This window comes from Myxocyprinus asiaticus, chromosome 6 (assembly GCF_019703515.2).
Source record: "Myxocyprinus asiaticus isolate MX2 ecotype Aquarium Trade chromosome 6, UBuf_Myxa_2, whole genome shotgun sequence".
NCBI lineage: Eukaryota > Metazoa > Chordata > Actinopteri > Cypriniformes > Catostomidae > Myxocyprinus > Myxocyprinus asiaticus.
Window position 1 is genome coordinate 9388419 of NC_059349.1, and position 280562 is coordinate 9668980.

Sequence of the window (280562 nt, forward strand, 5' to 3'; positions counted from 1 at the left end):
CAGAAGTTAACATACAGTTAGGTTGAAGTCATTAAAACTCATTTTTTAACCACTCCACAGATTTCATATTAGCAATCTATAATTTTGACAAGCCATTTAGGACATCTACTTTGTGCATGACATGAGTAATTTTTCCAACAATTGTTTACAGACAGATTGTTTCACTTTTAATTGACTATATCACAATTTCAGTGGGTCAGAAGTTTACATACACTAAGTAAACTCTGCCTTTAAGCAGCTTGGAAAATTCCAGAAAATGATGTCAAGCCTTTAGGCAATTAGCCAATTAGCTAATTAGCTTCTGACTGGAGGTGTACTGAATTGGAGGTGTACCTGTGGATGTATTTTAAGGCCTACCTTCAAACTCAGTGCCTTTTTGCTTGACATCATGGGAAAATCAAAGGAAATCGGCCAAGACCTCAGAAAAAAAATTTAGGACCTCCACAAGACTGGTTAATCCTTGGGAGACATTTCCAAATGCCTGAAGGTACCACATTCATCTGTACAAAAAATTGTACACAAGTATAAACACGCAGCCATTATTCCGCTCAGGAAGGAGACACATTCTGTCTCCCAGAGATGAATGTAGTTTGGTGCAAAAAGTGCAAATCAATCCTAGAACAACAGCAAAGGACCTTGTAAAGATTCTGGAGGAAACAGGTAGACAAATATCTATATCCAAAGTAATGGACAATCACCCCAAGCATTCCTCCAAAGTTGTGGCAAAATGGCTTATGGACAATAAAGTCAAGGTATTGGAGTGGCCATCACAAAGCCCTGACCTCAGTCCGATAGAAAATTTGTGGGCAGAACTGAAAAGCATGTGCGAGCAAAGAGGCCTACAAATCTGACTCAGTTACACCAGTTCTGTCTGGAGGAATGGGCCAAAATTCCAGCAACTTATTGTAAGAAGCTTGTTGAAGGCTACCCAAAATTTTTGACCCAAGTTAAACATTTTAAAGGCAATGCTACCAAATATTAACAAAGTGTATGTAAACTTCTGACCCACTGGAAATGTGATGAAAGAAATAAAAGCTGAAGTAAATCATTCTCTCTACTATTATTCTGACGATTAAATGTCAGGAACTGTGAAAAACTGAGTTTAAATGTATTTGGCTAAGGTGTATGTAAATGTATGACTTCAACTGTAAAGTGTTATTAAAAGACTAAAAATATACTTGTATTCAAAGAGACTGACATTCCCTCTGTAGTAACCTTAAGTTAAAGGAATGTACGGGGTTCAAGTAAAGCTCTATCAACATCTGTGACATACTGTTGATTACCTGTCACGGATCTGGGTGTCTGTTACAGAAGACCAGACCACCTAAAATCATGAACCCAGCAGGTTCTGACCCCATCCAGGAGCTGGTTGATGCATTCCGGTGTGCAATCACTCACTGTTTGGATCCCACGGCACTTCCGCAATTCCTTCTTCGGTCTATTCCGCCAGTCCCGTGGTTAACCCAGCACCATACTCTGGATTGGTGGAGAACTGCAGTGGCTTTTTGACCCAGTGTTCACTCGCTCTTGACATGCAGCTGCAACGATTTCCCACAGAGCGGGATAAGGTGGCTTACATTACTGTGCAGTGGGCACAACCTCTCTAGTCCAGTAACCCAATCCCTTGATAGCTTTACCCAAAATTTCCGAGAAGTTTTTGGACGCCCGGTTGGGGATACTTCAGTCTGTGAACAACTGTATAACCTTCGTCAGGGTGAGAGTTCAATCAACGAGTACGCCCTTAAATTCCGCACCCTAGCCGCCTCCAGCAGATGGAATGAGCCAGCTCTTCTAACCACCTACCGCCTGGGACTTGAGCCAAGGTTGCGGCTGCATCTCTCTTCCTTTGATGACTCCATGGGGCTCGAGCGCTTCATCCAGCTCTCCATCAGAGTGGCAAATAGAATGAGGTCCTGCCTCGATGAGTTACCCGCTTCGCAGTTCCCACCTGTCTCCTCGCAACACTCCTCAGCCCATGGTCCAGAACCGGACAGTGAAGTAATGCAGATAGATGCTTTCCGGCTATCCTCAGCAGAGCGCCAACACCGGCTGACCCAGCGGTTGTGTTTGTACTGTGTCGGAAAGGGACACGTCATCTCGGCATGTCCCATTCATACTCCACGCCCACTGGTGAGACACATACACACTCCCAGGGTTTGTCCCTCTATTAACTAATGTGACTCTGACTGCTTCTGTTTTTTCATTCATAGTACCTGCACTTCTCGACTCACGGTCAGACGGCAACTTTATTTCCGACACTTTCTGCAACCAGCTCCGTCTCCAAAGACAGCCGTGTGACCCCAACCTCCAGATCCAAACAATAAACGGCAAACCCCTCGGTAGGGGTTACATCCATCACTAGGTAGGTCCAGTCAAACTTCATGTGGGATGCTTACACACTGAAGAAATAACTTTACTGTTTCTGGAGAATTCCACCGCCGATATAGTCCTGGGGCATCCTTGGTTCATCCTTCATTCCCTGAACATCTCTTGGTCCACCGGCGACGTCCTGAAGTGGGGTTCACAATGCTTTCCGACCTGTTTCCCTGACCTGCCTACTCCAAACCTCCTTAATTCAGTCAAGGAACCTCTTCCTCTCAATCTCAATAACACCACAATTGAGAGCCCAGCCAGTTCTCATCCCATTGAAATCCCTTCTTGTTACTCCCACTTCCATGACGTCTTCTGCCCCCTACGTGCCTCACAGTTACCTCCTCACCGACCATGGGACTGCGCAATAGACTTTCTCCCTGGTGAGCCAGTGCCCCATGGCAAAATATACCCTCTCTTCATTCCAGCGCAAAAGGCCATGGAGGAATATAAAGAGGAGGCCCTTTCCCAGGGCTACATCAGGCCTTCCACTTCCCCTGCTGCTTCTAGCTTTTTCTTTGTAGCGAAGAAGGATGGAGGCCTCCGTCCCTGCATTGATTACCGCTCCCTCAACAAAATAACCGTTAAGTTCTGGTATCCACTCCCCCTCCTCCCTGCTACCTTGGAATTATTGAGAGGAGCAACTATTTTCACCAAGCTTGACCTGCGTAGCGCTTATAACCTCATTCGAATCCGGAGGGGAGACGAGTGGAAGACAGCCTTTGTGACACCTACCGGCCACTACGAGTACAGAGTGATGCCGTATGGCCTGGTCAACACCCCCTCTGTGTTCCAGGGCTTCATGAATGAGGTGTTCCGTGAGTACCTCCATCAATTCGTCATCGTCTATATCGACAACATTCTGGTGTACTCCCAGAACGAGACCAACCATCGTCAGCATTACAAGCTTGTGTTTAAGAAGTTGAGGGAATACCACCTATACCTCAAGGTGGAGAAATGTTCATTTCACCAGAAATCCCTCCATTTCCCATATATATATATATATATATATATATATATATATATATATATATATATATATATATATATATATATAATATCAGTCCAGGAGGCATTCAGATGGATGAAGGGAAGGTAGAAGCTGTGCGAGCCTGGCCCACTCCAACCACCATTAAGGAACTCCAACACTTTCTTGATTTTGCCAACTTCTACCGCCAGTTTATCAAGAACTACAGCTCCCTCACTGCTCTGCTAACCTCACTTCAAAAATCCAAGCCTAAGTCTCTGTCCTGGACCCCCATGGCCTCCTACGCCTTCCAACACCTTAAGGATACCTTCACTACAGCACCACTTCTCGTCCATCCTGATCCCAGCAAACCTTTTGTGGTCGAGGTAGATGCCTCAACTACAGGTGTAGGAGCCGTCCTCTCTCAGAAGCAGGGGAAACCACCCAGACTCCATCCTTGCGCCTACTTTTCCAAAAAGCTCTCCCCGGCAGAGCAAAATTACGATATCGGAAACTGGCTGTCAAACTGGCACTAGAAGAGTGCCGACATTGGCTGGAGGGGGCCCAACATCCTTTTCTGGTACTGACAGACCATAAAAACCTAGAGTATCTTATGGAAGCTCGTCGCCTTAATCCCCGCCAAGCACGATGGGCACTCTTCTTCACGCGCTTCAACTTCACCATCTCCTATTGTCCAGGTGACAAGAATATTAAGGCAGATGCCCTTTCCCGTCTCCACACCCTAGAGGAAACCCATGAGGAACCGGACACCATTCTTCCTCCTCGCATTATTGTAAGCCCAATCCAGTGGTCCCTGGACAATAACATCGCAGAGGCCCCTGCCACTGAACCAGCTCCGCCGGGCGGTCCTGCCAATAAGACCTATGTACCCTCTTCCCTACGGCTAACTCTCATTGATTCTGTACACTCTTCCTTGGGCACTGGCCACCCTGGGACTAATAGGACCCTCTCACTCATCCAGGACTGGTTCTGGTGGCCACGTATGGACAAAGATGTCTGAAGGTTTGTCCGAAGTTTTGTCCAAGGATGTGCCGAATGTGCTATCTCTCCCGAACTCCACGCCAACTTCCAGCTGGCAAACTACTTCCTCTGCCCATTCCTCGTCGGCCCTGGTCACACCTAGGGGTCGATTTCATTATGGATTTGCCATCCTCTGAGGGTTTTACATGCATTTTGGTGGCAGCAGATCATTTTCAAGGCCTGCAAGTTGATTCCCCTCAAGGAACTTCCCACCGCCCTAGAAACTGAAACTCTCTTCAATCACGTTTTCCACAATTATGGAATCCCAGAGGATATAGTCTCCGACAGAGGCTCACAGTTCATCTTCAGAGTCTGGAGGGCTTTCTTTTCACTCTTAGGTGTAACCATCAGTCTTTCTTCCAGTTACCATCCACAGAGAAACGGTCAGATAGTAAGGAAGATTCAGGAGATCAGACATTTTCTCAGAACCTTCTGTCATCGCCGCCAGAACCGTTGGAGTCGTTTTCTGTCCTGGGCCGAGTACACACAGAACTATCTACATCAGCCCTTCACTAACCTTACACCCTTCCAGTGCGTACTCAGCTACCAGCCCCCTCTCTTTCCATGGTCAGGAGAACCATCAGACTTACCAGCTGTTGACCATTGGTTTAGAGAGATTGAGAGGGTCTAGGACTTGGCTCACCACCACCTGCAACGGGCTGTGCACCGCCAGAAATTCCTTGCTGATAACTGGAGTTCTCCCACTCCCACGGACCATCCAGGGCAGAAGGTGTGGCTCCCCATGAGGGACATCAGGCTGCGTCTCCCGTGCAAAAAGTCCCCGTTACATTGTCCCTTCACCATTACCAGAAAAATTAACCCTGTCACTTTCCAACTCCAGCTCCCCTCCGAATATCACATCCATCCTGCTTTCCACATTTCTCTTCTGAAACCTTACCACCCGTCCCTCTCTCCTCACTCCTCAGAATCCGATCCTGCTGACGATCCCCCCCAGCTGCTACTCCTGGAAGACGGACCGATCTACGCAGTTCGAGACATCCTGGACTCCCGACGCCGTAGGGGTCGTCTTGAGTACCTCGTTGATTGGGAGGGTTACGGTCCAGAGGAAAGATCATGGATACCTTGAGATGACATCCTGGATCCCACCCTTCTTTCCAACTTCCACGATACTCACCTTGGTCGTCCAGCTCCTCGTGGACATGGTCGTCCATGGCATCGGGAATCACGTCCCTCTGGAGCGGTCTGTGGAGGGGGGGGGGGTAATTTCACGGATCTGCCGGACACTTCCAGCACTAATATTCTACCATCCCTCTCCCCTGAGTACTGATCATCTGCACCTGCCCCTCATCACTGCATCAATCAGCTCCACTACATAAAATCCAGATTCTCTTTTCACTCTTCATCTGGTCTCGAATTAGAAAACAGACTACTTACCTGCTACCGCTGTTATCTTCATTGAAGACATTCCCTTGCATTCTCTTCCTAGTTTTTAACTAGACTTGAACTTGCACAACTCGTCCTTCAGTAGAGCAAGATCTGCTGCTGCATTCATAGAAGTAAAAAAATACACAAAAACAAATAAATGAATCTTCATTCAAACACTCAACGGAGAGAGGAAATAGTCTGCTTGAGCACAATACCATTCAACTCCAGTTCACTTCCCTGCTGGTTTATCAATGCACATATTTATACACATGTATGTATGTTTATAATTCTTAACAGACCTCCCTGTGTTGAGCTCTTCTGGGTCAGTGCTGCTGTTTGTCCAGTAGGGGCCAGTAAGAAGCTCTTGTAGTTTATGACAGAAGGCAGTTGTTGGGTTTGTCATTTGTAGCTTTCGGAGGTGATTGTTCCCTTCGAGGCTCAATACTGTAAAACATTGGGGAGAAATATCTATCAACAGACATCATGTGTGAATGATTTTTATAAACTATAACATCCTTTCTGTTTTGTTTCTAATGACTTTTACTGGTATAAATGACAATCAGATTGACCCTTAAAGCTCTGAGGATGTTTTTAAAGATTTCCTGTGTCAGTGGCATACCCAAAATTAAAGACTTATATATATATATATATATATATATATATATATATATATATATATATATATATATATATATATATATATATATATATATACATATATTAGGTCTCTCAGTCAGTAAAATTTTTAATTGCAATTAATCACTTTTTATTTATTTATTTATTTATTTTTATTGCGATTAATCGCAGATTTTGAAAATGCTGAAATTTGACACCATATATATGTATTTTCCTGTCAAAATGCATTTATTTCCATCTTAGGAAAGAAAACAAAACAATATGTTACAATATAATGCTTTATTAACATTTTCCAAACAAAGCCTTCCACAATATAATTTCACCTATTCAAGTAACATTAAACATTTCCCAAAGTCTAATTGGGAGGTTGACTTATTGAAAGAATTAGTCCCCATAGGTTGAGTATTCATGCATATTTTCATATTTCTATATTCATAATTTTACATTTAAAATATTCATCTAATTATTTATGCATTTGCAACTGCTGTTTAAAAGTATTTATTCCTGCTCTGTGAAAATACACCTAATCACTACTTCAGATGCAGCTTCTCTGCCACCTTTGCTGTGTAAAAATGGCTTTAGTCCCATTGGATTAGTATTCATTGCAATAGGCATTACATCTCTTAAACTCATCCTCCACAATATTCATCTGCCAGTAGAATGTGACTATCCACTTTCCTACAGCAATCCTGAAGCTGTGTTCATGATTCGCATCACAGCATCAATGCCAGCGTCCAGCGCCGGTTTGAACTCCACGGGAAAAGCGGAGTGATAGTTAAGACTTGGCGTGCTTCAGTGGTAATTATAATGCGCTGAAAATACTTGATTTCTCTCTCTCTCTCTCTCTCTCTCTCTCTCTCTCTCTCTAAATATATATATATATATATATATAGATATAGATAGATAGATAGATATAAAAGAAAAACAAGGAGGGTTAAGTGTTTGGTGTCATTGTAAAGAAAACCTGTCAATATTTTGAATAATATGGATTTTGATCAGTTCTGAGACTCTCACCCTAAAAAATGCTGGGAAAAAAGACTTGAGCCAAAATTGTACTTTTTTCTAATTTGTCTGATATATCTCTGGGTGTAAATAAGGTGGCTCTGAAAAACTGCTTTTGTTTTGTTCCCAGTCATGTCAACTGTAACTGAGTAAAATGTTTCTGTTGATATGACAAAGCAATCAAAGGTTATAGCATTACAAATATAATTATCCTAGTGTACAAAAACGTCTCCATGTGTCCAAAAGCCTCTCCAAACAAATAAAGCATAACAATTGTTCATTAGAACTAATTACACATGCAAACACAACAATGATTAAAGGTTTGCATAGCATGCAGACATGATTTTATTTTATGAGATTTCACATAATGAGTGCCATTTGACTCAGTGAGTCTGCATCATTCAGTCTGTTTCATGTACTTGGCGCTATTTCCTGGTGGTGTAACGTTGCTAGCAATGACAGGCAGATGAAGACGATAAAGTGTGAAGAACCCAAGTGCAGTTTATTTACAACGTGAAATCTAAAAACGTGAATACAAAACAAAACAAACGTCACGTCACGACTTGACTTGACTTGACTTGACTTGACAACGTTACACCAAAACAATACTTGACAAAAGACAATGGCAAACATGAGGGCTTAAATAATGAACATGCATGACAATGACAACCAATCAACAGACAGAACTGTAAACAAGATAACAAGACTAATAAACTTTAACCAATGAAAAGACAAGACTGCTAACAAGAACTCAAACAATGAACCAATGAAAACAAGACAAATGAACAGGGGAAACACATGACAAGATCACATGAGGGAACAGGAAATCACATGACATGAGCACATGACTATAAAACAGGAACTAAACTATCAAAATAAAAGACATGAACTCATAAATTTAAATGTGAAATTTAAATGTGTGTCATTGTCTGTTTCATTGCCTACTTGTTATGACCATTGTGCCTGCTTTACTGGATTATCGATTTTGGATTACTGTTTTGCTCTGTTTGGACTGTTTACCTGTTAACAACTTCTTTGCCTGCTTCACGACTATGTCTCTGCCTTGTGTTTTGGATTTGTATGCTGATTGTAAACAAACTTCCTGCATTTGGATTCTACCTTCGCCTCCACGTCGAGTCCCTCACAGAATATTTCAACTGATATCTTTTTTGTGTTGGTCAAGACTGTAGTTATTAATATTTTGACCAAAAAAATTTCTGGAGGGGCTGCCGGCGGGCACATCCAACATTAAAGGGTTAATTGTGTATACATTTTTATTTAAAAAGAAAAAAATATAATTCACACAGTAAATCAATAACTCAATGTAGTTTTTCCAGTTAACCATGTGGATCCTTAAGTAGATCAGAGAGCAGCTTCACTCCTGAATCTTCTGATACATTATAGTTCAGATTGAGTTCTTTCGGGTGTGAAGGGTTTGATCTCAGAGCTGACGCCAGAGCAGCACAAACTTCAGCTCCAATACTGCAGCGATACAGACTGCAGAGAGAAGAAAAACTCCTCACACTCACAGCTCTACACATATTGTACTTACATTCAGCAGGCAAAAAGAAGTATTGGCTTAAACACTGTATATGTGACTAATTGGTCTGATTAATACAAGAAAATGAGAAATACAGACTGAGTGATAAATATTTAAAAGTATCATTTGGATTCTTAATGACTATTCAACCGCATAAACTGGTGTTGAACATGAAACCTTTTTCCAAATAAAGAGTAAATATGTTTGTGTGCATGTATGAGGGATGGTGTGGTTGGCTTGTGTGTGTGTGTGTGTGTGTGTGTGTGTGTGTGTTTGTTTGTTGTTGTCAGGGTTGGGGAGTAGCGAAATACATGTACCGGGAATACGTATTTAAAATACAAAATATAAGTAACTGTATTCCACTACAGTTACAATTTAAATAATTGGTATTTAGAATACAGTTACATTCAAAAGTATTTTGATTACTGAAGAGATTACTTTGTATTGTATTGTCATTTGTTTCATTTAATATTTAGTCTTTTCAAATGGAAAAATGTATACATATAAATGATGCGATCAAAAGTGCATTTGAACAGCGGTGAAACACTTTCTTATGATGTTTTACATTCATACGAGCAGACAGCAAGTTTGACGTTTGGAGCAGAAGATATAGAAATAAACCTTGTGTAAATTGTCAGCTTTATGCTAAGCTAAAATGCACGTTACCAGGCACGATCATATTTTTTTATCAAGAAAATTCACATTGGATCATAATTTATTTTTTCCTTTGATATTAGGGCAAAAATCGTACTCTTGATAATAATTTGTTTTATTGTTTTCCTGTAAAAATATCTAAAAATCCTTAAAACAAGATCAATTTGATTTATCTTGTTTTAGAAACAGCACTGCATAAGATATTTAGGTTTTTCAGAGAATGTATGTTTAACATGTGTATTTTGTCTTACTGTACTGGCAGAGTTTTTATACTCAAAACAAGTGAAAAAATCTACCACTGCTGAAGAAGTAATCCAAAGTATTTAGAATACGTTACTGACCTTGAGTAATCTAACGGAATACGTTACAAATGACATTTTACAGCATGTATTCTGTAATCTGTAGTGGAATACATTTCAAAAGTAACCCTCCCAACCCTGGTTGTTGTTGTATACAGTGATTAAGCAGCCTACTGTACTTAATTGTGCATATCTACAATGGTGAATACCAATACAGTTACGGGTGTACATGTTTATAAGAATTTTCTTACTGTAATGTCTCCATCTTACAGTTTGTATTCTTCAGTACAATAGAGAGCAGCTTCACTCCTGAATCCTGCAGGTTATTATGACTCAGTTCCAGTTCTCTCAGACTTGAGGAGTTTGAACTGAGAACTGAGCCACAACTTTTCTCTGTCAGATTACAGTGAATCAGACTGAGAGAGACATGACAAGATAATAGTGTTAAACTATAAGTTTTAGTAAAGGTGTCTCAGTACAGCTGCCAGCATTAAGGCCGATTAATACTTCTGCGTTGAATCTACGGCGTATGCTCTGCGTACTGGCCAGCATGTTGGTTTGCATTTATAGTTCTTCGTTGGTGTGTCTATATCGGTTTTTGAGTACACAGCCAAAATGCTAATGTTTTGAGTCAAAAATGCCTTAATTTCTGAAATAACTGTACGTAAATAAACCAAAGCAATGCAATGGTATTCGTGTATTCAGAAGTATGTATTAAAGTATTGAAACATTGCAAACTAGTTCGTCAAGATAGTATTTAGGTACATATTATTTATTATACATGTTGCCTGCCATGCAGAGAGACAATAAATCAGGCATATACTGTATGATTGCTTTTGACTTGCTAAAATAATAATAAATAAATAATGTGGCACACTTTGATGCTCTGTGCTGAAAAAAATGAATCAACTTAATCAATAACTGCTTGCTTGACCAACACACAATGTGTGTCATTTAAAATCTTAAACTCTTTACTATACATTTAGGAAAAATTACCAAGTCTTAACAGGTGCTTTTTTAATCTGCTGAAAAATGAGAAGTGTTCTGTTTTCATAACTTATGAAATATGATTATTTACACCATACAGTCAAACATAAGGTCAAAACATCATAGAGATCATAAAGTGTTACCCTTATGGTGTTATGTGTTTGTTTGGGTGACACTGTGCACTGTCTCTCCATGTGTATTAAATATTGCTCCTAGAAGAGTCACTCTTGATGAACTTTAAGACATCATGTGGCCTTCTGTAGTTACTACTGTGTTTACCAATTCAATTAGATCTTAAAATGCATAGTGGAGTAAGCCTACACTCTTAGGGTTAAAAATCTGAAATGTATTTTTGGCGAGGCACAGTAATTACAGTCAAAACATGTTTTTTGATTAATGATCTACAAATATTTTTAGTCAAAACATAAGTTAATTTTATACTTTAATTTTTTTAAGTGCTGTCAGTCGATTAAAATTTTTAATCGCAATTTCTCACATAATTTTTCATAGGTAATCGCTATAAATCTCAGATTTTGAAAGTGCTGAAACTGACTCTATATATACTCCTTTCCCTGTCAAAATGCATCTATTTCCTTCTTAGGAAAGAAAACAAAACACTATGTAAACACAATAAACACTTTATTGAAGCATTATTGAAGTTTTCGTGATAGTTAAGACTTCACGTGCTTCAGTGGTAATTAAATTGCACCTTACAGAGGCTGCAATGTACTTGATTTCTGCCTCAAGTCCCATCTGGGCTTGTTTTGAACAAATAGCATTAAGAAGTCCTTTCCCCATCACTTGATCAATGGCACGGAATCGCTGTTGTGAAGTGTGTGTTCAGAATCTAGTGTTGGTAAAGGCGTTAATCGCAATTATGGGCAGAAGAATTAACACTGACTGTGGTTGGAATCATACAATGCATTACTCTGACCTTGTGCATACATGATGCTCAGTTATACTATGTATAATAATGTAAATTCAAATGTAAATGTGTAGTGAAATAACCATAAAGAGAAAGCATGTCATGTTTCATATGTAAATGCTTACCTGTTTATGTAGAGAATGTTGATGTTAACAGATGTCATGTCTCTTACACTGATTTCATTATATAAAAGTCAGGAAAAAAGTATGTTCACTTTTGAGCAGGAAACAGGAATCTTCACAGACAAAGGCTCATCAATCACCTTCAGAAGGAGGGACAGAAATGACCATGTGACCCCGCAGAAGACATTTCTGATTGGCTTAAGACACTTTTGGGGTGCAGCCAACCTCAACAGGACAAAGCCTCCCCACCAAGGAAGCTCCTCTTTCTTATCTCTTCTTACTCTCTTGCTCTCTTCATGCTCTTCCCTCTGGGCTCTTAGCCCATCTGCCGAGGATCCTCACAATTAAGAGTCCGAGAAAGCTTTTCTCTTCTCTGCGCTACGACTCACACACGTGACGGGGACCAGCAAATCTCCATTGCTGGAGGCCTTGCTTCAAAGCCCCACCTGGTCATTCTATCACCCATACATCGATGCAACAGACAAAGAACTATCAGACTATCCACAATCTTAACAGAAGTCCAAAACATTGACGGAACAACAAGAACTTGCTACAAAGAGCCAAAGAAACAAGGAAATGCAAGCAAACGCAAGTACATCTCCAAATTTCACTGAAAGTACTGGTGTTGCTTTTTAATTTAATTTGAGTAAACTCGATCTCAAATCACAGCATATTAAATTAAGTGTTGATGGTTCATGGCATTGAACCTATTTGTCATGTTTGTCTATGTGTTTAGACTAGCAATAAACTCTTGTTTGTATTCAAAGATAATTTGACTGTGGTATATTTTGATAAAGAATCTCCTCACTTGATTTTTTAAAAGATCTGTGCTCTGAAGCTCGAAACATACCTAAATATATTAGTGATATTATTTTCAATAAGCCATGAGAATAGTTTTACACCAATAAGTTAATTAATCATAATTCCCTTATTAAAGCTAATTCCTTACGTATAAATTGTGAGCAGATACAACGAGCCCATCATATTATAAATTAATGGTGGAGAACTTTATTAAGATTTACAATCTGATCATTTGTCATTTATCCTTCTTATAATGGTGGTCGAACACGGCTAAATCATTAACCAAAATTTCCCTTACATTTAATTAAAAACACATAAATGTCCTACATATTATCGGTGAAGATACGCGGGCACTTCACCGTGTACATTTATACTACCTAAATTCCCTACAGTTTTAAATTAATCGCATGCGTTAACGTGTCAATTTTGAAAGCTCTACATTTTAAACATGTCATTTTGGGGGCCTGGGTAGCTAGCAAGTAAAGACGCTGACTACCACACCTGGAGTCGCAAATTCAAATCCAGGGCGTGCTAAGTGACTCCAGTCTGGCTTCCTAAGCAACCAATTGGCCCAGTTGCTAGGTTGGGTAGAGTCACGTTGGGTTAACCTCCTCGTGGTCGCTATAATATGGTTCTCGCTCTCGGTGGGCGCGTGGTGAGTTGTGCATGGATGCCACGGAGAATAGCGTGAGCCTCCACATGCGCTAGATCTCCACGGTAACGTGCTCAACAAGCCACACGATAAGATGCGAGGATTGACTGTCTCAGATGCAGAGGCAGCTGAGATTCGTCCTCTGCCACCCTACGAGTCACTACACCACCACGAGGACCTAGAGCGCATTGGGAATTGGGCATACCAAATTAGGGAGAAAAGAAGAAAAAAAAAAAAAAAACCTGTCATTTCAACTTACAAAGTTCACACGCTAAATTACAATTTTCTTCATGGTCTAAAACTGTTAATTCAGTTTATGGTAAACTTTTGACAACCTGTGCTAAGTTTTTTTTATTTGCAGTGTTCATTTTGCAGCCATCTATTTTAGCCAACCAAACTACAACTTCCCTAATTTTTAATAATTCTTGACACCTTTTTTTGTATAACGCTAGATGTCAGCAGTTTCCACCATTCCAGTATCCCGACTTTTTCTTTCAGTTTTGTTTGCTCCGCCATTTCCTCAAGTGTGAATGTGCGTTAATGAATGTAGATTTATTCAGTTATATATTGTTATAAGTGATGTATCCATATGACATTGTTGAAATTGAACACTCAAATTTTATCAGTGAAGTTTATATATGTGAATGATGATGTAATATGCAAGTTATGTGCGGTGATTCACGTGCATATGTTTACCGTCATTAACCATTTCATTGCCATTATAGTGCACTTGTATTGTGTCTTTTACATGGAATAATATCTGTTTTATGGAATTATACAGATACTGACATATGTCTAATTCAGTTTTTTTAAGATGAAATTACATTTGTCACCACATTTGTACTTTTGTACTTTATTTGCAACTGCATTTAATCCTTGTAATGCCCAGTAGCACCTTTAAACCACATCTATGCTAAATATCTCCTCTGTGCACTACTCAAAGACTGTGTGATGACAGTGATGTGTAATGGATATTAGTTGCTGCACACTGGAAAACTTTACATAAAGAATTGAACGTTTCTCTGTCTCCTGTCATACTTCTTGCCGGAGCCTCATAGTGGATCCACCCACCTAAAGTCATTAAAACCATACAGTCCCTTACAAATACAGTTCCTAGCAACAAAATTGTAAACAGAGAATGTCCCTCTAAATATAGTTAACATGTAAAATATATCAACTTTAACCTGAAGGTCAGTGGTTTTCTCACAAATTGCTAACGTGTCACATTTAGATAAAGATTGTGAGTTGGTGCCAGACTTTATAGACAAAGTCACATGTCCTCAGTATTTGCAGGAACCACCTTTTCAATATTTTTTCACAATAAACTGACAGACTTACTCATTGCTCCTATCCTCAGGATACAAAAAACCTTTTAGGTTTAGTTAAAGGTGCACTCAGTAAGAATTTAGCTGGCTCTTACTCATCCCATCTGTCCCAGTAGTACTTGTGGTTTTGGACTCTAGATACTGACATCCATCATCCTGGATTCTGGGAGTTTGTTTATTAAATGCTGCTGCTATACACCGAAAATTGTTGTTTATCTTCTGTTTTGATACTTAAGTCTGTGTTTTTCTCCATCTCATACTTCACACAATTATGGACATTATTGGATTTAATCCAACCAATTTTTTGGGGTTATCACCCTTCCAGTGTAGTTTCCCGCCCAAGAGCCCGATGCCGTCCGTTCACGCATGCCAGGAAGCGTCCCTGTGGGGGTGGGGGTGGGGGGTACTGTCACGGTTCTGGCATTTGTACTGGCTCATACTGTGTCTCACAGGTGGAGCCGGCACGCGTGATGGGAACGATGATCGTTCTTGGGGAGTCGCTGATCATGGCAATGATATACTCGCCCGTTCCACCTGATTCACTCTGATTGCACACCCTACTTATTCCTTGTGTTTCCCCTCTTTCTTTTCCAGTTTATTGTTTGCTGTCAAGTGTTAACTGTGCTCTCTTGTGTAGTTGGAGCTTGCTCGTGTGTCTGTAGAGGAGTGGTTACCTTCTTGATTGCCACCGACTTCACCTATACTTAAGCCCTATTCCTGTGGAGGAGGATTCCTCGGTCTCTGCCCGAGTCTCGGGGGAGGATTTTGTCTGGGCTTTGCTTCGCACCACACCAGCTTCTAAGGACTCTTTTCGGATTGCTCCTGACTTCCACAACACACACCCTCATCTTACTAACACACCCATCCCATAGCCCTTTAAGCGGCTCTTTAGACTCTGCTCTCTGCAGCCGGTGCCTGGTGCACATTTCCTTGTTTAAGAAACTACTAATAAATTGACTGAACCGTTTCCCTCGGCATTTGTGTCCCTTTTCCCGCCTCACCCTCTGACAGAGGCAAAGCCGACAAAACAACATCATCTTCAAGCAAAGTTTGAATATTTGCATGTGCTAAGGAGATTTAAGAGAGCTTCGAGAGGAAAGATGTTCAGGAAATATTGACATTTCAATGTGAATTTGTTCAGAATGGATTCAAGAATGTGTTTTGTTGTCATTTTTAAGCTCAACAGCCCCTGTCCCCATTCAATTCCACTGTATGGAAACGAACAGCATGAATACGACATGATAGTGTGTAAATGATGTCAATTTAAATTTGGGGGAGCACTATATATTTAACTGTGATCAAAGTGTTAATAAACAAGATCAAATAAACTGAAGGACTTACTCAATGCAGCATCATCCTCCTCACAGTTCACACCTCTCTCTGTAAATTATGATGGATCCTGTTCTGTATTATATGTGTCATATTCTGTCTTTATGTTCATCGTGTGATTTTCATGTACAGATGTGTCAGTTTTAGACTGTGGCTTTCATTTGAGCTTCATTGCAAACAAATACTTGTTTGCAACAATAAAACTGTGCGTGGGAAATGACATTGTTACAGTGTTCGCAAAGCTGCCGAGATCTATTCCTCGCTTTGAAGTTCACTGCAGTTTGTTCCTCCATTCTATCAGTGAGCTAATAATAATAATAAATGACAGGATTTTCGCACAATATATTGGCGTTGCTATGTGTGTTTCACGCCGCGGAACGCAACCAATAGGAATGCAGTTCCTCTCTTCAGGGCTGTGATGTAATGGGAATATGACCAATGGCTGAGCTCTCTCGTCTTACACGTAATCATTATGGGATGTGTTATGAGAAAGCACACCAAAACAAGAGATTCAAACTTCACTGATTTACTAAAAGGTAAGATGCAGGAAGGAACAGTCGGATCTCGGCGGAGAGGCGGTTGGCAACACTGGACTGTGACTAGAGCATCGATGGACAGAAGTGACGGTAGCAATGGTAGTGATCCAGAAGTGGAGGATGAATCATATTGCGGGAATGAATGGTGGAAAATAGTTAATCGAAAAAGAAAGAAAACCTGTAGTCAAGGATTGTGTACAGACAGTGGAAAGGAAGATCATCCTGGTAGGAAAAATAAAGAAGGATTAAAGGTACTGTTGAAATTTACAGATCCTGGCATGACGATAAACCCCATCAAACTGACTAAAGCTTTGAAGAAATCTTTAGGAGAAATAGACAGTGTGAGGAATTTAAGAGATGGAAATTAGTTAATCATGTGCAAAGACAAAAAACAACAAAAGACGGCCTTGGACATTCTACATTCATGCACTTTGCTGAATAGGAAACCTTGGGGAAGAGGAGTAATTATCGGAATACCTACCGATGTACCTGCTGACAATATCAAAAGTTGTATTGAAGGGGTAAGGTAATTGGAGCAAAGTGGCAACAATATGTAAGAAACAAAGAAAAGATGGATAGTCTATCGGTAATGTTACAATTTGATAAAGAAAAGATGCCAGATAGAGTTAAAATATGCTACGTAAGTATGACCATACGTACCTCCACCACTTAGATGTTTCAAATGTCAGAAATATGGACATGTCAGTGCAGTTTGTAGAGGTAAACAACGATGTGCGAGCAGTGGGGGCAAACATTAATATGGTAAATGTGAAGAAGGATCGAAGGCAAAATGCTGTAACTGTGGCAGTGAGTATAGTGCTGGATTTGGGGGATGCATTGCTCACAAGAATGCTGTGAAAGTTCAAAATGTTAGAGTATCTGATAGATTGACATATGCTGAGGTAGTTCAAAAAGTAAAACAAAATGAGCAGATGCAAGAAGAGAGAAAACAGGAGCGGATTGGGAAAGTCCTGGATCAAGAAAGAATCAATGAGGACAGATTAGTTATTGAAAGATTTGAATTTATTTTATTTATAGTAGAAGTGATAAACTGTTCAGCGCAAACAGATAGAACTGAGAGAATCAAAATCATAATCAGAGCAGCAGAGAGGTACCTGAATGTAGAGGGAATATAATAGTATATAGAGGGCAATAAATGACAAACTAAAGGCTCAAATAACAAGAACTCAGACACCATGTGGAAATACATAACACAATGGTTTTAATTATTCTGCAGTGGAATGCCAGAAGTCTTATTGCAAATGGGCTAAAGTTTAAAATGTTTATAGATAAAAAGGAACAGAAATCACTTATAATTTGTGTTGCAAGGATATAGTATTGTAAGGAGAGACAGAAGGACAGGAAATGGAGGTGGGGTGGCCACATTTATTAAAAATGAGATAGGATTAGAACTATTAATGAAAATGGAGAATATGATTCAGTGGTTGTAGATTTATTTGAAGAGAAACAAAGTATTAGAGTAATTAATTTTTGTAACCCTTGTAATAAATTAAGTAAAGAATTAGAAAAGGTCATTGGGACAGCAAACCATAAAATAATTTGGTGTGGAGATTTTAACGCACACAGCACTTTATGGGGAAGCAATAATAATGATTATAATGGGAATACTGTAGAAGAGATAATAGACAATAATGGATTAGTATGTTTAAATGATGGCAGAAATACAAGAGTAGATTTGGCACATGGAGTTGGATCAGCTATAGATTTAACGTTGGTATCTGAAGGGTTGGCAAGGATATGTGTGTGGGATGTTTGGGAAGATAATATAATGGGTAGTGATCATTATGTAATTACATGCAAAATAGGTATGGATGTTTCTAAGTATAATAAAAACACAGTTCCAAGATGAAGATTTAAAAAGGCAAATTGGGAGGCATATAAATATCTTAGTGAGGTAGAATTAACAGGATTAGAATTAGAGTTGGTGGAGGATATAAAAGAGTTTAATGGCAAAATATGTGAAGTTTTGTATAAAATAACAGACACTGTCATAGGAAAAAAGTGAAAGTGTAAAAAGAGGAAAGCAGTTCCCTGGTGGACAGATGAATGTAGTAATGCTGTACAAAATAGGAATAAAGCATTTAGAAAGATCTGAAAGACATATTTGTATGAAGACTTCATTACGTATAAGAAAGCACAAGCAGAAGTAAGAAAGATAGTTCGAGCAGCTAAAAGGAAGAACTGGAGAGATTGGTGTAGCACAATAGGAGGAGATACTGACATTAGTGAAGTATGGGGTTCAATAAGGAAAATGGGTGGAATTTATAAAAATCAAAGTTTACCTGTCTTAAAAAATGATGAAGGAAGAATAGCTGTGACAGACACTGAAAAAGCAGAAATGTTGGCGGAAGTGTTTGTTAGAGTATGTAGTGACAATAATGTGTCAAAAGAAATAAAAGGTATAGAAAGCAGAATAAGAGCCAGAATCCAGACGTGCTGGTGAAAAGAAATTCTTCTGGAGACACTTTAGACACAGAATTTACCTTATATGAATTAAAAAGAGCTTTAGGGGGAGTTAAGCATACATCTCCAGGCAGAGATGATATAGGTTACTTAATGATTCAACATCTGTCAGATAGATCATTAAACATAATTTTAAGTCTGTTTAATAAGATATGGAATGCAGGTAAACTTCCTTCCTCATGGAAGCATGGAATTATTGTGCCAGTAGGGAAACCTGGAAAGGATAAATCCAATCCTAATAATTACAGACCCATTGCATTAACTGCTAATTTATGTAAACTGATGGAAAGAATGATTACATATAGACTAAAATATATAATGGAACTAGAAGGACTTATTCTTCCATATCAGAGTGGATTTCGGGCAGGTCAGAGTACTATGGATGCTGTGTTATGTCTGGAAGCAGATATTATGAAAGCACAAGCAAATAGAGAGGTAATGGTAGGTGTGTTTTTCGATATTGAGAAAGCATATCATATGCTTTGGAAAGGGGGGCTTCTAATAAAACTTAAAAGTATGGGAATTGGAGGAAAGATGTATAACTGGATTATGGATTTTCTTCTTGAAAGAACAGTACTAGATAGAGTAGCAGCAGAGTATTCTAAGACATACATGATAGACACTGGAACTCCACATGGGAGTGTATATAGTCCAGTATTATTTAATATTATGATAAATGACGTTTTTAGTCATATTAAAGGAGACATAGGAAGGTCACCTTATGCAGATGATGGGGCAATATGAAAAAGAGGACGTAATATAACATACGTGTCACAAAGTTTACAGAAAGCAGTTGAAGAAGTGGAGACATGGGCAAATAAGTGGAGTTTCAGATTATCAGTGGCTAAAACTCAAGTCATGTGTTTCACAAAAAGGAAAGCTGTACCAGAGGTTAAATTGGAACTATATAAACAGGTACTGGAACAAGTTTCAGTAGTAAAATTTTCCAGCAGTATTTAGATCAGGTGTATTCATCAAAGCTACATATATACACTGATGGATCCAATGATCCACTCTCTGGTCGTACAGCTGCTGCAGTATATATTCCAAAATCCCAAAACAGTATTAAGAAAAGAATAACTGATCATATATCTGTGTATGCAACAGAATTAATTGCCATGTTGTTAGCTCTCCAGTGGGTAGAAGATGTAAAACCAAGGACATTAGTAATATGTACTGACTCTCATGCAGCATTGTCAAGCCTTGCAAGTGGACTACATTCTTCAAGGCAAGACATTATCTATGAGATTCTCACAAGTTTGTTAAGAATAAAAAATATAAGCTTAATAACGTTTTTGTGGGTACCAGCTCATGTGGGAGTGGAGGGTAATAAATTTGTCAATAAACTAGCTAAACAAGCACTAAAGCACACGGATATAGACATACAAGTGACAGTCAGTAAGGAAGAGATTAAAGGGAAAATTAAAGAACGTGTTAATAATGAATGGCAAGAAACTTCAGAAGATTCAGACTCTGCTGATAGTGACGGTACATTGATTTTAAAATTATACTGTACATACACAACGATTATTTTCTTTCTGTGTTTCTTTATGTTACTGAATGGCCTTAAAAGTAATGAATGTGTGTTTTGTATTTGTGTATAGACACAGATGGACGTGAGGCTGATGTGGATTCATTCAGTGGCTGCAGAAAGAGAAAGAGGACCACAATGTCCAGTGGCACAAGATGAACCAGAAGAAAGAAATCTCAATTTGAAACAACACTGGAAACAATTGCCAAGACAATGTCTGACTGTCGGTCTAGACACAATGAGTTTCTGCTGAAGATGCAGGTTGCCCGGCACGCTCATGGGGAGAAGCTTTTCGGCATGATGTTGAACTGTATTGCTGCCCTGGCCCGACACACAGCCCCTTACCCCTGGGACTACATGACGTTACCATCCCAACCTGGCACCTCATTCTACCAGCCACCTCTGAATGCTCAAATTGCACACCCACACTGCAGCACACCTGAGCTGGAGTCACTTCTGCCAGCACACAGAAGATGAACAAGAGTCATTGGATTTTGACTTCAAGTTGTGTTTTTCAAATGTTTACGTCAGCTGGTCTTATTAAAGAAGAACTTCATTCAACACTTTAATTTCATTCTGCACTTAAAACAGTTTAAGTTAGACAATTTTGTACAGATTTGTGTTTGTTTTATTCACTTTGAGACACATGTGTACTTTGTGATGCCTTTTGTTTTATTTCCATTTGCACTCCTGACTTTTTTATAATAAAGTATTTTTGTCCCTCATGTTCAGTTGGTTTGCCTTCCTTTCTGTCTTATGATCCCAAAGCCCCGAATGCTGTATATATAATTTAAAAAAAAGAGTACTTCTACTATTCATTTTCCCTTCAAATGCTCTTTAACTGGTTATCAGGTTAAGATTCCTTAATGGGTAAATGTAGGCTCGTTATGGATAATGCAAAACATGCCTGTAAAAACAATGAGCTGTTACCAGTAGTAGTTTTTATATCTCAGACAGAAGAAAGTGAAGCCATTGGGAGTTATTAATCAGATTTTTATATGTGACCTGCTCAATGAGTCACTTTGACCCAGAAATACAATTTGATTTTTATGCACTTACATAAAACGGTAAGTGTCAGCCAACATTTTACTCATTATATCACTGTAACAGTTTGGAAATATAGTAATTTTATCATTATGAAGCTGTGAGACCTTTTTACTGTGGAGCAAAAAAACATCTGTGACTCAAAATGATGAAGTAGCATATAATGTGTTCTTCCAACAGTTAATATAAGTGCATTATCTCTACATCCGAATTGCACTCGTCACTGATTATGCAAACGCAATTATCAAGGAAAGATAAACACACTGGAGGCGATGCAAAAATGTCTGTTAGGAGATGCCGCTTGTCATTGAGTCAATATAATAAGCCCTTTCCCACTGCCAGGACTAAAGCCCATTTTAGGTACTTTTCCCCAGGACTAGTGCTTTTCGTCGCTTTCGCACCTGAGGAAATATAGTTCCTCTAAGCTGTTTTAAGGGACATTTTTAGCTCCTACTCCAGATTAGGTATTTTTGGGGGGAGTAGAGGGACTGTGGGAGGTGCTGCAACCTGTGATTGGTCAAAATTGGTGATTGGTGAGAGTTGCAATGAGTCCACAGCTGACATTTGTAAACAAACTTGAGGCTGCTAGCATTTCAAGCTTTCTTGCTAGCTAATTTTTCCTGGTATGATGGATATAAATAATACAATGTTTATCGAGAGTGGGTAATTGAACTCTGTTATATACTAAACCGTCATGAAATCTAGTTTACATGAGGAAAGTGTTGCATGCCTGTTACTGCGTGATTAACTTGCATCAAGACATATCAATGTGGCTAATCCTTGGGTACTGGAACTCTCGGAAACAACATACCGACTTCCCAATTATAAAATATCATATAAAATATCCAATAACAAATAGCCTTGGCTGCAAAAAGCAATTATACAATTCCACTGTTATTGCCCAAGAACAAAAGATATGCACTTTGTAACACACATTTATGGAATGTTGGCCACTATTGGGGTATGTTGTCACACTGTATGGGTGTAAGCTGTCACAATGGGATCCTATAAAGGCTATTTAAAGGCTTTTCAGAAACAGTAAAAACTTTATGAAATCCTAAACAATTAATGAAACAGTAACAAGGGAAAATATATCACAAAAATATCAAACCTTTGTTTTGGCCGATAAATTGTATAACATTACAACATTTTAAAAATACTTCTCCCAATATAAATGTGACTACTTATGTGACATTTATGAAAAATCCCTGAGAATACAGTTTTTGTTTTTCTGATATTGTTTTGAATGAACCTGTGTGCCACTATCACCATGTTACTTTGATAGTACCCTAAACAGACTACAAAAAACACAAAATCTAATCTTGCACTGCACCAGTGCTTAGGACCTGGGGCCAGATTCACGAAACATTCTTAAGAAGAAATTTCTTCTTAACTACCATTTTCTTCTTAATTTCCAATTTAAGAAAAAAGTTACTAATATTCTGTATTCCCGAAAATATTTCTTAAGAATTTTTCAAGAATTGCACTTAGGAACGTTCTTGCGAACTTCTTATAATTTATCCTAAGAACTTTCTTAATTATTTTCTTAAGAACATTTTCGTGAACCCGGCCCCAGGTCTTAATTTATTAAATGATGTGGAAATAAAATAGCATTATAGGGAGAGTGTAACACCTGAGATTTTTGCCCTAGCGGCCACCACAGGTCACTAGGAGTTTAAGAGACTTTTAGTTTGAAGTTTTGTGTTTACCTTCTTGTGTCTCTGTTCCTGGTTCCTGCCCTGATTGTTCCCAGCTGTTTCTCGTTTACCTTGCTTGCCCCAATGTATATATTTGTTTTTGTTCTGTTCCTGAGTTTTCCAAGTTTTGTATCTGGACTAGTTTTGTTATTAAATATAAGCTGCATTTAGATCCTGCTCTCTTGACTCTTCCTGCAATCGTGACAGAACAACTGACCATCACAATGGATCTAGCGGCTTTGCAACTACTGTCTCTCAAACAGGGAGACTTAACCATCAAGCAGTATACTGAGCATTTCTGCAGTCTCGCCCAGGATTTTAATTGGGAGATATTTATTTCAAGGACATCTACCGTTTTGGACTCAATGAGCCGGTGAAGTCCTGCCTTCCTAGCGGCAAGTGGGAACTCTCTTTAATAGAATTCATTGACTATGCTTTGAGGCTCACATTCTCCCCTTACACTGTGGGGTATGGCAGGAAACCTGTGCTGCTGACAGCGCCCACGCATGCGACGGTCCACGAGTCAGTGCCCACGCCTGCCACAGCCAACGAGCTAGTTCTTAAAGCCTCATCCATCCCAGAGCCGGCTTTTATGCCCCCTTCAGCCTTAGAGGAATTTTTGGGAGGGGTCACTATGGCTCCCTTCACCGGAGACATTTTTTCTCCCCAGCCTCGGTGGTCCTGGAGACTTCCTTCCTCGGGCCTCCCATGGCTCTGCCTTCCTTCATTAAGCCTCCCATGGCTCCGCCTTCCAAGTCTCCCACAGCTGTGTTCACGGCTGTCTGGAAGCGGAGGAGGAGAAGAAGGGCTTCTACTCCCCAGTCCCTGTCAGTGTTCACGGCCACGGAGGCCATTCCTCTATCACTGCCCATGCTCATGACCACGGAGGTCGTTCCCATATAACTGCCAGTGTTCTCAACCACGGAGGTCATTCCCCTATCACTGCCAACGCTCCCGGCCATGGAGGCTGTTTCCCAGTCGCTGCCAGCGCTCCTGACTATGACAACTCCGCCCTCGGAGTCTTCCATGACTGGAGTTCTCCAGCGGCTCCGTCCGCTCCTCCAGAGAGTCCTCCTCCAGCGGCTCCGCCTCCCAGGCCTCCTGTCCTGGCCCTGTGGCCACCTCCCAGACCTCCTGTCCCGGCCCTGTGGCCCCCTCCCAGGCCTCATGACCCAGTCCCTGCCCTGCAGCCACCTCCCAGGTCTCCTGGCTGTCCGCCTGATCTGCCCTGGTCTCCTGGCCATCCACTTGATCTGCCCTGGTCTCCTGGCTGTCCGCCTGATCTGCCCTGGTCTCCTGGCCATCCACTTGATCTGCCCTGGTCTCCTGACAGTCCGCCTGATCTCCTTAGTCTCCTGGCCGTCCGCCTGATCTTCCCTGGTCTCCCGACCATCCACCTGATCTGCCCAGACCTGCTTGGTCTCCTGGTTTACGGCGGTATTCGGACTCCCCATTTCCTCCACCTTGGCCGCCTGGTCCGTGTTGCCCTCTCGTTTCCCCTGTGCTTTCTTGGACTGCCGGTTCCATAATGTCCTGCTCCTCTCATTAACAATATTACTATTTTATTTATTTTTTGTGTGTGTTATTTGTGCTTAGAGGGGGGCTATGTAACACCTGAGACTTTTGCCCTAGTGGCCACCAGAGGTCGCTAGGAGTTTAAGAGACATTTAGTTTGAAGTTTTGTGTTTACCTTCTTGTGTCTCTGTTCCTAGTTCCTTCCCTGATTGTTCCCAGCTGTTTATCCTTTACCTTGTTTGCCCCAATGTATATATTGTCCTTGTCTTTGCTTAGTCTTTGTCAGTTGTTGTTCCTGTTACCCTATATGGATGTAACATTTGTTCTGTTTCCAAGTTTTGGTTTTGTTCTGTTCCTGTGTTTTCCAAGTTTTGCATCTGGACTAGTTTTATTATTAAATATAAGCTGCATTTAGATCCTGCTCTCTTGACTCTTCCTGCAGTCATGACAGAGAGAGGATGCCTTCAAATCAAACATATATTTTCTCTAATGGCTCTGTCAAATTAAGCTATTATATATTAAGTAAGCTAAATATATTTAAATAATACACTCAAAAATAATTTTTGCCTGTTAACATTTATGCATTTCAATTTCAACAATTCCATCTAATTGAACATTGTGTTTTTTTTTTTTTTTGTTTTGTTTTTTTTAACACAATAAAAATAAAAAATGTATTATTTAGTTAAAATTACTTAATTCAATTTGATTGAATTTGGTTATGAAATTGCAATGGGTAAATCATAATACATTTTTGAGTGTATTTAGATTTCTGTTTGCTGTCGTCTACAATACAGTACAGAATTTTAGAGGTGGATTCCTGGATGGACTCCTGTATATGTCCACATGTGTGAGGTGTCAGGAATTTTTTTTCTTTTTTAGGTATTGTGGTGTTTTGTATATCTAACATCAGCTTTTTTTCACAAAGATTTTTGTATTGTAAGGTTCATTTTAAATCATTTAAAGGTGCACTCGGTAATTTTTTTCCACATTAAGAAAGTTTAACTCCTAAAGACATGAATTGTAATTTTGCAATATATGTAGGAAATCATGAGCACTCACATTAAAATGAAGACTCCAGTCATATCAGTAACCTTATAAAAGCTGCTTTATTCTACATGGAGAGGGTCCACACATGGGGGCTGCCATGTTAGGATCACATGACCAGTCGAATACTACTCGCTTAATCTCAGTAACCATCTTGTTATTTGACACTTTCACTCATTGATTAAAGTAATCATGTCTGACTGTGAATACTACATTTCTACAATGACATCTGAAACTGAAATCTATTGAATTTAAATGGTGCTGCATCCAAGCTGCTAGGTGTCAGTGTAAGTTCAAGATGACACAAAGACAAACGTTATGAAGTGCACCTTTAATGTATCATAAATAGTATTTTTGCCTAATTTAACAAAATTATAACTTGATTTGAAAGGACACACAAAAATATTCTGTTTACGAGTGATATTTACCTTTATTGTTTTTTTGTTTTCTTCAAACATAACAATATGTCATATTTCATCTCAAGCATGTTTTTTCATTGACAGTGTTGTCTTCTTGATAAACAAGTACAATACCTTTTTAAAAACTGATGCCATAACTGTGGGACAGAAACACCTGAAAACACAATGCCGAAAATTACAACATATATATTAAGTAAACAACTCTGACGTGGAATATTGTCGTATATTCATGTACCGTTTCGTTCAAAAATCCTAAAGGTAAGTAATGAGATGTGGTGAAACAAACTTCCTATATGAATACAGAATACTACACTGTAGGTGATATTAGCGAGTACAATGGGTTATGACGTAAGTGAGCCTATGTATTCAATAAGGAAGTTCGAGATCCCGGTAGTTCCCCTGTACTTGTTTCAATTACAACTGAGCACTTGGCCATCGCATGTTTAATCAAAGACCGGTCATTTCTTATAGTTTTCCCCTCTTTGAGACAACATTTATACTTATATTTTTGCCGGAACTCGCTGAATAATCGGAAGAAGAACAGATCAAAACTGAGGATGGATACTACTCACCTGACAGAGGACGAAATGGCTGAAATAAAGAAGGAAGTGAGTATCATGTGTATGAAAGTGCGCTAAACAAAGCAAATCGGAGATGCCGTTAGAATGGAATCATGTCTGAAGTTTGGCAGATAAACACATTAAGAGAGTGATTGATTTCAAATGGGAAGTGATGAGCTCAAAACACGCCTAAGTGTAAAAGACTGATGTGAAGTCGGAAAAGAATGCGCTCATGATGTCAAAAATGTTGTCTAAAGAGCACATTTGAACTAGTAGTTATGATACATTATAGCTAAAACAGAATACGTGACCGCGGCCCGCATCTGTCAGCCAATCAGAAAACTTGAAGATGGATCTCTGCCAATGGTGAGTTTGGGACGGTATTAAACTGTTTGTCCAAACGTCTGCAAGAGAGTGTTTGGAAGACCCGCTTGCTCATGCCCTTATGACAATTAACCATGGTTTTACTACTGTAACTATTGTTTAACCATGGTAATTGTAGTAAAATCACAGAAACACAAAATTAACCATGGTTTTACTACTGTAACTATTGTTTAACCATGGTATTTGTAGTTAAATCACAGAAACACAACATTAACCATGGTTTTACTACTGTAACTATTGTTTTGCCATGGTATTTGTAGTAAAACCACAGTAAACACAAAATTAACCATGGTTTTACTACTGTAACTATTGTTTTGCCATGGTATTTGTAGTAAAACCACAGTAAACACAAAATTAACCATGGTTTTACTACTTTAACTGTTGTTTAACCATGGAATTTGTAGTTAAATCACAGAAACACAAAATTAACCATGGTTTTACTACTGTAACTATTGTTTTACCATGGAATTTGTAGTTAAATCACAGAAACACAACATTAACCATGGTTTTACTACTGTAACTATTGTTTTACCATGGAATTTGTAGTTAAATCACAGAAACACAACATTAACCATGGTTTTACTACTGTAACTATTGTTTTACCATGGAATTTGTAGTTAAATCACAGAAACACAACATTAACCATGGTTTTACTACTGTAACTATTGTTTAACTATGGTATTTGTAGTAAAACCACAGTAAACACAAAATTAACCATGGTTTTACTACTGTAACTATTTTTTAACCATTGTATTTGTAGTAAAACCACAGTAAACACAAAATTAACCATGGTTTTACTACTTTAACTGTTGTTTAACCATGGAATTTGTAGTTAAATCACAGAAACACAACATTAACCATGGTTTTACTACTGTAACTATTGTTTTGCCATGGTATTTGTAGTAAAACCACAGTAAACACAAAATTAACCATGGTTTTACTACTTTAACTGTTGTTTAACCATGGAATTTGTAGTTAAATCACAGAAACACAACATTAACCATGGTTTTACTACTGTAACTATTGTTTTACCATGGAATTTGTAGTTAAATCACAGAAACACAACATTAACCATGGTTTTACTACTGTAACTATTGTTTTACCATGGAATTTGTAGTTAAATCACAGAAACACAACATTAACCATGGTTTTACTACTGTAACTATTGTTTAACTATGGTATTTGTAGTAAAACCACAGTAAACACAAAATTAACCATGGTTTTACTACTGTAACTATTGTTTAACCATGGTATTTGTAGTAAAACCACAGAAACACTAAATTAACCTTGGTTTTAGTACTGTAACTATTGTTTAATCATGGTATTTATAGTAAAACCACAGTCAACACAAAATTAACCATGGTTTTACTACTGTAACTATTGTTTTACCATGGAATTTGTAGTTAAATCACAGAAACACAACATTAACCATGGTTTTACTACTGTAACTATTGTTTTACCATGGAATTTGTAGTTAAATCACAGAAACACAACATTAACCATGGTTTTACTACTGTAACTATTGTTTTACCATGGAATTTGTAGTTAAATCACAGAAACACAACATTAACCATGGTTTTACTACTGTAACTATTGTTTAACTATGGTATTTGTAGTAAAACCACAGTAAACACAAAATTAACCATGGTTTTACTACTGTAACTATTTTTTAACCATTGTATTTGTAGTAAAACCACAGAAACACTAAATTAACCTTGGTTTTAGTACTGTAACTATTGTTTAATCATGGTATTTGTAGTAAAACCACAGTAAACACAAAATTAACCATGGTTTTACTACTGTAATTATTGTTTAACCATGGTATTTGTAGTAAAACCACAGTAAACACAAAATTAACCATGGTTACTACAGTCAAAATAATACAGTATTGTATTATTACAAAATACAGTAAAATCATGTTTACTATGGATACTACTGTACTGTATTCGAACCATGGTTTCCACCAAAAAAGGATAGTTATTACAGTTACTACAATTTTACTATTGCAAAAACATTGTTACTGGATACTACAGTATTACTGAAGTAAAACCATTGTTAATTGTAAAATAGTGTGACCAGACTCCTGCTTGTTGAAAATGGGACAGCCCCCTCCCTGCAAAAATGAAACTAACGTATCCTTACCTAGGCACAGATCAGTGCGAAGTAGAGGCTGCATCTGTAACTGTAACTGTTGTCACCTTGTACTTTTCACTGGCAGCAATTTCTCTCAGTGTGCGCTTGTCTTACAAGAGTTTATCATAAAATGCAGAGCAGTCCAGTCCAAAATTAAGATGTATGAAAAGCATTGCCTTCATGACTGTAACACAACGTCAAGATTTATCAGGTGTCCATACTGCGTTCATTAATGAGAACACAACTGCTTTTTAATGTCAGAGGGTATGAATGATTCCTCCAGCCTGGCCTGCAAGACTTTTCTCAGGACATGAATGTGCAAAACTATGGCCGAGCACAACAGAATGATTAGCAAAAATGATTCACTTGCATGCAGATTCTGAACATTGCTTCACCAAAAAAATCGCTAAGACTTGGTGTGGCACACTTACTTTTAGCCGCATCCACATGCTTTTTTGTATGAACTTGATGCGCGATGTCGGTGTGGCCTCCATGGGCGATGGAAAAGCGATCACAACAAATCTCACACCTCACTTTACTAGGCTCTGTCTGTGACTCCTTTTTTAGAAATGTAAACTCTTTTTGAAGATCCTAATTAAATGTACATGCACGCTTCCTTGACATTTTTTTAGAATTTCAATCAATTCACTAACTGGATGTCTATTGAAAGGGGATTGTGATTGGATAGTTTAATCCAATCATGTACTTCAAATAACACGGTGTGATTTTATTGGTTTTACAAGCTGTATCCTTGGCTACATTTGATTAGAATACTCACATGACTGAGAAAGCCGCGTAGACGATAGAGAAATTTCAGGAGAGGGGAAATACGGGACAAAACATGATTTTTTTTCAGAATAAGTCGGGACACTAGAAAAAGTGCTTAAATACGGGACTGTCCCAGGAAAAACGGGACATCTGACCACCCTATTGTAAAACCATGGATTCCACCCAACAAACCATGGTTACTACAATATTACTATAGTAAAACCATGTTTAATTTCCTAAGGGTGCTAAGGGCTAGGAGTCTAAAAAACTAAAGTAACTCGTCCTGCACAGTTTGTGCTGTGGACATAAATTATACTTCAAATCATCTGGTTTGTTGAGGAGGGGTGCCTATTACTTTTCTAAGCAACCAAACTAATGATTTACAATTCAGACTTATCACCTGGCAGACAAGAGAAGAAGAAATAAAAAATCCCATATAGACCTATATACACAGAGCTGTGTGCATTTCCATTTCCCTTTTTGATTTGTAACGGTGTTAAATGGTGCAGAGTTGAGCGGTGTCTTCTCCATAAGCTGCTAACTAGTTTGTTAAATACATACTGGAAAGTTAATAAAAAATGACCCCATCATTTTCCCTTTTCAATATAACTAATATAACGTTAACCCTGTCCCTGACAAACACGTCACTCATGTCTGTTTGCTGTTAGCCAGCTATAGTTTGTCAGTGCAGTAAGAAATGTAGCAGATTGAAAGTTAAACAGCAGAGCATCTTTTTGCAGCTCAGCAGACAACGGTGCGGTGGTGGATTGTGTGTGGTGAGTGTTGATTTCACGCTACGCTGTTACCTATTTGGTGAGATGCAGTGCTGGTCCATCTTTTACTCACTGTAACAACGAGCTTATAGCTAACTAGCTAACCACGTAGCTACTTTCATCCCTTGTCAGCTGAGTGGAAGCTAATGTGTAAACATGTATTCACCAAACTGTTTTGTTTAGGAATCACAGTTTGGTACCCCCTTCAACTGAACAATTCCAGTCATTGCATTTATAAAATATAATATTTAAAAGTCTGGTTTTCCACCATTGAAAGTTTCCCTTGAACTTGTATAGCAGAATACGGTGTAACACCACTGCCGCTGTTTATCTCTTGACTCAGCAGGTGTAAACGCTTCTTTTTTAACAATCTGCCCCTAACTGACTGGCAGTATTAAAATAGCCAGCATTTGACTGATACTAAACAGTACTACTGATGTTTATTTAGCCATTTGTTTTATTTTTATTTTTATTTATTCTTTATTTTAATGGTCCACATTTGACTGATACTAAACAGAACTGATGTTTATTTAGCTATTTATTTTATTTGAATTTATTTATTTAAATGGTCAGCAACTGACACTAAACATACAGTACTGATGTTTATTAAGCTATTTATTGTATTTTAATTTATTCTTATTTTAATGGTCAGCAACTGACTGATACTAAACATACAGTACTGATGTTTATTAAGCTATTTATTGTATTTTAATTTATTCTTTATTTAAATGGTCAGCAACTGACTGATACTGAACATACAGTACTGATGTTTTTTAAAGCTATTTATTGTATTTTTATTTATTCTTTATTTTCTCAGTGTCCATTTCTAGAATTTGTTGAAAATGTATAATAATAATGTCAAATGTTCTTTGATAAAAATATTTGCAGCCTTCTGAGTACCTTTGCATAGTCATATCAGTGAAAAATCGGTGCACAATCCACATAGAAAAGGTCTGTTTTCATTCCAGCTCAGAAATTAACTATATCGGCCACCATATCGGTAATCTGTGAATTTTCCCCCTCTAAAATTGGTATAGGTATCTGTCTCAAAAATCCCATATCAGTTGGGCTCTAAACATGAGTGGCATGGTTGTCAGGGACAGGGTTAACGTTATATTAGTTATATTGAAGAGGGAAATGATGGGGTCATTGTTTATTAACTTTCCAGTATGTATTTCACAAACTAGTTAACAATTACAATTACAGTTACAGAGGAGACACCGCTTAACTCTGCACTGCTTAACTCCACCCTGTCTGCAGAGCCACCATCAGCTCAGCTCTGTAAACAGTGGAGTCAGAGCGCTCTCTGCTGGACAACTACGTTATGACACCAATTTTAAAGCATTGTTTTCTGCATTATATGTTCTGAAAAAAAGTTTTCATATCTGCGCATATCGGTAAACATAAACACCAATACCGATATATCGGTGAAAGGCTAATATCGGCCAATATTTTTGGTCGGGCACTATTGGTTATTCATGTTTTTGAGACGTTACAGGCATTACATCAAAAATTTGCATAAATCATTCTGATTCAAAGTAATGGCCAGCATCATCCAATCACTGCCATCCATGATAAAATAAAATGTAGCATTATAAAATTCTGAATCTATGTACTGATTACCATTGCCCCATGTCTGCCAAACATGTTGTGTGGTCTGAACATCATCTGCAGCCTGAAACTGAACTTTTGGTCAGATTTTAGGAGTGAATGCACTTAGCTACATAGTAAGCTATAAGATGCTCCCTTGCTCCATATGAATGATTTAACCTCTAGTGTGCTGTCTGTCTGCACTGCACTGTGTGCTGTCCGGAACAGTTTTAAATGCAACTTATTTTCATCCTAACTCCATATAAAGCCTCTGACAGCAACATGATTCAGCTTTTGGATGAACCCTGTGAAAATGCACAGTGAAAATGCACAGTAAATATAGGAATGAATTTACTAATGTTAATGAATAGAACCGTGTTGTACAGTGATAGCAAAATAAATACAATTAAGCAAAATGACCCACAGATGTGTTAATGTTGAAAGTTAAATATATAACTAACATGTAACTAACATGTTTTGTCAACTTTTGAGGGAATAATGTCTTTTTTAAAGTGGAATATAAAATGAAACTAGACACGCTACTCTTTACACCCAAACAGGTTTCAATGAAAAAAACTTAAAGATGTTTCTTACTGGGGCCTGGGTAGCTCAACGAGTAAAGACGCTGACTACCACCCCCGGAGTCGCGAGTTCGAATCCAGGGCGTGCTGAGTGACTCCAGCCAGATCTCCTTAGCAACCAAATTGGCCCGGTTGCTAGGGAGGGTAGAGTCACATGGGGTAACCTCCTTGTGGTCGCTTTAATGTGGCCACGAGGACTTAGAGCACTGGGAATTGGGCATTCCAAATTATAAAAAAAAAAACAAAAAAAAAACAAAAAAAAGGAGGTTTCTTACCAGTGGCACTTTTGTTGGCCTGCGCCTGTACAAACGATTTATGGAAATTAACGTCATGATGTTGTGTCACTTTACTCTGTGCCCCAGAAGTTTAACCCTTAAATGACAGTCTAAAGTCTTATGAACAGTATTCGGTTGGTTTAAATTAATTTTAAGGATCGTTTCGAAACCAAAATATAACGCCCACGCATGTGGACGTGGGGTCGCACGTGGTTAAAGGAGGGACTCAAACCATATTTGGAACACCCAGAATATCATAGAGAACATCTTACTAGTGATAGACCAATATATCGGCCAGGCCGATTAATCGGCCGATATTTGACCGTTTCACGATTATTGGCTTCGGCCGATAATTGAGTTTGCTTTGCTGATTAAAAAGAGTGTTAACTTTCCCTCATGTCAGTTCCAAAATCTACCAAATAAAGTTGATATCTTTTAAAGTATAAGTGTTGGCTTCATTTTAGAAATGTAGCTTACATCTGATTTGCTGTTGTTAAAATGTATTATGTTTATCATCATTTATAATGGCCATCAGCCATCCTGCTCTCTAGATATCGATATCGGCATCGTCCATTGAAAAACCCATATCCGTTGACCACTACACCTTACCACACAGCATTCCCTGACAACACCCTAGCACCTTTCACTATTTCTTCAGAAAATTAAAAAATTGACTTATTTTTGGAATTCCCTTTCATTCCGCTAGTTGCGTAGAAATATTATTACGAAATTGTGAATTATGAAATATTTAATGTAGATAAACGCACATATTATGTTGGCTGCAGGTATTTCACCTTGGTTTTTCTTTGCAATTGTAGGCCATAGAGAGGTTGCGGCCATACCTTGTTGATAAAATAATTGCTGAGCGACACTTCGATTACTTGCGCTCTAAGAAGATCCTGACCAGAGAAGACACGGAGGAGATCAGTTGTAGGACCACAAGAGGGAAACGCACCAGCAAGCTGCTGGACATCCTTGCAGAAAACCCCCGCGGTTTGGACATGCTCATTGAGTCTATTAAATGGGGCCAAACGCTCAACTTCATCATCGCAAAGATCACAGATGAAGTGCAGCGTGTGAAAAATGAACGACTGGAGGCTCTAAAAGGTAAAGAAGAACGTATATTGTTTAACAGAAACATCTCTTAAAGATCTCAGAGTCTTGAGACTATTGTCCAGAGACAGAAGTTGCCTGGTGGGGTGAAACTCACAACATTTTTTATAATATTATCTAACATTGGTTTATTGACTTTCTTTACATCAATGTTTCTTGTTTTTTCGCTTATCATGTAAGAGATCCTTAGAAATTATATGATATTTTCATGTATTGCAGCAGGGTCCTCGGTCAGCTCAGGATACTCCTGCACAAAAGGAGCCACCAATGACCTCTTCAAGATGGACTATGACTATGACAAGTACTCCACTATGTGTTATCACCCTGATGGGGAAGGAAGTCTGTCTGCCTCTGTCGCCACAGGATCCATTAACCTGCGCTATGGATCAGGCCGAGGGAATGAAGCTCTGTCGCCCTGTGGAGGTACTGGCAGCATGAACGTGTCCTCCACAACATCATCAAGCCTGCCCAAACCTGGGGACCCTGGAGCTCCAGCACTTCCCGAGGAGCTGGAGGCGGAGGTCCAGGACATAGATGCCGGTGTTTGCGGGAGCACAGGAAGAAGCGGAGATGCCAATTTCCAGCCATTGCGCTCACGTTCTCTGTTGCCACAAATGCCGTAGCGTAACATTTCACACTAGTCATTCTGTCATTTATAGAGTGAGACTCTAATATTTTCCAAAACAACAGTTTGTTGTTACAATTAAATTTCTTTCACAATTTATAACATTGTCATATAGGTTGTGACAATGTTATTATACTGTCAGACTTGGGGAGAAGGGTTGCTTCAAGATCCTTAAAATAACATGTATAACGTTAACAGCAGGTTGCTAATCAACTACTTTATAGGGATGGTCATTTATGTTGTCTGCTCAAGTACTGGACAAATAAATCACGAATAAATTCTTCACAAAGAAGTTGCGGCACTTTTGCGCATGGTATCTCAAATGAAAAACCTGCATCTTATTCATTAACCAGCTGCAATCGGTGCAGACGTCACAAACACGCCTCCTTTATATGTAAATTCGTCTCATTGAAGATTGCGCTTTTTTCACAAAACTCTATGCTGTTTGTCTAGCTCAATAAACATTGTGGTACTACTGCCCAGGAAAACTTTAAAGAGATGTTTGTGTACATTTTCTATTGATCGTGGCAGCAGTTATTAATGAAATAATGATCAAATGATGGAGAACAGTGGTATAACCTGACATATATCCAGATGCACATTGTAGTCAAGCACTCTTTCGGCATGTTAAAGAGATGATTCAGGTGTCTGGATCACAGTAGTGGAGTGATACTGTGCAGTCCCAGCAGAGTGTGTCAGATCGCGATGGTCTGCTGCATTCTCCGCTATATGGTACTCAGAACCGGCCCACAAGATCAGGGATTGCGCATGCAAATTGCGTTCAGTACGGATTTTGTGGGTGGATTTGCACCGTTGGCTGATCTGCATAATTCCTTTAGTGAATCGAGTGCTAAACCAGCTCAGACAGTGTGTGCAAATACACAGCGCTTTTACCGGGTGCAATTCACCAGTTGTGCACAAATTGTTTTACATACATACTGTATGTATCATGTGGACGTTTTTGGCCACATACTGCTGCAAGCTTTTCAGCATCTTGCACCATGAGTGCCACATTATTAAGAGTGTGTGTCAAGTTAAAAATATTTACACTTTTAAAAACACATCTTCTTACACTGTTCCATTCAGAATGCTGTTGCTGCTCTGGACTAAAAGTAACCGCTATAACTTACACTTTTACAAAAAATCTAGAGTTCTGACAAACTTGCTGCAAAATCGCCACGCATTATTTTGCCGCAAAGCTCATTCACATGTGAAAATAATGAGTGCCGAATTTGCGTCAAGTTTGCAGCAAGTTGTCCAGAACTCTTGATTTTTGTAAGGAAATTACTGTTTGGCCAATTGGTACCCCCCAAAATTATGACTTAAACAATAAAATATATGTAATGTTAAAAATGAAACTTGCCTTTTTGGCACTTGCATACAGTTGTTATTGGATTTCAATTGGTGTGAAATGTTTTGAAATAAAAAAAAATTAAAAAAAAAGATTGATCATTTCCCAAGTACTGGGTTACTTGTGCCCATCCCTAGTATTTAACGACTGGTAAATCACAGTGCCAATCCAGGATGATCTGTAGTATGTTAGAGTTGCACAAAAGCATCATTCTTTGATTTTTCTTTACCCATATCTGTGTAAAGTCGAGCGCACACTGTAAGATTTTTATGGTCAGTTATGATTGTTGCTTGTCATACTGTGTGGTATGATCCCAGTGAGATCTTGGGTAAAAGCCATGGCACACTGTGCAACATTATGTCAGACTGTACGATACATTTTGTAGCCAACATTTTTGTCCCAATCATCCCAATCGATAGCATTTCATTTGAGTTTTACATCATCTGGTCTTCAACGCAAAAAAATTCCAACATTGCTAAAAGTTAATTGGAGGCTAAGATTCATTGCAAAGTCAATTAATCAGCTGTCGGTAAACATGTCAGACTAAGTAATTAAAGAGAAATCTTTTATGATCCCCAAAATAAGTCTCAGGTGACAAAATCATGGCCATATAGTTCAACTTTTAAAAACCCTTTCCCATTCAGAACGCTGTTGCTGCTGTTCTATTATGACGTAAATTCCGTCCGACCGAAAATGACGACAGAATCGTGGCCAAAATCGTACAGTGTGAACCAAGCTTAACTCAAGTCACCATTTGTTGCGTTTATGTCTTTCATTTTGTCTTTCTTCCTTTTTTTTAATTTTGTATTATATATTCATAAACATTATTTTTTATCTAAAACACCACTGGAACCTCAGTGTGACATGGACAAAACTCTTGAAGCTTTAATGGTCTCTTTATGCTGCAGTTGAATGAGGGTGTCATTGGCCACATTCACACAGACACAGAATGTGTTTTTCAGTCTTGTTTTAGAATGCTAAATGTGGCACATTTACACACAGTTCGGTTATTTACGAGAGTGACAACCACATTCTGTTAACCAGACTGACACTCTTAAATGTTCAGGACTTGATGCACTTTCCTTTGTAATGTCAGTCGCCATATTTTAGCCACTGTCACTATGGTTACATCATGTGTTACAGGCTATTGTGAGAGTAGAATATGGGCTTGACGCTACTGTAAGCTGTTGTATGAAAAAGGACATTTTGAGACTCCGCTGTAGGTAAATGCAGTTGTCATTCCCAAACTCGGACTATGTGAGCGTGGCTAATCTGATAACATTCAAAGTGTCATTGTGTGAATTAAACAAATGCAAAAAAATGCATAAAAGGAAATGTAGAACATCTAAAAGGAGCATCTTTATGACAAGGGGACAGTAAATATTTTATTTAATGGTAATGCGCATGTATTATGTAAAGGCAAGTAGAGAGTGGCACTGGAGTAGCAGATCAGAAATGTCTGACTTACAGCACTGTTTTCTCTGGATATATTTCCATAATCCAGTTTACATAGAATAATCATATAATAGGCAAATATGTACAGGATTTGTTAATATAGTGTTTTGTCAACACAGTGTGTTCCTTATCGTAAAGTATTAATGAATGGGAGTCATAAAGCTTCTTTTCCAGTCCAATAGTTATGTGAAAGAGTCTCTTCTTGTGAAATGTAATTTACACTATGTTTACAGTATCACTTACTGACTTTAATTTAGACTTCAAAAATGTTGTTTTTCCAATTTGATGGTATTTTTTTTCTTTGCAGCTAAAATAATCACTGTACACACAGGAGAATTGGGGACTTTAGCTCTTCCAAGGACATAATGGAAATATCATGCTTCATACTGATGTGAATGTTATATATTTAAACATCGTTTCAAAGGTCTGTTTCCATGATCTGCAAAGGACCATAACATTTATTTGTACACAATGTTGTTAAAAGTGGTTGTTAATTTTTTATTTATTTTTTTGTCCCTACAATAAAGGAATAAAACCAGCTCTGTTTCTATTGACTGTCACACTCTAAAATCTAATTGCTTGGCCTGAATACAACATCAAAAATGATTGACTTAAAAATGCAAGTAAACATAATTATTTGGCTTAAGTAACATGGACTACACTTAAAAAAATTACTAGTTAGATTTCGTTAATTTTTATTTCACAAGATTTTGCACACAGTTTTTCTAAGTAAATCGTAATGGTTTAAAATTGTAACCGTACCAAAATTAAAATCAATGTAACTTTATGACATAATATTGATTAAAGTGAGTGAGTAAATTTAACATAAACATTTGAGTAAATTCAGTACCTTCAAAAAGCTCCAACAGGAAGAATGACAAGTTTTTCTACTTTAGGATTAATACATGATGACACATTGTAAAAATAACAAACATAAATAATATTTACTCATAAGCAGAGTTGGGTAATGTTACTTTTAAAAGTAACTCATTAGAATATTGCGTTACTCCTTAAAAAAGTAACAGTTAAAAAGTTATTTTTATGGAAAGTAAAGCGTCACTTTACTTTTCCGTTAATTTGCGTTACTTTTTCTCACAGCCACTTTTTCTTCTGCTATGCTAGCTACTGTACAACACTCATGTCAAAACAACATAGTAAACAAACAGATATTTAGAAAGTAGGTCTTCACGTCATATTTATAATAAAGAATCAATACATGAATATGCATGATTTGTTTTTCCATCAACATGGCAGCCAATATGAATAATAAAGCATAAACATTGTCTTACCTAAAGCAGCAATGTCCAACACTTGAACCTGCATCATATATTTACATCATTATGTGTTGTGCCCATCAACAATATCGTCAATTTAAGATGTTTTTCAAAAGTCAGGATAAAATTCAGTGGAGAATGCCAGCCTAACATGTTCAAGGAATAAGTCTGATGAATAAATGAATATTTTTCACTTAAGTAATCTCAATGCACACTTGTTTTGAGTTGATCCACATTGTGTGTATAGACGCCACAACTTCAAACTTGAATGGAATCGTTTTAATGCAAAATGTCATAATAACGGTTTGTTTCATGAATCAAACTACTTGTTTATCATAAAACAAGAATGTAAAACAAGAATGAAGACATTTCCTCTGCGTACACAGTCGATGTAGAACGTTGCTTGGAGCCACTGATCCAGAGTCAGCTTTTCTCATCCCATTCTCCCAGTTACGGGGAGTTGTTACACAGAGCAGTTTGGCTGCATAAGTCAGTGAATTGAGTGAGTATTTCACCCTATGTATCATGTCTTTGCCAGTGGAAGACTAGACTCATAATCCCTCTGCCTAAACACGTTTACTGTTTTTTAACCAGTGTGTATTAACACATGAATCAACCGTGTTTCATTCAACCGAATGTTGACCTCATATTACCCTAAAACACAAAATGCGCATGCGCTTTTGCGAGTTGATTGACAAGCGATGTCTGCATCTAAAAGATGATTGGCTCTTTTACCTGCAAGGCAGGACTTCTTTTCTACATCCATTGACTGTTGGGTGCTAGAGGTTCTTGTTTGGGCGTTCCAATTTCTCCCATTCATTTAAATAGAAGTGACTCGTCTCTCTCTGCTAAATAGTCTCTGGCCTCACACTCTATAGAACTACAATGCCCATTATGCACTACGTCTCCTCCCTGAAGTTTGCACAATTTTACTCATGATTTCTCACAATACAGGGACAGTAGATGTGTACAAAACCTTGCGTTACTTTATTTAAAAAGTAACTCAGATATTATGGTCTAAAATAGAAAATATTGCGTTACTTTAATCGTTACTCAAAAAAGTAATCTGATTACGTAACACGTGTTACTTTTATCACATTACCCCAACACTGCTCATAAGCTAGAGCATAAATTTTTACATGTTTGAATGTAGAATTTACTTAATATTTCAAGTTCACGCTTATACTAGCTTATTCAATTTGGAATACTTAAAGGTGCACACATTAATTTTTTCCTCATTAAAAAAGTTTAACTCCCAAAGTCATGAATTGTAATTTTGCAATACATATAGGAAATCATGAACACTCACATTAAAATGAAGACTCCAGTCATATCAGTAACCTTATAAAAGCTGTTTTATTCTACATGGAGAGGGTCCACACATGGGGGCTGCCATGTTAGAATCACATGACCAGCCGAATAATACTCGTTTAATCTCAGTAACAGTCCTGATATTTGACACTTTAACTCACTGATTTAAGTAATCATGGCTGACTGTGAATACTACATTTCTACAATTACATCTCAAACAGAAAATTATTGATTTTAAATTATGCTGCATCCAAGCCGCTCGGTGTCACAAAGATGACACAAAGACAAAAGTTACTGAATGCACCTTTAATCTTTTCTGTTGTATTTACTTAACCACAAAATATTTTTTTCAGTGTAGGAATTGCATGACTTTTTCCTTACAAGTATACTGTAAACCCTAAAAGTTACGTTTAATTAAAATATTTGAGGAAGGTTCCCTTAAATTAAGTGAGGTTGTCCCTCAAAATGTGTTCTTTTCAAAAAGTGAACTTAAACTTTTAACTAAAGTTAACTAGTTGCAAGTACACTTAAATCAGATTTGTGATTAAAGTATTATCAAAAACTTTTTATATCTTTATCATATTATAGCATGTGGTATAAAGGGAAGTTATGATTGGCTCTGATGCAAAATTTGCATACTTTCAGAGTATGTACTGCATTTCATGCAGAATGCACTTCTGGGCCGTTAATAAAGTACACTATGTAGGTCAGTATGAATACATTCCCAGATATAATTCATACAGAAACACGGTAATACCCCTGGATAGTTGTAACACTCATTTTTAATATGCTAAATAAGGCATCGTGCCTTACTTAGTGAAATATATACTTTTTTATATATATATTTCTAATGTTTGGATATATATCAATTCTAATACATCAGCTGGAACTCCTCTATTGGTTTTCCTAACCCTAATACAAGGCATCCTGTGACATGCAAAGAAACAAAAATTCACATTTACAATTACATTTCTGGAATAAATATGCTTTACAAACTCATTACCAATGCATAATGTAATTCATTCATTTATTTATCTTGCTTACTTAGCTAAGATTTCTGACTGAATAAAAGCTTACAAAACTCTACACTCTACATTGTTGCATTACATAAAGCTGGAAAGGGTTACAAAGTTATCCCGAAGAGCATAGATTTTCAGCTGTTAGACAAAATGTCTATAAATGGAGACGATTTAGTACTGTGGGTACTCTCCCTAGAAGTGGCCGTCCAGCCAAGATAACTCAAAGGGCACACCGCAGAATGCTCAATGAGGTAAAAAAAGAACCTTTGAGTGACAGCTAAATACCTGAAGGAATCAGTGGAACTGGTTTACATCTCTGTTCATGAGTCTACTATTCGGAAAACATTAAACAGGCATGGTGCACATGACTGGACACCACGAAGAATCACATCATCCCAGTGGTGAAGTGTGGTGGAGGAAGTATCATGATTTGGGGCTGCTTTGCTGCTTCAGGGCCTGGACCGTTTGCCATCATCGAGCGAAAAATGCATTCCCAAGTTTATCAAGATATCCTACAGGATAATGTCAGGGTGGCTGTGTGCCAGCTGAAGCTCAGTAGAAGTTGGGTGATGCAGCAGGACAATGATCTTAAACATCGAAGTAAATCCACTACAGAATGGCTTCAAAAAAAGAAAATCCACCTTTTGGAGTTGCCCAGTCAGTGCCCAGACCTTAACTTAATAGAGATGCTGTGGATTGACCTTAAGAGAGATGTTTACACCAGGCATCCTGAGAATATGGCTGAGCTGAAGCAGTTCGGTAAGGAAGAATGGTACAAAATTCCTTATGAATGTTGTGCAGGTTTAATCCACAGCTACCGGAAATGCTTGGTTGAAGTTATTGCTGCCCAAGGAGGATTGACCAGTTATTAAATCCAAGGGTTATTTACATTTTCCACAGCACTGTGAATGTTTAAACGATGTGTTCAATAAATACATGAAAGATTATAATTGTTTGCGTGTTGTTAGCCACATTAGAGTTTGTTTATGCCTGTGACTTTAATGAAGATGAGATCACATTTTATGACCAATTAATGCAAAAAACAGCTCATTCCAAAGGGTTCACATACTTTTTCTTGCCACTGTTCACCAGAAATAACATTATTCACTCTAACAGTAAGTTAACAAAAATATTACTGCCAGCTGCAACAAAACAAAAGTCAAAAGAGCTAAAACAACTATCACATGTCCCCATAAGCTCCCATGCTTTGACCACAACATATGTCATTATATTAGTGGTGGGACATATCGGTATTTCCCAATCAATTTTCTCAATTTTCATATGTGAGTTATGGTTCCAGAACGAGACATTTAAATAATCTGTAACACTTTACAATAAGGTTCCATTCGTTAGCATTAGTTAATGCACTAAGAACTATCATGAACTACAGTAACAATGAACAGTGTATTTTTTACAGCATTAATTAATCTTTGTTAATGTTAGTTAATAAAAATACAGTTGTTCATTGTTCATTGTTAGTTAATATTAATTGTGCATTAACTAATGTTAACATATCATTTGTGATTTTAAAAATTATTACTTTGCTTAAATTCACAATCAAAAAGATTCAAAAATGCTGTAAAATTGTTTGGTCATGTTAAGTAATGTTGTTTACTAATGTTAACAAATGGAACATTATTGTAAAGTGTTACCAAATAATCTTTCATTCAGATCAATAGATTGTTTTTTTTTTTTTTTTTTTTTTTTTTTTTTGTATTAATGACAACTTTAGGGTTTGAACAGTAACAGTAACTTAATTAAAAGTAGTCAGTATAGCAAATATTAAGCTTAAGTTATGTCATATTTTCATATTTACCTTTTGACTCATAATGACAAGAGTGACAGACGAATGCAATGAATGTGGCACAACCTGCTCAGAAAAAGCATGGAATGGTTTAACTATTCAGTCTGCACACCATCTGATGTACGGCATGGGGTGATTTAAAAAATACAGTGACTGTATCTGATATAACCTTCACAGGCACTGATAGATAACTCAGAGCTCTGGTTTTACCAGTTTCCAAAACCACAAGACAACAGCTTCAGTTCCTTCAGAAATCCCTGTCTGTGTTAAGTGCAATAGTCAGTTTGATGTTCCGCCTTGACAGTGAGTTTGTTCAGATGTCTGAGAAAGAGCCTCTTATGTGTAATGGTTCAAAAAACCTGTTTGCATGCCACAGGACAGCTAAATCAGATGTGGACATTAAAATTGAAGAGGACCTCAGGAGGAAGCTCAAATATTTCTTCATGAGTCCATGTCAGAAATACAGAGCAAGGGGTCGTAAGCCATGGAAACTGATGCTGCAAATTTTCAAGATTGCCATTATTACTATTCAGGTGAGAAGAAATTTACTCCAGAACTACTGCTGTATTTTTATTAGCTAATATAAATAGCTAAGAGCTATGTATTGCTTTGAACATTCACGGCAGTACACTCTTAAAAATAAAGATTCAAATTAGAACCAAAAATGGGTTTTCAACTTGAATACAAGAGAATGATTCCATTTGTAATCTCCACAAAAAATAATAATAATAATAATCTTTAGTAATCCATTTATGTACTGGTGCTTTGAAGAACCAAGCAAATACACTGATCTAAATATATCTGAATAAAAAAGATTGTTTTCTGAACCTAAGATGCTATAAAGAACTATTTAAAAACCTTTATTTTGTGTGACTCTTTCATTAAAGGCAAACTTAAAAGTACTTGTTTATTTTGTGCCATTTCCAACGCAATCAATTTTCACATTCCTGCAAGTTTTGATCAGAAACAAAATCACTGGTTAGATTTAGCATCTATTGAAAAGTATTTTAGGTTTTATGCAATTGCAACAAATAATACAAACAAGACGAGCAAAACTGGAAATATGTGTAACCATGACAGTTTGGGGTCATATCAACACTTAAAACAAAGTTTTTTAACTTGAATAAATGCATTAAAGTTCAATTACCAGGTTCCCCACTTTGATTGATTGATTGTCTATTGACATGACAGATCTATTTTCTGGTTTATCGGGAACTGTATTTGTGTCAAAAGTGTTCAATCTCAGTTTAAAAATGCTTGCTTATATTATTCATATACGGTTGATTATAATTATTTTATATGTGTTCCTCAGTTAGTCTCCTTTGGATTGAGCAATGAGATGATGGTCACCTTCAAAGAGGAGAATCTCATTGCATTCAAACATTTCTTCTTGAAAAATTACCGGGACAGTGATACAGATTATGCCGTATACACCAGACATGAGGTCCATGACCACATCCAGTATATAATCAAAAGGGTAATGCACATTACATGTTTATCCATGTATGTGATGCAGTTCAATTATATACTTTTCATGTCTAGAGATCATTTTGTGCTCCTCCATTAACTTTAATGGAATTTTTCCATGGGGAATATATATATATATATATATATATATATATTGACAAAACATTGACAGCACTAAATGTGACTGGATTTCTGGCTTTTATCATGGTACTACCTTCTTACAAGTAAATAGTATTTTGCTAGCATTTAGTTTATATAGGTAAGCATGACTGGATGTATTAGTTGTTTGCATAATCTCATTTGATTTAAAAAAAATTTTTTAGTATGTACACCTGCAGAATTTGACTGTTGGTAACCATGCATTTGAGAAGATCGACGGCATGTTCACCCCTCTGTCCCTCTGTCAAGACTTCTATCGACATGCTAACATTTCACCTGCCAATGAGACCTTTGATATTGATCCTCATGTAGAGACAGGTATAATGTACTTTGTGATAATGCAACAATAAAATTTAAGATCAATATTGTGGGGAGTAACCACAGATTTTATATACAATTTCCAACTAACACAAATTCTTTTTGACTTTTGAAATTTAAAATGCAGAATTCTGTTAAATTATGAGGTTATTTAATTTGTATTACATTTATTAACAATATTGTTTTTTTTGTTTGTTTTTTTTTTTACATTATTTATTGATTTGTTTTTGTTTCTTTGTTTGCAGAATGTATTTCCATTTACCCCATATCACCCTACAAGAATGATGGTTTGGCAAATGACACAAATTTCACTTTAGACTTTCAAAGGTGTGTACACTATAATCTTCTCTTAACTACACGCTTTAAATACATTTATTATGTTTTATCAACAGTTTTTATTGTTTTTTATTTATGATTAAAATTACATTATTATGTTGGCTTGAAGAAGCCAAAAAAAAAAACAACAACATTGTTTTTGTTTATTTATTTTTTTATTATTATTAAAAAAATTGAAAATTTGAAAAATCCTATCAGCTTACATTGATGGAATGTTCCTGGCCAAAGGAATGCTCTTTAATTCAAACTCCAACAGTCAAAATTTCAAATGTAAACAAACCCACAAAAGGCCTTTAATCTGCTTTAAATGGCTATCTATCTATTTATCTGTCTGTCTGTCTGCCTGTCTGTCTATCTGTCCGTCCGTCCATCCATCCATCCATCCATCTTTTGTCCGTCCGTCCGTCCATCCATCCATCCATCCATCATCCATCCGTCCGTCCGTCTGTCTGTCTGTCTGTCTGTCTGTCTGTCTATCCATCCATCCATCCATCCATCCATCCATCCATCTATCATCCATCCATCATCTATCTATCTATCTATCTGTCTGTCTGTATGTCTGTCTGTCTGTCTATCCATCCATCCATCCACCCCTCTATCATCCATCCATCCATCCATCTATCATCCATCCATCCATCCATCCATCTATCTATCTATCTATCTATCTATCTGTGTTATGTGTAAATCAGATGTTTATTGTAATTGTCATACTGCTATGTTGCTCGGAATCCGTCCGTCTGTCTATCTATCTATCTGTCTGTCTGTCTGTCTATCCATCCATCCATCTATCATCCATCCATCCATCCATCTATCTATCTATCTATCTATCTATCTATATATCTATCTATCTATCTGTCTGTCTGCCTGTCTGTCTGTCTGTCTGTCTGTCTAATTAGCTATCTAGTTAACTAGCTAGCTATCTAACTTGCTGTTTGTCTTACTGTAATGTCTGTATATCCATCAAATTTAAAACTTTTAAAATGTTCAGACAAGGCTTTGCCAAGCCAACATCAAAGTTTGTCTTGACAAACTTTACCTATCTAGTTAATTATGTGATATCCTCTGATATATTCCTAGATTGTTAGCAGTGAACATCTATCTCAAAATAAAAGCGATCAACCTTCAAACAGTGCGACATCAAGAGTTGCCTGACTGCTATGACTTTAACATTAATGTGAGTGCCGCACACAGTTTTAAATTCCACACATTTGCCTGTAAAATCATATAACTACAGAAGAACCGACTCTGAAATTTCAATTCTTCCAAATTTCTCTGCTTACATAACATCTAAAGACACATACTTCTGCTTTATATCATTTGACTCATTTGAAAAGAAAATTTTATGTAATTTTGCTGCACATAACCACAACATTTCCAGGATTGACAAACAGAGGTTTGGTTTTTTCACTTGAGAGCTATAAATGTCCCTCTTCTCCCTCATTTTGGTTTATTTTCCATCTTGTCAACCATTTTGTTCCCAGGTTTGATGCCATTTGGTCACAAGGTTACAAGTTCTTTACTTGTCATACGTCAGCCACATTTTAACTGACTCAAACCTGGGATTCCCTTTGGATGGATTTAAGTGAATTGGATACAGTTTGTAATCTGTTGTTTTCAATTCCAGATCATGTTTGACAACCAGGCACACAGTGGGCAAATCAAGATATCTCTAAGCAGTGATGTAAATATTAAAGTTTGTAAGGACTGGAATGTTTCTGACTCAAGTAAGTAGGTTTATCTTATATATCTTTTAACCCCTTCCCCCCTAAAATCTGTAGTCATCACATAAACGGATAGTGTACTTACTGTATATATTATCCAGTAGGGGGCATTGCATTCCCCTCCAAAATGGACATGTGATCAGTTACCCAATCAGGAGAAACAATGCTTGAAGAAATGTTTTGTCACAGATTTCTCTCTAATGATAATTATTGCAGTTGACCATGTAGCAACGCACTGATAGCAACTCAATGCAAAGAAAGTCATAATGACAGTATAAACGTGTGAAAGGCTCCTTTGCTGTGTTTGTTCCAGCAGACAATCACTTCCTGCTCATAGTTCTGTTTGACTGTGTGGCCATCTGCGCCTGTCTGCTTTCACTTGTCCTCTGCACACGCTCAGTCTACACAGGCATTCTCCTACAGTTTGTAAGTCTTAAGGATATAACAGCCACATTCAGTACAGATTAATCCTTTTAGACGATCCATTAAATGAAACGGATATTTCTCCCAAAAAAAAATTAAATTCGGTTATCATTCACTCACCCTCAAACCTGTATGTTCTCATTACTTGACAGACAGAGCTCTGAGAAATCAGGTTCACATGATATTCATATGATCCAAAAAAGATGTTTACTCTAGACGCTCGTGCTCGCTAAGTTTCCAGACAGAGGCCACATTTGTGAGTAGAAATGAAATAGTCATATAATTAACATGTTACATGTCTTTTCCCATTAGGAGTATACCACACACGTGTCTATTCAGCATGGTAAAACAGTGTGTAGGTCTGAGAGAATGGAGTTCATCAATGGCTGGTATATTCTCATCATCATCAGTGACACACTGACTATTGCTGGTTCAGTTCTCAAAATATGCATACAGAGCAAGGTGAGCAAGACAGACAACAAAATGGATGATTTTTAAAGCCACTGTTTGCCAGTGGACAAATTAGTTGCATGCTGTCTCTTTCTGTACATCATATAAGCAGACAAGTGGTTTAGATCAATGCACTAATCTACAATATCTAAAATACTTTTTTCTAGGAACTGACAAACTACGATGTGTGCAGTATTTTGCTGGGCTTTTCAACAATGCTTGTGTGGATCGGAGTCATGCGCTACCTGAGCTTCTTTCAGAAATATTATGTAAGATATTTAATTATGTAATGTATCTTATTTTGTCATTTTATCTGAAGGTGTTTGAAGAGAGTTGGCCAATCAGAATATAGAATAGCACATGACTATAGTTATCTTTGTCCAGTTGTGACAAACTCTTTCAGTTAAAGGAATGTTCCGGGTTCAATACAAGTTAAGCTCAGTCAGTAGCATTTGTGGCATAATGCTGATCACAACAAAAATGTATTTCGACTTGTCCCTCCTTTTCTTTAAAAAAGCAAAAATCTGGGTTACTGTGAGGCACTTACAATGGAAGTGAATGGGGCCAATCCGTAAATGTTAAAATACTCACTGTTTCAAATGTATAGCCCAAGACCGTAAATATGCATGTTAACATGATTTTAGTGTGAAGTCACTTACTAAACTTTTCTGTGTAAAGTTATGTCCAGATTTACAACGTCAACCCAAAACCTCCAAACAACCATAAAAAAACAATGATTTTAACAACTTTACAGCTTAAATAATACACAAGTTTAACCCCTTAAACTCTATGGACCTGATGGTGGGGGGACTATATCACGGAAAAAGTTTATGCTTAAAACAATTAAGTCCTCGTATACATAAGTCAGGCACATGAGGTATCATCTGAAAGCTTAGAATCGGAACTTTTCAGAGAATAATATCACTTTTGCATTGGTTACATAAAATAACAAAATAAGCCCTGAAAACATTCACGTCGCAAATTAGCGCGCCCTAGAGGTAATGGGGTAGAAATATGAATAAGTATATGAAAGTCTTTCACGTCGCACTTAAATGGACAAGTCATATATCAAATGAAAGCTCTCAGGAATGTGGCTATGCTATATATAGGCTATTTTGTTGCCCTAATACCACAGTTTGAAAGATTTTCAAAAGAATTACAAAGTTAAATATGATTTTGTTACGCATTAAATACAAACTCTTTTATGTAAGCCCCAAGTAGCCAAAAACTTTATATCTGCTCTGACCTATGGCAGTTAAAAAAAAAATTAAAAATAAATAGCAGTTTTTTACTTGTCTGTGAGCTTGCTTGGCCAATGTTATATCTTAGATGTACATAACAAAATATGCCATCCAGCAGGAAAAGCATGCTAAACAAATCCCTCGGGAGCTGAGGTGACGTCACGTTCAAAACACTGGATTTAAACGAACGGCTGTGAATCATGAGGCGGATGCCTCTTCTCAACCGTAAGTGCTATTTATACCAAGATAATTGTTCCTTGTGCTTGAATGGTGCTTTGAATGAAGCAGATAGTTTTCACGGCTGTTGTTATTACATCATATATTCGGGTCACGAGACGATGCCAACGTCCCCCAAAAACTATTCATACAACTCGCATACCTAATAGAACGCACTGTTTTGCCGGCAGATAAGTGCGTTCTTCATCAAATACAGTACATACTGTGACAGTATGCGGTTTCGGACACAGCATGAATGTCTATGGACGAGCACATCTGTGAATGCGTTATAGCGCCACCTACATTTCAGATCTGTATATTGTGATGGAATGTGATAGAGAAAAATCTTTTTTCTAGTGCTTTCTTCCATCTAGTGGAATTAAATTTGAAGACTTTTCAAAGTGAGATAGAGTAAACAGTACAGGATAAAAAACATTTTTTTTTTTTTTTACTTTCTGTTTATCATAAGATTATAAACACATTCAACATTATTTATGAATAATTGGAGTCTTTTATTTTATTTTGAAGGTTTTCTAAAAATTTTTTACAATTAGTCCACAGTGTGTGTGAATAGTGAGCTTTTAAATTTGACTGTGAAAAATTGCAGTGCTTTTATAAAATTATAATCTTCACATTTCTGCTTTTAAACCCTCCAAAAATTGGCCTCATCCACTTTCATTGTAAGTGCCTCACTGTAACCTCCATTTTTGCTTTTTTTAAAGAAAAGAAGGGATGAAGTCAAATTTTTTGTTGTTGTTGACTAAGCTTAACTTGTATTGAACCTATAATATTCCTTTAACTGAAGGTTTTTTTTTTTTTACTAGACAAAGATAACTATAGGCATGTGCCATTCTATTTTCTGACTAACCAAATCTTTGGGAAAATCCTTAGTTATAAGTATAAGGGAATTGTCAGCCACTAAGGTTTTTCTTAACTTGGTATTGACAAAACTGTTTGTTCCAACTGGCTCCTGGCCTTTAAACCTGGCAATGATTTACAGTAATTGTTTTACATTTTCAGTGCCACTTGGTATGATATTTTGTTATGTTTGTTTGCAATGAAAGTCATACAGGTAACTTTTGTGTCCAAATACTTTTTGTGCCACCTTTAAATTCACTCTCACACTGGCCAGGTCCAGAAGTTGAATTTGCATAGTAATTATTAGGACATTGATGAGTCTGGATTTCTTGTCAAGAAGTGTTTTCTGTCTTCAGATCCTCATCCTCACCCTGCGGGCTGCTCTACCCAACGTGATTCGATTCTCCATCTGTGCTATCATGATCTATCTCAGCTATTGCTTCGGCGGATGGATCGTTTTGGGGCCACACCATGAAAACGTCAGAGATGTTAAACATATTGCATATACTGTATAATGTTGTATACTGCTGCACTATAAGTCACGGAAGACCTATTGACCTTGCACGTTTATAGGAATCTTACATTTATATAACGACCTTATGTAATTTATTATTGTTCCATTATTCTAATACAGTAATATTGTCATTTAGCCTTTTAAATACTATACAAGTTAAGCTCAGTAAACAGCATTTGTGCCAAAATGTTGATTCCCACAAAAATAATTTTGACTCGTTTAAATACTCCTCGTTTTTCTAAAAATTGATGTCAACATATATGGACAGTGTGATTAATTTGTGACGTTTTTAATAATATCAAACTATAGAAAGTCAGATTTTTTTTTTATCAAATTGTTTATTATGTTTCCAGGAGTGTTGGTTATTCGTGTTTTAGAGACATTACAGACATTACATCAGAAATTAGCATAATTAATTCTGATACAAAGTAATGGCCAGCATCATCCAATCACTGCCATGTTAAAATAAATTATACATTATAAATTCTGAATCTATGTACTGATGACCATTGTCCCATGTCTGACAAACATGTTGAGTAGTCCAAACATCATCTGCAGCCTGAAACTGAACTTTAAATAGGAAGTTTGGATTGAATGCGCTAGAGAGCTATAGGATGCTCCCTTGCTCCCTATTTAGTGAATGACTTAACCACCAGTGAGCTGTCTGTCTGCACTGGTCTCAGAACAGTTTGAAATGCATCTTATTTTTATCCAAACTCCATATAAAGCCTCTGAAAGCAACATTTTTCAGCTTTTGGATGCATTCATTGATTCTCAATGTGATAATGCACAGTAATTATAGGATATTTAAGGAAAATGAGCCTGTAGTCCACATACATGGTCTTAGTGTTTAACAGCGTGCCATTTCGCGATAAATTGTTGATATTATTAAAATGGCATATCGGATGAAACTAGAGACTACTTTTTTGACTCAAACAGGTTTTAAAGAAAAACTTAATGAGGTTCCTTACCAAATGTAGTTTTGTTGGTGTTTCTCCCAAAGACAAATTCAGCTGAGATCAGCGCCATGTTGTTTTGTCACATGACTCGGTGCGTCTAAAGTTTAACCCTTTAATGACAGCCTAGAGTCTCCTGAACTGAGATCAGTCAGCTTAAATTAAATAAAATTATGCATAGTCTGTCGCGATGCCAAAACATAATGTCCATGCATGTGGACACGGTGTCTCAGGAGGATATATATAGTACTGTAAAAAAAAGTGATTACAGCAAAGCACTCGCTATAGGTCCCATAAACATTAAAATACAAATAGTTTCAAAAGTATAGACACAAGACGCAAACAAGATATGTGTTAACACGATTTTAGTGTGATAAAATCGCTTACTGACCGTATCTGTGCTAAGTTATATCCAATACTGAGATTACAGGGTACTGTTGTCATGGTAACAAAGTTGTAATACTGGATACAGCTTTACACAGATAAGGTTAGTAATTGATTTTATCACACAAAAATCATATGTTAACAGGTATATTGTTTATGTATTGTGGCTATACCTTTGAAAAAGTGAGTATTTTACTGTTTATTGACTGGCCTCATTCACTTCAATTATAAGTGCCTTACTGTAACTGCAATTATATATATATATATATATATATATATATATATATATATATATATATATATATATATATACATATGTATATATACACATGAGGGACGAGTCTAAATTATTTTCAGTGGTAAATAACATTATGCTACAAATGCTGTCGACTGAGCTTAACTTGTATTGCACATGGAACATGTGAAAGGATGAAAAAGTATATTTTGACTAAGATGTCCGTGATACGTATTTAGCTGGGGGGTATTAGGTAAATAAATGAATGCATCCCTTTTATACAAAAAAAAGTTATGTTTATAGTAGTTTTATGATAAGTTAATTTTTTTATAGTTTCGGACATTTAATATGGCAGCCGACTGCCTGTTCTCCATGATCAACGGGGATGAAATCTACTCCACCTTCACTAAGCTTCGTGACAGGAATTATCTAGTGTGGGTGTTCAGCAGGATGTACGTCTACAGCTTCATCCCTCTCTTCACCTATATGGTGCTGAGTCTCTTCATCGCCCTCATTACAGACACGTATGAGACCATCAAGGTGAGTTCATCAACATCTTCTAGTCATCTCATCTGGTTGAGATGAATTAATCTGTATTTAAAAGCTGCATGGTACAGTAGACACCATCACAGCAGTTGTGGTTCACCAACTTCATGACTTTGCCTTCATCTGGTCTCTCTCTTTCACTGCAGAATTATCAGAAGGATGGAGCTCCCTTTTCAGAACTGCAGGCTTTCATAGCTGAATGCAGGGATTCACCTGACTCTGGGAAATACATTATGGATGAAGAGGCCTCCACCTCTGGCTGCCTTTGTGCTCCTTGTGTGTATTGTGCCTAAAGCTGATGAGAAGCCTGTAGGAGCAACAAATTCATATTACTCAGCACTCCTGCAAGAACTCACAAAATACTCGTTTGAACACTTCACTGTCCAAACATACAGAAAACACAGAAGAAACCAATACCGACTTGCCATTTAATATGATTTGTGCACTTTAATGTAAGCTGCTTTGATAAAAAAAAAAAAATAATAAAACAAAACGGTTGAAAATACAACGATGTATGTGTCTATATGAAGGATGGCTTCATTTAAAATGAATGTAGTGTTAGTTTATAATTCTGAAGGACTTTCTTTGTCCTGTTGAACAAGCCAGGAATATACAACTTTTTTTTTTTTTAACATGTTTATTTATTTAATTTCAGTTATTGACATGTTTCTCTTGTAACTGACAAAAAGATACCACACTCAAAATATATTTTAGCCTATTTCTAAGATTTACACCTTTCCATTTCATAACAAAATTTCATCAAATTGAATTTACAGGAAAAATTAAGTTAATAAAACTTAAAATATTGATTTTTTAAAAAATTATTTTACCAAAGAATTCTTCATTAAATTTGATGAAATTTTGTTATGAAATTGCAATGCGTATCTTAAAATAATTATCTTGAGTGCATAGACTCACTGGGAAAAAAAAAACTTTGAAGACTTCCTTATGCAGTGCACTACAGCCAAAATACAAACATATACACTGAACTTTTTCTTGCCATTTTTTTCAGTTAAGCTATAATCGTATAGTGTATCGTATCTTAAAAAAGAAAAAGAAAGAAAGAAAAAATTATATTGTAATTTTTTTTATTTATTTATTTTATTTTTATTTTTTTTGTGGCAAGACCAGTTCAAATGATTTTTAGTGTAACCCTGAAATATTAAATAAATTAATGTATTAGTAATTAAATTAATAATTAATGTGTTATTCATTTTAAAAATGGCCCAGTTTACCTGAATTTGCCCAAATAAATATATATATAGAGAGAGAGAGCAACATTTAAGTATACATTTCTTCAAAATAACTAATTTAGCAAATGGTGTAGAAATGTCCTGTTTATTTAGTCACTCTTGTCATTTTGTAAATTATAAGTGATTTTGAATTGAATTGAGTTTTTTAATGTGTCATGAATACAGACGTTAAACACCTGTAGCGTGTTGTTATGGGCAGGTAGGAGATATGGTTCAGCCAATAACGATGTTACGTACTGGTTACTTGACAACGAGCTGACCAATGAGCGACGCGTTTGTTTGTTTAGAAGGACGGAGGCGCACTTCAAACCAACCAAACATCTCGAGCGTTTCGTGGCAGATGAACGAAACGCGTCCTACAATTACACACACACAGGCGCGTACTTGAGTCTTCAAACACCGGTCAAAACAATCGATCAGACCCGCGTGTGGATGGACGAGCATGCGTTAATCTGACTGTGTTTGGATCCGTGTACCTGCAGCTGAATGTAAGTCAACCTGTGAGTGTGTTAGCTGCTGTGCTAAAGTTACACGGACTGTGTCTTTAAATCTAGTGTGCTGCCTACATAGACAGCATGTCTTGGTTCGAATAGACTTATTCAAACGGACGTAGATACACAGAAGACGCTAGGCAGCTCAATAGGTGTAGAGACACAGCCACTGACCCCATATAAACCGGTGTATAAATGTTGTCAAGACTAAATACACAAATGTGTGTGTGTGTTTTTTTTTTTAAATGTCTCAGTCAAATTTGAAAGAAAACGAATCAGTTTGTAACTAAAGCGGTTCAGTTTTTATTGGTAAAATTGGGTCTGCTAGTCTAACCTAATTAGCAGATACAGTGTTTATTTAAATGAGCATTTAATAAGCCCTAAATTCACACTTGGATTTGATGTCAGTAATTGTGAATGTATAGTCAATCTTTCAAATCAGTTAGTTAATCAATATTATAATTGATAGATGGTTACACACATGACGGTATATGAAAGGTATACTAGTATTTTACAGAGAATATATATCCTAATGTGTTTTCAGTGCAGAGTTATATTGTTTAGCCTATATTGTATTGTTCAATGCACTTTGCTCTTGATTTATTGGGTTGTCATGATTTCAGAGATGTGAGCATGAATGTAAAGGTGTTTGCAGTCATAATGGCTTCAGAAATCAATAAATTTAACCAAACACAAAATGGAGATCTTTGGTGTCCGATCTTCAGAAAAGATACCTCCAGAGTCTGTACAAACACTTCTGACACAGTAATGTTCATTCATTTTTAGACTCTTAACATAATAAAATCCACCATCAGGATTCAGCAACTTCATGTCTGAAGTCTGCCAGCCAGAGTTAAATCGGGACTTTTAAAGAAGGATTTGCCGTCTGTCATGGTGTGCAGATTTAGATTAGACGGAAGTGTGTCTGAGGATGAGATTTCCAGAGGACATCAACATGATCAGCTCTGAATTTGAATTGAATACTACATAGAGATCTCTGTTCCTGTAAGAAACACCGTTAATCTGCTGTTTCAGATATTCTTGTTATTCATCGTGTCCCATGAAGTGCACAAAAAAAAAAGGTTACTCATATGGTAATTATTGACTATTAAAGTAAGATCAGATTTTTTTCTTTTCCTTCCTTATTTCTATGGGCTGACTAATCACAGTGGGTTTCTTTGCAGGTTGATCACATATCTGATATAGATAGGTAACTCATTCATTTTTTTTTTTTTTTTTTAGTTAAGTGTCATTATCTTTATTGCCCATATTTGGGTTTCGTTTTTTTTAGTTTTTATTTTTATTAATGGGAAAGTTCACCCAAAAATGAAAATTAAGCCATTGTTTACTCCCCTCTGTGTTGTTATAACCCTTTATGACTTTCTTTTTCTTTCTTTTTCTTTCTTTCTTATCATGAACTGACAGGAGATCAACGGTCGGTGAACATTTTAACTAAATAATACATTAGATTTGGTTTTGTTTCTCTCCAAACCTTATCGTATGCTTTCATAACAATCTCATGGAATAATTTATTAGACTCCTGAATTAGACTTTTGTGTTCTTTTGAAGCTTGAAGTGGAGGTCACTATAAACTGCCATTGTATGACCTCACTGAGCACAACATTTATTCACAATTTCTCCCTTTGTGTTAAAAAATAAAAGAATAAAACAAAGAAAATCATCTAGGGTTGTAACAACACAGAGGTGAGTAAACAATGACTGAATTTTCATTTCTGGGTGAAATAATCCTTTAATAGTTAAACTTTGGAATGTAATTCATCCCTGTATAGACCTGTGCGATGGACATGAATGATCCCTTAAAAAATACAGTGACTTTCTGAGGAGAGGTTTCCTAGCCTATTACTTTTCTTAGCAATCAGATGTTCATTCAGAGGACGATGTGAAGCATGTTAAAAATAAATAAATAAAGTCCTATAGATGTCCTGAGACATATTTAGGTCAGAATATCGAAGGCTATGTTCACACAGCAACAGAATACGGTTGTCAGTCCTGTTTTTGATTTAATGTGATTTTGTTTTAATACAGTTATGTTTAAACACAGTTCGGTTATTTATGAGAGTGACAACTGCATTCTGTAACCGAACTGACACCTGTAATTTTCAGGGCTCATAACTGCATTTCCGGCAAACCTGTGCTGTGTGAACAGAACCGTACTGGACACCTGTAGTTGTCTGACATGACATATTATGTGAAAGCCATGCTGCACTATTCACTTTTGTGTCTAGTGATAATCATAAGAGGTTTCATAGACTGAGATGAAGATATGAGCTCTGGGCACGGACCACACGACTTGAATGTTGTGCTCTACACTTGCTTAAAAATCATTCAAAGCCACTGTCGGTTAATTATGATTTGACTCATGAACTTGGGCCTTGATTAGACTTCTTTTTTTAATCTCATGCTGTCAGCTGTGAAATGTCCATTGTGTGGACGCTACCATCTTTGATATTTACTTTAGTCACTGTCACTATGGTTAAAGGTGTTAGAATATGGTTGTGACTTCGGTTGTTTCATACAAACAGTATTCAAGCTGCTACTGTAAGCTGTTGTATGAACAGGACATTTCAAGACACACACCTGTAAGTAAATGCGGTTGTCAATCCCAAACACTGACTGTGTGAACATAGCCATAGAGACTTGGGGGTGGGCTCTTTTGATTTGGGACGGTAAAGCCAAAAGTATACTTTGGTCCATACAGGATGTGTGACGCAAATCTTGTCAATCAGTCATCAAGCATTAAATGCGCACGGCACGATTTTGCTAACTGTGCATCTTAACACGCAGAATGCGTATGCACTTGGAGTTATTTACACTAACTAGTGGGTCCACAAGGTGGAAACACTCACATTTGAGTCATTGTGGTCACAAAAAAGCGCTAGATCACTGCTAAACATCAGGAGATGAAGGTAATAACAGTGGATGTGCACGTCAAGAGGTCTGGAGATACCTACATTTGTATTACTGGAGACTGAAGGAAAATAAAGACATCTTTATGGGTCTAAACACCTGAAGAGAAAGTCCAGTGTTTCATAACGGTCATAGCGTGCATGCGCCAACTGCCTATGTTTACGCGCACAGTTATATGGAGTTGTGATGAGGAGGAGGGTGTGGCCGGGCCGTAAGGATGGACGCCTGGCGCTGAATCATCCCAATCAGCTGGGAGAGTGATAAAGAGGAGCCGGAGACGCCAGTTCGGGAGAGAGAGAGAGATGCACGTGGAGTTGTGTGTGAGCGTCAGTGTTTGTGTTGAGTCTAATAAAAGTCTTCATGATTGTTCATCCGGTTCCCTCCGCCTCCTTTCCGATAAGCAAGAGAACTTTTTGTCACAGGAGTGTACTTGGACAGGCTTGCATTCTGCTTAGACGCTGTGCGTTCGTGTAAAAATGGAACTATACCTAGGGCTTAAGCAGCCACCTAGAAACCACCAAGCATTGCCATAGCAACGCACGCAACGGTGCCCACCCACTTTTGCAGCTGCCTTGGTTCCGGAAATATTTTTCCCCCATTCATTTTTTTCCATAAGGATTTCATAGAATGCGTCATAAAATAGTTCTAAGCCATGAAGCAAACCAACCAGTTCTGAGGTGAATCACAACTTTACAAACCTTGATTTGAACCAAAAAATATTTGAAAATATTGGTGGATCTGATTGGTGGATCTTTCTCTGCAAGATCATGGGAAGTTTAGTTATTCACTAGAGATTCTGCTATTAAAAATTATGTAGAAATGATGCAGATTTATGGCTTTAACGTATGCATACCATTAATTAATCTCAGAGCTCACAGCAGGTCTGTTTTTAAATAAGGTATCATTTAAAAATCTACTCCCCTATGGAAAAAAATAAATGGAATTTTTACAAACAGAAACAGACTGTTTTGCTCGCAAGCTTGAGAAAATGTATAAAAAATCTAGTTGTTTATTATTGCCTAGGACAGCAGTCAATAATACAGTTTAGTGGTCATTATAGTAAAATATTTGAGAATGATTGGTCAAGGGCAGCAGAGTCAAGTATACCATAGGGCCTAAAATAAGTTAACTTACTTGATAAAACTCAGTTTTCCCAGCAAGTAAAAATGTTGATTGGTGATTTGTGTTGTGGTATTAACTGTATTTGGAAATGGCTACACCTCCAGATTTCACGTTACCACACTTCTGTAATAGAAGCCATTTGATCTGGGATCAGCCTCTTCACCTGTCTCATCAACTATATGACATACACCTGAATGCTTTTCTCTAGTATCCTGTGATTTTTGTTGTTACACATTCTCTCCAGCCCCTACATCACCCACTGGCTCTGGAAATCCCACAGTGGTATTGCATGGTTGCTTAATCCAGAAGCATAGGCCTTCTGCTGTGTAATCCAGTGTGCCGGCTGTTCTGTTTCAGGACCGACGGCCCTGCACTGGCCTCTGTCTTCGGTCCCAGCCACTCGAGTCCAGACTTGCGTCTCCATTGGATGACCGGGACAACCGAGCATCCCATCCCGGCTGAATGTTGACATGGGAGATTGGTGGTCGCCAACAATGATACCAGAACCATCTCTTGGTGAGCATCATACAAAGTGCTTGCAACATGTTCCAATATTTTCAGAGTTTTCTGGACCTTTTTTTTTTATGCTTGTACAAATGTAACATTTTAGTTAAAATAAGAGGTCCACCGATATATCGGTGCCGATTGTAGCTTTTTGGATCTATCAGTTATCTTTAAAAATCAAAGAAAATAGTTACCGATAGTTTAAATTGATTCTTTTTATATGGTTATTTTTTATAATTACTGTTTATCCAATATTAGCATACATGAAAAAAAGTTTACTTTATAGTGTTTCTATGATGATACATTGTAGATGATTAAAAGAGTATGTTTTGTTTCCCTTATGTGTGTGTGAGCTGGGAGCACCGACTTTTCAAAATAAGAGTCCCCAGTGTATTTCGGGCTTGTTTACAGTTAGAAGTCCTGCATTATGGACCAAATCTTATTTTTGGTTTTATGATTGTTAATATTGGTATTTTAATTGCAAAATAAACTGCATATGGGATTTCTATGTCTGTGCATGTGACAGTAAGTAAAGACTAAGATTTGTTTTTTAACATTCGATAAATTAATTTTAAAAACCATCGACTGATTAATCGTTTATCGGCCTTGTCCACCAGGTTAGTCATCAGTATTGGCAAAATCCACTATCGGTCGACCTCTAGTTAAAATACTTTCTCCTATAATAGTTTAATATGTAGAGCCAGTCATTACAGTAGGTTGACTTCCTGAAAAGTGTAAACAATACTGACTATGTGGGGCTATCAAAATATGGCTCTGTTTGTTTGAGCATCTCAACCAGTCATTCTTTTTATTTTACAATATTCATATTTTTCTCTGTTATCATTTTTTTTTTCTTGTGCTTAAGCAAATTAGGTACCTTTTTTTTGCTGTAACTTTTCCTGGTCTCTCTACTAAATCACAACTCTCGTAACAAACTCATCCAGGTCATTACTGAACTCTTTTGCAGCAACACAACACTAACATATAAAAAACAAACATGTTATTAGATTTGAGAGCTTCAGGTTTCGACAGGCTCTAATAATGGGCTCTGCCCTGTCTTTTGTCCTCCTGTACAGACACCAAAGAGCTTTCCAGTATATCTGGGATCAGCATGTCTCCCCCCAGGCAGAATTCCCTCCCGTCGCTGCACTCTACCATAGTACTGCCCAAAACCTCCTACAGTGTTTTGAGTGCTTTTTGCACAGAGGAGAATGTGTCCCAGTGTATCACATACATCAATCAGGTACATTACACTGGGTGGAGTTTTAAAGTACTGCTCATATGCTTCCCTATTAGATATGTGATAATGTGAAAGCTCAAGGGCTCAGGTATTTACTATATCTTTCATCTTGTGGTGTTTCATCATACTGGAATAAGTTTTATCATGCATCTTTAAGCTTTTCACTTAAAATAAAAACCATTAGATTTAACTATAAAAAAAAATTATATGTAAAGAGAGACAAATTGACTAGCCAGAATTTTGTGTAACCTACTAACCCCGAAGCTATTCTGTGGAAAGAGTAATGACCCTACTATTCTAGATTTTTTTTTGAGTAACTCTAAACTTGACTTACCTACATTACACTAAGCTAATAGTATTGCATGGTAATATTGGTTTAGTATTGGCTCAAATTTCTGAATTAGTATTACACTACAAAATTATTACACATGCTGTAGTAATATGCAAACAAGTTTTAAAGAGGTCATATTCTACACACTTTCTTTTTTTTCTCCCCAATTTTTGAATGCCCAATTCCCAGTACTTCGTATGTCCTCGTGGTGGCGCGGTTACTCACCTCAATCTGTGTGGTGGAGGACAAGTCTCAGTTGCCTCTGCTTCTGAGACAGTCAATCCGTGCATCTTATCACGTGGCTAGCTGTGCGTGACACCGCAGAGACTCGCAGCATGTGGAGGCTCACGCTACTCTCCGCGATCCACGCACAACTTGCCACACGCCCAATTGAGAGCGAGAACCACTAATCGCGACCACGAGGAGGTTACCCCATGTGACTCTATGCTCCCTAGCAACCGGGCCAATTTGGTTGCTTAGGAAACCTGGCTGGAGTCATTCAGCACACCCTGGATTCAAACTCGCGACTCCAGGGGTAGTAGTCAGTGTCAATACTCGCTGAGCTAACCAGGCCCCTCCATATTCTACACTTTTATGGATTTCATAGAAGAAAATGGGTAGCACTTTCATTATAATGTGTTTACATTGTTACTACAGTTAAAATACATTATAATACTTGATCTATTCATAGTTATATATTAGGTATTGTAAAAGTGCTGTCATGCAAAAGCAGCATAGTGTAAACAGTCATAAGGCTTGATATTATTATATAGCATTATAAGTGGTCTTGGCCTGTTTTATGTTACAAAAGCAAAGTCTTCTTATAAACAGCCATAACAAACTTATATTATTAATAATAACATGAAATACATTACAAGTCAAACTTGTATAATGGAATTTATAGAAACATGCACAGAATACAAAGGACCATACATTCACAATTAAGAAATTAAGAGCCATTAAGGAAAACACTTGTAAAGCTACAAGGCTAAAATGTATATAATGTCTTATGACCACTTAAAAATATCTTTTGACTGTTTATAAGAAGACATTGCTTTTGTCACTTTACTTAAAGCATACCAAATATATATAATACAAATAGATATAATGCATTATAACCTCTACAGATAAAATGTTATGTTGTTCCTGTTATAATGCATTATACAGTGCATCCGGAAAGTATTCAGAGCGCTTCACTTTTTCCACATTTTGTTATGTTACAGCCTTATTCCAAAATGGATTAAATTCATTCTTTTCCTCAATTCTACAAACAATACCCCATAATGACAACGTGAAAGAAGTTTGTTTGAAATCTTTGCAAATTTATTAAAAATAAAAAATGAAAAAAATCACTTGTACATAAGTATTCACAGCCTTTGCCATGACACTCAAAATTGAGCTCAGGTGCATCCTGTTTCCACTGATCATCCTTGAGACGTTTCTACAACTTGACTGGAGTCCACCTGTGGTAAATTCAGTTGATTGGACATGATATGGAAAGGCACACACCTGTCTATATAAGGTCCCACAGTTAACAGTGCATGTCAGAGCACAAACCAAGCCATGAAGTCCAAGGAATTGTCTGTAGACCTCCGAGAGAGGATTGTATCGAGGCACAGATCTGGGGAAGGTCCCAATGAGCACAGTGGCCTCCATCATCCGTAAATTTTGGAACCACCGGAACTCCTCCTAGAGCTGGCCGCCTGGCCAAACTGAGCGATCAGGGGAGAGGGCCTTAGTCAGGGAGGTGACCAAGAACCCGATGGTCACTCTGACAGAGCTCCAGCGTTTCTCTGTGGAGAGAGGAGAAACTTCCAGAAGAACAACCATCTCTGCAGCACTCCACCAATCAGGCCTGTATGGTAGAGTGGCCAGACGGAAGCCACTCCTCAGTAAAAGGCACATGACAGCCTGCCTGGTGTTTGCCAAAAGGCACCTGAAGGACTCTCAGACCATGAGAAACAAAGATTGAACTCTTTGGCCTGAATGGCAAGCGTCATATCTGGAGGAAACCAGGCACCGCTCATCACCTGGCCAATACCATCCATACATTCATGCTGTGGGGATGTTTTTCAGCGGCAGAAACTGGGAGACTAGTCAGGATCAAGGGAAAGATGAATGCAGCAATGTACAGAGACATCCTTGATGAAAACCTGCTCCAGAGCGCTCTGGACCTCAGACTGGGGCGAAGGTTCATCTTCCAACAGGACAACGACCCTAAGCACACAGCCAAGATAACAAAGGAGTGGCTACGGGACAACTCTGTGAATGTCCTTGGGTGGCCCAGCCAGAGCCCAGACTTGAACTCAATTGAAAATCTCTAGAGAAATCTGAAAATGGCTGTGCACCGACGCTCCCCATCCAACCTGATGGAGCTTGAGAGGTCCTGCAAAGAAGAATGGGGGAAACTGCCCAAAAATAGGTGTGCCAAGCTAGTAGCATCATACTCAAAAAGACTTGAGTCTGTAATTGGTGCCAAAGGTGCTTCAACAAAGTATTGAGCAAAGGCTGTGAATACTTATGTACATGTGATTATATTTTTATTTTTTTTTCCGTTTTTTATTTTTAATAAATTTGCAAAGATTTCAAACAAACTTCTTTCACGTTGTCATTATGGGGTATTGTTTGTAGAATTTTGAGGAAAATAATGAATTGAATCCATTTTGGAATAAGGCTGTAACATAACAAAATGTGGAAAAAGTGAAGCGCTGTGAATACTTTCCGGATGCACTGTATTCTAAGGTATAACTCTCTATAGGTAAGTATTATGATGTATTATTGTGGTTCTAATTATTTGTATAATTATTTACTATTAAGGAGTTAGAACATATTATACGAGACATTACGAATGCATTATAATTAGGGCTTTCAATCAATTAATTTTTATATATTTGTAAATTTATATATATTTTAAATTATGATTTGTATAAATTATATATATTTTACATATATAAAATATAAATAAATATATTTCCAGCTTGAATTGCTCTGTAATTTTTCTGTAACGGTCCGGGGACATGATTAATTGCATAGTTGTTGTTTTTTTACGCATTATTTTTTTTTTATAATTAATCACACTGAATTAATTATAATGCATTTATAATGCCTTTTAAAATGCATTGTAAATATGGGCTTTATAGAAAGTGTCACCAAATGTGTCAAAAATTTGTCAAACTGTAAGAAAAATTTAATGCTAGAGTTAGTAAAATACTATGTTGCACAAATTCAGACCTCACAGTAAAGAGGGCAAAATAAGTCAATACGACAAGACTGTATTTTATTGAGGGTGTTATGTGCCTGATCTTTGTTCATGGCCGTAAACCTTGAAGTCAGCCACAGATTTCACTCTTCTGTCCACCTGTCTAGTGTGTATACAAGCATATGAACATGAGATTTAATTATGAACACAGTTTTTTTTCATTGGTTTTGTAATAGTTTACATGTGACTGTGATTTGTCAGAGCAGATGTTTTGATGCTTCTCTGGTTCCTCCTCAGGAGGTGTGTTCTCTGGGCCTGTCTGGCTTGAGTTTGGACTCTAGTTCAGACACTCTGAGCACAGTGCCGGTTCTGAACCTCCTGTATGAACTTCTGCAGCTGCAGAGGAGAGCTCAGCGCTCTCTACATGAGCTGGAGACCCAACAGCTGAAGAACGGCAGTGACCTCGAACATCTGCAGCACAACAACACCAGACTCAAAGTACTCGGATCTTCTACATTACAGTCCAGTTAATTCTTTCCGCCAGAGCCAAGTCCTAGCTGTTGGCAGATAAAAAAAAAACAAAATAGACTCATATGGCCTTTGTGCTCGTGCAAGTTATGTGGGTTTGAATGTGGTCCGTATTCTGTCCTGTTTCCATACCTGCCTCCTCTTCCCATAATTTCTTTACTTTCGTTATCCATAAAAAGACAAAACTGCGTCGCAAGTTCGAATCCAGGGCATGCTGAGTGACTCCAGTCAGGCTTCCTAAGCAACCAGTTGGCCCGATTGCTAGGGAGGGTAGAGTCACGTTGGGTTAACCTCCTCATGGTCGCTATAATGTGGTTCTTGCTCTCAGTGGGGCATGTGGTGAGTTGTGCGTGGATGCCGCGGAGAATAGCGTGAACCTCCACACCCGCTAGGTCTCCGCAGTAATGCGCTCAACAAGCCACGTGATAAGATGTGCGGATTGACGGTCTCAGACGCGGAGGCATCTGAGCTACGTCCTCCACCACCCAGATTGAGGCGAGTCACTACGCCACCACGAGGACCTAGAGCGCATTGGGAATTGGGCATACCAAATTGGGGAGAAAAAGAAAAAAAACCCTGCCCCCCCCAAAAAAGACAAAACTAACTTAAATACCCTAGAAGCAGAGCAAACATGTCTGTATTCTGCTTTTAATTATGCAAATGTTGTGTTAATGTGTATTAGGACCAGTTGGAGCACACCAGAAGAGAGAACTCAGGCCTTCACGAGGGAGAGAGACAGCTACAGCTGAAGATCAAGACCTTACAGAACTGCCTCAAGTCGGAGAAAGAGGAAGTAAGTCCTCATGCTTCAGCAGACATGACCACTGAACCACCTCACGTTACTCTTTATTTGCTGCTGTACTTGTGGTGCAGTGTTTTGCTTCAGTGGCAACTTTTGGGGTTATTGAATCTAAACTGATGTTGCTTATTCACAAATGAAAGACTGTTTTATATTCTCTTGCTTTTGGTTGTGGTTACACTACCCTCAGGATTGAAATAAAGCATTAAGGGGTTTCCCTAGTACTGTAGATGTCGACTGATAATGGATTTTGCTGATACGATGGAAAAGGCAGGTAACCGATTAATCGACCGATAGTTTTTAAAGTTGATTTTTAGAATGTTAAAAAAATGCCATAGTCATTCCTTGCTTGATTAGGTGCATTACACTGAATTTTTAACCATTAAAATGCCTGAAGCACACTGGGGACTTTATTTTTATTTTTTTTTCACCCAATTTGGAATGCCCAATTCCCAGTGCGCTTTTAAGTCCTCGTGGTCGCATAGTGATTCGCCTCAATCCGGGTGGCGGATGATGAATCCCAGTTGCCTCCGCGTCTGAGACCATCAACCCGCGCATCTCATCACGTGACTTGTTGAGTGTGTTGCCACGGAGACATAGCGCATGTGGAGGCTTCACGCCATCCACCTCGGCATCCGTGCTCAACTTCACCATGTGCCCCACCGAGAACGAACCACATTATAGTGACCACGAGGAGGTTACCCCAAGTGACTCAACCCTCCCTAGCAACCGGGCCAATTTGGTTGCTTAGGAGACCTGGCTGGAGTCACTCAGCACGCTCTGGGATTCGAACTAGTGAACTCAGGGGTGGTAGCCAGCGTCTTTTACCATTGAGCTACCCAGGCCCCCCAACTGGGGACTATTTTGAAGTGACAGAGACTTGTCTCCATTACAGTGCACTATAGTTAAGTTCCAATAAGCAACTATCGGCACTGATTAATCTGTAAAACCGATATATCGCTCTACCAATAGTTCCTAGGCACAACAGAAAATCTAAAACTCCCTTATCATATTGTTGTCATTTTATAAAATATGAAAAATGGCAATGAAATGTAATTGCATTTAGAAATGTTCAAATAAATATAGTTTATTAATAGTTACGTTTTACAGGCACCGAGCAACTTGCCTCATTTAATATGGAATTTAATTGTTGAATACAGGTGTGTGAATATCAGCTACTTTGCAAAGGCTATAAATGTGGCAAATTTAGCTTTTGACCATAGTCTTCCATGTGTAATTTATATGATGCAGGTACAGAAACTTCAAAGCATCATTGCCAGCCGTGCCACACAGTACAACCATGACACCAAAAGGAAAGAGAGAGAGTGCACCAAACTGAAGGAGCGTCTCAACCAGATGCTCATGGACAAGAGGGACAAAAAACTCTGTGAGCAGACCATTTTCTTCTGTCAAGGGTACAAATATTTTAGAAAAGCAGATCATGATTCCGACAGTCATGGAAAACCCGGGAATATTAGAGTATTTTAAAAGTGGGATTTCCGGGCCTGGGAAAAGTCACGGAAATTTCTATGATGAATAAAAAAAAGAATGACCGGCATGGACATTTGTTTGGAATAGCATACTAAAGCATACCTGTGTGCTGCCCTGAAGGATCAGGAATTAGTCTAATGACTTGGTCTTTAGGAAACGTTGTGGCCAAATAAAAAGCGTTTTGCATTTATATCGGCAGCAAAATCGTGCAGTAATATTGTGAATATTCAATGTTTCGCCAAGACCTATTTTGCACCAGGCTTAACATACTACTCCTAGTTTTTCTGCATTATGTATACTGTAAACGATTTTTCATTAAGCGTGGATTACCTGGATTATTTGCCAAATTGTGCAGTGGTCCAAGTTGGTCCCAAAATGTTTAGGTAAACAGTCCAGACACTGTTTTAATATTGCCTCCTCTTCTGGTTCAGCCATTGAAGTGTCAAACTACGTGGGGAGGTCAGATGGAAAGAGGGGCCTTTGGAAGACGGGGAAGATGGAGGCCAGGTAACCTGCTGTCGTAATGTGAGTCTTATGCACTCAGATCTTTGTGACAACGATGAGTAAATGTAATGTGCTTATGTGTGTTTTGTTAGACATGAGGGTGAGATGTACAAAGCTCTTCTGAGTGATTATGAGTCTCGTCAGAGATCTCTGATGCTGGAGAACTCGGAGCTGAAGAAGGTCTTGCAGCACATGAAGAGAGACATGATTTCCATTCTCAGCCCCAAAAAAACTTGGGTCAAAACAGAGCCGGCAGATGACAGCCTTGAACAGGTCTGATGTCATCTTATATACTCTAAAAACTATGATATACACTACCAGTCAAAAGTTTGGGGTCACTTGACTGAAATGTTTCTCATGATCTTAAAAATCTTTTGATCTGAAGGCGTATGCTTAAATGTTTGAAATTAGTTTTGTGGACAAAAATATAATTGTGCCACCATATTAATTTATTTCATTATAAAATTAAAATTTAAAGAAAAAAAAAGGTTGTGAAATTGAGATTAATTTTGAGTTAATTGAGATTTTTAGAAGAATATTTCAGCTCTGTAGGTCCATACAATGCAAGTGAATGGTGGCCAAAACATTGAAGCTCTAAAAAGCACATAAAGGCAGCATAAAAGTAATCCATACGACTCCAGTGGTTAAATCCATATCTTCAGAAGTGATCCAGTTGATTTTGGATGAAAGCAAACCAAACTGTAACTCATTTTTCACTATAGGAAGTGTAATTGAGCTTGAAATCATGATCACCAAGGATACTGCTCATGTCAAGATTTACTGTAATAAAAAAAAAAAAAAAAAAATATTTTGTTCTGTTCTCACCCAAAACCAATTGGATCGCTTAAGAAGGCAATGATTTAACCACTGGAATCTGGCGATTACTTTATGCTGCCTGAATGTGCTTTTTAGAGCTTCAAAGTTTTGGACCCTATTGACTTGAATTGTATGGATCTACAGAGCTGAGATGTTCTTGTAAAAAAAAAAATAAATGTGTGTTCTGCAGAAGAAATTCATATACATCTGGGATGGAATTAGGGTGTGAGAATTTTCATTTTTAGGTGAACTATCCCTTTAAGCAAATGGGGTCATTTTGATTTCATGATGACTTTCAAAAAAATGAAAATTCTCTCATTTACTCACCTTCATGCCATCCCAGATGTGTATGACTTTCTTTCTTCAGCAAAATACATTTGAAGAAAAATATCTCAGCTCAGTAGGTCCTTATAATGGATGTGGATGGTAACTCGATTATGTCTGTGCTTTTTGGAGCATCAAATCAGCACTCATGTCGTATAAAACATGTCATATAAAATGATACGATCACTTTTTGTTGTGAAAAAGATCAATATTTAAGTACTTTTTAACTATAAATCATTGCGTCCGGTAAGCAGCAGTATGCGCGTTCATGAGAGGGCTGAGGTCACGTGGTCTTTACAGCGATGGCCTGACAACGTTTCATTCATTGCAGCAGATGCTCTCTACCTCTGTTGGCATTGCCTGGCTTTGCCTACATGTGCACCACCACGTCTGCTGAGCTCTCTGTCTCTCTGAGGCTTGTTGGTCCAGCCTCCTCCATCTCCCTGTGCTCCTGGTCAGAGTACTCATGTTCAAATTAATATTGCTGTGCAGAAACTTGTATCTTCTCCTCTTAAATCAAAATCTTCAACTTTGTTTAAATTTGCTTCAATTTGTTTACAGCGTTCGGTCTGTATAGCGTTCCTCCTACTCTGTTGTAAACAGCGCTGCTCTTCCGGGTGTGCCGCGTATGCGATCGTATCTCTTTAGAAGACATTCATTTAGCCACTGGAGTCATATGGATGACATTTAATGCTGATTGTCTGTGCTTTTTTGGAGCATCAAAAATCGTGTTACCATCCACATCCACTATAAGGACCTACTGAGCTGAGATATTTTCTATTTTTATTCAAATATGTTCTGAAAAAAGGAAGTCATATACATCTGGGATGGCATGAGGTTGAGTAAATGATGAGAGAATTTTCATTTTTTGGTGAACTATTCCTTTAAGGCCTCTACAACAGATCCAATCTTAGAAAAAAATTAAGTAGTGTTTTTGTAATGACTGTAATATGTAACATCAGGCCATCTCTGATGTTGAAGAGGAGGTGGCTGACTTCAGCAGAGAGACTCTAGAGCAGTCCTGTGAACAGGCACGAGAGCAGCTCACCAACAGCATCCGCCTGCAGTGGAGGAAACTCAAGAGCCACATGCAGAGACTCGACAGCCAAGGTACAACATGTGTGGCTATTTTGGGTTCATTCTTGGTTAACAGAAATTAATGAACTCTTATAATTCTCTTAAAGCCGGTTGAAAGCCTCATAGTCGTTAATTGGCCAAGGGCAGTAATCATAAATGACTTCAACATAACTGATTGAATCCCCGCTTGTGTTTCTCAGCGTCTCTGGTGGCGTGTCTGGAGCGTGATGGAGATGATCTGATCTCCAGAAGTGAACATGAGGAAGAGATGCAGCGCATGAGACTGGAGCTGCAGCAGTGTAAAGAGTTCATCCACATGCAGCAACAGCTTCTGCAGGTACTTTAGATCTTTATATTTCTGTCTATACACATCAAACACCAGTGTACATTTGGGTTGAGTGATATGCTGGTACATACCAGTCAAAATGTCAGCCAGTAGAGATTTTGCTTTACTGTTTGTATTGTGGTAGATATATTTGTGCAGATATCAGTGGGCAGGACGGCTTTACATTATGTACTTCATGTTTCGCACCTCATGACTAATGCAAAAATACAGAGCAAGTCAGGATGTGGAGAGACTTATTAAAGGGATAGTTCACCCAAAAATGAAAATTCTTTCATTTACTCACTCTCATGCCATCCCAGATGTGTATGACTTTCTTTCTTCTGCTGAACACAAATGAAGATTTTTAGAAGAATATCTCAGCTCTGTAGGTCCATACAATGCAAGTGAATGGTGACCAAAACTTTGTAGCTCCAAAAGGCACATAAAGGCAGCATAAAAGTAATCCATAAGATTCCAGTGGTTAAATCCATGTCGTCTGAAGCAATCCAATCGATTTGGGGTGAGAACAGACCAAAAAATACAGAGCTATTCTTCCAAAACTCTTTGTGTTCAGCAGAAGAAGTCATACACATCTGGGATGGCATGATGGTGAGTAAATGATGAGAGAATTTAAGAGGTATTTGTTGGGTACAATGCAAAGTTTAGTTGTTCCTGGTTGCAGAGCAATAATGAAAACTGCTGCATTATTATAGAATTCAAGTGATGAAGTGTTACATAATTTAAAGCTGTATTTGCACTGATGCCAGACATTCATTTGTAATGAATGGTCATATCTTTTGGTTTCCATCCAAGAGAACATATTCAATGAGATTAAATAACTTTATAAATTAAAGTGTTTATGTGCTAACAGCAACAGCTGAGCTCACCGTTTGATGATGAGACAGCAGCACTACTAAACGACTGCTACTCGCTGGAGGAGAAAGAGAGATTGAAAGAGGAGTGGAGACACTTCAATGAGCAGAAGAGGAACTTTGAGAGAGAGAGGAAGAATTTCACTGAAGCTGCTATTCGACTGGGACATGAGGTACTGAATAAACACAATTACCAACACTACACACTACTGGGTGTGTTGTCATGGTCATGGTCACTGTGGGTATGCTCGATCCTGCAAATAGCTGAAATGTGATTGTTGTTTTGTGTAACAACATTTTGTAATTCAAATTTTAAAAGCACAATTTAAAAAGGTGGTGGCCAGTTCTGTCATTTCACCGCATGTCGTCACTGAAGATACACACTTTACAGTCCTTTAGCCCATGTTTTCAAACCTATAAGTCAATCAAATTAAACCCATTTGGAAATTTAAGGGTTTTTTCATGTCATGCATAAAAAGAAGTTCAGCTGATCAATGGTAGTTTTAAAACAATGAACCAATTGGAAAAATCTGTAGGCTGAAGATAAGCATCTCCAGTGTATTTAATGTGTACATTAGCAATGGTGAATGGTAGTTAATGCACCTACTGTATAAATGTGCATTCTGTTCAATCCCATTGTCCTCCATCTAGCTTTTGTTTTTCCCTTTTATAGAGAAAAGCCTTTGAGGAGGATCGAGCTGCATGGCTGAAGACCCAGTTTTTGAACATGACTCCATTTGTAGACCGCAAAAGACCTGCACTGCCTGAACCTCAAAGTGCCTTATTAGTCAGTGTGTATCCCTGGAGACCCGGCAAAACATCCTACATGCGACCCTTTCTCTCTGTGAATGAGAGATCTGCAGTTTTAATTTCACATTTGTTTATTTTTTCTGTAGAGGCCTGTGGTTTATTATTTTATGCTACATTCCTCAAAATGTGGACATTTTGATTCACATTTCATGTGCACATCTGTAGGTACAGAACCCGAGGCCAAAGTCCAGTCCACTCCACCCCTCCTGACACATTCCCTGTCCTACACAGCGTTCTCCACACCCAAAGCTGCTCCAGTGAAGATGACTTCCACCGCTGACCTCTACCGAACACTACGACTCATTCCTGAGGGCAGGTACTGTCATGTGCCTAAGAGTCTTTAAGGTGTAGTTCATCCAAAAATGAAAAAATTGTCGTTTCAAACCTGCATGGCGTTATTTATATGTGTAACGGGAGCCAGCTGGTATGTGCTGTGCAGTATGTAAACCTCACTCCCCTGGCTTCAAGAGGCGCACTAGCGACTGATGCTAGAGGCTGTAGCCTTTAGCCTCCTCGTTAGCACCCGCCTCCCTTACCGGAGACGCCGGTTCGAATCTCGTTCGGAGCGGGTCGAGCATGACCGGTTACATATGGAACACAAAAGGAGAATATAATTAAAGTAATACTAGTCCATATTAGTCAAAATATCCATCATTGTCCAGTCATTGATGCCACAATAGCATCAGTTCTCTTGAGTTGTAACTAAATGTGATGCAGCATTTCGAATGTGGGGTGGAGAATGAGATTTGAGAGCTGCAGCAGAGAAGATTTTATGAATTATGAAAGTAATTTGTTATCTAACAGTGACATTTTCAAGTGTGATTTTAAGTATACAGATATTTCTGTGGCCATTTGTATATTATTAATGTTGAATTGTTGATTCTGGATCTGGTTGAAAGTTTTGATTAATTTTCTGTAGCTGCACGGCTATGAAGTAGCTCCAGGTTTGTTGGCCACATTACAGTTTCATATCACTTTACCAAATTATTGAATTTTCAAAGACCAACACAGCTCACTATAGCAAAAGAACCTAAAAAAAAAAAAATCATATAAAACTGACAATTTTTTTTCCCCCATATCTTTGACATGTTTTACATATATTTAGGCCTATTTTCATAAGCCTATTTTTTGGCCTACTCTAGACAGTAATCCAGTTTCATTTGAGTTTGTAAATCTCTTACAGGACGCACTCCGTCTTTGCAATATATTTAAAATGTTAGTCTATGCAGTATGTACACACGTGTCGTAAAAGTAGATTAAATCATTTAAGAAAGTGTCCACTTGGATGCACTAACATGATCTAGTCTTTGAACACAAACGCCCGTCATCTGTAAAAGGCTCCGTGTCCATTTTAGAAGTCGACCGATAGTGGATTTTGACAATATCGATAACTAGGTGGTGGAAAAAATGTATTTCCTTATTGTAACCGGCACAGACATAGAGGTTACATGAGTACAAAAATGAATAAAATCCCAGATTAAGTTTATTGTTCTACTAAAATCCCAATAATAACTATATTAAAATAACTTATTTTAAAATGACTGAGACAAGGCTCCGTTAAAAAGCTCCAATTTTTTAATTTAATTTTTTCTCCCAATTTGGAATGTCCAATTCCCAATTTGCTCTAAGTCCTCGTGGTGGCGTAGTGACTCGTGTCAATCCGGGTGGCGGAGGACGAATCTCAGCTGCCTCCGCGTCTGAGACAGTCAACCCACGCATCTTATCACGTGGCTCGTTGAGCGCGTTACCACGGAGACATAGCGTGTGTGGAGGCCCATGCCATCCACTGTGGCATCTACGCACGACTCGCCAAAAGTGAACCACATTATAGCGATCATGAGGAGGTTACCCCGTGTGACTCTACCCACCCTAGCATCCGGGCCAATTTGGTTGCTTAGGAGACCTGGCTGGAGTCACTAAGTACACCTTTGGATTCGAACTCGCGAACTTCAGGGGTGGTAGCCAGCGTCTTTACCACTGAGCTACCCAGGCCCCCACAATGCTCTATATTTAAGGATTTACCAAATTAAGCTTTTTAGAGCCTATATATATTCACCAGATGAAGTTTCATTATGAATAAAGTTTATTATTATGCACAAGATATGATGTTGGAGACACAATGTATGTGTTGATAGGGCTGGTTTCCATATAGTCGCATTTTTCTTTGCATGCCCTTGCTTCAATTAAGATTATTGATTATGTAATCAAAATAGCGCTGGCCACAGAGGAATGATAAAAATGTTTTAAAACTACTGGTACCGTTTAATCGGTAAAACCGATATATCGGTCTACCTCTTGTTCATTTTGCACTGCCTGCTGATTTGACGAAGCGTGTTGCCTGTATAACCCAAGGAGTTCTAGGAACAGCCCTAGATGAGGCTGCCCCCGCTGAATACAGAATGCAAAAACATCAAGGCTTATCATAGAATTTAGGGGGCATGATTAATTGCGTTATTTTTTTATTTTTTTTAACACGTTATCTTTCATAGAATTAATCGCACTAAATTAAAATGTAAATTCGACAGTCATCGTAATAATGTATGTGACTGTCATGTCATCATGGCTGAAAGGCTCCTGAGGTGTAACTCTGCTTAACCATCTTGAGGTGTGCACTTATTTTCAGTAATAGAGCACAACAGTCTGGTTCCGGAAGTAAAAATCAGTTATTTTCTCTGTATTTAAATTTATTTTTAATTGAAACTTATAAACCTTTTAAAGACAGACCTCTTGTGAGCTCTGAGGTTATTAATCGATGGTATATGATAAGCCATCAGTCCACGTTATCTACAGTTTAACAAAAAAATTAGATTGTGGCAAGCAAAGCGCGGCAAAAGAGCTCAGCAGCGATCGCACACTCCCATGTCGCACTGTGAATGACGCACTCGAGTCGATCTCCCTACACACTCAAACTACTGCAATAAAAACAAAATGTTTCTATACTTGCAATAAACAAATTTAAGTCAATAGTTTTATATTTTTCCATCGTTTTAATGCGATTACAGCTTCCGCAGTGCTTCATGGGATTATAGTTCATGCGCTCATGAAAGTACAGTCTTGTACCCTTTGTCTTTTTGTCTGATTTTCAAATATTTTTATGCTTCAAAACAAAGTTTGTAATGTTGTGATTCACCTCGAGCTGGTTGGTTTGGTTCATGGTTTAGAAGTCCTTTATGAAGCATTTTATGGAGTCCCTATGGCAGAAATGAATTGAAAAAAATACTTCAGGAAGATGGCTGAAAAAGTGGGCCGGCACTGTTGCACTCTGTTCAATGGTCTATTGTCAGTTATTCCTTACTTGCAAACATGCTTTGAAAATAAAAAAACTACTAGTGCCACATTCTAACCCGTTTTGGCTAGGATAGTGGGGAAACATATAGTTAAAAAAAAAAAAAATTCAATCTCTGTATATTTTGTAACAAGAATACACTGCTTTTAATAAATACACGAGAGTTTTGGAATGTTATCCATTGTGATCACTGAAATGTAATGTGTGGTAGAAATCATAAATCTCTCCGTCTCCTCCAGAGGTCACGGCAGACGTCCGAGCAGTGAAACGTTGTCTAAATCACGGAACTGCTCTGCAGACTGCAGCATAATCTCATTGGCCAGAGATGAGCATAGCCCCATCTAAAGGTACTGCAGTCTTACAGTGTGTTCACACTCACAAGATACACTCCATGATTCATGCGAGCAGCACTTGAAGCTTTCCTGGAGTCTTCCCAACAACCTGCTCCTTTACCTCCTGATTTGCTGTGTTTTTCCTATAGTTTGTAGCTGGATAAAACTGATTTCGGAGACAATCATTTGCTCACATTTGCATTGACCTCTTCTGATCTCATAGTGATAAACTGCTGAAGATGTAGTAAAGTTGCCAATGTGTATTGTATAGTAGTTATAACAAGAATAATAATATACAATTAATGAATTAATGATGTATATACAGTTCAATAGACATCTCACAATCTGATTATGCACTTTTAAGAGGAGCAATATTTTTTAAACACTAATACAAAGCTAATATAATTTTGATGATGTGTATTGTTTTGCCATTTTATTGTGTGCCCACGAATAATTCATAGTCTTGGGTTAGGTTTCAGGTAAGAGATTTAGACTTAAAAGTTTTGAACTTTTATGATTGTAATGCAGTGAAATTAGGTACTATGTCTCATGTTTTATGATTTTTAAATGTAAGACATTAAATGGGTTGTGAGTTATTTCATGTTTTTTTTTTTCACTGAATGTTGTTTTTATATGGACAAATCATGAATGTCTTTGGAAGAGTTTACATTTTTTTTAGAAGCCACGTTTACAGACACATTTCTCAGTCAATGCAATAAAGTTTGAAAGGTTTAAAAGGAACAGTTTGCATTGTGTCATTATTGTCATGACAATTTAGCGCTTCTCTCTTTTGGCGTAATGCCAAAGAAAATCTCATTTTAAACTGTGAAGTATTTATACATCAGTGCTGTTTATGGTTATTTATTTCAAACATACTTAATGCTGAATGCCATGAAAATGATCATAGGCTTCATTTATGCAAAATATCTTTTTTATTAATATTTATTTTATATCTTTTGATTTTAGGGTGAAAGGTGACCTGGTCATATTTTCATGGTATTCACACATATACTAGAATTCTAGAACATAATTTTAGACAAGAGAGTGGTGGGTAATTATTTTAGACTAATTTTATTGTCATACTTCAAACTGCAGTTGGCATGTGAAATAAATGTTACAAAACACTTTGTAAGAGAACCCTATACCCCCCAAAACTGTTGCTGACGTTGACTGAATGACTGTTTATTCATACCTTTCCCAACTTCAATTGCACACCTTTTGAAATATTAAGAAACAGCACTGTTTGCATTGCTATGGCATTTTCAGAAAACCTAAAAGCCATGGTTTCGAAAATAATTTTAAACTATGCAGCTATGAGCTTTTTGGGGAGCTATTTCAGTGGCGAGCTTCTTGACGAACATCCTCCTCATCAAGATCGTCTTCCTCGTACTCTCCAATTTCATCCGCTGTTGCGTCTTGGTACTGCTGATACTCGGACACCAGGTCATTCATATTGCTCTCAGCCTCTGTGAACTCCATTTCATCCATTCCCTCTCCGGTGTACCAGTGCAGGAAAGCCTTGCGTCTGAACATGGCGGTAAACTGCTCAGAAATCCTGCGGAACAGCTCTTGAATGGCCGTGCTGTTGCCAATGAACGTGGCGGACATTTTGAGACCGCGAGGTGGGATGTCGCAAACTGCCGTCTTGACATTGTTTGGGATCCATTCCACAAAATAGCTGCTGTTCTTGTTCTGAATGCTCAGCATCTGCTCGTCCACCTCCCTCATGGACATGCGGCCACGAAAGATAGCCGCCACGGTGAGGTAGCGGCCATGGCGTGGGTCGCAGGCCGCCATCATGTTCTTGGCGTCAAACATCTGCTGGGTTAGCTCTGGCACGGAAAGAGCACGGTACTGTTGGCTTCCACGGCTTGTCAAGGGGGCAAAGCCAGGCATGAAGAAGTGGAGGCGTGGGAAAGGTACCATGTTGACTGCCAGCTTGCGAAGGTCAGCATTAAGTTGACCCGGGAATCGCAAGCAGGTGGTGACCCCACTCATGGTTGCCGAGACAAGGTGGTTGAGGTCGCCGTAAGTAGGAGTCGTGAGTTTGAGGGTGCGGAAGCATATGTCGTAGAGTGCTTCGTTGTCGATGCAGAAGGTCTCGTCGGTGTTCTCCACCAGCTGATGCACAGACAGCGTAGCATTGTAGGGCTCCACCACGGTGTCGGACACTTTGGGTGAAGGCATGACACTGAAGGTGTTCATGATCCGGTCAGGGTACTCCTCACGGATCTTGCTAATGAGAAGTGTGCCCATGCCAGAGCCAGTGCCTCCGCCCAGGGAGTGCGTGAGTTGGAAACCTTGCAGGCAGTCGCAGTTCTCAGACTCCTTCCTTACTACATCCAGCACCGAGTCAACCAGCTCGGCACCCTCTGTGTAGTGGCCTTTGGCCCAATTGTTTCCAGCTCCGCTTTGACCTGAAAGAACAATGTGTTCTTTTATTGGGGGTAAGGTCATAAACGACTTGTGACCTTACAGCAAAAAAACGATCAGCACACCAAATTTATGCACATTACCCCGATTATGATCAATATGTAAACATCTTTACCAGTGTTGTTACCGGCTTATCCAATGTGTGCAGTGTCGTGCGAATGCCTGTTTACGTTTTGACGTCCAAAGCAGAAAATAATCGGCTGTTTTTTTTTTTTATTATTATTTTTATAAACTGACTTTTGATACTGCTGTGCATGTGAATGTGCTCATTGACATCAAACCTGTTACAATGTGTCTTAACATGCCATATTTGAATTGAACGCAAACACAAATTACATTTCAGCGTGGAAGTAATGAATCTCATTCTATCCTTTTTGTTGCATTCTTTTTGATATGAAAAATAAAACATCAGTATATAACATGGTTTTTTTTTTTATAGTCTTGAAAATGTTTTGAAAAATCTGGGTATTTTGTAGCTCCTTTTCTGATAGATATGTTGCAGGTCGCTAAACACCTGAGGTAATGTTTGCTGAAACACCCATGCATTTAAGGCTTAAGTAAATACTGTTTTTTTGTTTTTGTTTTTTTGTTTTTTTTGTCAGAATACAAAATTAGAATTGCTAATTTTGGTAACTGAGTGTTTTAAAATGAATTTATTTGCATTAGATTTTTTTTTTTTTTTTTTTTCAGTTACACACTGCAGCATCTGTCAAGCTTTAGTTTCACCACATTTAGCTGAGTCACCTCTGACAGACTGCTTAAACATCAGAGCCTATCCGTGCTAGATACTGTATGTCCTAAAACTCTATCTGTAACTGTAGTACCCCAGTGGGTAAAGAAAATGGTTCATTTAATAAAGAAGAGATATACTGTACATTGTTGAAAATACATGGGATTCATAAACATACCAAATACAAAATTATCTGGCCTGAAGATTTGTCCAAACGGGCCTGAGCGGACAGAGTCCATGGTGCCAGGCTCCAGGTCCACCAGTATGGCACGAGGGACAAATTTGTTTCCTGTGAAACGGAAACAGATGAGTGGAATAAACATACAAAGGGTGTTGACATATAAAATCTGTGACTAGAAAACATTTCTGTATTCGTATGAAGTCTGCATTATAGTGCATAGTGGGTGCCTACATTCCTTATATGAATTTATTCAATGTAAGCATAACTCAATCCTCCTACTACTTTGAGCACTGTACATGACTTTAAAGTGAATTAATTTTCCTTCTGTTCCTCCCATCTTGCTTTGAGGACAAAACTATAGAGAAAACATATATTACATAATGTGACTGCATAGGCTTGAATGATCTTGTCCAAAACCACAGAAATGGAGAAATGTGACTATTGGATGAACTGTGGGCCGATGGATGTATGGTAATTAAGTCGGGTGAAACTCAGTGACCAATCTGAAATGGCAAATCAATACTGTATAAGCAGGAGGTCACACCAGCCTTTGAAATAGCCAATTGCTGACAGCTGCAGAAATAGGTCTATTTACAGGGGACTAAAGCTGGCAGAACTGCAATGGGCTACTAGAAGCCTTTAACGACGTGATAATGAAAATCAGACTATTCCATTGAAGTCAGAGGTTTACATACACTTAGGTTGAAGTCACTGAAACACATTTTTTAACCACTCCACAGATTTCATATTAGCAAACTATAGTTTTGGCAAGTCGTTTAGGACATCATCTTTGTGCATGACAAGTAATTTTTCCAACAATTGTTTACAGACAGATTGTTTCACTTTTAATTGACTATATCACAATTCCAGTGGGTCAGAAGTTTACATACACTAAGTTAACTCTGCCTTTAAGCAGCTTGGAAAATTCCAGAAAATGATGTCAAGCCTTTAGGCAATTAGCCAGTTCGCTTCTGATAGGCTAATTGCCATCAATTGGAGGTGTACCTGTGGATGTATTTTAAGGCCTACCTTCAAACTCGGTGCCTCTTTGCTTGACATCATGGGAAAATCAAAAGATATGAGCCAAGACCTCAGAAAAAAAAATTGTGGACCTCCACAAGTCTGGTTCATCCTTGGGTGACATTTCCAAATGCCTGAAGGTACCACGTTCATCTGTACAAACAATAGTATGCAAGTAAATCCATGGGACCACACAGCCATCATACCGCTCGGGAAGGAGACGCATTCTGTCTCCTAGAGATGAACGTAGTTTGGTGTGAAAAGTGCAAATCAATCCCAGAACAACAGCAAACTACTTTGTGAAGATGCTGGAGGAAACAGGTAGACAAGTATCTATATCCACAGTAAAACGAGTCCTATATCGACATAACCTGAAAGGCTGCTCAGCAAGGAAGAAACCACTGCTCCAAAACCACCATAAAAAGCCAGACTACGGTTTGCAAGTGCACATGGGGACAAAGATCTTTCTTTTTGGAGAAATTGTCCTCTGCTCTGATGAAACAAAAATTTAACAGTTTGGCCATAATGACTATCGTTATGTTTGAAGGAAAAAGGGTAAGGCTTGCAAGCCGAAGAACACCATCCCAACCGTGAAGCAGCAAGGGGTGACAGCATCATGTTGTGGGTGTGCTTTGCTGCAGGAGGGACTGGTGCACCTCACAAAATAGATGGCATTATGAATAAGGAAAATTATGTGGATATATTGAAGCAACATCTCAAGACATCAGCCAGGAAGTTAAAGCTCTGTCGCAAATGGGTCTTCCAAATGGACGATGACCACAAGCATACCTCCAAAGTTGTGGCAAAATGGCTTAAGGACAACAAAGTCAAGGTATTGGAGTGGCCATCACAAAGCGCTGACCTCAGTCTGATAGAAAATTTGTGGGCAGAACTGAAAAAGCGTGTGTAGGCAAGGATGCCTACATCCCTGACTCAGTTACACCAGTTCTGTGTGGAGGACTGGGCCAAAATTCCAGCAACTTATTGTGAGAAGCTTGAGGAATGCTACCCAAAACTTTGACCCAAGTTAAACAGTTTAAAGGCAATGTTACCAAATACTAACAAAGTGTATGCAAACTTCTGACCCACTGGGAATGTGATGAAAAAAAAAAAAGCTGAAATAAATAATTCTCTCCAATATTATTCTTACATTTCAATAAAATAAAGTAGTGATCCTAACTGACCTAAGACAGGGAATGTTTTCTATGATTAAATGTCAGGAATTGTGAATAACTGAGTTGAAATGTATTTGGCTAAGGTGTATGTAAACTTCTGACTTCAACTGTATTTAACACCACATGATTTAATAAACTCACGTATCTAAAATGCATCGCAATAACTCCATGCACATAACACTGAATGACTGAAGTGCTTACCAGATGCCTCATTGTAATACACACTTATCCTCTCCAGCTGCAGATCACTGTCTCCTTGGTAACTGCCAGTGGGGTCAATCCCGTGTTCATCACTGATCACCTCCCAAAACTGAAATGCACAAACAATAGTATGTTTTCAAGAACTGTATTCTTCCTTTCAGTAGCGTATTTTTCTTTCTTACAAGTTGATCCTGAATACACAAGCATTCACAATAAATTGGAAACACCACAATTCTTTGTGTTTGAGTGATGCAGTGGTGCAATGATGAATCCAGACCCTGAGAGCCACTGCAGACCTTTATCTACACCACACCCACACAAAACAGATGCCACACTTTAAGACCCAAAAGACCAACTTAAATGATTTTTAGCAGCCTAGAGCAATCTATCATTTAATTTAATTATTTTATTAAATCATTTGTCTTTTTTTTTTTTTTTCAATAAAGGGCAATCTTAAAATTGGCCATTCTGTCCCCATCAAATATATTTATACATATTTTTAAATAAAATGTATTTATTTAAAAATCTTACCTTGGCACCAATCTGGTTACCGCACTGTCCGGCCTGAATATGTACAATTTCTCTCATTGTGCAGGTGATAACAATGTGAAGGATTTGTTGTGTGTCACTGCAGCTGATGCGACTCTGCCTTTCTATCACTGATGACTGCAGTTTCAGGGTAAGGAGAGGCTCATGGGGAAGCTGATTGGATGGCGGTGCACTTCCGTCAGCCAATCAGCGGTGTGGGGATTGATGCAGTGGAAGTGCTGCAGCATCGCGTGTCCTGCCGTCACACCTATTGACGCGGTGACGTGTTGAAAATGCTGATTCATCATATACACGACAACACGAAGCCATGAAGCTGACCCATCTCTGTAACATAATCTTGCATATGTATAGTTATATAATTCTGTAAACCCTCAAAACGAATATGTATTTATTTATTTACTCCCGTCTTCCTGCAGAGGTCAGCATTGACTAGTGTTGAGTGTATAAGGCAGCTTGTGGTGAAACGAGGTAAGCCCCATGTAAGTGTTTGTGTTTTTCCTACAACATACAAAACCACTGCTAGTTCATTCGATTGGATTTTTGTGTCAAACCCTTAGTCACTGTGATATACACTGCCTGGCCAAAAAAAAAAAAAAAAAAGTCTCAAATATTTCGTTGGACTACCTTTAGCTTTGATTTCGACAGCATCACGCCCGTTTCACACTGCAAGCCTGAGCAGATGTGAGCACTGTGTCAGCTTCACTACAGCATAACTGCAGCTGCAGACTCCACAGGGCTTTCACACTGGAAGCATTTCTATAGCGTCACAGCAGCAGCTCTATACAGAGAAATACTGTGATTTCTATGCTACTAAGGTAAGTATGTATTTTAATAAAGACCATAACTTATAAAATGGTTATCAGGAGTGGGTCATTGATAAGTGTTACAAACTTGATCGTCGTGAAATCTCATTTGCATCTAAAAGGTAAACAATAGAGCACTTTGTACTTCACCTCCACAATCAGTCTGGTATCATCCATTGTTGAACACGAATTAGGTAAGTTCTGAATTTACTGATGTCACGGTCTGTCACATGCATGTGTTTACAAGTGAATGCAAACTCGGCTGTGAGTGGGTGTTGCTGAAGCCTATAGACCTGTTCTATGTTTAATAGTACATAAAAGACTGGTTTTTTTTGTCCCATATTTTCAGGCACATAAGTTGTAGTTTACTTTTTCAAATGATAAACCGTTTTTGATTAAGATCTATAATTAAAGTATTTTAAATTGGTTTAAATTGTTAAATCTCCTGGAATTTTGAGCTGGAATGAAAACAGACCTTTTCTATGTGGATTTTGCACCGATATGACTATGCAAAGGTACTCAAAAGGCTACTTTCTTAAATATTTTCATCAAAGAATATTTGACATTATTATTATACATTGTCAACCAATTCTAGAAATGAACACTGAGAAAATAAAGAATAAATAAAAATAAAATAAATAGCTAAATAAACATAAGTACTGTTTAGTATCAGTCAAATGCTGACTATTTTAATACTGCCAGTCAATTAGTGGCAGGCTGTAAAACAAGCATTTACACCTGCCGAGTCATGAGATGAACAGCAGCAGTTACATCATATTCTGCTATACAAGTTCATGGGAAACTTTCAACGGTGGAAAACCAGACTTTTAAATATTACATTTTATAAATGCAACGACTGGAATTGTTCGGTTGAAGGGGGTACCAAACTGTGAATCCTGAACAAAACAGTTTGGTGAATACATGTTTACACATTAGCTTCCACTCAGCTGACAACAGTGAAAGTAGCTACGTGATTAGCTAGTTAGCTATAATCTCGTTGTCACGGAGAGTAAAAGACGGACGTTAATTATTTTACTTTCCAGCATTGGGTCTCACCAGTTAACAATGTAGCGTGAAATCAACACTCGCCACACACAATCCACCACCGCACCGTTGTCTGCTGAGCTGCAAAAAGATGCTCTGATGTTTATCTTTCAATCTGCTACATTACTTACTGCACTGACAAACTATAGCTGGCTAACAGCAAACAGATGTGATAGTGACATGGTTGTTAGGGACAGGGTTAACGTTATATTAGTTATATTGAAAAGAGAAAATGATGGGGTCATTGTTTAATAACTTTCCAGTATGTATTTCACAAACTAATTAACAACTTACTGTGAAGACATCGCTTAACTCCGCACCGCTTAACTCCACACTGTCTGCTGAACCACTTCAGCTCAGCTCTCTAAACAATGGAGTCGGAGCACACTCTGCTGGACAAACTACATTATGACACCAACTCTAAATCACCCCAAGCATTAATCACTGCAATAATGATCCAATCATAGGCTCTTAAGTATCTGCTTATTTAAATCCAATCAGCGACTTTTTTTTTTTTTTTTTGGCCAGGCAGTGTAGATCTTGTGCCAACTATTGCATCATGTCCTCAGCAGACTTGTTAGCCTCCCTGTTACTGACCAACCACTGAACCATGATGATGATTTTTGATTCCGCTGGACTGTTTTCTACTGAAACAACAACCATTTTAAGAGTAAAAATTAGTTCAGGCTCTAGTTTTGTGCAGTTTCTGGCTGTCATTACAACTCAAAGTATTTAAAGGAATAGTTCATACAAAGATGAAAATTCTCGCATCATTTACTCGCCCTCATACTATCCCAGATGTGTATGACTTTCTTTCTTCTGCTGAACACAAAAATATCAGCTCTGTTGGTCCATACAATACAAGTGAATGGTGGCCAGAACTTTGAAGGTCCAATAGCCACATACAGGCAGCATTAAAGTAATCCACACAACTCCAGTGGTTAAACCTATGTTTTCAGAAGTGATATGAAAGGTGTGGGTGAGAAATGGATCAATATTTAAGTCCTTTTTTGCTATATATTCTCCCCTGCCCAGTAGGTGGCAATATGCATGAAGAATGTGAATCGCCAAAAACAAAAGAAGAATGTGGAAGTGAAAGTGGAGATCTAGAGTAAAAAAGGACTTAAATATTGATCTGTTTCTCACCCACAGCTATCATATTACTTCAGAAGATATGGATTTAAACACTGGAGTTGTGTGGATTACTTTAATGCTGCCTTTATGTGATTTTTGGAGCTTCAAAGTTTTGGTCACCATTCACTTGCATTGATTGGACCTACAGAGCAGAGATATTTTTTCTAAAAATCTTCGCTTGTGTTTAGCAGAAAAAAAAAAGGTCATACATCTGGTATGTCACGAGTAAATAATGAGAGAATTTTAATTTTTGGGTGAACTATCCCTGTAATGATATCAACGAAACTAACCTCCGGACATTGCTTCATGTCATCTACCCACTCCTTAAACTTTGACAGGTGAAAAAAAAAGACTCTGTAATGTGTTGGCACTATGGAGCCACACAATTTTTTGGGGGGCAATTTTTACAAATGTAATATGCTTAACATCAAAATTTTCACTAAATACATACGGCAATGTGAGTGAAAACATTGGACAATGGGAAACGAAAACAAGCTTCCATTATGAATCGTCGAACACTTGTGCATTCTGGTAACGCTAACGCTATTACGCTATCTCATAGTAATGCTATATTAGATTTTTGATGGGGAATGAAAACAAAGCTGCGAGGTATAGAAGCTCCTAGATCTCATCTAATTTTCACAACTCAAGCTTTTTGTCTACTGATTTTTGTCAGTGGAAATGTTTCATCAGCAGAGACTGTAAGTCTGTCCGTCACATGTAAAATATTACATATAGCACTACTTTGAATAAGGTCTACAGTGCTTATTTGTGTGACTTTCGAGAGTATGGAGTGCTGGGGAGAGTATTCATGATGAACTGCCAAGGTTTGTATAATACAGTTGCCCTTGGCTATGGAAGGGTCTTTTGGGATGTTACCCTTCCTTTTGTGTGTAATATAGCTGTTTGTGCATGTAAAAGGTCTGCAAAGTTACAAAGCACAAAGTCCATGCCAAAGAGAGTTACTCTCTCCCACAGAAAACACTGCTCCTGAACTGCCTGAAACACCTGGTTTGCAGTCCAGACATTACTTTTGTGACATAGCTACCTCACTATGTAATACATTTGCGTAATGCACGCCTAAGGGCTACTTTAAACTGAAACTCGGTTATGGTAAGGGGCGTTGTACTGTCACATGCTCTTAGCAGTTGACCAATCACAACAGACTAGGCCAGCTGACCAATCAAAGCAGACAGGGCTTTTCGGAAAGGGGGGCTTTAAAGAGACAGGAGCTGCAACAGAGCATTTCAGACAGAGAGTGAAAAGAGGTGCTGCAGCAATGTACAGTATGAGAAAAATAATCTGTTTTTGGAACATTAAAGCATGTAAACCTATTCTTGTAGACCCCCAAAATAAAATTACGAACCTGTAAATGAGCATAATATGGGCTCTTTAACACTAATCTGACCTCATCTTTTGACAGTGACAAAGTTAATCAGTGTCCCATTAGGCTACATTATTTGTTTATGCCAGTTGTATTAATTTAGCAAAGACCTATAAATTACACGCAGCCTAGCCTAAACTATTTAATCAGTCAACACAGAAACATACAACATTTACACATTCATCAGTAATCAATAAATAATTTTATTCAATAAAGTTTATTACGACACTTAGGGTTTTATATACAAGTGCATTATTCATGTTAAAAAAAAAAAAAAAAAAAGTAGATGTAACCCAAATGACCAGTAGTTGACATTCATGATCGTGTCAGTACTCTAGGAGAAAACATTCTGAAGGAATACCTGTGTTAAATACCTTTTTTAAGGATATGAGGTAAACTCAAGCTATCACAAATCTAGTGCATTTTTGAATCATTTGTATTGGACTGCTAATATGTTTATATATACATTAGTTCATTCTAAAACAGATCTAACCCAATTCTGTAGAGGAGCTTAAAATGATATTTTGGCATTTCCACAAACAGTTTGTATAACCAGAAGCAAGTTACAATTTATTAATTATAAAATATAAAGTAAGGGTTAAATGCGATGTGATTCTGGGGAAATGTATGTATTGTTTTTGTTCTGCTGATCTAAAGTGTACCTCAGGAATTTAGCACTAAACACTCCTATTGCAAACAGCCAACCTTAGCATGCTTAAGTAGCATGACTTGTGATGCGCTGCCTAAAAACCAGGAATATTGTGCTTATTGTTGTGACTTTTGAGAATATGGGTATGGGGTCTAGTTTGATGTACTGGTGAGCGTATTCATGGTGAACTGCAGTGGTTTATAAAGAGAATTGCCCTTGGCAATGTAGCTTCCTCAATTGTAGCATTTCAGTGTCAGACTTTGGCATGTAACCTGTTCAATTTTACATGAGAGCTGTTTAACATGCAAAAATAATGTTGTTTTATCTGATTTGACATTCTTAATGTCTAGTGTAGTGTCAAATGGTGAGCTGAGGCATTAGCATAAGTTAGGCTCTATGATGGATAGTTTGGCCTGAAGCATACGCTACACAAGTAAATGAATGCAAATCTAGCTATGTAGCCTCAGTTGTGTTGTTGCATTCTGAAACGTGTCAGACCCCAATTCATTATGCAGCAGAAGTAGTACATTGCATTCACAGCATTGCCTGCGTGGCATGATGGGCTTTAGCGAACTTGAGTAAAATGTCGTCTTCTACGGTCAACTACTGTCATGGTGGAACAACAGTTTAAATAGAATCTTGCTGAGCTAGTGAGAGCTTATAAACATTTCTACAGCTTAATAAAAACATCATGGCACGGACAGATAGAAGGTAACTCTATCGCCCCCTTGAGTACTGAATAGGTTTGAGTAGGTTTGTTACTGCCAGAGTGACGCAAGTGCATATGTTAAATATACTCGTTTACACAAGTACGCAAATGCAGACACAAATGCTTGGTAGATTATGTTTTTGTGGTTATTTCTCCAAAAATTCTTGGCTTGGAAATCAATTATACAAAGAGAAATATAACTAGTTTGGGCAAATCTTTCAATCAGTTCTGAAATATTGAATGACAGAATGGTATAGATTTTACACTGAATCACATTATAAATGTGAGTCTTGCAGACTGCCTTTAACTGCTTGATTCAATACAAACCCAAAGCATGCTAAACCAGTCACACTTGCAAATACAGTTGCTCAAGTGTTTGGTTTCATTTGAGAATTAGGAGTCCTATGAGAAGTCCTTTTGACCTGAAATGCTTAAAAAAATATCAATTACTCATGTCATCACTCAAAATGTCTATTTATCAAATGTAACATGACACCCTGAATAGCGAAAAGGGGAATAGCTTTAGTAAAAGATAATGGGCAAAGTCATGATATTTTTGAGGGGGAAAAAAACCCCCTCAGTGCTTTGAATCACCAAAATACGAAGACATAGCCTAATTCTTGTTAACAAATGGCCGGAAACCCTTTTTACAACATTTTTATAAGCCTATATGCTCTAGTTCAATAATACTTTTCCCCCTGGCAATACTGTGAGTCACTTAAATCTAATTTAATCAAATAAAAAAGCTGAAATTATTTATTTTATCCGGATAAATCTGTCCAAACTGATGTTACATTTGGTGGCTGTCAAATTCAGGTCCAGATCCATATTTACATATTTCATACTGCATTTTCCTCACATTAAGCTATGTTCAGAACCTGCTGTTGCCAAAGAAAAATGTATGAATAAGCATGTCCACCAACTGACAAAAAAACTCAACCATTTTTCCCCAATTAAAAATTAGTACTGCATATTAATGTTCTTTTCAGTGATTACAGATGCAAAACAAAAACAAACGAACAAATAGCTTAAATTGTTTCTATCCTATGGCATAGTATGGGCCACATATTATTGCTGTGGGTATAAATGAAAAAATGACAATCGTAATTACTCCTCAAATTCATATTTGTTCTTAGTACTTTGATGTGTTTACAAGTTTTGTTTTAGATTTTGACATGCTTTGTTGTCATTGTTGAAGATAAAGTGCCACATACATTCACACAGATATGGTAACAACGGTTCAAAATACCATTGGGACAAAATTACATTTTCTTTTTCCTTTTTTTTTCATTTTTATGTAAAGCACCACTTTCATACGACTACAGCATAAATTACAAAATTTCACCAACGTTTTCACATTCACAATAAGTCTGTTGCATACACTTGATTGAGTGTGTTGTGGATCTCTTAGACAGTCATGAAAATAGCTCTTTACCTATTATGAGTATTTTCTGTATTCCTCAAAATTACTTTTTTCACCAGATCCTGGAGAATAGCTCTGATGAAACAAGGTATACCATTCTGAGCAGTCTCTTTATAGCATCTATTTTAAAACCGGTTTGTCAGATTTTGGAAATACACATATGGTTAGTTTAGAACATGAAAGTTGAGTGTTTATTTGATACCTAAAGAGGTTTTTGTCTTACACTTCAAGACCCATTACCCAACATTACTATCATCTAATGTACAGTTTTGGGTTATTGAGGAATTCCCTATGTTAAGTGAATATCTCTTTACATCATGTCTGACTACTTTTGATGCATCATTGATTTCAATTGTTATCAAACATGTTTATATGAGTCTAATCACTAGACTAGGGAATTCCAGTGTTACTCAAGTGGGAACCTATCACTGGTGGCCTTAATGTTGTTAATAATAGAAGCTCAATGATAACACCTGGAGTTTTGGATCTAGCTGCCCAAAATGCAGATACTGGCACCAGTGAAGTAGGGCTGATTAAGACATGGAAATCAGGACAGTAAAGACCCTTTGGGCAACAGTCTACGTATGGTTGTACCCTTAAGAGTCAAATCCTTTCCTGGGTCATGGCTCCTGGAAAGCAAAAAACACTTCAGATTCTGAAACTGAATTAGTCCTCCTTAAGTGACGAGAACTGTTTCTTGTAAGGCTGCTCACCAAGTTGTAGAGTGAATATGTCCATCATGAAGGTAAAACCCCACTGGCAGTGCTGGTTTCTGTGATGGTAAAGTCCATGGCTGGAGGTATACCCAAGTCAATTGGTGAGGAAACGGTCAGGTCTGCCATGACGGGGTGGCCATGTTCTGTAACAGAGTCTGTGCTTGTAGCATGTGGTGCAGTTAAGTCCACTGTGATCTGGAGGGCAGCACCATTACTTGAGGTAGCTGAAGACTCCAGTACAGCTGGTGAAGGAGGGCCAGATTCTATGAAGTCCATCACAGAGGGAGCAACTAAGTGTAATAATGGAGTGCCAGAATCTAAAGGAGAAGACATGGGCTGAGGTGGGATAGCATGAACTTGACTTGATGGGGCAGAGGACTCGGAGTCTAGTATTTGCAGTAATGGCATTTCTGTCGGGGAAGGGGGTAGGATTTCATTCACTAGATGAACAGGAGAGTCTATTGAGGAAGGGGGAGGAATTTCATTTAAAGGGTAAATGGGGGATTGTCCGGTCATGGGGGGTAATGGATCAGAAACATTTATTGAGCAGAGAGGAATGCTGTCGTCTACTGGTGTATCTGGGGACGCCACTGTGAGGTGGATGCTGGACTCATTGACAAGAGGAGGCAAAGAGGAGTCAAGAAGAGGACCTGTAGAGTCCATCTCAGCTTGGAAGTTGCTATCACTGGCAACTGGAGTAGGGGATTCCACGATTGGAGGAATAACTACATCTAAAATTGTTGGAGTTTGGAGATCATTTGTTGAGGCTAAGGAATGATCAATTAAAGAAGTAGGAGACTCCAGGAGCAGATTGTTGATCAAAGCAGGAGTGTCAACGGTGGGAGAAGGCAGTACATCTAAGATAACATCAGGGGGAGAATCTATTTTAGACGCCCGAAGAGAATTAATAGTGATTGGGGTAGAGGTGTTTGGGATAGAGGCGAGGAGAGGGTCCTCTATGGATGGGGCAGAAGATTCCAGTGTGGTAACAAATGTAGGAAACTCATCCATGGTTTGCTTGATTTGATCTTGCTCTTTGGTAGAACTCAGTGTCTTCATACCGAGTAGCTGTACTGGACCAGTCGCTTGCTGGACAGGGGTGCTGAGGAGCATTGGTAGATCATAAGCAGACGAGGCTGTAGAGTCCATAGTGGAAATAGCAGTGACAGCTGCTTCATGCAGAGGTGTGTCGCCCACCCTGGCATACTCGCGGCTCTCAGACTTGGTCAGCAAAAGGCGCTGCTCACCTGGCTTGCGAGGCGGCAGTAGCGGTTGACGGGTGTAACTTTCACCATCCGCAAATGTTTCTGGTAGTGACTGGTTGCGAGTCTCTGGCAGCAGCAGGATGCATATGATGCAGATAAGAGTGCAGCAGGCAAAAATGACATGATGCAGAAAATAGCCTTTCTGGTTATGTAGCTCCATGATAGGTGCTGTCAGCATGCCAAACCCAGCACTGGCCAGAACAAGGCCTAGCCCACCACCTCTATAGAAAAGAGAGCAAGGTTAGGGGTATACTGTAAAGTGAGCATAAGTAAAGTTTAACAAATGGAGTCCTTGAAGTATTGGGTGATACACTAGTGATCAGTGACCAATATTTAATGATTGACTTTGTTTACTAAGTAAAATAAAAGGATGCATGACAATAAATAGACCCCTTTGAAAAGACAGGGCTTTAAACACAGATGTTTCTCTGCAATATCACATTAAAATGTGATTTAACATAAATGTAATAAATTATCTATTACAAGATCAATTAGTATTCAAGTAGATGCAAATTTCTTATTTTCATATCAAAATAGAGTTACGTTGATAGAAACTTAGAAGGTCTGAACAAGAAAATTTAGCAAACAATTGAGCCAATTTGCAAAGTCTGTCATGTCGAATGGCTCACCTAATAACCGTAGGAGTGATTTCAGCACAAAAAAAGATGCTTAGGTTGCTAACAGCGTGGGAGGAGAACATGCCAATAATGGAGAAAGCCACCGAGAAATTGGACTTCAGCGTATCAGAGCTTTCTGTGGGGAGCAAGCGATTAAAGAGAAAGAGTGTAAAAAAAATTAGATAACTCATTTACCATTTTACAAAAGGATAAACCATATATGAAGCAAATACAAAAATGAAGTATAACCCATTAAAAAGGGGTTTCAACTAATTTGAATTCAAGGATAGGAAAATGATTCTTTGCAATGTTTTTATTTTAAGATGTGTGTAATTTGTTTGATGTTCAAATACTTTCTCCTACCCCAGTTTTAGTATGCAGAGACAACTACAAATCATTCAGCAAGCCATTCATTGGTTGACTTCTTATTATGTGTGTTTGTCCATACAATGCTAGTCAATGGGGTCCAAAACTTTCAAAAAGGACATAAAGGCATCATAAAGGTAATCCATATGACTCCAGTGGTTTAATACATGCCTTCTGAAGCGATACGATTAGATTTGGGTGAGAAACAAACCAAAATGTTACTTATCTTTCACTATAAATCTTGCTGTCTGCAGTGCTCTGCGCATGCATCAAATGAGAGGATTATCATTTTTGGGTGAACCTTTCCTTTAAATCCCTCCTTCAGCTTCGAGCCAGTGTTACACCCTTTCAAAGAAATCTCTTTTTTGTAATTGGATTGGATTTCTGGTAATTGTCTTTCATTCAGCTCTATCGACCTGAAGTATTTTTACCCTCTCCAGAGCACAGAGCTCCTTCTTTCCTGCACATTCTCTACACTTAAAAGTTAAAACCTGGATTTTGATTTGGCCATTCTATATCCCTTAATGTATTTATTTATTTTAGCCATTCTTTTGCAAATTTGCTTCATTGCTGATATAGTTTCGGGCCTTTGTCTTGTTTCAGGGTTCAATTAAGTTTAAACTTTGTCTTTTTTTGTACTCCCATTCTCCTCAAGCTCTCTCTGATATAATGTGTTATATTTGTTCAAAGGCTTTAGTCAGAATGTCTGGATCGCAAAGGTGTTTCTGGCAAACTTTAATCATGCATCTTCATTCCTTTTGAGATCAGAAGACTCTACCTTCCTGACCTCACATGTAGTATTGCAAGCCGTTTTGGCTTTTAACGCTTTTGTCTAACTATCTGTAATTATATTTTAGATATCTACAATTGCATTTTGACGAGTCACAATTATAATTTGACTAGTTAGAATGCCAATTTGAGATATCTGCAGTTAGAAATGGACTAGTAAGAAAGAACATTAAAGATATCTGTTAATATATTTTGCCTTGTCAAAATTCCATTTAAGATATCTGCAATGACGTCACACATCCACAAAGATGATTATAGATATCTGTAATTCAGTTTTGACAAGTCAAAATTATATTTTCGGATATCTAAATTGCCCTTACCCCTAGTCGACCTGCTGTGTTGTGACGTGCAAGGACTTTTCATTACGCACCACCCCTCACCCCTTTACTTGAAGCTGTTAAAGTAACTAGCTGCTAACAGAAAGATTAAGTTGATGCATGACAACTTAATAAACAATATCTTGATGCATTTATAATATGTTAAAAGGTCTCCAGTTAACTATGTGTAGCAAAGTGATTGTTATATGTCGCAGCATGGACCAATTTAAGTGTAAATTATTAATAAAGACAGGCAACCACAAACGGGTCTTTTTAATTTATTATTGTGCAATTTATAAAAATGTGTAATTGGGCAAATAAATTCATGATGTAGAGGTTTAATGCTTCAGAATCGAGGCACCCATGTTTTTTAATCTGTTAAAATCTTTAAACACAGTTAAAAAATTAGTCAATTGAAAAGAGAGAAGCCTCATTCAACAATTTATGTAATCGATCATAACTGCTGTTAAGCGGCTCTTAATTTGCTAGTTAATATAACTTCTGTATTCTGAATTAATACATAGCCTATATTAATTAACGGTACTAACAATTAAATACATTGAATTAATTAGTATATTAAACGTGCTTGTGTATTATTTGCCAATACCATTATAGCCCACTTGATGGCAGTGTGTAACAGCAACACTGAGAGAAGTACTGCTGTGTTGGAGTGATGAGACATGGATCATCAAAGTTTGTTTCTAATAATTACATGCCCACTGTAGACATGCAATATGCAACTGACCTTTGAGCTAATGTAGGGGTCCCTTCTAAATTTATATGAGTTTATTTGGGAATGATGACTGATACAAATCATTTTTACAAGTGCTCCATCATCATTGTTCCTTATTATTGGATTTTTATTTATTTTTTAATTGCAAAATTCTGTTTAAAATAAACCAAACATGCAAGACTAACATTAAAAGATCAATTCTTTATCAGACAAAATGGCGGACAGCAAAAATTTTCTGAGGTAGGATTGTTTTTGTTTAGTTTTTAAGTGGGGCATAGCAGAGAGGCAATTTGCATAAGCATTTTAGATATCTGTAAAGGAAGTTTCACTAGTAAGAATGTTGATTTAAGATCTCTCTTAAAATTCTTCCCAGTCAGATTAATAATTGCAGATATCTCAAAATAAAGATCTTCCTGGTCTGTAATCAATTTGAGATAACCATAAATACATTATAGATATCTTTAAATGAAAACTGACAGTAATAATTCCTATTAAAAATGTACTAGTCATAAATGCAATTCAAGGTATCTAAAACTATATTTTGCCTAGTCATATCTAAGTTTCTGATATCAAATAATGTCATTAGGATATCTTTAAAGCTGCAGAATTGTAGATATCTGTAATTAAATTATGACTTATCAAAACCATATTAAAGATATCTTTATGTTCTGACTAGTCATAATTCAATTAAATGCAATTGATACAATTGATTTTATTACTAGTAACAACTTAATTAGAGATATCATAAATTATAATGTGTACTAGTAATAAATCAATTGTAGATATCTGTAATTACAATTTCTACTGGGGAAAAACTCTAAAACTCTAGAAAATAGTTTTCAGTACAATCCTATGGAAACAAATGACTGGTCAAAGTTGCATTAAAATGTTAATTATGACTAGTCAAAAATGCATTGTAGATATCTTAAATGTGAATTACTACTTGTCAAAAATGCACAACAGATATCTGAAATTGGAGTTTTGACTAGTCAAAACATAATTATGGATAGTCAAATCTGAATATGAAATGATAAAAGCATCTGCCATACATGTAGGGCGGATTTGTGCATACTCATTAGGCTTGGTTAACAAAAAAACAAAAAAAATGGCTAAGACAAAGCACGCCAATAAATCTTTTGATGTCATCATGGAAACCTTTATGTCAGCACTGATGGAATTTGTTGAAACAAGTTTGGATAGCAGTGTTTCCCCTATATGCATTAAATTATGAGCACTGCTGCTGAAATTTCACATGGCTCATTATTATTCTTGATGCAACAAAATATGCTTTAAATATGCTTTATGTTGAATGAAAATAGTGTAAATATATTTTCCTGCGTTGAGGCATTTCATTATTTGACAGTTATTACTACAGCTGTCTGGGTTTCCACAGACCTTCAAGTGTCAAATGCTCCCAGTAAATAATCAAACACTGACAAGGTGAACATGAATAACCCATCTTGTGATTCTAAGGTCGTTCTAAGATTCTAAGGTCGTTTTAAGCTATTCCTCCACTACCAAGCATAAATACGGGTCCAGCATTGCCACCACAGCTGAAAATAATCCTAGGGGATAGATTGCCATTTTTATTTTATTTATTTTTTTTACCTCATATTAATTAAGGGACTACATTGAATTGAATTTGTATTTCTAAAATTCCTTTGTCACACCACAGGGCTATTTAAGAAGAAATGGAGAAGGCCAAATGTGATTAAAAATGGTGGAAAATGTAATAGAAATGGCGACCAATTACAGGACCTAAGACACAAATTTACCTAATAAACTGGTGGCCAAAACTTTGGAATAATGTACAGATTTTGCTGTTTCAGAAGGAAATTGGTACTTTCACCAAAGTGGCATTCAGTTGATAAAGTATAGTCAGGACATTACTGTTGTTAAAAAAAAACCAGCATCATCACTATTTGAAAAAAGTCATTTTTAAAATGGACATAAAATGGACATTTATCAAATCTAGACAGGCCCCATTTCCAGCAGCCATCACTCCAACACCTTATCCTTGAGTAATCATGCTAAATTGCTAATCTGGTACTAGAAAAGCACTTGCCATTATATCAAACACAGTTGAAAGCTATTTGGTTCGTTAAATGAAGCTTAACATTGTCTTTGTGTTTGTTTTTGAGTTGCCACAGAATGCAATAGACTGGCATGTCTTAAGGTCAATATTAGGTCAAAAATGGCAAAAGAAACAGCTTTCTCTAGAAACTCGTCAGTCAATCATTGTTTTGAGGAATGAAGGCTATACAATGCTTGAAATGGCAAAAAAATTGAAGATTTCATACAAAGGTGTACACTACAGTCTTCAAAGACAAAAGACAACTGGCTCTAACAAGAACAGAAAGAGATGTGGAAGACCAGATGTACAACTAAACAAGAGGATAAGTACATCAGAGTCTCTAGTTTGAGAAATAGACGCCTCACATGTCCTCAGCTGACAGCTTCATTGAATTCTACCCGCTCAACACCAGTTTCATGTACAACAGTAAAGAGAAGACTCAGGGGTGCAGGCCTTATGGGAAGAATTGCAAAGAAAGAGCCACTTTTGAAAAAGAAAAGGTTAGATTGGGCAAAGAAACACAGACATTGGACAACAGATAATTGGAAAAGAGTGTTATGGATCTTAACCCCATTGAGTTTTGTGGAATCAGCTAGACAGTAAGGTGCAGGAGAAGTGCCAGACAAGACAGCCACATCTATGACAAGTGCTACAGGAAGTGTGGGGTGAAATGTCACCTGAGTATCTGGACAAACTGACAGCTAGAATGCCAAGGATCTGCAAAGCTGACATTGCTGCACATGGAGGATTTTTTGATGAGAACTCTTTGTAGTTTTTTTTAAAAATTGTAATAGTAATTTTTCACATTATTAATGTCCTGACTATACATTGTGATCAGTTGTATGCCACATTGGTGAATAAAAGACAGCCTGAATGTCAATACAGTACAACCTACTGTATATTTTATATATACTATTTTTATTGTATACTGTGTATTCTATATTGTGTGTATTGTATACTGTACAGTGTATGTTATTATTTGTATATTGTGTTGTGTGTAATTATGTGTATATTAGATATGTAAATTGTGTTGTGTAAATCTGATGTTTATTGTAAATTGGTATATGTCTCATCACTGTCATGACTACTATATTGCTTGGAACTGCACTCAAGACTTTCACCCACTGATGCACTTGTGTATATGGTTGTGTGACAATAAAAGTGATTTGATTTGAAGTACCAATTTCTTTCCATAAGAGCAAAATATGTACATTATTCGAAACTTTTGGCTGCCAGTGTAGATTCATTTACATTTTATTCTAAACTCTCAACCAGAAAATAAATAAAAAATACATAATGTGTCAACTACCCAGATGATGATCTTTCAGTGGAGTGACTGAGTGCATACTGTATGGAAGTTGGTTTAAAACATACATACATTGACAGTCTTTCTCAGGAGGGCCAAAGAGATCTCTTTTTATTTGTGGATGATGGGTTTCTGTGGTTTTTGTAATGCAGTGCCCCTAGGTACACCTGATTCTTATATTAGCCATTTGATGCTATAATGAAGGTAAGGTGCAAGGAAATGGTTTCATTAGTGGTGTTTGCTAAGATAAGCATAACTATTTCTATTGCTCATACCTACGGAGAAGGATTTGAACAAACCCCCAACCCTAAGCTTAAAACTTAAGAATGCAATTCATCCCGCATCATTTGTTCCAGAGACATGAATGATACATGCTCAAATCATGCGGTTTGTTGAGGAGAGGTGTGCTATGTGTACATTTTTAAGTGATCAGACAATTTTCACCAAAAATCCCACAGACTTAAATTGAGGAAGGGACCAGAGCCACATCTACAAAGCAGAATATCACAGACTTAGGGTGGGCTCTATTAACCTCCTGAGACCCCGCGTCCACCTGCGTGAACATTAGTTTTGGCTTTACTATACACGACACATAATTTAATTTAATTTAAACTGACTTGTCTCAGTTTAGGAGACTGTGGGCAAAGTAAACGGTTAAACGGTCGACGCACCGAGTCATGTGATCAAACAATATGGTGTCGATCACAGAGGAGTTTTTATTTGGGAGAAACACCAACAAAACTACATCTGGTAAGATACCTAATTAAGTTTTTACATTGAAACCTGTTCGAGTCAAAATATTAGAGTCTCTAGTTTTTTTTTTTTTAGCAATCTATCACGAAATGGTACGCTGTAAAACACGATGACCACATTTGTGGACTGTATGCTCAGTTTTAAAATGTTCTATATTCTCTGTGCATTATCACAGAGAATCAACGGGTTCATCCAAAAGCTGAAAAATGTTGCTTTCAGAGGCTTTATATGGAGTTTAGATAAAAATAAGGTGCATTTCAAACTGTTCTGAGACCAGTGCAGATAGACAGCTCACTAGAGGTTAAGTCATTCACTAAATAGGGAGCAAGGGAGCATCCTATAGCTCACTATGCAGCCAAGTGCATTCACTTCCTATTTAAAGTTCAGTTTCAGGCTGCAGATGATGTTTGAACTACTCAACATGTTTGTCAGACATGGGACAATGGTAATCAGTACATAGATTCAGAATTTATAATGTATAATTTTATTTTAACATGGCAGTGATTGGATGATGCTGGCCAATACTTTGTATCAGAATTATTTATGCCTATTTCTGATGTAATGTCTGTAACATCTCTAAAACATGAATAACCAACACTCCTGGAAACATAATAAACAATTTGATTTAAATAAATCTGACTTTCTATAATTTGATATTATTTAAAAGTTTACAACTTATACGAGGAAATACATTTTTAGGAAAACTATTTGGTCTAAAAAATATATATATTATTTTTTTTTTTAATGTTTCTTAGGGGCTACTAGTAACAAATCAAAAAGGGGAATGGAAAAAGCACACAGAAGTCACGTAGGGGTCTCAGATGGTTAACTAAGCAACTACATTGCAACCATACAAAACACCCTAAAGCAACCACCCACACCCAAACATTGGAGGAGACTTTTATACAGGCAAGCACTACTAACATTTTATTCAGAAAAAATTAAAAAAATATGTCCATAATGACCAATAATGAATCTTTAAATCAAATTACACTTTGTCCAAAATGATAATAAATAAATACTATCCGTTTAAGGCATGCGTTCTTATTCACACCCACTGCAATGACATGCTTGTGAACTCTCAGTTACATCATTGTAATTCCAGCAAGCCGATGGCCTGAGGAAACGTTGAGAATACGAACTGACTGCACTCACTGTTCTTGGCTCTGACAGGAGGACAGATCCCAGCCTCTGTGACGACTAGAGAGAACATTACTGACCCTAAAGTCTAAGACAAGAATTATGACCACAAGCTGAGGCAGGCAAACAGACCACAGCTAGACTTACTGAAACATCGTGTGGGGTCAGTTTCATTAAAACCACTAGATACTCTAATAGAAAGGACAGGAGTCAATTAATCCTCTTAAAATTAAACTGTAAGACCACTGACTGATATGACCTAAAAATGACCTTTTGTGTTTTGTTTTGTTTTGTACACCTCATGTAGTTGCTGTTAGAACATTAGAAAGTCTAATAACTAGGCATGTTGCAACAAATTTTCAAGAAGTAATTGTTCTATCTTCGCTTAAAGCAAAACACTGCGGGAAAGTGACTAAATAAATGCCAATCAAAGCATATTTGTGGTTTAACATTGGCTATGTAGAGCGGGATTTAGGACCAATGGGAATTTGCGTGGGGCGGGGCTATCCAGTGTGACGTGACAAACTTAGAATATAAGTAACCGCCCAAATGTCTTTTTTTTTTTTTTTCAGATACAGGAAAAATGCGCTATTTCTGAATGTCAAGAAAATGTTTTCATACAGGTTTCCCAAACCTACGTCAGGCTGGCTGGGATGTTTAGGAGTGTTTTTCAGGGAAATCAACCTACGAATGACTTACTAATGGTTGACTCTGCATATTAAACTGCAATAGAAGAAAGTATTTGACATTAACATAAAAAGAAAACTTTGTTTTAAAGTAAGATAACACTGGAGATAGAGAGATGAAGAGTAGACTGTAGTAACAGCAGTGTGTTTATACTTTACCGATATTCAGCTGAACGCTGTACTTTCCCAACACTTCATTCATCATTGATGGAGCACAATGGGGGAAAAAAATAGAAAAACGTCAAATATGAATCTAGGTTGTTCGGATAGTAATCAAAGTAAACAGGTGTTTCTTCAACTACAGCTACTTTTACAGTATGTCACAGAAAAAATATATATTTTTAAAACTTTTGATTTGTGTTATATGAAGGTCACTTTAAAACTCAAATGCCTTTTATGTACAGATTTTTTTTTTTACATTACCCTTCTCCCAGACTGAGTCATTTTATTCTTATACTATGAAAATCCATTATAACAACATGAATTAATAATACATTTAAAAAACTATTAAATAATAAAATGAAATAAACATACTGGTAAGCTAATTCAATAATTATTATCAAAACTATTTATATTACTTTTCCCAAAAATTACAACTGTCCTTCAGATGTGGCTTCATTTCCATCACGACCAACAATTTTGCCACTAATTACGTTTTATCAAAAAGTTACTAATTATTTTTATAATGGATTTTCATAGTATAAGATTACAATTTCTCTGTCTGGGAGAAGGTTAAAAAAAAAAGCTTGATATGTAATATGCAACGTGATGTGTGAATTTTGTACCCCCTCCCCCCCAAAAAGTATTATTTAACTGTATTTAGCATACATAAATTGCCAGCTTTGAAATTAACCTTATGAAATACAAAATTTAATTTCAGTATATAAAAAAACAACTGTCAGCATTGTTTAAGAACCACCAATACACACAGTCAAATGCAATAAAATAATTTGTGCTTATAACATCTAACATTTGAGTATGCTGTCACATTCCAAAAAAGCACCTGCAGATGTCAGTTTATGTGCAAGTGTGGCAGTGCGTGTGTTGTATGTGTGTGCGAAGTACAAGGACTCATTGTGCTGGGTGTGTATGTGTGTGTTCTCTCACAGTTGAGCAGGCCCAGCTGAAGGAGGGATGCCAGTGCAGTGATTATCATGAACATGAGGAGTCCTCCACGCCGACCCATCACGCCCACAGCAGGGCACAAAGCCACACAGGACGCCACGGCAATACCCGCCATGGTGTAGTAGTCAGCATAGAAATTATGGAACATGGTGGTCGTCTCCATGTCCTGGTCCATCATACTGCGCGCAAAGCAGTGATGGATCCCATAACCTGTTAGTCTGAGAGAGAGACAAGAAAGACAGAGTTAATAGCATTGGAATATTTTTATATTTAAATAGCATCCCATTCCACACAAGACTTAACACAAACACAGATTGGTACTGCATAATGAAAAGAAATTTACGAGTTGACGCAGAGCACCACGATATTCTTCCACAGGTTCCTCGTGCCAACCATTTTCACGATGCAGGTCTTCTTGGATTGCTTTGGCAGGGCTCTGTTCAACTCTGAAATCAATGCCGAGAAGAGAGAAAATGACTCAATCAAACAATTCAGGAGAACACATGAGCTCTAAGCTAACAACATGATACACTTTTAAGCATATAAATACATAGCACCCAAAATATTGAGTAAAATAATAAATTTTTAACTATGGTACATCGATATTGAAAAAAGACTCTGCCATCTTCTCTGAAAACAAGACTAAATATGTCTTTTTCTTTATGTTTTATGAGTGTTTAGATGTTGCAGTGATGATTTAAAATTCTGTTTAGGTAGGCAGCTCACTAGATTTCGAGTTGACCGTACTGTATGCGCCTGTAGCAAAGAAAGAGGGCAACGTTTTCTCGAACACACGGAAGAGCTCTTCAAAGAAGAGATCCTTCTTAACGACATGATACAAAGCAGGATTTCAGTATGAGGAAAGGGTTGAATGCTAAAAACCAGCCTGTATGCTCTCCAGACATTATTTGTGTGCTGGTTGGGAGATAAAATAAGCTCATTGATTCAATACTAAGAGGCTCTGCTCCCAGTCTAAGCTCTAGAGACGCTGTCTATTGAAAAAAAAAAATCCTGTTTATATCCTCAAAATGAGAGTGATCCAGTTGGAACACAGCAAACAGCACTTTTGGGCCAACTCGTATTTAGTTGAGATCAGAAACTGGGATGAAGTTCCCATGTTTGAGGTAACATGCACTGAAATTGATTCAAAATCAATTCTCTGCTTTGCGTTGTGCCTAAGAACACCCCTTACCCATGGGAAAATAAATAATTTTAAGCTCAATCAGGCAACTCTACATTGTGCAAGATGATAGGTTGTTTGAACATGTAATCTGTTGGCCAATCGACTCGCACACTCCATGGCCCAAGCTGATTGGATAGCTTTGATATGTAATCTGTAAGTCAATCAATTTACGTACTCCCTCTTTGTAAAATGTTTTCATTGCTTAGTTGTTTGCAGATGGTCTGTTTTCACTGCAGCTCATTTTTTTAAACCCTCCTCCTCCTCTGCTCATCTATAACACCACCACTCAGGTATTGTGAAGCTTAAGCTGCCAAATAAACTCAGCAAAAAAAGAATGTCCCTTTTCCAGGACACTATATTTTAAAGATAATTTTGTAAAAATCCAAATAACTTTACAGATCTTTATTGTAAAGGGTTTAAACAATGTTTTCCATGCTTGTTCAATGAACCATAAACAATTAATGAACATGCACCTGTTGAACAGTTGTTTAAGACACTAACAGCTTACAGACGGTAGGCAATTAAGGTCTCAGTTATAAAAACTTAGGACACTAAAAATACCTTTCTAATGACTCTGAAAAACACCAATAGAAAGATGCCCAGGGTCCCTGCTCATCTGCGTGAACATGATATAGGCATCCTGCATGGAGGCATGAGGACTGCAGATGTGGCCAGGGCAATAAATTGCAATGTCTGTACTGTGAGATGCCTAAGACAGCGCTACAGGGAGACAGGAAGGACAGCTGATCGTCCTCGCAGTGGCAGACTACGTGTAACAACACCTGCACAGGATCGGTACATCTGAATATCACACCTGCACGACAGGTACAGGATGGCAACAACATCTGCCTGAGTTACACCAGGAATGCACAATCCCTCCATCAGTGCTCAGACTGTCCGCAATAGGCTGAGAGAGGCTGGACTGAGGGCTTGTAGGCCTGTTGTAAGGCAGGTCCTTACCAGACATCACCGGCAACAACGGACATCACCTATGGGCACAAACCCACCTTCGATGGACCAGACAGGACTGGCAAAAAGTGCTCTTCACTGAAGAGTCGCAGTTTTGTCTCACCAGGGGTGATGGTCGGACTCGTGTTTAGCGTCGAAGGAATGTGCGTTACACCAAGGCCTGTACTGATCAGGCGTGATCGATTTGGAGGTGGAGGGTCCGTCATGGTCTGGGGCGGTGTGTCACAGCATCATTGGACTGAGCTTGTTGTCATTGCAGGCAATCTCAATGCTGTGCGTTACAGGGAAGACATCCTCCTTCCTCATGTGGTACCCTTCCTGCAGGCTCATCCTGACATGACCCTCCATCATGACAATGCCACCAGCCATACTGCTCGTTCTGTGCATGATTTCCTGCAAGACAGGAATGCCAGTGTTCTGCCATGGCCAGCGAAGAGCCCGGATCTCAATCCCCTTGAGCACGTCTGGGATCTGTTGGATCGGAGGGTGAGGGCTAGGGCCATTCCCCCCAGAAATATCCGGGAACTTACAAGTGCCTTGGTGGAAGAGTGGGGTAACATATCACAGCAAGAACTGGCAAATCTGGTGCAGTCCATGAGGAGGAGATGCACTGCAGTACTTAATGCAGCTGGTGGCAACACCAGATACTGACTGTTACTTTTGATTTTGACCCCATGTCATGTTTTTTTCACATCTCTCAATGTTTCTTTGTTGTGCTCACGTGTAAAATAACGTAAAGCAGTCCTCTACAGTCCTACTAGCTGACACTATATTCTACTGACTCGCAGTACAAAATGTCACACCACGCACCCCTAGTGCAAAGTAGAAAAATAGTGTTTAATTTCTGTATACCTGTCACCAGCTCTTCTGCATCCTGTTCTAGATTGACGTTGTTCTTTTTCGCGATGTGCTCAATGATCCATTTGGAGCGACTATACTGCTGAGTAGCAAGCAGCCAGCGCAGAGACTCTGGAAAAATCCTGCAAAGGAAAGACAGCTTTACAGTACTTTTCTGCATTATGAAAACATCAGATTAAACTAACCTCATCTACTGAAACATGTTTAGGAGAAAAACACTGCATGGTAGCACTTTATATTAAAAGCTTCAAATAAGGCTTCACTTTACACATTGTTTGAAGGAGAGTGCCCGGCAAGATGTGAAATAACAAGCTTTTTTGATAAAATGTAGTAAATTAAATAAATCTGATTTCAACGATTAAAATGATCAGATGAATCAATTATCAGATTATTTGTTAGCTATAGACCTAATAATAAATCTTCCTTTTAAGGATCTAATTTAAGTTTCTGTCTTTTTCTAGAAATGTTCCATCTTTCTGATCCACTATGTTTTGAAAATTAGGTTTTTATTATGTCTGTAATGCATAGTAAGTTGTGGAGAACATGGGTGTTTTGGATATTTATTACCAGTATTCACTTGTCTGAGTTTGTAACTCTACAAATATACCAGCCACCTGTGAATAACAACAACTGTGGTGCAGTTGCTTACCAGATATAGGACAGCATGAGAAACAGGGGGCAGATTATGACCACTTGTAGAATCTGCCAATCACGACAGAGAGCTGCCAGGCCTGGCAAGAGCAGCTGCCCAGCCAACGCCACAAAGTTAGCCACCATGGTCATGGAGAAACGCCAGCCTGGCAGACAAAGCTCGATCCCTGTGGACAACAAGAATAAACAGACCAAAATTAGCACTCTAAATTGAATAAATATGGAGGTTTTAACCAAACCATGACCCAAGATACGCCATGTTACAGTGTTTTTACCATGGGTAAGGGGTGTTCTTAACTCTGTGTATTGCTCTTTTATAAAAGGGTGGCAAAAGCGATGTGATAAAGGTCAACAATGTTCAATAAATATTTATTTATACATATTAATAGTTAATGCCGATAAATTCATTAACCTAACTAGGCTGTTTATAGTTGCGACTTGCACATATTAATTGTTAACTTGGCACATTAATATAAAATGAAACTGTTATGTGGTCACAGTTGTGGAACTATCCATTTCATAAGAAATAATAACTTGGGTGGCTGAATCACACGAAACTTGTCATATATATATACCATCAGAATGAGGAAAAAATGTGATCTCAGTGATTTTGACCATGGCGTGATTGTTGGTGCCAGATGGGCTGGTTTGAGTATTTCTGTAACTGCTGATCTCCTGGGATTTTCACGCACAACAGTCTCTTCAATGTTTACTCTGAATTTACTCAGAATGGTGCCAAAAACAAAAAACAACCAGTGAGCGGCAGTTCTGTGGACGAAAACACCTTGTTGATGAGAGAGGTCAACGGAGAATGGCCAGACTGGTTCGAACTGACAGAAAGGCTACGGTAACTCAGATAACCACTCTGTACAATTGTAGTGAGCAGAATAGCATCTCAGAATGCACAACATTTCGAACCTTGAGGCGAATCGGCTACAACAGAAGACCATGTTGGGCTCCACTTCTGTCAGCCAAGAACAGAAAACTGAGGCTGCAGTGGGCCAACCATTTGTGTACCTCAGCAGAAATCCAGATTTGTTAGACCAGGTGATGTTTTACCAATCGTCTACTGTCAAGTTTTGGTGAGCCTGTGCCCACTGCAGCCTCAGTTTCCTGTTCTAAGCTGACAGTAGTGGTACCCGTAGGGGTCTTCTGCTGCTGTAGCCCATCCGCCTCAATGTTTGACGTGTTGTATGTTCAGAAATGCTTTTCTGCATAGAACCGTTGTAACGTATGGTTATTTGGGTTACTGTCACCTTCCTGTCAGCTTGGACCAGTCTGGCCATTCTCCTCTGACCTCTGTCATTAGCAAGCCGTATTCGTCCACAGAACTACCGCTCGCTGTTTGTTTTTGGTTTTTGGCAGCATTTGAGTAAACTTTAGAGACTGTTGTGCGTGAAAATCCCAGGAGATCAGCAGTTACAGAAATACTCAAACCAGCCCATCTGGCACCAACAATCATGCCACGGTCGAAATCACTAAGATCATATTTTTTCCCCATTCTGATGGTTGATGTGAACATTAACTGAAGCTCCTGACCCATATTTGCATGATTTTATACATTACACTGCTGCCACACAATTGGCTGATTAGATAATCGCATGAATAAGTAGATGTACAGGTGTACCTAATAAAGTGGCTGGTGAGTGTATTATTTCAGCCCAAAATCAAAGAAAGAAATAATAAATTATATTTGCATGAAGAAAATGAAGCCTATTTGAAGGACATAAGATATTTTGTCAAATTTCGTGACAAACACATTTTTCCTCAGAATTCTCATTACTGTAATGCAAATAACAGAATTTGTTGTACTGGGTTTAATTTTTAGCTGATTTAAATAAAAATGGTATTACTGTAAAATATCCAGATGCATTACAGTGATGATAATTTTGGGAGGGAAAATGTGCTTAATTTAAAGTGAAGAAAAACAATTCCTTCGGCAAATACATATATATTTTCCCCTTGGATTTTGGGGTTTAATGTGACCAGGACTTGGTTTTCATAAGATAATAAGTACTCTATAGCATTAACTTTTGGCACATTGTGTGTTGAACTTTGCAAATACCATATTTCACCATAACATGACATTACTCAGGCTTTTAAAGTTTAAGCTGTATTGATCCACATTCATTTGTTTGAACAGGGCCAAAACTGCACATTATGTACAAGACACACAATGATTTTCATCCTTGCAGTCATGTCCACTTTTACTCACTTATGCGACTTTAAGACTATAAAATGCATGCATGTTCCTAATTCAAATGGTTCGGCCCTGTCATCTGTCCGAGATTCATTCAAACACTCATTAGTATGCATAGTGTAATGTACGGCAGAGAGCAGGGTGGTCTTCAAAGACACCATTATTGCACAGCTTCATATTTTCCGTATTAAATTATGGCAAACCCTCAGAACATACAGCGTTCCCTGACATGGATGAACAGCTTGGGAGAGTACTTTTCAAGGTGACAGGAGGTCTCAGGAGAATTTCAGTCTGCCAACACAGTGGCTGCACAATCCTTCAGAAAAGCCTGGAATTTCAATGAGGAGCGCTTCCCACACAGAGCTGAATAATGCTGTGTGTTCAGGGCCAGAATCAGGCTCACTTCACAACCAAGAAGCGACAGGGAAAAAACACTTTCTCAGCTGTACTGTAGGTGATAAGCAGCACTAGCTAAATGTCATACAGTAGCTCCAAAAACTATGTAGACACTGCACATCTTTCTCTATGCTGCTTTTGTTAAAACAGAGATCTCCCAAGACATTTGTGTCTGGAAAACTGGTATGTATTCATATCATATGACCTCTAAACACCTCTGTTCACTGTCTGTAGCCTTAATATAACCAGCAAAAAATGCTTCCCAACAAGAGGAACATTGTTTTCCAAAAGCATACTGAAGTGGTTTGTGATGACTCCTTGTTTAAATCTGAAGTGAAAAAAATCAAAATCAGACCTCCCAAAAACTGTGCTCAAACATAATTCACACTACAATGATTTCAGTATAAATTCAATACTTTTAATTTTACATTAGCATTTCGCTAAGCTAACAGTGTGACATGCTAATATGCATACATGCAGCACACACAGATATTATTTAAAATAATCAATTTTAATTAGATTCTTTATGAATACTTTTTGTTACTGAATTCTATTTATAATAAACATTTCTCTTGATTCTGGATGTTTTTTTCTCTCTCACTAAGTTCATGCAGTGCTGCCTCAGAATCTGGCATAAAAGACAAGCTGGTCTCACAGAATCACGTTAGGTGATTCTCATATCGCGGCAGTTTCTTGGCGCTACAACAATGACTTTTATTCCCTTTGACACAAATCACAAGTAAAATGGGCAGTTAATAAATTCTCGACCTGTTGCTCACACAATGCCATCTTATGACATCTAAACACTTTATAAGGCATGACTTGTAAGGCGATACCTTTCAACATTTTCAGTACATAACTAACTACAACTGATGGAGCATTGCACTTGCGATGTAAAGGACCGGGGTACGAGTCCTGAAGAAACACGGGTGTTGACAAGTGAGCTGAAAGTGTCATATAAGTCATAAATGTAATAAATTACGTTTTGAGGCACTTACTTTACTTTTGCTTTTATGACACTATCGGTTAGGTTTAGTGTAGGGAAATAGGTTTTGTTGATTTAAAACTCGATAGAGCATTAACCTTAAAAATCTGATCTGTTTGTCTCTTAGCGCCAAACAGTGGACATTTCAACTCTGAACTGTTGCAATATTTGTAAGGAACCCCGTAATGTCATTCTGCTAAACTGTCATAATGGTTACGTAATTTTCATGAGATCAGGCTGCAAAAGGACATAATTTTGCCGCCTACCTTTTGGAAAGCCATTGCTTTTTTATATGTTAAAATGCTGCCTACATAGGCAGCTCACTAGTTTTTGGAACAGAGCCTGAAAGAGAGACCCTTGAGCTGCTTAACCCATGTAAATCTCCCACAGTCCCCACCGCTCAGCAGCTCCAGAAAATCCCTCTTCTTGAACACATACATACTTGCGCACACACACACACACACACACACACACACACACAAGTGAGGACATACCATATACTTTTATTATTTTTAAATAAAGGTAATTGTAATGACTATAGACTAACCCCAAACACTAACCATACCCCTCAAAGAAAACTGACGTTCGGTGCCCCACGCAATTGTGTGGTTTGCGTGGTGGTTAACACCGCTACTGAGTCACATGAGTTGCTCATGGCATCCTGATGTCACATGCTCAAATACATTCCATAACGCACAGGCCGCTGGCTTTCTGTGTCAGCCCCTCACACACACACACACACAAAGCAAACTCTCAAGAGAGGGTTTCCCTGAACGTTACAGGATATGAGAAAAAACGCTGAGTGCACGAGGCTCAGGAAAGGTTTTTTAATACATGTGTAACTATTATGAATTATGAGAAAAAACATGTTGGAGATAAAGAGAGCAAATCATAAAAGACATAACATGGTGGAAAACAAGCATAAAAAGTTCTATTCCTGTGAAGGGTTCAAGAGAACAAACAGGTACAGGTACAGGTTTTTACATCTTGTAGCAGATGTAAAAAATGAAGTCTACGTATTTCGGGCTTGTTTCCATTTAAAAGTCCTGCGTTATGCGCTGCTTTTGTACTATATAGATTATTCGGTTATCAGCTTTTTTTCCCATTTTATTGGTGTTGTCCAATTCCAATATGTGTCGTCCTCTAGTACGGATTACTTTTATGGTGCTTTTATATTTATTTTATTATTTTTTAACTAGACAGCCCCAGTCACCATTCACTTTCATGGTATGGAAAAGAACAGATGGGACATTCTGCAAAGTAACTACATTTGCATTCCATCGCAGAAAAGAACAACTGCTGTTATGAATAAGCTAACAGCACTTGTTGTAACTACACTTATAATGTTTACCTGTGAACATCTATATAAACAGCCAACAAAGAATAGAAAGAGAAAATAATGGGACATAGAGAGAAAAACAACAGTGTTCCACCTGTGATCGCTAGTGAAGTGCAGGTGGTGTTGGTCAGTGGTGGGCTGGGTCAAAGGTTGCCGATAAACAGCATGCTGCTGGTGCAGCTCTGACGAACACACACACACACACACAGCACAACAAATGAACTTTACTCCAGTCAGCACACCAGCCACTGACTGCACATCTTCAACATGATCAGACACAAAGAAAGAAAGATAGAATCTAAAACGAATCTAAACATAAATATAAACTTAAAAAAGAAATGCAATTAGAAATGTATTGGCCACATTCTGAAAAATTTCCATTTAACATAACATAGATGTTTGCTTTTCAAGAACTGATTTATTATAATGTATTATGGCATATTGGGAAATGCTTCAAATGAAAGGTAAAGTGTGTAATTTCTGTGCCAGTAGCAACACCAATGAAACTGCATTAACAATGACATGTTTCCAGGGAATCAACCTACCTACTGTATAATGGACTCTGAATATCACTCTGGGATTGGGGAAAGTATTTTAACATCAAAACAATTACGCAATTATTCAATCTTAACATTTTCACAAAAACTACCATTTAGATCAATCTGCATTTTCTTTTCATAAAAACAGGTGTCCCGCTTGAACACTAAACACACTCACTGCGCTCTATTCCTTAGGTCAGCCAGCTGAGTCCACAAAGACCTCCTCTCAATTCTGCCTTTTCTTGTCTCAGGAAAGACTCAATCACTAATGACTTCACTCAACTGAAGATGAGCTTCCAGCCAAAGGTCAACCACATAAACAAAAGCAATAATGCACTTATGATTGTCTCATAACCAGGTCCAGATGAAATCTGCAGACTTTCACTGTGTTTTCTGCACAAATTTGGGGGCAAAATCTGTGGGATTCTGTGGAATGGATTTAAACACGGTGAAATGTGTTAAACTGAGCTAAAAGCACTGAAAAACACACTTATTGCTAGCTGAAAGCCTAATCAACTGAGCATGAATATTTAATAATCAAGCATTCAAAAGGCGGCAGTTGTGTAGAATATTGTGAATGACGAGCGCTCAAATTCTGCAGAAATTTGCAAGCATGGGAACATGTTATGAAAGGCTCGATTTTGTTGCTAATATGTGTCCTGTCACCAAACAAGACCATGTTCATTATAAATATTTCAGGAGTCATTTGGTTTTTAGTTTGATGAGATATAGAGAAGAAATGGATGCAAAAAGGACATTCCCAGATCATTCAGTGAGCACACAAACTGTACCAAAGTCAGAGTAAGACCCAGAGTTAATCTATAGCCAAAACCAGCCCTGAAATCTTCAAAGGACAAGGACATGATGATATCACTGAGCATCGGTCTTGCCTAATATAATCCCATAATGGCTGTTGTTAACTATTCAAGTTACCATTGAACAAAGCACTAATATTGTTTGTTATCTAGGGCATCTCGTTATAGATCTTACAGTACTGTATGTACATTGAAAGGCCAGACCACGTGCACGTGCACGTGAACTATTTCCATAGTTCCATTTATGTTATTCTATAGTTTTGATGACTTTACTACCATTCTAAAATGTGAAAAAAAAAATAATAATAATAATAATAATATAATAAAGAATGAGTGTGTTTCAAAACTTTTGACTGGTAGTGTAGCTGGCCTTCTGCTTTACCAGCTGATATGTGCAAAAAGCCCTTTGCCAGCAACCCAGAGCAGGCTGGAAACCAGCTAAGACCAGTAAACCAGCCTAGGCTGGTTTAAGATGTTTTTTTCAGCAGGGATTTGTAGTTTAAAATGAAAGGCGAAATAATTTGAAATATATTTATTCAAAAATGCTTGCCAAGTTGGTCACTCAGTGTATTCCGTTTTTGTTGTAGTCATTATTATGTTGGCTTGACAAGACCAAAATTATCAACTGTTTAGGAGTTTTTAAGCTACATCCACCAAACTCGGTACAGACCTTCAGACTGTTCTGACTTACTGTGCTTTATCTTTCCTAACCAGTTGGAATTACAGTTCTTTGGACAGCAGACTTTAAACTAGAAAAACCTTTTTCTATCTATTTATAATCTGCATTTACGTACTATACAGGCTGGAGAAAGAGTGAACCGAGCTCATTTATTCCAGTAAAACATTCTGATGTGTACTTCCACTGCATTCAGGATTGACAGTTCTCAAAGCATGCTGGAGTACATTTTAACACAATCCGGCTGAAGGTATCTAATTTCATCAAGGCTACGGGGATTAAACAGTTTGATAAAGTGCTTTGAGTCACTTGGTAAAGGATTAAACTGAACAACCTCCTACACAACTGATTTCTCACTATTTAATGTATTTTCATATTGTCAAGACCTTTGTCCATACTAATAATCTCTGGCACAAGTAGAAAAATATCACTTTTTAATCTTGTTCAGAATACTGTATAAAATTTCTCTCAGTCTGAAGTCTGTTTACCCTCTGCTATTTGTCATTAGTAAAAAGTATTGCTTCCTCTTGACTGTTTTTTAATTTTATTTTACATTTTAAATACGCTTTTATCCACAGCAACTTTCTGTATATTCACGTTTAACATTTATTAGTGGGTACTTTTATTTATTCAGTTAATTTTAGCACTGGGGATTTAGCAAAACGTAAAGTATCGTAAAAACATTTTTTACACTCTCAATACTTTTTCTCTAACAATGTCCAACAGTGTATGTAAAGTCGTGACAATTCCCATCACAGTGTCACTGTGTTTAGTTAAATTCCCTGGTGGAAATGATGGTGATGGAAATTAGGTTTTTTGTTTTATTGTCATTTTTTAAATAAAATGTCAGACGCCTTTGTCTTGCTAAGGCTAATTTCATAGCTAACATTTTATATACCCTAAATACAATTAAATCATATTTTCACACTTTTTGCGTAATTTGTCAAAATTACAGGTTGATTGGAAATGACATCCAATAAAAATATTCTGCTCACAATTGATATTTACCTTGATTTTTCTGTTTTCTTCAAACATAATATGTCTCTTAATTTATGTCAAGCATGCTCTTTAATGCCACTTTTGTGAACTTGGTTAACAAGTACACTAACTTTAAAAAATATTTATACTGGGAGCAAAACTGTTGGCTGTGGTGGAAATTAAGGCACAACAGTGCGACAATCAAAATTTTTTGAAATAAATTTAACGCAAAAATATTGAAATGGTTCATGCTTACTTCAGTCTTTGTTTAGATTTTCATAGTTTTAAAAAAACATTTTTTTTATTTGTTATAATGGATTTAGTTTAATACAGAATTATATAATATATAGTTTAATATTTACTGTCTGGGTCAAGGCTAAAACAGTAAAAGGTAGCACTTTATTTTACATTACTGTTCTACATTTATGTACTATACAGCTACAACAGCTATAGTAAATATAGCTGCAAGCAGCAACGATGGGCCCAAGCACCATGGGTCCATTTCCACTCTGGCTTTCGGAAAACAATGCAAGGTGGACACATGCATTTGGCATTTGACATTATTCAAAACAATTTTGAAGCAATTTGGGTAAATATAAGAGGACTATTTTAAAGTCTGTTGTAAGAGCCACACTTCCTGCTGCCAAGTGGTGGCGCTATGACCGTGACCAAAAATAGTCACATCCATGTGATTAGCCCCCAAGACTAAACATACATCTCAATTTTGATCTAAATCACACATTGCACACAGAAGATATTATACACTTCCTGTTTCCTATTTTTCGCCATTTAATGCCTCGCCATGGCAACACCATTCAATATATCAAAAATCTGTACACGGGGAGTCACGTGATGCCATGCGAGGTTCAGACGTGTGAACGGCGAGCTCTGCGCACTTTGCTAGTTTTTACACTTCTACTGATATAAACCGATGAGATTCGACACCCTCTGTTCCATAACTGTTCTAGGAGGACAATATGTCAAAGAATTCAAAAACATCGGGATCTGGAGACATTAAAAGACACTTTCGTGCTCAAGCTGATACCCCTGAGAAGGCCGCAAGCCCGGCTGCAGATTTGGCCAGTGAAATGCTGGAAATTCGGGAAGAAATGTTAAACATGTTGGCAATGCTGACGAAGGTCATTGCTGACTTGGAAGATCTTGCTGTAATACATCTATCAATCACTGCCATGGAGACGAAATTCACTGAGGTGGTCACAAGAGTAGGGGATGTCAAGAAACTGATCAATTATCTGGAGTCATCGGAGAGGGAATTGGCTGCTAATCCGCTAGTTACTAAGGTGAATTTGGAGTGCGTCTGGGAGAAATTGGAGGACATGTAGACCATAACAGGTGGAATAACGTCTGAATCATCGGAATTCCTGAAGCCAAAGAGGGTCAAGATATGGTGAAATTCCTGGACGGGCTCTTTCCGAATCTGCTTGACATAACAGGCCATAAGCTGGAAATCAAGTGAGCTCACAGGGTTCCAGCTCGGCGATCCGCAGAGGGAGACAGGCCCCGATCAATTCTGGCCAAATTTCTCAGATCATCCAATAGATCTTGTGTTGCGCGAGGCAAGGAGTACAGGAAGGCTTTTTTGGAAGAACCACAGCATTTTCTTGTTCCCAGACTTTGCGAATTCGACAAGAGAGAAACGTGATCGATTCAAGGAATGCAAGAAACTCTTACATCAATGGAAGGTCGCTTTTGCACTGATGTTCCTGGCCAAATTGAGAATAGATGCTAAGGATGGCTGTAAAACATTTACATGTCCCCAGCAAGCGATGTCCTTCATAAAGTCAATGGAGTAAGATATTTTGTGGTACTCACGTTGTAGCCAAATGGACCGACTCACTGAACATTCACTTGACTGTTCGAGGAAATGAGCACCTTTTTTGTTTCTTTTTGTGCTGGTTCCGCCTAGTGGCTGGAGTTTGTTTTGTGGAGGAACACACCTTCTGTACAGTTATGTGGATGAATCTACACATTATTTGTGTTTATTCCACCTATTAGCTGGAGTTTGTTTTATAGATTATCTGTTGTTGTGTAACTCTGTCTCACAAAATTTTTACAGAAACACTGGACTTGAGCAATCCGATGGCAAAGTTGTCACAGGGGTCACGTAGGTGTGCATGGACTGTTTGAGTTTAGAGTGATGAACGCCAGTTGGTGCTGTCGTGCATGGGGTTAATGCACACATTTTTATTTTTTCTGTTTGTTTGGTTCTGGGGGAAGTTCAAAGTTTGACTGTTGCACTAATGTTGGATTGTGGTCTTTATAATTTTGTTTTTGACACACAATCTATTTTTTCTCATATGTCAAAATGCAAAATGTTAATATGAGTGGATTGTCTGTCTCTATGTGAAATGTGAATGGGTTGGCGCACCCCATAAAAAGAAGGAAGGTTATTTCTCTTCTTAAGCATAAAAAATATGATATAGTGTTTCTTCAAGAAACACATCTTTCCCCACAGGAAGCTAAAAAATTTGGGAACATATGGGGTGGATATGTTTTCTTTAGTGCTGACTCAAGTAAGAGCAGGGGAGTCATTACACTGATAAGAAAGCATCTATAATTCAAATGTCTCAAACAGATTAAAGATAAATTAGAAAGAGTCATTATTGTTTTAGCTGAAATTCAGGTGCAAAGTCTTATTTTGGCTAATATTTACGCACCTAACTTTGATGATCAGGGATATTTTATAGATCTTGAAGGGATGTTGCAAGCCGCTGGCACCACTCATGATATAATATTGGGAGGAGACTTTAATCTTTTGATGGACTCAGTCCTTGATCATAGTGAAGCAAAAGTGCAAGCCCCCTAGAGCAACACTGATGCTTCACAGGATGTGTAAAAATCTTGGTCTAACAGATATTTGGAGACTTTTGAACCCATCTGGTAGGGACTACACATTTTTTTCATCAGTTCATAAGATTTATTCTAGAATATATATATTTTTTTATATCCAAGTCCCTCATTTCATCTGTTGTTAATTGCTCAAATGGAAACATTTTAGTCTCAGATCACGCCCTGGTGAGTATGGAGGTGTTGCCACATATGGAGAAAAGGAAATCATATAGTTGGCACTTAAATGTATTCCTTTTGCAAAATCCTGAATTCCAACAAATGTTAAAGGCTGAAATCAATTTTTATATGGACAACTGGTCCTCAGTATCCTCTGTGGGAATGGCTTGGGTGGCACTTAAGGTGAATCTTTGGGGCCGGATCACATAGTATGCCTCATTCACCAAAAAATCCAAAGCACGAGAACTTGTGGAGTTGGAAGGGAATATTAAAAGTGCAGTGGCAGAGCTGATGTGCCGAATGTGGTCTGATGGGCCCCCATTGAAATAAATATATAATACAATTTTGTCGCAGAAGGTGGAGTTTTGGCTATTCAGGGAAAGGCAGTCATACTTTGAGTCAGGGGACAAGGCAGGAAAACTTCTGGCTAGATATATAAAACAGAGAGAGTCTTTTTCTACCATTCCCTCAGTGAAATATGCTGGTGGTGAATTATTTACCTCAGCCATTGATATTAATAACGCTTTTAAAGAATTATATCTTGATCTTTATAGTTCCACATCTTCGTCTACTGATGAGGATATTAGAAACTTTGTGGAACCATTAGAACTTCCTAAACTGACAGCTGAGCAAAAAAATTATCTTGACTCTAAGATAACCTTGGAGGAGCTTGACGAGGTAATTAAGGCCTTGCCTACAGGCAAGGCTCCGGGGCCTGATGGCTTTGCCGCTAAGTTTTTTAGATCTTATGCAACAGAATTGGCTCCACTTTTGCTAGAAGTTTAAATGGAATCATTAAAGAATGGAAAACTTCCTCCAACCATGACGCAAGCCTGGTTCAGTCTGATTCTTAAAAAGGGCAAAGATCCAAGCGAGTATAAGAGTTACCGTCCAATTTCCCTGATCCAGCTAGACATTAAAATATTGTCAAAAATTCTGGCTAACCGATTAAGTAAAGTTATGACATCTCTTATACATATAGATCAGGTGTGGTTTATTCGGGGCCGTAGCTCTTCTGATAACATTAGGCGTTTCATCAATATCAGGTTTTTTGCTAATGATCAGACTCTGGTTGCTGCCATCTCACTTGATGCCAAAAAGGTGTTTGATATGGTAGAATGGGATTATCTTTTTAAGATTTTAGAAATGTATGAGTTCAGGAATACTTTTATTGGTTGGATTAAGTTACTTTATAGACACTCTGTAGTGGCGGTACAAACAAATGGATTAATTTCACATTATTTTACTCTGGATAGGGGCACCCAGCAGGGTTGCCCTCTTTCCCAATTATTGTTCTAACTTGCCCTGGAACCATTAGCAGCCACAATAAGAAAGGAGGATGATTTTCCAGGGGAGGTGGCGGGAGTTGTGACACATAAGCTTTTGCTTTACACAGATTATATTTTATTATTCGTCTCCGACCCTACCAGGTCTATGCCTTGCCTCCACAGAATTATTCATTCTTTTTCTAAGCTCTCAGGAGACAGAGTTAATTGGGCTAAATCTGAAGCTTTGACACTGACAGCATACTGCCCGGTAAAGGCTTTTCAGCCGGGCGCCTTCCGGTGGCCCAAACAGGGCATTAAGTATTTATTTAGTTAGAGTTAATTTTGATCCTTTAATAAAAAGGTTTTTGAGCGATGTGGGCAGGTGGGCTTCATTACATTCATCTATGATTGGGAAGGTTAATGTTATTAAAATGAACTGTATTCCAAAATTCAACTACCTGCTACAGTCTCTCCCTATAGATGTCCCCCTCTCTTATTTCAAGCAATTTGATAACATAGTGAAGTCCTTCATTTGGAATGGTAAACGTGCCAGATTACATTGCATAGGACAGTTGACAAAGGTAGGCTAAGCCTACCCAAGATTTGTTTTATTATTATGCATTCGGTCTCAGACATTTGGCTCATTGGTCGCTTCAACCGGAGAGAGCCCTTCCCTGGTTTTGTATTGAACAGGAAGTTCTTGCCCCTATTTCGCCATTGCAAAGCCTTTCTATCAAACTAATCGGAAAAGTTAAGTTACACCCATTTCTCGCATTTGAACTTGGTATGGACAAAAGTGTCCAGAGTGTTTAATTTGGACATTTATTTAAATGTTGCCTCGAGCATATGGCTGAACCCAAAATTATGAATTAATAAGTCCCCTTTCTGCTGGTCAGAGTGGATTGTGAGGGAGGTTAATACACTCGGTGACCTATATGGGAGTGGAGTGTTGAGATCCTTTGAAAATTTGGTTCAACATTTTGGGATTCCCAGATCTCAGTTCTTTAGGTATTTACAGCTGTGCCACCTGCTCTGTACTATTTTTGGGAGTAGCATACACCCCCCTAAAGCAGCAGATACTCTGGGAGTGGTGATTACTGCTTTTGGAAAAGGTCATGAGGCATCAGTTTATTACTCTCTGTTAATTCAGAGTCTGGGGGACGGAGCTTCAACTCCTCTCAAGAGATTATGGGAGAAAGATTTAAACTTGGTATTGGAGGAGGGAGTGTGGACTAGGATTCTAAAAAACATCAAGTCTGCATCTTGAGATGCAAGGGTGTGCCTTATGCAATTCAAGATTTTACATTGATTCTATTGGACCTCTTCTAGATTGTATAGGCTTGGTCTTAAAGACACATCCACCTGCTGGCGATGCCAATCAGAAGATGGAGACACAACCCATGTTTTTTGGTGGTGTGTTAAGATCCAAGAATTTTGGTTGAAGGTTCAGAGTTTTATGTGTGATGTATTGGGCACTCAAATTTCATCTTGCCCCAGACTCTGTATTTTAGGAGATGGGGCGGTCATCAATATAGGAGTTAAACACATAAAAAATTTGGTTCTAACTAGTGTCATGATCGGCAGACAAATTGTTTTAAGGGGATGGAATTAAGCTGAAGCTCCCTCATTTCAAGAATGGTGCACAGAGATGGGGAGGGTGGCGGCTTTCGAGGAAGCGTCATGTAGAAGGCCTGGGAGTTGGGATTCATTTGATGGGAAATGTGGCAGCTATTTGGCGTTTTTGGAGGGCTCTCGAGGAGGGGCAGTGGAGAGAGACGTTTTAAACATGTGCGATTATTATATTATTATTTTTTTTTATGTTTTTTTTTTTTGTGTGTGTGTGTCTATAATCATGTGTGACCACAGGGATGTTGTTGAGAGTCAGGGTGGGGTTGGGGATTGGGAGGGGTAATAGAAGGGGTTAAATGTTGATTCTGTGTATATATGTTTATCTTTTCTTTGTCATCTATATGAATCAATAAAAAATGTTAATCAGAAAAAAATCTGTACACAATTTAGTATCTTCAATGTTGGCATGTTGTCTAAATGTGGTGACAGTCTTATGACTCCCCTAAGAGGAATATTTAAAAGTTCAGAGACTGCAATATTCAAAAAATCCAAAATGGCCAACTTCCTGTTGGGCGGAGCTAATAACTATAATAATGAAAGTTGTCCGGCTTAATGAGAACTATATATGTACCAATTTTGGTGACTGTAGGTGAAAATGGGGGTGCTACAGAGGCCGTCTTACATGGCAGTTTTAAACGGGGCACTGCAAAGCTCCCCTACACGTCCAAGCGTGAACTTTTGCTCAGCCCTAATGGCCAACGACTCTGATGTGTGTGCAAAAATTTCATGAAATTGTAAGCATGCCAAGTGCCTCAAAAACGCCCAAATATAGGAAGAAAGGAATGATAGCAATTAATGTGTTGCCATGGCAAGACTATTTAAGATATCAAATATCCCTTGACAATTTTACATCAGCAGTGTTTTAACATTATTCTAAAGAATTTGTAATCAATTCAAGTAAACATAAGAGGGCTATTTCAAAGTCTGTTAAAAGTGCCATACATCCTGCTGCCATTTGGTGGCGCTATGGCCTTGGCCCATAATAGCGGCATCCATGTGATCAGCCCCCATTACAAAACATACAGCTGAATTTTCAACAAAATCATACAGCAGACAGAAGATATTTCGCGCCTCCTGTTTCCCATTTTTCACCATAAATGTATTGCTTCGCCATGGCGACACCATTCAAAATATCAAAAATCTGTTTGCAATTTATCATCTACAATGTCTTGGCATGATGTTGCACAAATTTGGTGCCAGTTACATGAAACCCCTAGGAAGAGTATTTAAAAGTTCAGAGCCAGCGATTTTCAGAAAATCCAAAATGGCCGACTTCCTGTTGGCCAGTTAATAACTGTAATTATGAAAGTTGTTCGGCTTGATGAGAACTATACCCATTTTGGTGACTATAGGTGAAAATGGGGGTGCTACAGAGCCCCCCTTACATGCTTTCTTTTGTTTCTGCTTAGTCTGAGGCTATGAAGTGGTGATCTGGCAATCATTTATAGTTCTGACATTAGGGTGCAGCCGTGTCTATGTTACATTTGCCTTGTGCATCCAGGTTAAGATTGTTGTCTTTAGTGGTCAGATTAGTTAATTGCTGCTGTCCATTCCAGGGTTTTTGAACTGTGGGAAGAGTGACTATGATGTTGAAATATATAACCTGCTAGTAACTGGCAATATTTTATTTTTATTTTTGTTGTATGTCAAAACAAGCTCTTCTGGCACAATGGTTCATAGTATGATTTAATGGACATAAACATACTTGGCTCAATATATGACAATCTTTATTTGTGTGATATGAGCAATATTACTGTCCTGAATTTAAAACAATTTGGTCATGAAGTTCTCCAGTGTGACATAAATGTGTCCATTGACTGGTGGGTTCTAAGGCAACAATTTACATCTATAACATTTCAGTAACATTACACTCACCTATATAATGTATTTTGGGCACAGCTTTTAATAATGTGTTTTAAAAATCTTTGATGCTTGCCCAGTCTCAAAGCCCACGGCACGTGCCTGGTACACTGTAAGTATAATGAAAGTACACGTATTGTAAAATAAAGGGCAACCCCATATAATCTAAAAAATTCATTTAAAAAAATTCATATTGTATTCCTCTTAGACTAAAAAAAATAAATAAATAAATAAATAAAAAAAAAAGTACTGTGGTGTTATGGTACAGTGATGGTATTAGATAGTAATACCATAGTACTTTGATATAATAATACTGATTTATCACCAAATTAATGTGCCATGGGATTTATATGGCACTCCAAGGTACTTCATGGTCCCATGTCCAAACATTCTGTCAGTCTATGAATTCTCCAGACTACTCTGCCTTGATGTAAGCTCCATCTGAAAACATACACTGAACTCTAAAAACACAAAACAATCTAATTTGTTTCTTTCCATAGATTGTTATTACGCAATGCTAGTGATACAGGTCCGGTGAGAGGTGTTCCCTCATTATCCATGTGTGTAAAACTGGCTAGATGAGCTCAGACTTGAAAGAGCAGTTTGTTGTGTCTCAGAGAGCCTGTGCGATTGCTACGCTGCAGGGGAAGACCATGACTGATGAAAACCAACATCCAGCACTGTTAGCAGAACACATGTGTGTTGTAGATCACATGGTGAGAACAGACCCGACAAAGCAAAAGCAGATTTCAGTAACTCGACACATTTGTGTGTTTCCGCATTGCTGAGTCACGCACAACCTCGGTGCCAGTGCATTTCGCAAGAGCGAAAATGTGACTGCTGACTCATGTTATGCAGACTGCATGTATGTTCGTCAAAGATATCTGTAATCTGAACAAGCAGGAGTTATTCTGCCATGGCCAAAAGGATGAAAGTATGTTTATTGCCTTGTCTGCCCACTGAAATGGTTTTTAACATCCTAGTGCATTTATGTGTATAACAGAGGAATTTGATATCTGTTATATAGGTTATTTTTACAAAAGAGCTACAATAAACTGCCCCAGTGAAGACGAGTAATGTAAGTCATCTCTCATGACCATGTTTTATATGATTAGAGACTCGTACTCTTTATTTACAGTTGCCAAGATATAGCTCGTTAACAATGAATAGCTGTTTATAACCTAAATAATGAGCTCTGAGCACTATGGTGGAAGAGGGAGATTTTCAAAGAATGACAAAGAATTACAATACAGGTCTACAAACATACTGTATCTTCTTTGTTTTAATTAGGTTTGTCGATATAACTTGCTAATTTAGTGCCATTAATTATATAAAAACAACACGTTAAAAATTTACACAATTAATCATTCCTCTTGATCTGTATGTAAATTCCATAATAAGAGTACGTATTTTCCTACCATCAGAGCATTTCAAGCTTCACCTCTTCAACTCTGGTGCATTTTTGGGCTGCCGCCTGCAATTTTTCACACTTAAATTTAAAAGCTCACCATTTACACATATTGTGAACTAATTGCCAAAAATTGGTCTCATTTTTTCCAATTATTCATAAATAATATTGTATATGTTTACAATCTTATGATGAATAGAATATTTAAAATATATATATATTTTTGTTGTTGTCCTAAATTTGTAAACATGTAATTCTGGTTCTGTTCGCTCCAACTCCCTCCAAAAAGTGTTACTTTATTCCACTAGATGACAGCAAGTACTATCAGCTTCCATCACAAAATACCGATCTGAAATGTAGGTGTCGCTCTAATGCATTTTAACCCTCACAGATGTGCTCGTTCATAGACATTCAGTCTAATTTTCAGTTCATGCACCACCCCCGTTGTTTCATTGAATAACTTGGCCTCTAAATGGACTAGACGCTCAATCTAGGTGTGATTAGAAATGCTCCCCTTTGTGACGATGTATAACATTTTATCATCACTAGTCGATAACATATATTTCCGATGATTTGTTTAGCATGCTTTTCCTGCTGGACTGCATATTTTGTTCTGGACTTATAAGTTATAAAATTGGACTGCTCACACAAGCAAACTCAGACAAATAAAAAAAAAACAGACTTATTTTGTTATTTTATGTAACATAAATGCAAAAGTGATGGTTATCTATGAAAAGTTCAAATTCTAAGCTTTCAACCGATACTACAATATGCCTGACTTACAGTATGTATTCAGATCAGAGACTTGAACATTTTAATGATAAATTTTCGCGACATAGCGCCCCCTTTTGGACCTGCCAGCGGATCTGCAGAGTTGAAGAGGTTAAAGTAGGCTACATGTAACTTTGTGTTTTTACAAGCCGCGCCAGCAAAGGGCAGTCAGTGTGCCATAACAAACCTCACGAGCAGCGCAGCCACAGAATGAGAGCCGCTCACACAGGATGCGTTTTTAAAAGCTGAACGAAGCACAACAGAATGCAGGAATCTTGTGACGTGATTTTTAAAGTTTCAACTACTTTTAACTTGACACAGTGTCCTAAAACTTGCCGTTTATGATGCCGAAGACCAGTGAGATGTTCCAAAAGCGCCCGTCTGATGTATATATACATAGACAACAATTAAAAACAGCGCAGATGGAATGCAAGAATGTGTCGCGTCTGTCCATAAATGCATCTTAATACCACGTGTCAGTCTTTAATGTGAATTGTTAAAGCAGTGTAGGTACTCTTTGGCGCTCCTTCTTCTGATGCCTGGAAATTTACAGGTTTGATGATGGAAAATTACTACAGGTAGAATGATCATTTTCCTCTCATGATATTTGAGATGTATGTGTACATAAGAGAGGCGGTGTGCATGTACAAATATCAGGAGGGCAAAGGTAAACAGTACAAAAGAAATTACAGTGGAAAAGTTACAGTGGAGTTCAGTAACCTGCTATATACAACATGAGAAACATTCACTGAATGTCATGCATTTTCATGTCCAACCACAATGAGTTTCATAAATGAGATCCTGGCTAATTGGACACAATAATTCCTGATTATAATTACCATAATGGTAGTGATTTATATCTGTATTGACATGCTTTGTCTTTTGGGTGTGTATGAGTGCACAAATACTTGTTAGAAAATGAATAGTTCCGGTCTTGGATGCTGAATCAGCGTTACCACACCTTTTGACCAATTCATTTTCATTACTTTTCCAATCATTTTTAGAGAGAATGCATTAATAAAGAACCATTTTTAGCCGATTAAATGTTTTACTGTTTAGAATAACCAGAAGAACTGACATTCACATCAGAAATTACAATGACTTTGCAAAATCTTACTAATTTTCATGAAATCTCTAGGCATGTAAATCACAATTTTAACCTTTCCTGATAAGTCAAAGTTTTCCATTACCATAGGAACCCTGCTGTTTGGTCAATACAGCATTCATGTTTAACTTAAATATTATACTTAATATACTTAAGTATTTAGCTTTAAAACTGTAGCTCATCATTTGGTCTCTTTCATGCCATTCCAGATGTGTATGACTTTTTTCTTCTGCACAACACAAATGCACATTTTTAGAAGAATATTTCAGCTCTGTAGGTCCATTCAATGCAGGTGAATGGTGACCAGAACTATGAAGCTCCAAAAAGCACTTAAATGCAGCATAAAAGTAATCCATAAGACTCCAGTGGGTAAATCCATATCTTCAGAAGCAATATGATGTGTCGGCGAGAAACAGATCAATATTTAAGTCCTTTTTTACCAATAAATACTCCTCCCTGCCCAGTAGGTGGCACGAAGAATGTGAATCGCCAGAAACAAAAGAAGAAGAATGTGAAAGTGAAAGTGGAGATTTATAGTAAAAAAGGACTTAAATATTGATCTTTTTCTCACCCACACTTATATCACTTCTGAAGATATGGATTTAACCACTGGCGTCTTATGGATTACTTTTATGCTGTCTTTATGTGGTTTTTGGACCTTCAAAGTTTTGATCACCATTCACTTGCATTGTATGGACTACAGAGCTGAAATATTCTTCTAAAAACCTTAGTTTGTTTTCTGCAGAAGAAAGACAGACATACACGTCTGGAATGGCATGAGGCTGAGTAAATAATGAGAGAATTTTTATTTTTGGTTGAAACAACCCTTTAAATATTGATATATTTAATATTTAATGATATTTATGATGTAGTTACTGTTTATAAAAGCACTAAACACCGTGCTATGTTGTGAATACACTCAGTTGTGTGTGTTGTGCCTAACAATAACTCTTTAACCGTGGCTATATTCACAATATAACCTCTTGAACCTTGTTGTATAAGTATTGTATAGCATGTGATAGATGTGGTACGTTTTCAAAGATCCACTCGGGGTTTGTTGTTATAAAGTTTGTTTTCAGTGTAATATATGTGGTTTAGTAGTTAACAAGCATCTTGCAAAAGTTGAGGGATCATCCAACTGAGGTTAAAAACAGGAAAAAACTGATTGATTACAAACACATCTTACACCAAAGTCAAAAGACTGTCGCTGCATACAGAAAACTATTAACAGAGAGCTTGTTTACAACCTGGTATTCAATGCGTTTCAGATGATTTTAAACAGTATAGTTGACTTTGCACTTTAAACTGGGAATTATTTTAAGATTGAAATAAATTACACACATCATCCTTAAATTTCAAATGGTATTGACTAAACCAGTGACAAAAACTTGAGAAAAAGAGATCTTCTTTTTGTCCTCTCACCACAGACATGTCTCTACTGTATCTATGTAACCCTGCCCGTCTGATGCACACCAATAGTCCAGACCAGGTTTATTTTTGGTAGTGCTGGGGCGGCTTTTCAAGGTAGATGGGGTGGAGTAAATTACTATGACAAGGACATTAAGGGCCCCAACATGCCGTGAGGCAAATATAGCATGCAGCCGATGCTTTTAGGGGGCAATCAGGCCTTCAAGTGGGGCATTGGTGGCATGGTCTATTACTGGTAGGGCCATTATCACCCCAGCAACCATACGAAGAGGATTATCACTCATTAGAAAAATGTCTTCACTGGTAAGCATAGAGAAGGTCACCGCTGCTCTGAGGATAATCCCTCTGAATGACTGTAACAAAGTGAGAAGGCAATGCGATAGAGTTGTGAGACCGCAACTAGATTGTCTGACATTCTGAGGGGAAGACCTTTATGTGAGAGAAGTGAATAATTTATATTCAGTTAATCTGCCTGAAAAAAGCCTCCAATAGGTCAATAAAAGAAAGCCAACCATCAATAAAGGAAGCAAAACAACAACCTCTGCCTGTCCAGTAGAGCAGTGAGGATTTTCTAATGAAAAACCCTATTTAGAAATGCCATCAGGACTGAAATTAAACAATCAAACCCTCCAATCAGCGGAGTATGAGGGTGTTTAGCATCAAGTCACTTTCAAAAAGTAAGATTTTGTTGAAATGCGGCAGTACAGCACTGCCCTTCTCCATCCATGAGCCCAGTGTTTTGTACACATAACACCCTGACCCTTTTTCTCAGTTCCAAAACATGACCCACATTTTAAAAAGAACAGCTCGGGCCATTTGTAGTACTTTGTTGCCGCAGTAAAAAGACAAAGAGGGTCAAGCTTGTAGCTAAAAACAGACACCAGTGCATGGGGAACCATCTTGCCTAGTCTCAGACTGACCATCTGATGTATACTGCACACAAAACTGGAAAGCACTTTCTCGATCTGGCAAGCTCTAATCCAATTGGCTGGCTCTACACAACTTCCATATGGTGTCCAGGAAGCAATGTTAAGTTAACAAGGTGCCAGGTTGACACAATAAGCGCTTTTGAAGAATGAATCACTGGATTTGCCAAAGAGGTTGGTCAAATCTTTGACAGATTTTCAACATTTTTTTTTTTGAGGCAGTTAGTGGGAAGTTAACTTGATTTCCACAAGCAGAACTGTATATTCTGTTTTGTTTTCGGAGTTATTTCACATAAACTACAACTATAGACTACTTCTTGCCTAATGCTTTATTTTTCATGAATCGATTGCAAACACATGGGATGCAATTATTTAAAGCATGTTTTATTAGCTAGCTGTCCGTGGGCCAATTCTGTCCTGTCAGTAGTTTTTATGCAGCCCTCCAATTCTGATGAGATCTCCGCACTGTTTGATACAGGAGAATGCAGAAAATTCAGTGGTGAGTTCAAATGCACTCTGCTTTATTACCCATGTATTAAAACTGAAGTGTGTAATTCCTGAGCAACTAGTGCCACCGAACAACATTGCAAATATAAACATTGTTTTCAAACAGCTTTCTGAATACACCTCTTGTCTGCTGTTGATCGATACTCGATCCAGTGTTGGGTAAGTTACTCAAAATAAGTAATCCACTACAATTTACTTAATACTTATTTTTAAATGTAATCTGATTACTTTACTGATTACTGAATCTAAAAAGTAATCACATTACTAATTATTTTCCTTTTAAGTTACTTTCTTAATCACTTATACTAGAAAAGCTTTTGGTTTTCCGCTCATTCAAAACGTCTATATTTCCTCCTAATTCATTGTCGCACACTCTTCAGCTATCACAGAAACGCTTACAGATGTACAAATTCATATTTTAAATGTATTATACATATTACTTTAGTGCAAGTATTACTTTTAATTAAAGTCAGTAACTGTAATCTGATTACAAGAATTTAAAATGTAATCAGTTACACTACTTTCTGACTTAAAGTAATTAGATTACAGTTACTGATTACTCTGGAACTGGACACACCCAACACTGCCCCCAACTCATGCCATTGGTTGAGCCAATGTAGTTGTGTCAGGCTGGACGGGTCGATCAAAACAAACAGGAATTTTTATAGCGCAACAGAGACAATGTTTACAGTTTTCGAGAAATTCAACCTACGAATGGCTTAGTTATGGTTGTCTCTGCATATTAAGTTGGGATTGGAGAAAGTATCTTAACACTGAGAAAGTTACATATTTCAGCTTTAAAGTTAATGAACACACAGTATTAAGGGTGTTTAGTTTTGTAAGACGTCAATGAGCACGTTTACATGCACACCAATACACTGATAACAAAAATCTGATAATGTAAGAAAACTGTGTTTACGTGAATTAGAATCATCGGGTTATTTTCTGCTTTTGACATAAAAACGTAAACAGTCGTGCACACAAAATGTGCGCACATTAGATAAACTCGTAATAATGCCGGTAAAAGTGTTTACATGCAACGCAAATCGGGGTAATGGGCAAAAATGTATGTGTACCGATCGGTTTATGCGTAATCTGTTTATGACCTTACCCAGATAAAGGGAAACCATTAAAGGTGTTTACATTAACTTACATATTTTCAGCAAATTAATCATAATTGGTGTAAGATCATGCATGTAAACGTGCTTAATGAAAGAGCTGAGATATGTTAATCACTCTCAAAAGAAAGCATTGAAGAACCTGGTCTAAAGTGTGGGGTGTTTTTGCTCAGGTTTTGAGCAAAAGAGACAATGTTGCAGTTCTAATAATGGAATATTACACAAACTCTGAAGGATGATGACTCATGAACATGAAGATATTCTTTCCACGGTTAGTTTCTTTGTTACACAGCTCTGAATACAGCTGTATACTCTCAATACTGCATTCAAGTGTCACATTACTGTGTGTACTCACTCAGAGCATAGAGAGAGAGCGTGATCCCTGCTAAGCAAAACCCCTCAAAGAAGCGCAGGGTGCTGAACATTGGGACGTTGACAGAGAAGGCCACTGTCATGCCAAACACTAACATGAAGAAGACAGACACGATCAGGACCGGGTGACGGCCAAACCTGGATGTTTGAAAAGACAAACAAAATGAAACATTGTATGAAAGAGCCGGTAGCAAAAATATACTGTATTATCAATTTACAATATGAAGTATACTTTTAGCTGCATTATACAGATAAAAAGTTACTCTATAAATCATTCAAAAGCTCTATGAACAGTATGAGAAAGATTGAAAATTATAAAACATACCAATCAGCCAGAACTCCCAACACCAAGTATCCAAAGATGGAGCCCACCAGCAGGGAGAATTTGGCGATATGAACGATCCAGGCCGAGTCACAAACCAGGTTCCACTGCAATAACAGAACAAGTTTTTCCTATTATTGAAGCATTTATTAACTTATTTGAACCTTTTCTGCCACTATTGAAATAAACAACATCATTTAACCCTTAAATGCATACTTCGGGTCTTTAGTGACCCGTGACCTCATTCCACCCTCATCCATTTTTTGGAGTTATGCCCACACCTCTTTAGTATTCCTAAAGAAAATGGCAGAATTGGAAAAACATTTCTAATTGCTTAATTACCAACAGTGTATAAGGTCTTTAGTGACCCCGAGGTGTTATAGAGTCGCAATATATATTTGAGCTTCCAAAAATCATATTTTTGATATTATTTCATATCTATATAAGTTTACTATCACATAATATCTATGTCCTTGTTTATAACAAGACAAGTGAGTACTATATTCATAAAAATAAATACTATATGATGTTGGGTTTCTGCGCAAACATGCCAGTATCCCATATGGGTATTTACATACATACTGTACATGCTATTTGTTACTCAACGTGGTGCTGTTGTTTCAGTGATTGGCTTGATTTACATTTCACATTGCTATTTGATGAAGAAGCATTGTGGAAGTAAACTCAAGCAAGTACAACACATGAACAGTATGATATGACCATTGCCATTTAGGTGTACTATTGAAATTGTACGTTGTATGTCTATTTAGACTCAGTAATGACTGAGAAAATACATATGTGTAGGTTGTGTTATGTGTAGCTAAATATGTGTGTTTGACAGCCAGTTGTGTCTCATAAAATTTCAGTATGAAAGTGATTAATCCCATTCTATCATTTGTTGCATCATCTCTTTGATTTATGAAAACTAAGACATCAAAATATAACAAAATCTATTATATTATATTATTTTCTAATTGCACTGAAAGAGCATTGGAAATTTTACACTATGTGAGCATTTTGTAGATCCATATGTGATAGCTATACATGCTGTGTCGCTAAAGACCTGATGTTATAATTATAAGTTTTGCGAAACACCCATGCATTTAAGGGTTAAGATATGAAATATTGGGCATTTCAACACTACACCATATTGAAAAATCACAGGGCTTTACGATCTATTCTGCCACAAATGCTGGCGCAGCATTTTGAAAAAAGGTTGTTCTTGTTTAACACCATTTCCCTTTTCTATCTAAAAACCACTGGCTACCAGAACCACATTGCACAACTCCAAAGGTCAAAATCTATTTAATCAGCACTGCTTATTCACGCATCAAGAGAAACATCAGCCGACAAATATATTACGCTGCAGAAATATACGAAATGAAACCACATCAGCTTTAAACGCAAGCATTTTTTTTTATTAAACTGATAAAGGCAAGAAGTAAAAACTGTGATGTTAACAATGATTAACTAAATTATGCTCTGTTGTAATTCCAAAACATTCTGTAATATTTTATGCTTAACAAATGTTTCTTAAACAGAGCATACTAAAAGATAACAATGGATCAAAGATAGTGGTACATCACATATCCAAGAAAAGTACATTTAGACAAAACTTTATGAGGGGAATTCACCAAGAATAGCGTTATTTATTAGTACATGCTGTCTGTGTTTTAGTGTCTGATTCACTAAAAGAATTATGCAAATCATTTAACAGCACAAAAACACTCAAACTATTTGTACTGAATGCAATTTGCTCAGAGTAATTTTATATCCTTTTATATTAACATTTTATAGTTGGACAAAGCACAACACAAACATGATCCAGGCACCTAAATCGGCTCTGGAGCGTTCATGCCACGGTGCATCTGGACATAGAATTTTATGAATTACTGCTGCCATGATTGATACAAAACAAATAACCTTTTTAAATAAAACAGTTTACCAACCGCTTACTGCACAATCTATAATAAGCCTAAATTGCATTGAAAGGAGGTGTGTTTGTGCTAAAAAACAATGTGGTGACATTTTTGCTAAATAAAATTACGTGGTTCCACGAATCACTGCAGATCCGAGATGAGATGTCCACTGTGTGACTCTAAAAGTGAGTTAAATGTTCACAAATGTCCCAAACAGATGAGGTTTTTAATAAAAAATAAATAAATAAACCAAAACATAACTGAATAAATGTGGGAACAAAACCATGTCATTTTGTTGTGCTTTTTTGACAATTTTGACAAGTCAATTTGTGTGCTCTTCAGGACTCGTACCCCAGTCCTTTGCATCGCAAGCTCAACACTCTATCAGTTGAGCTACAGCGCAATTTGATTGCACTTGAACAAGCTTGTAAATGCACTATAATAAAAGTTTTGATGTCATAAGATAGCATTGTGTGTGAAACAGAATGAAAAGTGTTTATTACTGTAATCTGCCATTTTTCTCATGATTTGTGTGAAAGGGAATAAAAGTCTTTGCTGTTGTACCACCTCTAGTGTTCATTTCATCAAGAAACTGCTACAATTTGTACAATGAGCCGTGTACAAATATTTTGGCTAAAATGTAGGAATAGTAACATAATTCCATGAGACCAGGTTGAAAAAACACAAATAAAAGGTGCAGTCAGTAATTAAAGTTTTACTCATAAATAAATGAATAGGAATTTTGAAACATATGTATAAAATCATGAGCACTCACATTAAAATGAAGACTCTAGTCATATCAGTAACCTTATAAAAGCTGTTTTATTCTACATGGAGAGGGTCCACACATGGGGGCTGCCATGTTAGAATCACATGACCAGTCAAATACTACTCGCTTAATCTCAGTAACAATCCTGATATTTGAAACTTTAACTCACTGATTAAAGTAATCATGGTTGACTGTGAATAGTGAATTTTTACAATGGCATCTGTGGCTGAAAACTATTAATTTTGAATGATGCTGCATCCAAGTCACTAGGTTTCACTGCAAGTCCTAGGTAACACAAGCAAATAGTTACTGAGTGCACCTTTAACCAGCGCAGCTATCACCTGGTTAAATTGGATCGTGAGTCGTTAGTGAATGATGTAGGGTTTTGTGCTGAAATATCAGGCGCTTAAGTGCTGTTTAGTTAGGATAATTCCGTCTTCAGTTAGATGCAATGAGTTTATCTTAGTGAGATTACTTTTCTAAAGAAACAAAACACAATCTATTAGCTGAATTAAGGAATGTGAGTTTATGGAAGACTGTTTCCTAAAGTTTCCTGGGTTTCCCCTGGAATCCCATAGACACCAACAAAAACTACTGTACAGTACCACAGGATATTGCTTCCTCTTTTGTGTTATAATTGAGCAACAAACATCACAAGCTTCACCTGTCACTCGCGCTTAGTATCGATGTTGTCTGCCAACCACACAGACAAACATTAGTCAGCCACACAGAAACCGGTGATCTAACAACATTAGAACAACAATGCTAACTGGCAATGACATGTATGTCCTCTGCTTACACAAGCATCATATTTTAGCTTGTTTCACTGTGGTCATATGTTGTGGTAATTGAAAGAGAAACATAATTTATGGATTACATACAGAAGTCAAAAATGTAACAGGTGCTGTAAGCACGGTCTCTGTGACGGCACTAGACACTGTAAACAGCAAAGAAAAATGTGTCTGCGGGCCACGGTCTCTGACACTTTCTGCCTGTCAATCATTTTGCGCGTTCTCATAGTGCTGTAGTTGCAGAATTATTGAGGATTAATTCCATTTTTATGCCATTTGCTGCTGTTGTTTTTGACAACCACTTCTGCTCTAGGAGAAGGATATAGCTGCAGGCAGTGCTCCAAAAAGGGGCGGGAGCTCCAAACCGCCATTAAAGATATAGGGAGCCCCTAACCTAACCCATTGCCTAACACTAGCCATGAGTGGCAGTGACGCCCCCTTTTGGATTTGGCACAACCCTCTTTTGAAGATCCCGCCCCCATTTGGAGGTCTCCGGCCTGCAGCTCTGCCTACTTGCTCGATGTCTCAATAAAGCTCATTTGGTATCTTTGGAGTGCAGTGTTTTAGAAAGGGGGTGTGGCTAATCCAAGGGATCAGCTTGTGGAAATTCCAGACCTGCTAAAATCGTTTACAGCACCTTTAATTGCAAATAACAAATACAATGAATTAAAGGTGAAATATGTCATTTCTGCACCACTAGTGTCACCAAACGGAACTGCAAAAAATGGATTTCTAACAGGTTTCTGGAACACTCCCCCTTGTCTTCCATTGGTTGGACAAACTTTTAGTCTCGCCCCAAACTCATGCCATTGGTCGAGTCTATAGAGCGCAACAGTGCCCGCCCACTTTTTAAGCCGTCTGGTTTCCGGAAGTATTTTTCCCCATTCATTTCTTCCATAGACTTTTAATAAAATCCTTCATAAATTAGTTGTGAGCCATGAACCAAACCAACCAGCTCCAAGGTGAATCACAACATCACAAACTTTGATTTGAGGCAAAAAATTATTTAAAAATCAGACATACAGACAAAGATACAAGGCTGTGTACTTACCGTCTTTCATGAGGGAACAAACTACAATCACATGAAGCATTGCGAATGATGTCACTGAATAAAAAAACGACGGGAATACATAAAACTATTGATTTTAGGTTAAATTTTACATTTATTGCAAAATATTCCGATATGTACAAATATAGGCCCTATAACTGCTGATTTCCAGGGATTTTCACTCACAACAGCCTCTAGAATTTACTAGAAATACTCTTGTTGATGAGAGAGGTCAACAGAGAATGGCCAGACTGGTTTGAACTGACAGAAAGGCTACGGTAACTCAGGTAACTGCTCTGTACAATTGTGGTGAGAAGAATATGATTTCAGAATGCTATTCTGAGATGCGGATTGGCGCTGTTTTGGTGGCAAGAGGGGGACCTACACAATATTAGGCAGGTGGTTTTAATGTTGTGGCTGATCGGTGCAAGTAGTTTAAGGGTGAAAGGAGACCAACTTGATTACGTAATTCACAGTGCGTCATGTGAGCACGCTGTCGCTCAGAGGCATGTTTCGTGGGTTTCGTTGGCCCTGGTTCTCTGATTGGTGGATATTTCTCTGATGTACCATGGGTAATGTAGTTGTTTACCATGAATTCCACTATCAAACGAGATTTTTAAACAATGAAGTTGAGATATTGCAGATGGTTATATTAAACGGAAGCATATACCATTGATGAACAACCTCGTAGCTCATGGTAGTTCTGTCTTTAAAGGTTTATAAGTTATTGTTAAAAATAAATTCGTCTGTGGGATAAATGAATGGGATTTTTACTTCCAGAACCAGACTGTTGTGCTCTATGGAAGGAAGCTCAAACAAACAGAGCAATATTTTAAAAGTGCCACGTGTTAACACTTTTCAGGGGACTGAACCTACAAATGGCTTATCTATAAATGTCTTTGCATATTAAACTGCATTTTAACCTTATCCAACATAAATGTATAATAAAACAGCTCATTTCCCTATTAATATTTTGTATCCTATTAGTAAAAAAGTGGAGGAAACTATAGTTACTGTACCATGGTAAATTTTTGCAAAGTAAGAAATATGGTTTGTAAGATCTGATCTGTAACTTAGCATACTACATTAAAAACAGGCTAACTCTAAGCAAATGTGTTCACATGTGTACTGAGGAAATATTTGTATTAGAGATCGGGATATCCGTGTTGCCAGAGTCTAACGGCATTGGTTCACAACAAAAAAATAAGAGACTATCACTGTGACCTTGAGCAAGGTAAAGTGAGAGAATGATTCTTCACATGAGGATTTTCTAATAAATGAATGAGGGCTTGTATGCTTAAACCGTCACCTTTTCACTCTGTTACACACATAAACACACACACCAGCTGTTGGTGTATCTGAACAGGGCAAAAGGGAAGGAACACATAATAATATAGCGTGTGCAACAGTGAGACAATAAAAAGCAGAAAGAGAGAGAGAGAGACTGCCGCATAGTTACTGCCTAGCAACAGTCTATCAGTGTGTGCACCGGCACATATAAAGGCAGCCGTCGCTCCGACAACCTTTATTGCAGTATAATTGGAAGGAAAGTATGTAATGAGAGCGAGAGACACATAATGAAAGCAGAGGAAGTGAGAGAGACGTGCTCTGTGACGGAGAAAAATAAATGAACCTTAAAGAGAAATAAAGAGCACGTGCATGTGTGTGATAAAAGCGAGTGCTGCTACATTTTATTACAGGTGAGATCAAGATAAGGAGGCTGAAATTCAGCACATCATACCTTCAGTTCTCCATTGTCTCACAGACAGTTCACCCAGAAATGAAAATTCTGTTATCATACTCACCCACCCTCATGTCTTGCAAAACGCATATGAATTTCTTCCACAGAACACAAAATGAGTTATTTATAGCAGAATATCCACCAAGAAGACAAATGTGCTATTTTTATGATGCTTTTATGGTGCCTTTTAAGAACAAAATTTGCCCTATTAAGAACAAAATGACACAAACATTTTTTTTAACTTTAACACTGCAATAGCACATGCAATATCCCCAACAGCCAAACGTCTTCAGCTAAATTGGCCATCAGTGCTTTACATATTTCTCAATGTGGTCACTAATAAAACGGTCCAGAGTAACAGGTGCTGTGCAAACACAGGGAAATACCTCCAGTATCTCATACAAACCATCCATAACACTATCAATACCATTCATATGCCATCATATAGTTATAGGCCTAACACCAAACAAATTTATAAACAGTATATTTCATCTACCATGATATTTACATGGTACTCCAAGGGGCTTCCCATGAAAGAATAATAACTAATCAATAAAAAAATCAATAATGAAAATCGATTTGTTTCTTAGTATGTACAGCATACATTTACTTGTTGTGATTTGTAGCCTTCAATTTCTACTTTATTTGACAGAGAGCATTAAATAAGATGGAATAACATGGTTTTCAATAAAATGCTAAATAAAATTAGTCTATTTTATCAAATTAATTAGCAGATTAACCAATTATCAAAACAGTTGCTAGTGAAGACTACTGGTTTTCCATGTAATTTTAAGCAAAATGAAACTAGCAGTGGAGTAAAAGTATACAAGAGGCATCAAAACTGGGGGAAAATATATATTTTGAAGTGATTAAGGAAAAAAAGATTATTGACAATTTCTGGTGCCTGCTAATAGCTTACTAATAGCATCACAGTTAATGGTGCTCATTAGGTTAGGGATTTTAATAAACGTATAGAATTAAACAAATATACATTAAGTGTTATATTTTAGCACGACTCACTGTTCGTGCTATGGACATGATTGATCCCTTAAATTGCGCGGTTTATCTTTGGAGGTATATACTTTCACTGAGAACTTTATTAAGAACACTGTGGTCCTAATAAAGTGCCCAACATGGTCTTCTGTTGTAGCCCATCCGCCTCAAGGTTCGATGTGTTGTGCATTCTGAGATGCTATTCTGCTCACTACAATTGTACAGAGTAGTTATCTGAGTTACCGTAGCCTTTCTGTCAGTTCAAACCAGTCTGGCCATTCTCCGTTGACCTGTTTCATCGACAAAGCATTTCCGTCCGCAGAACTGCCGCTCACTGTATGTTTTTTGTTTTTGGCACCATTCTGAGTAAATTCTAGAGACTGTTGTGCATGAAAATCCCAGGAGATCAGCAGTTACAGAAATACTCAAACCAGCCCATCTGGCACCAACAATCATGCCACAGTCCAAATCACTGAGATCACATTTTTTCCCCATTCTGATGGTTGATGTGAACATTAACTGAAGCTCCTGACCCATATCAGCCTGATTTTATACATTACACTGCTGCCACACGATTGGCTGATTAGATAATCGCATGAAGAAGTAGGTGTACAGGTGTACCTAATAAAGTGGCCGGTAAGTGTACTATAACTGTTCTAAGCAATCACACGATAAAACAGAAGACATAAATCCAACATGGTCTCATGGAAAGTTCTCTCACGTTAATAAACGTACATTTTCGCTAAATTTGTTTTACCTGGCTCGTTCTGGCACCCACACACAACACATCCTGGTGACAAGACTTTATTTATTATTGCTAAACACTAAAACAAAGATGAGGGGATAAGTCAGATCCTTGTACTGTAAGTGGGATGTGCCCACTTGTTGAACATAGTTTCGGCTTGAGTGTGGCAGAGACAAAACAAGGAAGAAGAGAGATCGAGAGAAAGAAAGAAAAAGACTGAGAGAGAAAGAGAGAGAGATTGTGTGAAGAGGGAATTGTATTTGTGACACAAGGGAGAGACAGAAAGGGCCCACTGTCTTGTGCTTGTAATGGTGTATTACTATGGCATAGTACAAATCTTATTCCTTCAGCAAACACGCTTGCTGGAGTCATAGGTCACTCAACACACAAATTCACTCAAATACAAAACCAAGTAGCTCAAAGGCCAGCTGTAATAATAATAAGAAACCATTCATTCTGCTAAGTGAGATGAATTACTGTAAACATGACCATAAATGATTATAGTAAATACTAATTAAATCCATTCACTGAGTTGGCAGATATACCAATTAAAAATTTCCCCCAATGTATTATTATTATTTTATTTATTTGTTTTATTTTTGGATTTCAGGACTGTATTTTTTGACCGATTCATTTCCATGACATTTCCAGTTGTTTATGGTCACTTGAGAAGAATAAATCAAAATAAAAAAAATGCAGGCTCATTTGCATATGAATCATTCAGCCCAATTTGTAAATCGGTTTGACTGATATCTTTCAAGAACCATTCACTCATAAATCAGATATCAGTCAGTTTTCTATACAAGAGCAATATCTATAGCCATTAAAATATCTAAATATATATTTTAGTAATATATTATATTAAATAAATAGAAACGTATATTCGCTATAGAAATGTACATGACTTTTCTCTGACTTTTAAAATGTTATTAATTTCCATGACTTTTAAGATTCGATTCATTTCCATGATTTTATTTTTATTAAGATTAACATATTATTATTATTATTATTATTATGGTAACACTTATATTAATATTCCTTTTCTTAATAGTTTATTAAGGGATTCATTAATGACTAATAAGATGTTTACAAATGCATTATAGATGATTTATATCAACATGCATAAAAAGAGCAACTTTCATCCAATACTTGCCAAATAGTCAGCATTTCAACTTGCATGTTAACTTACTTAATAATTACATTTCATACTTTTAGCAATCAAAACATAAAATGCCACTGTACATTAAGGTACATTTTCAAAGTTTACTAATGCTGAATAAGAGTCATTAAGCATTTATAACATGCGAGGTAAAATGGCTCACTATTTGGCAGGTATTGCATGAAATTCACCCCTTTTATGCATGTTGTTATAACCGCATATCAATGATTTATAATGCATTTTAAAATAAATTATAGTCATTAATGAACTCATTTATAATCCCTCAACAAAGAGAACATTAATGTAAAGTGTTACCTTTATTATTATTATTACTGATATTTTCAGGTTGTGTTTCCAAGACCGTGGGAACTGTGTCAGACTGTTTTGGACAACACATTTTTATATAGTTATCCATGTATTTTTCAGTTTGAGTCCAGTTCATGATTCTGACTGGAAATCGTAACTAAACATCTTGTGATTCTGACTGGGCGATCAACTCACGCCAGCTGACAGAGGAACCGTGAGCTGACCTGGCCAGCTGAACAGCTGGGTAAATACTATGTGTGTGGAAGCACACAAACTCTATGTGTGTGTATGAGCAAATGCTCATTTCCGCGTCCATTGCTAGTTCAAATAAACATTCTCAATGCATGTCAGATACAATGCTGATTTTGCTTTTGATCATATGAATGGAAAAAAGTTTGTATGGTCTTACTGAATGGAGACATTTGGTAGGGTTCTGTTTGTTTGTCTAGCATTAAGATCTGGTTCAGCTAGATACTCAAGGTCATGGTAATATGAGCATGTTTAGGTTTGATATCTGTTGTATATTCTTATATAGGCAAATTTGTTTCTTTCAGTGCCTGTTGTTGGGGAAGAGGGTTATAGGGTCTATAGAACCAGTAGTGCAAATGTAATCAGGAGTGACTATAAATGAAAATTGCTGTTGACCTTTGAAACCAAACAAAACAGTTACAACTGTGTAAAAAAGATGCTATCATTTTTCCAAATGGATAGTAGACAAAGATAGTGGCCATTTTCCAAGCCAGCCATCCCATTGGTTGGTGTCAAACAGGTAGTCCCTCCCCGCTCTCACACCATTGGTTAAGTCAGAACAAAAGAAAGGGGCAATGTTTTGAAACCAGTGTTTACACTCTCCAAGAAGTCAAACTACAAATGGCTTACTTATAGTTGTCTCTGCACACAAACAGACAGGAGAAAGTATTTCAACATCAAAAATAATTAGCCTACTTAAGGGGATTTCAAATAGTGCCTGAGAACTGAAAGGCAAAACACACATTTATTTATTTCCTGAACCATATTAATAAAGAAAGCATTTTTGTCTCTGTTTGAGAGATGAAATTGTTAGACAGCCCACCTTCACTGCAGACACAATGAAACATCCTTCCTGCACCTGGCAGAGACACGGCACTGGCTTTTATCTACTGTGTGCTGACATCTTAGGAGCATCCATAGACATGTTTTAAAGAAGCTATTTATAATGATTCAATGGCTAGATTATGCAAACACTGTGAATATTTTCCCTTTGCACACTTAAATCATCAAGACATGTGACCACCAACAAGGTGCTGAGAACTAAAGAGAGAGAAATATCAGAGAGAAGGCCTCAATATACTTCCGGAGAAGTTCTTCTGTATCATATAGATATTCCTAACCAAACCCCTATGCCTAAACCTAACCAATTCTCAGTCATTTAAAAAGACATAACAAGCAGATAAAAGATTGTCAAAATAATTTATTTAAAAAAAAATAAAAAAGCACTATAAAAGTAGTCACACGATAGCTCTGCATGTGACAAACAGAGTGAAACTGAAGGTTTGAATCAGTGAAACATGCAAGAGCCAAAAGCATTTGATATCACTTATGTCAAAGCTGTCATAACGCATGTTGAGGTGGCAATTTTCAAATGTTTAAATGAGTGTGTTCCGGGATCTGACTCTAATGACGGCTAAGGACACTTATTATTAAATAAAGACTTAAATGTAGATCTGTTGCTCACACAAAGCAATCACATGGTATCAGAAGACCTGGAATACATGACACGAGGAATCAAATTTTCCTTGATCTTTTGACATATGAGGTCATTGTACGCTAAAACATACTGCAAGTTTCAGAACTCAAAACTTCCTCCTGACTGCAAAAAGATCATTTGTTAAAACCAAGCTGCCAAAATAAATTGTTTTCTGCTTCCTCCACATTGTGATGTCACACTGTGGTAGACATTCGCATTTGACCGCCTCCACAACAACACATCAACGCCTACTTTCCCCTTAACCACTTTCAAAGCCCGTCCAGTAGTGACGAGCAGTGAAATGGCAAGGAGAGAGCCAATCATAACAGTGGTCGTTTACTGCCAAGCCTTAAAGGAGAAGCAGCATCAAAACTGAATGTTTCCGACAGAGTCATGAAAGTGAGTGGAAGTGAGTGGAAAAGTGTCATTTTCTTTCAAATATATGACTTTTTTTTTTTTTTTTTATAAAAACCTTAACTTACAATAAAAGTGAACCTCGAGTATATTCAAATAATAAAAAAAGGCATGTCATGACCCTTTTAAGACCACGAGGAACATGAATTCACTCAAGTGTTTCGGAACTTTTCACTAGTAATCTAGGGCATACGGCGTATGCCCACCTAAAATAAGTGATACATATGGCCGCCAGTACAACAAGTAGGCTTTTGACTTGGAACTTTTTCTAATGATGCGATACCACAGCACCATGGAGTGAATAGTGTTTATTATTATTATTTTAAAAGTGTACAGAGATTCTCTATTCAGAACATTCATTTCAGATGCAATGGGATATTAGTTAACCACTCATATTTTCCATTTCTGCAAGAGGCGGAAGATTTCCAGCATCTAATGCTTATGCACAAGCAACCCTCGAGTAACCATAATTTGTGCTGTAAATTTATTTCCCTGCTAAACGTGTGTGTGTATATATATATATATATATATATATATATATATATATATATATATATATATACACACACACACACACACACACACACACACACACATACACACACACCACACACACACATTTAAAAGTAACTTATGCAATTAAACTTTGTGAAAATACAGCATGTTATTGCACTCATGCTAGTTTTTGATGCTCTTTGCAGATGCTGGACAATTGTGTCCCGTAATTATTTCAAATGTCTTTTTGTGTGTGCCTTTTTCTGCTGTTGGTGGTGGTGCCTTTTTCTCGTGATATCAAGTCATTTACATGTATATTTCTAAGTAGGAAAACTATTTCACTATACACAGAAAAGCACATTATAGTACACAAACAAAACAAATAACCATTAATTCTTATGTAGGCTATATATCGTGTTAACCTGAACATTACTACACTCATATTAGCTACAATGCTTAACAGTTTATTGCATATTATGTATTAGTTATTAATTTTCATAGTAGCCTAATGAAAGACCTATTAATTTAAATTCATATTTAACATCAAGTTACCATAACATGGCTCTTAGAAGTGTACTCTACACCATGCCAGCAAGAAACTTACCCTGATATACATTTTGTAAGTTCATGTGGGACTATAATTAAAACAGCCAATTTTTACTTTATGAAAAAAATGTATTTCTTACACATTTTACATATGTACAGTATATGAATTTTACAGAATTTAGAATTTTTTTTTATTATTATTAACCAAACCTGTTAGTTTGCATTGACCAAACCAGTGTACTGTATATTTTCACACACAATGCAGAAGAACTTATAAAAGTTATGGTTAGACCATAAGTCTCATTCATTGCCTAAAGTTGGTAATCTAATCCACTCTTGGACTAATTTAATCAAACAGCTGCTAATACAATAGGAAATGACAAGATTCTGCCACACCACACTGACAGCATCTTTGGTTAACTCAAGGTTTCAATTCAATAAAAGCTACCATCTTGATTTCTCAGTCCGTATCAGTTTGAGTTATTGAAGGCCTGACAAGATGGAGTAAACACAAACACAATTAAACTGTAAAAAGATATTTATTTCAGTAAATTAACAGGTATCACAATTTGCTACAATGTGCTGCTGAGCTTCAGGTATAGAACTATTTGTACCCTACACTGTAAAAAAAAACAAAAAACAAATCCATAATTTTAAATGGTAAAAGACTATAAAACATTAATTGGTTAACTGGCAGTTACCTTAAAATATACAGTAAAAATGATAATATATTTAAAAAGACAATACATGTAATTTTACGGTAAAACGTTGCAAAAATTACCTTTTTTTACATGTAAAAATTATGATTTTACCATATAATTAACAGTAAAAATTTATATTTTGTTTAACAAGATAGTATATGTACTTTATAACGGTAAATTACTGTAAAAATTTCGGTAAAAAACAATAACCGGGTGTTCCCAGAATTCCCTGCGTGACCCATCACATTTCATTATATTTTATGGGAATAGTTGTTTCTTCTTATTTTTAATATCACTTATCTACACTGGGGTGTTCTGTGTTATATTTCATGTAGTTAAGTTAATGTTTATTGCATTATTTTAATTTCACGTGCCACCCTGATGATAAGTGTTTGTGCGAGTTACATCGAGCACTGTCTCTACGTTTATTGGTCATTGCTATTAAAAAGGCCACTATTGAAGAACTTCATGTCATCATATGCCTTTCAGTAATTACCACAGTGAATAACAATACAATATAAAGTGAAAAGCAGATTTTTAAAGTATTAAGTTTATATCATTACAGGCATCAAAATGACATGCCGTAAAGCCTGAAGTGTGGTTACCGAATTTTTTATGGTGAATTTCTGGCAAACACAGCTGCCAGTTTTTTACCGTAAATTTAACAGGATTTTTTTAGTGTACACCGATAAAGACAGACAATGAAAGTAACTCAAGATGAATCTGCTTGTTTATCTTGATCTTCAAAGTGTCTAACAGAAGCGTTCATAAAGGAGACTACATTTCTGAGCACAATTTAATCCTATTTACTCTTTGTGTCACTGAATATAAACCCTTCAGATGTAATCCTGTCTTTGTCATCAGAATGCAACATTAGGGCCGAACGATAATGTGCACGAGTCTCGGGCTGTGTATCTCCCAGTGATGATGTTCTCCTATTCATTTTACCTCATCTTATTAAAGTAAAAAGCCCGTGGGGCCTCCAATGCAATTATAGTCCTCAAAATCTGTAAGCTCTCCCGATGGAAAATTAGTTTCTGAAGCTTCCCAAGGACACCAGAATAAGAACACGTCTATTTTCCAGGGACTTTTCTAACTTGCCCATCTCAATCAGTGGGACTACATTTATCCTTGAACAGATTTGACAAATATTTTTCTTTGTCTATTAATGCATTTCAGCTTTTCTCCTGAACACTGTGCAGAGACAACTGAGATAAACCTACTGTTTATCATTTTCCACTTATTCATTCAAGAAATGTTCAATGGAGTCAGGCAGAACTGGCCAGTTAAGGCCAAGTCCCGTGTGAAATGAAGCTAAATTTAACATTTTTGTTCAGAGCATTTTGCTCTTTCACAGTATCCATTTCATTTCATATTCTTTTAAAGGTGAAGTTCAAATAAAACTCAATTTCATCTCAATAGATCTTGATGAAATCCACTTCCAGTGGCCCTGATTTCATGGAGGTTTAAGTAAACCAAGATGAGATATAATACAAGAAACTGAAGCATTGACAGATGCAGTGTCTACTGTATACTTTAGTACCATGGAGATACTTTACATTCCAGTTCCTTTTAGAAGGGTTTTAGATTGATTTTCCACATTTTGCAGTGTAACAGATTGCCAATTTTGTGCTATAGATTTCAAAATGGATTGAATTATATTGAATACAAAACAAATGAGCAATGAGCACATTTACATGCACATTCTCACACCGATTATGCTTAAAAAGCAGACAGCGCGTGCTGTCAATTAAACGCAATAAACCGCACTCCTTTATCAGTGTCAAGGCCATAAATGGCTTATTAATAACCCAGTCGACACTGATAGTTTTTGCCCATTAAGCCAATTTTGCCACCATGTAAACACCATACCAGGTGTTCTTGCCGGCTCATCCAATGAGCGCATGTCTCTTCATGGTTTGACATCAAAAGTAGAGAATAATGCGATTATTTCAAATGTCATGTAAACACAGATTTCTTGCCTTGTCAGCTTTTTTAATAAGCTGATTTTAGAAAGTAATCAGCATGTAAACAGGCTCAATAACATCCCCCTTTGTTCAGTTTTCTGAAGGACTGATCCCAGCAGCAAGATGTCTTAGGTAAATCCAATACAAGGTTTTCACAACTGAGAGGCTAAGGTATACTAGATTTGTTTGCATGCTGTTACATCTCACATACGGTCAGATGCTCTGTTTTGACCACAGGCTTGTATGGACACCTGCAGACAAATCAAAAATACAATCAAATCCCGAACCCTAAGTATGAGCAATTGTAATACATAGACAATTCTCTCCATAGTTCTGAAATGAATGGTAAACAGCTTCGCATCATCATGTTAGTAGATTTGCAGATAAAACAATACTTGAAGGGTGTGGACTTGCGTATCCTGCTTCTAAATAAATATGAAGGGATGAAGCTCAAAGTTGAAGCAATACAAATTTGCAGTCCTTCCTGTCCAATCTTGAAAATGATTGTCTTGATAATGGGAGCGCAGAAATTTCCTGACAATCCCTCAACAGGTTTCGAGCTTGAATAGAAATCTAAAATACGAAAGGATGTCAAGCAAAAAAGGCAGAATCTTGCCTTGTTCTGAACATGTACAAACCAGTACACCTATCCTCTTCTGTACGTTACTTAATTTATCATCAATGCTGCACTGTGAGAAGGCAAATTAGCCAACACATATTTTCACTGACCATAACTTGCCTGCAACATCCTAAATGCAACAGAGTTCTAAAAATTATGGCACAGTTTTTGTGTGGGATGCATGCTCATGTGTTTAAGATTTCCTTTGAGACATAATAGCAAAGTCATGCGTAAATAGATGCCTTGGGTACAAATCTTTCACAATTCACTTTCACAGTATGTGTACTGCTAGCATTGTGTTTTTTGTGCAAATTTTGTGCGAATGCTCCAAATATTTATTTGACATCCCTTGCAAATATGTAATGAAGTCAGAGTTCAAACTGTCAAAGATCAAAATTGAGTACAGGGTTCCATAATTTGCAAACATGGTCAACCTTTCACACAATCCCTAGAAGTGCTAAAAACAGACTGTGATGTTGATAACCCTACAGTGGCCCCCAAAAAGTATTTGGATACTTAACTTGATACTTTCAAATGCATGAATGTCACAGCATAAACATCAAAATATCAAAGCAAGCAGCATCTGCAAACAGATGATGCTAGAGCTTTTCTCAGAATTAATTTCACTTTCAAAGCCGTTTTGTACTGCATTTGAACTAGCTGGTGTAAGTGTGATTATTAATGGATGTGGACTTTAAGCCCCAAGTATGCTTCGGTTTCGACACGAATGCTTAGCGTCTGCGTACAGTCGAACGAGAGCCTTTCAAAGTATACTTTATTTGACCATGTGCGTATACGCAGCCGGTTGGCGCATGTGCGCTGCGAGAGATACTGGCCTGTTTCTCCTCAGAAGTTTAGACTCATAAAGATGCCTTTAAAGTCCTTCAGACTCGAGTTATCCAAATGCAGGTATCTCCTGACCTCCTCACACACATGCTCTTGATGTGCACATTCACTGTTGTTGTTTCCACATTCGTCTAGTGTGTTTTTTAGCAGCAATTACATCTTCTAATGCTTCTTAGTGACAGCAATGGCTCAAATGTGAGTGTTGCCACCTTGTGGACCCACTAATTAGTGCAAATAATTTCAGGTGTATTCTGCGCAAAGACACACGGTTAGAAAAATCGGGCTGCCCGCATTCAGTGCTCAAGCACTATGCTAATGACAAGATGTGTCGTGTGCTATACTGACCAAAGTATACTTTGAGTTTAAAGTTCATGCAGGTGTCCTAGCAGAGTAACCACAGCTGGTGTATTTCATCATATTAACTACAGACATGTTCCACTAATGATCGCAAACACAAGTGTCCAAATATTTGTCTTAATTCATTTATTAGATAGAACCATATATATCTATTGCGTTGTCATTTAAAATCTAACAAAGACACCTGATTTGATATTTTGTTATCTAATGCAATAACATTAATAAAGTATGACTTACTTATCCCTACTGTATAGTTCACCCAAAAATAAAAATTCTGTCATAATTTACAAATTATAATTTCTTTGTGTCATTCCAAATTAGAGCCCGACCGATATGGGATTTTTGAGACCGATGCCGATTTTAGAAGGGGAAAATTCACCGATTACCGATATGGTGGCCGATATAGTTAATTTCTGAGCTGGAATGAAAACAGACCTTTTCTATGTGGATTGTGCACCGATTTTGCACTGATATGACTATGCAAAAGTACTCAGAAGGCTACTTTCTTAAATATTTTTATCAAAGAATATTTTACATTATTATTATACATTGTCAAACAATTCTAGAAATGAACACTGAGAAAATAAATAAATAAAAATACATTAAATAGCTTAATAAACATCAGTACTGTGTGTTTAGTATCAGTCAGTTGCTGACCATTTAAATAAAGAATAAATAAAAATACAATATATAGCTAAATAAACATCAGTACTGTATGTTTAGTATCAGTCAAATGATGACTATTTTAATACTGCCATTAATAAGTGTCAGGTTGTAAAAGAAGAAGTATTTACACCTGCCGAGACAAGAGATAAACAGCGGCAGTGGTGTTACACCGTATTCTGCTATACAAGTTCAGGGGAAACTTTTAAATATTACATTTTGTAAATGCAACGACTGGAATTGTTCGGTTGAAGGGGGTACCAAACTGTGAATCCTGAACAAAACAGTTTGGTGAATACATGTTTACACATTAGCTTCCACTCAGCTGACAAGCAATGAATGTAGCTACATGATTAGATAGTTAGCTATAAGCTTGTTGTCACGGAGAGTAAAAGATGGACCAGCATTGCGTCTCACCAACTAGGTAACAATGTAGTGTGAAATCAACACTCAACAGACACAATCCACCACCTCACCGTTGTCTGCTGAGCTGCAAAAAGATGCTCTGCTGTTTCACTTTCAATCTGCTACATTACTTACTGCACTGACAAACTATAGATGGCTAACAGCAAACAGACATGAGTGACATGGTTGTCAGGGACAGGGTTAACATTATATTAGGTATATTGAAAAGGGAAAATGATGGGGTCATTGTTTATTAACTTTCCATATGTATTTCACAAACTAGTTAGCAACTTACCGCGAAGACACCGCTCAACTCCGCACTGCTTAACTCCGCCCTGTCTGCAGAGCCACCGTCAGCTCAGCTCTCTAAACAATGGATTCGGAGCGCTCTCTGCTGGACAAACTACGTCATGACACCAAAGCATTGTTTTCTGCATTATATGTTCTGAAAAAAAGTTTTCATATCTGCGCATATCGGAATAATATACGCCGATACTGATATATCGGTGAAAGGCTAATATCGGCCGACCAAAATATTGTTCGGGCACTATTCCAAATCTGTATGTATGACTTTCTTTCTTATGTGGAACACAACTGCAAATGTTAAAACATCTCCTTTTGTATTCTGCTTAAGTAAATCAACCACGTTTTGAATGATATAAGGGTTAGAAAATTATGACAGAATTTTTATATTTGAACAAATTATTCTTTAAGTGTCAAAATACATTTTGGGGCCACTGTATGTTTCCCATAATTGGCAAAATGGAAATAAGAGAATATACGAAAAATTATCATGGCAATTAAAAATATGACATGCTAATTTATCAATTCTTGGATAAACACAAATACTGTATATGCAGGTGAAAGCATCATTGGCTGATGAGAAGTGATGTGGTGTGGATTCCAATACCACAATATCCTTGCTTATCTTTGCTTTTTCAGCTGCGCAAATTGATCAGCCCCATTCTATTCCAATCATCTAATTATGGAAAGACCTGACCAAATAATTCAAAGGGATGTAATGTGTTTCATGAACAAATGTATTGTAATTTTCAAATTTACTCTGAGCTGTGTGGTTACCATAACAACTAAAATAGCCGTGCACACTGAATTACTCTGCAGTGTATATTGCAGTCTACTTTGCAACATAATAATATGAGTATTTAGGCATTGCACAGTGAAATCAGGGGATTTCAGAGTTACAAGTTTGATGATAAAGATTCTACCTTGTCCAAGAAGTTGCCCATTACTGTTATTAATAAGGAATCTTCCTATAGTTGCCTCTGATTCAAGATCATGCAGATTAGCTAGGAAGGATATAATGTGACACTAATATGATGAGAGAAATCCACAGGCCTTTTTGAGATTATCTCCGTATCCCGCTCAAGAGTTTAGAGTTTGCTGACCCACATTCTTTATTGCACAACACATTGATATGCCAATGGAGCAAGGAGAGGACACTGTGGTTAAAGAGTGCTGCAGGCTTTTTAAATGGCATGTGGTTATGTCATCCGGTCAGCATGAGGGGAGCCCGTGACATCCCCCTGTGATAGCTGTTGATGGGATGACTGGTATTCATCTCAGTCAGCAATGACATTCTTTCCCTGCTTGTCTGCACTCTGCTGATCACTTCCAATAATGCCCACTGTAATGCAGGCCTCCATTGCTTTGTATATAAACTCACCTTTCCACATGCATTAATGGTAGTGAGAGTGGAGGCTCACTGGACCCACAGATTGTGTGAGGTGACCTGCGTTTAAGCCATACATGCACATAAATGAACTTGCAACTGCCTGACTGCCAAAACGCGCAGGTTACCTCTGGTCATCGGCCAACTGTAGGGGAAATTATGGATATCACTTCACACACTTACCTTGGTGATAACGTTTTGCTCCAGATTATTTTGCAATTCAAAGCCTGACTGCATGCAGATGCACTGCGATGACCGGTCGGTGCCGTGGCTTCCATTATTTACTAAGGCGTGCGCAATAAGAGCTGACGGCTCGCTGTTATTCGCGTTCACTGGTGCGCACGAGTTCGGCTGCGCCAGAAGAAAATTGTCCGAAAATTGGCTGAAGCCGATGAACAGGGCCGGTATCCATGTTAAGACGATCAGCTGTTTCTGAAATTTCCCAAAGCCGCCCAGACTGGGCAAAACGCTGCCGTCGGTGTGCGACAGTAAATCTGGCGATTTATTCGTTTCGGGGGTGACGAAGCCGTTCTCCGGTGGATGAGGCTCGGTGTCCAGCTGAGACACGGCCATCACCGTCTCGCACATACTGCAGCCCGGTTCGGTAATGCGTCAGATCCACACGATCTTCGCTCAATAAACGCTATTGCGACCAAAAAGAGCTGCTATGTCCAATGATCAGAGTGTGGTTTGCGTGTCTTCACTCATTGAAAAATCGTCACGCACTGTTCAAGATCGATCGGTAGAATGAAATCACCGGCTCGGTCCACTTTCACCACCTCTCCACCATCCAAATGCGTGTCTAGTCGTGAAAAAGTAACAACAATGCGATTCATTTCATCGGCATGTTGGTGATCCGTGCCGGAAGAAACGGCACTGGAAAGAAAACAACCCTGCCCCTATCCACCATTCACAGCCACAGGTAACACACCTGTCCCGATACACACAGACACTCAGAGCCGCGACGCTGGACATTATAGTCACCCATGCGTCATGATCCACTCATGAGATGAGGAATCTCCCTCCTGTCTCAGACAACCCGGTTAATTCACTTCATAAACACGCATTCTCTAGAGATAATACGGACCGAGCCAACAGCCGCAATCCCCGTGAGCAAGTGGAGGCGGAACCTCCGCCCTCCACACTCATTGGGTGCCACTGATTGGAGAAACTCTTCATCACAACAGAGTCACAGCTGTGTACTCAACTTTTGCTCTGTAAGTGTATGAGTAGGCTACAAGTATAGACTTGTGTTTGTATGGCTCAAATGAGTTTTATATTTCAATAATGTTATTATAAATATACATTATTGTTTGCTTTGACTAATGTGTATAGATATCAGTTCATTATTTTATATATTTTTTTCTCTGATAAAATGATGCAACGAAATATCTCCTTAAAGGAACAGTTCACCCAAAAATTTTAATTCTCTCATCATTTACTCACCCTCATGCCATCCCAGATGTGTATGACTTTCTTTCTTCTGCTAAACTAAAACGAAGATTTTTAGAAGAATATTTCAGCTCTGTAGGTCTTTACAATGCAAGCGAATGGTGACCAAAATTTCAAATCAAATCAAATTAAATCACTTTATTGTCACACAACCATATACACAAGTGCAATTGTGTGTGAAATTCTTGGGTGCAGTTCCGATCAACATAGCAGTCGTGACAGTGATGAGACATATACCAATTTACAATAACATCAAATTAACACAACACAATTTAAAGTCTAATATACACATAATTACAAACAACACAATATACAAATAATAACATACACTGTACAGTATACAATACACACAATATAGATACACATTATTCAATAAAAAAATAAAAAATAAAAATATATATAAAAAAGTATATATATATAGAATGTACAGTATTGTACTGTATTGACATTCAGGCTGTCGGTTGATAGTCAGTTGTTAAGAGAGAACATAATATAATAATACTATAATTTATGACAGTCCGGTGTGAGATATAAGAGTAAGAGTAATAAAGTGCAGTGCTGATGTATTTGATCATAGGAGATCAAGAGTTCAGAAGTCTGATTGCTTGGGGGAAGAAGCTATCATGGAGTCGGCTGGTGCAGGTCCTGATGCTGTGATACCGCCTGCCTGATGGCAGCAGTGAGAACAGCCCATGGCTCGGGTGACTGGAGTCTCTGATGATCCTCCGAGCTTTTTTCACACACCGCCTTGTATATATTTCCTGGAGGGAGGGAAGCTCACCTCCGATGATGTGTCTGGCAGTTCGCACCACCCTTTGCAGTGCCTTGCGGTTGTGGGCGGTGCTTTTGCCGTACCAGGCGGAGATGCAGCCAGTCAGGATGCTCTCTACAGTGCAGGTGTAGAACCTTGTGAGGATGTGGCGGTTCATTCCAAACTTCCTCAGCCGTCTCAGGAAGAAGAGGCGCTGATGAGCCTTCATCACAACGACTTCAGTGTGGATGGACCATGTGAGTTCCTCAGTGATGTGGACACCCAGGAACTTGAAGCTGCTGACTCTCTCCACAGGTGCTCCATTGATGGTGATGGGACTGTGTTCTCTTTCTCTTCTCCTGAAGTCCACCACAAGCTCCTTTGTCTTACTGACGTTGAGGGCGAGGTTGTGCTCCTGACACCAGTGTGTCAGAGTGTGCACCTCCTCTCTGTAGGCTGTTTCATCATTGTCAGTGATCAGACCTACCAATGATGGCATTGGAGCTGTGTGTTGCCATACAGTCATGTGTGTACAGGGAATACAGGAGTGGGCTGAGAACACATCCCTGTGGGGCTCCAGTGTTGAGGGTCAGTGAGGAGGAGATGTTGCTGCCTATTCTAAACACCTGGTGTCTGCTTGACAGGAAGTCCAGGATCCAGCTGCACAGCGAGCTGTTTAAGCCCAGAGCCCGGAGTTTCTCATCTAGCTTGGAGGGCACCATGGTGTTGAATGCTGAGCTGTAGTCTACAAACAGCATTCTCACATAAGTGTTCTTTATTTCCAGGTGGGAGAGAGCAGTGTGTAGTGTAGATGCAATGGCATCATCAGTGGAGCGGTTGTTTCGGTAAGCAAACTGCAGCGGGTCAAGAGAGAGAGGCAATACAGAGCAGATGTAATCTCTGATTAGTCTCTCAAAACATTTACTGATGATGGGGGTCAGAGCAACAGGACGGCAGTCATTTAAGCAAGTTGTTTTTGATTGTTTTGGAACAGGCACAATGGTGGATGTTTTAAAGCATGTGGGACTACAGACAAAGAGAGGGAAAGGTTGCCAGCTGGTTCGCGCATGCTCTGATGACGCGGCCCAGAATGCCGTCTGGGCCCGCGGCTTTGCAGATATTCACCCGTCGGAAGGATCGGGTTACATCCGCTACAGAGACGGAGAGTGAACTAACCTCTGTAGCTTCAGCCGTGAGAGCTCTCTCCGCGAGGGCGGAGTTATTTCCCACGAAACGAGCATAAAAAGTATTTAGCTCATCCGGGAGAGAGGCAGTGGTGTTCATGGCGGAGTTTTTATTCCCTTTAAAGTCCGTGATGATGGTAATTCCCTGCCACATGCTTCTAGAGTTGGTGGTGTTAAACTGTCCTTCAATCTTGCTCCTGTACTGGCGTTTTGCGGTTCTTTTTCGGAGGGCATAACTGGCTTGTTTATGCTCCTCTGCGTTCCCGGAATTAAAAGCGGAGGTCCGCACATTAAGCGCCACGCGAACATCGCTATTAATCCATGGCTTCTGATTCGGATAGATCCGTATTGTTCTGGTTGGAACCACGTCCTCCACGCATGTTCTGATGAAACACATTATGCTATCGGCGTAAAGCTCGATGTCGTCATCAGAGGCGGACCGGAACATCCCCCAGTCCGTGTGATCAAAACAGTCTTGTAGCGTAGAATATGATTGGTCCGACAAGCACTGGATCGTTCTGAGGGTGGGTGCTTCCTGTTTCAATTTCTGCCTGTAAGCGGGCAGAAGCAGAAACTCCAAAATGCACTTAAAGGCAGCATAAAGGTAATACATACGACTCCAGTGGTTAATCTATATCGTCCGAAGTTAACTGATAAGTGTGGTTGAGAAACAGATCAATAATTAAGTCCTTTTTTACTATAAATTCTCCTCCCTGCACAGTAGGAGGCGATATGCACAAATAATGCAAATCGCCAAAAACAAAAGAAAAAGAATGTGAAAGTGAAAGTGGAGATTGATAGTAAAAAAGGACATAAATATTGATTTTTTCTCTCCCACACTTTTCGTATCGTTTGTTAAGACATGGATTTAACAACTGGATTCTCATGGATTAATTTTATGCTGCCTTTATAGGCTTTTTGAGCTTGGCACCCATTCACTTGCATTGTATGAACCTACGGAGTTCAGATATTCTTCTAAAAATCTTCATTTGTGTTCAGCAGAAGAAAGTTATACACATCTGTGATGCCATGAGGGTGAGTAAATGATGAGATAATTTTCCTCTTTGGGTGAACTATCCCTTTAAGGACTATGATAGTCCTCATAGACCTTTTTTCACAGACTGTAATGAAGCGTTTCCGCTTTATTTAGCAGCGTAATTATTATTATTATTTAATATTAAGTGTAAATGTATAACATTATGCTTATTTTTATATTACCCTGGAATTATAAAAAAAAAAAAAAAATTTACCACAGCTGTGAGGGGCTGAGAGAGTGACAGTAAATTTGGCATCTTCTCCCATTTTACTGTCTTAATCCACTGTTCTCTATTTTTTTCCTCTTCTGGAAAGTCATTCAAATGTAATAGTGGGTTTTTTCTTTTGGTCTTGGAGCAAATGAGTAAGTGAAAATAATATTTGCTGAGGTCTCCCATTCACTCCCATTCACCGCTGTCATGATGAGTTCCAAAGCCCAGAGTGTGAAAAAGGTCTATACTCTTTTTGTACTAACTGCTGCCCTCTACTGGCACTAACTGGTAGTACTATTCATTTACTGTAAATAATCATTTTATTTAAAATATATAAACTATTACTTGCTTTGGCTAATATGTATAGATATGGCTGATTCTGAATAGTTCATATATATTTTTTAAATAATTTATTCTCTGATAAAATATTGCAGTCTTTAGTCTCTTGTCAATTTGCAGTATCTGCTGCACTCTGGCGCACAGTGGTAGTGGATCAGAATCAGAATGAGCTTTATTGCCAAGTGTGCTCACATACACAAGGAATTTTAATTTTTTTATTTTTATTTTTATTTTTTTATTTTTTTTGGTGATAGAAGAAACAAGTGCACACAGAATATTACAGTGAGACACAGAATATAAAACAAGGTAGGAGTATAATAGGACATATAACAGAATGGCGTAGTTAGGGTATATATATATATATATATATATATATATATATATATATATTATGCCTAATTACGCCATTATATATATATATATATATATATATAAATTAGCGACATTTATTGTGTTTCACATATGTATGAATGTGGTCATTTTGAATATTTTGAAGCCAAAACACGGTTCTGTTTTGAAATGTAGCGTAATTTAAGCAAGCCTGCCCTCTAGTGATGTAAAATAGTGTTGCAGGAGATTCCCATTCATTTATTGTTGTTAATGGGCTTGAAACGTAAATTAATCATTTATAAAATTTATTTTACAATGTATGATGTTCTAAGGTTATTATTTTAGATGCCACTGTAGAATTTTTTTTAATGTAAAGTGGTATATATATATATATATATATATATATATATATATATATATATATATATATATATATATATATATATATATATATATATAATATTATTGTTGTTATATTTGTGGATGCTTTAGACATCTGACATAAAACCAACAACAATAATAATACTTAATTTTAATAGCAAGTCAAAAAATGCTAACGGAATGTACACGATTGCTAATGGAAGTTCTATCATCAATTGGAATGAATCCTAAAGGATGTTTATAGGATTAAAAAAAAAAATCTTCTCAAAATCAAATATGATCCTATTGGATAAATGTACATTTTGGTGGGGAAATGACTGAATGAATTAATCAGTAAGATCTTATTTCATATCTGACTATGGACATCGGAATCAGAAAGCTTATTATTTCCTTGTTAGTTTGTTCATATTATTTTCATTTTATTTGCTTTTTGCTTGTTTATCCTCAGGGACAGAATAGATTTACTCAGCTGTAAACCAGTTGACTTTGTTTGCTTCATCTATTGCTCAGTTCTATTGGTCTATGTACTGTATGCCACTGTGACATCAATCCCCTGTGGTTAAGTATCAACAAGTCCAATGTGTGAACGTTTACCTGCTGTAGGACAGAGAAAAAGATGATGGCCACACCCTTTACTGGAACACTTCAACCTTTGATACCAGTTATGAGTCATAAATGCCGCCAGGTGATATAATAATGCAAACACTGTACTTATTTAATAGTTTTCAGTATAAGTTGATCTTAATACTCTCTGATTAAAATACTGGCAACTGCTGTATAGGGGAGACTGGGGCTAGTCTCAGAAACTTTATTGTGAGTCAATACATGCTTGTTTTTTCTAGCAGTGGTTTAGAATGTTCACTGCAAAGCCTCCAGTGTTAAATCTACTCTGTGTAGTGTTTAATGTTGAACTGACTAAACAGTCAATTAAATAATCTAGCTGCACTCTCCAAGTGATGATTGATCACATGTTTTAATATACAATTTATTAATTACAATATCTACTGGACAATAAAATGGTTTCATATTTTCATATTTTACTTTTCTTCATAATTGTCTAATTGTTTACATTTAGCTGAAAAGTCATTAAATAGCCTACTGTTAGGTTCCCATTCTGTCATCTTACCCCATATACTGTAGTGTAACATCATGTCCTGCTATTGGGGCATGTTGTCACACAAGGTCAATGTGTATCAACTTTATCTTGTTTTTCCTTGGCAATAATTTTATTTATTTGTATCTTTTTTTCTCTCTTTTTTATTTTTTTTTTATATTTTATTTATTTTTTATTTATTTTTTTGCAATAAAGATATGAATGTATGGGCAGGATTGGACTTATTTCCAGAAATATTCACTGGAGTAAAAATTGTAACAACTAGCCCTGTCTAGTCTAGTCTGCCTTATACTTACTGTGCTACTTAACGTGCTTTTTTTTAATTTTATTTATTTATTTATTTTTTGCCTCCAGTTGTATATCTTTCTAGAAAGAAGTTTAAAGGTGAATAAAGTAAGATAAGGTTGATTAAACCATGATTTAGAATGACCCAGATGTGTATGACTTTCTTTCTTCTGCAGGACACAAATGAAGGTTTTTAGAAGAATATCTCAGCTCTGTTGGTCCATACAATGCAAGTGAATGGTGGCCAGAACTTTAAAGGTCCAAAAAGCACATAAAGGCAGCATTAAAGTAATTCATAAGACTCCAGTGGTTAAATCCATGTCTTCTGAAGCTATATTATAGGTGTGAGTGAGAAACAGATCAATATTTAAGTTATTTTTTACAATCAATCTACTTTCACATAGCCCTCCTATGCACATTCACCAGAGGTGTTCTTTTTCTGTTTTATGCTGATTCACATTATTTGTGCATATCGCCACCTGCTGGGCTGTTGTGCAAAAATTATTTATTTATTATTTTCCTTTTCTTTATCCTTCCTTTTTGTCTTTCTCCTCACTGCCCAGTAGGTGGCGATATGCACAAAGATTGTGAATCGGCAAAAACAGAAGAAGTAGAACTCTTTCCTCACGTGGACGCGCATAGGAAGGGCTGGTGAAAGTATAGATTTATAGTAAAAAAGGACTTAACTATTGATCTGTTTCTCACTCACACCTGTCATATCACTTCTAAAGATATGGATTTAACCACTGGAGTCTTATGGATTACTTTTATGCTGCCTTATATGCTGAGCTACTTTATTTGCTTTTTGGACCTTTAAAGTTCTGGTCACCATTCACTTGCATTGTATGGACCAACAGAGCTGAAACATTCTTCGTTTGCATTCTGCAGAAGATGGCATGAGGGTGAGAGAATTTTCATTTTTGGGTGAACTATCCCTTTAATAGACAAGTGAAAATGGATGAGTATGTGGTGCTTTGGTTGATAATTCATTGAGTATGTGTCATTTTTCTGTGGTATCCAATGGGTGGCTGATAGTTTCACAGTGACTAATTTCTTGTGTGTGCATGTGTCTGGTTTGTGTGAATGATAACTGAATTTTGATGTCTAAGTGCCAATTCACTGCTGCTGGCAGCCATATGTGAAACTGGGCAACGTTATCTGGCACTTTGCCCAGGTTTATTTAGGACTATGACCTTTTCAAGGTTGTCTTTCGTTACATAAAGTCCATCTTGATTGTAATGGTTTATTGTTTATAGCTCAACTGGTAGAGCAAGGCACTTGCAATGCCAAGGACATGGGTTTGATTCCCAGAAAACAACTGATAAAATGGTTACTTTCAATGCATTGTAAGTTGCTTTGGATTAAAATGCCTGCATGCCGAATTTGTCTTTATGCTTTTGCTACATTCTTGGTGCTGCTTGCATGCTAGTAAAATTGCACATTCATTAAACTTTGTAACATTACCTCATAAAACCTCATGCCTCCTGCAATAACTGATCAAGTAATAAAATGAAATAAAATCCAAACCCAGTGAGAACACCTGTCTACCCACTCCTGTGTGGGAGTTTGGACCTGCAGTAGAATTCACTGGTAAAGGTGTGTCTCGAAAATGTAGTCAAAATACAGTGTGATTAATGTCTTGTGAAGAAAAGGCTTACACAGAGACTGAAACACAACAAGTAGGAACAGAACAGAAACGGGCATTTAAGTAGCCACACCTGGATCTTAAAGATGCAGAGTGAAAGGAAAAGGGACAGGTTGCCACACCCCTATGAGCCACACCTAGTAATGTCTGGAAGTGACAGCATGTCTTGTGCGGTTACTGTTTAAACATCTGTCTGCACAACACAGAATTATTAATGTGTGGAGGGTTGATTCAGGTGTTATTAATGGACACACATAGTTATGCCCTGGCACATGTAGACCAAATTTGGACCATAATTGAAGGTGTTCTAAGTGGTTGTTTTGGAATACCATGCATATATGTCTCTATTACTTGACAGATATGAAATGTGTCCTAATAAATCTTACCCGCGTCTGTAACAGCTCTTGGCTCTCTAAACAGCAAAAAAAAAAAAAAAAAAAAGAAAAAAAAAGAAAGAAAGAAAGAAAGAAAGAGTCAGGAAAGAGAGAGTGGCCCAAATATATATATTTTTTTTATTACATTTTTTTTTGGCAATCAGAACACTAGAAAATCAGAAATGCTCTCTGTCTGTCAACTATTTTGTGTGTTTGGGTTTGCTGACATCGGGTTGGCTGACTTTGGAGGGCAGGGTTTTGAGAAAAGAGTTATCAAAACAGCTGAAATCACTTACAGCATCTTTAAAGGGATAGTTCCCCCCAAAAAGAAAATTCTTTAATCATTTACTCACCCTCATGAAATCCCAGATGTGAATGACTTTCCTTATTCTGCACAAATTAAGATTTTTAGAAGAATATCTCAGCTCTGTAGGTCCATACAACGCATGTGAATGGTGGCCAGATCTTTGAAGCTCAAAAAAGCCCATAAAGGCAGCATATAAGTAATCCATAAAACTCCAGTGGTTAAATCCATATCTTCAGAAGCGATATGATAGGTGTGGTTGAAAAACTGATCAATATTTAAGTAATTTTTTACTATAAATCTCCACTTTCACTTACACATACTACTTCTTTTATTTTTGGCGATTCACATTCTTCGTGAATATCGCCATCTACTGGACAGGGAGGAGAATTTATAGGAAAAAAGGACCCACACTTATCATATCGGTTCTGAAGACATGGATTTAACTACTGGATTCGTATGGATTACTCTTATGCTGCCTTTATGTTCTTTTTTTAGCTTCAAAGTTCTGGTCACCGTTCACTAGTATGTATGGACCTACAAAGCTGAAATATTTTTCAAAAAATCTTTGTTTGTGTTCTGCAGAAGAAAGAAATTCATACACATCTGGGATGTCATAAGAGTGAGTAAGTGATGAGAGAATTTTCCTATTTGAGTGAAATATTCCTTTAAAGACCCCATGAATTAGAATTAGGTCACCAACATTTCACAATGCATATACGGGATGCTTGAGAATTTTGTGCACTTCAAAATGGGATGATTTGTCGTCAAGGACCCGCTCAAGCATTTCTTACAGGGGAGGCCCCACTCGAGTGTTTTACTGCTTAAATAGAGGACAATAGGCGTACCGTATGGGATGTCTTAGTTTCAGCCAAAATACGGGGCGTTTCAGGTAATACTGGACAGCTGGAAACCCTACCATAAAATCAAAATGAGAGTTTTGTTACTTGTTAATTTGATACTTTGTGTGTCTTTCAGGCCATCTACATGTTTGTATAATCCTAAATGTTGACAAAATGCACTTTTATTAGATATACTCATTCAAAATTTACAGTCCGTCCCTTCCAGGAAAACAGTCCAAAAATATTGGTGACTCATCATGCACTACTCAGTTAGGAAAACAATGTTATGATGGGTCTGGATGTTATTGTTTTTTTTTTGTTTGTTTGTTTGTTTGTTTATAACAGTCTCTAGTACTGTTTGCTGCAAACATCCACTGGAAAATGGCCAAATATATATTTTTTCATAGGGATTGAAAAATGGTATTGTTGCAGGCCGGAGATCTCCAAATGGGGGTGGAGTAAGAGGGAGGAGTTACTCCAGAGGGGGCGTGGTTACTCCAGAAGGGGGATGCACCAACTCCAATTGGGGGCGTCACTTCCACACATGGTTAAGGTTAGGGAAAAGGTTAGGTAAGGGGCACCTTATATCTTGAAGGATATAGCTGCAGGCAGTGCTCCAAAAAGAGGTGAGAGCTCCAATTAAAGATATAGGGAGCCCCTTACCCTTTCCCTAACTGTGAGTTGAAGTGACACCCCCTTTTGGAGTTGGTGCAACCCACTTTTGGGGTAACAACACCCTTTCTGGCTTAACCCGGCCTCTTTTGGAGATTCCGCCCCCATTTGGAGGTCTCTGGCCTGCAGCTATACTTACATGTATATCTTTGCTGGCGGTGCAGAGTGTATCTGTCTGTGTCCAACAAGACTTCATGGAACACCCACTTCATGACACACCCACTACATAACACGCTCACATTGGATCATCAAGTGATTCTATTGGCAACAAGAACTTTTAAAATCCCATGCAATCGCTGTATGATTCATTTTCTCTTAACTCTTTAAATATGACAAAGAATCACTTTTAAATTGTCACATATCATATTATTAAATGCAAGATATAAATGGTAAACTGAACTAATTTGTTCTTTACTCTATTCCTGAAGGTGTTTGTACAATTTCTGCTTGACAATAATAATAAAAAAAAAAGATATAAATGGTAATATAAACATTTATCTGTTCTGTTTTCTTCAGTTAGCTTTCAAGCTAATCGTAAGCCTATTAGCTTAGCATACCGCTAGCTTCTTCTCCTCTTAATTTCTCCTCACTGTCACCACATAGTGATACGGCAGTATGATGGAATTAAGAAGAACTTTTAATTTGTGATATTTTTAATTATTTATAAACTTTTCATTTTTTTAAATCTTTGTGGTTATGGTTAGGTTTAGAGATATGGATAGGTGTAGGTGTACGCTTGCTGCAGGACTCTAAATAAATATAACAAATAGTGTTTGAATGTGGCATCCAACTGTTTCAAGACTTAAGGATTTCGCTGGTTATTTGGATGGGGCGTAAGTTGCAGGACTCTCTTTTGGAGCTCTGCCTGCAGCTATATCCTTAGTTTCTGGGTGAAATGTCCACAGAGTGGCGCCAAAAGTGTGTTGTGAAGTGAGTTGTTTTAAGTTGTAGGTGATGTAATACAGTTAAAAGGAATACATATTTTATTAACCATACGCCCAAACCATAAACCTAACCGTCAGTGGAGTAAAAATGTAATCTTGTAGAGTGAAAATGCAACCTCTGAATCTAGCTCATCATAGATTATGTGAATTTAATTACTTCCTGGTTTCTGTGGGACCAGAACCCATGTCTCTAAAGGCCTAGATATACTTTGTTTTTGCACACACACATGCACACCCGAAGTATTTTACAACCTTAAGGTTGCTGCTGAAAATGCACATCAGGATAAAGTAAACACATCTGAATTGATGCACAGATGTCTTATGGGAGATGTAGTTTTTCAGTATCTCGGCCGAATGGGGTCGATATCAGGGTTTTGAAACATTCTGTAGCAACATGTTAACGATTACAAAACCCAGTGTATGTACAAATGTAGCACTGAGGATGGCAACTTATCCCGTTTTCAGTCCCAGTTCAGATATACAAACACCTATTCAGAGAACGACTTTTATATTTAGCTGAATATTTAGCCTTTTTTTGATAAACTCAACAGGTGCAGTAATATGAGGCCTGGGTGACAATCTTTTGCTGTTTTCAAGTGTTTTCTTCAGTGTGTGTGACTGGTAACATTATCTTAGTCATTACATTAATAGCATAGACAAGTTTGTTCCCGTGTAGACGTGAAACAATTAAGTGAGAAAAAATTCATATTAAAAAATTATTAAGGGCTTGACTTGTTTGTTTATAGGTGTGTACTTCTTTTTTTTTTTTTTTTTTTTTACAGTAATATACAGTAATAAGCAACATGAACATGAATACACAATACACTTCTCTAAGATTTCTAGCAGTTTAACAAATGTGTCCTAATTAAGCTCGTTTTGTTTTAGAAAGTTTTGTTTTGAGATTAAGATTAATATTCTAAGTATGTTTAAAGAAATGGGTAACCTCAGACATACTGACAGTAGTATGTGCTGTACCTTTGTGCAAATGACAACAACAACAATAATAATAATAGTGTGTGTGTGTGTGTGTGTGTGTGTGTGTGTGTGTGTGTGTGTGTGTGTGTACATGACATCTTCAGCAATTGAAAATGAATTGAATCAATGAATTTATATGACCTCTTCATCTTTTGAAATTTTGTATAAAAAAAAAAATACAAAAAATAAAGAAAGAAAAAAAAGAAAAGAAAAAAGTTAAATGTGAATGTTAAATTGATTATAGGTAAATTATGCACATATTTGGAAAAAGCTTTTTGAAGACAACAAAGCTTCCTTTTTTCTAATCCATTTGATTCATCATAACTAGTGCAGGAGTTACATGAAAACATTTCTTAAAAGTCAGGAGTTTAGATTTCAGAGGTCACACTAGTCTTAAAGTGTATCTTGGAAGTGTACACCTGATGAACAGGTTCAGTTCGGCAGCCCTTGAAGAGCTGAATGACACTAATCTGTCAGATAAGGAAAAAAAGGTTCATTATAGTTTCAACTAGAAACAGTTGCTGTAAAGAGGCAAGGTATGGGAATGAAAATAAAACTGGTTGGTTGAGCAGTGCTTGTGCAACCTTGTTGTTTTGTAAAATTATATTGGTAGAATGCTAATAATTCATATGGCACTTATGGCACTTATTGCATACATTATGTTACACTTACATTTCAATAACTAGTTTAAAATGCTGAGATATGCAACACAATTATGACTCAGCTTTATTCTAAGTATTACATTCAGAATCTGTGGTTATCCTTCCCTCACAAGAAAGGAAAGTTATAAATGACTGCAGTGTGTAATGAAGATTAATATGTTTCACTTGGCATCAAATCTGCCAAACTTGTTGTTCTTTAGTATACGATTGCAAATGCTGCTTTCCTCTAAGATAAGTAAATGCCTCCAAGAAAAAATCTGACAAGAATCTACTTGTAATCACAGAGGATAAGTGTGTGTGCTTGGGTGAGGTGGGTGTGTCGCTCTTCAGTGGACTACACACACACACACACACACAGGTGAAAGTCCTCCGAAGATTTAGTCTCTGTGTGTTTGAGTCAGTCAGGTGTGTCCTCCTACTGTTTATGCTCCGACTGTTTCACTACAACCTGTGTAATTTTCCCACAAATGTCATTTCTAACAAATGTGATGCTTTTTGATGATTTTTCCTGTTTTACTGATTTGAAGATATGAGCAACCTTGGACATATTACCAGTAGATGTTCTATTCCTTTGTGACAAACAAACAAACAAACTGACCTCAGCAGCCTTTGAAAGATAAATAAATAAATAATATTACGTTTTAATATAACACATTTTTACATGATATATTCAGCTTTTGAACATTTGGGAAAAAAAGTAAAAATACATCTTACATGTTCAGTTTATGAAAGTTTGTTTAAAAACAAGCAAAATAAATAAATAAATAAAATCACATGAACAAAAAATGCATTATGACATTATGTCAGCTTTTGAAAGTTAAAAAATACAAATACATTAATTTAAAAAGGGAAAATACATTTTACACATTCGGTTTATGAAAGTTTGTGAAAAAACAAAAGCTAAATAAATAAATAAAAATTACACAAATTAAAAGAATTAGGAAAAACACATTTTCATGTAATCTTCAGCTTTTGAAAGTTTCATTAATATATATATATATAACTTGTCCAGTTTGGTAAAATAAATAAATAAATAAATATAAGTAAATAAATAAATACAATTACAATAAATAAAACTTTTGCATGACACCTCAGCTTTTGAAAGTTCAGAGCTTGCATTATACATGAATTTAAATGGGAAATACACTGACATTGTTCAGTTTATAAAAGTTTGTTACATTTTTTAAAAGCAAAATAAATAAATAAATAAAACTAAACACATACAACAAAAATAAATGTACATGATATTTTCAGCTTTTGAAAGTTTGGGGAAAACTACATTAAGTTGAAAAAAGGAGAAATATATTTAGCCTACATGTCCAGTTAATGAAAATGTGTTTAAAACCAAAATAAATAAGCAAATAAATAAATAAATGTATACAATTACATGAACAAGCGATCATTACGCTGGAAACTTGACATGACTGTATGAAGGAAAAACTGAATCCTGGTTTGATCGTCCTGAAGAATTTGGTGGGAGAGTGTGGGAATGTGTTGATGTCATGAGAAATGTGTCTTGAGGCAGTGAGACAGACGGGTGCAGGTCTAGGTGTGGTCTAACTGCCAAAACCGGAACTATCTGGAGCTCCGTGGCCAGTGTCTGCGCAGTCGGGAACGGGGAAAGACGCGCACGGAGAGAAGAGGAGAACAAGAGGACTTATACAACTATAACTGCGCTTTTCTTTGGAGAAACGGACCCTTGGATAGGTGCTGAAGTTTTCCACAGAGATGAGTTTATACGGATCACAGACCAGACTAAACCAGATGAGCCGCAGATCCAACTCGCGGCCCGATCTGACCACTGTAGGCTACAGTTTACCCCGGACTGATGGAGGCCAGATGTTCATGAGTGGAAATGGATTCCAGTCTGAATACAATGATGGCTATACGCAGACATTTACAAACACTTTCTCCAGAAACTCACTGGGAGGAGGAGGAGGAGGAGGAGGAGGACAGAGGTGAGTTCCCATGAATACATTATCAAGTTATGTGTTATTCTTGTTCTTCATTACATTCTTGAACTTACAGACCCATAGAAAAGATACATCTGAAACAAAGTTGATACTTAAATGAAACATAACTCACAACTCCACAGTAAGCAATATCTGAACAGTAAAATAATGATCTGGGAAGTGCATGGCCAAATGTGTCCATCTGCACTATTAGGTTATTGTATTATGGCCCCAGACAGGAACTTTGTCTGGTTTTTGAGTGTTTTCAACACTTGCATATACCATACAGTCTATTAAACAATTTACTGCAATGTATACAGTAGTTTTGGGCGTCATAATACATGATATAATTCATAAATAACGTAAACAGACATGTTTTGGTTTCTCTTATACAGTGTTTATGTTTAAGGAATATTTTGGGATCAATAGAAGTTCAGCTCAGTTGACATAATGTCCCTCCTTTATAAAAAAAAAAGAAAAAGGCAAAAGTCATGGTTGCAGTATGGCACTATAAGTGAATAGGGCTTTTCCGTAAACACTAAAATACCAAAAGTATAGCCACAAAATGTAAAGACTATACATTAAACATGATTTTAATGTGATAACATTGACTATTATCCTTATCGGTGCCCGTTAACTTCCACTGTAAGTGCCTTACTGTTACTCCTTTTTTTAATATACAAGGGAAGAGTTGAAATATTTAAATTTTTTTGGCAATCAACATCATGCCACAAATGCTATCGACTGTGCTTAACTTGCTAAAAAGATCAACTTTAATATTCCTTTAACATAAAGAAAACATGTATTTTTAAATATTGTATTTATTTACTTATTTTTGTTTTAATTATGGGGATTTATCTTTTTTTTTTTTTTTTTTTTTTTTAGCATGTCATCCATGTCTGTTCACAAAATATCTCAAGTGCTTCACAGTGACTGTTTAAGCTTCCTGCAGAGAGCTCAGCACATCCTAGAGAATGTAAGTGTCATTTACACACACTTCTCATACTTTAGTCCACGTACACACACACACACACAGTGATTAGAGCTTTCACTGCTTTCTGCATGATAATAAAGTTTGTTTGTCTGGGTTTGGGTGAGTTATCCATTTACAGCTGGCCCTCCTGGAGATCTTAGATGACCTGATCTGTGCTGATCTGGGGCCAGTATAGTAGCTTAGCTGTTCAGCTGTATTGCCTCATGTTAGGACTATTGGGCAGCAACTATGAGTGTCCATTATATGCTGTTTTGAGTCTAACTCTTCGAAGTAATGACTATCTTTTGTGTGCCTTTGCTTGTAGGGCCCTTGCTATTTGCTGATTTCTCATAATGTCACTGAAGTCACTTAACTATTGTAGTCCTTCCCTCTTTTGCAAGAACTCCCATGAGGTTCAGTGAACTCTCATTGGGTAGTGGAGTGTTTGTGCGTTGAAAAGGAAACATTGTTCAGGCCAACTCTGAAGCCTGGAGATGTGCAAAAGCCTATGAATTATGACTCAGACGCCAGAGGAAATTCCTGTGTCTATCTAATTATATGCTTAACAATGTTAAAGGGATAGTTCACCCAAAAATTCTCTCATCATTTACTCACCCTCATGCCATCCCAGATGTGTATGATTTTCATTCTTCATCAGAACACAAATTAAGATTTTTAGAAGAATATTTCAGCTCTGTAGGTCCATATAATGCAGGTAAATGGTGGCCAGAACTTTGAAGCTCCAAAAAGCACATAAAAAGTAATTCATAAGACTCCAATGGATAAATCTATATCTTCAGAAGTGATTTGATAGGTGTGGGTGAGAAACAGATCAATATTTAAGTCCTTTTTACTATCAATCTCCACTTTCACTTTCACATTTTTCTTATTTTGTTTTTGGCGATACGGATTCTTTGTGCATATCGCCATCTACTGCGCAGGGAGAAGATTTAAAGTAAAAAAGGACTTAAATATTGATCAGTTCCTCACCCACACCTATCAAATCACTTCTGAAGACATAGAATAAACCACTGGAGTATTATGGGTTGCTTTTATGCTGCCTTTATGTGCTTTTTGGAGCTTCAAAGTTCTGGTCACCATTCACTTGCACTGTAAGGACCAACAGAGCTGAAATATTCTTCAAAATTTTTTCGTTTGTGTTCAACAGAAGAAAGAAAGTCATACACATCTGGGATGGCATGAGAGTGAGTAAATGATGAGAATTTTCATTTTTGGGTGCACTATCCCTTTAAATGATATAATAAATTATGGCATATATGTCATATTTTAGTTTGTTTGACTTTTATATCTTTTTTTTTTGTTGTTTTGTTTTTGTAGTAACGCTTTCCTTTTAAAACAAAATGGAGTAGATATAATTTGAAGATATGTTACTGTTTCCTGCAGTTGGATGGTTGTATGAAATACTTGACATGTCCGGTGTGACGTGCTATACTCCATCTAAATCTATTTTTAAAAGCCTGTTGTTAATTATTGTATTATTATTATGCAAAATGCATTATGCATGCATTTATATTAATTGAGAGACTATATTGAATACGGAATATCTTTACTTTTAAAATATTGTTTTTCATGCTGCAGGACCACTTAAAATGAACTAGTGAAGACAAATGGGTGATTAAAAATTGCTCATGGACATGTTCTGCATCAATTACTTTAATTGCCCACTTGAAATCCTGAGTGTTATTCCATGTGATTAATGTGGATAAGGTATTTAAATGTGTAATTTTGCTGCAGCTGGGACCAGCATCTGAAGTGGACAAAAACTTGCACATGGCAGAGGAAGCTATAGAACAGCTCAAGAAGTGTACTATGGACTTAAGGAACGCTGGTCAGCCCATTGACATGGTCCTCAGAAGGTAACTGCAGTGTGTGTTTGTCTGATTGTTTGTTGGCACATACAGTACCAATTAAAAGTTTGGACGAACCTACTCATTATTTATTATGACTATTTCCACATTTTGTAATTATAATAGTCATCATAACAATGAAACAGAAGTGGAAGTATGGGAATGATATAATGACCAAAAATGTTCTAACAAAAATCCAGACTATCTTTTCAGTTTGTCTAGATTGCTCTGCATCATAGTGATCATTCTCTCAGCCAACTTTATGAGATGTAATGTGAGCCAATGTCAAGTAATGTTTACCACAGACCTTCAGTTCAAAAACCCCATTATAAAAACCCTTAGGAAAATCCAGAGGGAACCCATGGCGAATCAGACTTCCAGGTTCGCCTACAAATTTGTATCACGGCTGAACAGCTCTATAGGTTATGCGCATGCTTCTAGAAACAGAGGTACTGAGCGAGGTGCATTTAACCTGGAAGACACAACACAAAGCAGAGAAGAAGAAGTGCAACAACAACAACACGTGTGCGTTTCATTCAGAAGTGATCATCCCTATGCCCTATTCCCTTTCAAGACTTTACCATCCACTGTGAGAGCTTTGGAAGGCTGAAAGTGTGGGGCTCAAAAATAAAGTTTATTCTGAATTCACCTTTTAAATCATTTTTTTGGGGAAATTCTGTTTGAAGCGATCTTACAACATGGCTAATATGATTGTTATCCCTTCAAAGTGCCCTTCAGAGGCTGATTTATGCCGTTTTTAATGCAGGGGCACATGGTGAATGCCACAGATTAGTAGTCTGAAAGCCATTCACACCTGTGACACATTAATGTGGCTCTTATTATTACTCTTTTTTTCTGTATTCTGCCCAGTGACTAATCCTCTTATCTGTCTGCCATTGTAACACTCATATTCTACATATAAAAGTAAATCACACAACATTCGTCTTTGCAGTAGCATACAAATTTATTTCTTTAATAAACAGTTATTTAAAAAAAAAAAACTGTACTATCTTCACAAATTCTAAAATAAAAAACAATAAAAGAGTGTAACGGTGCATACTATGGCCAAGGTTAGCATGCTAGCATTAGCATTAGTGCCATGAATTCAATATGGTAAACATGACAAATTACACATTATCTTCTGCATATATCTTACTTTCAATCATCATGGAGTGGTTATAACAGCTTCTTTTACTGAACTCATGTGGATTCCATTCATAGAACATGATATTAATTGAATTTGCAGCCTAAAGCAAATGACAGATACAGAACTTAAAGTTTTCAGACAACAAACCTATGAAAATACCTATAAAAATACCAGTGATTGCTAAGAAGATATTGACAGAGCATATATTTTCTTAATCGTCTATTTATTCACAACTTCTCTCCTCAGTCTAAACGTTATTATTATGCTTTACACAGAGTTTATTCGGATTATTTCAAGTGAAGCAAAGCAGAGCTTGTATAGTTAGAACAATCCAGGAGCAAATAGCATCCTCTTCTGCCTTCGGACATTACCATAAACGCAACTAATAACATACATCTGATCTGCACCAAAATCAGTGCGTAAAGAATGTAAGAAATGCATGTGGCTGTAAAGTTTTCCTCGTTGTTGTGCCTGTTGTGTGCGTCTCGCTGTTGAGAAGCTAGTTAGCTGACTACTTCAGTGCTTTACAAGGAGGCAAAATCTGACGTCCTTCCTTCAGCTATCGATTGCGCATGGCATGGTGTCATGTATACTTAGAGAGATTAAAACTATAGCACGATAATGCAAAAACCTGTGGTAGCTCGATTATAACTGCCCATGTAAATGTATCACTGGTTAGTCACTAAATGATGGTGATGAACTACAAAGAAACATCAATTCAGAGCAAAGTGTCTAAACTTTGGTGTTTTTGTTTTGTTTTTTTTTCAGTCTAGAAGAATGTAACAGCATATATGCAGAAATCCGAAGCTCCATCACGGGCACCACTCTGAGGAGGATCAGCAACACCACCAGCTGGGAAGACCCCAGCAACCGAAGCACCATCATGGGCACCACTCTGAGGAGGACCAACAACACCACCAGCTGGGAAGACTCCAGCAAGAGCTTCCAAGAGGCAATCGCATGGATCAACCAGAAAAAGGTCTGTTTCTAAGCCACCATTCAAAACAACGCATTAACCTACTCCTCTTTGTGTTTCCACTGATCGTATTTGAGAACATTTTCTTCCATCTTGCATGACAGTAAAAATGAATATTTACATGTGAATAAGTCATTAATAGATGAATATTTAAATACAGTTAGCCTGAGAGAAACTCTCTTCTTTCTACATTCTAAAACAATTTAACCAAATACTTTATTACTAAATAATAACTTGTCTTGAACTTATGCATTATTTAATATCCACTTTTGGGGGGAATCGACTTACAAATGACTTTTGTTTGTCTCTACATATTAAACTGAGATAGGAAAAAGTATTTTACTATTTAAAAAAATTACATACAGCAGCTTTAACTTATTTTTTAAAAACTCATGAAAGCATTAAAAAAAAATCCCCTCCTACTGTAAGTAGCCAGTGAGCACTACTTACTCATTTATGTGCTATGCATTTGACCAAACCTAGCTTATGTTATAGCTTTCTGGAGCTTCTCTTTATTGTAACTTAAAAAGCAGATTTGTTACCCAAAGTTTCTCTTGAGCTTTCTGGAAAGAAGCCAACATGTTAAGTTGATTATGCTGAGATCCCACCCTGTTAAATGACAGTATTGAAGGGTTTACAGGCCGTGCAGCTCATAATGACTGCACTTCAATGGAATCCACTCCTCCATGGCGGGGCAGACTCCTCATGTCCGGGCTGGTTCAGCAATTGTGAGTGTGTTCAGGCATATCTCACATTCTGTGTGAAAAAAAGAGATGACAAAAGAGAGAGAATAGTGGAGTAGTGTCTGAGGACACGTTTGTGACGCCTTGCTGCTGACTTGTTGTTACTTGTGATAGTGTAGAGAGAGCTGTTTGGTTTCCACACCAACAGCAGGAGAAACGCCCGCTGTTTCATGACCACTCCCATTTTACTATCACACCACACCACACCCAAAAACCTGTTCACCCCATCATAAACTCATCCTCTACAACTTTTACTGTTTGTTTATTGGTTTCTTTCTTTCTTGCTCTTTGAATTTTGCTCAATTCTCCCAATTTGGAATGCCCAATTCCCAATGTGCTTTTAAGTCCTCGTGCTCGCGTAGTGATTCGCCTCAGTCCGGGTGGCGGAGTACGAATCCCAGTTGCCTCCGTGTCTGAGAACTTCAACCTGCGCATCTTATCACGTGGCTTGTTAAGCGCGTTGCCACGGAGACATAGCGCGTGTGGAGGCTTCACGCCATCCACCGCGGCAACCACGCTCAACTCACCACGTGCCCCACCGAGAACAAACCACATTATAGCGACCACGAAGAATTTACCTCATGTGACTCTACCCTCTTTGATATATTTATTTGTTCAAGTGTTGCACTCTTATCCATCCACCCACAACACAACACACCCCTGCACAGTTCATCACAGGTTAGACAGAGCATGCATTGTGTTGCTTGAGCAGGAAGGAGAGAGGAAAAAACAGGGAGTGGTTGTAGCAAAAGCAACCAAGACAAAAGTGGTGAAAGTGACTCCGGTGTAACTGGTTTGTAGTGGTTTGTGTTCTTATCACTGTTGAGCTCTGCAGGGGTAAATGGCTGAAATAACTGCAGTCTCTTAAAACAACACCATAATCATCTTGTGGACCTTGATCCACATTCCCAGACCTTATGGAATAATACTCAAACTGATCTTAGATCAGTATGAAAGAGCCGCCACAGTCCAGAGCTAAAGTTAAAAACTGCCACCTAGAGGCCAGGATTGAAAATGTCATAAACTGCACTAATCATTAACATCTTTAAAACATATACAGTACAAGCATCTACATTCATGCATTTGTTTAAGAATAGCAATTGAAAATGATCACACAGTAATAAAGGGGTAGTTCACCACCCCATTTTTTTTTGTGGTCATTTTGGAGCTTGACAGCCACAGACCTTATTCACTTTCATTATGTGTACAGTTGCAGCCAGGATATTCTTTGAAAATTCACCTTTTGTGTTCCATGGAGCAAAAAAAAAATCATGCGTAAATGATGACCAACTTTTCATTTTGGTGCCAACTAATCCTAATACAAGTTTATTATTTTATGATTTTTCATTCTCATTATGGGGTCCCAGTCAGTGCTGTTTTTTTATTATAAATAATGTGTTTATATCAAGATGAAATGATTAGTTGTAATTATGTAAATGTGTAAACAGTGTAAACCAATGATAATTACAGCGAGGGAAACTCCAGGAGGTGTGTAAATCTAATGGGTGTGTTTGTACATGTGCACTTACCTGGGTTGCTGTATTTTTGTGTGTTGTAGCGGCTTATTGAGACCGCACCCTTCGGTGAAGATTCAGAGACGATAAGCCAACAAATCATGAATCACAACATGTTCCACAGTTCAATTCATAGAAGCCCGGAGGTGGATAGAGTGCGAGATGAGCTGGTGAGTTTGTGCGTGGTACACTATGCACAAAGCAAGAATACACACTCTTTTGAATATGCGTTTGCTAACACATGACTAACTCAAGCTGCAAAAGCTCAAACACAATTGCTTGCAGCCTGTTCACACACACTCATGAAATGAGCCAAGTATGACTAATTATGTTGTTGATGCACACTGTATCGATACAACTGGAAAAATTTCGAAACTAGACAGAAAACCATTTAATTTCCTATTCAGTTGCTAAATTTGAATTTAAGGTAGCAAACAGGTTGCAGAATTGTGACTAGAATGTAATTTTAAGGAAGTCGAATTAAAATTGAATTAAATTCAAAGAAATTCATTTAACTGCGGTAAATGCAGATTTAAATAAAACATAAAAAATGTTATATGATTTTTACACACAACCTGGGCTATTTTCAGAATCATTTGATTGGATTAATAATCTCCTCCTGACTTCCAATTTTAAATTCCGACTCATAAATTAAAAAGGGAGCTCATTAATAATTCTGAATTGTGTCCAGTCATGGTACTGAGTATTGACCAACTCTTTCCCCTTCAGCTGCAGAATGGAGAAAAGGCAAGACTTCATGCCCTCGACCAAGAATGGGACAGTTTACAGGTTAGCTAGACTTAAAAGAGCAAAATGGGGATCTTTCTTGTGACTTTTAAAATTAACATGATCATAAAGTGTTACCAAAAAAATAGTGGGGGCACAAATGAATGCCTTATTTTGCTCTTCTTTCATTCATGCAGAAAATGTCCCATGCACGAACAGCTCAGCTGCGAGACCTGCAGAACATCATTGAGGAGATCTCGAGAGCCATCATGTGGGTTAATGACAGAGAGGAAGAGGAGCTAGTGTTTGACTGGGGCGATAAAAACATTGACATATACATCCCCAAAAAACAAGAAAGCTACTCAGTAAGAACAATTTCTTCTGCTGAAACACACACACACATACACCCGAAGCATATTCTTCTAACTGCGCAATGTTGATTTCGTGTGTATTGTGTTTTGAAGTTTGTAAGACCTCAATTCATAACACAATGCAAGTATATGCATTCGCAGCATTGTCGCAAGGAGGTCAGTATAGCAGGTTTTAGCATGAACTGTCTTCTTCGACATTTCGTTTTTCCTTTTAGGTCAACTAACAGAGCAACAGTTTGAAGGGAATATTGCTGAACAAGTTAGAGAAAGTCAATATATACTATATATATATATATATATATAGCAGCTTACCTGAAGAATAACATCCAGTTTAATGGCACAGACATTTGAAGGTAACTCTATCACCACCTTGAGTACCGAGGTTTGTTACCGCCAACATAAAGAGCACACGTTAAGTATGTTCAATGGAATCAAATGTTTGTAGGACGTTTGCCAAGCATTTAGGTTAGTGTTTTCATACTTGCATAGAGTATATTTCTGGCCATACTCAGTACACTTAACCAATGTAGATGATGTACACATAAAATACAACTTTAGGATGGCTGTTCCTATAGAGTATAGCACAAGTGCTAGCAAAGGCAAGGTTGTTGGTTCGATTCCCATAGAGCACACATTCGGAAAAAATGTGAAGCTTGGCTAAAAGCAACTGCCAAATGCATAAATGTAAATTTAGCATGCGTTTGGGCAAAACAAAATTAACAATAACTAGACTAGTTTAACATTTGACAAACCTTTTGAATGAATGCATGATCATTATATTTATATAGCGCTTTTCTGACACTACACTCAAAGTGCTTTACACAGTGAACAGGGGACTCTCGTCAACCACCACCAGTGTGCAGCATCCACCTGAATGATGCGATGGCAGCCATAGTGCGCCAGTACGCTCACCACCTCTTGGTGGAGAGGAGAGAGTAGAATTATTGAGCCAATTAATGGATGGGGATTATTGGGAAAATGGGGGAATTTGGCCAGACACCAGGGTTATACCCCTACTCTTTTCGAGAAGTGTCATGGGATTTTTAATGACCACAGAGAGTCAGGACCTCGGTTTAACATCTCATCCAAAGGACAGTGCCGTATAGTGTCCCTGTCACTATACTGGGGCATTAGGACCCACACAGACTGCAGGGTGAGCACCCCCATGCTGGCCTCACTAACACCTCTTCCTGCAGCAACCTTATTTTCCCTGGAGGTCTCCCGTCCAGGTACTGACCAGGCTCAAACCTGCTTAGCTTCATTGGGCAATCGGTGTTGAGCTACAGGGTGATATGGCTGCTGGCCACTCATATTTTTAGATGATGACACTTTATTCCCTCCTACCAGAAAATGATGAGTGAGCTGGAGGAGAAAGAGAAAGAGCTTAATAAACTGAAGACAAAGGTGGACAACCTCCTGAAGAGCCATCACCCAGCCTCGGATAAAATAGAGGTGTGCAAACTCCTATCTACACAACTAGACTGAATCTGCAAATATTCAAAATTCACTCACATGTGGCAAGTTCCTGTATTAAAAGTGTATAACAACATTATATCAAGCTTGACTTCTCTGTAAATTTATATAGATTTTAAAAAATCAAGCCAGTTATTGATGTATTCTTCATATTAAAATATATTGGGGTTGAATTCATTTGCTTGCTCTTTCAGGCTTACATGGACACATTGCAAACCCAGTGGAGCTGGTTACTGCAGATCACCAAATGCATTGATGTTCACCTTAAGGAGAATGCTGCTTACAGCCAAGTAAGAGCTATCCTAATCTCCACTGTGCTTTTAAAGACCTCTTGAAATTAAAATTGGAGTTTTGTGGCATTTAGTCCATGTCTAATAGCTTTAAGGCCATCGTTAGCAAATATACACATTTCCAATTTACAGTATTTGTCTTCTGGGAAAATTGATTACTCATGTTGCACAACAAAGATTTTTTTCCAATCAAATGCTCTCTTGAATATAATAATAATTTGATTCATATAACACCTTTTAGCGATTAAGCACAAGGTGCTTCACAAAACATAAAATCAAAAACACAAACGGTAAAACCCAAAATATTCACATATTAATAAAAGCAAGTCTATAAAATTCACAGATTCAGCAGATCTAATGTCCCAGGACAGGCTGTTCCATAATTGTGGGGCCTTCACTACAAATGCTCTATAACCTTTTGTTTTGTATCTGCATCTTGGAACAGCCAACAGTTCACGACAAGAAGATCTAAGGTCTAACTGCTTCATAAGGTCTTAAAAGTTCTGCTAAATATTCAGGCACCAACCCATGTAATGTCTTAGATGTAGTTAATAAAATCTTAAAATCAACTCTAAAATTAATTGGTAACCAGTGCAAAGAAGCAAAACTGGAGTAATATGATTAAAAGACCTTGTTCGTGTTAAAAGACTAGCTGCAGCATTTTGCCCTGATTGTAGCCGTGCTGAAGTGTGTTGATTTAACACTGAAAAAAGGGCATTACAATAATCAAGGGGAGACTAAATAAAAGCATGTATGAGCTTCTCTGTATCCTTGAAACTCAAGACATTTCTCACCTTGGAAATGTTGCTAAACTGATAAAAACAAGATTGAACCAGCTTCCTGACATGGTATTCAAAATTTAAATTAGTATCAAAATAGACTCCCACATTTTTCACCACCTGCTTGATATTTGGGACCACTTGATTAAGTGATGACTCAATCTGACTTTTTTTAGAATCATGGCCGATTATGACAACCTCTATTTTATCAGTTTTTAACTGAAGAAAATTACATGCCATCCAATGTTTATATCTACTATACATGCTTGAAGAAAATTTAAATTAAGACAGATCATTGAGATTCATGACAAATACAAATCACAAAACTAAATTGGCCCTAACAGGGATCCTTGCGGAACACCACAATTAACTTTTAAAGAGGAGGACATCTCATGCCCAACAGACACTACAAATTTCCTATTCGTCAAGTAGGACACAAACCAGTCTTAAAAGCCACCCCAGATACACCCAGCCATCTCTTTAATGTATCAATTAAAACATAATGATCAGCTGCAGTTAAATCAAGCAACACTAAAATGGAGCACTTTCCAGCATCTTCTGCCATGAATAAGTCATTTGTCACCCTAAGAAGGGCAGTTTCTGTACTGTGATTTTCTCTAAAACCAGACTGAAATATGAGAATGTTCCTCCCCCTCCAAGTAGCAAATCATGGTTCATGGCTGTGATGTAAAGTTTTAAAAAATGTCCTGTCCATATTTTCTGTTTCAGTAGTAAATACATCAATACATGCACTGGCGTACAGGATGCCACCCCTCCAATTTATGCAGTATGTGACATCACCGTACGTGGACTGGACCCTGGTTCATGGGCCGTCAAGATTTAGCCACTGAATACATGACAGAAAACTGTGCTCATCAAGCAATTTCATGGGTTTTTAACAAAGAAGAATGGCATTTGGTGTGTTTAAATGAATATTTGGCTTTAAAACTTACAGAAGTAATTGATCTTAGTGAAGAGTGTGTTTAAAACAGATTCAGTTAATGTTTAAGTTGCTGGGTGCAGTCAAAGTCCCTTTCAAGGCAAGTCAGTCCACTCGGCCGTCCATCTTTGGAACACTCCCCCATTTTCTACGCAAACAAGCAGTGTAAACAGCTCACAAATCTCCAAAACAGTTGTTCAAAATTACAATTAGAGAACATATTTAAAATCAGCAGTAAAATCTGACAAATGTGCTTCTTTAGCTCAGATAATGCCTAAAAATGCTATTTTTCAGGCTGGCTCAGCTAATACGCATGCGTGTTCTCGAGTTGATTGACAGGCGATGTTTCTATCTAAAAGGTGATTGGCTCTTTTAACTGTAGGGCGGGACTACCATTTCTACATCTGTTAGCCGTTCCAATTTCTCCAATTCTTTTTAATACCAGTGGTCCGCCTCGGGCTAAATAATCTGTGGTGCATTTCTGAGGAAACACCCAGAAATGGCAGCACGAAAGTTGTCAAAAGCTTTTCCTAAAGTTGACTACTTGTACACCAGTTGTTTTCAAACCATTAATAGTCACCCAAAAATATTGGGAAGATAGATAAAGAGTGGTTGAGACATCTGTAAAGTTTTACTCTGTCATAAATGTGTTGTTTGTGTGTTTTATGGTTTGTAGTTCTTCAAGGAGGCCAATGAGACTTATACCAGGCTGCAGAGGGACCATGATAGCATCCGTAAGAAGTACACCTGTGACAAGAACATGCCTCTGGAGAACCTCACAGAAATGCTCAAAAATCTGGAGGTGACAGCCTTATCTGATATATTCGGCACAAGAAATTAAAAAAATGAATGTTTTGATTTCTTTTATTTACTCACCCTTAAGCCATCCCAGATGTGTATGACTTTCGTTCTTCTGCTGAACACAAACTAAGATTGTTAGAAGAATATCTCAGCTCTGTAGGTCCATGCAATGCAAGTGAATGGCAACCAACACTTTAAAGCCACTAAAAGCACATAAAGGCTGCAAAAAAGTAATCAATTAGACTCCAGTGGTTTAATCAATGTCTTCTGAAGCAATACAATCGATTTTGGGAGAGAACCAAAATATAACTCCTTTCTCACTTTACATTTTGCCATTGCAGTCTCTAGGAACAACCATGATTTCAAACTCGATTACACTTCCTAGTGTCTGACACATGTGCAGAGTGCTAGATGGCACTAGGAAGTATAATTGAGCTTTAAATCATGATTGTTCCTAAATCATTTAAATCAGCCAAGGAGACTGCAGATGTCAAGATTTAAGGTAAAAAAAGGAGATATTTTTGGTCTGTGCTCATCCAAAAATGATTTGATTACTTTTTAAGACATGGATTAAACCACTGAAGTTTTATGGATTACATTTATGCTGCCTTTATGCACTTTTTGGACCTTTAAAGTTCTGGCCATCATTCACTTGCATTGTATGGACTACAGAGCTGAAATATTCTTCTAAAACTCTTCATTTGTGTCCAGCAGAAGAAAGAAAGTCATACACATCTGGCATGAGGGTGAGTATATGATGTGAGAATTTTCATTTTTGGGTGAACTATCCCTTTAATATATGATAAGATATGATGGGAAAGAAATGACAAATTATAAATACATGGTTTGAATGTGAATTTTTGAATATACTGATATATCTGAAAGCACAAATTGTCCTGTAAAAGATGTGTCCTGTTGACTTAACAGTAAAGGAGGTACATCAAATAATAGTCATAATGTATCTGTAGAGTAGGCTACTCTTGAGTAACAACAAACACAGCCGCTGCATCTGAAATCCTATGATGTCATTTCCTATGTAAATATAATGTAAATGCACTATGCAAATCATTTGTTGCGGCACCTTTTCTTCATGGTTGTGCATGTATGTGTGTGTGTAGAAAGAGAAAGAGAGGATCATTGAGAGTAAGAGGCAGGTACAGACACTGGTCAGCAAGTCCAAGAACATTGTGTGTCTGAAGCCTCGTAACCCAGAGGAGAAGAGCAGCAGTCCGGTAATGGTGCAAGCTTTGTGTGACTTCAAACAGGATCAGGTGAACATCACACACTCATGTCCTCTTCTTTATTCTCCATTGATTACAGTAGAAGTTTGGAAGAGTTGCAACTTGCTAATTAAGAACCATTTCCGCTTTTTAAAAAAATACTGGAATTTTAATTAAACAGACACTAAGAAATAGCATTGTTTTCTTTACATGTAGTTTGAATTGTTTTCTGCAAAACTCGAATGAATCACTGTGTTTGTGTGTTACAGAAGGGCATAATGAAAGGAAATAAAGCTATTCTGAAAGACAACTTGCAGCGCAGTAAGTGGCAAGTGACTGGACCTGGAGGACTGGACATGCTCATACCATCAGTGTGCCTCATTATACCACCACCTAACCCTCTGAGCATCAGCCTCGCCAAGAAGTACAACAAACACACACACACACACACAGATCATAGAGCAACTGATAGTGTAATAGCAAAGAACTGCATTGATTAACTCTTTTGGTTGATTAATTGATTGATTGACAGGAACGAGCAGTACTTTGAAGCCATCATGTCCATCTGGAGTCAGCTGTACATTAACATCAAGAGTCTTATCTCCTGGCAATACTGCATGAAGGACATTCAACACATCAACTCCCTTACACTCTCCATGGTATGAATTACTACTGTATTTACTATATTTTTTATTTTCTTAGTGCAGAAGCAAAAAGGCACATTAACCATTTTTAAATATTAGATACTAAGACTATAGAAAATTATAGTCTATTTCAGAGGTATACTGTACTTTTAATGCAAGCCAACAGAATATTTTAATATCAGCCGACTAAATTCAGTTAAGTGAGCTAAAAGGCCCTTACAAGTCTTAAATGTTGAGGTTTCTGAATTTGGCCGAGAATTGTTTACAGATGTCTCCATCTCTGGCTCCAATAGCTATTTAAATATATTTATTTGTCTCTCTGTCCCTATTTATCTCTTAGCTGTCACAAATGCGCCCTGAGGAGTATCGTAACATCATTAAGAGTCTTGAGCTCCATTACCAAGAGTTTATGCGCAACAGTCACGGCTCTGAGATGTTTCGAGATGAAGACAAGAGAAAGATGGAGCAACAATACTCGGGAGCACAAACGCATTATGACCAGCTGGTGATCCAACTGCCCACCTACAGTAAGATCAGAGACTTGCACATATACAGCGCATATACCATTTACATACCTGGCAACTTCATTTAGAAAGTCACAAAAAAAATATTTTTTCGTTATTAAAAAAGTTTTAACTCCTAAAGAAATGAATAGTAATTTTGAAACATAGGTATAAAATCATGAGCAATCACATGAGATGAAGACTCCAGTCATATCAGTAACCTTATAAAAGCTGTTTTATTCTACATGGAGAGGGTCTTCACATGGGGGCTGCCATGTTAGAATCACATGACCAGCTGAATACTACTCACTTAATCTCAGTAACCACCTTGATATTGGACACTTTCACTCTTGGATTAAATTAATCATGGCTGACTGTATAGTGAATTTCTACAATGGCATCTGAAACTAAAAACTATTGATTACGAATGATGCTGCATCCACACCGCTAGGTGTCAGTGTAGGTCCAAGATGACACAAACGCAAAAGTTATTGAGTGCACCTTTAAAAAAACTCAACATTCAATTTACGACTTTGACTGTACTAAGGAGCCTCCCAGGGCTGCCTTCTGATCAGCATATTGGTTTGTGGGTTCTTTATAGCACCAGTACATGTATAGTTTTCTAAAGAGCTAGAGAATAAAACGTTCTTTGAGGAACTTGAAGAATTTTCTCCTATATGGCGTCAGGCTATAAAGCCCTTTTGGTTCTAATTAGAGGAACCTTTATTATTAAGAGTGTAAGGGGCTCCATACTTTTGGAATGATGTTGGACATATATAATTGAGGTTTTCTGACTTAAGTTAAGAATTGAATCACTCTCTGGATCCCTCAGCAGACTTAAAAAGTAAATGTACAAGGAACAGACCTGAGGACAGGAGTACTGTGGTAAATGAACTGTTTGATCTTTAGGTTTTATTTGTTTTTCAGGGGAGAATGGGGTGAAAGTTGATGTTGTGAAGCAGGTGAAGGGGGAGAATGATGGAAAGAAGGTGGTCGGCTCAAGTCTGAACATTGGGTTCTTGTCAGACCTGAGCACTCTCAGACGCAGACTAGAGATATCAGAGACAGGCTTGATTCAGAATCTCCATGTTCCTCTGAAGGAGAACAGCGTACAGGAGTGCTCCCAAAGACTTGTGCTGCTGCAGGTACACACAAAAACACAAATGTAAAGCTGACACACAAACGTCACTAGCACAGGTATAGTCTGTTGTAGTCATTAGTGATAGACCGATATACAGTATAATGGCTAGACAAATTAACATAGCAAGATTTGTCCATTTTAAGATTACAAGTCTGCTTGATCGATTAACAGAAGTGTTAACTCTACCGATAACCCTGTCAATAGATGCACTTTTTCTGTTTCTCTATTTTTAGGAGAGTTTAGAGTTAAGATTGTGCAACAAATTTAATTTCAGCAATTTAATCTCATTTTCTGTCATTACATTGTACTAATGTGGCCCCAAAAATAATGTGGACACTAAAAGCACACTTCAAAATGCATTAATGTCATTGGAGAACAAACAAACCAAGTGGCATCTATTTTAAAGAAAGTTAGAACCTTTTTCAAGGAAAACATTTTGCAACATTAAACAATACATAGACTGTTCATAATTAAGACTATTTATCAGCATGATCAGCCATTGGCCACTAGACTACTAGAAGCAATTATTGGTTAACTATTGAAAAGACAATTTTATTTACAATATTATTTGAATGTATTATATATTATATTAGGGTGAAGTGTATTTATAGTCATCTCTTAAATAGTGCCAGGGTGGTAGTGTTGGAATGGATTTTTTGTTTGCCAAATGTAGTCCAAGGGGACTGTGATAAATTAAAGCTTTTGACCATTTATAGATTTTCATTTCCTTTTTATGTAATAAGAATTTACAATCATGGCAGTCTTTGGACTTTAAATTCAACACCATCACACTCTTGTTTTTGAGTGTGATTACACATACACCAAGTTGGGTTTTAATTGCTGAATTAATACAGTTGCCTAATGCTCTGTTTCTGGTTTGTAATGTCAGAGTGTGCATCGGGATCTGGACACCATACAGGACGAGTACCTGCGTCTAAGAGAGAAGATTTTGAGAGAGCTGGAGGGCAGCACCAACGCAGAGCAGAGCAAGTTCCTTCGCACAGAACTGGACTACGTTAACCAGAAACTGGGCAGCCTGCAAGGCTTCTCAGCAGCTTATATCCAAAGGTAAAAACATTCAAAACGGCCAATACTGTATCTCTTCACCATGATAATTTTTAATAAAATATGCATCCCACTCTCAGAAGGACTTGTTGAGTTTGTAATAAAATGGCAGCAATAACTGTAAAAGATGTGAATGGAATCTTAGTGTGCTAATTCGTATGTGTTCAGACTGACGGCTCTTCAAGCTCTGCTGCAGAGCCTCCTGCAGGCTGAGGACGTCATTAAAGTCCACGAGGCTCGTCTTACAGAGAAAGAAACCTCTTCTCTTGATCTGGATGAAGTGGAGAGGTACCGCATGACTCTCAAGGTGAACTTAAATGTTTATCAGTTCATATAAATTACCAACTCTTGATATGTCTCCTCAACTCCTTTGATATTGGTATATTGTTTGAATAAGTGATGCCCTTGTACCATGCAGAACATGAAAGCAGAACTTGAGATGAAGAAAGGAGTTTTGAAGACTATGGAGTCTGAGCTGTCCAAGGCTGTACACTGGAATGGTCAGATAGACCAGTCTTTCCATCAGTGCGATGTTGACCTGTCCAAATACGCAGAACTCGTTGGACAAATGACAGACCGGTGGCGACGAATTGTGACCCAGATCGACAGCAGGTAGGGGAGATTGTAATGTGCTGATTCTGAACTTGTTCTGACTTTTTTCTGAAGTTCCACATGCATCACTGGGATATCCAACATTGGGATATTTTGTTTCTCAGGACATGGGACCTAGAAAAACAGGAGAAACAGCTGAATCACTACAAGCAGATGAGCTCCATGATGAACAAATGGATTCAGGAGACACGTCAGCGCCAAGATGCCCTCCAGATCACTAAATTCAGCAGTATGGATAACTTAATGGACCACCTCAATCAACAAAAAGTCAGTCCAACACAACATATCTCAAACAAATAACGCAAGCTAAGTCCATCTTATTTGTTGTTTTAACATCTTGTAGGCTGCCAACATGGACATGTGATGATTATTGATATAATAGTTAGATTTTATTCAGTACTTAATAAACAAATGTTTTTTATCTAATTAAAAACAGAAAATTCACACAATATTTGTATGTCTTATGACGGGATGGACCAGGATGGTCGATTAGCCATCCAGCAGCTGACTTGTCACTTAATGAGGTTAACTAATTTATGTTGTAGTACTAGTTTATGGATTTTTAAAATACTTTCTCTTTTAATATTTTGCATGGATGCAAATTAAAGGAGGTGAAGTTATAGATGCAATTTCTCTGAGAGCATTTTAGCGTGCTGATATCTATCTTTCTGAATCGACCATGAGTGTTAGGCTGGTGTCTTGTGCGATTCACGTAAGGAGCACTGTTTTTAGACCTGTGTGAGAGACTGTCAACGGACTTGCTGACTATGTAGAAAGAGCACAGCACCTTGATAGGTTTTGGGACAGAGCCATGGTGTCTTTACTTACTTGTTAAAAACCTGTAAATGGATTATATGAAAGGATGCAAATTTATATGGAATATTCCTAACATTTTATTTGTGAATTTTGTTAGGCACTGTATTCTGAGATAAAGGGAAAGAAGGAAAAAGTGGATGACGTGGTCAGAGACTCTGACACATGTGCTGCCTCCATAAAGGTAAAGAATAAGTTTTGTCTTCATAATTACAAGAAATATGTACAAAAAGTGCAAAAAGGCTTATTTAAGTCTTTATGTTTTCACAGGATTATGAGCTCCAGTTGGCTTCCTACAGTGCAGGTTTGGAGACTCTGCTCAACATTCCCATCAAGAAGACTATGCTTCAGTCTCCAGCCACTGAACTGAGGCAGGAGGTAATGATAGTAGATTCAACAGAGAACAATGTTCACATGTAGAGTTCAATATGAGATTTAACACTACGTTAAATGAACATTAATTTTAGTAGATAATGAGTTATGAGACAACATTACTTTTTCTACCATCACTAACTTGTTACTATTTTGCTAAAGGCAATGGAGTTGCAGTCACGCTACATAGAGCTCTTGACACGCTCAAGTGACTACTACAAGTTCCTTGGGGAAATGCTGAAAAACATGGAGGAGTTAAAGGTAAGAAAGCTGAAAAAATGTCTGTTGTGAATTTATATTTTATTATTAACATTATCAACGAACACCTATATCAGGGTGTTCAAACCGATGAGGTTTGTGAGGGAATTGTTTGGAGGCTCATGAGATTTTGAAAGAAATGCTAAGGAAAATGATGTTTAATACATAGGTATAATATTTATAAAAAATAAAAAGTTTAATTAAAATGTAATAAGAATTAGAAATGTAGTGTTACGTCCCATCTAGATGTAAGGACGCAACACAAAGGTGACACTACATGAAGTGTAATCCATAAATCTGAATTTATTGAAAATGTATGTTGAAAAGAAAGGCAGCAAAGACTTTGGAGATAAGAATGGCCAAAACAAACAAATAATATAACTTTCCTAATCAAGACAAGAAAATCGGGGGCCTGGGTAGCTCAGTGGTAAAAACGCTGGCTACCACCCCTGGAGTTCGCTAGTTCGAATCCCAGGGTGTGCTGAGTGACTCCAGCCAGGTCTCCTAAGCAACCAAATTGGCCCGGTTGCTAGGGAGGGTAGAGTCACGCGCTATGTCTCTGTGGTAACGTGCTCAACAAGCCACGTGATAAGATGCGCGGGTTGACTGTCTCAGACGCGGAGGCAACTGGGATTCGTCCTCCGCCACCCGGACTGAGGCGAATCACTACGCCACCACGAGGACTTAGAGCGCATTGGGAATTGGGCATTCCAAATTGGGAGAAAAAGGGGAAAAATCCCCCCCCAAAAAAAGACAAGAAAATCAATTCAAAATACAGACAACCGTAACTAAATATAAACAAGAGAAATTTTTTACCAATATATGAGCTATCACAATAGTCAACCACAAAGTTAACACATTTTAACTCTGGGACACATTAGCTCTCACCTTAACAGCAATAAAATCAACATGGATTGAAAACACTCTAAATAGCAGCCACTAAACACAAAAGGAAAGCTACATGGCATGGCCCACCAGACTGCATCTTGGCCTCGGGAGCAGTCTCTCTTCTGGGTGGAAAGCCCAATTTAAATAGCCCATACTCTCCAACATGCACCAATCCCAGGAAATAGCTAATTCCACCATGGCCCAGTCTTGTGAAAGGGGAGTAGAGTAAAAGAGAGGGAGAGAGAAAACACAAAGACGAGGGAGAGACAGCAATGACATACAACCACCTCTGACGTACTGTGCAGCAGGAAGTATCAGAAGCAATGGAAATCTTTCACAAGTGTCGTTACCAAGGTGAATTATTATAACGTGCAGATATAGTGTGTGTAGCAAACTCTAGAACAATTGGCTAAGTATATAAGTGCTGAGGTTACACCAGTGGCCTCTGTCACAAAGCAGGATTAAGCAGCTAGCTAGATAAATTTAAACTTAGTTTAAGTGAACTCTGTATTTGCGGTACCAGTAAAGAGGATAGGCTTTCATCATGGTTACTCGCCATAGTTACCTATGCTAATCAGCTAACCTGCTCCGGGGCAGGTTATGTTACCAATCAGATATCTCATCCAGATTCTGGAACAATCATCTGTGAGCAAAGTGACAGTCACTCCCCCCCAGTATCTCTCACTCCAATTTAAAGTGCACTTCAACGAGACAGTTTTAGAAATTTACAAAATAAGCTATTTATGATCATTATTTATTGCAAGAAATATATTTTTGGCAGTCTTGCATTTGTTTAAAGACACTATAATTTGTTCCCAATCATTTTCCCACACTGGCCATAAAATATGTATGAATAAATAAACCTAAAATAATTACAGAATTTCAAGTAACATATTAATACAATATCAATAATGATCGAATGACTTTAAAATATAAACACTTAATCACTCCACAGTATATTGTAGATATATCAGAAAAGTGTGAATGACTCCCAAACCCCTTCTTATTAGGATTTGCTGGCAGAGATGCCATGAACATACAGTATTTCACTTGAAGTTCAATAAAAGCACACTAGCACAACAAATATATGTTTATTGTGTCTTATGCTGCTAGAAAGATAGAACAAACAAGTCTTTATTAGCGCGTACCATCTACTCATTTTCCAAATGCTCACATTTTTATTATTCGATAGTGTATTAATGTCTAATAGTATTAAATTATATTAAGTTAGACATTTTAATTAATACTAAAGCTTTTAATTTCAATGTTTTACATTTCAAATCAAGATATTAAACTTTTAAAATTACAAGCCTGAATGTTATTGTAGTGGACCAATATAAAGTTACTTTCACATCGATATATTATCTATTTTACTATTTTCATCACATTCGGGGCTTTTTCGTGCTCTAGCAGCAGAAGCAATGTTTCTTCTTGCTGTGTAACTGCCTTTCAGTTCTTTATCATTTACTAGTGATCCTCTGTGCTGTTTAAATGTATTAGAATTATGCATGATTTCATAATCATCATTTGTGTTGTGTAAATGTGATTTGATTGATCATATTTTATAACGTCCTCTTGTGCTGTGTTATAACTCTTGTTTCAATTCTGACTCACGCTGTTTCGCACTCGATTGGCTGTTCGCTTCATTCGTGTGAAAATGCACGTGAACTAATCGTAACCTCGGGATCAATCTCTGAATTGATAGAGAAAGTTGGTTACGAGCATCTTGATACCACTTAACCCTAATAAAGCCTGACAGGATTTGGTGAGTTTTGTCAAACTAAAACCAATCCTGGAATCCAGAATTTGTTCAGTTTTTTTTGTGATACATGGCACTGGTGCCAGAAAGAATGTTAAGAGCAAGACCCAAGAATGCAACTACAACAGCTAATATAGTGACAGTGCTGTCAAAATACCAGATACCTAAGTCACCTACTTCAAGACATTTAAGATTAGTCAATACAGATAGGTCTAGTTAAGAAGTTTAAATGCAGTGGTACAAATACCAAGTGCAGCGCAAAAAGGAAACCACAAGGAACCACAATGCTCAAAATGTTGCCCTGCTATAAGAGGATGTCATGTTTTATTATATTTTTCAAACATTTTCATAATTAGTTCAAATAGCTTTATCTTTTTCTGGGTTACAATGACTACATTTACGTGGACACCAGAAAGCGGTTTATTGCGAGAAAGCGGCGTACTGTGAGAAAGTGGCATTCTGGTTTACATGCACTGTATAAGTGGCATACCCTTTACTTCCGTATACACGTGGCTCGTTCAGTAAGCAGCTTTCTGCAGAGCAATGTGATTTCCCTGTGATGCTTGTCACAGAAGACTCGAAGAAGACTTCACTATTTTATTCCCAATTGCTTCACTTTTTTTTCCAGATATTCCAGAGTTGTTGTTGTGTTTGTTTCCTTAACTCTCTATCGCGACCTGCAGGGGAATTGCGTTTCAATAGTGGGGTTTCCCTCTTACATTAAACTTCAGGATTCCCTCAATGTACCAGGGCATACACACGAACGTGAGGGACTGTCAATATTTTACATTGGTGTATATAAATGGGTAGAGTTTATAGTGAATGTGCTTTTCTTACTGTACTCTAATTCTTTTTTTATTCTTTCCAATTTGTTGACTTGTTGTTGGTCTCCGTCCTATGACATTTGTTATCCGTTCTGTTCACACACATGCACACATTTCTCAAAAACCTGTTAGAACGCAGCTTTTGTGTTTACATGACCAGATAAGCCCTGTTCTCTGGGAGAAATCTGGATGTGTTAAACCACTTTCTTAATCCCTTAAATGGCGTAAGGAAATCTGCGTTCTTGTTTACATGACGTTGCAGAACACCACTTTCTGCAAAAAGCAGTGCATGTAAATGTGGTCATTGTGTGCACTTCTTTTATCTAAAAGTATTTTGTTTACTTATTCTGAATGGTTTACACCTTCCACTGATCAATCTAATGTGTAACTTTGTTTTAATTAGATGCGTAACACCAAAATTGACCTGTTGGAGGAGGAGTTGAGGCGCCTAAAGGATGACCTTAAAGATCAAACCCACAAGAACAAATCAATGGAGGACAGTCTGACACGCTATCGGCTGGAGCTGACCAAATCTAAAGAGGAACTTATATCGATGGAGGAGGTGAAGAGAACCCAGGCTAGGCAGTGCAATGCTACCCAGGAAAGCCTGGACAGCACCCAGAATCATCTTAAGAGCTTACAAGATGAGGTGTCTCGCCTCTCATTTCTCATTGAGGATGAGAAACGCAAACGGAGGTTGGCTGAGGAGCGATACACCAACCAGCAGGAGGAGTATGAGCTTGCTGTCCGCAAGAGACAGAAAGAACTGGAAGAGCTCAACATGTCCAAAAGTGAATTCGAAAGAGCCATCAAAGACAAAGAGCGAGAGATTGAACGGCTGAAATTACAGCTCCAGGATGAGACCTCCCGGCGTTGTGCAGCAGAGTCAGAGACCTCAAAGGTAAGATCCCAGTTGACCCAGGACATTAATAGCCTTAAGCAAACTTATGAATCTGAGATCCACATCACCAAGACCAGTGTGCTCATGGCAACACAGCAGAAGGAGGAGCATTCAGCAACTCTAAAACTCCAGTTGGACAGGCTGACTTCTGAGAAAAGAGACCTGGAAGAAGAACTTAGAAAGCTGCAGCTCTCTTTCAGCCGCACAGAAGAAGCAAAGAGGAAAGCAGAAGAGGAAGTACATCAGCAGAGGTCTTCAGCATCAGAGGGTAGCCGGTGCAAAAGGGAATTGGAGTCACAGATTCAGATTATGATACATCAAAGAGAAGAGATTGACACAAGACACAAGGTAGAACTGGCAGAGGCCAACAAAGTTGCTCAGGAAAAGGTCCATAAGATTACCTTGTTAACACAGGACCTTCAAGATGAGACCAGGAGAAGAAAAGCCTTGGAGGTTGAGAACCAAAGCCTCAGACAATCTCAAGCTGAACTGCTTACTAAGCACACTTCCACCACAGAGGTCATTAACAAGCTTAAGATCTCAGAGCAAGAAATGCTCATCCTAAAGCGAGAGATGGAGAAGCAAACAAACGAGAAGAGCAAGTTGGAACAGAATACCACCAGACTGCAGAGTCGCATCAGTGAACTGCAGTCAATGGTGAATGGGTTGCAGGCTGAACTGGAAAAAGAGAAGAGGAATAACCAGGATGAGCTCACAAGAAGAAAGAGGTTAGAAACAGAGCTGGAAAGGGTGAATCAGATGTGCCGTGAATATACCACTACTATCAACACTCTACGGGTCCATCAAGAGCAGGAAAGTACTTCTGGACGCAAGTATGAGCAGGAGCTTCGCAGTCTAAAAGATGAGCTGGAGAGAAGCCAAAAGGAATATAAAGTCATGGTAGAGAATCTGACCAGGGTAAATGCAGAATTGAAGGCTTTACAGCAGCAGCTTTTAAAGGAACAGGCTCGTGTCCGTGAGGCCAATCAACGGAATGACTCTCTCTGTAAGACTATAGAAGAAAAAAGTCGCATGTTAAATGAGAGCACCAGTGAGATTGAAAAGCTGCAGAGCCTCACTCAGAATCTTACCAAAGAACGTCTGCGGCTTGAGGAGGAACTAAGGACCATGCGATTGCAGCGGGATGACTTAAAAAGAAGCCTGAGCACTATTGAGAGTGAAAGTGCATCCCGATTGTCAGCCATTCAGTTCCAGTTACAAACCAGCAATAACAGGGCACTGGAACTGCAAGAACTAATCAATGAACTGACTCAAGAAAGGGAAAGTTTAAGGGTGGAAATTGCCCAAATCCAAAAGCAGTTCTCGGAGGTATTTTTTTGAGCGACACAACTGATTTTTCTTCTAAATCAGTTTGAATCAGAAAGTCCATCAGATTTATGGCTTAAATGAAAATGGCTTTGCTGGTAACGCTTTGCTGGATAATGCTTCAATGACCTTTGAAAACAACTTTGCTGCATAACAATACATGGTTGCAAATTTATATTTCAAATTTGCTTTGGCAAAAAATTCAATTTTGTTAAAAATTGAATTTTTTTTTCAAGGTCACAACATAAATAATCTCTTCCTGCATGATTTATGTTGCTTTTTCTAGCCTTGTGTGCATCATATTCATTTGTGTTGAGATACAGATATTTTTCTATGAATTCTATGAACCTTTTCTCTTTTATGTTTCCAGACATCCATGATGACCCAGCGGTCTGAGACCCACTACAAAGAGATTGTGCAAGAGAGAGACATTCTCTTAAGCAAACTGAAACTGTTGGAACAGGACAAAGGTAAGCAGCAGTACTATGAAGAGGAGCTCAGACGCATCAAAATCTCACTGGAATCTGAGTTGAAACAGAAGCAACGCCTCCAGGATGAAATTGACAAAATTAACAAGGATTTCAAGTACTGGAAAAGCCAATATGAGTCAAAAGAAGGGCAGATCAGACAGAGCGAGTTAGATAGAGACAAAGCAGAGCGAGACAGGGCCTCCTTGCAGAGCGAGATACAGAGATTGACTGCTGAGCTTAGGAGTGTGGAAGAACGCTACCAGAGTCGTCTTCACAGCTCAGAGAGGGAAATATCAGAGCTCTCTCGGAAGAGGGAAGCTTTGGAAATTGAACTGAGGAGGTTGCAACAGCGTCCTGTTACATGCTGTAAGCATACACAGATTGATGAGGTTTCTAAAACTGTCTGTGATGGTGGTTACCAGAAAGTGAGAGTGCAAGGTCTACGTGGTGAGGTCTCACTTACAGAGCTTGTGGATTCCAACTTGCTTACTCAAACAGATTTGGATAAAATAAACCAAGGAAAACTAACAGGCAAGGATATTGAGGACAGGCTCAAATCGTACCTAGGTGGTTCTTCTTGCATCGCTGGTATATATGATGAGGCCAACAACAGGGTCCTGCCCTTTTACCAGGCCATGAAAGAAGGTCTGATTCGACGGGGAACCACACTGGAGCTCCTGGAGGCCCAGGCTGCCTCTGGTTTCATAATCGATCCAGTCAATAATGTTTGCATGACAGTGGAAGAAGCGTGGAGGAGGGCTTTTGTGGGAACGGAGTTTAAAGACAAACTGCTCTCTGCTGAGAAGGCTGTCACGGGATATAAAGATCCAGCAACAGGAAGGATCATCTCCCTCTTTCAAGCTATTGAGAAAGAGGTGATTGAGAGGGGTCATGGAATTAGACTGCTAGAGTCTCAGATAGCCAGTGGTGGCATCATTGACCCAAAAGGGAGCCATCGTATTGATGTGGAAGTGGCTTACAAGAAAGGTTACTTTGACCGTGAAATGAATGAGATTTTGACATATGAGGGTGATGACACCAAAGGTTTTTTTGACCCCAACACCCATGAAAACCTCACTTATCTACAACTGAAGAAAAGGTGCATCACAGATCCTAAGACGGGGCTCATCCTTTTGCCTTTGAAGGACAAGAAGAAGCCGCAACAAACTACAACTCAAAAGAACACTCTCCGCAAGAGGAGAGTGGTGATTGTAGATCCTGACACAGGGAAAGAGATGACTGTACGGGAAGCATACCATCGAGAGTTAATTGACTATGACACTTTTCTGGAACTTTCTGAACAAGAGTGTGAGTGGGAGGAGATCACTGTCTCAGCATCTGATGGCAGCAAACGCGTAGTTGTTGTTGATCGCAAGACTGGAAATCAGTATGATATTCAAGATTCCCTAGACAGGGGTGTTATTGATAAACAAAGCCTTGACAAGTACCGTGCAGGGACTCTGACACTCACTCAATTCGCAGATTTGATCACCAGTAAAAGCAATAGCTCTGAGCTTGCCATCTGCTCCAGCAGTCCTGAGGATGTTGCTACTTGCAGTAGTCCCACACAGGTTGCACCATCATCTCCAACCGTCCGCAAGCGTTTCGCTAGTGTATCTATCACACTCTCCCCTCCGTCTGATATTTTTGATGACCAGAGCCCTGTTGGAGCCATTTTTGATACAGAGACCCTAGAGAAGATAACCATCCCTGAAGCCCAACGACGTGGAATTGTGGACAATATCACCGCTCAGCGGCTCTTGGAAGCCCAGATTTGCACTGGAGGTATTATAAATCCTGCCACTGGCCAGAGACTCTCTCTGACAGATGCTGTACGGCAGAGCATCATTGATGAAGACATGGCTGTCAAGCTAAAACCAGCACAGAAGGCTTACACAGGTTTCGAGGACGTCAAGACCAAGAGGAAACTGTCTGCTGCTGAAGCCATAAAGGAAAAATGGCTGCCTTATGAGGCAGGGCAGAGGTTTCTGGAGTTTCAGTACCTGACGGGAGGACTCTTAGAGCCAGAAACTGGTCGGCGGGTGACCATTGAGGAAGCCATCCGCAAAGGATGGCTCGATGGCAAAGGGGCACAAAAGCTGCAGGATACGAGAAACTACATTAAGAACCTTACCTGTCCTAAAACCAAACTAAAAATCTCATACAAAGAGGCAATGGACAACTGCATGGTGGAGGAGAACAATGGCATGAAGATGCTCCAGGCAACTTCTATGTCTACAAAGGGCATCAGCAGCCCCTACAATGTGTCCTCAGGCCCAGGCTCTCGCACAGGATCCAGAGCAGGGTCTCGTACTGGCTCAAGAAGCGGCTCACGCAGAGGCAGTGTTGACTACTCCTCTTCAACTACTTACAGCTACATCACATCTTAGTTACACATTTAGCTGTAATGCCTATGCTTAGTATATACAATACACATTTAAAAATGAGCTTCTAGTCATAATTTTTCAAGTATGGGTTTGGGATATAGAATATAGATTGATTTATTTCAAACAGATTGTTTTTTACTTGCTAATTAATGCTTATACATTTTCTTGGGTACCTTATAAGATGGTTTTCAGATTATTAATGTGATAATTATACTTATTTGTGATTTACACAAAGCAAATTTTAAATGGCATTTAGCATACTGTCATCATTCCTTATTTGATGTATTTGGTGTAACCGTTTTCATATATTTGTTTTGGAATGTTTTGTTTGAAACATCTCACTTGCATTGTATCAACATGTAGTTACAAATTAATACATAGAAATTTGATTTTCTTTTTTTTTTTTTTTTTATTTGTGATATGCTTTTAATGGATTAATATTTGATCTGATTGTTTTTATATGGAGTAATCTAAACAATAAATCAGCTTATCAAAATTTAAAGCACTGTCCTCTCTGTCAATTAGTATGAGGATTATTAAATATTCTAGTTTCAAAGTTGCGAGACTAGACATGGGACTGTAAAGAATGAAGTGGAAAAGGTCAAGAGGTGGATGGGGTGGACACTTAGAAGTTATGTTCAGATGACCAAACCTCCAAGCAGAGCTAATCAAGAAGAAAATTCTAATCCTACTGAGCCTAAACCATTATATTTTCATCCCTCTTGGTTGGAAATTAAAGTCTGTTTCAAACTTTTTGAGCACAATCATAAAGAATCCATGAAAATTTTTAGGAGGAAAGATTCCATTCAGTCCAGATGCAAATCATTTAGACTGCTAAAATCAACCTTTTGTTAAATTAAATCTTTCACTTTTATTGAGGGGGAAAAAATCTGTTGTCCAAACCAGAGCTGCCCCAGCTCATTTTGTACTTATCACTAAGCACTAGTTAGTTTGGAGTATGACACATCTTCAGCATCTTCAGTCAGATCATTCATAAAAATTTATGCACCCCCAGATCATCACCGATCCTCCACCTGGTCGTCTAATGGTTAGACGGAGACCTTGAGAGGCCTTCCAGCCACAGTGTCTCGCACCCACTGTGAAGTTTGGTGGAGGATCGGTGATGATCTAGGGGTGCTTCAGCAAGGCTGGAATCGGGCTGATTCGTCTTTGTGAAGGACGCATGAATCAAGCCACGTACAAGGTTATCCTGGAAGAAAACTTGTTCCTTCTGCTCTGACAATGTTCCCCAACTCTGAGGATTGTTTTTTCAGCATGACATTGCTCCATGCCAAGTCAATCAAGGTGTGGATGGAGGACCACCGGATCAAGACCCTGTCATGGCCAGCCCAATCTCCAGACCTGAACCCCATTGAAAACCTCTGGAATGTGATCAAGAGGAAGATGGATGGCCACCAGCCATCAAACAAAGCCGAGCTGCTTGAATTTTTGCACCAGGAGTGGCATAAAGTCACCCAGCAGCAATGTGAAAGACTGGCAGAGAGCATGACAAGATGCATGAAAGCTGTGATTGAAAATCAGGGTAATTCCACCAAATATTGATTTCTGAACTCTTCCTAAGTTAAAACATCAGTATTGTGTTGTTTAAAAATGAATATGAACTTGTTTTCTTTGCATTATTCGAGGTCTGAATACATGCCATCTTTTTTGTTATTTTGACCAGTTGTCATTTTCTGCAAATAAATGCTCTAAATGACTATATTTGTATATGGAATTTGGGAGAAATGTTGTCAGTACTTAATCAAATAAAACAAAAATGTTAATTTTACTCAAACACATACAGTGCATCCGGAAAGTATTCACAGCGCTTCACTTTTTCCACATTTTGTTATGTTACAGCCTTATTCCAAAATGGATTAAATTCATTATTTTCCTCAATTCTACAAACAATACCCCATAATGACAACGTGAAAGAAGTTTTTGAAATCTTTGCAAATTTATAAAAAAAGAAAAAAAAGAAAACAAAACATGTACATAAGTATTCACAGCCTTTGCTCAATACTTAGTTGAAGCACCTTTGGCACCAATTACAGCCTCAAGTCTTTTTGAGTATGATGCTTCAAGCTTGGCACATCTATTTTTGGGCAGTTTCTCCCATTCTTCTTTGCAGGACCTCTCAAGCTCCATCAGGTTGGATGGGGAGCGTCGGTGCACAGCCATTTTCAGATCTCTCCAGAGATGTTCAATTGGGTTAAAGTCTGGGCTCTGGCTGGGCCACTCAAGGACATTCACAGAGTTGTCCTGGAGCCACTCCTTTGTTATCTTGGCTGTGTGCTTAGGTTCATCTTCCAACAGGACAATGACCCTTCATCCCAGTCTGAGGTCCAGAGCGCTCTGGAGCAGGTTTTCATCAAGGATGTCTCTGTACATTGCTGCATTCATCTTTCCCTCGATCCTGACTAGTCTCCCAGTTCCTGCCACTGAAAAACATCCCCACAGCATGATGCTGTCACCACCATGCTTCACTGTAGGGATGGTATTGGCCAGGTGATGAGCGGTGCCTGGTTTCCTCCAGACATGATGCTTGCCATTCAGGCCAAAGAGTTCAATCTTTGTTTCTCATGGTCTGAGAGTCCTTCAGGTGCCTTTTGGCAAACACCAGGCGGGCTGTCATGTGCCTTTTACTGAGGAGTGGCTTCCGTCTGGCCACTCTACCATACAGGCCTGATTGGTGGAGTGCTGCAGAGATGGTTGTTCTTCTGGAAGGTTCTCCTCTCTCCACAGAGAAATGCTGGAGCTCTGTCAGAGTGACCATCGGGTTCTTGGTCACCTCCCTGACTAAGGCCCTTCTCCCCCGATCGCTCAGTTTGGCCAGGCGGCCAGCTCTAGGAAGAGTCCTGGTGGTTCCAAACTTCTTCCATTTACGGATGATGGAGGCCACTGTGCTCATTGGGACCGTCAATGCTGCAGAAATTTTTCTGTACCTTCTCCAGATCTGTGCCTCGATACAATCCTCTCTCGGAGGTCTATAGACAATTTCTTGGACTTCGTGGCTTGGTTTGTACTCTGACATGCACTGTTAACTGTGGGACCTTATATAGACAGGTGTGTGCCTTTCCAAATCATGTCCAATCAACTGAATTTACCACAGGTGGACTCCAGTCAAGTTGTAGAAACATCTCAAGGATGATCAGTGGAAACAGGATGCACCTGAGCTCAATTTTGTGTGTCATGGCAAAGGCTGTGAATACTTATGTACATGTGATTTTTTTCATTTTTTATTTTTAATAAATTTGCAAAGATTTCAAACAAACTTCTTTCACTTTGTCATTATGGGGTATTGTTTGTAGAATTTTGAGGAAAATAATGAATTTAATCCATTTTGGAATAAGTCTAAATAGCTTTTGGCATCTTGACTTGTTTTACCTACCTGCCAAATTATTTTAATTAAGTCAGACAATGACAGTTATAATTGCATCATCCTGAAGGGGTTTATATTTCAATGATGAGTAACTTACTGTATATTATTTATAAGTAAATATTAAGTTGAGTTAATTTATTATTTGAGAAGAAAGAGACCAGATATGAGAGACATGATACTAGCACAGCTATGTAGGAAATCGGTTACCTGGGACAACAATCAATTCTACAGTTTAGCCCATATTTTTTATACCATTCTGGTTTGTGGGGAAGATATGATTGCTTAAGGACTTTTCACAGTTTTGCAACAACGGGGGCCATTTTCATTAAATTTCAGCATACCTGCCACAGCGGGGAGTCCTGGAAGCAATTTGGCTCTACAGCAGAACTAATATCATTCATGTCCTCTTGTTCTTTGCAAGTGGTGGAAGAATACCACTTAATAAGAGGCTGAGAACAAGAGACTGAATCAGAGGGCAGAGTGCTTGAGAAAGAAGGAAGAAAAGAAAAAGAAACTCCCGAATCGAGGGGGGCTGAAGGGTGATATGAGCATGCTCAGGCACCTTGTTGACATTTTCTTGAATCTCTCCCAGAAGCGGCTGCTCTCCACACTGTGCCAGGTCACATTTGCCTCATGATTCATCTATTGTGAAAGGGGCGGAGATCTCTGACAAGAGAAGACTATGTGAAGGCTTGTGTGTGGATAGGATCAGCTTGTGAACTCAATAGACCTCTTTCATTCTGGCTGCCATTTATAGTGAGTCAGCGAAGCAGATTCTGAGCTATCTGGGCAGTGAATGTGATATCATCATAAGCCCACAACACCCTCTGTAAGACCATTAAAGCTTCTCTTGTACAAACAAGGGCTGCCCCTTTATGTGAGAGAGAAGGGATGACCACAAATATGCACAACAGTGCACACCTTTTTATTCACATCTAAAGACACCGCTGGATAGGGGAGGGTCTGTTTGGCTTTCTGCATCTTTTCTGTTCAGCATCAGACAAACATACAACTTCATGATTATTGCAAGTATAATTGCATTAATCAGGATTAACATTAATTGATAAACAGTATATACTGTATATATTTATTGTTTGCAGCTCTCTATTGGGTCTTATTTTGTTTCCCACAGGTTAAAATTGTGACCTGAACATACTTTTACTAACTGTTCAAAAACGTTTTACAAGAGCCATACAAATATGGTATTAAATGGGTAAAGGTCTAATAGAGGGGGAAAAAGGAAATTGCATGAAACATCACAAATTAATTACTGATAAGGTACTGTTATAAGGTACTGATCATCTTCCCTATATCACATTATAAAATAAGGGTTTCTGTGTTTCTGATGTTATGAGTTGGTCATTGCCAGTAACCCTCTAGCGTCTAATTTATTGAGACCGTTTCCACTGCTCAGAAAGGCTGAAGTAGGATGACATATTTTTATCAGCAGGTTGCTAAAGTGCATCACAATTTCTTTGATGCATGCCATGTAAATCACCTTATAAACATCACCCCTTCAACCTCACTGTTGGGGCATCATGCTGGGAAACATGGTGCATTCGAGACCCCATCAGCTGGAGTGAGGCCATGCTCATCAAGTCGTTCCTCTGACCATTATGGAAGAAGTCTCTCTTTTTTTGTGTGTGTGTGCTGCAAACCATTGAACTCCTGCTAGGATGTCTAACTATGAAAGAATTGCAAAACTCAACTGACCATCATGGCTACAAGTTGAGGAGTGGTCCTTTAAATTTTTCAGCTCCATTTGGCAACAATTCATATCTTTTTTGGTACAAAATACACTTCCAGGAATTTGGACACATCTACTTATTCTTTATTATTACTATATTAAAGTTTAACAAATTAAAACTATCCTATATTTAGCTTCTTCAATGTAGCTAGATAGTTACCACTCTTGGCAACACACTCTAGTAAAAAAAACTTTTTGCCTCACCACCAAAACACCACCCTTGGTACATATGGTAAACATCACTTTGGTGCTGTACATAGCTTGTTTTGGAAGATTTGATCATTTAATTTTTATTTTGTTTGCTGTGGGATTTTTCAGAATGTCTGAACCAGCTTCACAAGGTGCATCCTGCATTTAAACCCTAATAAGATGACTCTACTTATTTGATTGAATAAACTCATTCCCTCAATTGTATTGAGTAATGCCTTCTCCAAAACTTATATAAACTGTTCATATAGAATGAACTTAACTATTCAGGTTAAATTAACTACTGTCGATGCAAGTAGACAACTCAGATTTGCTATTTAAATAATGTTTTTCTACAGTTGTTAATCATTTTAATTCAATTTATTCAATTTTAAATCAAACAATAGCACAGATCAAATAAAGATCATAACTGATTCTAGGTCAGTCATTAAAAAACACTATCCAAAGTAATGCATATATACATGCACTTTAACTGCACATGCATAAAAAGAATTAGTCAACAGGTTCCAACTTGATCAAATGGGACACCGATCATCCTAAAGGTGACAAACAACAATTGCAACAAAACAACATAAATAATACTACAAAAGAGCTAAAACCTCTACAAAATTTTAATGACAACTAAAAGCCCCCATAACTTCCCTTTGACCAAGCAAACATAATTAAATAACTCAAGCACAAAGCATTATGGGCATTCCCCATAGCCTCAATTTTGTACTCAAAAGTTTGAGTTATTAACACTTAAAATCTTAAGTCTATGGATTTTTAAGATAAATAAGTTCAATGAACTTAAATATTTGAGTTATGAGCCCAAAACCTGACATGTCCAGGAATACTAAATTAAGACAACTTGATATTTCCAGGAATTACAACTATAGGGTTTACAGTGTGTGTGACAGTATTCAGGGAGCTCCCAAGTGTGCTTGGCACTTGTTGGCTGCTTTTCAATCACTATACACTCCAACTAATCCATTGATTTAATGTTTTTTTCTCTTAGAAATGCATATGCAGGCACAATTTATATCTGTCTTATTTCAAACGTTTAAGCTGTTAGATCAAAAGGTTTTAAAGATAAGTAGGGACATAACTTTAGTCATTGGTGTCCACATTTTTTAATGTTGGTGTATTGTGATAATCTCATAGTTGGTTTGGGTTGCAGGTAAAATCATAAACCTTAAAAGGTTCCACAAGCAAGTAGTAGATCAAAACTTTGGGAGAAAAGGCAACCATAAATAAGTCTTTATATCACAGTTCACTGTGAAGTAGAGCTAGCTTGGTGGCACCTTTAAAAGTGAGAAAAAAGACGAAAGCTCAATGATCTAAGAGGAAAGTTTTCTTTCTTTAAACTCTAGTTTGGCACTCTAAGCTCCTGTGAATAAACAGGATTTTACAGAAATCATGTTTTAAATTTGTGAATATGTAATCAGAAACACTTCAGAGAAACGTAAAAAAAACCAAAAAAAAAAACAAAAAAAAAGTCAACTCCTTTAGGAACACAACATTTCAAGTGACCCGAGTGGTAATATAAACTTGTAAATGTAAAATGTTAATGTCTCTGTCTTTGACTGTAAGAATATAATTATTTTCTCTATACTCATTTTGTCCCACACATAATCTCAGCTCTTTTTTTTTTTGCTATGTCTAATTGTCTGAACAATGGATGACAATTAGATTGATCAGGGTAATTATGCTATTAAAATCTACCCAAGTTTACTCCCCTATATTTTCATAAAATAAAGCATTGTCCTTTTTTATTTTTAACTTTTAAGACTTTTTTTTTTTTTTTTTGAGACACAAAACTGCAAAGAGGCATTTTATTCAATAATTATTTGTATTACCAAAAACCAACAACCATTATGTTAAGGTACAGACAATATATCTGACAGATGAGCAAAATGTTAATAGCATTCAAAATACATTTCAAATTACAAAAATAAAATTCAAACATCTCAGTCTAATATACATAGTATATTCAATATTAAAACACACTTCCATGTAAAAAAAAGTATGTCGATTTAATATCTCGAAGCAGAAGTGTGGGAAGTCTGGTGCCATTTTCTAAATGACAAAAATTTGCCTATGTGCTGAATTCAGGTACCAACACTATAAGTCCCATTGAAACAAAGGAAAACTGGCGTTATGTTATCGTGGTTATCATTACATTGCTGTACAAAGACTCCATGAGGCTCTACCAAGGTCTCCAAAGGGAGTCCAGAGTGTTCATTTGTGCACCAGAGGACATGCCAGCCTGAAGCGCACCGTTATGTGGCCCAGTCATGCCGGATGAACCGGGTATCAAAAGAGCGAAAGTCCCATCACTCGATGGCACAATCTGAAGTCCGCAATGCAACTTGGAAGCATCTGGAGGCAAAATGACCAGCGGACCGTTCATGTGAGGCACCACATGGGCTTTGAATCCCTGTTTTGGTGTGCATGAGCGCAGGTGATGATGTGGTTGACAAGACATGATGTCCAAGTGTGAAACACAGCTGGCCAGATGTGACAGGATCCGGGTCTTCACTTCAGTGTCCACACTCTCATGAGTGGACATAAAACGGGTCACTTCGTTGATGCATCCGTTAAATCCAGCTCTGTATTGGCCAAGCATGGGTAGACTGGTGCCAAAAGTTGCTTAAGAATTATAATAAAATAGAAATATTTGAGGCATCAAGCCGAAATATGCCAAAGCTCAAATATTGGTAATAGATTTCACCAAAGTAATTAACAAACATTGGATTTCATTATATAACTCTTGAGAGATCATTAGTGAATGCCTTCAAATGATTGGAAATGTCATGAAAATTTGATTCACTCATATTCACATTTGAACGTACACCATTTACAGATCTAGTAAGCTCTGTATAATAGTTAACGACTTGTTAATTAAAGTTACCCATAGAGAACTTACCAGTCATTTGTGCTTGTTGCAGATTTGTCAAGTGCTTCACTGTCATTTCAAGAATATCAGCTTTTTCCAGTTTGGAGTGCCGAGAAGTCTGAAAGGACAACGAAGAACAACAATTTTAACACACACTACCTTAATAAATAATGTATAATTTCATTCCATATTGATATTTTATTTGAACTCGCATCTTTATTTAGTGCGTCCAATATAAGTGTCTTCAGCTGACAAAGGCTGTTGTTTATCCGTGCGCGTCTCCTTTTTTCCATAATTGGTTTTGAGGACTTGAGAAAGAAAGAATAATGTCACATGTCAACGTTTTATCAATATTTATTTCCAACAAATATACAATTGAATAGGCTATTCCATACATTCTAATGTTAAATGTACCTTTCTGTGCTCTAAAGCTGTGCTGCTGGGTGTCTCTGTCATGTTCAATGCGCATCTTTGCTCATGGCCAGTGCTGGAGGCTGACAGCTTGGATGTGACTTTAACTGAAGACATGCTCTCCAGGAACCTTTCAATTGCTGTTTTGTACAGTTCAATTCCGCGTAAAAATAAGTCAGTGTGTTCTGTATTTAAAAAGTTCCCAGTAAAATAGTGATGCGTTCACAAGAAAATCATCAGGAAAATGCTCCAGAACGTTTGCCTGCGTAAAAGTCGATGTTGTTGTCTCTTCCACGGAGTGAGAAAGTTGTGCAGATCAAGTCCTCTTAACAGCTGATTATATATGCACTCGTGTGACTGGTGCGGGACTTCTTCAAATCCACTTCCCGCAGCAGATCTCCACCAATCATCCTGACGGATCCACGGAGGATGCGCGTGGAACGGAGCACGCCATTGGTTTGCCACTGGTTTCCAAAGCGCGGCGCTCAGCAACCAGTGGCAAACCAATGGCGTGCTCCGTTCCACGCGTTCTCCGTAGATAAATCTAATAGTGATTGGTGGAGCACGACAGGGATGACCAATGGCACGCGGGCGGGCTCTATTCATTTCCTAAGTTTATGACAAACTAGATTTCTACAACTGTCAACACAATATTAGCTATATCAGTGGTATTGAATACCCTTCACTTCCAAACAGGGGCGCTGTTCTAAGATCAGGTTATATTCGGGGCTTTGCCCAGACCTCTGTGGATACAGGGCTATCCTTTGATGAAATAATGCACTTTATATTAAAGGTGCACTCAGTAATTTTTTGGACTTACACTGACACCTAAGGGCGTGGATGCAGTATCACTCAAACATAATAGTTTTCAGGTTCAGATGTCACTGTAGAAATGTATTATTCACAGTCAAACAGTGTCTCGTTTGGAAGGATGCGTCCTCCGGAGGTCGCATTTGTCGGCCGCATACGTCATCAAGGCTGTCTCATTTCATAAAAGCGAGTAGGACACTTCGAATGCAGCCTTCGAATGCAACCTTCTTTCACGGGAATTTGGAGGATGCATGAGGTGCATCCTTCGTGGGCACTCACAACCCACAATTCTTTGCTTCAATGGAAATGTCTAAAACAATTATGCCAATTTGCCCGTAAATATGATGTTCAAACACAAGTAATGTTAATTCCCAAGTTGAAGTATCACAGTAGATGGGTGCAGAGTATATAATATGTATAATTATATTAATATGCAATTAAAATAAAGTATTAGACTAAAAGTACAACTGTAAAATCTATTTTCTTTTCTCTTTACATCATTATAACTCTTCTAAATTTTACCTCACACATTCCCTTCTAAAGGGACTTTGTTCCCTTCTCACTCAAAGCGCTCGCGCTTATTAGAGTGGCGTGCTGTCATAGCAACCACGTTACGTTCCGTTTCCATTTGTCCTACGAAGGCCGTCTCATTTAAATGAGACTTGTTTAAAGGAGGACGCTCGGTATACTGCAGCCTTCAAAGAACGCATCCTACCTAGCATGCAACCTTCCAAACGAGACTCAGCCAGTGAGTGAAAATGTCAAATAACAGGACGGTTAGTGAGATTAAGCGAGTAGTATTCGGCTGGTCATGTGATTCTAACATGGCAGTCCACACGCACTGTCATTGAAAAAAGTAAAATAAGGGATTACTCTTAATTTTTCAGTAATTTAATTACAGTTACTTCTGATGTAATTGCGTTAAATACTGTATAGACTCTAGAACAATTCTATATAAAACAATAGTGAATTTTAAATCAAAGTTTAACATCTGATGTTAAAATAAATGTTTTCTAATCTAACACTACCCCTTAAATTCTTTGGCCAGTTCATGAATAATTTATTTGATTTTATATGATTTATTTGAAAGAATTAAAAGAACAGTTTCATGTCTGTCCTTGTATTTTTCATCTGGTCGAGGTTGATAAGGGTTTTAGAAAGTAATTAGTAATGCAGTTACTTTTCAGAAAGAGTAATTAGTACAGTAATCTAATTACACTGTAGAAGATGTAATTTGTAGTTAGTAATTAATTACTTTTTTAGAGTAATTTACCCAACACTGCCCCCATGCATGTGCGGACCCTCTTCATGTAGAATAAAACAGCTAATCTTTTATAAGGTTCTGATTGTCATGTTTATGCAGTTGGTTCATGTTTTTCGTGTCTTTTATTTTGAAAATCTAGTTCCTGTTTCATGTCATGTGGTCCCCTGGTCATGTGATTTCATGTTTCCCTCCATGTTCACGTGTCTTGTTTTCAGTGGTTTATTGTCTTGTTATCTTGTTTAGAGTTCTTAGTGTTCATTGGTTATCTTTGTCACGTGTGCTCCCATGTCCAAGTATTTAACCCTCATGTTTGCCATTGTCCATTGTCAGGCATTGTGTTTGTGTAATGTTGGTTCTATGGTCAAGTCAAGTCAAGTCAAGTCTAGTTGTTTTATGTCTGTTTTGTTTCACGTTTGATTTACGGTTTTTGGATTCCATGTTTGTAATAAACTGCACTTGGGTTCTTCACATCATCTCATCTTCGTCTGCCTGTCATTGCCTTGCCAGCCATCATTACACTGATATGACTGGATTCCTCATCTCATGTGATTGCTCATGATTTTATATATATATATATGTTTCAAAATTACTATTAATTTATTTTGGAATAAAACTTTTTTAATCAGGAAGAAAATGACTGAGTGCACCTTTAAAAGTTTAAATGTTACATCTTTGAGGTATCATTTATATATACACTGTGCTGGGCAGTAACAGATTACATGTAATCTGGATTATGTAATCAGACTACAAAAAATCAAGTACTTATAATTAGATTAAAGTACATTTTAAAATACTCATAATCAGATTATAGTTACTTCTGATGGATTAGATGATTACATACTAGTTTATTGATCCCTCTAATTCTTCATTTTAAATCAACAGCTTATCATTAAGTAAGGAATAATTATACTAAAAATGAAGTGGTAATCCACACATAAATGCCGAACCAGTTGCATTAGTGCAGTGAAGTTAGTTTTTGTTTAGCAAATTGCTTTTGTACTCGGCTTCAAAAATATACATTAAAACTGAAGTATGTAATTTCTGCACCACTAGCGCCACCGAACGGAATTGCAAAACTAAACAATGTTTTTAAAGCAGCTTTCTGAATACGCCCAGCGCTTGGAGTTGTTCAAACGTCAGACAGACCCGCCCCCAACTCCCCAACTCATGCCATTGGTTGAGTAACATTGTTGGGGTGGGTCTAAACAGATCTCTCAAAACAAACAAGAATTTTATAGCACCACAGAAACACAGTGTTTACAGTTTTTGAGAAAATAAACCAATGAATGACTTACTTATTTGTCTCTGCATATTAAGATGGGATTGAAGAAAGTATTACAATCAAGGGCGTAGATTTGGCTTGAACATTGGTTCAGTATCATACATACAGTATGAAGAATTTACATTTTTGAAGAAAATTGTAAATTGAAGAAAAAGGTTGTACTTGCTTGTTTTGATTCCCCCTGGAATCTATGCCCATGATTACAACACTGAAAAAGTTACATACTTCAGATTTAATACACTTTTGATTGGTTTTTGATTCACAAATATGTTTGATCTGTTACCACACATAGACTGCTGGAGTAAAAAGTTTGAAGTACCTTTTTTATTTCACTCAGAAACAGACAAATAGCGAGTAAAACACACACACACAAAATCATATCAATTGTCAGATTTTGATCCATTAAATTAGTTTTCTTTTATGCAACATTATGTCAAAATGGTGCAAGTTTATTTTACTCAAATGCATGTGACATCAGATAAACAAGAATTAGGTCAGAAGTAATTTAAAAGCAATCAGATTAGATTACTTTAAAATGTAATCCAAGAGATTAAATTACTGACAACAATTTTAGTCATTTGTAGTCATTTAGTAATTTTAAATCAGTACCAGATTACAATTCAGAAGTAATCTACCCAGCACTGTATAGTAATGTAAATCTTTAAATATACTGTAACTACAGCTAAAAGTCGGTCAACTTACTTTTGTCTCAGCCTCAAATATATTTAAAGATCAGAAATTGCATGCTTTAAACACTATGGTATTACTGATTCTGAAAGAGAAACTAGTATTATTACTTATGTATTAATGAATTTATATTTTATTATCACTTCAATGGTAGTAGCTGATATCTAAAAACATTCGGGGCTTAAGCTCGGGAAGCCCACCGGGCCCATGTAACCAACATAAATTAATTAATTCAATAAATATCTCCTACAAGGGAAAGAAAATAGACAGCAATAGGATAGCTATACAACCATTACTGGTAAACAATATGATTTTGTAAAAGACAGACTATAAGACTGTTAGTCCATCCTTTCTTGAGTCAACCTAACATAAAAAAGCCAATAATTGAAACGTTATCAGCACCTGAATGTTTTCATGATTATTTTTTAACAATGCACGTCTTTATTCAGTTTTCCATTTTAGGTAAAAGTGCAAGCGGAACTCTTTTTTCCCCCTCATGATGTCAATACCAGGAGACTAAAGGTAGCATCCTCCGTTCCTTTAGCATAATCATTCCCCAATGAGCCAGACAATTTGATCATTCTTCTCTAAAACATTTTCCCACGTCAAGATTTGATTGTTTTTTAAAAGGAAAACCTTGTTGCCTTATTGCCCTTCATCTTGACAGCTTGGCCTTTCTGCCCAGTTCCTCTTCATTCCCCTAACCCTCAAACCTCTGCCCTGGCCTGCCAGAACAAACTTCCTTTATGCTGTCAGTCTGGGCGTCACAAGACCAAAATCCTGACTATGCATACACAGCAGCACAGATCACATCTTATAATCTGTTATAGTTGATAGTGGCTGATGAGATCATTAGACGTCTGATCAGAAATATTGAATGAAAATTTCTACAATTACTTAAGCAATTTGAAGACATGTAATTGCTTTGAGCTTTAGTTTCCAGAAAGGTGCAGAACCTATTTTATTGTACTTTTCTGGCTGCATCATATCAAGCATCAAAAATGAGAGTTAGTGTCAAAAGGGTATGTCCATTTGTTGAGGAAATAGAGGCTGAAAAAATTAGTTAAAACAGTGTGCTTTGAATATCTTCTTATTTGTTGAGTAAAAGCTGCTACTTTTACTTTACTGCTTTACTTTTTTTAAAGCTTTAAAATGGAAAGGATTACCATCATTTGTGCCATTTAGTAGGAAAACAAGTAAATCATCTCATTCATCTTTTTTTTTTTTTTTTTTTTAAATAGTATGTGAACTGCATTCGTCAAGTTCAACCAATCAATCCTGTCACCAAATTTACTGACAGAGAAAAATGTATCAAAAGTTGATCAATAATTTAAAACCACCATTTGGTCCTAAAACTAGCTAGCCCCTATTGAGTGATAGCTTAATTTAGGGCTAAACTAGCCACCATGTTACTGCAATCCTGTTACACATTTAAACACATAATCTTTTTATTATTATATATGTATCTGTTTTGATCTTTATTTAATGTTTATTATAAAAATACTTTATTACTTTATACTTAACTTTGTGGAAAGTGCCAAGCATCGTAGATATGGCTAATTGTCTTTATCAATGCTCTAAACGGTTAAACACAATATATGGGAATTATCCTATAAAAGTATTGACTATTTATGTGTAAACTTGAGATTTGGTCAGTAAGAGTGATGCACAAGAATTTCACACAGGATTGCTGTTTTGGGCCATCACCCAAAGTGACCCCTCTTCTCCAGTCATTGTTCTACGCTGAGGAACATATAAAGAGGAGCGGAAGAGGAGTCACATGGCTGACAGACAGTTCTGATTCTCATTGTTGACATTAGATTGATGAGGCTCGTGAGCTCTTCAGCTGATGTCCAGAGACTGAATTCACTGGGAAGACGTCAGGGTTAAAACCTGATTTAATAAGGGTAGAGTCTGCTTTGTCGTTCAAGTTTGGCTTGCTAAACTCAAATGAGAAGTTCTAGAGTAGCTCTTCAACACTTGAGGTTAGAGATCATTTGGGAACTAGAGCTGCTACACATAGGATCAACTCTATAGACTGTGAGAAAAAGCCTGACCTAAATATACATATGTAAATATGTACGCAAATACACCCACACACATTTTTACTTTGCTATCTCTATCAGGTTGTCCATCACAAATGACCAAGAATTATAACATAAAATATCAAAAGTGAGCACTGGATCAGTGACCAGACAACGGACATTTATACCCAGTATAATCATCTTGTTTTCTCATCTGTTACAAGTTTAAGCTCAGTGGAAGTTTTAACAAGATTTAACACTGATTATACTTTTACCAAAATATCGTCACTCTTGAACATCATAATTCTCTGGAAGACCTCAGACTTCTATTTCCATTAGTATGATTAGAGGCTGTGACTAACACTATGGTTTCTAATGGCACATTTGGGACAGCAGTGTTTGCTTCTTTGTGCAACAGTGAAGGATGTAAGTGGAAACATGCTCCATGATACTGAGATAAGACATCAGGACTTATATTACAGTCTTATATGTAATGCAATGTACAAACCATTCTTCCCTGCAACAGTGTTTTTTTTCTTTTTCCCATGTGTTTGTGAAACACTGTTATTGGCTGGTTTCAGAGTAATGTGGAAACCACCAAATGCACATCCCATAGATGCTCAGTCAGACTGAGATCAATTTGGAGGCCAGGACAACACCTTGAACTCTTCATCATGTTCCTCAAACCCTTCCCGAACAATGTGTGCAGTGTGGCAGGGCACATTATCCTACTGAAAGAGGCCACTGCCATCAGGAAATATCATTGCCATGAAGGGGTGTACCTGGGCTGCAATGATGTTTAGGTAGGTGGCACGTGTCAAACTGATGTTCACTCTGACCGGTCTGCGGCTACGCAGCCCCATATGTAGCAGTGTGCGATGCACTGTGTGTTGTGACACATTCCTCCCATAATCATCATTAAACTTTTTTGTGCCACAGAAGATCTTCTGTTGGTTCAGATCAGACAGGATAGCCTTTGTTGCCCTCGTGCATCGATTTATCGGTTTATTGATACACAGGATATAGGATTTGGATGAACTTGGAAATAAAATAAAAAAGATGGAATTATCAGTATTGTGTCTAAAATCAAATATTGCACAAGTTTTCCATTTACATCTTATAAATCATATTCTGTCTTTTGGATGAGACGTTAAACCGAGGTCCTGACTCTCTGTGGTCATGAAAAATCCCAGGGCACTTCTCGTAAAAGAGTAGGGGTGTAACCCCGATGTCCAGGCCAAATCTGCCCATTGGCCTCTATCCATCATGGCTTCCTTATAATCCACTATAAATATGAATTGGCTACATCACTGTACTTTCTGGCACACTATGGCTGCTGTCGCATCATCCAGGTGGATGCTGCACACTTGTGGTGGTCAGGCCCGCATTAATGTATGGGCTTATGTGGGCTTAAGGAGATTCCACTTATATGTAGAGCGCTTTGAGTGTCTAGAAAAGAGCTTTGTAAATGTAATTAATTATTAAATTTTAAATGTCATAATTTGAAAATATTTGAAGAATCTAAATGTATTAATACATTTAAAACTAAAACCCTCCTCTCTGTTGACCACAAAATAGACCATTCACTGTCCCCAGGGTGGCAGCTGAAAATGTTTTGGGGAACTGAATACTCTAAAACAGTTCTTGTGAAAAATAATGCAATATTATACACATGGATGTCTAACTTTTACTACATTTACATCATTATTTCAACTTTTATGATGCTAAAAAAAAATATTTCTTCGATTACATGGAATACTGTATTTTAGCAGTACTCTGTTGCTTACTGCACGTTCTGTTCTATTTAACATTGTGCGACCCTGCGTCCTCATAGAGGACATTGAGTTTTGGCTTCCCTATACCCTAATCATAATTTTAATTTATTTAAACCAACTGTCCTCATATCAGGAGGATCTGGGCTTTCATTTAAGGGTTAAATTATCAAAGCATGGCGTCACATGACAACACAAGATGGCGCCAATTTCAGTGAAATGCTTGTGAAAAACCCAAGACCCAGTGGGCATGATCATCATTGGGAAATGGCTGCTTCGGAAAACTGGAAAATGCTGTCTTGGGAGGCTGCCGAGGTAGGATGAAAAAAAAAGGTGCCTTTTAAACTTTTCTGATATCAGAGCATTCATACAAAATGCTGTAGATTAAGTCATTAACTGATTAGGCAGTTAGGCAGCAATACAGCTGCCAATAGCTTTCCAATTCAGCAAGTGCATTCGCTCCTGACATCAGGTTTGCTCAGTTCCAGGCTGCAGATGACATACTTATGAAGAGGAGGAAGCCAACACAGTTGGAAGTGATTGAATTATGTTGACCATTACTTTGTTTCAGAATTGTTGAAACTAATTTTCAAATGCTTCAGCGATGGCCTTATAACATTTTTTTAACTAGCCATAAACTTGCCACAAATTTGCAGCAAATTATTTTCACATGCAAATGAGTATATGATTCGCCACAAATGTTTACCAGAAGTTTGCAGCTCTTCACCAGTAGTGGTGAACCTGCAGTAAACCTTTGGCAACAAGGGACAATTTTCTGAAAGTTTGCCGCAAAGCTCAGTTGCATGTGAAAATTATCACGCAAATTTGCCATGAACTCTCGATTTTTGTAAAGGTGGCTACCACTGGCTACTACTTATTTGTTTCACAATGCATTTGACAAATGCAAACATTAAGCTTTTGTTTCCAAAGTAAAACATGTTTTTAATAAAAATTTGATGCACAAAGCTGAATTTCTATAGCATGATATTAATAAAAAATCCAAAAATCCAAAACATAGACCCGCTGTCCCCATTTGAGGACATAATGACTATTTGCTGTTCTAAGAAATTACTTTGTTTGCAGGGTTATCAGGTGCTGCTAGTTATAAATCATAAAGGGAAATGGAAAATGCAGATAGCAATCTAATCCGGGTCTCAGGAGGGTGCGTTTCTTGGATATAACAACCACTTAAAGACCCAATGAAATGGCTTGATGAGCATAGATTTATTTTCTGTGTAGATGTATTTCCTGTTGAAGCAGGAAGTTGGGGTACATCAAACAGAATGTCCCTTTTTAAGAACCAATAGGCTTTAGTTTACATTAAAGCCATAAACCACAATTTTTTACTTTCTGTAGGCAGGCAATATACCTGTAAAATTGATATACCAGTAAAAATGTGTCAAACATAGACATGGCAGGTAAAATTAGTTTCAATCACTTTACATTCTGAGAAAAAACAAACTAACCTAACCCTGCTCACCCTGCTTACTGTTGCTGATGCCGTCAAGCTTTACTACCGGTGTCATGATCAAATGGGTCCATCCTTGAAATAGAGTCCCCAGGGTGTAAGCGTTGTAAAGCCGGATTGTATTATCGCAATGGCTTTGAAACTATGTGTATTATGAAAAGCACTACACATATGTACAAAATTTGACTGGCTTCACATAAATAATGAACATGTTTATTTAAAAAGCAAAACAAAAAACAGTCGTGCGTTAAAGATGTTTGGAAAGTTGGTTTTTGCTAATTGTTCTTAAATGTACTCAAACCTGCTCTGGACACAATTATTTTTCCATCACAATTGCTGGTGTGCATATAAGATTGTAAGGTGTGTAAATACGTAAAATATTTTGTAATACTGTGGTTCAGTAATCCTGGAGCAGATAGCTTGACAAATGTAAGTTTACTGAAAAAAACACAGATAAATTTCATGATCTATAGCTGTGGTAATATACTATTATGTGTAACATATGATTTAGAAGTCCTTAAATGTCGTATTTTCAAAGTTATATTTACATACATCATAAAAGGATTTTGTAGGATTGAATATATTACTTATATTATCATTTAATATTATTGACAAACTTAGAAGTAGTTAGGGCTTACCCATTGTCAGAGGTAAAATAAACTAGTTATTTGATGGTATATGGTTGATGATCAAAGACTAAAGTCTGAACCTGATATCATATTAAGACTTAAAGGGATAGTTCATCCAAAAATGAAAATTCTCTCATCATTTACTTGCCCTCATGCCATCCCAGATGTGTATAACTTTCTTTCTTCAGCAGAACACAAACAAAGATTTCATGAAGAATATTTCAGCTCTGTAGGTCCATTCAATGCAAGTGAATGGTGGTCTGAACTTTGAAGCTCCAAAAATCACATAAAGGCCACATAAAAGTAAGGCAGAGGCACAGTTTGTCTTCAATTTCCATGTTTTTACCAGACTATTGCAGTGCTGTGTGGCAGGTGCTATTTACACCTAGTGCAAATAGTCACTCTGTAAAAGTAATCCATATGACTCCATTGGTTTAATCCATATCTCCAGAAGTGATATGATAAGTGTGGGTGAGAAAGAGATTACATATAATTTTTTACTATAAATCGCCTCGGTTACGTATTTAACCTTGAGACATTGTGTCACTAAGCTGACGCTATAGGGAGTATCTTTCTACATGACCTAGTTGAAACCCTTCTACAATAACAGCAATTGTAATATTGGCTATGGTGTTTGAGCCCCACCCTTTTAGTCACAAAGCTGATATAAAAGCGGGTGCACAAACCCCATTCCTCAGAATTTTCTGACTGAGGGACAAGCAGCACATCGCTCGCACCTCAAAGAACTCTAACTCTGTAGTGAGGCCAGCTTTTGCAATGTCTCACTCCCTTCATCTGGGAGAACTGAGGTTACATACGTAACCAAGATGTTCCCTTACGATTCAGTAAACTTGACATTGCATCACTAAGCTGACGCTATGGGGAACAGAGTCCCATCATGCTGCACTACACGACATAACCTTCCCAGAGAAGAAATATGATGCCGCGGGACGGCGACCGACATGAGTTTGCCGCAAGTGAATGACCCTCATGGTGAGCCAGGAGTGGAACACTCAGAATGGAAATATGAACTATAGTCATATAGTATGAAATAACCCCTTCACAAACCCAGTCTGGATGGAGGTTTTATTTATAATGAAGTGCTTGTGACTTTGGGGAATACAATGGTCTGAATGCAGGCGGTTGTGTAAAATGACAGGGAGCCCGTACTTAAAAAGAAGGGAATAAATATATATTTGGCCAACAAATAGCAAGTGCTCTAGACAGAGAGGACTTGTGATGAGAGAGAAGACCATCCTGCTGCAAAACATATGTGTTGTAAGGACAAACCAGGCTTGAAGGTGAACCACCTGCACTTTGAAGGGCATGGTTAGAACTTTAGCCACATAGCCCTCCCTGGGTTTGACAGTGGCTTTGAAAGACCTGGACCAAACACCAGACATGAAATATTGACTGACAGTGCTTGCAAATCATTGACCCGCTTTACTGAGGCCAAAGCCAGCAGTAATGCGGTCTTAAGAGAAAGCACATGCAATTCAACCTAGTCCAGAGGAACCTTATAATTAAATCATGTTTGCCTATAGAGGTGCTGGCTTCAGGTGTGTGATATGCAGGTATAGTCACCACATAAACTCTGAGCATTGACGAAGTGAGCCCTGTGTCCAGTCGCTCTAAAATAAATGTAAGAATTTTGGGTATGGGGCAGTTTGTGTGAAAAGCACCAATTAAAGTGAACATATTCCATTTCAGTCTCATGGACTGTGCTCTAGCATGTAAAATTATGTTCAGAACTGACTGTCAATTGTGGCTCTTCTGCTGTGCTCTGTTCAGAAGCCACATGTGTAAGCTTCACAGCTCTGACTGGGAATGCAGAATCGTGCTTTGTGTTTGAGACAGAAGGTCTCTCCTCAGCGGTATTTCCCATGGAGGCCCGTTCAATATTTCTTTTTTGTAATTAACATTTTTTATTGATTCATATGTACATGACAAAGGAAAAACCCAACACATATACAAGGAATCAACATTTTACATTCAAACCCCACTAATACAATCCCACCCTGACCCCCAACGAACACCCCTGTGGTTCCACATAATAACACACACAACCCAAAAAATAAAAATAAAAATAATAATAATTATAAATATACATAATTAAACTAAACTAAACTCTCCACATCTCCTCCCCGAGAGTCCCCCAAAAAAACTAAATAATTGCCCCATTTTTTAACAAATAAGTCCCTAAACCTCAGCCTTCTACTTACCACTTCCTCAAATGCAGCTACCCTCCCCATTTCCAAACACCACTCCGAAAAAGAGGGCGCTACATTCGACTTCCACCCCCTGAAAATTATTTGCCTGCCGATCATGAGACTGGTCAGATCCCAATTTTTTATGTGATTATCTCCCAAATTTATGAACGCCCCATCACCCAAAATACAGAGTCTGGAACAAAGTAAAATCTGAATGCTCAAAACGTCACATAAATAATTCTGAACCTTTAACCAAAAATGTTGGATCTTAACACCCTCCAAAAAGACATGGGTTGTCTCTCCAACTTCTGACTGGCATTGCCAGCAGGTGGGTGTACCTTTAAGATCAAACATATATAATCTAGAGGAGGTCCAATAAACCTATGTAAAATATTAAATTGCATAAGGCGAACCCTTGCATCTCTAGATACAGACTTGACATTTTTTAGAATCCTAGTCCACACTCCTTCCTCCAATACCAAATTCAAATCTTTCTCCCATAATCTCTTGATAGAAGTTAAAGCTCCATCCCCCAGACTCTGAGTTAGCAGGGAGTAATACACTGATGCCTCATGACCTTTTCAAAAAGCAGCAATCACACCTCCCAAAGCACCTGCCGCCTTAGGGGGGTGTGTGCTACTCCCAAAAACAGTACAGAGTATGTGGCGCAGCTGTAAATACCTATAAAACTGAGATCTGGGAATCCCAAAATGATGACCCAAATTCTCAAAAGATCTCAACACTACACTCTCATACAGGTCGCCGAGTGTAGAAACCCCCCTCACAATCCACTCTGACCAGCAGAAAGGGGACTTGTTGATACATAATTTGGGGTTCAGCCATATGCTTGAGGCAACATTTAAATAAATTTCCAAATTAAATACTCTAGCCACTCTTGTCCAAATCACATGCAAATGTCAAATATTGGGGTGTGACTTAACTTTTCCGGTTAGATTGATAGAAAGGCTTTACAATGGAGAAATAGGGGCAAGGACTTCCTGTTCAATAGAAAACCAGGGAGGGGCTCATCAGGTGGATGCGACCAATGAGCCAAATGCCTGAGACCAAACGCATAATAATAAACCAAATCTTGGTTAGGCCTAGCACACCTTTGTCAATCGGCCTATGTAATTTGTTGAAATGTAGTCTGGGACATTTACCATTCCAAATGAAGGACTTTGCTATGCTATCAGATTGCTTAAAATAAGAGAGGAGAAGATCTATAGGGAGTGACTGTAGCAGGTAGTTGAATTTTGGAATACAGTTCATTTTAATAACATTAACCTTCCCAATCATCAATAAATGTAATGAAGCCCACCTGTCCACATCGCTCGAAAACCTTTTTATTAAAGGGTCAAAATTAACTAAATCAGACAAATTTGCTGGGAATAAAATACCCAAATGCTTAAAGCCCTGTTTGGGCCACTGGAAAGCGCCCGGCTGAAAAGCCGTTACCGGGCAGTACGCTGTCAGAGCCAAAGCTTCGGATTTAGACCAATTGACTTTGTATCCTGAGAACTTCGAAAAGGAATTAATAAATCTGTGGAGGCAAGGCATAGATCTAGTAGGGTCAGAGACAAATAATAAAATATCATCTGCGTAAAGCAGAAGCTTATGCGCCACATCTTCTGCTATCACCCCTGGAAAATCCTCCTCCTTTCTTATCGCGGCTGCTAATGGTTCCAGGGCAAGACAGAACAATAATTGGGAAAGAGGGCAACCCTGCCAAGTGCCCCTATTCAGAGTAAAATAATCTGAAATTAATCCATTTGTTTGTACCGCTGCTACCGGGTGTCTATAAAGTAACTTAATCCAACCAATAAATATACTCCCGAACCCATATATTTCCAAAATCTTAAAAAGATAATCCTATTCTACCATATCAAACGTCTTTTCGGTGTCAAGTGAGATGGCAGCAACCGGAGACTGATCATTCACTACTGACCACATGATATTGATGAAACGCTTAATGTTTTCAGAAGAGCTACGGCCCCAAATACACCCCACCTGATCTATACGTATAAGAGATGTCATAACTTTACTTAATCGGTTAGCCAAAATCTTTGACAAAATTTTTACATCTAGCTGGATCAGGGAAATTGGACAGTAACTTTTACACTCGCTTGGATCTTTGTCCTTTTTAAGAATCAAACTGATCTGGGCTTGTGTCATAGTTGGGGGAAGCTTTCCATTCTTTAATGATTCCGTATAAACTTCTAACAAAAGTGGAGCCAATTCTGTAGCATAAGATCTAAAAAATTCAGCGGCAAAATCATTCGGCCCCGGAGCTTTGCCTGTAGGTAAGGCCTTAATTACCTTGTTAAGCTCCTCCAAGTTTATCTCAGAATCAAGAGAATTTTTTTGCTCAGTCATCAGTTTAGGGAGTTCTAATGGTTCCACAAATTTTCTAATATCTTCATCAGTAGACGAAGACATGGAACTATAAATATCAAGATAGAACTCTTTAAAGGCATTATTATTATCAATGGCTGAGGTAAAAATTTCACCACCAGCAGATTTCACTGAGGGAATGGTAGAAAAAGACTCTCTGCTTTATATATCTAGCCAAAAGCTTCCCTTCTTTGTCCCCTGACTGTCTTGCCCTGAATAACCAAAACTCCACTTTCCGCGACAAAATAGTATTATATCTCTATTTCAATCGGGTCAATTCTCTGAGGCCATCAGACGACATTTGGCGCTTCAGTTCTGCCTCTACACTTTTAATATCCCCTTCCAACTCCACGAGTTCTTGTGCTTTGGATTTTTTGGTAAATGTATGATCCGACCCCTAAGAATCACCTTAAGTGCCTCCCAAACCAAGCCCACAGAAAATACTGAGGACCAGTTGGTCTCCATATAAACATTGATTTCAGTCTTTAACATTTGTTGGAAATCTGGATTTTGCAAAAGGAATACATTAAAGCGCCAACTATATGATCTCTAAACTCACCAGTGTGTGATCTGAGAATAAGATGTTTCCAATTGAGCAATCCACAACAGATGAAATGAGGGACTTAGATATAAAAAAAAATCTATTCTAGAATAAATCTTATGGATTGATGAAAAAAATGTATAGTCCCTACCAGATGGGTTCAAAAGTCGCCAAATATCTGCAAGACCAAGATTTTTACACATCCTGTGAAGCGTCAATGTTGCTCTAGTGGGCTTACACACTTTTGCTTCACTATAATCAAGGACTGAGTCCATAAAATGATTAAAGTCTCCTCGCAATATTATATCATGAGGGGTGCCAGCGGTTTGCAACATCCCTTCAAGATCAATAAAAAAGCCCTGATCGTCAACATTAGGCACGTAAATATTAGCCAAAACCATCCTTTGTCCCTGAATTTCTGCTAAAACAATAATGATTCATGATTTATCTTTAATCTGTTTGAGAGATTTGAATTGTAGATGTTTATTTATCAATATAAATAATAAATAATTTATAATTTATCTTACTTGAACCAGCACTAAAGAAAACATTCCCACCCCATATCTTCCCAAATTTTTCAGCTTCCTGCGAGGAAAGATGTGTTTTTGAAGTCATATTTCTTATGCTTAAGAAAAGAAATAACCTTCCTTCTATTTATGGGGTGCCCTAACCCATTTACATTCCACATGGAGAAAGATAACCCACTCATATTAACATTTGACATTTTGATATAATAGAAAAAATAAATTGTCTGTCAAAAACAAGATTATAAAGACAACATTCCCACATTAGTGTGACAATCAAAACCCGAACATCCCCCAGAAACAAACAAACAGAAAAAAAAAACGTGCGCATTAACCCCGCACACGAAAACTCCAACCAGCGTCAATCCCTCTAAACTCAAAAAGTCCATGCACGCCTACGAGAGCCCCCGCAACAAATTTGCCATCGGATTGCTCAAGTCCGGTGCTTCTGCCCAAATTTTGTGAGGCATAATTACATAACAGAAAATACTTTGTAAAACAAACCCCAGCCAATAGGCAGAATTAGCACAAAGATCGAACAGATTCATCCACAACAGTCCCGAAGCAGTGTTATTCCACAAAACAAACTCCAGCCGCTAGGCGGAACCAGCACAAAAAGAAACAAACCAGGCGTCCCAGTTCCTCGGATGGTCTAGAGTGTATTGAGCGAGTCAAATTCACTCAGAGGCCGCATAAAAAATACACCGTGACTTACTCAGTCAGTCAACTTTATAAAAGACATCCTTTGTGTAGGCATGTAGATATTTTGCGGCCATCCTTAGTATCCATTCTCAATCTGGCCGGGAACTAAAGTGTAAAAACAATCTTCCGTCCATGCAAAAGTTTCTTGAAGGAGACGTTATTCCACAAAACAAACTACAGCCACTAGGCGGAACCAACACAAACAGAAACAAAAATGGCGCCCAGCTTCCTCAGACAGCCAGAGTAAGTACAGCGAGTTAATCCACTCTGGAGCTACATGAGAAACACCAAATGGCTCACTCCAGTGTTTTTATGAAGGACAGTGCTTGCTTGGGACACGTAAATACTTTGCGGCCATCCGTAGTATCTATTCTCAGTTTGGCCGGAATCATCAATGCAAAAGCAATCTTCCACTGATGTAAGAGTTTCTTACATTCTTTGAATTGATCGCGTTTCTCTCTTGTCGAATTCGCAAAGTCCGGGAACAAGAAAATATTGTGATTCTTCCAAGAAAGCTTTCCTTTGCTCCTCACCTCACGCAACACAAGATCTTTATCAGATGATCTCAGAAATTTGGCTAGAATTTATCGGGGCCTGTCCCCCTCAGCAGATCTGCGAGCCGGGACTCTGTGAGCTCGCTCGATTTCCAGCTTATGGCCTGTTATGTCGAGCAGACTCGGGAAGATGGCCTGGTGGATGGCCTGGTGGAACGATTTAATAAAACCCTTAATAACATGATCCATAAGTTTGTGCACGACGATGCTAGAAATTGGGATAAATGGCTCGACCCCCTGTTATTCACAGTACGAGAGGTCCCGCAAACCTCCACTGGCTTCTCCCCATTTGAGCTGCTGTATGGGCGATGCCCACGCAGTGTGCTTGATGTATTGCGAGAAGCCTGGGAGGAGGGACCTTCAAATAGTAAGAATGAAATACAATGCGTTCTTGACCTTAGAGCCAAACTCCACACTTTGGGACAACTAACACAGGAGAATTTGCTCCAAGCTCAAGAACGACAGTGTCGACTGTATGACAGGGGAACTCAGCTAAGGGAATTTGCACCAGGAGATAAAGTGCTTGTATTACTTCCCACATCGAGCTCTAAATTACTCGCCAAGTGCCAAGGGCCCTTTGAGGTCACACGACGAGTGGGGGATCTCGATTATAAGGTTAAATGAACCGATAGAGGGGGCACACGTCAAATTTACCACCTCAACCACCTGAAATTGTGGAGGGAGGCGGTCCCTGTGATGTTGGCTACAGTAGTTCCGGAGAGGGCGGAGCTCGGACCCGAGGTGAATTCAAAACATAAACAGTTCACCCCAGTCACTTGCGGAGACCACCTCTCACTAAGTCAACTCGCCGAGGTTGCCAGGTTGCAACAGGAGTTTGCGGATGTGTTCTCCCCTCTACAGGACATACGAACCTCAGCAACGCTCGATATGGGGGTAATAGAAGAATCCCACAGCGATTGGTCCAGCCCAGTTGTTCTAGTGCCTAAGAGCGACAGGTCTGTATGGTTTCGTGTGGATTATAGGAAAGTCAACGCGGTGTCTAAATTTGACGCGTATCCAATGCCTCGCATTGATGAGTTGCTCGATCGGTTGGGCACTGCTCGATTTTATTCGACATTGGATTTGATGAAGGGTTATTGGCAGATCCCCTTGACACCAATTTCCTGTGAAAAAAAACCGCCTTCTCCACACCGTTTGTATTCCACCAGTTTGTGACACTTCCGTTCGGTTTGTTTGGGGCCCCGTCTATGTTTCAGCGTCTCATGGACAGAATCCTCAGACCGCATTCGGCTTATGCCGCTGCCTATTTAGATGACATCATCATTTACAGCAATGATTGGCAGTGGCACATGCAACATCTGAGGGCGGTTCTGAGATCGCTGCGCCGAGTGGGACTCACAGCAAACCCCAAGAAGTGCACGATTGGCCGGGTGGAGGTACGGTATCTGGGGTTCCACTTGGGCCACGGGCAGGTGCGTCACCAAATTGATAAGACAGCGGCGATTGCGACCTGCCTGAGGCCCAAGACCAAAAAGGGGGTGAGACATTTCCTGGGGCTAGCTGGCTATTATAGAAGATTTGTACCTAACTATTCGGATGTCACCAGCCCGCCGACTGATCTCACTAAAAAGGGAGCTCCAGACTCGGTCCAGTGGATGGAGCAGTGTCAGCAGGCGTTCACGCAAGTTAAAACCACACTTTGCGGTGGGCCGCTTTTACATTCACCTGATTTCTCTCTCCCTTTTGTCTTACAGACGGATGCTTCAGACAGGGGGCTGGGGGCCGTACTCTCACAGGTGGTGGAGGGGGAGGAGCGCCCGGTGCTGTACATTAGCCATAAGCTCTCGTTGAGAGAGTCTAAGTACAGCACCGTGGAAAAGGAGTGTCTCACCATCAAGTGGGCAGTCCTCACTCTCCGATACTACCTGTTGGGGCGGGCCTTCACCCTCTGTTCAGATCACGCCCCGCTCCAATGGCTCCACCACATGAAAGACACCAATGTGTGGCTCACCCATTGGTATCTGGCTCTTCAGCCATTTAAGTTCAAGGTGGTCCACAGACCGGGAGCGCAGATGGCTGTCGCCGACTTCCTTTCCAGAAATTGGGGGGAGTGGTAGGCAGGCCGGATGCCTCCCCGGCCTGAGTCAGGCGGTGGGGATATGTGGCAGTGGGGGCGTGTTCAAGTGTCTGTCCAGAGAGAGAGAAAGCGGTAAGGGCGCTTGCACCTGAGCTAGATTATGTTTAACACCTGTCTCTAATTCCAGTGAGCAGGGGGAGAGCGGCATATAAACAGCCATGCCACCAGCAACCGAGAGAGAGAGACTGGCACAAGGAAGGCCACGGTGCTACAGAAGCTGTTATGTTTATTGTGTTTGTGAAGTTAAAGTGTTTAAGTAACTATTTGCCTGTGAAGCTGATGTGTTTAAATAACTCAGTGCCTGTGAGACTGTTGAGTTTGTGAAACTGTAAGCATCAAGGTGGCCAAATTAAACGTTTACCTGAACCTGGAAACCTCGCTTCCCTGTTCTCCTTTCCACTGAACAGTGTTACTCAGACCTAATGGTATGATAGCAGATGTGGCTGCATAAAACCCAGTATTCTCTGAAATGACTTCAGTGGTAATGTTTTCCCATTTTGAACTGAGACAGATAACAAAGAATGGTCTGTACTTGCTCATTCGTTAGGTGCTTGCATGCTCACAGAGTCGAGACAAGCTCCTAAAAAGAGATTTACTGGCTGGGGAAAAGAGTGTTTTTCACCCAGTTGACATTCAGACCCAGATTTTTCAGATGGCAAAGAAGCAAGTCTCTGTGTTCACTCAGTAGAGCCTCTGATTGGCTAGTAATAACTAATTGTCAAGGTAATTCAAACACACACACCATCAGACAGACTGAAGGGAATGACTTTAAATTGATGAGCAGTTCCCTCGAATGCGAATCTCAAAAAACGGCTGATGTGGTGCATGTAGTACATGTGGTACATGTAGTACGCATCCTTCAGATCTATTTAGGCAAACCAGTCCTGAGGACGGATGTGCGATAAGATCTGTTTCTGAGTTAACATTTTGAATGGGCACGTTGCGAGCGCGCGATTCAAGCATCTCAGAACTAGAAAGGGCCAAAGCCCATCATCTTTCTCCAGAACGAGGAATAACGGTTGTAAAACCCGCTGTGTGTCACAGTCTGGAACAGTCTCTATCGCATTTTTTTGTGAGAAGACTGTGAATCTCTGCGCACAACACCGGCACGAGCATGTGCAACAAGCGCTGTACTCTTTTTTGCATTCTTTATTGCATGTGTTTGAATGTGAGACACAAAAACAACATTTTGAACAACATTTTGTACAAAAATATTCCTTTCCTGGCAAACAGCAGTGGTGAAGAGGGGAAAAGCATTGTGTGTCTCCAATCAAGCCTTCTTCGGGACAGGTCTGGAAGGAACGGCAAGCTCTGCATTCCATTTCATAGAGCTGTGCAAGTGAAGCATGTTTGCTGACCCTCGGCTGATGCAGCTGCCTACATTTGGGCCACGGTTTGCGTGGCTTTACCGGTGGCGACTTTCGGTAGCACTGAGGCAGCAGGTGTGGGTATTTTTGCCAGGCACTGGGCTGAGACAGAGCGGGAGCAAGCCAGTTGTGATGTAGTATTGCACAAAATGCCTCATAGCCTGTGAGTGTTGTTTGTGAGTCATGATGTAGCCCTCAGCAAATTTATCCACAGAGCCACCGAAAAGGCCGGCTGGAGACACCGAAGCATCAAAGAGAACGGCTTTTTCCACATTATGCATTTCCATGAGGGTCAGCCTGATGTGATGATCCAAAACCACTAGGTTGCCCGTTGACTTGCCAATGGCCTTTGCAGTGACTTTCGTGGCTTGCAGCGCTAAGTCCGTAGCGGTGTGGAGCTCTTTGAACATCTCGGGATCATAGCCTTGCTCATCCATTTGCTTGAGGAGCTTAGCTTGGAAAACTTGGAGCACCACCATTGCGTGGAGTGCTGAACCAGCTTGGCCTGCTGCTGAGTATGCTTTTCCAACCAGTGCAGATGTCAGTCGACATGGCTTGGAAGGATGAACAAGGCATGATTTCCATGCCCTGCTACTCGCTGGGCAGAGATGTGTACCGCCTCTTCCACAGGGGGTAGTTGGCCATAACCTTTGTCTTCCCCGTGGCCCACTTTAGTGAGGAGAGTGGAATCGCTATGTGAGCTGAATAGGGCACATTCCAGGACTTTGTCAGTTCTTATGAACTTCTGGGAAGAACGGGGCAGATCTGTGGAACGCGGTCGCTTGACGACATCTGGACTGCAGGAACCTTTCATCAAGGCAAGATTTTTCAGGTTCCTCTGGAGGAGACAACTCGAGACGAGCTCTGTTATTTCAGGTATTACAGTAAATTACTTCGAATTCTGCTCGTAATATCATGTTTGTGCTTAGATTAAATGCAAGTATAATTAAGAGAAATTTTTGCACGTTTTAAGCACTTTCTTTTTCTTCTTTTACTTATTGCACTATATCATGCAATAATACATTTAGTCTCTCCCTTGAAATCCAAACACAAGTGGTCAAAGAAAGAAGCATAATACGAGCAGTTATAATGGTGATGTGTCTTGCTTGTCCACTTCTGATTGAATCACCCCAAATGGGGGGAGCAGTTCTTTTATGTTGTTTGTATACATGTTATCATGAAATAACTCTCCCATAGAGTTTGTGCATGAATTTCGGGATCTACTCACCTGTTAATCAACCGATGCGCTAAAGGAAGTGTTATAAACTGGCACGGGAAACCGGAATAACGCAGACTGCTTTTGAACTTCACAAACTGTCTGGAAAGTCCTCCTTGGCAGTGCAATGCAAACAGTTTTTGAATTTGTCTGACATTTAAACTAACGGAAACCTTGCTGTGCACAGTCTCCAAGGTTCTGTCACAGTGTCTCTGCATAATAGTGCGTTTGACAGCGCACTAGCCACTGAAGAACTGCAAAAGACGCTGGAACCCTGCAGGTAATCTACACTGTCATTAGCCCATTTAATCTCACTGAACGGGGTGCAAGGGGTCTAAAAGGAGTTGTTGATGTATTTTACACAGAGCTGTCAATTGTAAATGACAGTGCAGACTTTTCTTTTGCATGAGTGGTGCAAATAGTCACATGAACAGAGCTATTTAATTCCACTGTGCTCCTCTAAACATTATGTCTGTTAAAACACTATAAAAGGAAGCAAATATGTCCTGTCATAATACACATACAACTAATATATATATATATATATATATATATATATATATATATATATATATATATATATATATATCATACAGGGTTGGGGAGTAACGGAATACATGTAACGGGATTACGTATTTAAAATACAAGTAACTGTATTCCACTACAGTTACAATTTAAATAATTGGTAATTAGAATACAGTTACATTCAAAAAGTATTTTGATTACTGAAGAGATTACTTTGCATTTTATTGTCATTTGTTTCATTTAATATTTAGTCCTTTTCAGATTTGGAAAACATTTATACATATATATGATGCGATCCAAAGTGCATTTGAACAGTGGTGAAACACTTTCTTATGATGTGTTACATTCATACGAGCAGACAGAGAAGTAAGTTTGAAGTAAGTCTGGAGCAGAAGAAATAGAAATAAACCTTGTGTAAATTGTCAGCTTACACTAAGATAAAATGCTATTTCTAGCCATTTTACATGTACGTTACCAGGCACTATAAAAAAATTTTATCAAGAAAATTCACGTTGGATCATATATATATATATATATATAGAAATTATATATATTACATATTTTGAAGTAAGGTAGGTTGTGTGTAAATGAATGAAAAACAATAAATACATATGAATGAAGCATATTTTGTCCACTCATGAGATATCGCGATTAACTACTAGAAAACATGCGATTAATCGTGATTAAAAATTGTAATTGTTTGACAGACCTAATATATATATTTACACACAAAATATCAACAATAGCTTATAAGGATACAAAACTATTGCCAAAGCGATGTGGGGAATCAGGATGCTGAAGCGGCCCGTTCACCTGCGAAGCAGCAAGCGGCAAGGTGGAGTACATGTTCGCCGGAACAGGTGGCAGGTGGCGTTAGGAGGAGGGACATTCTCAATCTACAGAGCATTTTATAGGCAAAACTTACCCCTGAGTGTGTATATCCACTAAAAGTACATTTTGTCAACTTTTAGGCATACGCTAACATACAGAGGGCCTTAAAGCTAACAGACATGGACAAAAGGCTATAAAACTCCAATTTTAATTTCATGGGTCTACTGTATATACCTCATAAAATTCTCATTTTTATTAATAGCACCTTTTAAAATGCGACCATTTTATATTATTTATATGCTCTGCTCTGGAACACAAACATCTTTGCAAAGTCCTTACAAAAAGCGTAATCCAGTGAGGAGGCATGCTAATCTTTGACCCTGCACATGAGCCACTCTTCACTAATCCAGACATGAGAGTGAACTCACACCATGTGCAGCAGACTTTACATGTGAGCTCTACATGAGCAAACAAACCTCTTCAGACCATCTCCTTAGTGTTGGTAAGGATATATAGAGGCCATATTTTACTCACATTATTAACAAGTGTTTGTCACCTAATTGCACTGAACACATTTTCTGCACTTTCCTTTTTGAAATGAAACTTACAAAAAAATAAATAAATCACATCGCACTCCATTATTTATAACCTTAAGAAATGGGTTTTATGTATCATCAGATAATAGAACATGTTGACATTTTCTTAGTTTCATGTACAAGAAACTGAATTGGCTATTCTCTGAGGAAAGAGAGAAAGGGATTTCAGTAAGCAGACATAGGCTGACACTGAGACGCAATCGTCATGGCTTCTAACTGAAAAGCCTGGATAAAGTCTATTGAACTGGAGGACTGACTCTCCGAACACAGAGAGGCTTCAGCCAAATGGACACAGTGAGAGAGGTTCCTCTTAAAGTGACTCCACTTATTTCCTCCTCCACTGCCCGCCTTGATTCACGTCCTCACAAGGGGCTCCCCAGCCAGAGCCCAGAGGAGGCCTGCAAACCTTTTGTCTGTTTCAGAGGCTTCAGACAAGCAAGCCTGTGTGCTAAGCACGTGGGACAAGATTAGTAACAAACAGGCCCAGAGAGAGGGCCCAACAGAATCACCCGGCTAATGTCGCTGAATACATTTACCTACCTCAGTGTCCATTCACACTGCCAGTTTTGACTGGAACAAAGAGACCTGTAAGTGCAGGAAAGAAAGCAGCTATAGGCTTTGGATGGGAAATCAGTGGACCCCACAGTGCCCACCGCAGATGAAAATATGGTGGCGTGTAAAGGGAGTGGGGATCAGGAAATTTCACACGAAGAGAAAAGACGGCCTTGTCTTTTTCCTGCTGCTATGGTAATTAGCATCCCAGAAAATAAATAAAGCTTGGCTAAAAACAAAGTGTGCAGAATTGCCTATAAAGATTATGGCTTATTTTGTTAGGATGGAACTATATTATTTGGAAACTTTTGGACACTTAAATCACACTTAAAAATGTCTGAATGTGTGCATGCATGAGAAAACAAAATAAGCTAGAAGCATCTGAAAAAATATATACTAGAGCTTTTTTCTGGAAATACTACACTTTTCTGAGCCATTTTTTAAATTACTTTTAACCAACTGGTCCTTGCCGAGAAAAAATAAAGAAGATAGAAACCCTCACAGAAATACTAACAGAAACCAATACAAACCATTAAATCCTAGGATTAGGGTTACAAAACCTTTCCTTTTTTTTTTTTTTTTTTTTTTTTTTTAAGCAGTGATGTAAGGTTAGTTCCCTTCAGGTTTACACAAGTGTCCTAGCAGAGTAACCAAATGTTGATTACATTAACTATGACCAACCAGAAAGTGTCCAAATACTTTTTGTCTTACTTCAAACAACATATCTATTTTTAAAATCATTCAAAACCTTTTTTGTGAACTGTTTTGCTTGAAAAGTGTGTTTGTGGTCAATTTAAAAAATAAATACAACTAGAATATGTTATATGAATGAATGAATGAACGTTACTATTATATAGCACTTTTCTGACACTACACTCAAAGCGCTTTACACAGTGAACAGGGGACTCTCCTCAACCACCACCTGTGTGCAGCATCCACCTGAATGATGCGATGGCAGCCATAGTGCACTAGTACACTCACCACACACCAGCTATTGGTGGTCATTACATGATGCAAAGACATTTATACATTTTTTAACTGTGGTTAAAATGTCCAAATACTATTTGGGGCCACTGGATGTCAGATGTTGGCATTATACACTGATGAGCAAAAACTTTATGACCAACTGCCTAATATGCAGTTGGTCCTCCGCATGCCGCCAAAACAGCGCTGACCTGCCGAGGCATGGACTCTCCCTGTGGTATCTGGCACCAAGAAATTAGCAGCAGATCTGTCAATTTCAGTAAGTTGCGAGGTTGCTCAACCAGATTGAGATCTGGGGAATTTGAAGGTCAGGGCAACACCTTGAACTCTTCATCATGTTCCTCAAACCATTCCCGAACAATATGTGCAGTGTGGCAGGATGCATTATCCTGCTGAAAGAGGCCACTGCCATCAAGGAATACAGTTGCCATGAGGGGTGTACCTGGTCTGCAACAATGTTTAGGGAGATTGCACATGTCAAATTGACGTCCACATGAATGGCCGGACGCAGGGTTTCCCAGCAGAACATTGCCCAGAGCATCACACTCCCTTGACCGGCTTGTCATCTTCCCACAGTGCATCCTGGTTCCATCACTTCTCCAGGTAAATGGCACACATGTACATGGCCATCCATGTGATGTTAAAGAAAATGGAGCTCATCGGACCAGGCGACCTTCTTCCACTGCTCCAAGGTCCAGTTCCAACACTCGCATGCCCATTGTAGGTGCTTTCGACAGTGGGCAGGGGTCATCGTGGGCACTCTGACTGGTCTGCAGCAGGGTGCGATGCACTGTGTTGTAACACATTCCTTCCGTAACCATCATTACAATTTTCTGTGACTTGTGTCACAGTAGACCTTCTGTCTTTCAGCCTTGGGCGCCCAACTCCTGTCGCCGATTTGTGGTTTGTCCCTCCTCGGACCACTTTCTGTAGGTACTCACCACTGCTGATCAGGAGCACCCCACAAGCTTTGCTGTTTCAGAGATCTCTGACCCAGTCATCTGGCCATAACAATTTGGCCCTTGTCAAAGTCGCTCAGGTCTTTACTCCTGCCCATTTATCCTGCATTCAACATGTTGACTACGAGAACTAACTGTTCGCTTACCATCTAATCTACCCAGACCTTGACATGTGGCCTTGTTAGGAGATGATCAACGTCATTTGCTTCACCTGTGAGCGGTCATAATGTTTTGGCTCATGTTTTGGTATGTTGTAAAAGTCTGGTTAAATAGTTAAAAAGAATTCTTAAATAGTCAAAAATTCACCCAACATCTTTGGAAATATCCAGACAATATAAAAAAACACATTAGGAAAATATATTTTATTAGGTTAATGTTTCATTTTCAGTACAGGGTTTTATCAATATCATTCAGCCCATTAAGTTCTGAATTTGACACCTAGAATGTAAGCTATCAATATCCATTCAAAAGAGGGTCCACACGTGATACACAACAACTTGACAGGAGCTTGAGGGGACCCGATGGGGACTCTGTAGGGTTGAGGTGGGTTTCAGAATAAATAAGCCCTTTTTAGTGTTGTCTGAAGACTGAGGTAAAGGACATGGAATTAGCAAAGCTCACAAGAAATACACCAGCGATGAGCATGCAGGTCTAGCTTTTGTTTTATCATTCAAATGCCCTTAACAAATTCAGAAAGGCTCTTAGAAGAAGTAAAATTCAGTTCACATGTAAGTCCTTCCATTTCAACATGAAAGTGGTTCCCAATCCAACAAATACAAATCTCAACGGCCTACTTAACATGTCAATTATAAACTGTCTCAGAGCATTGATAGACTTACCATGTATATTTAAATGATAATATGTTAGGAGCTGGCGACTGCTTTAAGATTCTTGTGCGCTAACGTGCAAAGAATCTCAGCCAGGTCTCTTTGAAACTGACATTGTGAAAAAGCGCAATCAAGGGCTAATCTGAGTTAAAGACACATTCTTGATATGCTAAGAATCAGGAAGATTCAGTTCTATAGCATAATTGTTTAGAGTAGGCCTGCTTAATCTAATTTGAAATAAAAAAAAATGCATGACTAAAATGCATACAAAATAAAGGAACCCATTAATGTCAGTTTCTCTTTCTTTTTAAAAAATAAATGAGAAGTAGAAGGTAAACTCAATGAACTTGACAGATGAGCTAACTAGTTTGATGTACTTTACACAAGGTGGGTTGCTCTAAGAATGTAGTCTGAATTTTCTGTTAAAGACCTTTCAAAATGTTGCAGATCTATGAATAATAATAATAAAATGAAAAGGCTAATTTTCAGAAGTATTCAAACAGGTTAATCAGTCAAGTTATTTTTTTTTAGGGCCAGCATTAGTAGTGATTACAGCTGCAAAGCTTCTTGCACAGTTTGGCTTGGACAGATTCTCCAGTTCTTTCAGCAGATCCTTTCAAGTTCTATGAGCAATCAGTTGACTGCAATCTTCTTGCCAAATACTTTCAAATCTGCAGAATTCAAATTTGCAGGTTTCAAATCTTTTTATTTCAACATCTGTTTAGTTCAAATCTGAAATGTAGACTTTTAACCAAAACTCTTCTCCAAACATTGTTTGCATTGGACAAAATGAGTCCAAATTATGTTTAGTCTTTAGCCTTATCAGACTCTCAGGGCACTAGTTTCATGACTGTGCTAAGCGCAGCATAAAAACGCACAACAACCATGCCCAATGTCTTAACTCGTTTTCGTGAGAGTGCTAATTCTAAGCGCAATTTTCGTGCCAGCGCAAAGTGCAAGTGGCCATGGGTGGGAGTGTTTGCGCTATCTTTGTGTGTATGTGCGCAATCTGAGGGTGTATTGTATGTAAACGAAGTGGTGCAAAGCGCAATTTGCTATGTTTCAGTAGCACATCTGTTCTCAGCGCAAAGTCTAAACTCAGTTCTTGCATTTGCAGTTTGGAGATTCCACCAGCAGGTGGTAATATCATGTTGAAACTAAAAATATAGTGGACCATCAAATTATGTCTCTGACAATCACTGTTGTAGCCGTTTTATGCAACAAAAATGTATGAGATTCGTGTCCTCCGTGCCTAGTAGATGCCGATATGCACAAAGACTGTAAATTGCTAAAAACAAAAGAAGAAAGTGAAAGTGGAGATTGACAGTAAAAATGACTTAAATATTGATCTGTTTCTCACCCACACTTATCATATCACTTCTGAAGACATGGATTTAACCACTGGAGTTGTATGAATTACTTTTGTGCTGCCTTTATGTCTTTTTGGGGCTTCAAAGTTTTGGACGCTGTTCACTTGCATTGTAAGGACCAACAGTGTGGAGAAATTCTTCTAAAACTCTTTGTGTTCAGCAGAAGAAAGTCATCCACATCTGGGATGGAATGAGGGTAGAAAATGAGAGAATTTTATTTACAGTATTTGGTGAACTATCTTTTTATGCTTAAATGAATAGTTTGACCCAAAAAATGTAATTCTAATTATTTATTCACCCCATGTCATTGCAAGCCTGTATGCTGCTATTCTTTCCGTTGAACACAAACAGAAATGTTTTAAAGAATCTTCACACAGCTCTTTTCCATACAACAACAGTTGCCTTACATACTTGCCTAGTATACTTCTAAAACCATACAATAACTTTGTGTGAGGAGCTGACCAAATTTTCATTACATTGACTGAAATTGTTACCCTCTGCTGCAGCTCTGAAATGTCATTCTCTATATTCAAACTGGTGCATCACATTCATTTTTGACACATGCCAGAACCAATGGGGTTTTGGCATCATAAGGCTTCAGAAGACTTTATACACTAAGACAAATAGCACACAAGTTGTATGGACTACTTTAATGGAGTGTTTTGTCATTTTTGGAGCTTTACAGCTGTGGTTACTATATGAACTATCATTGTTTGGAAAAGAAATGAGTGAAGTTTTTTTTTCTTCTTCTTTTTTTTTCTTCTCCTTTTTGTGTTCCATGGAGAAAATAATAGCATACGGGGTTGAAAAGACATGAGATGCGTAAATAATTAAACAGAATTTTCATTTTTGGGTGAACTATCCCTTTAAATACAACTACACAGTATTCATATGACAATAATGTTTTTGCAGATAGTAACAGTAAGTTTGTCAACATGGATTTTCTTTGCTCCCTACCTTCTGTTACATGAATGCAGGAATCCTGAAAAGTCTGTATCAGACCATCTCACATGACCCTGAAGTGAGACTGGCTCACCTTTCTCAGAGCATTCCAGTACAAATGAGCTTTATTCTCATTTAGGTCTTGTTTATTTATAAGATGATCTATGGAGTAATAAGTATATAAATCTGCACACTTGTGCACAAATACATGTTTATAAATAATTATATTGTTGTATTTTTGCATTGATCGGTGCATTTATATATTTGGTTGAATATCTCCGTGCATATTTATTTTTTTATTTTTTATGCACAAATATGTGGATATACAGTATTTATTATTTATGTATGTATTTGTTTATTTATTTATTCTTTTTTGTAGGTTTTGTCCTCCATAATGATAGTGGATACATCAATTCATGACTCTTCTTTATGTGGTCATGAATATTCCTATAATCCCCCGGTGTCATTTCAAATGCTTTCATTTGTTTCCAGGCTGTATGAGATCCCAGACGCTTTTTGCCTCAGCCCAGCTATTCATACCCTTGTCCCCTGTTCTCTACATAAAATCCCTCACACTCCTGGTTGTGGCCTTTTAAGCTCCCATATGCACAGGCACACAGTGGCCAGTAAAGCCTATAATTGATCTCTAATTGAAGTCTGAAACAGTGTAAGGAGCCCCACTGCATTATGGCTCTGATACAGAGTGAATGGGGTGATCACTGTACGGTCACACAGCATGTTAGCGGTGTTAACCTAATTATTTAAATCTGTGTTATAACTGTTCATTGACTCATTTTCAGGAAACAAAAAATATTAAACTTGGTTACATTACTTGATCGATTTAACTCTGTTTAGTATAAAATTATTAAAATAATTAAAATATGTTTAAAAACAACACTTGTCTTATTTTAAATGCTTGTTTTTCATAAGAATATCTGCCATTTTGCATGTCCCCATTCATGGATTAAAGGTGCATTCAGTAATTTTTCCTCAGCAAAACAGTTTTACTGAAGTTTTACAGAATACAATGTGAAAAGCAAGACGTATTGTTATTTTTTTGTTGTTTTAATTTTTTTTATCCCCTTTTCTCCCCAATTTAGAATGCCCAATTCCCACTACTTAGTAGGTCCTCGTGGTGGTGCGGTTACTCACCTCAATCCGGGTGGTGGAGGACATGTCTCAGTTGCCTCTGCTTCTGAGACAGTCAATCCGCACATCTAATCACGTGGCTCACTGTGCATGACACCGCAGAGACTCACAGCATGTGGAGGCTCATGCTTCTCTCCGCGATCCACGCACAACTTACCATGCGGCCCATTGAGAGCGAGAACCAATTAATCGCGACCATGAGGAGGTTACCCCATGTGACTCTACCCTCCCTAGCAACCGGGCCAATTTGGTTGCTTAGGAGACCTGGCTGGAGTCACTCAGCACACCCTGGATTCGAACTCACGACTTCAGGGGTGGTAGTCAGCGTCAATACTCGCTGAGCTACCCAGGCCTCCCAGCAGGACGCATTGTTGACAAATGGCATGAGTGACAGACGGAATGGGAGAAGGCTCAAGTGGACTGACTAGTTTGAATAATCTTTGTTTGATGTCAGAAAACATCACTGCATCTAAATAGTGTGAATAGAAATATGTGATATATGATACAGTATATCCCACAAAACACGTTGCATGTGGCAAAAGCTGATTTTGGACCCTGCATTGAAATTAGATTAATTTAAGCTTGAATAAAATGTTACTTCATTTTTATCACTCTCTTCTTTCTCCTCTGAAGACCCTGACATGAATGAACCCTGCTGTGGACTCTGACAGTGGACCTTCTTGGACTGTGCTCTTTTATTTGCCCTTTTCCCAGTATTGTTGGTACGACATGGGGCGTAAGATGTTTCCTGCCACCCTTAAGAAGAATTGTAGATGTTTTTAAAAAGTGGTTATTATCATTGAAATGGGTGATAGTATAAAACAGTGTGTTTTTTAATATTGTAATGGGTGATAGTATGAGTGAAATACTTTTGTTATTAACTTTTGATTTGTTCTTAAAATTCTACTCGCAGACCACATATCCTCCATTCAGAAGTTTTCCTCTCTATGTTTTCAGAGAGAGGTCTGCATATCTGATGTTGTGCAACCACACTTGTCTCCTTTAATAAAGACATGCATAAGAGTTGATGGGATTTGCTGTGGATCTTTGTGTTTGTAAACCAGTGTATAATCAGTGGAAAATACTTGACTGTTCATTTTTGACTGAAGATGGTAGATGTTGATATATTTCTACATCTCCTACAGGTTAAGTTTCACCAATGGGACATAATGCACGTTCCTCCCTGCTTAAAATGAAATACCTTTTTTTAACACTGTCAATGTCACTAGGAGGAAACAACTTTCTGTCAGTGGCTAATAGCTATTTTGAGTTCTTTAATCTTTCTAAGATTGTGCAAGTCACTGCAAAACAATAATAAAAATTTTACAATAGGACTTTACATTTTTTTATCCTGTGAAAATCTGAATAGGGACAGACCCCTCTGGACTGGTTCTTGCAGTTAAAGCATGCTTATCAGAATGAGTAAGCCAATCAGCAGCACCTTCAGGTAGAAAGTTCACTTATCTATCCATGTGTGACTTGCCGTAGCTAAAATGATTAACTTTACAGTAAGCATCGAAAACCTCCAGGGATTTCACAAAGTTCATTTCAGAGGAAAGATGGAATTATTTAAAAAAAAAAAATCCTTTGCACTCAGAAAGAAAAGAACTTTTAGGTGAAATCAACTTAAGTGTCTCACTTACAGTTGACTGCATATGGACCTACAGTAGTCAAGATAGACAGCATGTTCATGACTGAAAACAAGGCTGTAATGTAAAGTCTGTTCAATAGGTTCTACATTTTAATATCTTTGTGTTGATCGTTACACTTAACATATTGTACATCATGCCAAAAGTAATCCAGTTGACAAAAAAAATAAAAAATCTTGTCATACTTGTCACACTTAAACATGATTTAGATAGTTAAGATTTAGATAAGATAATAGATAACTCACTGATCAGTTCAACAGACTGTTTTTCTATCCCTCACTGAAGCTGTCAATTGCAAAAGAGTGTGATACTGTACTGCCTCTTTAACTGTTGTGCTTTATGTCGAACGTCACATGACCAAACCGGAAAACTGGTCTCATCACATCCGCTGTGCCTGTGTCATTTGCCTGGAAAGACTACTCTCTCTCGGCAGCCACACCAAGTGTTTCTGGGAGAGAACATGGGAGGATGGATTAACTGAAGAGGAAAAGATGGATGTTGAATTGTTGCTTCAGTGCCACGATTATGATGCAAAACCAGAACCATCATCTATGGATACAGCATGTGAGAAAATAGAGGCCCAGCAGCTGTGAAAGCAGCTGGAAGAGGTTACACTGAAGCAGTCATTTGGCTTGGAGAGGTTTTTAGCATCGGATAATTCCTTAAATTTATATAGCACTTTTCTAAGCACTCGAAGCGCATTACATAGTAAAGGGGGAATCTCATCATCCACCACCAGTGTGAAGCATCCACCTGGATGATGCAACAGCAGCCATAGTGTGCCAGAATGCCCACCACAAATATAGCCAATTCAGGGATGGAGATTTTTAGGTGGCCACAATAGATACAGGTGCATCTCAATAAATTAGAATATCGTGGAAAAGTTCATTTATTTCAGTAATTCAACTCAAATTGTGAAACTCGTGTATTAAATAAATTCAGTGCACACAGACTGAAGTAGTTTAAGTCTTTGGTTCTTTTAATTGTGATGATTTTGGCTCACATTTAACAAAAACCCACCAATTCACTATCTCAAAAAATTAGAATATGGTGACATGCCAATCAGGTAATCAACTCAAAACACCTGCAAAGGTTTCCTGAGCCTTCAAAATGGTCTCTCAGTTTGGTTCACTAGGCTACACAATCATGGGGAAGACTGCTGATCTGACAGTTGTCCAGAAGACAATCATTGACACCCTTCACAAGGAGGGTAAGCCACAAACATTCATTGCCAAAGAAGCTGGCTGTTCACAGAGTGCTGTATCCAAGCATGTTAACAGAAAGTTGAGTGGAAGGAAAAAGTGTGGAAGAAAAAGATGCACAACCAACCAAGAGAACCGCAGCCTTATGAGGATTGTCAAGCAAAATCGATTCAAGAATTTGGGTGAACTGCACAAGGAATGGACTGAGGCTGGGGTCAAGGCATCAAGAGCCACCACACACAGACGTGTCAAGGAATTTGGCTACAGTTGTCGTATTCCTCTTGTTAAGCCACTCCTGAACCACAGACAACGTCAGCGGCGTCTTACCTGGGCTAAGGAGAAGAAGAACTGGACTGTTGCCCAGTGGTCCAAAGTCCTCTTTTCAGATGAGAGCAAGTTTTCATTTGGAAACCAAGGTCCTAGAGTCTGGAGGAAGGGTGGAGAAGCTCATAGCCCAAGTTGCTTGAAGTCCAGTGTTAAGTGTCCACAGTCTGTGATGATTTGGGGTGCAATGTCATCTGCTGGTGTTGGTCCATTGTGTTTTTTGAAAACCAAAGTCACTGCACCCATTTACCAAGAAATTTTGGAGCACTTCATGCTTCCTTCTGCTGACCAGCTTTTTAAAGATGCTGCTTTCATTTTCCAGCAGGATTTGGCACCTGCCCACACTGCCAAAAGCACCAAAAGTTGGTTAAATGACCATGGTGTTGGTGTGCTTGACTGGCCAGCAAACTCACCAGACCTGAACCCCATAGAGAATCTATGGGGTATTGTCAAGAGGAAAATGAGAAACAAGAGACCAAAAAATGCAGATGAGCTGAAGGCCACTGTCAAAGAAACTTGGGCTTCCATACCACCTCAGCAGTGCCACAAACTGATCACCTCCATGCCACGCCGAATTGAGGCAGTAATTAAAGCAAAAGGAGCCCCTACCAAGTATTGAGTACATATACAGTAAATGAACATACTTTCCAGAAGGCCAACAATTCACTAAAAATGTTTTTTTTATTGGTCTTATGATGTATTCTAATTTTTTGAGATAGTGAATTGGTGGGTTTTTGTTAAATGTGAGCCAAAATCATCACAATTAAAAGAACCAAAGACTTAAACTACTTCAGTCTGTGTGCATTGAATTTATTTAATACACAAGTTTCACAATTTGAGTTGAATTACTGAAATAAATGAACTTTTCCACGACATTCTAATTTATTGAGATGCACCTGTAAGGGCCAATGGGGGGGAATTTTGTACAAGAAGTACCCTGGAATTTTTAATGACCACAGAGAGTCAGGACCTTGGTTTAACATCTCATCCAATAGATGGTGCTTTTTTAAGGTATAGAGTCCCTGTCACAGTACTGAGGCATAAGGACCCACACAGACCACAGGGTGAGCACCCCTTGCTGGCCTCCCTAATACCTCTTCAAGCAGCAACCTTAGTTTTTCCCAGGGGGTCTCCCATCCAGGTACTGGCCAGGCTCAACCCTGCTTAGCTTTAGTGGGCAACTAGGCAAGAGCTGCAGGGTGATATGGCTGCTGACAAATGATGATGACATCAGATTCTATGCCAGGTACATATTATATCATATGATATTCAGCTTGCACACCCCTGTGGTTATGACTTTGTTGCAGACCTAGATTGTGTTCATATTCATTCATTCATTCATTAACCTTTATTTATACTTGGTGACCAATGAGACCAACTCTTTTATGTGGGCACCCTGTGACCACAAGACCATATTAAAGTAAATGAATAAAAGCAAGAAAAGATTGACATTAACACATAGAGCTATAAATACAAAATAAACAGGCAACCATAAAAAATATTCAAGTTATTAAAATAAGAACATGGGGCAAAACATGATTCAAATCTCTACTCAGTCATTGCTGGTGTAGGTACAGTTTATGGTGGACTCAACTTTAAAACCGGGTAATTAAATTTCAGATTATGCTGCAATTAAAAAACTAACAGGAGCAAAATATTTAGGCCAGTGTATTGCCACTGTACTGCCACTGCCTCCTGGCAAGATCTACCAGGGCAAACATCAATAATGGGTTATGTTTTGATTTAAAGGTAATAATAATTTTCTTTCAATCTTGTAGATTTGCCAGCTACCACTATCTACAGGCATCTTGGAGACAGATTGAACCTGCAACGAGGAGAATCGTGCGTGTTCGTACACTGTCATCCACTTCTAGCACAACAGCAGCTCCTGACAAGGCCGCTGATCCACCTTGTCGACCAGTAGGCATAGTTCATACTACATCATTTTGTTTTTAAAAGCAGCTTGCTGATAAATCAGCAAGAGAACACTATTATCTTATTCAATCTAATTAAAAACACATACATACATTTATGATGACCAGGCAATGATTATCATTATTACCACTAAGACTTGTCCCCCGTATATTTGTGTCCCATATTAAAGCATAAAAATTTCTGACGGTGAGACAAGGACCCGCGTCCTGTGATGAAACGCTCAAAATGCTCAAGTATCCCGTATTCACGTGACATTCAATACTGCGATGGATTACTGCATCTTAGCGCATCTCTTTGGGTAAGTTAAGCCAATGTCTGTATTATTATAAGAGGTTTGCAGTGCTTTGTGTGCCCTGTAACATATAAATTACATATGGGTGTGTTTCATTCAGAAGTGATTATCTCTATGCCCTGTTTACCTTCCACTGTGAGAGTTTTATAGTGCTGAAATGTGTAATAAAACAGGCTGAACTCACTTTTGAAATCATTTTTATTGAAAATTCTGTTTGTGAAGATCCTACTGCATGATCATCATTATTGCATTCAATTCGAAGTGCCTTATGAAGGCATTAATTATGCCATTGTTCTGTCGAAGTCTGTTCCCCCTATGTTTAATGTTTAACTGTGCTATGGGGAACACTGTGGGAACAGACTTCGACAGAACACTGTTTGGAGCGCAGTATGTTTTCTTGTTGCAAAACCTGACGTATAACAACCGTTTTGCACATCAAATGACAAAATCCAATCTGACCATTCAGACTGAGATGCATTAAGAAAAATCTGATTTTTATCAGATTCCAAACCACCAACGAATGTGAATTTAATGTGTTTTTGTCCTGTTCAGACTACAAAAACCTAAACGGATTTGAATGATAGCCTCCAAAAAAATCTGATTTTTTTCTGCCTGTGTGAACGTAGAGCAACAATACTGAGTGTGTTCAGCAAGTACTCTGACACCCAAGTGATTATTGACTGTGCAGAGATGTGATGTCAGATGCCTTCATCTTTACTCTTACAGAGTGAGATGTTTTCACAGTATCAATCCCACACTACCCTGAAAGGAGTGATAGGTGTGTAACTGCATGGTGCTGTTAAATATTTTTCCTCGTTGTATTCTGGCTTTGTCAGTGACAAAGAATTGTTCAGGCAATCTGGCATTGTCCCTCTTTTGGATAAAGATATGGCTGTAATGGTGGACAAGGGATACTGAATCGATGAGCTAGTGCCCTGCAAAGTTTACAGACCACCTTTTCTAAGTAAAAAGTCACAGATGTCTCATGACGAAGTGCTGGTCATTCAAGACTTTGCATGGTTAAGGATTCATGTGGAGAGGACAATTAGGTGCATCAAAGAGAGCAAACTGTTTGACACTATTATCCCTCTGACCATTGCTTTTTGCGGTAGCCTGCCACCTAACTAACTATCAAAACAAGCCACTGGTCAAAGCTTGGGCCAAAGAAATGGCTATGTGTTAACCTCACTGAGCCAGCCTCTCTGGATACTTCCACACTGAATGGTCTGTCAATATGCTTGTCTCAGATCTGCTCGCCAAACTGATAATGGGCCTCCCTCAAGTCTGGATCTTTTGTCTCTCTTTGTGATAAACAATAACACTACACAACAATTTCAACAAGAACTGGATTCTCTGATGTTGCAGATTTTATACATAATCAATGAATCATTTTAATGTAGCAATACAAGTGGTTTAATTTGTCAAAGTGCCAACTGTTTTCTTTAACTGTTCCCCTCTTTGTCTTGTATATCTAGTAAAATGTATGAAATAAAAACCATACATACAGTAAAATATATTAAATAAGATAACATTCTTTATACACAGTCACCATGAGACATAAATTGTATATGAAATATTTTTTATTATTTTTATCATTTACAAATAAATAGTTGTGAAAAAAAATACATTAATCTTTTTATATTCATTGCATCTAAATCACAGAGTTGGGCTGAACAAGAGCAAATCTTTCCAACACTGATGCATGAAACATTGAAATTGCCCAAAAGAGCTCACGAAAAAGGCTATGGTCTAATTTCTAGAGCATAAAATGTGAATGACAGAAATGTTACCTTGCTTGAAGAATCAGAACAATATTTTACTGTCAAGTAATTGACAAAATTGAGTAAATGGCGCCCTTGTGTGGTATAATTAGTTTAAACACTTGTGAGGCTGTAATGCATGAAATGTAATTTCCTCCTTCTTCTTTTCACAATAACAGTTTATTTTAAAAGTTTATTGCAGGTAATTTCATTTTTCTTCATAGAAAGGCCCCCACTCGAATTCTCCTGCATCAATCAGTAAAATCTTTTTGAGGCAGACAGGTACTTCTGCATGTACACATTAAAGTAAAACTGGTCCACCCTCTCTCTGATGACTCCTGTTACCTTTGGGTCAACATGGATACGCTGCACCAGCATGACTTCCTGGGCACAAATCAAAAAGTTGCACCATTGCAGGCCAGTGATCAACAGTTGACCCTGCACCTGCCAGTAGTAAGAGTGGCCAAAGTGCCATACTGCATTTGAAGGTATTTACAGTCCACATAGTTCTTCACATTAGGGCACTTTATCTCAACCAGTCCAAATGGTGTCTGTGCGAATGGATCGAAAATCAAGCCGTTGACATTTTTCATCCTGCAGTACTTCATTGCCGCTTCAAACTCAGTGTCTGCACCTCTTCTCATTTCTGCAGTCTGCCTGGTTCCTTTGAGGATTCTTCAGGGTCAAGCCTGACTTTGTGGGCAATGTGGGCTGCTGGTACGAAAGCACACTCCCCTTATGTGCTAAGCCAAAAGCTGTCTCAACAAGGGTCTTCTCGTCACTGATGCTCATAGTTGCTGCTAAAGGTTTCTCTGTAATGTCGAAGTCTTTGTATGTGTCTCCAGTCTGTGGCAAGGAGATGCCAAATGGGTCCCCAACCAAGCCCTTGTAGAGTGCACTTCTGTGAAAGACAGTAATAGTTTTAGTCATCCCGTCATGCACTGACACAGGTAAATATGTTGGAAAAACTGCACTGTTTGCCGCACTCAGTGGCATTGTTACCTTCCGGTTGTACACTGAAATTGTATATAATATTTGCAGGTTGCTCATACCTATGAAAACTCTGATGTTATGGAGAAACCACTAGTAGCAATTATGGGCACCAGTGATGAGAAGGCCATTGTTGTAACACCTTTGGACATATTGTCGACATATTTAAAATACTAAAATATCGGTATGGGCCTCAGAACACCAGTATCAGTTAGGCTCTGCTATATAATGTGTTGGGTGTTCAATCTGTAACACTGCATGAACTGATTCTAATGCCAAATAACTGTGGATTCAAACATACCAAATGTACCATATGCCTCTGAAATGTAGCAGAGTTTAAATGTAAGGTAGTATAAAATGAAAATAATCTCAACATTAAACATACAGTAGTTGAGTAAATGTACTTTGTTACTTTCCACTGATTACTCCAAATGTTAATGTAAAAACCTGAAGACAAAAGGAGAGTTGGTGGCAGAACAGATTACACCTGGAACCATGGAACTGGTCCTTGTTTGTGGGGAGACATCTGCCCTGGACAGCCCACATTTCTGACGCAAACTATGTAGATTCTAAATACCTTCAGAAAAATGGCACTTTTGGCTTTCCATCAGGTGCTTGCAGTTTTACAACTTTGTTGTGATAAGTGTACAATGGGGTATTCAGCAATACCACTGAGTGCAGTGTGTGCTATAGTAATAACATTTTCCATACTGCCTATGACCCTATGATTGTATAACCCTGTATGATGCACTAATAGCAGCTAACTAATTCAACTGATTCCTCCTTCCATGAGCCGGCTGAGTCTTGGTCTGGTGATGACCATTTTGTTTATTGGCCCAGGTTTCACTCCCTGACAAAAAAAAAAAAAAAAAAAAAAAAAGACAAACAACATACAATCTCATCAATAAGAGACAAGAAAATTAAAAGGAAAAAAATAACACAAAAAAACGATCTAGTCAGGCAAAGTATGCAACATATTACCTATGACTTCCTATGTCAAAACAACGAGAGCAAAACAAAATTGCATTCAATAATACATTGCTGTCCATCTAAGGTTCCTGACCCTTTACAAGTTGGACTCTGGCATTGACAGATCATGCTTCCAATACAGTTTTCCTCATAGACCTGTAACAGGCTGCCCTGATGTTGCCATTTAAAAAAAAAAAAAAAAAAAATTATGATTTTGACTGTGTTAATGGCAACGGCATGAATTTTGCCAAAGGTGTGTATTTTCTGGGGACCTCAGTTTCAACCCCAGTTCCTATAATACATCTATAATACACTGTGTAAACAAAATAGTTACACTCAGGACCTTAAGTACAAAAATGTCCCCATTGAAACCCATTAAAACTGCAATATTTGATTGTGCCATTAAAGCATAAAATCATGAATTCTATGATATTATGCTTTCATTCCGGAGCCCTGGCTTCAAATTCGAATTTATTTATATTTTCAACCAGATGGTGCCATTTTTGTCATGTTTAGCCTATGGAGCAAATACAAGCTTTTTTCCTATTTTCTATTTGTGGTATTATAGAGCACTACAGGCCAATTTAATAAATGATGCAGCTAAAATTGTGTGGGTGTGTTGGTATGGATGTCAGAGTGTGTTTTGTATGTGTGTATTGAGAAATGTGTGTGTGTGTGTGTGTGTGTGTGTGTGTGTGTGTGTGTGTGTGTAAAAACAAGAGTGGCATTATGTAAAACAAATGGCATTTAAAGGGTTAAAATCTTGAAACTGAATGAATATTTAGTATTTATGATCAGGACTGATGTTGGTGTCAGTGAAAGTGGAAAATAATATTACTATATAATATTATTATGGCAATTTTTGGATGTGGACATTTTTGTCCTCTAAGGCACTGAGTGTGAGTTTTTATTTTTTTTATCTGACACTGCACAAAAAATAATAATGCATCAAAATCAATGTTGTTGCTAAGTACTGACATATCCCAGACTGTGATAATCCCAAAAAAAAAAAAAAAAAAAAAATCCTCTTAGCATTTAGTATATGGAAAATAATAAATGTTTTATGTTTTGTTTAATTTTTTTTATTATTTATTTTTTTTATAAAAAAAACAACAGTGGCATTATATAAACAAACTGGCATTTAAAGGGTTAAAATCCTGAAAATTAATGAATATTTGGTAGTTATGATCCAGACTGATGTTGAAAAAATTCATTAAGAAAATAGAGCGGCAAATTTGCGGCAAGTTTGCAGCTAGTTTTGATTTTTTGTAATAGTTATGACTGTAATAATATACAAAAACAGTTGTTTTGCTGCTTAGAAGCGGGACACTGGGCGACCAAATATTTCTTGATGTTTATTTCTTTGGTAAGTAACTGTGTAATTTTTTCCCTTCATTTGGAAAGTTGTGGAAACGTTACAGTGGTGTTTTTCTTTTTATGTTGGAGCAAATGGGTAAACATTAATTATATTTGCCATGGTCTCCCATTCACTCTGTGATAGTTTACGTTCGTGGGCAATGGAAGAGTCAGGAGACAACGAAACAGGTTCAAGGTCAGTCTCTTTAATGGCATGTTCAGGCATACAATCGACGGTAACCGTCGATAACATAAACTTGCAGGCAAATGAAAGCACTCTTAAATAATCAAAACACTCTCTCAGTTCAGGCTGTCGTGCTTTCTGGCCACTCTCTCTCTCCCACTCTGACACTTTGGCATGCCTTAAGCTGCTCTCTGATCTGCTGGAGGATCCACACTGTAAACTGAAGACATTACAGTGAGTTATTGATTTACTGTGTGAATTGTAATTTAGTTTTTTAAAATCAAATACACTGACAGCCAAAAGTTTGGAATAATGTACAGATTTTGCTCTTATGGAAAGAAATTGGTACTTTCATTCACCAAAGTGGCATTCAACTGACCACATTGTATAGTCAGGACATTAATAACGTGAAACTTTACTATTAAAGTTTGAAAAAAGAGAGTTCTCATCAAAAAATCCTCCATGTGCAGCAATGGCAGCTTTGCAGATCCTTGGCATTCTAGCTGTCAGTTTGTCCAGATACTCAGGTGACATTTCACCCCACACTTCCTGTAGCACTTGCCATAGATGTGGCTGTCTTGTTGGGCACTTCTCACACACCTTAGAGTCTAGCTGATCCCACACAAGCTCAATGGGGTTAAGATCCAGAACACTCTTTTCCAATTATCTGTTGTCCAATGTCTGTGTTTCTGTGCCCACTTTAACCTTTTCTTTTTGTTTTTCTGTTCCAAAAGTGTCTTTTTCTTTGCAATTCTTCCCATAAGGCCTGCACCCCTGAGTCTTCTCTTTACTGTTGTACATGAAACTGGTGTTGAGCGGGTAGAATTCAATGAAGCTGTCAGCTGAGGACATGTGAGGCATCTATTTCTCAAACTAGAGACTCTGATGTACTTATCCTCTTGTTTAGTTGTACATCTGGCCTTCCACATCTCTTTCTGTCCTTGTTAGAGCCAGTTGTCTTTTGTCTTTGAAGACTGTAGTGTAGACCTTTCTATGAAATCTTCAGTTTTTTTGGTAATTTCAAGCATTGTATAGCCTTCATTCCTCAAAACAATGATTTACTGACGAGTTTCTAGAGAAAACGGTTTCTTTTTTGCCATTTTTGACCCAATATTGACCTTAAGACATGCCAGTCTATTGCATACTGTGGCAACTCAAAAACAAACACAAAGACAATGTTAAGCTTCATTTAATGAACCAAATAGCTTTCAACTGTGTTTGATATAATGGCAAGTGATTAGCATGATTACTCAAGGATAAGGTGTTTGAGTGATGGCTGCTGGATATGAGGCCTGTCTAGATTTGATCAAAAATTACATTTTTCAAATAGTGATGGTGCTGTTTTTTACATCAGTAATGTCCTGACTATACTTTGTGATCAGTTGAATGGTGAATTAAAGTACCATTTTCCTTCCAAAACAGCAAAATCTGTACATTATTCCAAACTTTTGGCCGCCAATGTATTTAATTGACTTGTTTTTTAACAGAATGTCACTGAAAGTTACACAGTTTTGATAAATCTATAAAATAATAATTCTGATATGATGTCTATTTATAATGACTATGATGACTGTATATTAATGTCTGAATATTTTACAGTATTAATTGACTGGAACAATCACCTACAAAAGCAACAAATAACAAACCCAATTGCCTTCTGTCATAAACTACAAGATCTGTTTACTGCCCCCTACTGGACAAACAGCAGCACTGACCCAGTAGAGCTCAAGATGGGGGACTTCTGTTAGTTATAAACACACAAACATGTTTATAAGTATGTGCATTGATGAAGAAGCAGAAAAGTGAAATGGAGTTGAATGTTTTGAGTTTGTGTCTTTTACTCAGACAGTCATATGATGTTAGTGGAGCTGACTGTTGCACAGCTGATCCAGTATGACAGTTCCTCAGTGTAACACTGTCTCACCTGCTCCTGTTCAAACTCTTCTGAGATCTGATGATGATCCATTACCTACAGCACAGCTCATTCACCACCAGCACATCGCTGACACTCACACAAACACATGTTATACAGCTCTGGAAAAAATTGAGACCACTCCAAAGGATCAGTTTCTCTGGATTTACTATTTATAGGTATGTGTTTGAGTAAAATGAACATTTTTGTTTTATTCTATAAAGTACTGACAACATTTTACCCAAATACCACATACAAATATTGTCATTTAGAGCATTTATTTGCAGAAAATGATGCCGTGTTTTCAGACCTCAAACAAGTTCATATTCATTTTTAAACAACACAATGCTGATGTTTTAACTTAGGAAGAGTTCAGAAATCAATATTTGGTGGAATAACCAAATCTGATTTTCAATCACAGCTTTCATGCGTATTTGTGTGCTTTCCACCAGTCTTTCACATTGCTGCTGGGTGAATTTATGCCACTAATAGCTCAAAAATTCAAGCAGGAATTCGACAGACACTGGAATGGAATGGCTGCCATACATGTAGAGATGCTGATTTAAGAAACATTTGGAGCGGTCTCTTAATTTTTTCCAGAGCTGTACATTCAGTTCAAAACACACACAGCTGATTTTTAACTTCTGCTGGTTCAATTGCTGTCTAATTTGAATGTGTAAAATCACAGGAATGTCAGAGAATAGTGTTTTAAGTATTATCATTACAGATGTAATATATTACACACATTTTCTAGGTGTTTGTAAATAAACTCCTTCCTGGAAGAGTCAGTTTGTTGATGTCTTTCTGTTGTACAACAACAACAACAACAACAAAAAACTGATATTTCATATAGTTTTGACCATATGCAGACACTAAAGCAATAAAAATATATAGATATTGAAACAATAATTAAATAAGCATATGGGTAAGGTGCATAAACATTAAATAAGATTACATTAAATGTATACATACTATTCACTGAAGATAAGTGCTGTAAAGAGATTTCAGAACATATATTGGTGCACAAGGCGAATACAGGGAGAATTCAACATCTTCTACTAAAGAATAGTGAGATGACATCAAGTGGATTTGTTTAGAATCTCATCATGTTACGCTGTTTGACAATGTACATTTTTTTTATGTCGACTTGCTGCTCTTTTTCCAAGATGTTGGGAAATAAAGAGAAAACAAATATATTGGTCCTAAGGACATTTATCAGTACAAATAAGCACTTAAATGGAAAATAAAATTAGTAAATGAGGTTAAATGAGTAAAACTTAGATGTCTAAATAAATAGAATTTTGTGCAGGCTGGTACAATTACAGTAGGCTATTGCTACACACACACAATATTACATAATTAAATTTGATTGAATATTGTTATGAAATTGGAATGCTTAAATCTTTAAAATTGGATAAAACATTTTTTTTGAGTGTACAGCATTAGCCTATGCATTAACATTACTGATTGTTTTATTAATTATTTGTAAAAAAAACAAACAAAAAACAAAAAAACAAAAAAACAAATGGAGTACAATGACCATTTCATATGATAATGCATATTAAAATTAATATCAAATGTTTAAGTAGGTTATTTTATAAAAGAAACCTTATCAGATAATGTGACGTAAAAGACTTACAGTACATTATTGGGAAGTGACAACTATTACCAGTTAGTTTGTTGTTGATAATGAGGAGCTGAAAAATAGTCTCACCCATCAAAAGACCAAGAACCGCTCTGTCTTTATCAGATGTTGCAACATGGACCAACCCATAATATTCAATGGTTCAGTCCACAACATATATAAACCACTGCAGCGCTGCACTCTTTATTTCCACTGTAGGGGTTGAAGTGTCCACACCTTTAGGCAGATTGTGAAAGTTTGTACAAAGAACAAACCCTTTGAATCGTCAAACTTCAATATAGTAGAGCATCTTATTGTGATAATGCTGCAATTAAAAGTGAGTAAAGACGAGCTCTTGGACAAAGATAAACACTCAAAGTTCTCTCTTGGTTCACCACTGACTTCATTTACCGGTTCGGGACCATGTTCAAATCCAGAAAGAAAAAGTTCAGCGTCACCTCAGATGATCCCACTTATACGGTCATATATTTAGGAAATTCTACCACCATTCAGTCGAAAGGAGAGGGATGCACGGATGTGGCCATCAATAAAATCTGGAATAAAGGTGAGACGGCGCAGAAACGGCAGCAAAATGCGCCTGACCATCAGCGCAGATGGAATGCGTATGATCCACTCTGATGAGAAGTCCAAAAAACCAGGACATCTGTACTAACTTCATCAAATCACCTACTGCATGGCCGATCCGAGGCTTCCCAAGATCTTTGTGTGGATTTACAGACATGAGATGAAGCATAAAGCGGTGATGCTGAGATGTCATGCAGTCCTGGTGTCCAAACCTGAGAAGGCGAAAGCAATGGCACTTCTGCTCTATCAGACCTCAAGCACAGCACTGAGCGAGTTTCAGAGACTCAAACAAAGAGAAGACGCCAGACATCAGCAACAGAACCTCATAGGAGAGCAAACTGTTCCTCTGGTGCTGACTAGGAAGATGATGAGTGCTCCTAAACTCCACTCCATCACTGAAGACCTGATCGGAGAGAGAAAGGAGGAGAGGGCCATGCTCTTTGACGAGTTTCTGGATGATGACAGTTTTGAGGACAGCAAAGAGGAATTATGCCTCATAATCAGTGAACTTGGAGAACTGTCAATTGGAAATTATGTGAAGTCTCTGAAATCTGACATGCAGGTGACTCGTCTACTGTGTGCAGAGAGCACTGGCAGCGAATCATCCATAGACAGTAATATAGAGTTGAGCTCTGGGACTGATTCAGATGAGTTCACAGACGACAAACATCTTTTACCTCCTTTGAAACAATTGTTGGATTGATCTTGAAGTTAATGTTTAAATGTACTTAAACTATATCTTTGCTATGCAAATGTTTAAAATCCCTTAATATTCACTTGTCAATATATAGATGCTGTATTATTAACAGTAGGTTTGTGTTTAAAGTAAATGTAGTATAATTCAGTGTTATTTTTCAATAAACACAAGGCAAAGTGGTATTTCTTTGTGGTGTATATTTGAGTGTTGAACAGCATTAAACTATTAGTAGCTGGTGGTCAAGCTATGAAATTATTTTCCCAAAAAATGGAGGGACATACATGCTGGCTCGTGCACATAATCTTTTCCACATGTTGACAAGCGTTATTATAGTTCACCGTGGAGTACATTGTCCCAATTTCATTGGCAGTCAGGTCAATTGAAAATGTATCAGCTCTATTGAGTTACAGTACAGTATTGTAAAACAGATTAGGAGGAATTATGTTTTCCTCTGTGATGCACTCTTTCACCTTATCATACAAGTTTGATTATCATTAAAACAACATTCCCAGAACAGTGGATCACTATTGACCTATGCCTTTGTGTGTTAAAGATACAGTTAATATTACATTCGTTCACATATCCAATCACACCTGCCAACCTGATATTAACATTAACAAATTGTTCCAGTGTGTTAAATTACTGACAACATTTCATTTCTGGCCCAGTTTTGGTATTTGGGACACTGATATGGTCTCTGAATGGAAAATGTTTGCTGGTCCCCATTGTGCACAGGTTTGTGTTTACTGGTGAGGAAATGCCAAGAGCACAGTCAATATCCTGACCTGCACACCCCAAGAGACAACTATCTTCACAGACGTGTGCCATTTTGTGTTCTGTGCTCATATTTGTCAGACTTTACAGTAAACAAAGGAGTCAATAATTTATTATGACTGTGTTTATTGTCATAAATATTTTTAGTACTGAAATATTGTTTGCATACATATTGAAAGCCCTTATATTAATAATGTTAGAAAGGAATAAAGTTTTTGCTATGTATCAGATACTTTCACACACTGTTCATGTATGATTTGAAGCAGAGAAGTATTTGAAAATCTGACAAAAAGACAAAGGTACAAGACTGTAATTTCTTCAAAAAGGAATAAACTACAATCCCATGAAGCATTGCAAACAACGTAATCAAATTAAAGATAGAAAAAAATATAAAACTATTGATTTAAAGTTGATTATAAGAATATAATCAATGTATTTTAATTTCATTGCTAAATTTTCATATATTTTAAATATATCAGTATAGTTTAAGAGTGTAGGGAGACTTAATTGCATCATTCACAGTGCGTCATAGGAGTGGGTGGTCGCTGCAGAGCTCTTTTTGTGTCCTTTGTTGGCTGCAATTTTCTGATTGGTGGATCGATTCCCTTCAGGATCATGGGTAGTGTAGTTCTTCACCAGGAATTCCGCTAGTGAACTGTTGAAATAATTGAAGTAATTCAGATTGATGGTCTCAACAGAAGCATGCTGTATATAATCTATTAACAATTATCATTAAAAGTAATCAAATAGGAAAAAATGATCATTGTATAATTTTTTAAGTTTGCATTCTAATCTCTGTCTTGGCTAATAAATTTCTAATACAATAGAAAAGTTGTATTGCAGCACTTTTCATGTTACTGTCTCCTTAAGATGGCTTATGTTGTACCTTTCCTCATTTTGTAAGTTGCTTTGGATAAAAGCACCTGCTAATGGAATAAATGTAAATGTAAATTTCGCCTACAAAAAAAAATAAAAAATAAAAATAAAAAGGGAATTTTTACTTCCGAAACAAGACTGTTGTGCTCAAGTACTGTGTACAAGACATGCAGCAACTGACCATAACACTGGAATGTGTGGAAGATCTTTCAGAGCAGCCAATGACAGAGATGGAATTTTGTTTTTCTGAGGCAAGGACATCATTTCCTGTCTCTCTGGAAGCTTTGTTTCAACTTCCTCATGACAAGTGCAGCTGTGCTATCCAGATATTGTTCTCTCAAACACACGCTCACACTTGCAAGCATACAAACATGTTTACTTGTCCATCTCTATCCCTGTACAGATCTGCACACACATAAAAACACACATAAAAGAACCAAGCAAATAAATAGTAAGAAATAAGGCTACGTTTACATTAATCCGTATACATTTGAAAACAGCGTTTTCGTTTTGGAAATGCTCTCTGTTCACACTGCCATTTTCAAGCGTTTTCCAAAAATTGCTTGTCCACACTAAAACGTATGAAAATCCTTACATCCCCTTACTGTGCATGCGAAAAATCACCATTCCATGTACGGTCTGAAACACAGTTGTCCTCGTTTTACATTGCTGGCAGCAATTCCGAGTAAACATTGTGTCACCTTGGAAGGAATGCATTGTGAAGGTTGTACAAAGTAACATTTATCATTAACAACACTTTCAAAGTGAATAACAGGCACAATAAGACCACTACAACATGGGCCGCCATTTTGATTGTTTTGGGTTGAATGGATCACATGACTACGTCACATGACAACAAATACATTTTCATCATTTTCAGATATATCTGTCTTCCCCGTCCACACTACAATGCTGTCTCAGTGTGGACGGAAGGCCAAAATGTATAACGTATAACTACATGTATTCTTACACTTCTTTGTCTCAACAAACTCCATCCTCAGTCTAAATTAGCACAAATAAATAAATAAAATCAATAACCTTCTACGATTTTTGAGGTCATAATTCTTATTATTTGAGCTCATCTCAGTGTATATTAGAGATATAGGGTGTTTCAGACCTTAACAAAGGACAATGTCTAAAAACATCATGTTCAACAGCAGGGGAATTGCAACATTGTCAAGAGCTATTGATCAATGTATATTGATTTTCATCTTGAACGCACGTGTATCATAAATGTGCTGGTTCACCATTGATTGGCTCATCATGGGTGATTTGTGCCATGTCGAGCTGACTGATTGTCAGCCGCTGTGACAGAGAATGAGTATCTGTCATTATGGGGAAATCACTCCGGAGTGATTCAGGTAGAAAGCTGCACGTAAATGAACAAACAAACAATCAGCATATAAACTGGCACCCAAAAGTTTGGAATAATGTACAGATTTTGCTGTTTCGGAAGGAAATTGGTACTTTAATTCACCAAAGTGGCATTCAGCTGATCACAAAGTATAGTCAGGACATTACTGATTTAAAAAACAGCACCATCACTATTTGAAAAAAGTCATTTTTGATCAAATCTTGACAGGCCCCATTTCCAGCAGCCATCACTCCAGCACTTTATCCTTGAGTAATCATGCTTAATTGCTAATTTGGTACTAGAAAATCACTTGCCATTATATCAAACACAGTTGAAAGCTATTTGGTTCGTTAAATAAATCTTAACTACTTTGTGTTTGTTTTTGAGTTGCCACAGTATGCAATAGACTGGCATGTGTTAAGGTCAATATTAGGTCAAAAAATGGCAAAAATGAAGCTTTCTCTAAAAACTCATCAGTCAATCATTGTTTTGAGGAATGAAGGCTATACAATGCTTGAAATTGCCCCCCAAAAAAACTGAAGATTTCATACAAAGGTGTACACTACAGTCTTCAAAGACAAAGGACAACTGGCTCTAACAAGGACAGAAAGAGATGTGGAAGGCCAGATGTACAACTAAACAAGAGGATCTTAACCCCATTGAGCTTTTGTGGGATCAGCTAGACTGTAAGGTGCGTGAGAAGTGCCCGACAAGACAGCCACATCTATGGCAAGTGCTACAGGAAGTGTGGGGTGAAATGTCACCTGAGTATCTGGACAAACTAACAGCTAGAATGCCAAGGATCTGCAAAGCTGTCATTGCTGCACATGGAAGTTTTTTCATGTTATTAATGTCCTGACTATACATTGTGATCAGCTGAATGCCACTTTGGTGAATAAATGTACCAATTTCCTTCCATAAGAGCAAAATCTGTACATTATTCCAAACTTTTTATCGTCAGTGTAAGTGTTTGTAAAAATAGTTTCGTTGCACCCAGCCATAAAAAAAAACTCTAACAGCCGACACTTCCTGCAACTTAATAGAAAAACAACAGAACATTACTGGGAACACAGCAATAACATATTTGGAGGCCTGCAGTATATTGACATGACCAAAACCAGTATTACTTTCTTTCCGCATTTTGTTCCTCGCATGTCATTTTACAAATTTAACCCTCAGAGACTCAGCGTAGAAGAATTGCAACGTTTGCTTCAAGCAATTAAATAACTAATTTTCAGTAAATATGGGTAAAACTATAAATAGTAACAGCTGACACTCTAAACTGTATCACAACAGTAGTTTTAGTGGGGAAAAAAATGCAAAAGAAAAGAACTGTCATAGCTTGCTGAAGTCACACAAAAAGGTCACTGCTAGTTGACACAATTGCTGACACTTTTGGAAAAATTTAGCGATATTCGATATCCTGTATTTTTTCTTTTATGTCCCACCATACTCACTGATTGAAAATGATTACACCCCCTGAAAATATCATACATTTTATAAATTTGGGATAATTTTCTCTAAGCATAGGAAAAATGCAACACTGAGGCATTAGAAACTGTTTTTCTGTATTCACACAATGGAGACAATAAATCATAGATAAATTATTCCAAATGATTTTCAGCTGTATTCTGTGCTGTTCTTTCCTTCAAATATCTTCTTACTGTGGTGAAAACAGTTGTGAAAATTTGCTCTGTTTCCAAAAATTCACCTCAAAACAAAGAGGAAAAGAGGATTGGTTATTAGCCAGACTTTGTTACCACTGCTCATGTCAAGAAAAGTCCTAACGCTATCCCTAAATCCGATTGGTTGATGGGCATGTTTGTTACATGACCAACTAAAGTGATCCAGTAACATGTCCCACTTGAACACATCACAGTAAGTGTCATGAACAAGTGCACTAACTGCTGTGCTACAGCTCCAATAAACAATTTTCCTAGTGGTGGGAAACTATGTGGGACATGGACAACCAAGCTCTGTCCTAGTTATCTCATTTCTTCTCTTATGATAAGTGTGATTGTCTTTAATCCAGGAGTTCTCAACTGGTGGGTCGCAACCCAAACAAGGGTCACAGGTCTGTTCTAATAGGATAACCCCAGTGGTGAAAAAAAATTAAATGTTAAATGCAAAAAATAAAAAGCACCTAATTAATGGAAAGGTAAAGACAAATGATTCAGTAGCCAATATGACTTGTATAGTTATAATATGATATAAGAAATGTGCATTTCTGGAATTAAATTAGAAAATATTAAATTCTGAAATTCTGTGAATGAACCATTTTTCTATTTTCCTCAACGTGAGGATCTACAAAAAAAAAAAAAAAAAAAAAAAAAAAAACAACAACCACAGTGTACCCCACAACAACGTATCTTATAAATACTGCTTGCTATAGTTAAGTATAAATGGACTGACTGTCAATCAATGAAAACATTTGTTGTTCTAAACTCTATACCAACTCAATATTGGTCATTTTAAAGTGTTGGTTGTCTTTCCATGCCATCTATATATCAATTTTACAAAATTTTAGTTTTCTTTCTATTTGTTTGTTTATTATGATGCTGCATAATAAAGCTAAATTTAGAAGGAAAAAAACCTGATTATATTAGTCTAAGACATTCTGGCGCCACATTAACTTGTGCGATCACAAACCTTAGGGGCCGTTTACACGACAACGTTTTCAACTAAAAACTGAAAACTTTTTATGTGTTTTGGCTGTTCGTTTACACGACAACGGCATTTTGGGGCCTGAAAACAAAAACTTTTGAAAACGGGTTTCAAAGTGCAAGTTTTTGAAAACGATGCTGTTATCGTCTCTGTGTAAACATACAAAAACGCGAATTTGTGAAAACGATGACGTCATGCGCACGCGTATTACTTGTTCAGTCTATAGGCATGCGTGCGAGTACTTCAAAACAATGCGCAAGACATTCAAAACTACAATGGTGGACTACAGGACTGTGTTTGTGCTGTTCAAGACTTGTAGTAATAAAGCAACCTCATCGTCCATCCAGACAAAATTGCTCGATGCTTTCACCATCTTCATTGTTTGTATTCACCTCTCTGTGGAAGAATGCTTATGTGCGCAGGCGCATAGTGTTTCTTTACAAAGTGACATCGCCAACTACTGGCCTGGCATGCATAATACAGCGCTTTTAGTCGTTTTCGCGGATCCGTGTGAACGGGGATCGTTTTGACAACATTGTCGTCTGTACGTGAAACTTTCAAAGGTAAAACTTTTCCATTTTTAGTACATCGTTGTCATGTAAACGTACCCTAATTTTTCTGGATCAGCTAAACCAAGTCTTATTGGAACTGCCATCTACTGAAGATAGTTTCACTTTGCTTCATTCTCGTTCTCTGGTATTTTTTAGCAAAAGAAGCCAGAATCCAGCTATATTTCCACTTGTTGTGTGTCTCTGCTAGGGTCTATTGTCGGTCAAATAAACGCGTCGGCTAGAGGAGAGAAGCAAATGTAGCGCAGTTAGCAAGAAATGGAATAATTGAACTGAGTTTGGTACAAGAGAAAAAAATACATATTCTGGGATATATAACCCCAAAAGACCAGTGCTATCTTTCAGGGGTGGTTTTAGGGTCAGCAGATAATTGGGGCAAGCCTAGACCTCTGTGGATACATATGGGGCCATTATCATTTGATAAAATATTGGATTATAATACACTTTTTAATTGAAGTGTAAATGTTACATCTGTTAAGTGCCATTTACATAGTAAATCTTAAAATATTACTGGAACTAAAACTAAAACGTTGCATGCTTTAACACTGTGGGTCTTATTCATGAAACACGAGCAGAATAAATTTGTGTGTAAATGCATTTTTACGTAAATTGCCCCATTGAATTGAATTTACACATAAATTTGTTCTGCTCGTGGACTTAAAATACACTATTTTGTCCCTTTCAGCTTTCCATATTTCAGAGCAACTGACAGTTTTATAGTCTATTATTGATACATATGTGCTGCGTCTGAAACCGTGTACTGTCACAGTATGTACTGTATTTGATGATGGATGCACTTATCTGCAGGCAAAACAGTACGTTCTTTTAGGTATGCATGCGTAAATTATTTAATAGATTTCGGACATACTTCATCCGGGGACGCTGGCATCGCCTCGTGACCCGAATATATGACATAAAAACAACAATTGCGAAAACCAGCAGCTTTGGTTTTGTTAAACAAGCACCATTCAAGCACACGGACCAATTATCTTGGTATATATAGCACTTACAATTGAGAAGAGGCGTCCGTCTTGCAATTCACTGCCGATCCTTTAAATCCAGTGTTCTGAATGTGACATCTCCTCAGCTCCCGAGGGATTATGGGATCGTTAAGTGTCCAGTCATTAAGCACTTCAAAATCTCGCCAGAAATAGTTGGTCATCCAGGTATTTCTCGCTTACTGTTTCATGAATACTGTGGATTCGGACATACTACTCCATTGGCATACTGTTTTTGGCATATAAAGTAGAAAAGTATGGCTATTCATACACAGCGCTGGTGTTTTAAGTTAGTTTAAAAGATAGCAATCTCTAAATAAGCTAAAATACAGTATGTTTTTAGGAGAAAAAAATAGTTGCTAGACTTGCCAGTTTGCGAAGTTCATGATATTGTATCTTAAGAGTTTTGCAAAAAAACACAAAAGTACTGGCCCGTGACTTAAAATCTTTAAATTTCTGTATAGTACTCTTTGTTTTAATGATTATCTAAATATTTGGCACTTATTGCATCTGAATGGATCAACTCCACACAGTTTTCAATATCTCACCAAGACGGCATTTTGAGCGTTCACACACAGCTGCAATTGCGAATCGCGAGCGCTCTTGCATGCACGCACATACGCATGAGGGCTGGAAAGCAGCCGCCAACAGAACAGCTTGTGGATACTGAATTTAGTCGAAATTTAGTATTATTGATATTGTAGAAAGATTAAATATCAACTTGATATCAAAACACTGGTAGGCTACTTTTGACAACACTACAATATAATAGAAACATTCAGGGCTTAGGCCCCGGTAGCCCACCTCTATTGCCACCCATGCTATCTACACTAGAGGTCCTCACGGGTCCACCCTGACCCGAGACCCAACCCGGGACCCATACGGGCTCGGATCCATGTTTTATACAGTCAGCCGGGTTGGGTCAGGTCCCATTCTACTGCTGCGGGTCCCGGGTCTGTTTAACATTGTGTAATACCCGAGTCGATCTGAGAAGACCCGGCAGGGATCAGACAGCACTGATAATGATGGTGCTGTGTGTGTGTGTGTGTGTTCTAACTTGCAACATTGTAAAATTAGGATGAGAAAGTACGGGCCAGGAAATAAGATGAAAAAACCACAAGAGGGGACTCAGTGGAGCCACAACGAGCTGAGTGACGTCAGAGGCAGAGCGGAGTTAAGGCACACAATAGCAAATTAGCAACGCTAACGTTAGCAGCCGTGGTAATGAATGAGCAATCGTTATTATAGTTCAAAAGGGCAAACAGTCGAAGTTATCTTATGCGAGATACAAAAAACTGCAAAGCTGATTCTAAACAAGTCGTGTTTGTCATTCGTCACCGTGACAGCAAGTGGACTTTTGAAGCTGAAATAATGAGTGGATTAGCTATGCTGTTTCTATCAGCAAGAGAGGAATCACAGAAAACCTGGATGTATTTTACCAACTTTCTTGGCAAGGAGGATGGATTATATGCGTCACGGCTGGGCACAGGGGAGAAGGCCAATAACGTTACATTAGGTAAGACACAAAGTTTTGTTTTCACAACTTGTAAATTAACTTTGTAGGGGGCGACAGCTGGGTCCTCAAAGAGTCAGGTTTTGCAATAATCAAATGAAAGAGAGTTTACTGATTGTACTCTGTAGGTTCACTAAGCATCACAAGTCATTGAGATACAACAGTTAGAAAGACAGGAAGTCGCAGTGAAGTTTTATAAACTTTTCAAAGCAATTATAGTCATATGCAAATTACATTAAGGGTGTCATCGTACCACAATTTGTATTATCCTGGTAGGTCAACTACTTCAAACATTTTAACATATTACAAATATGGACTGTTTCTGTCATAGTGCAAACAATAATTATTAGCCACAACATGAATGTGTGTGTATATATATATATATATATATATAAGTTTGCATACCCTGGCAGAAATTGTGAAATTTTGGCATTGATTTGGAAAATATGATTGATCATGCAAAAAAAAACTGTCTTTTATTTACGGATAGTGATCATATGAAGCCATTTATAATCACATAGTTGTTTGGCTCCTTTTTAAATCATAATGATAACAGAAATCACCCAAATGGCCCTGATCAAAAGTTTACATACCCTTGAATGTTTGGCCTTGTTACAGACACACAAGCAGACACACACAGGTTTAAATGGCAATTAAAGGTTAATTTCCCACACCTGTGGCTTTTTAAATTGCAATTAGTGCCTGTGAATAAATAGTCAATGAGTTTGTTAGCTTTCACGTGGATGCACTGAGCAGGCTAGATACTATTTTATATTGCCATTTAAACCTGTGTTTTTTGCATGATCAGTCATATTTTCAAAATCAATGCGAACATTTCACAATTTCGCCAGGGTATGCAAACTTTTGAGCACAACTGTGTGTATATATATATATATATAATAATCACACATTTAAAACTATAAATTCCTCTCCACTGCCCCTCCCCGAGAGCCTTCCAAAAAGATCAAATAACTGCCCCACTTCCTATTAAATACCCCCAGGTTGCCTAGCCTTCTATCTGACATTTCTTCAAATGCCGCCACCTTGCCCATCTCCTTGCACCACTCCCGAAATGAGGGAGCTCCAGCTGACCTCCATCCCCTAAGAATAATCTGTCTGCTGATCATAACACTGGCTAGAACCCAATTACTTATGTATTTATCCCCTATATTAATGACCACCCCATGGCCTAAAATACAGAGTCTGGGGCTAAATGAAATTTGAGTGCCCAGTATGTAAAATATATAACTCTGAACCCTCAACCAAAATTCTTGGATCTTAACACACCACCAAAAAACATGGGTTGTGTCCCCATTTTCTGATTGGCATCGCCAGCAGAAGGGTGTGTCTTTAAGACCAAGCCTATACAATCTAGAGGGGGTCCAATAGACTCAACGTAAAATCTTAAATTGCATAAAGTGCACCTTTGCATCTCTAGATGCAGACTTGACATTTTTAGAATCCTAGCCCACACTCCACCCTCCAATACCAATTTTAAATCTTCCCATAATCTCTTAAGAAAAATTGAAGCTCCGTCCCCCAGACTCTGAATTAGCAGGGAGTAATACACTGATGCCTCATGACCTTTTCCAAAGGCAGTAATCACCTGGTGTCTGCCACTTTAGGGGGGTGCATGCTACTCCCAAAACTAGTACAGAGTAGGTGGTGCAGTTGATTTGAAAAGAATTGAGAGCTGGGAATCCCAAAATATTGAACCATATTTTCAAAGGATCTCAACACTCCACTCTCATATAGGTCACCGAGCGTATTAATCTCCCTCACAATCCACTCTGTCCAGCAGAAAGGGGACTTGTCAATAGATAATTTGGGGTTCAGCCATATGCTCGAAGCCACATTTAAATAAATGTCTGAATTAAACATTCTAGACACTTTTGTCCATACCACATGCAAATGCGAGATAACGGGGTGTAACTTAACTTCTCCGGTTAGTTTGATAGAAAGGCATTGCAATGGCAAGATAGAGGCAAGAACTTCCTGTTCAATACAAAACCAGGGAGGGGCTCTCTCGGGTGGAAGCAACCAATAAGCCAAATGTCTGAGCCCGAATGCATAATAATAAAGCAAAATCTTGGGTTGGCCTAGCCCACCTTTGTCAATCGGCCTATGTAACTTAATGAAGTGTAATCTGGGACATTTACCATTACAAATGAAGGACTTCGCTATGCTATGAGAGATTGTAGCAGGTAGTTGAATTTTGGAATACAATTCATTTTAATTAAATTATCCTTCCCAATCATAGATAAATGTAATGAAGACCACCTGCCCACATCGTTCTAAAACCTTTTTATTAAAGGGTCAAAATTAACTCTAACTAAATCACACAAATTTGCTGGGAATAAAATACCCAAATACTTAATGCCCTGTTTTGGGCACTGGAAGGCATCCGGCTGAAAAGCCGTTACTGGGTAGTACGCTGTCAGAGCCAAAGCTTTGGATTTAGACCAATTCACCCTGTATCCTGAGAACTTAGAAAAGGAATTAATAATTCTGTGGAGGCAAGGCATAGATCTAGTAGGGTCGGAGACAAATAATAAAATATCATCTGTGTAAAGCAAAAGCTTATGCAACACACCTCCCACCACCACCCCTGGAAAATCATCCTACTTTCTTATCGCGGCTGCTAATGGTTCCAGGGCAAGACAGAATAATAAGGGGGAAAGAGGGCAACCCTGCCGGGTGCCCCTATCAAGAGTAAAATAATATGAAATGAATCCATTCGTTTGAATCACCGCTACCGGGTGTTTATAAAGCAACTTAATCCACCCAATAAAAATATTCCCAAATCTGTACATTTCCAAAATCTTAAAAAGCTAATCCTATTCTACCATATCAAACATTAAAATAAAAATTTTAATTTTGTAACAACAAAATTAAAAATTAATGATATGCCTAATGTTATCAGAAGAGTTACGACCCTGAATTAACCCCACCTGATCTATATGTATAAGAGATGTCATAACTTTACTTAATCAGTTAGCCAAAATTTTTGACAAGCTAGCTGGATCAGGGAAATTGGATGGTAACTCTTTCACTTGCTTGGATCTTTGTCCTTTTTAAGAATCAGACTGATCCGGGCTTGTATCATGGTTGGTGGAAGCTTTCCATTCTTTAATGATTCCGTATAAACTTCTAGCAAAAGTGGAGCCAGTTCTGTAGCATAAGATCTAAAAAATTCAGCGGCAAATCCGTCTGGCCCTGGAGTCTTGCCTGTAGGCAAGGCCTTCATTACCTCACCAAGCTCCTCCAAGGTTATCTCAGAATCAAGAGAATTTTTTTGCTCAGTCGTCAATTTAGGATGTTCTAATGGTTCCACAAAGTTTCTAATATCTTCATCAGTAGACGAAGACATGGAACTATAGAGATCAAGATAGAATTTTTTAAAAGCATTATTAATATCAATGGCTGAGGTAAATATTTCACCACCAGCAGATTTCACTGAGGGAATGGTAGAAAAAGACTCTCTCTGTTTTATATATCTAGCCAGAAGCTTCCCTGCTATGTCCCTTAACTCAAAGTATGACTGTCTTGCCCTGAATAGCCAAATCTCCACCTTCTGTGACAAAACAGTATTATATCTGTATTTCAATCGGGTCAATTCTCTGAGGCCATTAGACAACATTCGGTGCTTCAGCTCTGCCTTGGCACTTTTAATATTCCCTTCCAATTCCACGAGTTCTTGTGCTTTGGATTTTTTGGTGAATGAGGCATACTGAATGATCCGGCCCCTAAGAACCGCCTTAAGTGCCTCCCAAGCCACGCCCACAGAGGATACTGAGGACCTGTTGGTCTCCATAGAGACACTGATTTCAGCCTTTAGCATTTGTTGGAATTCAGGATTTTGCAAAAGGGATACATTAAAGTGCCAACTATATGATTTATTTTTCTCCATATGTGGCAATACCTCTAAACACACCAGGGTGTAATCTGAGACTAAAATGTTTCCAGTTGAGCAATCAACAACAGATGAAATGAGGGACTTAGTTATAAAAAAAAAAATCTATTCTATAGTAAATCTTATGGACTGATGAAAAAAAGTGTAGTACCTACCAGATGGGTTCAGAAGTCTCCAAATATCTGTAAGACCAAGATTTTTACACATCCTGTGGAGCATCACGGTTGCTCTAAGGGGGCTTGCACACATTTGCTTCACTATGATCAAGGACTGAGTCCATCAAAAGATTAAAGTATCCTCCCAATATTATACCATGAGGGGTGCCAGTGGCTTACAACATCCCTTCAAGATCTATAAAAAAAGCCCTGATCATCAATGTTAGGTGCATAAATATTAGCCAAAATAAGACTTTGTCCCTGAATTTCAGCTAAAACAATAATGACTCTTCCTAATTTATCTTTACTCTGTTTGAGACATTTGAATTGTATATGTTTCCTTATCAGTGTAATGACTCGCCTGCTCTTACTTGAGCCAGTACTATAAAAAAAAATGCCCACCCCATATCTTTCCAAATTTTTCAGCTTCCTGCGGAGAAAAGTGCATTTCTGGAAGAAACACTATATCATATTTCTTACTCTTAAGAAGATAAATAACCTTCCTTCTTTTTATGGGTTGCCACAACCCATTCACATTCCACGTGGTGAGAGACAATCCACTCATATTAACATTTGACATGAAAAAATAGATAGTGTGTCAAAGACAAGATTATAAAACCACATTCCAACATTAGTGCAACAATCAAACCCCGAACATCCCCTAGAACAAAAACAACAACAAAAAAAAACAGAAAAAAGAAAAACGTGTGCATTAACCCCGCACATGACAGCACCAACTGGCGTCCATCCCTCCAAACTCAAACAGTCCATGCACGCCTACGAGAGCCCCCGCGACAAACTTGCCGTCGGATTGCTCAAGTCCGGTGTTTCTATACAAATTTTGTGAGACAGAATTACACAGCAAAAGATAATCTATAAAACAAACTCCAGCCAATAGGCAGAATAAACACAAAGACTGTGTAGATTCATCCACAAAACTGTCTTGAAGGTGTGTTATTCTACAAAATAAACTCCAGCTGATAGGCGGAACCAGCACAAAAAGAGCGCGCAGATTCTTTAAACAGTCAAGCGAATGTTCAGTGAGCCGGTCTACTTGGCTGCAACATGAGTGCAAGCAAATGACTTACTCCAATGATTTTGCAAGAAATTCTCCACAAAATAAACTCCAGCTGATAGGCAGCACCAGCACAAAAAAATGGCCAGGTTTCTTAAACTGTTAAGCGAATGTTCAGTGAGCCGGTCCACTCGGCTGCAACATGAGTGCAAGCAAATTACTTACTCCAATGACTTTGCAAGAAATACTTCACAAAATAAACTCCAGTCGATAGGCGGACTAAGCACAAAGAGCATGTAGCTTCATCCACAAAACCATCCCGAAGGTGTGTTGCTCTACTAAATAAACTCCAGCCGCTAGGCGGAACCAGCACAAAAAGAGTATGCAGATTCTTCAAACATTCAAATGTTCAGTGAGCCGGTTCCCTCGGCTGCAATGTGAGTACAACAAGATGACTCACTCACTCCACTGACTTTATGAAGGACATCGCTTGCTGTGGGCATGGGGATGTTTTACGGCCATCCTTAGCATCTATTCTCAATTTGGCCGGGCATATCAGTGCAAAAGCGACCTTCCATTGATGTAAAAATTTCTGCCATTCCTTGAAATGATCATGTTTCTCTCTTGTCAATTTCGCAAAGTCTGGGAACAAGAAAATGCTGTGGTTCTTCCAAGAAAGCCTTCCTTTACCCCTTGCCTCGCATAACACAAGATCTTTATCGGATGATCTCAGAAAATTGGCCAGAATTCATTGGGGCCTGTCTCCCTCAGTGGATCGCCGAGCCAGAACCCTGTGAGCTCGCTCAATTTCCAGCTTATGGCCTGCCATATCGAGCAGACTCGGAAAGAGCCCATCCAGGAATTCCACCATATCCTGTCCCTCCACTCCCTCCGGGACTCCCACGATACGGACGTTATTCCACCGGCTACGGTTTTCCATGTCCTCCAACTTCTCTCAGACATGCTCCAAATCGACCTTGGTTGCTAGCAGATTAGCAGATCATTCCCTCTCCGATGACTCCAGGTAATCTATCCATTTCTCAACATCCCCCACTCTTGTAACCACATCAGTAGACTTTGCCTCCATGGTGGTGATCAATCGATGAATCACAGTGTAAGGGAATTTCGGATCAATATAACTCAAAGGTGATTGAATTACAGTGAATTAGAACTGAATTAATAGGTAAATGATTCAGAATTCATATTTAACACTTTATCAACTATTCGTCCACCGATAAATTGAGATTAGAGTATATTATCAATTCTGGACAGAATATTATCCCCGTGGCCAACAGTAATAATATCATAAAGTTATGATCACCGATTATGAGCAAGGTAACAAAATCGACAGTTTAAGGCAGTAACTTGTAAGCACACAGCACAAGACACGGAGCTAAGAGAATGTCTTTGGAATGTGCAGATGGGGAGAGGAGGTGTCCCGGGGGAGAAACGAAATGTCACTGTTTTAGGTCTATGTTGATTTCGGGCCTTGGGACTGTCTTCACAAGTCTCCGTTTCCTGATATGGCCACGGATTTATGCATTAAGGTCACAAGGTGTTACTTGGAAATTTGGTGTTACAGAGGGTTTAAGTTTGTGGAACAAAGAAGGGTCTTCTTTATTGGTCAGCTCTGTCATTACAAACCCTAGTTTGAGATTAAGCAGGCATGGGAGAGATGGTCTCCTTCAGCAATTTAGGCGCCATGGATTCGTTTTTATGGCTCTCTAATGGCTCGGTGGGGGATCTCTCTGATCTGTGGAATGTGGTGTTGTGTTCATTTGATGGGCTTTGTTCTTCCCCCCTTCGGTCGGTGATGTTCCAAGTGAGGACATTGGCGAGCGCTGGAGAAACAGGCAGAGAGAGAGACAGGCACACATGCAAACACAACACTCCATCATTAGCTGAGCTCTGGTGCAAGAATTCGATTTTGGGACAGGTATATTGTGGGTCTATGGCGCAACTGGTTAGTAATTATGATGATGATTGTCTGGCCTTTTTTTCAGTGGTGCAACGCACGGGTAAGGGCATAATCTCAGTTAAATTGGCTGAGTTCTCAGGTTCGGGTTCTGGTTTGGTTCGCTCTTGGTCCCGCCTGAAGATTCGTGGGAGGTTAGCGGCGCATTTACTCATTGAGCTTAGCATCGCGTTAACCCTTTTGTGGAGGAGGAAGGCCAGGGTAAGTGTTACGACGTAGCTTACGACTGTAGAGGCGCACAGAGCGGTGTCAGCGGCAGACCAGGACCGAATTATAGGAGAACTGGCAGGCGGAAGGCGAGCGATTGCCTCTAAGGTGGTGTTGATGGGGGTCAAATCAATCAGCAGAGTTCCCTCATCCTTGATCCTTTATTCCAACTCGGGATCAAGGGTGAAGGAGTGCTGTTTGAAAAATGGCGAGATTTCAAGTTCCGTCTGATATTCGTCATCTGAAAGGTGATATAAAGCCAAACCATCTATTCCTGACGATTTCGGCTTGTGTCGTCTCAATTTGGGACTGGGGTGTGGCTTCGGCAGGACAGCAACTCGCATGGCCTTTAGGCCACAGATCCCCTCTGTATTGTCGTGAATGAAAGGTTTACTCGGAGAAAGGTAGTGGATGTCTTTTGTCAGTGTGCACATTCGAGGTACAATGTTGCTGTCGTGGTATGCGACCATCTCGGGAGTGTGTATTTTGACATGGGTGTCCCCATGCCAAAATCCCACATTCACCACATCTTTTAGTCGGTAAATTTTATTCGAGTCTATGATGGGTAGTGTGGAATATTTTTTATCAAGTTAAATATAAATTAATCAAGTATAATCAATGTAAATATAGCCATTTTTGTCTACAATTATTTCTAATGGTTAAGCATGGATTATACTGTGTGTGTGTGTGTAGATGCCTGTGTAAAGGAGGCCCCTCAAAATGGAATATGTGATCACATATGGTGCTCATATAAGGTAATCTTGAGTCTCATGTTTTGACACTAGAGGAAATATAGGATAAGGCCCCGTAGAGAGATGGAAAGGGGCCTCTCAAATAGTTTCATGTTCTCTAACAGTCTGAAGACATAGAACAAAATGTATGGGGTGCATTGGTCACGCCCTAGGTGAATATGTGTATATAGGCTTGTTTGAATACAGAAAGTCAGTTGTGCTGGGAGCAACTCGGCTTTGCTATCTCTGATAATAAAGTCTATCTTCTGGCATCAAAACCCTAAGACTTCAAGAGTGATGTTTCACAGAGGTGGCAGAAGCCACAACAGTAGACTGATTAGGAAAGCCAAATCACCCATTTCTGGATCTACGTGCAATGGGATAGCGCTACCGAGGGAATAGGCGAGGTGGGCCTGAATTGGGCTGACTTGGCCAATAGTGGTCGATGCCAGAATGTTTTGTACGAGACTAAGGGGTATTAAATATAGTGGGATCCTACTCATGGCTAGGCTATCGATAGAGGAACTGATTTTACGTAGCATATCAGACATTAGGGTGGTTACGAGTTGCATTTGAGCAAGATAACTTTGAACTACCGAAAAGAGCTTATTGATTGATTTGATGGTTTGGTTCAAAAGAGTGCTGTGGGTGTTGACGATCGTAATAGTGCCACTCAAAGATTTCCCAATTGCCTGTAATGAATGGCTCTGGACTCTGAGCTGTTCTCTTAATTGGGGAATCTCGGCCTGAATCTCACCCACATTTCGCCTCACGGTAGCCAGGTTTACAGCATTGACCGAGCTCATGCCGATGTTAAAAAGAGTCCCTACAGCCGCAGCAGCTCCCAACAAGGTGCCCAAGAATCGTTTGGGGCACCAGTTGTACCCGCTTAACTGAGCTTGGGTTACAGTCATCTTTTGCAGCTGGTGCAGCACGTGTGTCATATCTGCCTCAGAATGAGAGAGGGCCTCCCATGTCCAACGGGTTCCTGCCCAAGCAGTTTGGGGTGTGTTGAGGGTGTAGTGTGTCCGGAGAACATCATGAGGCTCTAGTTGGGCATACACCTTTTGGGTGTGGGTTTTGCAGTTCGTTATTAGCAACCCTGGCTGTTCATGGAGTACAATTCCCGATGCTGGTCCCATCGACACGACTTCGGGTTGGGGCATTACCCCAATTACACAGATAGACAGGATGGCGAGTCCGAACATCATCCTGGTAACAGAGAGGAAATGAACAGACGATTAGCAGTGAATCTCTTAATTTGGTCGGACTGTTTGTTTGTTATTTGATTGGTTGCGAGAGTGCCATGACGTAGCTCATGTTTTGGGCACAATGGATGTAGTGGGTCAATCTTACTGTTTAGCCCTAAACTCAGTTCTCTGTTGGTTTAATATTGTTTAGGTGAGAGAAATGAAAGAGAAAGAAGGAAATAAAGGGGTGAGCATTGGTAAGTACACCTGTGGGATAAGAATTACTTCTTGTTAGTGAGGACAATCTCAACAGTGTGGGTATCTCGATTTAATATCTCTGAGTAATGTGTTCAGGAGGACAATTGAATGTTTCCCTAAATGTGGTGTAGTGTGTGGTGGAGTTGATCTGTGTCAGTCACTTTTGGTCTCCCCCTTTTCTTGTCTGTTGGAGCCCAAGTGTCTTTTTATCTGCTTTCGTTGGAACCAACGTAGAAGCTTTTGGCTCATCTTGTTTCGGTATGCGACAGGTGAGAGCTTATCCACGATCTCATGGGGTCATGTCCAGTGAGGCAGAAACTTCTTTGACAGGCGATGGGGAGTCGATTGCCGTGGCTGCACACAACTGTAGTACCACACTTTGTCTCCAGTGTCAAGTTCTTTGTGGCATGCCTTTTGGTCGTAATAGGCTTTGCGTCCTTCTGCACTTTTCTGTAGTTGTTGTTGTACAAAGGCAAATGTGGTTCTTAGGTGGCGATGCAACTCTTCCAGATATTGGTGGGTGGTATATGCCGTGACAAGGCTCATATCACCTGGCTGGTAGAGCAAGTGGTGCGGCAGCGTCATTTGCTGTCCCTTCATCAGCTCAAAGGGAGGCACCCTGGTGGATTTGTGAGGAGTTGCTCTGATAGCCATTAGCACTAGAGGGAGCTTGATGTCCCAATCCTTTTGGTTCGCAGACACGTACTTCTTCAGCATGCTGACCATGGTTCAGTTTGTACGCACCACTTGCCCAGAGGAGATGGGATGGTGGCTGATGTGCAACTTGGCCTGTATGCCTAGGAGTTTCCAGATCTCCTGCATGATTTCGGCAGTGAAATGTGTTTCCTGGTCAGAGTTGACTCTCAGTGGCAGTCCAAATCTTGAGAAGATATGGTTCATTAGGAAACAGGCCATGGTTTGAGCTGTATCGTTGGAGCTGGGAAACACTCTACCCACTTGGTGAATTCACAGACAACAGTGAGGAAATATTTGTTACCACTTGTTGACCTTGGTAGAGGTCCGCCCCAGTTGATTTGGAGGTCCGACCGTGGGAAGGACATTGCATTGTAGTGGTGCTCGGTGGTTCAGGTTTGCCTGTTGGAATTGGCAACACACCGGTAAACCTTTTACATATCCTGCTACATCTTGCTGCATGCCAGGTCAGTATGCCACTTGTCTTAGCATTTCATGGGTGGCTTTGGCACCGTGGTGTCTGGCACATGGTGCATCATGGGCATATGTGAGCATCACCCCCCTTTGGCGCTGAGGGATCACAAGCTTGGGCGTACTGAGTTCTTCAGGGGCATATACCAGGATGCCGTCTTTGAGATGCAGCATGTGCAAAAGTGCATTAAGATGCCGGAGATCGGAGGAGGCAGCAAGGTCAGAGGTAGTTATGGGGTTTGATTGTGGGTCAGAAAGGTGGTTTACAATAGTTCGGATCGCTGCCTCCGAAGTTTGGAGAGTTATGATGTCATTGGTTATTTGGGGCGAGATACTGACTAGGGAGGAGGCCGGATTATGCATGGCTGTGGCGTGCTGGTGACAAGTGACAACAGAAACAGATGGGCTGGTGGGAGGGGTTCAAAAGTCCAAGGATTACCATGTAGCGTGCCAGCTTTGGCAAGGGCATCGGTTTGGTCATTGTAGTCTTTGTCTTGCCCTGGTTGCAGTGAGTGACTGCGGACCTTTTCCAATAGATGAGCATGTCATATTTTGTGACGATGGAAGAGACCTTGATGCTTGATGGGTTTGTTGTTGGATGTTTTGAACCCATTCTGTTTCCATCATGGCATTTGAAGCTGAGTCGAGCATAGTTTGAGTCAGTACAGATGAGGAGTTCTTTGATGTTGTGAGTCGCAGCTATCTGGAGGGTGATGAGTATGGCTGCTATTTCTGCATATTGTGAAGGGTGAGGGCCCAGTTGGAACTGTTGTGGTGGGCAGGGGTTGTCGTTGAGCCAGACCACACCTGCTCCCGCCTTTAGGTTGCCCTGATATATGAGCAGCCATCAACGTATGCTGTGGGCATCCCTTGACACACGTTCTCCTCAAAGTATCTGTGGTTTGTCTGTGCTGGTTGTGGGGGTTCCTTAGGTTCAGGTGATGCATGTGGGATGTCGTCGGAGCAGTTTTGGCAGGCTGCCAGTCCATTGCCCAATGATGATTTGTGATTTTGGGCATACCATACCTCGACGTCACGTCCTTGGAGTGTCATCAGCCATGTGGCTATGTGTGCGTTGGTGACCACGGCATCTCTGATTCGCTGGCTGTTAAGAAAGATTAAAGGTTGGTGGCATGTCTCTATGATGACCTTTTGTGCGCCGATGTAGTTTGAGAAATTCTGAATGGCCCATACCGTACAGAGCAAGGCCTTTTTGCAGTCTGAGTATTTGCACTCTGGCGGAAGCAGCATCTTGCTAGCTTGTCTTGGTCGTGGAGGTAGTATAGGCCCACACTGAGACATTGGTTGGAGAATCCAGCTTCCAGGTAGAATTCTTTCCCTGGGTAGGCCAGGCATGGGGCAGAGCAGAGGTGTTGTTCCGACACATTAGTGGGCGTCTTTATGTTTTGAATTGCCTGGGTGCGGCTCGATACCTTGAGGTCCGATGCACAAACCCATGTAGTTTACTTTGGTTCTACACCATTGTCCTTTGTGGAGGGTGATTTTAGCACCTGCATTTGTCAGTTGGCCCAGGACATGATCTATTTCCTTCAGATGATCAGCGACATTGGTACTCTTCATGAGTACATCATCCACGTAGATAAGGTTGCCTCTGGTTCGGGCATCAGGGCATGCTTTGTTGAGGAAGATGTTGAATTCTGTTGGTGAATTGACATACCTGAAAGGACACTGTGTAAAGGTGTACTGTCGCTTCCCAAAAGTGAATGCCAGTTTGTGTTGTTCCTCTGGGTGCACAGGAATAGTCTAGAATCCTGAAGCTACATCCAGAGTTGAAAGGATTGTTGCACCTATGATTTTTGGAAGTTCTTGGTCCAGTTGTGTCATAGGCCATCATGACCGGGGCACCTGTTGGTTCAACTTGCGATAGTCTATGGTGGGCCTCCATTTGCCGTTGGGTTTCAGAACTGGCCATATGGGGGCCGAATAGGTGCTGTTGCAAGGACGAATAACTCCCCTTTTCAACATTGAGTCAATGATTTCCTGCACAGGCTCGTATGATGCAATCTGGATTTTGTACTGCAGTACAAAGGTGGGTGGCGCATTTGGATGCGTTGGTATGCGTACTGTGTGTATGTTGGTGAGGCCACAGTCCAGAGAGTCTTTTGCGAAGGAGTCTTTGTACTTGTTCAGGACTCTGTGAAGTTCCTGCTGGTCAGCATCGTTGTGGAGGGCATCTGCCTCGTTCAGGATCTGTTGGAGCTGGGCATTGAACCCTGCATATGGCTTTTCCACTGTAAGGTCATTGGAGAGGCCCTTGGTCGATGTGATCACCTGTTTGTTTGGTTCTGTCACAGGTTGTGTTGAGATGGTGTACACAGAGAGGTGTGCATCATCTGTTAGTTCTGATCTGCAAACGTTCTCTTGGGACACTGGCAGAATCGAGGTGATGGCAATGGTTTTGAGGGGTGCTGTAAACACTCTGTGTCTGGTATGGGGCCTATGACAGGTACCGTGAGCTCAAAGTCATGGAATGTTTGGCTGATGAGCCATCCTAGGTGACTTGCTCTGGGGATCTTGATGTCATTGGCTGTACAGTTGTTGAACAGCACATACACAGCATGAGATGACACTTCCATGAGAGGTGTGGCTTCCAGAGTCAGTCCCAGTTTTAAGCAGTTCAGGGAAGCTTGGAAGAAGCCTAGATTGTGGTTGAGGTTTTGGCAAGGTCGCATGTTGAGGCGGATGCTGACACTCTTGGTGTAGGTCGGTATCGTACCTTCCTGTTCACTGGTTGTGGCACATACTTCTGGTATTGTTTGACCAGATTGAAGATACTTGAGGTGGACTGAAGTGCTTAGTTGGTGAGACAGAGGAGCCCATATGACTTCGTTCACAGTGTCCACATAGACATTGAGTCTGACCATGATGTCTGCTCCAATGTAGATATTGTGTGGCAGGTCAGGGACAACGAGGAAGTAGTGACTCAGGTGTCTGTCATTCCAATGCATGTCTAAGGCACAGACAGTCTTGGAGGTGATCATGGTCGATGAGCAGGGACTCGATGACAAGTGATTATGTTTGGTGGTATGTGGCAGTTCAGGCTTGTCTTGTTTCAGGGCTCTGTAGAACTTCAGGCTGATGGCTGAGTTTTCTGCCCATAGGGCTAGCACAGCGTCAGATACTGTCGTGCCTTGAATGTCTATAGTTGTCGTCAGTCGAGAGCATTGTGAGTCTGGGTCTGTGGTTTTGAGTGCGCACAGAAGAGAAGCTTGGCTCTTGCCATGTGGCACCAAGTTTGGGACTGGTCTTGGTCTTGGACTTGAGTTCTCGCTCAGTGAGCTGGAACCGGTGTCTGTGACTTGACAATGCACCTCTGTGGAGCATCATGATTGAAAGGGAAGAGGCTCTCGAACTTGGGCCCATATCTTTAGGTGCTTAAAGTCTATTAAGGGCTCAAAGCGATTCAGCAGATTTTTTCCAATGAGGAGTGGGTATGTGTCCAATGGCGAGATATACACGGGATGTATCAGGCACATTGGTCCGATGGTCAGGTGGATTAGGGCCACCTGCTCCAATTGCAGTCCCATGTGGAATAGGCTTTAATGTTGAGTGCACACTTTTGAAGTCTGAGGGTTCCACTGGTTCTTTTGGTTCTTTCTTGGATTTCTTCTAAAAACCGAGTGGACATTAGGGTGATGTCTGCTCCTGTGTCCACTATGGCCTCTAGCTTGACATGGTGTTCTAATGTGATGGAGAGATAAAACTTCCTTGCCACACCTTTTTCGATGAGGTTGCTCAGAAGTTGAGAAACTGGAGTTTTGGTTGAGACAGGTAGGCTGTCATGGCTTGTTTGCTGTTGCTCAGAAGAGTGACAGACGACCAGGATGGTACTTGAGTGGTTCCATCCTCCTCTGGTTGTTGGAGGTTTCCGTGGTATGAGTTGACAGGTGTTGGGTCAGGTTCTGACTCTGTTGCTAGACATTCAGGTTGAGTCTCTTGTTCCCTTGACAATGCTGCTATGGCAGCTTCACTTGTGGTGTTTTGCGGGTGGTGAGTGTGAGACAGGTGGTTATTGCTCTGGGTGATATTGTGTACCCGGTGGTCGCTGTTCCCTTGCTTCGCCTCTAGTCACGACGAATCTGACTTGTCTTTCTTTTCCCATTTCTTGTCCTCTTCATTGCGTTTGAAGAATTCTTTCATGAATATCTGTATCAGTTCTTATAATTAATAATAATTAATAATTAATAATAATTATAATATAATTAATAATTAATAATTAATAATAATAATAATTTTCTTTATTTATCACACATTATACATTTGCACATATACAGTGAAATTCTTCTTTTTCACATATCCCAGCTAGGCTGGGGTCAGAGTGCAGGGTCAGCCATGATACGGCGCCCCTGGAGCAGATAGGGTCAAGGGCCTTGCTCAAGGGCCCAACAGTGGCATCTTGGCGGTGCTGGGGCTTGAACCCCCGACCTTCTGATCAGTAACCCAGAGCCTTAACCGCTGAGCCACCACTGCCCCACACTGTTCTTGTGAGTTGACGCACGGTGAAGTCTTTTGTTCTTGTGCGGACCCAGTGTTGGGTTGGTCTGATTGATGCCTGGGTGGATTTCGTTGTCGACCCCTTGGGCTGGTTGTTCCTGGGGGCGTTTGTCGCTTTCCTTTGGATGTCCAGTTGGCTTCCCATGAACCCTTTCCCCTTGAGTTTCCATACAACCGTGGCTGGTTCCATGAATTGTCCCTGCGGTTTTCATGCGACCATGACTGGTCCCATGATTTCTCCCAGTGTCGTCCAGATGTGTGTGGCTGTCCTTATTGCCTGTACCAGCGGTTATTTGGTTGTTTGGGTTTGACACTGGCATGGGAGTCCCGATCTTTGCTGAAGGAGGGCTCTCTTCATTCTTAAGATGCAGCTTGGTGCTGTTGTGATGTTGGGTGCCCTTTAGGGCCAGTCCTTGATGTTGAGTGTTGAAATCACAGACTGCTGGTGGCTTGGTCCCCTTTTCTGAGGCCATCTTTTGTTTGCCGTAAGCTTTGTGTGCCAAATCCCTCAACTGTTGCATGGTCATTGTGCGAGGGCAGGCCATGAAGCCTAGGTGGTGGCTTACCACAGGGTGGAGGTTTCTCAGGAAGAGGGTCTTGAAGTTTAAATCCTCCTCCATGTCAGGTTCATTGCATGCCCCAAAGTACGCTCATCTGAGTCGGTTGTAATAGGCTTGGGGTGTCTTATGCCAGCCCTGTTTGGTTTCTAGGGCGGCTACCAGTCCTTTGTCAGACTCTGGGTCTACAAATTCTTTGTTGAGGGCTTCTCGGAGGAGGTGGTAGTCTGACTTTGTGTGTGTGTAGGCTGTCTGTCCAAGAAACTTTGCACCTCAGGACTGGATGTTGTCTGAAGCAAATAGATTCTGTCTCTATTGGTCGCATTAGATCTCATATCCAGGTGAAAGTCGATGTCTTGCTGTTAGGCCTGGACATCCTGACTTCCTGCCACATTCGGGGTGAATTTGTTGATGTTCCTGGCCAGTTTGTCAAGGTCTTTTAGTGCCAGGCCGTGTGCAGCTTCATGGTCAGTTTGGAGGGGCCCCTTTCTCTTGTCGGCATGGTAGTGTTTCTCTGAGAGGGCTGGAGAGGTTTTCAGTGGTGCTTCTTCACTTCTTCTGTGATGTGGCAGTCCCTGGATGGGGGACGTGGCTCTGCTGGGCAGGGGTGAGATCAGAGGACATCTTGTCCTTGTTGACTTGGGGTGCAGCTCGTAGGCATGCTTGAGTTCTTCTCTGTGTCGGACTCTTCTTTTGCATAGTTCAACTGTTGATTCAAGCTGCTGATCTAATTTTGTAACCTCTCCAGATGGTTTTCAAGGGCCTTTATTCGGTTGTTCTTGTCTCTGAAGTCAGCCTTGGCTTTTTCCAGTAGCTGCACTGCATACTGTAGCTTGTTGGCCAGATCATCTTGGGCAGCCTTTGCTTGTTCCAACTCTTAGGTGGTGGTTGTCAACGTTTCTTGGAGCCTTTTGATTTCCTCCTTGGTGCCCTGCTCCATCTCATCGGACCTTTCCTGTTGGTCCTGTGCTTCCAGTTCTAACTCGTTGATGCGTTGTTGTGCACGGGTCAGTTCCTTTTGGAGGTGGGCTCCTTGTTTGTTGCTCAGTTTGAGTGTGGCTATCAGCGTGTGGCTCAGGGAGCCAGTGATCTTTGCTAGCTCTTTGTGGTTGTAGCTGTGGTTTGTGTCTTGTTCCATGAGGTCTGTTATGCTGGCATCCCGTGTGCTGCCGTAGGTTATCGGCGGCCTTGGGTAAGAGGCTGTCTGTCACGGCACTCCATTTCTCTAGATCTTCCCAGTGGGCGATGGGATTAGCAGTGCGAGACATGTTGGCACACAGTGGGGAGACCTGGAAAAGAGACTGACACAGATCTTTAAAAGGGTGTGTAAGCTAAGTGTGTGATGGGAAGTTAAGTGTTGTTTGCTGGAACTGTGGGCCTCTAGTGAAGTGTACTGCTAACTCGTAGTCTCTGTGGGAGAAAATAGTAAGTACAACTCGGAGGACACGGCTGAGGAGAGAGAAGGAAAGAGAGAAAAGGCAAGACAAAGCAAAGTAATACTTATAGCAATCAGAGCTACGTATAATTTTGTGTTGTCTTTTTTTTTCTAGAATATGGAAATAGTTGCCATTGAAAATAGAAGGCGAGAGGTTATTTTCTCCAAAAGAAAGGAAGAAGCTGTAAAACAAAGAGGCCCCTTTTCTTTTTTTTAAGTGATTAAATAGATATGCTTTAATGAAGATCAAACTGAAAGGTAACTGAGTATTTTCTTAATGGCTGAACTACAATGTCTTAATACAGAGAGTATTATTGTTGTTATATCTCCCTCCTGACAGGAAGAAAATGCTAACAACAATAATTGTGCTTCTTCTCTCTTATAGGATTGACACCATACACCTGTTACTGTGCTCCTTTTTTTTTTTTTTTTGGAATGCGTTAGGTGAGTGGCAGTCGCTTATTGTTCCTCTTATCAATTTATTTGGCTTAAGCTGGGTAGGATGCCAAAATCTGAGAGGGTAGTGTGCAGTGCAAAGAGAGAGAATTCACACCACTGTTTAAAGACTTGAACTTCAAAGTATTTGTGAAAGATTCTTTTGAAATTTTCTGTAATCACTGTATGATTCTCACAGGTTCAGTTCCAGAAATGGCATGGGTAGAAGAGAGAAAGCGGAGAGACAAGGAGGGAGTTAAATTTAAGGTTAGGGAAGGGAGACTGACTCATCTGGCAGGTGGATCTAGTCGACCAATTGTTCTGTTATTGTTATGCTTACCCACTATGCCTATCTGCGAGTGAAAAGCTGCTGTTAATTGGCGTACACCCTAATAAAGCAATGTCAAAAAGGGAGCTGTTTTCGCTTTATCATTAGACTCGCAGGGTGTTTTATCTATCTATCTATCTATCTATCTATATATATATATATATATATATGTGTGTGTGTGTGTGTGTGTGTGTGTGTGTGTGTGTGTGTGTAAATATATATGTAAATTTGTTATGTACTGCTCCCAGTGAAGATAGGAGAAGGGAAAGTGGAGGAACAAAAGAGGAAAACAATGATGGCAATAGAACATTTTGAAAAATAAAAATAAAGAAAAATTAATAATAGCAAAAACACAAGAAAAAAAACCTAAATTCTAAAGAAAAAAAATTGTCGTCTCTTTATTCAAAACAAATAAATGACAAAAATGTATCGTCATTTATTTAAAATAAATGAAAATGACCATGGAAGTAAAACGGTAATAATAATAATAATTAAAATTTAAAGGAAAAGAAACTAGAATGGCTGATATAATTGGTAACGTGTTCACCTGAACTTCGAAGATCAAGGTTTCCTATTACACAATTGAGAGAAAGAGAGATTGCCAATGTAATACTGTGAGTATAAGGTGATTACGATGAGATTTAATTAGAGTAGTTAATTGTAGATTTGTCACAAATTAAATACTCTTGAGTCAGTATTCCTTTAATGGGAAGAGATAAGTCAAATTGGAGGTGAATAAGAGAAAAACAAGATGGAAATGTTCACAAAGTGTTAGAGTTGAGATGTGAAAGGGTTAAATCACTTCAATGCTGCTCCAGAACACACTGCATTCAGCTTCAGCGAGCCACAACAATGCGATGCGCTAACCGCTAACCTTCGAGGCTAATGGCTTTAGCATAAACTTCAACGTGAACACCACAGCTTCAGTTGGCTTAGCTACACCAGAGTTGTTTACAATATGGCGGCGAGAGGTAAACATGCACACTTAAGAGTTACCCCAGAAATCTTTTAAGACTTCGGTGCCATGGCTGTTACTATGGCGACGCACAACAGAACACAGTTAAAGATGCACATGGGTTACTACGTGCAGATAAAGTTCAAATACATGACATGAATTAGCGGTGCACAAACAATGGGCACTACTCGTAGTATTTACAATATGATGCTTAATAATCTTAGTACGTTGAGAGTGAGGCAAAATTTATCTTGAATGGCAGATTCACTGCAGTTAATACAATAACGAAAAGATGTTTTCCTGTCTCTAATCTATCATCCTGACCAATAGAAAAGATACAATCACAAAATGACTTGTTTTGTGCTTACAATTTAGTTTAAACTGCCCGCATTCTCCACCAATTTATGTAAGGGATTTTCGGATCAATATAACTCAAAGGTGATTGAATTACAGTGAATTAGAACTGAATTAATAGGTAAATTATTCAGAATTAATATTTAACACTTTATCAACTATTCGTCCACCGATAAATTGAGATTAGAGTATTTTATCAATTCTGGACAGAATATTATCCCCATGGTCAATAGTAATAATATCATAAAGTTATGATCACTGATTATGAGCAAGGAAAGAAAATCGACAGTTTAAGGTAGTAACTTGTAAGCACACAGCACAAGACACTTGTATGTAAAATCAAACAAGACTTTATTGAACTACTCTAATACACATAAACTAATCTAACGAAAACACACACACACATTCATTTGTACAGTGGCAGGGAAATGGTGATATTAATGGAGGATGAATGGAGTCCCAAATGTCTAGCATTAGACACTATTTCTTAGACTGCAACATGAAAGAATCATCATACTAGCAATTCAACCTTAATTAGTTTGCTTAATAAAATTTGCACCAGTTCAGCAAGAGTTAGGAGACTGTTGTACTTGCGTTTGGTTGCTCCTGTGATACAGTTTGCTGGAGGAAATCTCGGCAGCGCTGATTGGCTGGCGGTCGGTCGATGTTGAGTTCTCAGGGAAACCACTCTGCGGTGAGTGGATGGTTGGCTTTGCAGGGTGGAGCCTCATGTGCCGGTTGCCGGGTTACACGTTGCTGCGCAATGAAGTTTTCTCCACGTGTCGAGGAACTGCTGGAAGCAAGGACTTTCAGGAGTTATTCTTCGGCGAAGTTTAACGAAGGCTCAGACGGAAGAGTTGATGAGTCTTGGAATGAGCTCCTGGTGGTCGAAGAGCGTGCACGCAGGATAAGTGGAAAAGCAAGCAAAAGCAAAGCAAAAGCAACTTGAACTGATTGTCATTGGGGTTTAACCATGTCGATCTGGTCCATCCCCACGAGTATTTCTTCCAATCAGATATTGTCTTGGGCGGGTCCTACGCCCCGTTCTCCTGTTCTTGCATGTAATTAGCATAATATCCACATGATCGCGTGCGCCCAAACTTTTAAGAGTTTTAGTAAACGCTTTAAGAAAACAACTTTCATATTGTAAATATGGTGCATCCTACACAAATCTACTTTGTATCAAAATACTAGAAATCATTCACCCATCAAAAAGATACCAAATAACATATACTTCCAATAATTGAGGTAGAAGTTTGTAAGAATATAGCTGTAATAAAGGTTTAACACACAGAAAGAACTCCACAGGTTATATAAAACATACATGATACATAAGATATATCTAAGGCAACTACTGGTGATTAATGCAGCTTATTGGCAGCAATTTTGAGACCGTTGTCTATTAAACCATGAGAGTGGGATCCATGCGGTCTCTGCTGAGCTAAGAGAGAATATCTTTGGAATGTGCAGATGGGGAGAGGAGTTGTCCCGGGGGAGAAACGAAATGTCACTGTTTTAGGTCTATGTTGATTTCGGGTCTTGGGACTGTCTTCACAAGTCTCCGTTTCCTGATATGACCACAGATTTATGCATTAAGGTCACAAGGTGTTACTTGGCCATTTTGTCTTACAGAGGGTTTAAGTTTGTGGAACAAAGAAGGGTCTTCTTTATTGGTCAGCTCTGTCATTACAAACCCTAGTTTGAGATTAAGCAGGCATGGGAGAGACGGTCTCCTTCAGCAAATTAGGCGCCATGGATTCGTTTTTATGACTCTCTAATGGCTCGGTGGGGGATCTCTCTGATCTGCGAAATGTGGTGTTGTGTTCATTTGATGGGCTTTGTTCATGGATAATCCTACAACAGCAAGATCCTCCAAGTCAGCAACGACCTTCGTCAGCATTGCCGACATGTTCAGCATCTCCCGCCGCATTTCCCATACCTCTCTGACCAAATCGACTCCCAGGCCCATGGCCTGCTCGGGGGTGTCAGCTTGAGCACGTATGTGTTTTTTAATGTCTCCAGAGCCCAAGGATTTTGAATTCTTTGACATGTTGTCCTCCTAGAACAGTTATGGAACAGAGTGTATCGAATCTCACTGGTTTATGTCATAAAAAGTATTAAAACTAGCAAAGTGGGCAGAGTTACCTGTTTAAATACTGTGTTCCAGCCGATTCATCAATAAACGTACCTGTATTATATGATCCATCTCTCTATCGTCATTGTGTCTAAGCCGGTATGTGACAATGTGCAAATTACATTAAGGGTGTCATCGTACCACAATTTGTATTATCCTGGTAGGTCAATTACTTCAAATATTTTAACATATTACAAATATGGACAGTCTTCGTACAATAATAATTGTTAGCCACAACATGAATCGAGGTCCCATCCTTGGTTGAAACAAATATATGATCAGAAATCAAAGGTTAGCTATCAGTTATGGCTACTCGGTATTTCTTTACATCAAAGGGGTACCAAGGAGAGCAGTTAAAATCCTTGGAAGTTGTTTTCGACTATGGCAAAGTCACATGTGAGAGGGCACGATAACCATAAATAATTCAGAGACATGAGTTATTTAGACATACAGTGTGTAGGTGTTATCTTCTTCTCAGGAATAGAGGCTTTCTCCCCAACCTTGCTGGAATGCAGGGCCTTACCATGTGTGGAACATTAGGACAGAGCACAGAGAGAAACAAAAGGGCACAAAAGAGCACAAGAGAGCACACTATTGCTGCATCTAGTTGAAGTAAATTCATGTTTCAATTAATTGTCGAGTCATGGTTACTTTTACGAACCATAAAACAAAGATAATAACAAAAAATCATAACTATGATCTCTCTCTCTTACATAACTACTTGTGATTAATCAATCCTCAATATAATAAAATGGTTAAATAGGGTATATGATTCATTATGTAATAAAAATAGAAATAAAAATGGAATAAATGCAATACAACATAAAATGCACATTCTCCGTAGGCCGGGCTAAATAAGTAAACAATGTTACTGCACTCCTGACATGGGCCAGACCCTCAGTCACACCTCAGATTACATACATATTACTTGTACCTTTTAGGAAAAGAGAACAGAACATTGATTAATATAATAAGAATAAGTGAGGATTGTGAAATATAAGATATAACTTTCAAGAGCAAAGAGGGATTAGAATTTTTCCCGTTCAACTTGTTAATAGCAATCAGCTGTAAAATCGGTGTCGATCGGGTCTGTGTCTCCCAGCCGGGTCCGGGTCCCAGCTTTCAAATAATAGACGGGTCCGGTTCGGGTCCGGCATTTCTCGGTTCTGTATAGGTACGGGCCAAGCTTTCAAATAATAGACGGGTCCTGTTCGGGTCCGGGTAGTACATTTCAGGGTCCCTTTGTGTTCGGACAATAATTTTTGGACCCGTGAAGACCTCTAATCTACACCCCTGAATGCATGCGGTGTCATGTGTTAACATGATGTCTAGCAATACAGATGAAACCTATGTGTGCTGAACTTGTGGTTGGGTGGGTCAGGCCCTCTATGGAACCGGGCCTGTGTGTGCAGTAAATTTTTGGTTGCAAAGAGTATTAAACTGAAATTCAGAAGACATTTACAAACCAAAGTTGTCAGTTCTCCTATTCAGCCTATGTCAAGTTAATAATTTAGCAAATTGTTGGGTCTATGCAGTTCATTGTAAAACTAACAAATTTCAAAGTTGTTTTTTTGTTGGTATCTTGGTATTATGTAGGGTCGCCACTTGATGCCTGATGTAATATCTAGGCCGTGAACCACTTTCCATATCCACAGCCATTTCAAAATATGTATTGTAAGTATCTTTGCTTACTGAGAATAAAACTTAAAATGTGAAACTTGACACTTGGCACTAAAACAAAAATTGGAGAGAAAATATTTTAGTCCCTAAAATGGCTCCATACACCTCTCTCTAGAATATAACAACAATGCATTTCCCTTACAAGCCAAAAGGTTTAATGAGCTTGTTGTTCCTTTCAGTGTTAACAAGTGATCATGTAAACGAGCAATGCATAAGGTACAGTCTGAGCTTCCACAAATCATAGTCTATTTGCATAGCCTTAAACAAAGCCTATATTACAGTTAACATGTCCTTCATAAAGAGGCCATAATGTGTTAGTGCTGTCCTGTGTACTGTACCATAAGGACAAAAATTCATTAGCTAAACAACATCGCTTCATCATACTCCGTAATCGGTGCTCTAAGGATGGCCAGTTGGCCAGTTTCCATTCATGAGTTTCCATTCATAATGAGCTTTTATAATAGGTGAGATTATGATTTTTCTTACTTATCCCTAAACGATACTGTATGTGCACAGGCTTACAGAGGTGGTGTGTCATTGTGTGGAAGAACATGCAAGCGTTTGCTGTTCCACGTTGTGGCATGGGGGGCATGGTCATGTGTCGGTCTGCGGGAGAGGGAGAGCGGTAAGGCTCATCACCTGGGCCGTAATTACCTCTAACACCTGTCTCTCATTATAGTGATGGCGGAGGGAGACCTGAAAAGGCACGCCAGAGCATCAGAGTGGGGAGAGTGCATGATCTCGACGCTGACTGAATGTTGTGATTCTGACGGGGTGTTCCAAGAACAGATTATTTTGTTATATGTTTGAGTGAATAGACTGCATTAATTCACCCCAGAACCTGTTTTGTAAGTTTGTACACAAAGATGATAAAAATTAGGATAAGTGACTCGAACACCTGTTGTTTGCAGTACGAGAGGTCCCACAAGCCTCCACAGGGTTTTCCCCATTTGTGCTACTGCATGGGCGTCGGCCGCGCGGCATACTTGACATCATACGGTAAGCTTGGGAGGAAGGACCTTCAAATAGCATAAATCTAATTCTTTACATTCTTGACCTTACAGAAAAACTGCACACTTTGGGGCAGGTAACACAGGAGAATTTGCTCCAAGCACAAGAACGTCAATGCCGACTGTACGACAGGGACATTCGACTACAGGAATTTGCACAGGGAGATAAAGTGTGTGTATTGCTGCCCACTTCAAGCACCAAATTACTCGCCAAATGGCAAGGACCCTTTGAGGTCACACGACGAGTTGGAGATCTCGATTATGAGGTTAGGCGAATGGCTAGGGGAGGGGCACATCAAATCTACCACCTCAACCTCTTCAAACCATGGAGGGAGGCGGTGCCTGTAGCCTTGGCGACGGTAGTTCCGGAGAGGGCGGAGCTCGGGCTGGAGATATCTCCCAAACCAAATTCATTCATTCCGGTCCCTTGCAGAGACCACCTCTCACTGTCGCAGCTTACAGACATTGCCAGGTTACAAGCGGAATTCGCGGATGTGTTTTCACCCCTTCTCGGTCACATAAACCTCATAGAGCACCATATTGAGACCACCCCGGGGGTGGTGGTTTGTAGCTGCCCCTATTGCCTTCCTGAACACATGAAAATGATTGTTCAGGAAGAATTAGAGGCAAAGCTTGAAATGGAAAATACAAGAGTCGCACAGCGATTGGGCCAGCCCGGTAGTTCTGGTACCAAAGAGCGACGGCTCGGTTCGGTTCTGTGTTGACTACTGGAAAGTATACGCGGTGTCCAAATTTGACGCTTGTCCAATGCCGTGAATTGACGAGTTACTCGATCGGTTGGGTGCAGCTCAATTTTACTCGACACTGGACTTAACAAAGGGTTATTGACAGATCCCTTTAACTCCAATATCCTGAGAAAAAAACGTTTTTTCCACTCCGTTCGGATTACACCAAGTCAAGTCAAGTCATTTTTATTTGTATAGCACCTTTCACAACACACATCGCTTCAAAGCAGCTTTACAGAAGATCATGCATTAACAGAAAATGAAACTGTAATATCTATAATGTCTTAGAGTCATCATTGTGTAGTTTGATAAAATACGATTGTGAATTGTGTTTAAAAATAAGTAATTAAATAATAATTGTATTTATAACCCCAGTGAACAAGTCGAAGGCGACTGTAGCAAGGAACACAAAACTCCATAAGATGTTGGTTAATGGAGAAAAATAACCTTGGGAGAAACCAGGCTCACTGTGGGGGCCAGTTCCCCTCTGGCTAACATCATGAATATAATTCCAATATTACTTATGTATAGTGCAAGTCATGGTTTAAAATGATTAAACTAGTAAGTGTTAAGGGTTGGTGTTTAAACAAAGATTTTGTATGAACTGTAAGATTAATGACTAATGTCTTTTAAATTCATCCTGGATTAACTGCAGAAGTTCACATAGATGCAATTGTCCTTGTTAGTTGGCTGATGAAGGGTTTTGTTGACAATTAATTGATAGTCTGTGTATTCCATTTCAAAAGTGTAGTCCATCATTAGACCGAGGTGATGCAGGCAGAGATCAGTGAGGTGCATCGCAGTTCAACCTGGCCAGTAATTTCGGTGAGGTCTATCCTATGTCCAAGGTTCAGGCAATGGCATATGAGGTATCCCATGTCTTATGGTTAGAGTTGGCATCAGTTCATCCTCTGAAGTCCATTGTAAAAGACTGAAGTGATGTTTGGCTGGGACCGGCTGCTATTAGTCATCATCACACAGTGACACGTAGCAGTGGAGTCCAACATGAAGTAGGAATGGAGCTGGATCCAGCCGGTTCTGGTGACCTCAGGATAGGAGTCCCGAGGTTGAGACAGGGAAACAAATAAAATAATATTAACATAAATTTATTCCAGAGTTATAGATCACGATCAATGTTTCTGGTTTTGGTTCCGGCAGACCTAACTAAAGCAGCCTTATTGTGAGTTGAAGGATAAATTAGGTTTTTGCCTGGCTAAATAGATGAGTCTTTAGTCTAGACTTAAACTGAGTGAGTGTGTCTGCATCTCGAACAGTGTTAGGGAGACTATTCCATAGTTTAGGAGCCAAATATGAAAAGGATCTACCTCCTTTTGTGGATTTTGATATTCAAGGAACTATTAACAGGCCAGAATTTTGCGATCGTAATGAACATGATGGAATATAGCATGGTAGGAGGTCAGTTAAGTATTGTGGAGGTAGACCATTCAAAGCTTTGTACGTAGTTAACAGAATTTTAAAATTAATATGAAATTTAACAGGTAGCCAATGTAA

General features: G+C 38.5%; 8 protein-coding genes, 2 long non-coding RNA genes and 1 pseudogene across 15 annotated transcripts; 7 read left to right on the forward strand and 4 right to left on the reverse strand.

The window, feature by feature from the left end:
• The first annotated feature begins 1332 nt into the window (after nucleotides 1-1332).
• On the forward strand, nucleotides 1333-2324 carry LOC127442186 (uncharacterized). Its single transcript, XM_051700030.1, has 3 exons — nucleotides 1333-1382; nucleotides 1539-2130; nucleotides 2211-2324. Exons 1-3 carry the CDS (start codon nucleotides 1333-1335, stop codon nucleotides 2322-2324), a joined length of 756 nt encoding a protein of 251 aa, XP_051555990.1.
• A 24198-nt stretch (nucleotides 2325-26522) lies between these two features.
• On the forward strand, nucleotides 26523-35388 carry bcl10 (BCL10 immune signaling adaptor). Its single transcript, XM_051699578.1, has 3 exons — nucleotides 26523-26914; nucleotides 34189-34477; nucleotides 34703-35388. The coding sequence occupies exons 1-3, from the start codon at nucleotides 26864-26866 to the stop codon at nucleotides 35104-35106; spliced, it is 744 nt and encodes a 247-aa protein (XP_051555538.1). The 5' UTR covers nucleotides 26523-26863; the 3' UTR covers nucleotides 35107-35388.
• Nucleotides 35389-43598: 8210 nt separating this feature from the next.
• Nucleotides 43599-53639, forward strand: mcoln3a (mucolipin TRP cation channel 3a). Of its 3 annotated transcripts, none has more exons than XM_051699537.1 (12): nucleotides 43599-43855; nucleotides 44635-44799; nucleotides 45113-45266; nucleotides 45512-45593; nucleotides 46680-46776; nucleotides 47227-47326; nucleotides 47637-47749; nucleotides 48059-48208; nucleotides 48364-48465; nucleotides 50868-50990; nucleotides 52934-53140; nucleotides 53293-53639. In XM_051699537.1, the coding sequence occupies exons 1-12, from the start codon at nucleotides 43610-43612 to the stop codon at nucleotides 53437-53439; spliced, it is 1686 nt and encodes a 561-aa protein (XP_051555497.1). In that variant the 5' UTR covers nucleotides 43599-43609; the 3' UTR covers nucleotides 53440-53639. The 3 variants fall into 3 exon arrangements, with proteins under 3 accessions (XP_051555497.1, XP_051555498.1, XP_051555499.1); XM_051699538.1 differs by having other exon boundaries at nucleotides 47640-47749; XM_051699539.1 differs by having other exon boundaries at nucleotides 45128-45266.
• A 1061-nt stretch (nucleotides 53640-54700) lies between these two features.
• ssx2ipa (synovial sarcoma, X breakpoint 2 interacting protein a) lies at nucleotides 54701-76136 on the forward strand. The gene is made up of 14 exons (XM_051699534.1): nucleotides 54701-54887; nucleotides 59298-59456; nucleotides 60521-60687; nucleotides 64512-64712; nucleotides 65425-65535; nucleotides 66793-66928; nucleotides 67464-67539; nucleotides 67629-67809; nucleotides 69639-69786; nucleotides 69954-70090; nucleotides 70950-71123; nucleotides 71624-71741; nucleotides 71926-72076; nucleotides 75286-76136. Exons 2-14 carry the CDS (start codon nucleotides 59411-59413, stop codon nucleotides 75389-75391), a joined length of 1752 nt encoding a protein of 583 aa, XP_051555494.1. The 5' UTR covers nucleotides 54701-54887; nucleotides 59298-59410; the 3' UTR covers nucleotides 75392-76136.
• Nucleotides 76137-76430: 294 nt separating this feature from the next.
• Nucleotides 76431-81774, reverse strand: LOC127441953 (tubulin beta chain-like). The gene is made up of 4 exons (XM_051699560.1): nucleotides 81650-81774; nucleotides 81119-81227; nucleotides 78720-78830; nucleotides 76431-77795 (listed from the first exon to the last, which is right to left on the reverse strand). The coding sequence occupies exons 1-4, from the start codon at nucleotides 81704-81706 to the stop codon at nucleotides 76714-76716; spliced, it is 1359 nt and encodes a 452-aa protein (XP_051555520.1). The 5' UTR covers nucleotides 81707-81774; the 3' UTR covers nucleotides 76431-76713.
• Nucleotides 81775-86241: 4467 nt separating this feature from the next.
• On the reverse strand, nucleotides 86242-149032 carry LOC127441936 (solute carrier family 22 member 23-like). Of its 3 annotated transcripts, XM_051699524.1 has the most exons (11): nucleotides 148114-149032; nucleotides 128034-128137; nucleotides 127692-127846; nucleotides 104360-104528; nucleotides 103705-103832; nucleotides 101044-101146; nucleotides 100683-100918; nucleotides 99735-99767; nucleotides 91424-91547; nucleotides 89527-91015; nucleotides 86242-89442 (listed from the first exon to the last, which is right to left on the reverse strand). In XM_051699524.1, exons 1-10 carry the CDS (start codon nucleotides 148516-148518, stop codon nucleotides 89551-89553), a joined length of 2922 nt encoding a protein of 973 aa, XP_051555484.1. In that variant the 5' UTR covers nucleotides 148519-149032; the 3' UTR covers nucleotides 86242-89442; nucleotides 89527-89550. The 3 variants fall into 3 exon arrangements, with proteins under 3 accessions (XP_051555484.1, XP_051555483.1, XP_051555485.1); XM_051699523.1 differs by having other exon boundaries at nucleotides 86242-91015; XM_051699525.1 differs by lacking the exon at nucleotides 148114-149032 and adding an exon at nucleotides 134299-134469 and having other exon boundaries at nucleotides 86242-91015.
• A 13975-nt stretch (nucleotides 149033-163007) lies between these two features.
• Nucleotides 163008-194364, forward strand: LOC127441934 (desmoplakin-like). 2 transcript variants are annotated; one of them, XM_051699520.1, is made up of 24 exons: nucleotides 163008-163389; nucleotides 164269-164359; nucleotides 166112-166233; nucleotides 168140-168350; nucleotides 170649-170774; nucleotides 171334-171393; nucleotides 171528-171695; nucleotides 173049-173153; nucleotides 173369-173464; nucleotides 175860-175985; nucleotides 177103-177255; nucleotides 177474-177628; nucleotides 177737-177863; nucleotides 178189-178375; nucleotides 179279-179496; nucleotides 180382-180560; nucleotides 180726-180864; nucleotides 180976-181169; nucleotides 181274-181436; nucleotides 182083-182166; nucleotides 182253-182360; nucleotides 182517-182615; nucleotides 186487-188313; nucleotides 188681-194364. In XM_051699520.1, the coding sequence occupies exons 1-24, from the start codon at nucleotides 163160-163162 to the stop codon at nucleotides 191168-191170; spliced, it is 7458 nt and encodes a 2485-aa protein (XP_051555480.1). In that variant the 5' UTR covers nucleotides 163008-163159; the 3' UTR covers nucleotides 191171-194364. The 2 variants fall into 2 exon arrangements, with proteins under 2 accessions (XP_051555480.1, XP_051555481.1); XM_051699521.1 differs by having other exon boundaries at nucleotides 163024-163389; nucleotides 186487-186984; nucleotides 188681-194361.
• A 4160-nt stretch (nucleotides 194365-198524) lies between these two features.
• On the reverse strand, nucleotides 198525-199523 carry LOC127441976 (transcription factor HES-1-like). Its single transcript, XM_051699586.1, has 2 exons — nucleotides 199412-199523; nucleotides 198525-199134 (listed from the first exon to the last, which is right to left on the reverse strand). Exons 1-2 carry the CDS (start codon nucleotides 199455-199457, stop codon nucleotides 198692-198694), a joined length of 489 nt encoding a protein of 162 aa, XP_051555546.1. The 5' UTR covers nucleotides 199458-199523; the 3' UTR covers nucleotides 198525-198691.
• A 34634-nt stretch (nucleotides 199524-234157) lies between these two features.
• Nucleotides 234158-235433, forward strand: LOC127441983 (uncharacterized). The gene is made up of 3 exons (XR_007897418.1): nucleotides 234158-234487; nucleotides 235020-235161; nucleotides 235346-235433. It is a non-coding gene; the product is annotated as an uncharacterized LOC127441983 (long non-coding RNA).
• An 8944-nt stretch (nucleotides 235434-244377) lies between these two features.
• On the forward strand, nucleotides 244378-245894 carry LOC127441966 (protein FAM43A-like; annotated as a pseudogene).
• Nucleotides 245895-246571: 677 nt separating this feature from the next.
• On the reverse strand, nucleotides 246572-252859 carry LOC127441981 (uncharacterized). The gene is made up of 3 exons (XR_007897416.1): nucleotides 252793-252859; nucleotides 247377-247600; nucleotides 246572-246974 (listed from the first exon to the last, which is right to left on the reverse strand). It is a non-coding gene; the product is annotated as an uncharacterized LOC127441981 (long non-coding RNA).
• Nucleotides 252860-280562: the final 27703 nt, after the last annotated feature.

Excerpts from the sequence above, each read along its gene's own strand:
- LOC127442186 (XM_051700030.1), top strand. The coding sequence starts at position 1,333 with ATGAACCCAGCAGGTTCTGACCCCATCCAGGAGCTGGTTGATGCATTC. Across the intron at positions 1,383-1,538 it reads GAGCTGGTTGATGCATTCCG|CTGCAACGATTTCCCACAGA; the intron begins GTGTGCAATCAC and ends CTTGACATGCAG. Across the intron at positions 2,131-2,210 it reads TTCATACTCCACGCCCACTG|TACCTGCACTTCTCGACTCA; the intron begins GTGAGACACATA and ends TTTCATTCATAG.
- bcl10 (XM_051699578.1), top strand. The coding sequence starts at position 26,864 with ATGGATACTACTCACCTGACAGAGGACGAAATGGCTGAAATAAAGAAG. Across the intron at positions 26,915-34,188 it reads TGGCTGAAATAAAGAAGGAA|GCCATAGAGAGGTTGCGGCC; the intron begins GTGAGTATCATG and ends TTGCAATTGTAG. Across the intron at positions 34,478-34,702 it reads ACGACTGGAGGCTCTAAAAG|CAGGGTCCTCGGTCAGCTCA; the intron begins GTAAAGAAGAAC and ends CATGTATTGCAG.
- mcoln3a (XM_051699537.1), top strand. The coding sequence starts at position 43,610 with ATGTTCCGCCTTGACAGTGAGTTTGTTCAGATGTCTGAGAAAGAGCCT. Across the intron at positions 43,856-44,634 it reads TTGCCATTATTACTATTCAG|TTAGTCTCCTTTGGATTGAG; the intron begins GTGAGAAGAAAT and ends TGTGTTCCTCAG. Across the intron at positions 47,327-47,636 it reads CTGGAATGTTTCTGACTCAA|CAGACAATCACTTCCTGCTC; the intron begins GTAAGTAGGTTT and ends TGTTTGTTCCAG.
- ssx2ipa (XM_051699534.1), top strand. The coding sequence starts at position 59,411 with ATGGGAGATTGGTGGTCGCCAACAATGATACCAGAACCATCTCTTG. Across the intron at positions 65,536-66,792 it reads TCAAGTCGGAGAAAGAGGAA|GTACAGAAACTTCAAAGCAT; the intron begins GTAAGTCCTCAT and ends TATATGATGCAG. Across the intron at positions 70,091-70,949 it reads TGCAGCAACAGCTTCTGCAG|CAACAGCTGAGCTCACCGTT; the intron begins GTACTTTAGATC and ends ATGTGCTAACAG.
- LOC127441953 (XM_051699560.1), bottom strand. The coding sequence starts at position 81,706 with ATGAGAGAAATTGTACATATTCAGGCCGGACAGTGCGGTAACCAGATT. Across the intron at positions 81,228-81,649 it reads GTAACCAGATTGGTGCCAAG|TTTTGGGAGGTGATCAGTGA; the intron begins GTAAGATTTTTA and ends TGTGCATTTCAG. Across the intron at positions 78,831-81,118 it reads GTATTACAATGAGGCATCTG|GAAACAAATTTGTCCCTCGT; the intron begins GTAAGCACTTCA and ends TCCGTTTCACAG.
- LOC127441936 (XM_051699524.1), bottom strand. The coding sequence starts at position 148,518 with ATGTGCGAGACGGTGATGGCCGTGTCTCAGCTGGACACCGAGCCTCAT. Across the intron at positions 104,529-127,691 it reads GCTCTCTCTCTATGCTCTGA|GGATCGAGCTTTGTCTGCCA; the intron begins GTGAGTACACAC and ends TGTTGTCCACAG. Across the intron at positions 91,548-99,734 it reads CAGCGTTCAGCTGAATATCG|AAAGCTCTGATACGCTGAAG; the intron begins GTAAAGTATAAA and ends TGCTCCCCACAG.
- LOC127441934 (XM_051699520.1), top strand. The coding sequence starts at position 163,160 with ATGAGTTTATACGGATCACAGACCAGACTAAACCAGATGAGCCGCAGA. Across the intron at positions 163,390-164,268 it reads GGAGGAGGAGGAGGACAGAG|CATGTCATCCATGTCTGTTC; the intron begins GTGAGTTCCCAT and ends TTTTTTTTTTAG. Across the intron at positions 188,314-188,680 it reads TCCAAAAGCAGTTCTCGGAG|ACATCCATGATGACCCAGCG; the intron begins GTATTTTTTTGA and ends TTATGTTTCCAG.
- LOC127441976 (XM_051699586.1), bottom strand. The coding sequence starts at position 199,457 with ATGACAGTGAAGCACTTGACAAATCTGCAACAAGCACAAATGACTG. Across the intron at positions 199,135-199,411 it reads GCAACAAGCACAAATGACTG|CAACTTTTGGCACCAGTCTA; the intron begins GTAAGTTCTCTA and ends ATAATTCTTAAG.